General features: G+C 43.1%; 6 protein-coding genes and 1 long non-coding RNA gene across 10 annotated transcripts; 2 read left to right on the top strand and 5 right to left on the bottom strand.

Moving 5' to 3' along the window:
- Positions 1 to 23,289: 23,289 nt before the first annotated feature.
- On the top strand, positions 23,290 to 35,938 carry MPHOSPH6 (M-phase phosphoprotein 6). Its single transcript, XM_084645068.1, has 5 exons — positions 23,290 to 23,473; positions 30,284 to 30,396; positions 31,593 to 31,683; positions 34,477 to 34,574; positions 35,021 to 35,938. The coding sequence occupies exons 1-5, from the start codon at positions 23,423 to 23,425 to the stop codon at positions 35,154 to 35,156; spliced, it is 489 nt and encodes a 162-aa protein (XP_084501194.1). The 5' UTR covers positions 23,290 to 23,422; the 3' UTR covers positions 35,157 to 35,938.
- A 4,697-nt stretch (positions 35,939 to 40,635) lies between these two features.
- On the bottom strand, positions 40,636 to 42,661 carry LOC311529242 (arylamine N-acetyltransferase, pineal gland isozyme NAT-10-like). Its single transcript, XM_084645067.1, is given in 2 exon segments — positions 40,636 to 42,095; positions 42,099 to 42,661. Coding segments are annotated over 2 exon segments (558 nt in total). The 5' UTR covers positions 42,375 to 42,661; the 3' UTR covers positions 40,636 to 41,813.
- A 12,251-nt stretch (positions 42,662 to 54,912) lies between these two features.
- NAT1 (N-acetyltransferase 1) lies at positions 54,913 to 61,280 on the bottom strand. Its single transcript, XM_084645056.1, has 2 exons — positions 61,021 to 61,280; positions 54,913 to 58,389 (listed from the first exon to the last, which is right to left on the bottom strand). The coding sequence occupies exon 2, from the start codon at positions 58,382 to 58,384 to the stop codon at positions 57,512 to 57,514; it is 873 nt and encodes a 290-aa protein (XP_084501182.1). The 5' UTR covers positions 58,385 to 58,389; positions 61,021 to 61,280; the 3' UTR covers positions 54,913 to 57,511.
- Positions 61,281 to 122,772: 61,492 nt separating this feature from the next.
- HSD17B2 (hydroxysteroid 17-beta dehydrogenase 2) lies at positions 122,773 to 146,708 on the bottom strand. Of its 3 annotated transcripts, none has more exons than XM_084644309.1 (5): positions 145,558 to 146,705; positions 137,856 to 138,068; positions 137,234 to 137,419; positions 130,738 to 130,875; positions 122,773 to 124,847 (listed from the first exon to the last, which is right to left on the bottom strand). In XM_084644309.1, exons 1-5 carry the CDS (start codon positions 145,868 to 145,870, stop codon positions 124,489 to 124,491), a joined length of 1,209 nt encoding a protein of 402 aa, XP_084500435.1. In that variant the 5' UTR covers positions 145,871 to 146,705; the 3' UTR covers positions 122,773 to 124,488. The 3 variants fall into 3 exon arrangements, with proteins under 3 accessions (XP_084500435.1, XP_084500436.1, XP_084500437.1); XM_084644311.1 differs by lacking the exon at positions 122,773 to 124,847 and adding an exon at positions 128,399 to 130,068 and having other exon boundaries at positions 145,558 to 146,708; XM_084644310.1 differs by lacking the exon at positions 130,738 to 130,875 and having other exon boundaries at positions 145,558 to 146,706.
- A 14,290-nt stretch (positions 146,709 to 160,998) lies between these two features.
- LOC311528815 lies at positions 160,999 to 181,605 on the bottom strand. Its single transcript, XR_014713708.1, has 4 exons — positions 181,540 to 181,605; positions 180,391 to 180,621; positions 178,068 to 178,144; positions 160,999 to 162,673 (listed from the first exon to the last, which is right to left on the bottom strand). It is a non-coding gene; the product is annotated as an uncharacterized lncRNA (long non-coding RNA).
- On the top strand, positions 180,656 to 190,276 carry SDR42E1 (short chain dehydrogenase/reductase family 42E, member 1). Of its 2 annotated transcripts, none has more exons than XM_084644246.1 (3): positions 180,656 to 180,824; positions 187,504 to 187,610; positions 188,357 to 190,276. In XM_084644246.1, exons 2-3 carry the CDS (start codon positions 187,543 to 187,545, stop codon positions 189,462 to 189,464), a joined length of 1,176 nt encoding a protein of 391 aa, XP_084500372.1. In that variant the 5' UTR covers positions 180,656 to 180,824; positions 187,504 to 187,542; the 3' UTR covers positions 189,465 to 190,276. The 2 variants fall into 2 exon arrangements, with proteins under 2 accessions (XP_084500372.1, XP_084500371.1); XM_084644245.1 differs by lacking the exon at positions 180,656 to 180,824 and adding an exon at positions 181,567 to 181,702.
- A 10,028-nt stretch (positions 190,277 to 200,304) lies between these two features.
- On the bottom strand, positions 200,305 to 287,690 carry PLCG2 (phospholipase C gamma 2). The gene is made up of 33 exons (XM_084644244.1): positions 287,441 to 287,690; positions 280,138 to 280,376; positions 255,066 to 255,206; positions 251,334 to 251,427; positions 249,907 to 249,954; positions 244,830 to 244,914; positions 243,948 to 244,031; positions 242,463 to 242,506; positions 241,101 to 241,173; positions 239,449 to 239,550; positions 239,139 to 239,257; positions 236,931 to 237,016; positions 235,743 to 235,863; positions 234,546 to 234,714; positions 232,468 to 232,572; positions 232,088 to 232,177; positions 227,837 to 228,015; positions 226,169 to 226,369; positions 224,909 to 225,028; positions 223,195 to 223,375; positions 222,550 to 222,618; positions 221,453 to 221,562; positions 220,083 to 220,179; positions 218,312 to 218,378; positions 217,918 to 218,075; positions 215,122 to 215,224; positions 214,010 to 214,219; positions 212,272 to 212,417; positions 209,801 to 209,915; positions 207,891 to 208,058; positions 206,876 to 206,964; positions 202,723 to 202,907; positions 200,305 to 201,357 (listed from the first exon to the last, which is right to left on the bottom strand). The coding sequence occupies exons 2-33, from the start codon at positions 280,331 to 280,333 to the stop codon at positions 201,315 to 201,317; spliced, it is 3,798 nt and encodes a 1,265-aa protein (XP_084500370.1). The 5' UTR covers positions 280,334 to 280,376; positions 287,441 to 287,690; the 3' UTR covers positions 200,305 to 201,314.
- Positions 287,691 to 288,358: the final 668 nt, after the last annotated feature.

Genomic DNA, 288,358 nt, shown 5'->3' with positions numbered 1-288,358 from the left:
TAACCCTCAAAAGATGTGGGGGGAGATGATGTTTGTGATTTTGTGCATTTGCGTATGTATGAGTAGGGGCAACAAAGTAATCAACAGTGCCTGTCTTTGCTGTATTCTGATAATTCAGAGATCAAAAGAACATCCTAGCATTTAAATAAATTGTAAACACGGGATATCTCTGTATTCATCTGTTTTTGAGATGTATAGCAAATAATCTGTGAATGGTGGAGAAACAAGCAAATTGCCTTATGTTAATTCTATAGCTGAGTACCTCCTTCAAGAGTCATGCTAATTACCTTTTGAACTACAACTTGTCAAAAAGGACATGAAATTGGATAAAAGATCCTTGTGTCCTGATTCTGTTATCTCAGATCTGCTTGGGCTTCATCAGGGGAAGTCTGAGTCACAAGACTGAGGTCTCAGTTATTCTGGTATGCTCTGAATATGATATTTGGACATTGGACTATAACCTATGAACGGAATTCTAATGGAACTCTTTGCAACTACAAAGCTCACCATCTCTGCTATGAATCTGAACCTCAGTGAATTGAACTCATGTCTGTTTGTATACTGATCTTTTAACTATTCTCTCTTTTGTTTTTAAGGCATTTTAGTTTAGTTTATAAGAATTGGCTGTAGCGTGTATTTGGGTAAGATCTGGAATATTCAATAACCTGGGAGGTTATGTGTCTGATCCTTTGGGATTGATAGAAACTTTTATTTTATATGATGAGATACATTTTTCAGGAATCTTCAACACATTTGACTTAGGTACCTGGATGTAGGCCTGAGGCTGGATCACATTAAGGGAACTGTGTTGTTTGGACTTCTGAGGAACCAGTAAGGTAATAAAGAAGCTGTTTTATGATGGCTTGGTAAATCTAAGTATTGGAATATCCACCAACTTTATGGGGATTTTCTGCCCCATTCTTTGCAATTCACCCAAATTGACTGACCATAGCTGGCCCCCATTGGGACCCCGGTCACACAAGGAAACCATTATAAGTGTACTTTACTCCTCCTTCAACTTTGAACATTAATGTTGCCAATTTAGGTCCCATTTGTAATGACAATATAGACCGTATGTGCATGGGCATAAGGGACAACGTGCACATTCTCCATGCACAGCATAAATCAAGGTTTATTCCTAAATACAAAAGAAACTCAGCACACAAGTCATTCTTATGCACGGTGTGGGAGGATCATTGCTGTATGGGTGTAGGTGGGCTTTAATGAACAGCATTACTGTACACCACCATGCATAATGACGGAAGAGTGTACTAGAATGGTGAATGACTGCATTGAGAAACCTCCGTGGTGTTTTATACTGATTTGTTTGTGGCTCAGGAGCTTTTAAAAAATGGTTGCTATGACAGGCATGAAGCTCAGAAAGGAGCTGCTGGGTTATGCAGGTGTTTCAGGAACAATATATCGGACACATTCTCAACATTTTTTTCAGACTTCGAGCTGGACTTGTTACCTAGCTTTGCAATTCAGTGCTCTCAGGGTTACAACAAAAAAAGGTGAATGTGTGCAGATGTGTCTGTGATAATGGAGAGACTAACTTTTTCACCTGCTAACTTATTCAACTATGACCTAAATCCACCTTTCAGGCCAAATTCAGCCCTACTGTAAGGTTGCAAAGCTCCAGTGAAACCAGAGGCTTACACCAAGGCTACATGTAATCCTTTCATAGCTAGTCCAGTGAGGAAACCTTCATTTATGAAGCAACACTGATAGATCACGCCATGTTTGTCAGTGGTGATGGAAAGTTCAAGTTCCAAAGAACAGAAAGTTGATCACTTATGATATCCTCACTATCCTCAACCGCGCTATGTCCGTCGGCAAGCAGCAGAAAACCTTTTCCTTTATCTGGAGCCATTTGCCATTTTTTGAGGACATTTCATTCCCAAACTGGGTTCAAACCAAATGGCAAGAGCCTAGAGAATTACTGTGATCTGCACCACCATGAAAGAGACCCAAGAACCAACCTCAGTTGACCAGGATTAGAGATGTAGAATGAGATTCTCATCCCTTGGTATACTTCCAACACAGCCTTTGGTATAGACCAGGGGTCGGCAACCTATGGCACGCGTGCCAAAGACAGCACGTGAGCCAATTTTTAATGGCACACTGCTGTCTGCCGGAGACCCCAGCGTACAGCAGCGTGCCATTAAAAATCCTGCCCGGCCCAGACCGGCCCGCTCTTCTCTGACCCCCGCCTACTGCTCTCTCTTTGCAGAGCAGGTAAGCTTCCCCCTCCCCCCCCAACCTCTTCCCCCAGCATGCTGGGTTCCTGCCCTTCCTCCTCTCCCTCCCTGCGGCCGATCAGCTGATGGCCCTTGCTACAGAGGGGGAAAGGGAAAAGCGGAGCCGCAGCATGCTCTCTGCTCTGGGGACCTTGGGGAAGAGGGGTGGATCCCCCTGCCATGAGCTGCTCCCTGACCCCTGCACCCTCCCCCACAACCCTAGCCTTGACTCCGGCACCCCCCACACACAAACCCAGCCCCCTGCCCTGACTCCTGCACCCACCTCACACACCCCCAGCCCCCTGCCCTGACTCCTGAACCCCCAACACATTCCCAGCCCCCCATACCCTGTGCCCTGACTCTTGCACCCCCCACATCCCCACCCCCACCCTGAGCACCAAACGGGAGCTCTGCACCCCCTCCATCCCCCTACACACTCCCACCTGCACCCTCGCACCAAATGGGAGCTGCCCAGGTAAGCGCTCCACACCCAAACCTCCTGCCCCAACCCTGAGCCCCCTCCCTCATTCTAGCTCCTGTCCAGACCCTGCACCCCACCCCCAGCCTGCTCCTTCACCCCAGCCCTGTTCTCAGCACACTCCCACCCTCATCTTAGTGCAGAGAGAGAGGAAGAGAATGGCTAGAACCAGGGAGAAGGTAGGTACCCACTCTATGTGGACAGGGCCGGGACCCCAGACTGGCAGCGAGCTGAGCGGGGCCGGCAGCCGGGACCCTGGCTGGCAGAAGCCAGTGGACAGAATCCCAGACTGACAGCAGGCTGAGTGGCAGTGGGCTGAGCCGCCGGCCCCGCTCAGCCTGCTGCCAGTCTGGGGTTCTGGCTGCCGGCCTCTTGCCAGCCAGGGTCCCGGCCGCAGGCCCCGCTCAACCCGCTGCCGGCCTAGGTGAACGGAACCCCAGACCCGCAGCCGGCTGAGCGGGCCGGCAGTGCAAGATCAGCATTTTAATTTAATTTTAAATGAAGCTTCTTAAAACATTTTTAAAACCTTGTTTACTTTACATACGACAATAGTTTAGTAATATAATATAATGACTTATAGAGACCTTCTAAAAAACGTTAAAATGTAGTATTGGCACACAAAACCTTAAATTAAAGTGAATAAATGAAGACTCGGCACGCCAATTCTGAAAGGCTGCTGACTCCTGGTGTAGACACAACATGTTTTACAATGAAGGAACCTAACTGACTGCTGTTTATCTCTTCTCTTGTAGTTTGACCTGTTCTCTTTAAATGTCATAGAAGATTGAGTAATCCTGTTTGCCTACAGAGCATATCAACGCCAGCTTTTCCCTCCGTAACAGGAAAAACTCATCATCATCATCGTTGTGCCTCCTATCTTAGCAGCTTGTCAGTTGTCAGAATGAAACATACATGCAGACATGCCAAGATAAAGTCATGTGATAGCCCACCCACAAGCACATATTGTGATCAGTGATAGAAGAACAAAGTTGAAACAGAAGAATGTGGAAAAACTAACTTTTCATACAGTTTGTTCATCAGTCACTCATCACTCATTGGCCAGAACCAACTTCCACCCCGTGCTGAGGGTATCTGGGCCCCAGCTCCATAGCTCAGGGGTTACCACATTGGTCTCATAAACCAGGAATCACAAGTTCAACTCTCACTGAGGCCTGGGTAGCAGTTTCTGGCCTGTAGTCTTGTCGCTTGTTCAACAGACACTCTCCCTGAACTGAAAAAGTATTTGTTCCTGCTTTTCTCTTCTTTCCCAGTGCAGATCTGGATCATCTGCGCCACCCCTTTTTCATATTCTTTCTCTCATTACTCCATTGCTTTCATTCCCTCTTCAGATGCGGAGTTCTGTTAGCTGATACTGCTGAGGGTCACTGAGGTTCTTCTTTCAGAGTAGCAGCCGTGTTAGTCTGTATTCGCAAAAAGAAAAGGAGTACTTGTGGCACCTTAGAGATTAACCAATTTATTTGAGCATGAGCTTTCGTGAGCTACAGCTCACTTCATTGGATGCATACTGTGGAAACTGCAGAAGACATTATATACACAGAGACCATGAAACAATACCTCCTCCCACCCCACTCTCCTGCTGGTAATAGCTTATCTAACACAACAGAACCACTAACCCAGGAACTTATCCTTGCAACAAAGCCCGTTGCCAATTGTGCCCACATATCTATTCAGGGGACACCATCACAGGGCCTAATAACATCAGCCACACTATCAGAGGCTCGTTCACCCGCACATCCACCAATGTGATATATGCCATCATGTGCCAGCAATGCCCCTCTGCCATATACATTGGTCAAACTGGACAGTCTCTACGTAAAAGAATAAATGGACACAAATCAGATGTCAAGAATTATAACATTCATAAACCAGTCGGAGAACACTTCAATCTCTCTGGTCACGCAATCACAGACATGAAGGTCACTATCTTAAAACAAAAAAACTTCAAATCCAGACTCCAGCGAGAAACTGCTGAATTGGAATTCATTTGCAAATTGGATACTATTAATTTAGGCTTAAATAGAGACTGGGAGTGGCTAAGTCATTATGCAAGGTAGCCTGTTTCCTCTTGTTTTTTCCTCCCCCCCCCCCCCCCCCAGATGTTCTGGTTTAACTTGGATTTAAACTTGAAGAGTGGTCAGTTTGGATGAGCTATTACCAGCAGGAGAGTGAGTTTGTGTGTGGATGGGGGTGGGGGGGATGTGAGAAAACCTGGATTTGTGCAGGAAATAGCTCAACTTGATTGTCATGCACATTGTGTAAAGAGTTGTCACTTTGGATGGGCTATCACCAGCAGGAGAGTGAATTTGTGTGGGGGGGTGGAGGGTGAGAAAACCTGGATTTGTGCTGGAAATGGCCCACCTGATGATCACTTTAGATAAGCTATTACCAGCAGGACAGTGGGGTGGGAGGAGGTATTGTTTCATATTCTCTGTGTATATATAAAGCCTGCTGCAGTTTCCACGATATGCATCTGAGGAAGTGAGCTGTAGCTCACGAAAGCTTATGCTCTAATAAATTGGTTAGTCTCTAAGGTGCCACAAGTACTCCTTTTCTTTTTGCGAATACAGACTAACACGGCTGTTACTCTGAAACCTCTCCTTACAATGTGTATGATAATCAAGGTGGGCCATTTCCAACACAAATCCAGGTTTTCTCACCCCACCCCCCCCCCCCCCCACACACAAACTCACTCTCTTGCTGGTAATAGCTTATCCAAAGTGACCACTCTCCTTACATTGTGTATGATAATCAAGGTGGGCCATTTCCAGCACAAATCCAGGGTTTAACAAGAGTGTCTGGGGGGGAGGGGGTAGGAAAAAACAAGGGGAAATAGGCTACCTTGCATAATGACTAAGCCACTCCCAGTCTCTATTCAAGCCTAAGTTAATTGTATCCAATTTGCAAATGAATTCCAATTCAGCAGTTTCTCGCTGGAGTCTGGATTTGAAGGTTTTTTGTTGTAAAATAGTGACTTTCATGTCTGTAATCGCGTGACCAGAGAGATTGAAGTGTTCTCCAACTGGTTTATGAATGTTATAATTCTTGACATCTGATTTGTGTCCATTTACTCTTTTACGTAGAGACTGTCCAGTTTGACCAATGTACATGGCAGAGGGGCATTGCTGGCACATGATGGCATATATCACATTGGTGGATGTGCAGGTGAACGAGCCTCTGATAGTGTGGCTGATGTGATTAGGCCTGTGATGGTGTCCCCTGAATAGATATGTGGGCACAGTTGGCAACGGGCTTTGTTGCAAGGATAGGTTCCTGGGATACTGGTTCTGTTGTGTGGTATGTGGTTGCTGGTGAGTATTTCACCCTGACCACACCACACGATCCATCGTCTACAGCCAAGCTCTGCGATACAACCGCATTTGCTCCAGCCCCTCAGACTGAGACAGACACCTACAAGATCTCTATCAAGCATTCTTACAACTACAATACCCACCTGTGGAAGTGAAGAAACAGATTGATAGAGCCAGAAGAGTTCCCAGAAGTCACCTACTACAGGACAGGCCTAACAAAGAAAATAACAGAACGCCACTAGCCGTCACCTTCAGCCCCCAACTAAAACTCCTCCAACGCATTATTAAGGATCTACAACCTATCCTGAAGGATGACCCAACACTCTCACAAATCTTGGGACACAGGCCAGTCCTTGCCTACAGACAGCCCCCCAACCTGAAGCAAATACTCACCAGCAACCACATACCAGAAAACCTGGATTTGTGCTGGAAATGGTCCAATTTGATTATCATACACATTGTAAGGAGAGTGATCACTTTAGATAAGCTATTACCAGCAGGAGAGTGGGGTGGGAGGAGGTATTTTTTCATGCTTTGTGTGTATATAATAAGATCTTCTAAACTTTCCACAGTATGCATCCGATGAACTGAGCTGTAGCTCACGAAAGCTTATGCTCAAATAAACTGGTTAGTCTCTAAGGTGCCACAAGTACTCCTTTTCTTTTTGAGGTTCTTCTCTTCTCCTATGCAGTGCAAGTCTGAGCCAGTAAAAAAGGGACCTTTCCTTTTCCTTTCTCATAGTCTTGTAATGAAAAAATAACTTGGGCCTCAAAAGTTCAGCTACCTTCAGATGTGTTTCACCTAAATGTCTGAACTTTTTTAGGGCTTATCTAAATAGAATGGAGCTTTGAGAATTTGTCCAGCAGCAGACAGGGCTTGTAAAACTGTGCAATAAATGCACAGCTCTCTCCAAGACAGCTGTGGGGAAAAGTTAAGTTAACAATGATTAATCAGTCCCTAGAAAAACAGACCAAAAAGGTTATTTAGGTTAATGCTCTGATATGTGTAAAAATTGATATTTGGGCTTATTAACATTCACGTATTGCTTATTAGCTTCTGTGAAAAAGATGAGTTGTACCTCCAGACACCTTCATTTGAAATCTCCAAGATGCTAATCACAACAACTCGTAGCCAAAATGTTCAGAATTGTTGCTCCTTTTCATACCCCTAAATCCAGACTGAAGTCAATGGAAACTGGGGGTAGGTGATCAGTACTTCTGAAAAGCAGGCCCTACTTACTTAAGTACTTTGTTGTGGATTTGGGGACCTGGATTTTCAAACCTGTCTGCCTAAAGTTAGGCACCTAATTCTGTATTTAGGCATCTAAATAAGTGGGCTGATTTTTTCCAAAAATGTGTTGATCACCTACAACTGTGATTACCTGAAACAAAAGCTTTGCCTGCTCAAAATATTTGAAAATCAAATACTGAGTAATCTGTCATAGTATGGATTTCAGGGCCTAACTTTAGATGCTTGAGTGTGCAAATTTTGGTCCAACTTTTTCATTTCCAGAGTTAAATGAAACTCATATTTTCAGAGAAATCAAGCATAACTGGACCTTCCTTTTAAAAAACCAGCTGAGTTTTCAATAATATATCCATATGCAGAGGCTCTCTCGCAGTGGGTTTGCGTTTGTCACAGCACCTCAATTTTTCTAATGAGATGCTAATGAGAGGTCAGTTACTTATGCAAATTAGGAAAACAGTCATTGAGGGGTTGCTGTTTTAAGAGGTGAAGTATACTACCTCAGAATGTTATGATATAAATCATTCTAGTTTTAATGAATGTTTTACCCTTTTTTGTTACAGCTTATTTCCTACTACTGACAAGGGCTTACAGATTATTCTGAAAACACATGAAAATGACTACTCTTGACTACATATTATTTTCTGTTATGATATATTTACTAATAAATAGAGTAGAATACTGCACCATCCACTGAACATTAAAAGTTTGTTCATATACCAGTATCCCATTGTGACGTCCTTCACTGGTTAGAAACACAGGATTTGCCACATTGGATCAGAGCAGTGATCCATCGTCTAGCTCAGTATCCTGCTTCCAGGAGTTACCATTGTTGATACTTCAGTGGAAAGTTTAAACACCCATAATGCACCTGGCTAGCAGTGCAGTGTTCTAAATTGATGATTGGAAAGTTTCTTCCTGGCCCATGAATGGATCTGCTTATCCATACTTGTAACAGCTAGCAGCTAACAGCAGAGTTTCAGTTGGAGGGGAAGTTTGCAGGAGGGATTCTTTTTTCCTTTTTTTTTCCCTCTTGCAGTAGGGACTAGGAAGAGAAGACAATGATGGCTACCGAGGCAGCATCAGAAATGAGCGAAGGAGTGGAGGAGACAAAGAAGTTGATTAGATGCAGAAGTTGTGGGATGTATGTAATCCTTGAATGGATCTCTGATGGAAGGTACAGACGCATGAAATGTAACATGGCAAAGAGGATCTGAGGATTAGAGATGGAGCTGGGAACAATGATGGAATGCATACGGGGAACTGAAGGTATAATGCAGGAGAGGAGGAGAGACAACTCAAGACTTGTGAACACCTGACAAACAAAAGGACCTGGAGGGTGGGTTGTCAGGAAAGGAGAGTGATCCATGGAAAAACGTGAACATGAGGATAAGGCAGAGGAAGAGACTGACTAGTGGAAGTGAAATAGGATTGAGTAACAGGTTTGCTGCACTGGGGAACAAGGAGGAGAAATAGGCAGAAGACAGTGTGGAAAAGAAGGGAAGCCAGTCCCTGCAGAAGGGAACAAGGGACCATGGAGACAGTCAGGGACCGGCACCCAAGGAAATGAGGATGATGTACATGGGACTGCAAGAGAGAACATAAGACAAATTCTCACCAACACCAGGAAGAGACAGGACAGTGATCGGGAGCACAGTACTAAGAAGAATCCACAGGCTTGTCACTGGACAAGATCAAGAGAACAGACGAGTGTGCTATCTGCCAGGAGAAAGGATGAGAGATATGGACAGGAGGCTGAAAAGGATCCTAATGGAAGTGGGGCATAATTCACTGATTATGCTGAATGTCAGCATGAAAGACACTGCTAGATTCCCACTGGTATGGATCAAAGATGATTATGCAAGACTTTGTAAGAAGCGAAAGGCCAGGTGATCTTCAGCAGAATACTTCCAGTCCCTGGAGAGGGAGGATAAAGACGTGCCAAGATAATGAAGATCATCTGATGGCTTAGGATTGGTGCTATGAGGAAGTTTTGGGGATGATCGACAGTTGGAAGGCATTCACATAAAGAAAACTCTTCTCAGCTGATAGATTCCACTTGAGTACCTTGACTACCAGCTGCAAAAAAGGCAAATGTGATCCTAGGTGCCTCCAAGGTGAGGCATTTCCAGTAGAGATAGAGAAGTATTAATGCCATTGTACAATGCACTGGTAGTGTCTCATCTGGAATACTGTGTACAATTCTGGTCAACCAAGTTCAAGAAAGATGAATTCAAACTGGAACAGGTGCAGAGAAGAACTACTCATCAAGGGAATGAAGGGCTCATCTTATGAGAAGAGAATGAAAGAGTTTGACTTGTTTAGCCTAGCAAAAAGAAGGCTGAGAGGGGATATGATTGCTCTCTACAAATACATCAGGAAAGTAAACAGCAGGGAGAGCGATGAGATATTTAAGCTATTTAAGAACAATGTTGGCGCAAGAAAAGATGGTTACTCACCTTTGTAACTGTTGTTCTTTGAGATGTGTTGCCCATATCCATTCCAATTAGGTGTGCGCGCACTGCGTGCAAGATCGTTGGAAGATTTTCACCCCAGCAACACGCGGTGGGTCGGCTGAGATGCCCCCTGGAGTGGCGCCTTCATGGTGCTGGATATATGCCCCAGCTGACCCAGCGCCCCCTCAGTTCCTTCTTGACGGCTACTCCGACAGAGGGTAAGGAGGGCGGATTTGGAATGGATATGAGCAACACATCTCGAAGAACAACAGTTACAAAGGTGAGTAACCATCTTTTCTTCTTTGAGTGCTTGCTCATATCGATTTCAAATAGGTGACTCCCAAGCCTTACCTAGGCGGTGAGGTCGGAGTGAGATGTTGCGGAGTGAAGGACCGCTGAACCAAATGCAGTATCACCCCTGGACTGCAGAATTATTGTATAGTGGGCGGCGAAGGTATGCACCGATGACCAAGTTGCTGCCCTACATATCTCCTGTATGGGTATGTGTGCCAGGAAAGCAGAAGATGAAGCCTGAGCCCACGTGGAGTGGGTGGTAAGGTGCGTAGTTGGGACACCAGCCAAATCATAGCACGCACTGATACATGATGTGATCCAGGACGAGATGTGCTGGGAGGAGACCAGAAGATCCTTCATCCGGCCTGCCACAGCAACAAACAGCTGCGACATTTTCCTGAAAGGTTTCATTCGCTCGATGTAGAAGGCAAGGGCCCTGCGAATTGTCAAATTCGTGAGAACAGGCGCTCCAACCCCTTGAGAAATCTGCTAACCATGGGATTGGAGAAGACCGAACGCCCGTTTTCGCCCGGGTGGAAAGCCGAAATAGCTGCCAGTTGCACTCTGATGGATGATATTGCCAAGCCCTGCTGTTTTAAGGAGGTAGTCCAAGATGATAGGTACTGATGCCTGTAGCGGGGTTGTATGACTCTGAGCACACCAGTAGGAAAAACGCTTCCACTTGGCTAAGTACGTGGACCTGGTAGAGGGCTTCCTGCTACCCAAAAGCACCTTCTGTACCAAGCGAGAGCAGCACAGCTCAGATTGAGTTAGCCATGCAGCATCCAAGCTGTGAGGTGGAGAGATTGCAGGTTGGGACGTGAAATGGCGCCCCTTCGCACACTGGTTTGGGGTCCAGCCACCAGCCTAGAGAGGCTAATATCCCTGGCAGGATGGTAACCACCGTGCTCAAGCTGTCCCGACCTGGGCAGTATACTGTTGATAGCCAGGCTTGGAGTGGACGTAGTCGCAGCCTGGCGTGCATGGTCACATTTGTGCAAGAGGCCATATGTCCCAGGAGGCATAGGCATGTTTTTATGGTCAAGGTTGGGAAGTTTTATGGACTGTGGACGATGTTGGAAGCGTGCTTCCAGCAGAAGTGCTCGGGCTAGGTCTGAGTCTAAGACTGCTTCTATGAATTCTATCCTCTAGGTTGGTACCAGAGTAGATTTTGCGACATTGAGCAGGAGGCCCAGTCGATTTAACATGTTCATGATGAGCTGGACATGAGACTGCACCTGATCCCTGGAATGGCCCCAAATAAGCCAGTCGTCGAGGTATGGGAACACTTGGATCCGTTGTTGATGAAGGGAGGTAGCCACAACAGCCATGCACTTGGTAAACACCCTGGGGGCCGTACATAGGCCAAAAGGAAGGACGGTGAATTGAAAGTGCTGTTGATTGACCACAAAGTGAAGGAAGCATCTGTGTGCTGGGTAGATTGCAATGTGGAAGTACACATCCTTCATGTTGAGGGCAGTGTACCAGTCTCCAGGATCTAAGGAAGAAATAACTGTGCCTAGAGAGACCATGCGGAACTTCAACTTTACCATGAATTTGTTGAGTCCGCGTAGGTCCAGGATGGGCTGAAGCCTGCCCTTGGCCTTGGTGATTAGGAAGTAGCAGGAATAAAAACCCCTGCCCCTTGACTCTCTTGGAACCTCCTCTATCGCCCCTACAGCTAGGAGTGATTGGACCTCCTGTAGAAGGAGGTGTTCGTGAGAAGAGTCCCGGAAGAGGGATGGGGTGTGGGGGGGAGAAAGCAAATTGAAGGAAGTAATCCTTTCCACCGTGCGAAGGACCCAATGGTCTGATGTTATGTGAGACCACGCACGGAGGAAATGGGAGAGACGATCTTGGAAAGGCGGGGAAGGATCCTGATTGGAGGCTGGTGCTCTGTCCTTGGGCACACCTTCAAAAGATCTGCTTAGGCCCAGCCCATGGCTTGGGAGGGCCCTGGCCTTGGCTAGCTTGGTGACCAGTTTGTCTTCTTCTACCACCTTGGCCGCATCTTCTAAAGAAGTCCTGTCTTGGCTGAGGGGGAGGGTAGGACTTCTGAGGCTGCGGTCTGAAGGGCCTTCTCTGCGTTACTGGGGTATGCATTCCCAGAGAGTGCATAATAGTTCTCGAGTCCTTCAGACTCTGCACCTTGAGTCTGTTTTGTCTGAGAATAGGCTCTGGCCATCAAAGGGTAGGTCCTGGAGGGTCTGCTGCAACTCTGGTGGTAAGCCAGAGACCTGCAGCCACAAGATGCGGTGCATGGCTATGCCCAAGGCCAGGGTCCTAGCCACCGAGTCCGCCGTGTCCAGAGAGGCTTGCAGGGAGATTCTGGTCACCTTCTTGCCCTCCTCCACTAGAGCCCCAAATTCCTCTCTGGATTCCTGTGGAACCAACTCTTTGCATTTCTCCATAGAGTGCCACGAATTATAATCATATCTGCTCAGAAGTGCCTGTTGGTTGGCCACCCTGAGCTGCAAGTCTCCGGCCAAGTACACCTTGCACCCAAACAAGTCTAGGCGCCTAGCGTCCTTTGATTTAGGCGCCGGGGCCTGCTGACCATGCCGTTCCTTCTCGTTGACCGAAGCCATGACAAGGGAACACGGTTGAGGGTGCGTGTAGAGTACTCTTACTCCTTTGAGGGGACAAAGTACTTCCTTTCCACCCCCTTCCACGCCCTTCCCCTTGGAATAGAGGCTGGTGATTACCGGATTGACTTGGCATTGGCCTCTATAGTTCATATGACTGGGAGGGCCACCCTGGACGGTGCCTCCATGGACAGAATGTCGCCAACCGGGTCCTCTACCTCCACCACCTCCTCTACCTGGAGGTTCATATTATGCGCCACCCTGTGGAGCAGCTCCTGGTGGGCACAGAGGTCCATAGGAGGAGGGCCCGAAACCGTAGTCCCTGCCACTGCCTCATCAGGCGAGGACGAGGAAGATACCCCTGGGACTAAGGGATCCCGCGTGGGGTCATGTGGAGGAACTTGTTGCCCAAGGTCCACCACATTAGGGGTGTGAGCCTGTGTTGGCGCTGGAGCAGTCCCCTCAGAATCCCCGGGCGAGGGTGGGGGCGAGACACAGTGGACTCTGGTACTTGGGGCTCCGAAGGGGCAGAACGGAAAGCCCCCGAAGGAACCCCTGGGGCCTGATGGTATGCCCAGGGGGTCCAAAAAGACCACTGCGGAGGTCCTTGGCCCGGGTCCTGGCCTTCATCCAGGCACTGGCCTGCACCGTCCTCGCCCTGGTCCTGGGCGTGGTGGCCACCTTGTGAGCGGCCAAGACGGTGCCGAACGTGTCGGTGCAGAGTTCCCCGGTAGTGTACGGTGCCGTGGACAGGTGGCATGATGTAGAATGGTACCAAGACGTCGATTGGTGCCTGTGGTCGTATCGATACGGGAGCCTGATCTGGATCTCAACAGCAACCTTCGATGAGATCGGCGTTGGGAACGGCTCCAGGTCGAGCGCCGCTCTGACTGGTACTGGGAGCGATGCCGAGAGTCCAATCGGTACCGGCTGTACTGTGATTCGGATCTTCGTGAGCCAGAGCAGCATCGCGACTATGACCAGTGCCGAGAACAGGATTGGTGCCGAGATTGTGAGCGACGCCGTGAAAGGTGCCAGGACCAAGACCAGTGCCGCCCTCCTTCACTCGGCGACGGAGGTTGTATCAGGGACGGTTTTCCCTTCGACGGCACTGCCCGCACCGGAGGTGCCGCTGGCTGCAGGGGAATCAGCTCTGTGAGCACGATCAAGTCCCGCGCTATAGAGAAGGTCTCCAGTGTGGAGGGCAGCCTTAGCTTGACTGCGATGTGCACCGGGGAAGCTCACATGCACCGGACTTGATGGCCCTTGCAGTGCCAGAGTCGATGGTGCAGGAGCCATTACTTGTCCTGTGTGCTCCAGCAATGGACGCGGCTCCGACTGCGGTGCGGGAAGTGTCGGTGCATGCCGAACCGACAAAGAAGAAACAATCAGCACCTGCTTGGTCTCTTCTTCTGGCCCAGAGACAGGGACCGGCGCTGCAGTGGTGGAGGTGCCAGGGGGGCCTGACGCAGTGAGTCTTTAGCAGAGTCTGAACGCGGTGCTGGACCAGTCCAGCACCGAAGACGCCGCCAAGTCCCGGTGTTCGGAGGAAGGGACCGGGCTAAGTGCCACCTCCATAAGGAGCTGCTTGAGTATAAAGTCCCGCTCCTTTTTGGTCCTCAGCTTGAAGGCTTTGCAAATGCAGCACTTGTCCGCTTGGTGGGATTCCCCCAGACACCTTAGGCAAGAATCATGGGGGTCTCCCGTTGGCATCAGTTTCAGGCAAGCTGAGCAGGGTTTGAAGCCCGGAGACCCAGGCATGGGCCCTGGTACCAGGACGGGGGACAGGGAAGACCCCGCCCCACCCAAATAAGTACACTAACTACACTAACTGTTAACAACTAATTACAACTATTAACAGGTATTAAGAGAGAAAGCTAGGGAGAGTGGAGATCAGCTACGTTGCGCTCCACAGTTCCAATGACCGTCACGAGTGGTAAGAAGGAACTGAGGGGGCGCTGGGTCGGCTGGGGCATATATCCAGCGCCATGAAGGCACCACTCCAGGGAGCGCCTCAGCTGACCCAATGAGTGTTGCTGGGGTAAAAATCTTCCAACAATCGTGCACGCAGCGCATGCACACCTAATTGGAATCGATATGAGCAAGCACTCGAAGAAGAACAAATGGATATGTCACAAATATGAAGGGAAGGCTAACCACCTTTAAATCCCTCCTGGGCAGAGGAAAAACCCTTTCACCTGTAAAGGGTTAAGAAGCTAAAGATAACCTCGCTGGCACCTGACCAAAATGACCAATGAGGAGACAAGATACTTTCAAAGCTGTGGGGGGGGGGGAGCAAAGGGTTCTCTCTGTCTGTCTGTGGCTTTTGCCGGGACCAGAGCAGGAATGCAGGTCAGAACTCCTGTAAAGAGTTAATAAGCAATCTAGTTAGATATGCATTAGATTCTGTTTTGTTTAAATGGCTGATAAAATAAGTTGTGCTGAATGGAATGTATATTCCTGTTTTTGTGTCTTTTTGTAACTTAAGGTTTAGCCTAGAGGGATTCTCTATGTTTTGAATCTGATTATCCTGTAAGGTATTTACCATCCTGATTTTACAGAGGTGATTCTTTTACTTTTTCTTCAATTAAAATTCTTCTTTTAAGAACCAGATTGCTTTTTCCTGGTTCTTAAGATCCAAGGGTTTCGGTCTGTGTTCACCTATGCAAAATGGTGAGGATTTTTATCAAGCCTTCCCCAGGAAAGGGGGTGTAGGGCTTGGGGGAATTTTGGGGGGAAAGACATTTCCAAGTGGGCTCTTTCCCAGTTATATTTGTTAGATGCTTGATGGTGGCAGCAATAAAGTCCAGGGATAAAAGGTAAAATAGTTCGTACCTTGGGGAAGTTTTAACCTAAGCTGGTAAAAATAAGCTTAAGGGTTTTTTCATGCAGGTCCCCACATCTGTACCCTAGAGTTCAGAGTGGGGAAGGAACCTTGAAAGGGTATAAACTGACTATGACCAAATTCCCAGGCTGGAAATTAGATGATTTCCAATCATCAGAGGAGTGAGGTTCTGGAACAGTCTCCCAATGGGAGGTGTGGGGGCAAACAACTTAATTAGCTTTAAAAGAGAGCTGTACAAATTTATGAGTGGAATTGTATGGTTGCTTTTGAGGGTAGGGAGCAGGGCTCTGCATTCCTGTGGGTCCCTTCTGGTTTGTGTCTCATGTTCCTACAGCTCATGCTTCAGAGCTTCAAATAGTTACCTGCAGGGTGATCACCAGATGTGGGGTCAGGAAGGAATTTCCCCCCAGGTCACATTGGCAGTAAACTGGTGGGGGGGGGGGTTGCCTTGCTCTGCAGCATGAGATGCCGGTCACTTGGCTGGATTATCTGGGTATATCTCACAATCATTTACTTGCCATCTCACAATCAATTACTTGTCCTTGGGCTGGTGCACCTCAGTCCCTCTTATTGTCTTCCCATGGCACATAATAGTTGAATTCCTGTGAACTGTAATATTTTTGGTCTAATTTCGATTGTTGGGTTTAATATGCGGGTGCTGGGTGGGGTTGGTGGATGGTGATATACAGGAGGTCAAACTAAATGATCTGGTGTTCCCTTCTGGCCTTAAAGTCTGTGACTCTACATTGAGGGTGATCAGTGGTCATAAAACAATCTACCTACAGCAGTGTTTCCCAAACTTGGGACGCCCCTTGTTCAGGGAAAGCCCCTGGCGGGCCGGGCCGGTTTGTTTACCTGCCGCGTCCACAGGTTCGGCTGATCGCAGCTCCCACTGGCCGCGGTTCACCACTCCAGGACAATGGCGGCTGCAGGAAGGGCGGCCAGCACATCCCGGCCCGCGCTGCTTCCAGCAACTCCCATTAGCCTGGAGCGGCAAACCGTGGCCACTGGGAGCCACAATTGGCCGAAACTGTGGACGTGGCAGGTAAACAAACTGGCCCGGCCCACCAGGGGCTTTCCCTGCACAAGCGGTGTCCCAAGTTTGGGAAACACTGACCTACAGCATATCAGTCTATGACCTCCAATCTCAGTGAATTCCACTGTAGCCATATTAGCAGAAGAACAGCTGGGACCTAAGGCGTATAAGAAGTTTGAAGTTTAATGTCACTGCTGACTTGATAAAAGTAGTGGTGTAATGATAATAATGCTTTCTGTGGACTGATGTAGCATGCGTCATCCAAAGATTTGTAAAAGTAGGCAAGTATCTCATTTGACATGGTGAAACTGAGGCAAAAACTGTTTAATGGAATAACTAAGATTATGTTGACAGGTTTCAGAGTGGTAGGTTAAGATTACGCTGCAAATTAGTGACTGACTCGGGTTTACAGCTCATAGGTCTAATTTACCACTATGTTGTTATATCAGATAAACCTGGAGTAACACAGATATGAATAAAGCTAAGGTCTCCAGACTGCCACTCCCTGCACTAATCAGTATCTCCCCTACATACGTTATTCTGCTGCCACTGGTTTTACATTAAAGACAAGCATGTTTGTTGTTTGATTTGTGGACTATGCGATTGTGGAATGCTGATTTAAATCAGGTCAGGGAGAAATATACTGTACAGGGGCTTGGAAGCAACCAGCTAGCCATATGAAGAACATGTGTAACCGTTCATGAGAGTAAAAAAATCTGCATCACATGGACACGAGTTTCTTTGCATCAAAAATTATGAGCTTTTTACCTGGATTTGGATAGCTGGTCCAGGACGGGGCATGCTCTGGGAGATGCTAAATAACCTCAAGTCTGGCTGAAGTCAGAGTAATTTGGGGGTGTTCAGAAGCTCTTTGGATCACATGGCTCATCATTTTGGTGCAAAGAAATCCATGCCCATGTGATAAAATAGTCCTCTGCCACTCTGTTTTTCCATGTAAAATATGATACTTGCCTACCTTTATAAATTGCTTTGTAATGTTTGGCTGAAGCTTGCTACGTAGAGGAAGCATTGTTCAATTATTAGGATGCTAGCTTTAGACTCAGGAGACGGGAATTTGATTCTTGGCTTTGCACAAACTTCTGGTGTGACCTTGGGCAAGGAGTCTGGCACAAGTCTCTCTGGCTCAGATCCTTAAAAGTATGTAGGCACCTCACTTCCATTAAATTGGGCCTAGGTTCCCTTCCTGTAAAATTGGGATAATAGTACTTCCCTATCCTATTGGAGGCTGAATCCATTTAAGATGGTACGGTGCTCAGATACTATGTGGAGGCCATATAAGTACCATATATAGACCAGGCCTATGATATGTTAAAGAAGGAGTAGGTTTGAATCTGGTGTACTTTCTCTTTGTGTCATAATCTCTACATTATTTCCCAAAAGTAGTGGTGAAAGGCTGAGTACACGTAGCAAATTAAAGCTCCTTTTTCTACTTAAAAATTATCAGCTAGTTTGCTGTATCAAAAAGCTGTCTCTTTAAACAAATCACACTGTTAAAAATGCCAAGTTATAATTCAGCTATTAACTCAAACAATGACAATTTAATCAATCAGGACCAACCCTCTTGAGGAAAAAATACAAAAAACCTCCAACTTTTCATGCCATGATGCAATGTGAGTGGCTGAAACTATAAAAAGGTTCAGTCGTTCTGGAACAAGCTTTCAGCATCAATGTTAAAGTCATGGGAGCCATTTATTGACCTGGGAAATTGCAAACCGTCACCATTTCTGCTGGTTTGCATTTTTATACTTAACAAATGGATTATGATGATTTCCTTTTTTCTTTTTTAATTGTGATTATGGCAAAGCCAGAAAGTTTAAGCCCTCTAGCTATTTTTCAAGGAAAGCAAAGAGACTGACATTACGTAAAGGCTTTTGGCTCTAGGCCCCAGCATCAGGAGACAGGAAAGTCACTGCAATATGGGACCAAACTTCCAGGTTTTCTTACATACCAAGGAAATAACAGACATCTAGAGCAGTTCCAGTGTAGGAGCGGGGTTGAAATTAAGGAGCCGAGCGGCTATTATTGAGGCAGTTGCTATCCGTAAGCAGAAAGGAATTACATAAATAGCCTCCCTGCCGTTTGGGCTGCCAAACACTTTAGAGAAACTGTCGTTTCTCAGACTGAAAACAGATGTTTCCTCAGATAAAACATCTCTTTGTCATTTTGAGACACTTTCCCTTATTTTGTTCCAAGATGCATTCTAAATTCATGACTCTTCATTCTATCTTTTGAGGTGCAAGGTTATGAAAATCTATTCAGAGGGAAACACAGATTCCACATAACCAACTGGAACATGACACTGGACATGCGAGTCTATTGCCCCCAGAATGTTTCCAGTTTAACTCTTATATGGGACTTAGTGCTGCATTCAGTGTGCACCCCAAACTCTCATCTGCAATCACAGGAGTTTGGAGTGCACAAAGGAACACAGGAGCTCGGTGTAAGATAATCAGATGTACATGTGTGAAAACTGCCATCTCAGCCAACACCAGGGTTTGAACTGGGGACTTCACGAACTAAAAGCATGAGTTACTGTAGTTACACCAAGCTAACCACTCAAACAAAGAGCTGTAACAGACCTATATACTCTGGATTTTTACAAAGAAAATTGCATACTGACCAGTGGATTACACTACACATGCATGCATCAAAGGCTAATGATTTTTTAACATCTCTGGCCACCTAGGACCTTCAGAGTTGTTAGAATGCTATATCTGCTCAGAATGTCATGGCAGTATCTGAGATAGAGATCAGCTCTTTCCCCTTCAAAACACAGGACTCTATCCCTAAAGCTAAAAGAAAACTCATTTAGCTGCTATTTCTGTACAGGGCTTAGGATACACAACTAAGTAGTTGTATTGCATTCAGTGGAGGACAGTAGTATGCAACCCACAGGCCACTACAACATTTTACAGTTTTCAAACTTACCACCGACACCTACCTCTGTCTCATTTGCTTGTTTTTAGACACATTGTGATGGAGTGTACTAGCCCTACTCCTTGCTGGAGGCATCACCAGCCCAAAGGAAAAGTATCACTGGGAAAGAGGGGCAGTGAGTTTAGACCTCTGAGTACTACCTAAAAAGGCCACTCAGGCTCTGGAACCAGCAGAACTAACAAGTTTTAGACATCCAGTGGCTAGAAAGGCCAAGAGAAGGCAGTAGGCAATCAGGATCCAGTAGGTGAAATAAAAAAAGCTTGCTTACATCTTCTTAAGGGGAGTGCTAGGTGACGTTGGGACAGTAGTGGAGGGTCCTTGTTCTGAACAGAGAACTGGGCTTAACAAACTGACTGCATCTTCAGTTATACCATAGGACAAACTATTTATTTGTTGTGGAGTTTAAAAGCCCATGTGGTCATTTTGTATTGAATTTCAATTAACTATTATATGGCTAGCAAGAGGCTTGCTGCACAAGGAGCTTAGCTCCTGATGAGTCATGACACATATGTATTACCCCTAATTACAATATAGTTGAGGATTTTGGCACAAATTAATGACCTAGCTGCCACACTTTAAGGGGCTTGTTTTTACAGAAATAATCAGTTTAAAATATTCAGAGGTTTTTAAAAGGCAACTCAGAATCCAAAGGTGGTTCTAAAGGAATCCTAGTCAATTCAAAGGCCAGTACAATGCTTGAAATAGGTATAGTCTGCTAGAATTACAATCATTCTGGAAGTATAAATGCACTTATTAAAGGGGAAAAATAATATTAGCAGGTAGGTAACCTTTGCACTATCTAAAACTGGAACCCACTTAGCATGAAATCAGTTCACAAAGATCATTTAAGAACTATTTCACATTATTTAAAGAGAAACTACTCTTTAAATAATGTTAATTAAAACTTTGATTTAACTTTGATATTCACTGAAGAAAAGGACCCTCTGTCTCCTAGGAAATAACATCTTTGATCTGTCCGTTTAATGCAGAATCTTTGATGATTTAAGTTTTGTTCTCCCCTGTGCTATTTCAGTGAGATATTCTCTTTTGGAAAAAATAAATGCATTTGTAGGTTGAAAGCAGAGTTGCAATTTTAGCTGTCAGAATTGAGGTGAAAGGTCATTCAGAATGACCCTCCTACCTCCCATCACTAGAACCACTTTTTTTAATTCTTTCATTTAGACTAACCTCATATCATCAGAGGTTGAAGAGCTAGAGCCAGATTCTGCTCTCCTTGACACAAGTGTAACTTGTGAAGATCTCCACTGAAATCAATGGAATGTTTAATCAGTGTAATACCCAAGCATGATCTTACCCAAAATATGTCTGACAGCTGTCTAGCCTCCTCACCATCCAATTGAGGGGTATAGATGCTCAGAGATGCAATCTAAAAACATTTCTTTGATGCTTTTTTATGGCCCAAGTAGATCATATGTTGAGGCACCCTTTTTACAATCTCTGCCTCTCTAAATAAACATAACATCTACCATGCTGTATTGATTACAAAACAGAGCGCTTCAGACTTGAACATACTGGGCCAGATCTTCATTTGGTGTAAATCATTATACAACTACTTACACCAGCTGGGGCTCAGTTAGGTAAAGCAGTGGATGGTGGTGTGGAGAGGCCGCAACACAGTGGGAGCTCTGGGATGGCACAACTGTCCTGGAGCTCCCCATTGGGCTCGGTCATGATCCTGAAACCTCCCTGCCCCACAAGGGGTGCAAGGAACTATCCCTGTGCTTAGGAGACTGCAAAGACTGACGTTCTGGCTGGCCACGTATGGGGTGGAGGGGAAGGAGGAGTACTTAGGCAAATTCATTCAGGTTGTAACACCTCCAGAGAAGTACCACTATCTGGAAAGGCTCAGGTATACCAGTTCAAACTGGATTCCCCAGAGACTAACAGACAAAGAAAGAAGTTTAGATAAATAGCCTGGGTTTAAACTGATACATGACCTTTCTGATCCAGCAAATGGACAGGACCCTCTGTCCACAGGGGGCCCCAATCGTTCCTGGGGGGTACTAGAAGGTATTGGCCTACTGAGACCTCATAAGACTGATGGGTTACCTCTGGTAAGGTTTTGCATGCATGTAGGAACTCTTATTGTTTTTAATATGTTTTCTATGTAATGCTTTCACCTTAAGAATAAATATACTTACTTCTAAAAATCTGTGCGGTAACTTATAACTGCTGGCAATTACATCGTTCATAACTTTCAAATTGAAAGCGAAGCACAAACGTTGGCCTGGTTAAGCCGTTTGGCTTGCTGGGAATAACATAGTGTAGGCAGGGATCTGTGCAGCCCAGAAAAAAAGCCCAGTCACGAGGGAGAGAGATGTGAGTCTCTACCCAAGAGAGATGATGGCTGACGAGCCAGCAGCCTGGAGTGGGGGCCCTTAAGGGACCATGGGGGAGGAGCGGAGGGAAGGATAAATGAAAATGTTCTTTGAAAAAGAATTTGCTTCTTCAGCTAGGCACGCTATGATTTGTGGGTCCATTTGCAATCCTAATGGAGTACATTGAGCATATGCAGAGAGACAGGCTAACTATCTGAGAAATTACCACCCCTAAAACTTGGGTTACTCTGAGGGGCTGTAACAATTATTAAATCTGAATAGAATCCCAGGTACTGTGAGGTTTGAATCCAGCTCCGAGCAGAAATCTCAAGTTAAAAAACGAAACAGGAATATTGTTCCAATATGCCTCTGTCAAATGGAGATTCTTGTTCTGAGTACAGCAGAATATTGAGAAGGTGCTAAAACTGTGTTTTGAAAAGAAAATATACTACATAAGCAAATGCTCACTGGGAGGGGAGGTGGGAATAGAAGGAAAGGAACTGGGAGATCAGGGGATGGAGAAAGGAGGGAGACTAAGGGATGTAGGAGGGGAGGGTGGAACAAGAGGAAAGAAGAAATGGGGGTGAGTGACAGGAGGACTGGGGAAGAATAGGGGGCAGGGGCACCTGTCAGACTCACATTCCCCAGCCATATGTGTGTCACACTTTATAGACCCCCCCCCCCCAGCGACAGCTATGTGACCCCCACCTTCCCTTCCCCCTTCTGGCGGGGACTTACCTATCTGGGAGGGTCTGAGCCCCTCTCCATGACTCCCCTTTGTGACTTGGGATCTGTGGGTCCCTGTTCCCAAGGTGTGTAAGCCTCTCCATGCCCCTGCCCATGTGTGCGCCAGGCTTTAAGGAGCCCCCACACACATACCATCTCTGTGCGCCCCTCACATGAGCCAGGTTTGGTAGAGTTGCTGTTGTGGGGGATCTGAGCCCAACCCTCCAGGATTGCCCTGGAGCCTCCAGGCATTAAAGATTATGACATGGGATGAAACCTCCAGGAATACATCCAACCAAAATTGGCAACCCTATCCCTATTCCTTATGTGAGCTAGGATCTAGGGGGGTCTCCTTCCCCCCGCATGGTGCCTGAATTCTGCTCCCAGCTTCCCCCATATCTATGCCGGGCTCTGGGGGACCCTTGCCCATCTGTGGTGGTCTGACCCCCACCCCTGTCCCCCCATGTGAGTCAGGCTCAGGCGAGTTTGCTACAGGTGGGATCTGAGCCCCTCTCCCTGCCCCTTCGGATGAGAGCCAGGCTCGGGGGAGGGGTCTCCCCATTCTGTCTGAGCCCCACTCCCTGTCCCCGTGCAGACGCCAGGCTCGGGGGGTGCCCCGTTCCGCTGGAAAACACCCCAGCGCCGCTTGAAGCCGCCCCAGGCCCGTGAGGCGGGCTGGGCCGAGCCGGTCGCATCGCAACTGCGCGGCGGCTTCGCCGCCCGCTCCAGCCCGGCCGCAGAGGCCCCTGGGCGGAAATCTGGCCCTGCCCACCCCGCCGGCTCCCGGCCTGTGCGCGTGGCGGCCAGTGCGCGGCCTCAGGAGGCGGCTGCAGCAGCAGGGGAGGGCGGGGATCGAGCGGGGCCCGCCCGCGGCCCAGGCCCGGCACCGCAATGGCCGGGGAGGTGAAGACCAAGCTGTCCAAGAACCTGCTGCGCATGAAGGTGAGAGGCGGCGGCTCCCGGCACGGGGAGGGGGAGCAGCAGGCCGCGGGGCGGGGGGGCCGCCGTTGGGAGCCCGGGCAGGGGCAGGCCGGGCGGAGGGGCGGGTTGCGGGGCTGATCCGCGTGAGGGATGTTAGGTGGCGTGTGGGGCAGCCAACGGCGGGGGATGGGGGCCCTGGGGAAGAGCGTGGGGGGCGGGATGGGGAGAGCATGGGGGGTGAGGCAGAGAGTGAGGGGGGTTGGGGGCGGGTGACAGGGGGTGTATGGAGCAAGATGCCCCCTGGGGAGGGTTTGGGGGCAGTGGGGAATGGGGAGAGCTGGGGGCTCTGGGAGAGGGAGTGTCCCTTGGGGAGGGGTGGGGGCCCTGGGGAAGAGCGTGGGGGGCGGGATGGGGAGAGCATGGGGGGTGAGGCAGAGAGTGAGGGGGGTTGGGGTCGGGTGACAGGGGGTGTATGGAGCAAGATGCCCCCTGGGGAGGGTTTGGGGGCAGTGGGGAATGGGGAGAGCTGGAGGCTCTGGGAGAGGGAGTGAGGGGAGTTGAAATCAGGTGGGGGGGGGGCTGAGGGATAAGCTGCCCCCCTAGGGAGGGATGGGGAAGGGGTTCCCAGGTGGAGAGGTGATTGGGGGAGCCTACCCTGGTGGCAGAGCTGGGACTGTCGGCTTAGGGAGCAAGGTTTGGGGTTGGTGACCCCTGGGTGGATTGTGGGGCTGTAAGGTAAAGGCCTGACGTGTAGGGCGGGGGGGGGGGTAGGTATTTAGGAGGCTTGGAAGGGAGGAAGGGCAGGTTGCACTGGGATTTGAGCTCATGGGAAGAGATCTGGGAGGATTCTGCACACGGCATGAGACGTGTGGGGGAGACGTATTTGAGGGGGAGGGTGATCACGAGGGGTCACAGATCCAGAAAAACATTTTGTTTTAAATTTACCTAGGTTCCTGAAGAATATACATTATACTCTGTTCCACCAAAACTACTGCTCCCTCGTTATGATAACGCCCCTCCCCCCACACACACACACATTTTCCAGGGTACTTTAGCATTGCTCCCCACTGTGAAAGAATTGGGGAGTCACAGAAAGGAGACCATTCCCAGGGGTGGTGCGGATGGGGAAGAATGCCTCTTTAGGGTAGCAGGGGAGATGACTTTGGCAGTGGGGAAGCTGAACTAGTTAGGGCTCTCCAGAGATGAGAGGATAGGGAGCAGGGCATTGGGATTGGGGGGCTGGCATGGAAGCTGAGGGTGAGGATTTGTGTTTCTGCCTAGGCATTTGTATATTGCTGTTTGCTGTTGTACTTGGAAGTATGGGGGGGAGGGGTTAAAAGACTACATGGGACTAAGTGATATGGGGCGATGGGAAGCTGAGGGCCTCTCTGGGCTTGGAAGGACATGGAGAAGAGCATGTTTGAAAGGTATGGAGGTGGGAAACTAAACACAGGCAGAGCTAGGTCATAAGATGGCTTTTGCAGTGTAAACAAGGAAGAGACATGGTATTATAACCAGCACCCCCTTCTCTGCTACAGACTTTTCCACAGCCAGGCCAGCCAGCTTGGACAAGGGGCTTGAATCAAAGTGCTATGTGCTGTTTCTGGAATGAGGGCCCTTGTCCTGAGCCAGTGCAAAGGGATACATGTCATCAGGCCCGTAGGAGGCATAGACACTAATGGTGTATATAAACTAAACCAAAGTATAACATAAGCCACAGGGTGGTACGCTCATCTGTGTAGATAAAAACATGTAAATACAGTGTAAACCAAAAACCTATTGTAAGAATTCTGTAGTAAATACGTAGTATAGGAAAACCCATCTTGAAAACAGTGGTCAAATAACATAATGAGGGATGAGGATTAAATGTTCCTTGAGATTTTGGGTGGATGGAAGGGGAGATGGGCTCACAGTGTCTGCTGCTGTTGCATGATTCAGGACCCACACCTGGAGTCCTGATCTAGGTGGAAATTTGCCTGATTCGGGACTGGGTCCTGTACAGTAAAAGAGACCCTGACTCAGCAAATTAATGGATGAATCATAAGTCACGGGTAGAAAATACTTGGCAAGGGACGTGCATGTAGAAACCTAGGGTTAACCACAATGATCTAATATGGTTTTAAACACAACTGTCCTTGTCTGCACTAAGGGCAAAATTGTATTTTAATTTTCTTAGTTAACACCTTTTCTACCACAGTACATTTTCCCAGGATAAACAAGGCCACACATTTAAATTTGCCTTGTCTTGTTGTTGTCATTTCAAATTATGTTCCTCTTCACCTCACTAACTGACTTAAATATTTCTTGTATGCATGTGGCCATGTTGGTCCCAGGATATTAGACAAACAAGGTCGGGGTGAGGTAATATCTTTTATTGAATCAACTTCTGTTGGTGAGAGATGAGCTTTCAAGCTACACCTGAAGAAAAGCTTTCTGAAGCTTGAAAGCTTATCTCTCTCACCAGTAGAAGTTGGTCCAATAAAAGATATTACCTCATCCAGCTTTTCTCTTTACATTTTTCTTATTTGTTTTGGTTTATAAGGTCAATTATGTAGTGAATGCCCCTCTTGTCCTTGTTAAGAATTTTTAAAGGTATATATCATTGACACTTTAAGGAAAAGTTCGCATCAGGTAATTCTAGCTTCGCTTGCTCTCTTCATCAGTTCTCCAGCTTTCTCAGATGTTCATTATTAGCGCTCTAGAAATATACTAAACAACATGGCACTGGCAATGATGACATTAGAAGGTTTGGCTAAAGAAAATCCATAGTTCTTCTGTTGTAACTACTAAACTGATGACATGAAGTTGCACTCGGTAGTTGTACTACAAACACTAGAAAAAATGGCTGTGCTAACCCCTGGTGAAATGGCATTTATAACACTATCTTGAGTACCACGGTATCTTCACTTGTAGCCAAACATCTAACTCGTTAGACTCCTATAAGAAGTATCCAGTGGTTTTATGAACTATAGGGTGCCTGTTGTTTTGATCCAGAAACATATTGTGAACTACCTTCCTTATTTCAGCAAAATCTTGCATAAGCAAAACTGGGATTTCTTTGCTGGAAACAATCTGAAAATTCTTTTCTTCCCAGGAGCTATCTGTGCTGGCCTCTTTATCATGAACATAAGTGTTCAAACTCTTTTTCTTTATATCTTTAATTTAAAATATTCCCTTTGCTTGCCACATTTGGTTGAGCTGCCTTGACTCGAAATATTTCCTAGCCTTGGATTTTGTTGTGCACTGATTTTTCTGGCCAGTTCTGGCTTAATATCCTAAAACGGTGTTAACTTAGACCATTGTCCCTCCCTCTTCCCCCCCCCCCACTCTTTTAACAATTCATAAATGTAGTAGCATGAGAGAGGGATATTAATAAAGTACTGACCTAGCCATCGCCCTTGGAATTGTGAATCTAGCATCAAGTCCAAAGTGAAATTAGTCTCAGCTCAGTGGCTAATGGACTCTGGTTCATGTCGTGTAATGCAACACATAATTCAGTAGAGTACACACTGGCATGATTGATGCTCTCTCTGTTTCTGCCGAACAACACAGAAGCTGAATTGCCATTAATTTTTTAAAAACATAAATATTCATTAAATATTTATAACTTAATATAGCAGAGACTTCATGCCTTGTTTGCTACATTTTAGTTTTGCCATTCCTTTTTTAGCTTGGTATTTGGGGCCATAGTCCTTCAAAGTACTAAGTGAAACGAGTTTTACAGTCTCAGTTCAGTCCTCAGTTGTAGCAGAGTTCACTTTCCATAAAGGTAGCAGAATAATTAGCACAATTACAAGTCTCTGCTCACCAAAGGCTTACATCTGTGTTTCTATGGAGACTAAACTTTGACACAAAGAAACACTCGGCATGTTTTACGTGCTTTGCAATTATTGCAATCTGTATTTTTTTTATCATTTTAAATGTAAGTAACCAGATAGTTGTATCCAAGAGATCTCCTAGATCATTTGTTTTTAGGTACATAATCAATAAAAATGAACATTGATTGGGTGCTTATAATAAAACTTCTCCCATTGAGACTTAAGTCTAGCTAACCAGTTTCCTTGATTAACATGTTTTTCCACATAGACTCTCATTTTACTCACTTATGAGAAAATCCAGATGCTGTAATTTTAAATGTAAGGCTTTGACATGTTTTTGAATTCTTTCAGAAAACAAAACTCCGTTTTCTTTAGTTAAGAAACTCACACAGAGTTGGGTACATATAGAAGTAAAAATGGAACATGAGAAATTGAGGTGGCTTATCACTTTTCAGACTGTGCTATTGAATATATAAATTGAATAATTAAAACAATACACTTAATGTTTTGCATAGCCTGAAAAATGATAAACCAACTTTTAATTTCTGATTGTCCATTTATAAATATATTTGTTTGGGGGTGGGGAAGTAGTGGCACATTCCAATCTCCATCCACAAGCCAATCTCTGTCTACTTGGGACACCAAAATGATTTGTCACAGTAGATTGTGCAGATGTTTAAAATAGGGTCATGCATGCTCTGCTGTGCTTTGCTAGCATCTTCTCTGGTAAGGTTTGGATGTACTCATGGCTAATGCCAGATAAAGATGTAAGTGTGATAGGGATGTGCCTAAGGGCTTGTCTAAATACAGGTTGTACTGCTTTACCAGTGCAGTTAGAGGTGCACCTCTCTCCCCTGCCTCTCCTCCAACTGCCTTCCCCCCGCCCACTATGAATGCAATTATACTTAGGGCTCTACCAAATTCATGGCCATGAAAAATGCATCACAAACCATGAAATCTGATCTCCCCTGTGATATCTGGCTATTGTAGGGGAGGGGCAGGTCCAGGGGTGCACCAGCCAGGGGCTCCTACCATGCACTGAGCTCCAGCTGCTAGTGCCCTCTGGGCTCGGGAGGGATGGGACTTCCTCTTTCCCTGCAGCGGCCCCCGCCCCTCCCCTACTGCGGCCAGGGGAGATTCCTGGAGGTAGGTCTGACCCAGCCCTGGGAGTATCTCTTCCCCTGGTGCTCCAGGGACTAGCAGCAGGAGCCCAGCGCACAGTATGAGCTGCTGGATGGGGCGCCCCCAGCCCTGCCGCTCCCCAGCTCCAAGCCCAATGCTCAAGATTTAAAGGGGCCATTGGATGGCGGGCAGGGACCATGGGGCCCTGGCCAGCCCTGTCCCCCCACAAAAGTGATGACCCTCATATGTCCTGTGTTCTTTCCCCCACACGGGCACACAGTAGCTTTGTGACCCCCCACGACACTCTTTCAGGTTGAGACCCACATCGTTACAACACATGAAATTTCAGATGTAAACATCTGAAACCGTGAAATTGACTATTTTTAAAATCCTATGACTGGGAAATTGACCAAAAAGGACTGTGAATTTGGTAGAGCCCTAATTATACTGGTATAAATGTTCTTATACCAGTATAACATTCCCATTCGGGAAGGGGAATAAGCTATAGCAGTAGAATTAAACATCTACTCTAGGGGTTTTATCAGTATTACTGTGGGTAAAAAATCGCATCCCCTAACAGACATATTTATACTGGTACAAAAGTTGTCTGTAGACCAGGCCTGAGGCCCCAGCTCCAATCGTGAACATTAATTTTAAAAAGAAATGTTTATAGCTTTTCTCGTTGTGGAGAAAGTGAACCTTCAACGTTCGGTCATGGTTTGGTCGCTGAAATTGTTAACATTGACTTTTAATTGAACTCACTTGAATTAACACCCCATGGAGATGAAATGGGCAGCTCACACTTCTTCAAGCTGTTGTTCCAGTCTCTCTGTGAACTCCTCAAACATCATTGCATTACTCCATATCTACACTACGGCCATAGTGTAGACACTTCCTTCAGTTTTCCCATTGCTGTAGTTAATCCACCTCTCTGAGTGGCATCTACACTGGGGGGGAGGTCAGCTTAACCATAGCACTCAGCAATGTGAATTTTCCTCACCCCTTAACAATGTAGCTAGGTCTACACTAAAAAAGTTAGGTTGACCGATTTATGTCTCTCGTGGATGTGAAAAATCCACACTCGTGAGCAATGTAGGTAAACCAACCTAATCCCTGGGGCAGACAGCACTAAGTCAATGGAAAAATTCTTCCATCAACCTAACTACTGCTTCTGGGGAGGTAGATTAATTACAGCGGCAGGAAAACCCCTACTATCACTGTAATGAGTGGCTATGCTGAAGCACTCTAGCAGCGCAGATGCAGCTGTGCTGCTGTAGTGGTTTAAGTGTAGACATAGCCTAGTTTTTAAGTGAAAACCAGGCCTAACATTCGTTTACTATAAGGGCTCTCTTTGCAGCCTTGGGGGCTAGAGTCGAACTTTTATTTTTTTAAATGAAATCTGAGAATCTGGAGGACAAGGGGGCGCCCTCAAAAGAATACTGGAAAAAAACAAATGCTAACCTGGCCTAAGCCAGGTCCAGTTTGTCCCCTGACCGCTTTATGTGGTGGAGTGTAACCATTTGGCATCTGGTATGCAGCCACAGCTTTGAAATAGTTAAATTTTCCTCAGTCCTTTGCCAGACCCCCAGGAATTGCAGGATGGTAATAAGCCAAGGAAGTCAAAACTATCTCCAGTGTTACTAGAGTGCTGGTCACCTGGGTATGTAAGTGGTGATGCAACTGAATTTTAATATTGCCATTGTTTCTGTCTGTACATTGGCAATTGCCCTAACTTTGAGCTGACTTTTAAAAGAGTCAGGCAAAACTTCTTAACTTTTTTCATGAAATATTGCATGAACAATAAATGTCAGGCAACCTATTAAATAGTTGTAACTCACATATGGGGAAAAGACACTTCATGCAGAAAAATCTTTGTGTGCGTTTCTTTCAGTTCATGCAAAGAGGATTGGATTCAGAAACCAAAAAACAACTAGAGGAGGAGGAAAAGAAGATAATCAGTGAAGAGCACTGGTATCTGGATTTACCAGAACTCAAAGAAAAGGAGTAAGTTTGTCATATTTTTCCATTACTTATATCTGGACTGTTTGGGAGGCAAAACAAAGTGTTGTCTATTAATCCTTTTCTGTCCAAGAAATACCTCAAGAATAATAATAACTCTTAGTCACCAGTAGACATTAGTAAAATAGGCAGATTGGTAGGTGTAGCATACTTATGCAGCATTTTATTCTAAGGAACCACTCTCAAGGTTTATAAATCCAGAGTTTGACCTACTTCCCCCGCCCCCCCCCCCTTTTTTTTCCCCATCTGTATGTTTTCCTAGTATCCATGTAATTATTTTCTTTTTAGTGACCAGGTGACTTAATGCTGCTTTTGCTTTTTTTTTTTAAAAAAAAATGGCTGAAACCTTATAAATTAGGCCCCAATCTTGCAATCAAGTCCATGAGAGAGAATCTGGCTCCTTCATGCAGCTTCACTGATTTCATTAAGGTTTCATTCAGGCACAGGGTCAATCCATGAATATCCAGTTGCAGAATCCATAATGGAGATGCAACAATAAGGAAAACCTCTTCTAGTAAGGGCACAAACTTCCATTCCTGCCTTCTGAAGAGGTGCTATAAACAGTAAAAAAAAAAAACTATTTTAAAAATAGTTTATTTTGTCCTTTAAAAGAGGGAATTTTTTTAGCAAAAGGGAGTCTCTTCTTAACGTTTGGAGTTCAGAGAATTAATTACATGTGATTAACGTTACTGGTATTCAGTATTTTACATGTGCAGGGTGGGGATGAGAAGGTGGAACACTTCTGTAGTACATGTATGTGATAATTCCTGGGGGCAGACTTCTTTTTGTCTCTTGGTTTGTTCATTAAAAGAGAAAAGAAAACAATCTTTGAAGAGAGAACCACATGGTTTTACTTCCTATCAGTCTCTACTAGGGCCAGCTCTACACTAGAAATTTGCTGGTATAGAAATGTCACCTAGGAGTGTGAGGGTTTGTGTGTTTGGTTTTTTGAGGGTTTTTATTTGTGGTGGGGTTTTTTTTGGTTTGGGTGGGTTTTTTGAGTCTGGCTGGGTTTTTTTGCGGGAGGAGAGCAACATTTCTTATACCGGCAAACTTTTTCAGACCTAGACCTGGCCTAAGACACTTCATTTTTTTGGTTTTTGCTTTTTATTGCTTTTGGTTCTTGTGACTATGTTAAGACATGCTGTTCAGACAAATACTTGGCTTTGTTTATTGTGCAGGAGTTTTATAATAGAAGAGAGAAGCTTTATGCCATGTGAAGACCTACTTTATGGCAGAATGTCCTTTAAAGGGTTCAATCCAGAAGTTGAGGTACTGTCAAATGTTCTACTCTGTTAGGGTCATGGAGTGTATGTACCCCACACTGGACCAGCAACCAAAGAGTTAATACAGGCACTGCCAGCCACTGCTGATTGGAAGCCTCACAGCAGCTAGGAGGGTAAAAAGGGCTGGGAAGCAGATGGGGATGAACGGACCAATAGGCTGGAGAACCTGCAGAGATCCAGGGGAAGGTAGGAAGAAGCTCAGGGCATTGTCAGAGTTGAAGAACTCTGATCCTGCTTACCTAACTTGAGGGCCCTGAGTTGGAACCCGGTGGAGTGGGTGGGGAGTGAAGAAAGGGTTTTCAGACCCCTGGGCACCATGAATAGACAGACAGCCCCATTGGGGGCTGGGCTACAGTTGGCCAGAGGGGGTGGCACCAACGCACCGCACCAGGTAGTAACTAAGAAAAACTATAAATTGGAGTTAGGTCTCAACGTGGCTTCCATTGAAATCAAGAAGTGTCTTTTGGTTGACTTCAGTGAGAGTCAATTGAGCTTTATATAGTTTATAGCACAAAGTGGATTATTGCCTAAATGTGTCCAATCTTCATGCTTTTAATTTGAGCTCCGCTAGGTAGGATGAAAATGGTAATTTCCAACTCAGCTTCCCTTCTTCCTCCTATTCAACATTCCCATTGCTGGTCAGCAAAATCAGCAGCTCTTCTAACTGGGTTGTTGATACTCAGTCATTAATTCCTGTGTTAATATGCTCTCTCTGTGCTTGCACTTGTTGTTTTCAACCTTTAGAAGTAGAGCTGTTTGATTGCAGGAATTTGAAAATAAATCAAAATGCAGGCAAAGAAGATTGAATGATTTTATTAAATGTTTGCAATTCTGTACTGAAAATACAACATTATGGGGAGTATTTACTTTTGATCACACTGCCTCAGTAAGAGCCTAGGTACTGGATTGGTACTTAAGAGACTTGTTCCTGCTTCTGCCTTTCATTTGCTCTGTGACCTAGGTCCGAGTCTCTTTACTTCTCTCTGCCTGATTTATCCAGCTGTGAAAAGAGGTCCTAATAATTTAAAAAAAAAAAATCTGTGGATGAAAAGTGGTATATTCACTTGTGTTGTATATGTTTGATCCATTTGAACAAATGGAGCCTGTCACCTCTGAGGAGCTTTTTCCCAAGTCAAGAGGGATGAAATCTGTCTGGCACTATGAAATGAGTCTTTCCAGTCCCAGATTGACACAAGTCCATGTCACACACTAACGTCCATTGGCACCCATGTTGTTTATCTCAGCTGAATGAGTTTGGAGTCTGAACTGCCATCCTCCACTTAGATAGAGATGGCTCCAGATTAGCACTAAGACATACATGCCGGTGATATGGAGGAGCTCATGCTGTTTGCTGGTACTCTGTCAATGCAGTGCTTTCTGCAGGCGTTGTCTTAAACAAAATGTATTTCCACATTGTGATTCAATATGATTGTGATTCAAGCCAAGATTTTGGAAATAAATAAAGTGCTATTTCTGGTAAATATCTGGCTCCCCCTCCCATATGTCAACAGCTCAATAGTTTCATGATTCCTATACATTTTCCTCCCCTCCAAGAACAAAGCCTCCATGTTCCATGTACTGCTCAGCAAAACAACTGCCCAATCTCACTGCTCTACCACTTTTCTTCCAGTCTGGATCTTTAGTCATCATATTGCTGCTTAATTTAGGGCCCAAACCTGCAAACTGTCAGCCCTGTTGACTGGAAACTACTCCTGTGAATAAGGTCTTACAGAATCATGCCTTTAAAATAAAAACTCTTTTGAGCAGAGGTGTCTTTAACTTCTGTTCAACGTCACACACGTCTATGGTGCTATAATAGTAACAACAAGACGGCCATTAATCTGTCTCTCGCAGCTAAATAACTGCCTAAGATGAAAAGTTACTGATGCTCAATTCAGATCTAATATGATTGAGGGGGAATTATGATTACTGTCTCACCAGGGTTGGCATTTTCACTGGCTTTTTTTTTTGCATTTTTTTAATGCAAATAGCATTTTATTGTAAAGCTTTCAGACAGATTCTCCCTGCTAAATAAACATTTTTAAGTGGCTTAGTTCCGAAATTTGACCCACTCTTAAGAGCTGGGAATTATATACACTGGATTATACTTGACAATGAAAAAACAGATCTGCTACATAACTTTTTTAAAAGATTTGTCCACTACGATCGATAGTGCATTACCACTTAAATGGCAACAATCGTAAAGAGTGCTAAGAAAACCTAGTCCCAGATGCCAGGCACCGTGCTGGTGCGCAAACAAGGAAGGAACCAAAAATAGGTGTGTTTATATTAGAACAATTTTAAGATGCAGGAAAATTATAACAAAACTCATTATTTTAAGTTTTCTAAGGGCTGGGTCATGAGCTGCTTTCAGGGCCATGCTGGGTTGTATGAGGACCGAAGACACTCCCCTACACAAGCTATCTGAATCACTGTGCAGGTGGGGAACTAAGCTCCACCAGGTATAGCACTGGTGCGAATCACCACCACTACCAACCTGGGGAGCAAGGGGGAAGCAGCCAGTCACAGTTCATTCATTCCCTTGTCTTCACCCAGCAAAGCACGGCTGCGTGCTCCCTTTTATTCATGGCTCATGATAAATCCATGATCTAGCCCTAAATTCATACTACAAAGAAGGGAAAGTAGCTTCAGTTAGGACTCTTTACCCCCAGAGTTTTGCTTGTCCATATTAAAAATGAATTTCTTATCAGTAATATCTATATAATTGAAATTCTGTGAACGAGTTAACTGTTAAACTGATTTCCCATTTCATTTTCAGAAGTTAATGATCCAAATGAACTCTAGGTACAAGAAAGAAGAAATTGAAGCAGATGATACAGCCGAGGCTGATGTATCAGATGAAGAAATGGCCAGAAGGTAATTTATGTTTTATGGCATAGTTAAAATTACCAAGATGATGTGTTGCTGCACTCTCATCAGAGTGTTTATAAAAGAGCAAACTTTTGTGTTGTGCACAAGATATTTTTAAATAAGAATTTTGAAGAAAGTGTTCAATGGAGTAGCTTCATTACTTCCTGGGGAAATAACTTAGGGCCATTTTTTACCCTCCGCTACACCTTTTTGCTCTCTATTGTGTCATTCAGTGTGACAGAAAGCAAAATTGGCCCCTTAATATTATGCTGATATCTTGATAGAGGCAGTAGCTGTGTCTCTTACACTGTGTTGTAAAAGGAGTGACATAGGCAATCCTTTGTTGCACCACAGATTGGTATAGCTGATAGGATTTATGACTTGCTGTGCACGAGTTTGCTTTGATTTTATGAAGAATAGTGATTTGTATTTTAATTTAAATATCTTAACAGATATGAAACGTTAGTCAGAACTATTGGGAAGAAATTCTTGAAAAAGAGAGACCAGCGTGTGCTACAGGGTGAAGATGAGAACAGTAACATGAGACCTAGCAAAGCAAAGAAAATGTTCTTAAAACCCCAGGATTGATGTGAACTGCACAATTGGAGCTAATAGAAATGTCATCTACAGGTCAGAGTAACATGAACTGGGGAGTGTTTATTTTCCACCAAATAATGTAAGATACGTGTGTAAAATCTAAGTCTATTCTGATTGAAATTTCTGCTGTCCACATGACAAACATACTTGTAAAGTGGATACATGTATAATGGATGTCATACATCCTTTCCTATCTGAGCAAGTTGTAGTGACCATGGGGCTCTAAGCCAATTAGCTGTTTAAATATTGTGCATAAGTAAGATGGCTATCCCGTGTGTTTGAGAGCAATGATCTTTACATTTTATGATGGTAATTGAACGCAAGTATTTCAGCTAAAGATGAGCTGTGGCCAATCTTATAAAGCAATTCTGCTTTCAGTGTTTTTTTTACTGTATAAATTGAAACCCCTTACACTTTCTAAATTGAAAGAAATAGTCTGCAGAAACATACGTTTCTTTAACAATTCTAAAAATACTTTGAAAAAGGAACAGAGAGATTAAATCCATTTCATTGAATTTTATTTTTTTTATAAAATCTGTTTAAAGAGAGGTTTTTGTAATAGAAGCATTTATATTGGGTGATGTTTTCACTTTGACATGTATGAATCATGATCTGCTCAATGTCTTGCCTCCAAAAAAAAAAATTCTAATGTTCCTTTGGTTGTGGTTTTCTTTTCTGGCAAAATTTTCCAATCTTGTAAACAAGATCTGTGATAGCAGCATAATGACTGCTTAAGAAACACATCTTAAACTGAATAAAAACTTTTTAAAAGACTTTTGTGTCTGATTATTGTTGTTTAGGTAATATAATATAAACACTGGAACTTAACATACCCTGTGAGATGTGTAGTGCATTGTTTGATAGTGTTTAGATTCAGGCCCAGATTTTTAAATGTATTTAGACATTGATGCACTTAGCATTGCAATACCTAACTGATTTAGGAGCCTAAATCTAATTTTGAAAAGGGCTTTAGAGATTGACTGTCAATGGGATTTAGGCTCCTAAATGCCTACATCCCTTTTGAGAATGAAACTTAGGATCCTAAATCAATTAAGCATTGCAATGCTGAGCACAGCAACACCTCAATAGCTTTAAAAAACTGGGCCTTAAGCACATGCCCCAAAATATTAGTTGAGTTGAAATGCCTTTTCTAGTTAGAAAGTAATGAAGCAGTTTCAAGCATTGTTGCACAGAAAGACAGTACTGGCCTTCCGTCAATTGGTGCTCTGGGCATAATGAAATTTGTTGTCAGCATGTGTCACATCTAAAATTATAGCAGTTTTCTGTATCCCAACCTTCAGCAAGAAATATGCTTTCTCTTATTTTATTTCCCTGGCTAGTTGTCCAGGTTGCTCGTCCAGGATGCTGGCCCTCTCGAGAAAGGAGGGATTTGGAGGAGTTTGCTAAATGGAAGCAAGTAGGGCAGTTCCATTATGGACACGAGTCGGTTTTTTTCTTCTCTTTTTGGAACAGCTCAGTGAAGCAAGACACGAAACTCAATTATATAAAGTAAGAGGCCGTACATCTACAGTAGTTTGCATGTATGATATATGGACTATAATCCAAATATCAAAAGCACCTCATTAGATATTCAAGATGGATCACACACGGAAAGAGAAATACACTTTTAACCTAGTAAGGGAGCGTCATAAAGGTGGAAAGTCTATGATTCATGATCTCATATAGGTTTTCAGAGCTAATTAAATGATACTAGTTCAATTACTTAAAACTTGACTATATAAAATCATCAATTGAACAAAAGTTAATGATCGCAAGACATTTTTCTTCCCAAATGTGACCTGAACTACAAAGTGATTTATTGTTGCTCATCACAAGAAAAAATCAGAATATATCCCATTAGTCTTTCTTGCTTATTACTAGGAAATGACTCCCCGTTATATGAATAGATTTATTTGGTGATGGCAGGATTTCTGAATAATAGTGCAAGGTATTTTGGGGAAATTATATTCTAGTGAGACACTAGTGACCACTAGATGTCACTAAAATTTTGCTTGGGCTTCAGGATTCTTGAACTGATGACATTCTGTTGCTTTCACATAATCTTGTCTGAAAGTTCCTTTGATTGAATAATTAGTTGAGGCATGCATATAATAAAAAGAGCATAAAACTTTACACAGAGGCTTCTCTGCACAGAGAATGTATGCAGAGAGGACACCTTCTGTGTCCTTCATTCCAAGGCAGAATAGCTGCATGTGATTGGGAGAAAAACAAAACCAGCTCTATAGTGAGATATCTCTGAGTCCTGGAGTGTACTCTGCATTGTGTGTGTTTGTGTGGAAGGTTTTGAAGGTGAAGTGACTTGAATTTCAACAGCTTCACAGAAAACTTACATTCTGTTATTGCAGGGTTATAAGAAAATGCGCATAACCCCGCAACAATTATTAGCAGTGTGTAATCTTTAAAGGTTGGTGCCCTACTGGCCAGAAGTTTGATTGAACCGCTTTTGATGGTGACTAAATGAACTATTCAAATGCAACTTTAAAAATAGCTGCTGAGGTTAGGGCAACCTCCTTATTCACGCCACTATCTTGGAGCATCAACGGTATTGTAGAATCAGCAAAATATAAGTGCCTAGTAGGAGTTGCAGAAGTGCCTAGATGCTTGTGAAAATCCCAGTAGGTATCTCTCTGATGCCTATCTGCATCTTTAAGTACCTAGATATCTTTAAAAATCTGATCCTAGGCTTCTAAGTCATCTAGGTGTGTTACAAAATTTTGCTATACGTAGTTCATTACTATAACTAGACCACTATGGAGGCTTAAGTGTAGATGTGAAATGTTCATGATGCAAATCTACATTTAATCAAGCATTTTTGCCTTTGTTACAAACTCAAAAATAGACCCATTGTTGTGGATAGTTTTGTTAAGCTGCAGTTTTTAAAGCATAAATGGACCTGTTTCTCAATCAAAAAGGACCCCTTTCTGATTGAAGATGTAATTTGGATTTTAGAATGAGCATTTTTGGTTTGGAAGTAGCCATTTTCTCAAGCTTGCGAATAAAGCAAAGTTTGGAGGAGGGAGGTGCATAGAACAGCAGAATTGTTTGTGCAAATGGTGTGAAATGAATAATGTGTGAATTTGGCACAACTCTGACCAAGAATGAGACCAAGGAAAAACGTGATGGTTGCAGTCTTTACAGCAGCTGGCATTCATGTGCTCATTGAGAGTTCATACCAGTAAGAATAGTTTAAACTTTGTCTTCAGACATCTAGAACTATTTGTCCTGTCCTCTGTGAGAGTGACCTTTTAGGTCCAGATTCACTATCTGTCTAATACTGCATTGTGCGAGGAAAGCACATATCATTAGCCATCATTGCTCTTCCTGAAGTGTCATATGAGGTACGCTGGCTGAGAGGAGCCAGAGAAGAAATTCAGGAAAACTACAAAATGAGTTAGCAAGTCATCGGTTTCTTCTCCTGCTTGGTGGTGGTAACAAGGAAACTGAGGCAGGTAGCTAGCTTATTTTTTATTCACCCTCTGTTCGGATGCACTCGTGAGTCAATGCATTCAGCATTGTTGAGAATGGATTAACAGCTTATCTAGCATGCTGTGAATAATTAAATTGTACATATCGGGATCCAATAAAATAATAGAAAATAGGGCAGTGTTTTAATCTCCCCCACACCCCGCTTTCTCCCCGCTCCCCAGAGGCTTTAAAACTTGGTGGTTTCCTTTTATATTTGCTAGCCGTTGCCTACACAGTTAGATGAAATGAAACTTGCAAGAGAAAATAACTCAAAGATGATTAACTTCAGTGATTTGTCTGAAATAATAATGCAACAATTGAGCTAGTTCTCTCTTTCCTCTCTTTGGTGCCAGTTGGGTTGAAATTTTTACCACTGCTGTAGTTGCCAATGTTTGAAATAGATGAGGATTACACAACTTCCCTTCCCTTCACTTCCCCCATCTTGTCTCTTTTGATCTAATTGATGCTAGACTTTGAAAGCCATAGGGGCAGAGTCTAGCTGAAGTGAGTGCTCATCCTGTATCTTACCTCCACTGATCCATGAGCTGATTAAACTTTGTTCCTTGTTGTTTTTTAATTGCTTTTTCCAATGGTGAAATGAAGTTTGAACTGGTTTTCTCCTATTACTTGTAATTGTTTCTGAAAGACACTCCGTATACAATTTGTTAATGGATGGTATTTTCCTTTGAGCTTTGGATATATGTAATGGTTAGTTAGGCTGAGATTATTCAGAGCCATCTATCGGATTTGAACACCCAGCTCCCATTAATTTTACAATTATTCAGATCTCAGCCTGAAAGCAAAGTTTCCTTGTCTTCCTGTAAATCAAGATACCATGCTTTCCTAATTCCAGATACATTTTGCAAGTGTTGGTGCCACATGACGTGACAATATGCTGCAGCTAAAATGCTGCACAATAGTTTGGAGTCTCATTAAACTAGCCTGAAAGAGAGATGGTCCACTTTAACTTTAACATGTATTGCAGGGGAAAGGTGTCGGCTGAATTGCCCATTAGATGTATTTTGACAGGTTTCAGAGTAGCAGCTGTGTTAGTCTGTATTCGCAAAAAGAAAAGGAGGACTTGTGGCACCTTAGAGACTAACAAATGTATTTGAGCATAAGCTTTCGTGAGCTACCGCTCCCTGTGGATGTAAGATCCCATGTTTATCAGCATAACAGGAGTATAAATCTCTCCTATGGCAGCCTGCCGGATCCTTTTAGAAATTAGTATTCCTTTCCTTTTCCTGTGGGAAGGCACCTATCACAAGGCCTCCCTAATGGTATGAGACTGGTTTGGTGACTCTTATAGTTTCTTTATATTTAATACCATTCTTATCTTAGGCCTAGTTATCTGTCTTTGGAGAGTTTTGGAGTACACACAGCTAAATAACTACTGTATTTATCAACTCAGAGAATTTGCCACGCTGAAAAACTGATCTTTGGGCAGGTGTAAATCAGCAGAGCTCCATTTGCCCTGACACTGTAAAGCCAGGACCTAGTAATAATTGTCAAGTCTGGGGAAAAATCTCTGTGGGAGAGTTGTTATAAATGACCATGCAGAGGATGGAAGAGTTGAGGACTGACCCATGTGGAGCTCTACAGGGAATAGGCCTTTAGTAGACAGCAGGAGCAGTTAGGTGGCAGCAGAATTAGAGGCACCTCTGGAGGGACACAGGAGGATGGAATAACCAGGATGTCAAAGGCTACATTGAAGCCAAACGGAGAAAGAGAGAGAAGGAGCTATTATCAGCATAAAGGAGGCAGTGGTCTGCTACGTAGAAAAGAGGGGTTTCTGTGCTATGGACTGTGAGCACCAGATGAAAATTCCTCCCAGCTAAAGAGAAAGGACTGAGTTTTACTTGAAACACTTGGTACTTATCTGATATTTAGGGTATAAAAACTTAATTACAATTGATACTTGCAAAGACTGTTGTTTTTCATTTATTTATTTTAATGTACTTTTGTATTTCATAAGAGTTTTGCATAAATCATGTTTGAACAAGGAGGCTATCCGCTGAAAAGAAAATATCTTGATTATCTTCTTTAACCTGCTATTGTTAAAAGCAGCATGTAAGATTATCATCAGGAAAAACGACTGGAGAGAGAATTATTTTTCTCAGTGATCTACTCTCTTAACTTTGTTTTGACACTGTTTCACCTGTACAGTCAGTTTCTCTGTTTTTGTGGGTCATTCACATAGCAACAAGACAGAGAGAAACATTTTTAGAATAGGAAACTGCAATTGCAAAACCACAGATATTAGAAGAGGGGACTCATTAGTTAGACAAGGAGTTTCTTTAAATAGACTTGATTCAGTTGGATGCTTTTTATGCTCATCCCCTTGATAACATTCCCAGTTGTATCTGTCATTAAGGAATTTCAGTTTGTGGCCATGTTGAATGGAAGTAGGCACAATAGAGAAGCAAGTTTGGGCACCATATTACAATTCATCCTTTATACAGGATGTGAATTAGTACCACTACAAAAGCATCATAAGAAAAATATGGACATAATAAAAATAATTAATGGGTGGTTCATTGTAGTAATCACAGAGAGACCAATTGGATAATACTTTGCACTTGTAGCACCTTTGGTCTCAGGACCTTAAAGTGCCCTACAAACATGAACGAATTATTCCTCCTAACACATCCTGGAGGTGGGGAAGTATATTATCCCCATTTTACAAATGGGGAAATGGAGTTGAGTTCTTGGTACTTCTAAATCCACATTTCAGACCTAAATAACTGGTCTGATCTTCAGGTGTCTAAATTTAAGCAGCCAAGTTTGGAAATTTCAGCCAATGTGATTTCCCTAATGGTCACAGAGCATATATATGTCAGTAGCACAGAAACCCCAGTACTCCTCTCCCAGTTGTGTTCTTAAGCCACTAGAAAACTTTTCTCCTTGGACCACATGTCCTCCCAGATCTTCATCCAGCCTCAAACCAGTCTCTAGAATTTGTGCCCACAAAAGTGTGTGCGGGCTCCATTTATTATCTCAGTGGTAACTAATCAACATGGGACTCTGAAGTGCCTGTTTTTCTGAACTTAAGTTCTCATTTTAACCTGGTATTAATGTATTTTAGGTCATTTATTGAATGTCATATTAGATTGTGAAAGATGCTGCAATTGCATAGAATTATTGTATGTTTTATATACTACACTAAATCACGTACAATCCTTTGAGGTTAATTGGGACAAATTTTCTCTCTAACGTTACTCTGAATTTATCTTTCAGTGTCTCCTCCACCTCTTTGTCTTTAAGAGTCATGAATTCTACCAGATCTGTGTTGTCCTTGTAGTTGTAAGTTGTCTCAATGATTGTCCATCCAATTAAAGCTTGAAACCCATCAGTGGTCTGCAGGCTACAGATTGACTTCTTTGTAAACAGGGAATCTGGAGATGTCTGAAGATATGTACATTGGAACTGGAAATCTTTGATTATTCATGGCTCAAGACTGAACAAGTAAATTTTCCTGCACTCACTTCTTTCCAGAAGATCAGAATTAGAGAAGCTTTGGTTGGGAACACATTGTTTCCTTCTTATTTTCTCAGAGTACCAGGTCCCATTGTTTTCTGTGAAGCAAAAGATGCCAGGAGTCTGAGGCTGGTCTTTCCCAGAAACAAGTTCTATTGGTTGCCACATTTGGCAGGACATACCAAAGCCTCCATCCAGGATATAGGCTCTGTCATCAATATCCACCTTTGGCAGAAGGTGGGTCATGTGGGAAGCATATGTGTTTTGGTGTGGGTTGTGTGTGTGTGTGTATATATATATATATATATATGCTCCTAAAAGTGTGTGTGTGTGTGTGTATATATATATATATATATATATGCTCCTAAAAGAGTCGTGTCATATCCCAGTGTTTTCAGCACCCAGCATAAAAGTTGGTTGTGTTCCATGCACCGTCCTCCACGCTTCTTCCTCACAATTTTGTTGTAAACCTGGTCTAAATCCAAGATAATGGTTTCACCGCAATGGATGCTGAGATTTTCAAATGGAGCAGTTCAGATGTGGTACTGGAAGATTGCAGTTAAGGTTTCCAAATCATGTTTTTCATGGGAGCCTTTGTATCCAATTCTTGCTAAATATTCTTTGATGTACATACTGCCTGTAAAGGAAGTAACATTAACAAAAAAGTTAATTATTTATGACAGTGTGAAGGGATTTCTTGTTGATTCCGGCTAGCACAGATGCAGTGGTCTACTGAGCCCCTACTGGAATAGTACTGAATACTGAGTAGTATTGGAAAAAAACCCGATTCTTGGAGTAGAGAAATGCAGGAGTAACGTTAGGGCATAGATGTTGGGATCTGAGTTTTTGGTCCAGGACCATCTCTTGTCAAGGATGGACACAATAGAGCAATGCCCCCCTCATGTGCCCATATGTATGTAAGGGAGATTTTTGGTATCTACATTAGGTTAGTGTGATAGCAGGACTCAGTCAAAATAGGACAAAATTAGGAAACGTTAACAGGTTTTTGAAGAAGACAGCTCTCATGTCCATATTCTCATCTGAAGAAATGATGAAGGAAGCAGTGTTATCTAGTGGTCAGAGCAGGCACGTGGGAGTCAGGAGTCCTGGGTTCTGTTCTTGAGTGTGTGTCTGAGATCATAAGTAAGCCACTCATTTTCTGTATGCCTCAGTTTCCTCATCTGTAAAACGAGGAAAATAATATTCCCTGCACATTGGTAAAGCACTTGGAGATTATTGGATTACAGGTGCTATAGAAGTGTCAAGTCTTGTTATAAATTCAGACCATCTGATGATTAACTAAACGTCTGATTTTTTTTTTTTTTTTTTTGAGAATCACAAATCACTAAACCCTAATTCTGTCTAGTTTGATACAGTCGTGACACTTTGGTGTTGGAATAAAGATTCTCAGAAGAGGCAGGTAAACTCCCAGAAAGACTAAAACCGTAGCCTCTGTTCTCAGCCGTGCTCTCCGTCACCTAGGTGCAGATGAAGGGGGTAGTGGGCTGTTTGATACTGGGCTGCTATGAAATATGCCACTGGCCAGGAATTGCTGGAGCATAGCACAATGTAGCCATGTTCTTTCTCCAAACTGGAAATGCTCACCACACAACCTCTGTGATGACAGCAGCAAGAGGTGGTATAGGAACCCGTTACCTGGTTTGACAGCACCCAAGGATTCCCCTACATCAGAAAAATCCTCAGCTGGAGAGATCTGGTTCATATCTGGCCCTTTGAACCAGGCTTTCTCAACCCTATTATGCACCCCCAGCTGGCGTATGAAAGAACTGGACCAGTTCCATTATGTCTTCTTGAGTCTTTTGTGAACATGAAGAAGGAGCAAGATTCAGCCTATACCAAGCAGGCAAGTTTGAACAGCCCAAATAACTGCTCACTGTCAGCATTTCTGCATAGGAATTATTCAGCTTATTTTCCTGCCTTGCTGTGCAGCTGAGACGTCATGCATTGAAATGTTCTGACCCTTCTCAATGACTTGCTACATTCCAAGTGGGAGACACAGCAAGTGTCTGTAAGTTGCTCCATTTGAAAGTGGGTCCTGTGCACAAATACTTTGAAGGTTTTCTTACAGCCTGTCCCCTTGCTCGGAACACAAACCATTTTGAGCACTCCATGTCGCTTCAAATGTTTATTTTCTTGACAACTTGTAAACTTACCTTGAAATATTTCTGTGTACACAATGGAAGCTCTATGGTAAGCTGATGTTTAGACTGTTAGTACCATTCTGTCAACTCAAGGAATCAATCTACTGCATTGAGATAAACTCATCAAGGAGCTGCTGAGTGTTTACTGCCAGATGAAATTTCTCAGGATGAATCATAAAATGGTTTTCAGTGAAAGATTCATGCTATGCATGGTGTAGGCAACACATGCTGTCCAAAGTTAGTAGAGAGTCCCAGCATTAGCAATTAGTGAAAAGTGCAAGGTCACACATTTAGGGATTAATAACAATAATTTTTGTTATAAACTGGGGATGCATCACTTGGAAGTAATAGAGGAGGAGAAGGACCTCAGAGTATTGGTTGATCACAGGATGACTATGAGCTGCCAATGTGATATGGCCATAAAAAAGCTAATGCAGTCTTGGGATGCATCAGACAAGGTATTTCCAGTAGAAATAAGGAGGTGTTAGTACCATTATACAAGGCACTGGTGAGACCTCATCTGGAATATTGTGTGCAGTTCTGGTCTCCCATGTTTAAGAAGGATGAATTCAAACTGGAACAGGTACAGAGAAGGGCTACTAGGATGATCCAAGGAATGGAAAACCTGTCTTATGAATGGAGACTCAAAGAGCTTGGTTTGTTTAGCCTAACCAAAAGAAGGCTGAGGAGGGATATGATTGCTCTCTATAAATATATCAGAGGGATAAATACCACGGAGGGAGAAGAATTATTTAAGCTCAGTACCAATGTGGACACAAGAACAAATGGATGTAAACTGGCCATCAGGAAGTTTTAGACTTGAAATTAGATGAAGGTTTCTAACCATCAGAGGAGTGAAGTTCTGGAACACCCTTCCAAGGGAAGCAGTGGGGGCAAAAGACATATCTGGCTTCAAGGCTAAGCTTAATAAGTTTATGGAAGGTATGATATGAAGGGATAGCCTAATTTTGGCAATTAATTGATCTTCAACTATTAGCGGTAGATATGGCCTGTGATGGGATGTTAGATGGGGTGGGATCTGAGTTACTACAGAGAATTCTTTCCTGGGTTTCTGGATGGTGAGTCTTGCCCACATGGTCAGGGTTTAGCTGATCGCCATATTTGGGGTCAGGAAGGAATTTTCCTCCAGGGCAGATTGGGAGAGGCCCTGGGGATTTTTCACCTTCCTCTGCAGTGTGGGGCACAGGTCACTTGCTGGAGGATTCTCTGCACCTTGAAGTCTTTAAACCACAATTTGAGGACTTCAATAGCTCAGACATAGGTTAGAGGTTTGTTATAGGAGTGGGTGGGTGAGATTCTGTGGCCTGCGTTGTGCAGTAGGTTAAACTAGATGATCGTAATGATCCCTTCTGTCCTTAAAGTCTATGATTCTATGATGCAATCATAAAATCATAGAATAAACAGAGTTGGAAGGGACCTCTGGAGGTCATCTAGTCCAACCCCCTGCCCAGAGCCGGGCCAATCCCCAACTAAATCATCCCAGCCAGGGCTTTGTCAAGCCTGACCTTAAAAACTTCTAAGGAAGGGGATTCCACCACCTCCCTAGGTAACGCATTCCAGTGTTTCACCACCCTCCTAGTGAAAAAGTTTTTCCTAATATCCAACCTAAATCTTCCCCACTGCAACTTGAGACCATTACTCCTTGTCCTGTCATCTGCTATCACTGAGAATAGTCTAGATCCATCCTCTTTGGATCCACCTTTCAGGTAGTTAAAAGCAGCTATCAAATCCCCCCTCATTCTTCTCTTCTGTGGACTAAACAATCCCAGTTCCCTTAGCCTCTTCTCATAAGTCATGTGTTCCAGACCCCTAATCATTTTTGTTGCCCTTCGCAGGAGTCTCTCCAATTTCTCCACATCCTTCTTGTAGTGTGGGGCCCAAAACTGGACACAGTACTCCAGATGAGGCCTCACCAATGTTGAATAGAGGGGAACGATCACGTCCCTCAGTCTGCTGGCAATGCCCCTACTTATACACCCCAAAATGCCATTGGCCTTCTTAGCAACAAGGGCACACTGTTGATTCATATCCAGCTTCTCGTCCACTGTCACCCCTTGGTCCTTCTCTGCAGAACTGCTGCCTAGCCATTTGGTCCCTAGTCTGTAGCGGTGCATTGGATTCTTCCGTCCTAAGTACAGGACTCTGCACTTGTCCTTGTTGAACCTCATCACCTGAATCAACTCCAGCTCTTCCGTCCTAAGTAATAACTATCCTACTCAATCAATTTCTGGTCATTAAATACTGAAAACAGGTCACACCAATGCAAAGTAGGCCCTCTGAGTAATGTAAGACCTCTCTGCAGCTCCATAATGTAATTGAACTGCATAAACTCTTAGGAGGTGCAAGCTACAATTATTTTGAGTTGTGGAACTATTAGAAATTTTTGGATGAAAACCAGAATATTTGAGAGACGATTTCACAGACGTATTGACCACCATTATACAGAGAAAATAATCAACAAAAGAAATTTTGAGGCCTGACTTTCAGAAGTCTAGGAACGCAGATGCACGTGTAAAAATGTATGGACACTGATGCACTATATTTGCACATTCAGTTACCATGACTGTACACGCTATCGCAGTAAATCCATTTGCAAATGATCCATCATGCATCTAACTACTATTAACCTATTGTTCCCAGACCATTTTGCAGTAAGGAAAGCACAGTCTAATAACTTCATTTTTTTTAAAGTTATTTTTGTGAATTATCTTACCTCTTTTAATATGAACTCTGTTATTGGCTAGTTTGTTTGTCTTTGCTTCCTTTATTAAGAATCTACTGCATGTGCAAAATTAAAAAAATAAAAGAATTAATCATTTTTGGGAACAGGCTGTAGAATCTGGAATATCCAAGTTTAGATGAATAGGTGTGGTGCTAAAAATGAGAGAAAAAACCAATACATATTTCTAGTATTGTTTTGCCACTTTTGAGAGATGGCATTAAACCAAGATGGCTGTGTTTTGTTTCCATTTCTATAGCATTTTTCATGCACCATTTTTCACAAACCTTGGTCCTATGGACAGTTGAGATTGCATGTTTCTCCAGGATCTTAACAGTACACAAAGAATCTGGTTTTTAAAAGGAGCTTACCTTTGAAAACAGTTGTATCTGGTTTTGCACCCGTTTTGGGGGGGGAGAGTGTTGGTTGTTTGTTTGTTTGTTTTTGGATCGGTAAATCAGGAACAGACACAGATTGCAAGGCTTCCCCTCTACAAGCTTCTTTTTCTAACTAATGCACGTCTGCCTCAGGGCTGTTCAGTACTAGATCTTAAAATCCAAGAGAGGGCAGAGTCCATCTGAAATGAGTGCACATATTTGGACTTCATTGATCCATGAGCTGATTAAACTTTGTATCTTCCTTTTAAGAGATTTGTTATTTTTTCCACTGGTTAAAATCAGAATGAACTAGATTTTCAGTCTCCCCCTTCCCCCACCCCACCCCCGAAAAAAAAAAATTCCATACACATTCCTCTGTTGCTGGATGATGTATTTTCTCTTGAACAGCATACAATAACCATTGGCATTCGGAAAGCCAGTCTTTTCTTTCCTCTTAGGAAATTGAATATGTTGTTCAGGTGTTGCAGGTTCAATTTTCAAAGGACCAAGTACATAGAACCATTCTTCACTAACAAGTTCCCTTTTTTTTTTTTTGATGTTTTTAAAACTTTCATTGCACTGACTTGATGTTTTATAGATAAACAATGAATACCATGACAAATACGTCGTAAACACAATTTTATGTATATATTAGAAAAAATAAGTCATTTATTTCAATAGTAATACGTGGCACTTTCCATGGCCAAAGTGTTGTACAGACATTAATTAATTCTACCTCTGTGGAGCAGGTATGATCCCCATTTTACAGAAGGAGAAAGTGAGGCAAAAAGATCAAGTGCTTCATCCTGCAAAATGCAGGGCATGTTGGCCCTGATCCAGCAAAACACTTAAGTATGTGCTTAGCATTAAGCACATGAACAGTCCCATTGACGTCGAGTGCTTGGAGTGCTGTGCTGGATCAGGGCCATCAGCAGCACCTTGCCACGATCAAGCCCTCAGTGATTTGGCAATGGCTACACAGTGCCTTGTTGGCAAAGCAGGAATTAGAACTCGGGAAAACCTGGCTCCAAACTTCCAGACCATGCTGTTTGTCAAAGGTCCCAAATCTGCCTAGCACACTGAGACCTGCCCAAGTGTGCAGCAGAGCCAGGGATAGACTCTGGTTCTTGCAAGATCTTGCAACCCCAAAGATACTACATGGGGTTACAATATCTGTTACATCTCTCCCCTAGAGAGGTTATACAATCCCAGCCAAGCCCACAATTCTACATAAACTTAATACAATAAAGTATTTCAAGGATATTGCAAGAAATGTCCATGTCTGCCCATTTTATAGCTGAATGAAAATTAGGCATAAAGAGGTGAAGAGTCATATTTTCAAAGGTGGCATCTAATTTTCATTGCCTCCATTTTAGATACCATGGGCCTGATTTTTCAGGAGCTCCTGTTGCCTTCTTTGGAGTTGTAGGTACTCAAAGACTTAGAAAATCAGACCCTTGGCATTAAAAGTTGGGCACCTGAAATTACAGGGCATTTTTGAAAATGTGACCCGATGTAAATTGCCCACCATTTCTGATAAGGAAATGGAATTCAGAACTTACAACAAGTTTTCAGTGTCATTGAATCACATCCTACTCCCTGGTGTGTTCTGACTAAGTCATAACCTCTCCTGGGTGTTATTGTGGACTGCTGAAGAAAGACATCTGCTCAGCTATCAATTACAGTCTGTTCAAGGACATGAATTATTTGTAAAAATATATTGAGGAGATGGAGAATTATACTGAAAATATTAGAGGACTTTTGTGATACAGCCTCACTTTTAATTCTGCACTAGGGTTTGTCACCTACTTTAAAAAAAAAGAGAGAGAATACAAGAAATAAAACAAGATCCAGAGGAACAAAAAATAATAGAAATATATGGCAATTTCCGTATTAAGAGATTAAAAGGACTAGGAGGATTTGGTTTGAAAAGGGGAAGATGATTAAGAAAAGACATGATACTGGTATATTAAAATTAGTTAATGGTATAGTTAAGTTTATTGTGAATTTATTTGCTCAAGTTGGCAGTCAGTTTAACATATTTTAATGTTAACTTTATGGTGGGGGTTTACCTTGAGATTGTAAAAGCTCTATCTAGCATAGTTTGTGTAGAATTAGATAATATCAACTGTGACAAACTCACAATATCCTGCACAAAGCCTTATGGAATTAAGATAAATTTTACTGAGTGAAGTTAAATTTTACTGAATTAGCATTAACACCTATGGGGTACATTGTATTAAAATGTGACTGTGTATGTGGTGATGTGGCATTGTGTATACCTTCTCTGATAGGGAGGGAGTTGTTACCTGCACAGATTAGGGCACCCCACCTTTTCCCAGTCCGTAGGGCTCCAGGCAAGAAGCACCTACCCTTACCCAATTCGTAGGGCTCAGGGTATAACTAACCTGGCCAATTTAAGTACCCACACCCTTTCCCAATACATAGGGCTCCGGGTGTATACTACTTCTGCAGGTGTGCAGGATCTTTTACCAGTGAAAGAACCTTACACAGTAATATCCTTATCCTCTATTTATTAGCAATCACCAAAACCAGAATGCACACGTTACACATACAGTGCTCACAACTCTGCCTGTGCCACTGACCATGTGTGTGACCTTGGGCAAATCACATCACTACTCTGTGCCTCCATTTCCCATTCCACCATTTCTTTGCCTCTGTCTATCTAGATTGTAAATTCTCTAAGGTTGGGACGGTCCCTCACAGGGTATATGTACAGTGCCTACAATAATGGGTGTGGTCTCAATTAGGGCCGGTGCATGTTTGTGTCTCTGATATAAAGTCACTGACTTCATGAGTGTAGACAGGCAGAAATCACGTAAGCCATGTGTCTTTCATTTTAAATTTCCTAGGGCAAGTGTCCTTTCTTGTGACAGGCTGGATTGCTCTGTGCAACTGCTCTCACCTCACTAGTGATCATACTGAAATGAGAGCAAGCCCTGGTATACTAGATAGTGTGTGTGTGTAACCAGTCTGTATTCCAAACCTGGATTGCAAAAAATATAGGCCCTGAATCTGATCTCACTCATTTATTTTTATTCCCACAGCAGCAGGATTTCATTCAGCATGCATGGGATCAGCTAGCAAGATTCACACGTTAATTCTGTCTATCTGCAAACTTCCCTGGGGATCAGGGGCGGCAGGTTTGTATAATTTTTGGTGGTGCCCAGAACAGGTCCAAGTCCCCCCCCACCTCCCTCACACACACACACCTGCCTAAGGCTCTGGGAGGGAGTTTGGGGTGTGAGCTCTGGGATAGAGTTTGGGTGTTGGGTGCAGGCTCTGGGCTGGGGCAGGGGTTTGAGGTGCAGGAGGGGGTTTGGGGTGCAGGCTCTGGGAGAGAGTTTGGGGTGTGGGAGGGGTGCGGGCTCTGGGAGGGAGTTTGGGTACAGTAGGGGGTTTGGGGTGCAGGATCTGGGAGAGTTTGGGTGCAGGCTCTGGGCTAGGACAGGGGGTTGGAGTGCGGGAGGGGGTGCGAGGTGTGGGGCTGGGCCGGGGATGAGGAGTTTGGGATGCAGCAGCAGGCTGTGCAGGGCTGGGGGTGGGGGTGGGGAGACAGAGAGGAGGACTCCCCCCAGCCCTCTCCCCTCCAGCAGCGGAGAGAGACCCGGCCCCGAACATTGGTGGAACCGGGCCCTCTGAGCCCTGAATTTGCTGGAGCCCAGGCACCATGAGCCCATACAACTCGCCGCCCCTGCTGGGGATATCTGTATCTTCTCGTAATTAGAATGAATGGTAAGAAATAGTTCATCACTGCTAACATTCATGAAAACCTTGCAAAGTATGAGTCTCTTGCATGCAGCTAAACTGTTCGTTTTTTGTACGGTTGCATTGCATCTGAGATTGGAGCTGATTTTTATACACTTCCATTGGACATGCTTAGTTTAAGTTTCAAACATTTTAGCTTAAAAACACATAAATTTGCTACTTTTACTTAGAAAAGTATGGCTGCTGCCTTACAACACATTTTGCTTGGTTTATTTTTAAAACTTCCCCATTATGAATAGCAGAAGTAGGTGCAAGCAGTGGAATGCTGCAGCCACAAAAAATGTCATTTCTGTACCCCATTGAATGTATCTAACAGATCAAGTTAAGAATAGGACACCTAGGCAATCCCCTGTAAACTAGCAAGTGTCAGGCTTTCCCTTCTGGCTCTCGCCAAAGTTCCCTGAAAATATTTGCATTGGAAACTCCTGCTCTTAAAGATGCAAACCCCTTTTCACCATATAGCAGAACTGAGTGTTTCACTCTCTGGCAGAGCCATTTAGGGAAAGAGGGTAGTGCCTTCTTTTGTGTTATACCTTATTAATAATAATAATTTTGTTTATTTGTATTGTCATAGGTCCTAGGACCCGTAGTCATGGCCTAGGACCCCCTTGTGCTAGGTGCGGTAAAAACACAGAGCAAAAGGCTCACAACCTAAATAAGTTTAAACCTTCAGCATTACACGCTGAATCGAGAGCAAGCACAGCACAGGCATCCCCAGGGTAAATTTTCCTTATGCAGTGTTCCAAAGTGCCCCCACAAACCTGCCCTCCAGGGACAATCAGAGTAGTTCTGTCTCGAGGGACTTCCAGTCCTTGGCCCCCCTGCTCAGTATCCACAAGCCCCCATGACTGTGATGGTGGTGTTCACATGGATGACACCTGCCCAGACTGAGATGGAGAGCTACCAATTCATTCCACTAAAGTCACTGATCTGCAGACAGGCTGGGCAACTTTTGAACTGGTAGTGTATGGTGAGGAGTTCTTGTGTCCCTATATCAATCCCTGGAGGCACCTCATTCAGTGAAGGTGGGGTTCTATTCCCAGCCAGTCTCTGAGGGTACATCTACACAGCCAGCAGCAGACCATGACAGCGAGCCTCTAAGTCCAACTTGACAGGCTCAGGCTCACACTACAGCATTAACAGCTGTAAGAGATTGTGCTTTTATGTTGCGCCTTGGGCTGAAGCTCAGGCTCTGAAGCCTAGGGACGGGGGTGGACTTCAGCTTCGGAGCTCCAGCCCAAGCCGCAATCTCTACACAGCTATTTTCAGCACTGTAGCATGAGCCCTGGGCTCAGCGGCTCACTGCTGTGGATGCTTTAGACAACGTACTCTGGATTATCTGAGCCCATGTGGCTGCTCTGCCTTTAAGATTCCAACGGCTGAGATACCATTAAGAAAAGACCAAATAGTTGACATGTGAGAATGTGGGTTTGCTGAATGACCCATGCTTGGCCCAGGGATCTCATCAGCTCCTCTCTGAGAATGTTGAGCAATAAGTCCAGAACAGTGAGCATCAAAACAGTTGACAGAGAAGTGTTTAGCTGTGTAACAGGCCACAGGTTGCAGGGAGAGTGACTGAGGGAAGAGTCAACTAAGGGTATGTCTGCGTGGCAGTCCTGGCCTGTGATTACAGCTCATGTAGACATGAGCTAGCTTGGGTTCTGGAAGCATGGCATGCCATGGCTTCACTGCTGGATTTAAACTTAGGCATATTTGCCTGAGCTGCCATCACATCTTGTGGACGTGGATATACCCTAAGAGACCGGTCCTTTTGGTTCCCTCTACTAAAGCTGTTTTTGCAGCATTATGACAAACTGGAAATATCTGTATGACCGTATAGAAATCTTATGTCTGACTTGGTTTTCTCATTCAGGTTTATACTGCTGCCTGACCAATTGCACAGAGTTAAATCAAAACAGCCTGTAAAAGGGGGTTGTTAAAACAATGACACAGATAAGACAGTCTCTGAGGTTCCCACTTAAAGGAGTTAAGACAACAAGGGCTTGGCCATCAGTTGGGGAAAGAAGCTGGAACCATCCAGCTTAAGATGTTTTTCTCTTCCCAGGGCTAAGGCTGAGTTCAAAAGACCCTCGGGGTTAAAAAGCTGCCCTGGGAGAAAGGGAGGGAGGGTGAATATGGTCAGCTCAGCTGGTAGGGATGCAGAGTCAGCAGTGAGGGCCACTGTCCTGAGAGCCAGGATCTGCAGCCAGCTAGCTGTAACGTGGTACCCAGAAAGAATAGGGGACACCAAAGCTTAGTGATATCTACCTCAGGGCTGAAAGGGAGTGCCAAGCATAGGTAAAACAATATGCGTGTAGGTCTCTCTGTTATTTTTTAAATCTACTCTCAGCTCTGTGTACTGTTTGGACAAATAAATCATACTTTGATTTAGAGAACTGGCTTCTGTATTACTGCATAGTATTACTGACCACTAGCTCCAAAGGAGAACTCTGGCAGGGTCAATCCCACGGGGAGCTGCTCGGTATCATGGTATACCAGGGAGGTATAACCCAGAGAGCCAGTCAGAAAGTGGTTGGATTGCACTGCAGACTCCCGCCCCAAGGAGGAGTGGAGGCACGGGCCTGTCACCTGGAAGGGTGAGAGTCTCAGAAGGAGCAGCCTACCTAGGTACTGTGACAAGAGGAGGGTCTGAAACTGCACAACAGCCCCTTCTGGGCTGTCATTCCAGCCCAGGTGTGGGGATCCACATTAGCTGATGGACTGGCTAACCACAAATTTCCCCTCTGCACTGGCTTGTGTAGAGCTGGCCTGGAGTTCTGGCCCATTCTGTCCCCTCCAGAGTACCATGCCTACTCCTAAGCAGCCTTTCCCACCCACCCCTCATACACATGGAAGTGCAGAGGTTCCAGCAAGCTAGGTGCATGCCGTGGTGTCAATACTGCTGGGTGAATTCACCGTAAGTGTATGTAACTTCCCAGGTGCCCCTTGGCCAGCTGAGATGACCAGGTGGGCTCTGCCAGCACATAGTCACCAGGTGTCAGTATTTCTGTGAGTAACATGTTATCTGCATGCATTATTTTGGTCGCTTGTAAAGCTGGGATATTTGGCCTTGTAGTTTCCTCCAGCACTTCTGGACTGAGCATCAGGCCTGTCTGTCAAACTGCTCCATCTAGTTTGGGGCGCTGTGTCTGTGTTGCCTGTATTTCCCCCATTCTTTGGAAACCCTAAAATTTCCTATGTGTTGTTCAAAACACAGCTCCAACATGCCCGTAATAATGTACATATGGGCTTGAGGAGAGGAGCACTCCTCAGCCTTTCAGGTAGCCCTCAGGCCCAGGTGTAGTGTATCCATTCTCTATGTGGCTGTCAAGGTTCCTTCCCCACTCTGAATGCTAGGGTACAGATGTGGGGACCTGCATGAAAACCCCCTAAGCTTATTTTTACCCGCTTAGGTTAAGACTTCCCCAAGGTACAAACTATTTTACCCTTTGCCCTTGGACTTCCGCTGCCACCACCAAACATCTAACCGGTATTATTATTATTAGGAAAGAGCCCGTTTGGAAACGTCTTTCCCCCCAAAATCCTCCCTTACCTTTACACCCCCTTTCCTGGGGAAGGCTTGATAAAAATCCTCACCAATTTGCATGGGTGACCACAGACCCAAACCCTTGGATCTTAAGAACAATGAAAAAAGCATTCAGTTTCTTAAAAGAAGAATTTTAATAGAAGAAAAAGTGAAAAAGAATCACCTCTGTAAAATCAGGATGGTAAATACCTTACAGGGTAATCAGATTCAAAACACAGAGAATCCCTCTAGGCAAAACCTTAAGTTACAAAAAGACACAAAAACAGGAATATCCATTCCATTCAGCACAGCTTATTTTCTCAGCCATTTAAACAAACAGAATCTAACGCAGCTCTAGCTAGATTACTTACTAAGTTCTAAGACTCCATTCCTGTTCTGTCCCCGGCAAAAGCATCACACAGACAGACCCCGACCCTTTGTTTCTCCCCCCCTCCAGCTTTGAAAGTATCTTGTCTCCTCATTGGTCATTGTGGTCAGGTGCCAGCGAGGTTATCTTTAGCTTCTTAACCCTTTACAGGTGAAAGGGTTTTTCCTCGGGCCAGGAGGGATTTTAAAGGTGTTTACCCTTCCCTTTATATTTATGACAGTGGCTTATAGAGAAAGGATGGCCTACTGACTAGGATGCTATTCGGAGACTGAAGAGACCTGACTTCAAATCCCTGCTGTGCCACAGCCCCTCTGTGTAACCTTGGACAGGTCACGTAGGCCCAGATCCTCAAAGGTATTTAGATTCCTAATTTCTATTGAAATCCTGACTACCACTGAGAATCTAGGCTTTAGTCTCTCTCTCTCTCTCCCCACCTCAGTTCCTCATCTGTAAAATGGGGATAATAGCCCTTTCCTAGCTATGGGGTGCTTGTAATAATAGAATAGAATCATAGAATATCAGGGCTGCAATGCATATGATTTCTACTCATCATATTATTGCATATTAATGACTTTTATTCTCCTTCAGGAAGAACTTGGTCATTTCTTTTTAATCAATCTACCAACTGGTCCTACACTCATCACTGAGACTTGGAAAGGGTTGTTATTCCCCTGCCAAAAACAACTAAGCATTCATAAAGACTGTTCTGTTTGTCATGATTATTTGTATGTTCAGAAATATTTTATGAAGACCAGCCTTGTACAATAAAATATCTCTAAGGCTCATTTTGTTGTGTGATGTGCGTGGGTGTAACCATTGTATGCACTGGTTAATAACAGGGGCTGTTGTCTTACAAAATCTTAGTCATACACATAGTTGATACATGAGTTAATGGGGTTGCTTCCATATGTGAGGGGCATAGAAAGTGACCTGTGTTCTGTTGTTCTTATTGATCAACAGCCCAGATTCCTTTTCAGGTGAAAAGTCATTTAATATTCTGGTTGTTGATGATGAATTATTAAAAAGAAGCTTTTGCATTAAAATCAAGCTTAGTATCAGTTTACTATCAGATAGGGGCTCTATCAGGAAATTGTATCCTTTCCTTCAAGGGGCATTGACTCACTCAGCTAATAGGTATTTTGCCATCCATCAGTGGTGCCATTTGAAAGATATGATTAAAGTGCTGAGCAGTCACAAAAAATGGGCTCACATGAGTTAAATGTGGTTTAAGAAACAGAAATGCAAAGTGTTCCATGTAGACAGAATAACTTCCCTCTGCACCATCTGCTGTGATATTCAAGTGCCCCCAGACTCTCACATGGTGAATCCAGTCAGCCTTGCTGCACACGTGCGGTGTTTATTTATAACAGCTCATGCCTTCCCTCTTCCTGCCACAAGAGGAAATGAAATTCTAAAGCAAGAACATACAGAGAAATACCATAGAAATGGGCTCAGTACAGTGTGTCCAGATTTTCAAATGAAATTCTTGCAGGGTCTAGCAGGGTGTCCCATCACACATCATAATATAAGAGACATCAACTCGAGCTATCTTAAGTATGTATTTCACCCTCATTACCGTCATATCTTTAATGTATTTATCCTTACTGAATGGGGGAGGCAGCCTAGTGAGAGAGGATGTGGAAAAAGCTAATGTACTCAATGCTTTTTTTGCCTTTATCTTCACGAACAAGGTCAGCTCCCAGACTGCTGCACTGGGCAGCACAGCATGGGGAGGAGGTGACCAGCCCTCTGTGGAGAAAGAAGTGGTTCAGGACTATTTAGAAAAGCTGGATGAGCACAAGTCCATGGGGCCGGATGCGCTGCATCCGAGGGTGCTAAAGGAGTTGGCGGATGTGATTGCAGAGCCATTGGCCATTATCTTTGAAAACTCATGGCGATTAGGGGAGGTTCTGGATGACTGGAAAAAGGCTAACGTCATGCCCATCTTTAAAAAAGGGAAGAAGGAGGATCTGGGGAACTACAGGCCAGTCAGCCTCACCTCAGTCCCTGGAAAAATCTTCACTTTGCCATTCTGCATATGGAAAGGGCAGCTCCATGGGATTGAAGAAGCAGGGAAGGGGCAGAAACTTGCCTCCAGCCCCCAACCCCAACCTCACCCTATGCACCAGCACGTGCAGTGGAGCCCAACAGAGTGGAAAGTACTCTGCTACTGGCATAAGCCTGGAAGACGTAATTTACCAGCTGAAGCCAGGGGAGAAGCAGGGAAGAAATTGTAGCTCCAGGAGTCACAATTTCTTTGCTGGGGTAGCACTGCTACGTGCCACCCCTTGTTCTATGCTAGGCAGAAAGTGACAGCCTAGTCCTTCATTTTCTTCAATAATTGAATGCTGGGAAAGAGATTCTCTTTGTTGCTGTATGTAATTATATTCTGGCCAATAAATTAAAACATAGACAATCTGCTGCTGTTAACTGGGATGAGTTTATGATCTAGCATTACTCTGAATTTGTCTTTCAGTGTTTTTTCCACCTCCTCATCTGTAAGTGTTGTGGATTCCATCAGATCCATGTTCTCCTTGTAATTGTATTTTACCTTGGTGAGTTTCCACCCAACTAAAGCCCAAAGGCCATCAGTGGTCTGGAGGCTACAGATGGACTTTGTTACAAACAGGGAATCTGGAGATGTCTGGAGATACACACTCTGGGGCCTGAAATCTTCTATCTCTCGTGGCTCAAGGGTAAACAGGTAAAGTTTCCTACATGCATTTTTTCCCAGATTACTGGAATTAGAGAAGCTTTGGTTGGGATTATATTGCTTCCTTTTGATTTTCTCAAAGTACCAGATCCCATTGTCTTCCATGAAGCGAAAGATGCCGGGAACCTGGGGCTGGTCTTTCCCAGAAATCAGTTCCATTGGCTGCCACATTTGATAGACCATTCCAAAGCCGCCGTCCACTATATAGGCTTTCCCATCCAGGACCACCTTTAGCAGAAGGTGATTAATATGATCATTATATGCATTTTCTTCTGGGCTGTAAACTTTTGCTCCTATAATGGTGGTGTCATATCCCAGCGTTTTCAGAACCCAAGATAAAAGATGGTTGTTTTCCATACACCAGCCACCGCGTTTCTTCCTCACTATTTTGTCATAAACTGGTTCTAAGTCTAACTCGATGGTTTCACCGCAGTGGATGCTGAGGTTTTCAAAAGGAACAGCCCTGATGTGGTGCTGGAATATTGCAGTCAAGGTCTCAAAATCCAGGTTTTTGTAGGAGCCATTATAAGAAATTCGGGTGAAATATTCCGTGATGTTCATGCTACCTGTACGGTGAGTAAAAGAACAATAGTATGTGTCTGAAATGCTTGGATGAGTGTCACCATCCGTCATAGGAGCAGAACCTCGTTACACCCTGTTTAAAATGATTAAACCCCTTGCAGAAGAGAAGGAGATGAGTTTGCTTGTTTTACCATTGTGCCTAGTGGCTCCAGGTGTGCTAGGCACTCTACATACATGTTTTAAGAGGTACTTCCTGTCCGGAAGAGCTTACAATCTAAATAGACCAGTCAGACAAAGGAAGTGGTATTGTTCCCATTTTTCAGGTGGGGTATTGAGTCAGGGAGAGAACTGTGGCCCAGATTATCAAAGATATTTAGGTGCCTACCTCAGGGAGAGTTAGAGGATCTGTGTTTAAAGGATGTACTCAAAGTCATAGTGGGAGCCAGAAACCACACCCAGCACTCCTAAACCCCAATCCAGTTCTTTAACTGCAGGGCCAGTCTTCTAGGCACGGCTTGGTTAAATATTTCCTGTGTTATTCATGCTGGTTGGCAGAGGGCACCCATCCCACTGTCTTCTGCTCTTAGTGCTGACAGGAGCTAGAAGCAGATTAGCACTCCTGGTGCTGTGGACTTTCAGTGAGTCTGGCATCTCCATTCTCCTCTCCTTAACAGGAGTGAATGGGAGGGGCTCGTTTTCTGCCTCTTACTCACCACCATTCCTGGTGGCTTAGCTCCCCAGCTTTGTGCCTTACTGGTCTAAGTGAGGTGTTCAGAGCAGGAAGAAGACACTCACTTTCCAAAAGAAGGAAATCAAGGACCGTGATAGAGCATCATATCCACAACAGGCTCTTCCCCTCCCACAACATAATGTGAGATACAACAGGGAAGATAGGTTGCCCTTATTCTCCCTACTCACTGTTCCTTCCCACAATCTTCAGAGGCAACTAGCAGGCCCTGTGCCTGGAAGTCAATTGTCAAGGATGGTCAAGTAGATCTACAACCCCTTTACCTGACAGCAGCAGGACCTGACCCTCTCCATCTACACCTTTGTTCCTGCCACACTGCCTTTTAGAAACTCTCGGGCCTGAGAGGGAGCCCAAAATGCACTGGGATTAGGGAATGCACCACCCATCAATTCAACACACTCTGTGGACTCCCAGATTTCAGTATACAAAGGGCAGTGTGGCCAGCAATGAGACCAGGTTCTCCTTCCCATTGCTGGGGGAATGAAAGACGAGCCAGCCAGCAGCAGCTGAAGATCAAATCAAGGTGCGCAGGCTAGCTGGCTGTTCCCAGAATGTAATGTCCTGGGTGGGCAGAGATCACTACTCAAGATCACAGCTCACAGTAAGCAATGCAGGAGGGAAGCCAGGACCTGGCGGAGAAAATCCAGGGGATAGGTGGCTCTTTGGGAAGGAAGCAGGGATTTTGATATGGACGAATAGGCTGACATTTATACCCAGAGGACCAAAGAGTTAAAACCACCAAACATCAGCCTACTCTGAGGATCAGATTCAGAATGACTGCAGAGCGCACATGATTGATCCGAGAGGCCTCAAACATTCTCAGGTACCTTTTGTGCCTTAAGAAAAAGGTGTCCTAAGCCCATGGGATAAAAGTCCCATTGCTCTGCTCTCTAGGTAGCACTTCCTCCTTGGTTTACATGATTTGTGTATTTTAAACTTACTACACTAAGGATATAAGAAGTATTCAATCTGGATAAAGTTATCAGTGTGCAGTACTGAAAAACCCACAAAAACCCCATCATATGAAAGAAATGGGGAAAATACCCCAAATATAAAACAATATTGCTCCCAATTAGGACAATATGCAGGCAGGGTCAGAAATGTCCCCAACTAGTGCTGTTCAGAATGTATAGAAATGTAAATTGTAGCTATCCCAGTATCATCAACCCCAAAAGTTCAAATGTCGGGCCCCCAAAAAGCACACAGTTGGCTTAAAAATCATGAGATTTTAAAAAATAATAAATTTGGGTTCTTTTTCTTTATGTTCTGGTACTGGCGCATTTAGAGGTCACATTTTCAAGTTTTTCACAGCAACCATGAGGGATAGAAAAAATATTTAAAAAAAAAAATGAGATCTGAGATTGTCAAGTAATAACCTGATTCCAGCTTTGAAAGTTTTAAGAAAACCATCAAATATCACAAGAGTTGTCAACCCTGCTATCCAACTCAATTCCTTTTGTTTCTTTTTGGGTAGCAATAAAGACAGTATTTTAAATGATTTTTTCCACTTCAAGGGAAATCTTACTGTGTTATTGCTGCTCTAATTTTAAATGTATTGAAAGTATGTTGGCTTTGACAACAAAGTAAGATTTATTATTGCTTACAATTATCAGAAGCAGGCATAACATCAGAAGTGTCTGAATCTGTCCGTCTGTCATGGTTATTTCTGGGTCACCTTTCACACTGGCATCTGAACCAAGCCAGATGATGTGAATGTGTATTCTGGCTGAGTCTGATAATTGAGAGAATAAGCCAGTAAGTCTGTTACACTGACACAAGAGAAGTCAAATCTGAAATCGGTTCAACATTCCCTCTCACTTCTTATGCAGTGTAGCCATTTCCTGCAATGTTTGTTCATACGCCAGATTTGAATGCACGTTTCTGACCAAATCAGCCACAAAGATTCTAGGTTTAAAAAGTGTCTTACCTGTAAAAACAGTTCAACCACAAGTGTATCAGTTTTTACTCTCGCTTCCTTAGGCAGTAAACCGTCTGGCCTGGTTTTCAGTCCTTTATGCAGTGAAGTTGGGAATACACAACAGTTCTCCAGCTTCTCTTGAGAGAAATTCCTTCTTTCATCACGTCACTTTCACTTTCTTCTGTAACTGATCGCCAAAGCCAGAGGAGGGAGGAGTTCAGCTGTAATGAGCTAGCAAATTTTAGTTGCACTGACATAATGAGGATTCTAACTCTGCTCATTAGAACGCACACTGTTTTGTCTTTTTCAGTGGCTAAATCCACTGGTTGGTTGTGGGGGAGAGAGAGAGTTATTTTTTTCAATAACATTATAATATCGGAGGGTGATACTTCTTTCAGGAAATTAGGCAGCTAAGTGTTGGTCAAGAATTTAGGGCTGAAAGTTCATGAACAGTTGGCCTGAGAAGATTTTCACTATTTGATATGTCACAAGAATGACAAGATTCTAGCACTGTTGAACACAAACATAAACCCTAGTGCTGATTGGGCAGCAAACCCAAATTCTTGTATTGTAGTTTAGTGTCTAATTTGTTATCCTTTGTCGCTGCTACATTTCTTTGTGGATTACAGTAGATTTTGTAGACTGTAAGTTCTTTGGGGCAGGGGCTGTGTCTTCTTGGAGCCTCTGGATGCTACTGCTACATAAGAATTAAAGAATAACTACTGCTATGTAGGATTCCCCCCATCACTAAGTATAACTCATATTGCTTTCCACCTAAGGATTAGGATGTATTTTTCTAAGCTAAACCTCATTTTGCTATTTTCCTCCCAAGTCTCAACTATTTCTAGATTCTTTTGTATTAATTCTCTGTGCTCAGCAACATCCTAATTTAATATCAACAAAACATTTCACTAAACTACTGATTGGGCAGATAAATAAGTTCAGGCACAGATTTCTATGGTAACCCACTGCACAACCTGTCCCCCATCTCAATACTTTGCTCTTTGTCATTGCCATCTGTGGATGGTCTTTCACTCCATGTGACTGTGCTCAGGTCCAAGCCACGTTATCATCAAGGGAACAGAGTGCTTGACATAGGCGGACAACCCCTGGGAAGCTCCATGTTTGTAAACAGACAAAGATAATTTTCCAGATTTCAACACTTAACAGATTTAACTGTCCAGGTGAGGTCCTGCCGTACTTACAGAGTCAGAACCCAGTGTTTTACTGGAAAGCAAGCCAAACCCCAAGCAATCAGACAGCGGTGTACTCTAAGCATTCTTCTGCTTTTTAAATCTCACTAGGAATTTCCCCATTTGGGGCGTTATGGGGAAGTGAGGGACTGAGAGCCCTAATTAGAGCCAGGCTCAGTGTAAGCGCTGCCAGTCCGACACCTAAAAGAACCCATTTCCCACAACACAGCCTTTAACTGCTTCCTCCGTGCAGAACTTTCTTGATTTCAGGGCAGATCTCTACCCTCTCCTCACACATTTCCCCTTCCATCCCTCCCCTCTCCCTGAGCCTAGTGAAGTTAGTGGGTCTTCCCACTAATTTCAGTGGGCACTGGATCATGCCCTGAAAGAACCTGCTTCCCAGTGATCTTTCAACACAGAGGGAAAGGCTGGCCACAGCTCTCATCAGCAGCTTCCCTTCAGTCCGCTACAAAGTGTCATTTGGGAGCAGCACAAGGCCACAACCCCCTGGCTCTGCAGCATCCCCAGCCCTGCTAATCAGCAGGCTCAGGAATGGGTTCAAGAGGTGCATGCTGACCCCTCCTATGGCAGCTGAGCTCCTGGGCAGCAGGCACACTGCTGGTGGTGGGGACTATTCTTTTACAGGGTAACCCCACCCGCTCAGCATTGTGCTCTGCCCCTCTCTAGAGGAGGCTTGGCCTGAGAGCGATGAGCCTGCTGCAGCATTGGCTCACAAAGAGAGGTCTTCTAGTAGAGGCTTATGCAAAGAACCAGAGATGCCCAGGTTTGAGCCCTTCTGCTGGTGGCCCAGCTGGGACACAGGGTAGGTACAACAGACACACCACTCTGAAGTGAACAGAGCGCCCTCTGGTTCCTTACTGAGGATGATCGCAGAGTCCAGTCCTGCATTCCTTGAATACCTGAAATGTCTGTTGCCATCAGAGCAGTTTGGGTGGATGAGGAATGGCAGAGTGGGACTGTGGCAGCCCCCATGAAGGCATTAGGATTCAGTCACCACTGTGGGTCTTAAACAGGGTGCTATTGGAACCCCTTGAGGGGTTAAAATGACAGCAAGCACCCCGGCTCAATGCAGAAGGACACAGCTGAGTCTTATGAGTCCAAACAGTCCACGTTCAGACTTTATCCCCGCCATGTGTGTCTTAGTGCAGGTCTTCCCAGCCCAAGATCCAGGCAGAGTGTTCTCTTGCCTGGGATTTCAAACTGATGTGCCGCCTGTGGGAATTAAAGCACAATCACTGTTTTTAACAACCCGACAGTATAGTGACCATGAAACTGTTCTATAATTGATATTTGTCTTCACATGAAATTGTACAGCTCTAGCTGTTTATACAGATACATTTAATAAATGGGCAATTGCAGATCTTTGCTACATTCAATTTCTCCAATTTCTCTTATTGGGGATGGGCAGGTGATCTGGTTGTTTCTCTGACCACAGAGAACACTTTATTAACCACATTCTCTCGTATTTCAGGCTGAATAAACATGTTATTTGTGATGCATTCACATTAACCAGGTCTGATTGTAATCATCCTTTGCATTCTTAAGAATTTGCAAGCCTGTTTTCAATAAATTATAGGGTTGGTCACGTTATTACATCCATCAGCATTTTAATTCATTCTCTTACCTACTTTAATAATCAAATTCTGAAAACCGTGTGATTAAAATGCTCTCTAGCAACAAATATATATTCTTCTGTTACTGCTGGTACCACGGTGAAATCTTAATGGTCACTAGATGTCACTGTAAGTTTACTTGGTCTTCACACCTAACAAACTGATGCAATTCCCTTGCACTCTGATAGGCTTATGTTAAAGGCCCCTTAAAAAAACCATTATTAGTGATCAGAAAACTATTCCAAATATAAAGTTTACAGAAAAGAAAGTTGTCTGTAGTGATGTTGTAGCCATGTTGGTACCAGCATATTAGAGAGAGGTGAGATAATATCTTTATTGGACCAACTTCTGTTGGTGAAACAGACACGCTTTCCAGCTATACAGAGCTCTTCTTCCGGTCTGGCAAAGGAACTCAGACCTAAACACTTGCCTTTGGTTGAACCATTACCAGTAGTTTTGAGGCTGAGTTGATGTGCAAGGAACTACCAATTTTTTTAAAAAGAGCCTTGGTGGGGAACTTGATAACCCAGATTTTGAGTGTGTCAATTTCTTCAGACCCCGAATGTGACTGGACACAATTTACTTTTTTCTAATGTACTTATAACCCATGTGAGTACTTACCAGTCTGATCCTGATGGTTCCTATACACCTCAGGGTTAGCTATTGGACTTTGGACTTGTGCTGTAGAAAGAAGAAACTATTTGCATTTGAAAAGACCTCTTCTCAAGCAGCAAAGTTCAAGAGATTAAACTGCTGTGTCACTTTTGTCAACACAAACTTTGTGTCTTATTTTTGTTTAAACTTGACTTGTTTTTACATCAGAAAATGTAGTTCCAGGAAAGTATTCCTGTAAATGGATTAGGAAACACAGAGTCAACTCTGTTTATTGAAGGTAATCTATTGAACTTTTTAAGGAAATGGATTCACAGATCAGTTTATGGCTCCATTTCGTGCATGAATGACATATCTATAAATCGAGAGACATGATGGATGAGGTAATATTACTGTCTCATATCCTGAAACCAACACGGCAACAACAACACTGCAAATATCTGTATGCTGTAAGGCACTGATGTCTGGAAGATGGTGAATATATATGGTATAAACCAAACCCTAACTCCAGGGTTGCTGGAACAATTTGTATAGAGGGAGTGCTGAGAGCCACTGAACCAAACTGTAATCCCTGTACACACAGGCGCTGGCTTCTAATTTTCCCTAGGGGTAGGCAAACCCTGCTCAGCCCCAGGCTCCGCCCGAACTCCACCCCTTCCTCCAAGCCCCCACCCCGCCTCTTCCTGCCCCTGCTCCACCCCCAGCCCCACCCCCACCCATCCCTTCCCACAAGGCCCCACCCCACCCCACCTCTTCCCAGCCTCTTTCCACCCCCTCCCCCGAGCGAGCCCTGTCCCCGCTCCTCTCCCTCCATCCCAGCGCCTCCTGCATACCGCTGAACAGCTGTTCCATGGCATGCAGGAGGCGCTGGCAGGGAGGAGGAGGAGTTGATCAGTGGGGGCTTCAGGTGGGTGGAAGGGGAGCTTAATTTTTTTCCACAGGTGCTCCAACCCTGGAGCATCCACGGAGTTGGCGCCTATGCCTGTATATGATGAAAACCACTTCAAGCCAGGGGATGCTGCTGCAGCACCCCGAGTTCTCGCACCTGTGCCTAACTCCTTTTCTTTACAGAGCTTAGTTCCGTGGGCTGTCTCTGAACACCAGACCACACTGCCTCTCGGATGGTCCAAGGAGCTCGGAAAAGAGTATTTCCCTGTCATCATTAGCAGTAGCGGTCAGACACAAGGTTTGTAGGGCTGTGGCAGTGTTGGGGCAGAGGACAGTCCTTGAGCCAGCAGATAGAAAGGAGGAGACTAGAGAGCGCAACCCCCCAGGACGCCCATGGCATGAAGAGTTATGGGCCGAAACAGAGCTATGGAGGTGACCACCCCCCCGCCAGCGGTGATTGCTATGGGTGAAGAATGAGCAGACCCCACAAGCAGAATCTGGAGTATGACAAAGGGAGCCCCGCCGGGCAGCTCCTCCAGTAAGGAGGGAAAGAAAACACCTTCCTCTCAGGTAAGGGGGGAGATGTGTGACAGAGTGCTGGGAAACAGCAACTGAGGCTGCACTCTGGGCACTGTAACAACAGCAGTTGCTCTGGAGTAGCCCTGATTAGGAAGAGCTGTGCCTGACTGGTGGATTGGGATGGGTGGAGGAGCATTAGCGAGCTAGCCCTTTACCCAAGAGGTAGAAAAGGCCACGTGTGGATTTATTCTCATATAAACCTGAAGAAAAAGGGAACCCTAAGCTATTGTTTAGTAGTATTCACTTGCTGAACCAAACTATAATATTCATGGACATTGGCAGAACCCACCAAGGAGTATTTAACAAACAACTGGTGATATCCTATATGCAATTTCCCAGTATAAGGGACAAAGAAAAAGACTTGGATGAGAGACTAATTGTAGATGACAGGTTTCAGAGTAGCAGCCGTGTTAGTCTGTATCCGCAAAAAGAACAGGAGGACTTGTGGCACCTTAGAGACTAACACATTTAGTTGAGCGTAAGCTTTTGTGAGCTACAGCTCACTTCATCGCATGCAACTTCATCCGATGAAGTGAGCTGTAGCTCACGAAAGCTTATGCTCAAATAAATTTGTTAGTCTCTAAGCTGTCACAAGTACTCCTTTTCTTTTTAATTGTAGATGGTAACTAACCCCCATACTAACTGATTCAGTTAGCAAATGCGGGAGTGGCATGTCAGGGGTTAATTTTGATCGAGGCATGTGTGATGTCATTTATTTGTATTTAGAAATGGCAACGTAGACGTATTACTAAGGAATAATTGATAGAGGGTTTAATGTTGAAATTGAAAGACCTACATTTTATAAGGCCAAGAAAACCTCTGGGTGATCTTTGAGAGGTACAAATTAGTGCTTTGTTTCCTTTCTGGTGATTAGTTTACAGGTTTATGCTGCCTACTGGAACCCTTATCTATTTTTTGGAAAGAGCAATAAATTCTGTGAAAGGAGGACAGCCAGACAGCCTTCTTTCATCCTTGAAACTATCCCAGCTGTGAAGCTCACAGGGAAGAATTTATCCTCTGTTTCACCCCTCTGGGGTTGTTTTGGTTTCCACCTTTTTTAAGTTGTACAGATTCCGATCATTTCGAATCTAAAGGGATTGTTACCTTTCCAAGATCATAATATTGCATTCGTAATTGGTATAATATGAAATATGTGACAACAACAAAGTAAATGTCCACTGTAGACATCTCATGTACTGTATAGGGATAATAAAAGAATACCATAACCTAGGCATCTCTACCAGACAGACAAGTAACTATTCTGGCAGATTTGCTAACGTTGCTTTTAAGAGAGTCATAATTAAATCTTCACCAAGGATGTTGGAAGAGCGGGATAGCAGTTGGTGTTGACATAAAACAGATCCTCAGATTGGTTTGGGGACAACTTTTGCTTGTCTCTAAACAAGCAGAACCCCAAGGGTCACTCACTAGTACAAGCCATCATTTAAAAGACTCCTGGTAAGATGTAAATGAATATAAAAGTTTTTGGTGAAGTCCTAAGATTTTCAAGTTGGGAACCACTAGCTTAAGTGTAACTTTTATCATCTTTGTAAAATAAAAACCCAGTAGCCCAAAGAGAGATTGTGATCGTTATGTGAGAAATCAAACTGACAACAAATATTTCTTTGTATGATTATTTCTGAAGTTCTAAGTATAGTGCTGTGGGTTAAATTTCACTAAATATCCAAGTTAAAATAGTTATAAATTTAATTGTAATTAGTTACTATTGTTTTAAGAATTGTAATAAAGTTGTTTAGTATCAGTGAGATGCTGAGTTACATATACATGCTTTTACATATGGGAGTGTCCTTTAACAATTACATGGAGTTATGTTTTTGTATTAGAAAATAGGATTAATTATAATCAAGTTGTTTATTGTATTAATTTTGGTTAATGAACAAATGTTTAATTTGAAATGAAAAAAAGCATTTTAGTGTTTGGCATTGGAATGTTAATTTGATAGCTAACTCTGGAAGTTATCTAATGTAGAACAAAATTGGGCATCAAATTTCCCATGCTGGAGGCTGGAATAAATAAACTCACCTGGAATCACTGTTCCCTCTAAGCTGTGCGCATGTGTGCGCACACACAGATCCTAAACCCCACGCACCCGGCGAAACACCCTGCGCACAAAAATTTGCACAGAAGAAATTTTTTGCGCACACGGCCTGTCAAAAATTTGCACAGAAGACATTTTCTGCGCACACGGCCTATCTAAAATTAGGGGGAACATTGTCTGGAATTAAAGTTAGTTTAAGATTAAAAGGAACTTTTAAGAGTATAGTACTATTCAATACACTGCAAAGGGTATAGTACTATTTCAATATACTGTTACAGCTTCTTGTTGAATATAACAATAAGAATTAAGGGAAAACAGAATGAAAATAGTAATAATTCAGTTTGTATTATATTTTCAATTATCATTGAGAGTTCTGATATTCTAAAAGGAACTAAGGGCTTGTTGACACCGGAAATGCTTCAGCAGCCCAATTGCAGTGCTGTAGTGGTGTCACTGTAGGACTTCAGTGTAGACACTACATACGCTGATGGGAAGAGTTCTCCTGTCAACATAGGACATTCACCTCCTCAAGAGGCAGTACTAGGTCAGTGGACGAATTCTTCTGTTGACCATGAGCTGTCTACACTGGGAGTCAGGTCAGCTTACCCATGACACTCAAAGGTGTGGATTTTTCACATCCCTGAGTGACATAGCTGGGTCAACTTAATTTTTTAGTGTAGACCGGACCTAAGAATATGCCAAAAGACAAACCTTGGTGAGATTGTGATGGCATCGGCTGAATGATGGGAAAGAATGCATAATACCTGACTTGTTTATGTGATAAAATGTATCACCTGTTGTCTGCAGGAGGATCATCCCCAAAATTTGCATTGTTCAGTGGTAAGTGTCAACATTAGAAACAGATACTAAAGGGTGTGATCCAAACCTATCAGTGCAGATGAATGGAAAACGTATTCATAAAAAGCAGATTCTACCACCAGTTGGTAGAAGAGCAGCCTTAGCTGAAAATCCTGAGGAAAGAATCTTTTTGTTCTGGATCCAGAAAGCTCTTCCCACTTCCTTTAGAAGTAGTCGTGAAAGGTCAACTTCCTCGCCCTAAGCGAGAGGAATTTCTTTAACTGAGTCCTTCATAGACAAAACTTATGGAGGATTCGGGTACACTGGTCCAAAGCTGCCTTGGGAGAAAGAAACTTTCCTAAAGGAAGGACAATCCAGTGGTTAGGCTATTAGCCTGGGATTCAGAAGACCTGCATTTAATTCTCTGCTCCACCATCAAGGGGGTAAGTCATTTAGGGGTACATCTATGCGGCAATAAAAAACCCAGGGCACTGAGTCTCAAAGCGTGTGTCAGCAGTCTTGGGCTTGCGGGGCTCAGTCTGCACGGATTAAAATTGCAGTGTAGACAATCAGGCTCGCTCCAGCCTAAGACTGAACATCTACATTGCTTTGTATAGTTCCACAGCCCAAGCTATAGGAAAGTGAAGAGTTCTAGCACTCAGTGCCAACAGTCCCGGTAAAACACCAGAGTTAAAGCGTTCATTTTCATTATCTCTGATAGTTTAATTGTTAACCTGCAGCCATTCCAGCCAAAGTCCAACATCCAAAGATTTGCAGTAATGCTCATAATACCAAACAGGAACTTCTGTGACTTTTATTCACAACTGGCACAAGCTCATGTGAGAGCAGCAAAGTACTACAATAGATTTTTGCAGCACATTCCAAAAGTTCATGGCATTAAAGCCTAATTTTCAAACCCAGCCTCCATCTGCAATCAATTGTGTGCATCTATACCCAAATACATACACACACTGGCATGATGCCCAATTACTTTTGTATGTGCATATTCTAGCACCTGCACCAATGTGTGTTCACGTGTGTAGGTATGCATGAATGCTAGATTGTGCACACATAAAAGGGGCCAAGTAAGTGCCCCACCATTGAAAATCAGGCAATTAAATGTTATCATTTAAATCTGCATCTCTGCTAGGCCTGCCAGCCAGAGTAGAAATTAGTGCTAATTGGGCTGTGAGCGACGTGGGTATGTGTCCATTGGAGGCAGAACTGAGATCTGGCAGTATCCCAACACACTACGCCTAGACTAGTGAACAGCCAGCGTATCCAGTCACCACCAATCTGGAGCACAGATTAACCAATATATCCTAGAACCGAAAGATTCTGTGTCTAATGGCAAACCACCCCAAGTCAGCTGGCCCACCAGGGTGTTAAAATATGCTATTAAAATGATGTAAGTATCCCTACACTGGATCATCTCTTAAACTGATTGACACCAGTTGATCTCCACTGACTTCCGTGGAGCTACTCCTGCTTGTGAATCTGTCCCACTGTGTTTATTCTCCAAGGGTCAATTTTTCCGCAGGTTTCGCTAAATTTGCCGTCACTTACCCTGTCCTAGCCATGAATTTGACTCTGTTTCCTGCATTTCTTCTTGCCACAGGTACACAAGAGGGAAACTATTCTATCCACAAAAATCAATCCCATGTGCCTTGCCCAAGATGAAGAGTTTGTTTTCTCTTTAAACTGATCATCTCTTCAAAGCTCTACTCTTTAAACTGATCATCTTTGTTCTTTTGTAACACAAGTTAAGCAGGTTCTCTGAGCCTAAGGAAATCTATGTGAGCATTTCATCTAGCTTACTTGCCTGTACAGATTCAGTAACTGAAAACACCTTCAAAGTCAACTCCGCTTTAATCTCCATTTTGTCCTAGTACATTACCATGACTCTGTTGTAAAGGTGTAATATATGGTATTTGAAATGCCATGGGTGATATAACACCATTGATTATTTTTCAATCAGAGCCTCACCATTAAAATCATTGGGAAGTGCTGTTTAAAAATCAGTGGTGTAATATGGCCCCATCAGACCCACCATTCCGACCAATAGAGGTATCTGTTCATTCTACATTCCCAAAGGATCCACAGTATCTATCCCTTAGCCTCAGGATATCTGTAACCAGCTTTGTCATAGAAGTGAAGATTTTTTTCTCCCCTAGCGTTATGCTGTTTCTCCTCTTGGAACCAAAACTATTCATCCCAGGGCAAGAAGTACTGGAGACATCCTTATTTAAAGGATCTTTCCAATTCCCCTTCTATCACAAGATCCTTTTAACTACGGAGGCCCTGTTGTCTTTCAAGACAAGTTAGACAAAATAGTCTGTAAAAAGCCAAGCTCTTCTGAGCTAAATTCAAAATTGTTTTCATTTGCTCGGTGAAACATAGTGTCTAAGTACAAAAGAAATTGTGCATGGCTCAGAACTTCAATCAAGACCGGCACCTGTAAAAATGAAATTCACTGATTGCTTTGACTTGCAAATGTTTCCACTCAGAAAAGAAGCTTTGGTTCAGTTTTTGGGGGTCTTCATCAGACACTGGGACTGCCATCCAGGTGCAATTTGACTACAATAGTATAAAAAGAAATGTGAAACCGCTGATGTACACGATCAATTCTTCTTGCATAAATACAGAAGAGCAAAGGATTGCTTAGATACTATATTCCAGTAATTGCACCTGTACAATTCTCACTTTCCTGCCTGCCAGTGATTAGTAATGTTGATTCAGGTTATTGACTTATGATCATCACCCAGGGGAGTCATTGTTTGCCTTTGGAGGTAACAATATGTGCTCTTGGGATTAGCGTGCTGATTTAAAACACGCATGTTTACACATTCAGTCTAATAATAATATGTATGTTATGTGCACTGGCAAGTGTCCAGATCTTGCCACATCATCCTCTGTAACTCCTCTAAGAGCTGAACTTTTCTTTCTGGCCTAGATCCTCAGAGATATTTAGACACCTAACTCCCATTGAAATCCCTACAGCTCAGACTCTCATCCAGTCCGTCATTATCTCATGTCTTGATTACTGTCATTCTCCCCTCTAGCTCCTTGTTTCCTACACTGCACCCCTCAGTCCATTAAAATCACAGCTTCTCGGATCACCTTCCTTGCTTGAATCACTCCTCAAGCTCCCTGCCATCAGGAGAGCAAGAGAGAGAGAGCGAGAGAGAGCATCTTACATTCCCTGGCATTGTGTGCAACAGTATTTATGCATGGATACAAAGGCAGACAGTAACATCTCTGTGAAAATCATGCAGTATTGAATGACAACAACAAATCAGTCCATCCGCCCATTCCCTCAAACACCGCCACCACCCCACACACATGGCATATTTAAGCAGAAATGTGCTAGCATAAGCCAGTTTACTAGACAGAGCTACCTCTCAGGTGATGCTGAAGCAGAGGAAAACCTACATAGGTTCTTCCATGCCACCCACCACTGGGGCATCTGACCATGGCCTCTATTTTCCAAAAAGCAGATTTGCCATAGTATAAAGGGTGAGGCTCAGTGGCACTCAGCATTTTCCGCCTGCTTCTGGGCAATTTTCTTAGCTTGAGCTAGGAACTTGGGCGTCAAAAGGGAATCCCATCATTCCCGTGCAGCCTGAGCGATACTCTTCCAGTAATAAACCTACTTGTTTTGGTGGCAGCTCACGAAATTCTGTTAACAGCTGAAGTAATCATTGTGCAAAGAATAAACCCAATGGCTTCACTAGTTTAAAACATCTTCCTTACAGTGCAGCTGCTGGGACAAAACACCATTTCAGGGTGTTAAATCGCCTACCTGCAGCAGCCATGGAGCACAGCTGGACTCTGTGTCTCCCCTTCCTCAGTGGAGACGCTCTCACCCTGCAACTAGGCTCTTGCGCATGGCACTAGGGAATCTGCTGAGCATGCTTCAGAGAGTTTGCCCCAGACAGCTTACCTGCACATGAGCTGAAGCTACCATATTTGGATCTGGATTTCAAAAACTCCAAAGCTGAAGGGTGTCTGGGTCTGAGGTTTTGTTTCAGACCATTCTAAAGAAAAATGGACTGTTAAAAATTCTGATCTAGACCTGCATTCACAATTCTGACACCTTCAAAATTCAGAAGTGCTTGGATCTGGATACTGGAGTTTGACCCAGGAGTCCTTTTCCAGATGTCTGATTATCAACCTGCTAAGAAAGGAATGAAAAAGCCCTTAGCTCAAAGTTTGTTCACTAGCCCTTCCCCTCCATTCCTGGCATTCACCCAGGGGAATCAGGAACTTCTGTTGTCAGGGATGGAGAGGCTGGTCCATAGGGAGCTGGCGCTCCATGACTGACCTCAGAAACAGACTGGTCAACCAGATAAGATGTGTAAAAGGAGCCAAGCAAAGCTAGATATCCAGCTAGTCCTATCGGAAGAGGGCAAGAGTCAATGGAGATAACAGCAAATATGAGCCCCAGGAGAATACGGGATGGATTGCAGAGGATTGCAAGGGACAATAGGAATCGAGAGGACCTGCAGCCAGAGGGAACAGGGGATAGTGGAGAATTGCGCCATCGCCAGGAAAAGGCAGGTCTGTATGATTGGGGACTCCTTACCGAGAAGAATAGACAGGCCTGTAACAAGGGCTGATCCAGAGAACAGAAGGGTGTGCTGTCTCCCGGGTGCTGAGATATGGGATGTGGACCTGAGGCTGAAGAGGATCCTAACAGGAGCGGGAAAGAATCCACTGATTGTCCTTCATGTGGGAACAAATGTTACTGCTAGATTCTCATCAGAACAAGTAGGGGTAAAGTGAGAGAGGCCAAAAAGCCATGTAGAGTTGGACCTTGCCAAGGGAATTAAAACCAATAGTAAAAGGTTCTATAGCCATATAAATAAGAAGAAAACAAAGAAAGATGACGTGGGACTGCTAAACACTGAGGATGGAATGGAGGTTAAGGATAATCTAGGCATGGCCCAATATCTAAACAAATACTTTGCCTCAGTTTTTAATGAGGATAATGAGGAGCTTAGGGATAATGGTAGGACGACAAATGGGAAGGAGGATATGGAGGTAGCTATGACCACATTTTGGTAGAAGCCAAACTTGAACAGCTTAATGGGACTAAATTGTGGGGCCCAGATAATCTTCATCCAAGAATATTAAAGGAATTGGCACATGAAATTGCAAGCCCATTAGCAAAAATTTTTAATGAATCTGTAAACTCAGGGGTTGTATTGTATGACTGGAAAATTGCTAACACAGTTCCTATTTTTAAGGGAAAAAATGTGATACAGGTAACTACAGGCCTGTTAGTTTGACATCTGTAGTATGCAAGGTCTTGGAAAAAATTTTGAAGGAGAAAGTAGTTAAGGACATTGAGGTCAATGGTAATTGGGACAAAATACAACATGGTTTTACAAAAGGTAGATTGTGTCAAACCAACCTGATCTCCTTCTTTGAGAAGGTAACAGATTTTTTAGACAAAGGAAATGCAGTGGATCTAATTTACCTCAATTTCAGTAATGCATTTGATACATTTCCACATGGGGAATTATGAGCTAAATTGGAAAAGATGGGGATCAATATGAAAATTAAAAGGTGGATAAGGAACTGGTTAAAGGGGAGATTACAATGGGTCACACTGAAAGGTGAACTGTCAGGCTGGAAGGAGGTTATTAGTGGAGTTTCTCAGGGATCGCTTTGGGGACCAATCTTATTTAATCTTTTTATTACTGACCTTGGCACAAAAAGTGAGAATGTGCTAATAAAGTTTGCAGATGACACGAAGCTGGGAGGTATTGCCAATACAGAGAAGGACCGGGCTATCATACAGGAGGATCTGGATGACCTTGTAAACTGGAATAATAGTAATAGGATGCAATTTAATAGCGGAAAGTGCAAGGTCACGCATTTAGGGATTAATAACAATAATTTTTGTTATAAACTGGGGATGCATCACTTGGAAATAACAGAGGAGGAGAAGGACCTTGGAATATTGGTTGATCACAGGATGACTATGAGCTGCCAATGTGATATGGCTGTGAAAAAAGCTAATGCGGCCTTGGGATGCATCAGGGGAGGTATTTCCAGTAGAGATAAGGAGGTGTTAGTATCATTATACTAGGCACTGGTGAGACCTCATCTGGAATATTGTGTGAAGTTCTGGTCTCCCATGTTTAAGAAGGATGAATTCAAACTGGAACAGGTACAGAGAAGGGCTACTAGGATGATCCAAGGAATGGAAAACCTGTCTTATGAACGAAGACTCAAAGAGCTTGGCTTGTTTAGCCTAACCAAAAGAAGGCTGAGGAGAGATATGATTGCTCTCTATAAATATATCAGAGGGATAAATACCATGGAGGGAGAAGAATTATTTAAGCTCAGTACCAATGTGTACACAAGAACAAATGGATATAAACTGGTGTTAGCCGACGGCCAAGGATGTTTGGTGAGGTGCCAGCTATGCCCGTTTATACCATCCGTGACTTTAACCGCTAGGACGCACTGTCCCTTCGTGGCGGGCAGCCCGGGCTAGGCTGACGGATGCCCCAAGGTCCTAACCACCCGTGACTTTAACTGCTAGAGCTCAGAGCTCCTTCGCAGCGGGCAGTCAATACTGACTGACAGGTGCCCCAATGGCAGCACTAAGAGCCTCTCCACACCCGTGACTTTAACTGCTAGAGCTCAGAGCTCCTTCGCAGCGGGCAGCCAGGATTGACTGACAGGTGCCCCAAGAGTTTGCCCTGTGGAGGCGGCACAACTCAACGCTAGGCTCTTAGTACTCTCACCTAATGGCCAGGCTTTAGAGCCAAAACGGCTGAGGTTCTTTAATTGTGTTGGCTGCTTTACAGTAAACCAGAGAAAACAAGTCAGGCTTATGCATAAATGGTTACCAAAATTTATTAAGCTAAATTCTAATCATGTGGTTACAAAATTGCTAGTGCCTACTTATTTAAATGTAGAGATGTTACACATACAAACAAGTTACAAAACTGAAGCCACAATCCCAAAGAAAGAAAACAAAGTATAGAGCTCTATTTCAAAATATGTGTACACTAAAGATAGGAGATCAGGTGTGGGTGCTTCTTACCCTCCTTGCATCTCTCGATTCCAGCGGTGCCAAGCCAGGATCGGTCACTCAATTCCGCGGAAAGACGAATAAGGGACAAGGCGTAGGGACCCTCTTAGCTGCAGAAGCCTTGGGAGGCTGTCACTTATCTGACCAGCAGATAGATAGTGAAAAGCACTCAAAAATCATGGTGCTGTAGGTCCCCTACTTATACCTCTGTACTCCTTTATTCTCTTTCTCCTTTCTTATGCCAAATTGAGGCTGGTCTGTCGGGGTGACGCCAGCTTTTGCAAGAGTAGTTTACACTTGCAAGGGAGAGAAACAATAAGTTTTGACTACTGGACATTTCTTTTATCAGGGTAAATATTTTCCCACCTAGGATGTTGGTGTGTGTGCATCACCCTATTTAGTAGGGGCTAAGAGCCATGTCTGTCACAGGGCCTCTGCCTGCTGTGAGCTTAATCCTTGTATCTGCTCCCAGAGGCACATTGTAGCAGCACACCTGTGCTTTTCACAGCTTCAAAGGCTGTGCTGGAATATATGTTAAGTGCCCTGTTCCGGCTTCCTCCTGTGTTTCCAGCAATGCTGGTCTGAGAAGGGGCGGGGGGCTGGCTGTCTGGCTACAACTGGCCATCAGGAAGTTTAGACTTGAAATTAGATGAAGGTTTCTAACCATCAGAGGAGTGAAGTTCTAGAACACCCTTCCAAGGGAAGCAGTGGGTGCAAAAGACATATCTGGCTTCAAGATTAAGCTCGATAAATTTATGGAAGGGATGATATGATGGGATAGCCTAATTTTGGCAATTAATTGATCTTCAACTGTTAGCAGTAGATATGCCCAATGGCCTGTGATGGGATGTTAGATGGGGTGGGATCTGAGTTACTACAGAGAATTCTTTCCTGGGTCTCTGGATGGTGAGTCTTGCCCACATGCTCAGGGGTTAGCTGATCGCCATATTTGGGGTCAGGAAGGAATTTTCCTCCAGGGCAGATTGGCAGAGGCCCTGGGGGGTTTTCGCCTTTCTCTGCAGCGTGGGGCACGGGTCACTTGCTGGAGGATTCTCTGCACCTCAAAGTCTTTAAACCACAATTTGAGGACTTCAAATAGGTTAGAAGACATAGGTTAGAGGTTTGTTACAGGAGTGGGTGGGTGAGATTCTGTGGCCTGCATTGTGCAGGAGGTCAGACTAGATGATCATAATGGTCCCTTCTGATATTAAAGTTTATGATTCTATGAATACCTTGTGAATAAGAATCCTAATTTCCAACATGTATTTCCCTTCAAGGCCTCATGAATGGGAGAGACAAGGTGGGTGAGGTACTATCTTGTACTGGATCAACTTCTGTGGGTGAATAAGCAAGCTTTCCAACTCTTCTTCAGGTCTGTGTAAGCTCAAAAGCTTGTCTCTTTGGTCCAATACAAGATATGACCTCACCTATCTTGTCTACCTAATATCCTGGGACCAACACAGCTACAACAACAGCAATCATGAATGGGAGGGACAGGTACCTTTCCCTCCCTCTTCAAACCATGGCTTCCTAGGAGCTGGAGTAACTATTATTTCCTTTGTGGGCACAGGCAGGGGTAAAGGAGGGTTTTCTTGAACTTCCTTCTTCCTGGTCAGCAGTTTGACTGTCATTTTTGGTTTCAGAGATTCAATGATGGATTAACCTTTACTTGGAACAGGGTCTCTGTTGGTTTCTACTGATCTCTGTTAGTCGGAAGACTGGTAGCTCTGGGAAAGGGTAGCCCATGGATCCTTTGTTCTGTTCCAAAAGCGAATTGTCAGCTGCTACCAGTAGGACCCAGAAGAAAAATTTCAACTTGAATGTCCACAAAGGTTTATGTTCTTCTAAACCAGTTCTCTAGTAAACAGGTTGATTTCAATGGGCACTAGGCACTGAAATACCTTTGAGGGCCTCGGCCCACATGTAACCTACCATAGGCACTAATGGGAGCTGAGGCTAAGCCCCTAATCCTGCTTTAGGTGAACTTCTTTATGCAAAGCAGTATATGTTTTGCTATTTTTCATTCTTGTTAGTTTAAAATGAGTTATTCCACTTGTCTATCTATATTAATCCCAACACCTCAGGTGACCTGGTACATTGGATTATTATGCCTGCAATATTTGGTTTGTTGCCGTGTTTTTGCACCTGTATTGGCTCCAGGATATGAGAGAGACAAGGTGGTGGAGGTAATATCTTTTATTAGATCACTTCTGAAGCCACCTTGTTTTGCTTTTGACGTTCCTATTTGTGATTCAGGACACTGCGGCTTTGTGATCTGTATTCTGTCTGGATGGTCTTTCTATTTATCTACCAAGCTGCCATGCGAATTTAATCTGTTTCCTTGAGGTCGAACTCCTTTCATCTTATAGGTGAGCAAAAGAAAATTGATAGCTTTAAACTCTCTTTGAATTTTGTGGCTCAGCTGGGGGGGAAACTGACCCTCTCTTTATAAATTGTGAAGCAGAATTGTCTTCACTGCAAATTTGCGCCATTCTGTCACACTGAACTCCACTTAATGCATAATGTCAAATGTGCAGACAAACTAGAAGATAATGAATGTCATTGAATGAGTATTAATGATACTATTATCAATTATTATTGTCCCAAATGTTTCCTGTCTCCTTTCCTTAGGGCGGTATTTTCAAAAGAATTCAGTTATTGGCCTAATGCTGCTGCCATTAAAATCAATGGGAATTTTACCACTGACTTCAATGGAAGCATATTTAGGCCAATGCTAGATGGATTGGAAAATCTCACGCTGGTGACACACTGTGACGTTAAGAACAGCCCCAGGGCAGAGGGCTAGGGGCACCAAAATATCTGGTAATGAATTGTAGCTGGCTTAACCAGTTCAAGTGTACCCCAAGTCTTTAATGTCATGAAATGTATCTGGTAAGTGTCATGCAAGGTGTCAGTGAAAAGCTCGTGACTCACTGGTTATTAATATCATTGTGTGATGTAGATGCAAGCATCTGATGCAAAGTTATGGACATCAACTGAAATTATAATTCTTAAAATGTGTTTTCCAGCCACGCAGGAATTAATCTACCTTAGACAAAGGAATGTCATTTCCCCACCTGGAAATGACTTCCAAAGTACTTGGAAAGACAATGAGAATGTATTTACATGCCACATAAACAGACCCATCAAGCTAACAGGGATGTGAAGGCAATTGTTACACTATGGGGTGGGGGAAGGAGATTGGCAATCACATGTCTAATGTTCATTCAGTTGCACCAGAGGGGGCAGAAACTAAATAATTTGCATTTTAGCAGACAACCCAAGCAGGGGAAGATGCAGCAGAACACGCCCTTCAAGACAGACTCCATGTTGCCTACTTCGCAGCTGGAAATAGACTTTTGTCTGGATGTCTCCTTCAGAAGAATCCTCTTCAAAGATTCAATGGACGATAAAAGAGAGGAGTCCAGAAACCCAATTTATCATCTATCCTTCACCTAAGAAGACAAGGGTACCAGCCTTTTGACTTTGGAGGATATATCCTGATCCAGGAGCGCCATCAGCCATTTTGATGGAAACACATGCTGAGGATTTTACTTTGAACCAAGTTTTCTTTGCTAATTTTTAGTTAGTAGAAAGCATTTTATCTATATTTCTCTTGTCACAATTGCCGACTTTAACCCTTATGCTTGTACTCCCTAACACCTCTGTCTTTGAAATGAAAATTCACTTGTTTTACTTTTAATCTAAACCAGTCCAGAGCTGTGTTTGAACTGAACATTTTGGTAACTCCAGTTAAAGTAACAAACTGTTGGATGTTGACTCTTTAAAGAGTAATGAACATTACCATTCTGCTGATTGTCCGGGACAGGGCTGGATATTTCATAATACGTGTTTGGGGGGAAATTCTGGGCTGGGGAAAGTGTGAAGTCAGTTGTTAACCAAGACTAGTGGAGACGAGTGGAAATCCGTGGTATTGCAGGCAGGCTTCTGGATCCAAAACATTGGACCAGGACTGCCCAATACACAGACATAAAGTGCATGTTTGTTTCTGACTGTGGACATTCCCAGCAGAGAGCTTAAACAAAGTTTTAAGGCATTTAAAGGTTATAGGGTCAGAGTTGACAACTCTCCACTGGTTTGGATTGCACCTCAGAATGTAACACACATCACATCAATGCTATTTCATCTAATGAAGGATCTTAGTGTAACCCCCCACCCACCATAAATCAGTAGACTTGCCCCTCTCAGACCAACTTAAGCCCTGGTGTAAGTGGGCGTAACTCCTTGGATTTCACTAGCTCCACATGCACTGCTCAAAAAATTAAGAAGAAAAACCACAAAGACTAAATGTCAGACATTTGGGAGAAAAGGAGAATCGTAACAGAGAGCTAGATCCTCTCCTGTTTTCTGGTTGTTTGTACTGCTCAGGTGTTGCCACATAATCAGCAATATGCCCTAATAAGATGGATGGAGATTATGCCTATTTAGGGGAATCCCCAGGAGGCATAAAGTCAGTATAGCCAGCTCTATGCCAGCAGCTTCTGCCCCCCTGCACTGCAGGCATGTGGGCAGGGTGGAGAAGCTGGGAGTTGGGTCACTGCAGTGATCCTGAACTGATCTAAATTCTATCTGAGCCAGGCCCTGGATTGAGCACAGTTTGAGCAGAAGTCCTATATCACTCCCAGGAGAGAATGCTTCTAGAGTGGAGCCAGGAATCTGAGTAGGGGAAATAGTAGGGCTGGATTAACTTGTAATTCCTGGCATGAGTGTGAAGGATGCACTGGAGAGAACTGAGAAATCGTAGCAATGTACTTATTTTTAAAGCAAAATAATTTTCTCCCTTCTTTACAGAGCCATTTGGGTTGCGGGTGGATAAGTAGCAGAAGGAATTACAGGTGGGTTGATTCTTCTCTCACTTATCCTCATGCAGGTGCAGAGCAAGGAGGAGCACCACTGAAATCAATGGAGTTACACCAATGTAAGTCAGAGAGGGATCTGGCCTTATACGGTGCCTAGAGGATGCAGGCATTTTATCACTATCTCTAGGTATCATTTAAATAATTAGTTGATGATGGTAAAGCACTCTGAAGATGACAAGCACTGGATAAGTGCTGGGTATTATTATTTATTATTAGCTGTCAGTGATCACAGGTTTTGAGTTCCTTTCAAACTTTTCTTTTCAAAACTCTGCCCTCCTTCCATCTCTCCTCCGCCCCCCCGAGAACTCCTCCTTCTTGGAGTGCGTCAACCAACTTTATAGACATGTACTGGTCCATTTTATTGCTCTGAAGGCCAAACCCATGCTGGATGGTTGCAATTGCATCACGTCTATCATTTGGTTACATTGCTTGGACAAGTATTGAAACATTTTTCATCAAGATCACTTTGTACAAAAATGTAACCGACAGAGAAAAACTAAAGGACTAAACCAAATGAAATAATAAAAGTGAAATCTTGGCTCCTGTTCACGTATCAGAGACTTTTCTTATTGAGTTTTACTGGGAAGGGAGGGGCATTAGGGGTTTTTTTAAGAACCAAGAGTAAAATGTTCAAAAATGCCTAAATGACTTAGGAGCCTACAGGCTTGTCTGCATGACAAAGCCACGCTAGTTGAACTAAAGGTAAGGTGTGATTTTAAACCAATGTACTTAACACTGTGCAAACCCCTGTTTGAATGAGTGACTTATTTCTGTTTAGCTTAAGTTGATTAGGAATTGGCTTAAACTAAACAAAACTATGTCACTTTTAAACCAAAATGAGTGTCCACACAGGGACAGAAAGAAGGATCATATGAGGGAAAAGGCTAGGTGGGTAAACTCTTCCCATCACAGCTGAAGACAGGTCAGTGAAGAAATGGAATTGTTAACCTTTATCTCTAGACCTCCACTGGTACATGCAATTTCTGTGGTATATTCGCCTGTGTTCTCTCATTACTGATTCAGTCAGGTGTCAGCAGTGCTTTCTGGATATCCATAGTATTTCTCCAGGGCATTTGTGCTCTTTTACATTTGGAGTTAATAGGTAGGCAATTGCCTACCCAGGCTCTGAAAGTCCTGAGTTCTGAGCAGTACCTTCGGTGACATTAGTAGCACTGGGCATATTAATGTTCTCGAGGTCTGTGAACCCTTGCATGCTTTATATTCATTGGCTTCTTTCAATATTTACATGTATCAGTAATAATTGCAGTTGGCTCTGTATTTACAGCATCTATCATGCAGTGTTTGTTTTGTTCTTAGTGGTGCAGTGACTGACTGAATTCCCAGACTCTTCTCCTCCCCTTGACTAATGGAGGACGGACTGCTCTGTGACTGTGTTCTTAACGACAGGCTCGGAAGCACTTTGCCTAAAGAATAATTATGGAAGGAAATTACTGTGCTGAATCTTTCCTTTGCCTCCTCTCAGAAGAGTAATGAGGCATAGGTGATGCATGGGTGGGGAGAGGGGAATCATGGGGCGGGGTGTCAAGTGCCCTCCCAGATTTCTTGGGGGTGGGGCTGGAAGAGTAGCTCTGTCCTCCTCTGAGGCTCCCCCCCCAGCCCCCCAGCACGCTTGACTTCCATCCCTGGCAGCAATACCCGGGTGGGGAGCAGAAGCGCAGGACCAGCCTCTTCTCATGCCAGCCAGGGGGGCTAGAACAATTGGTATTGTGGGGGTGCTAAGAGTCATTGAACCGCCCTGTAAACCTTGTATCTGATGGAAAACACTTCAAGCCAGGGGGTGCGGCAGCACCCCCAGCATCCCTACCTCCAGCACCTAGGACACCGGCCACTCTGCGGTGCTGCTCTGTGCAGCGTGGCGGCTGCCTGCGAGAGCCCAGTTGGGGAGCCTGACTTCTCTGCTCCCCTCCCAGGGCTGGCTGCCAGGGACAGGGGCTGAACGTGCTGGGGGAGGGTTGGAGGTGCAGTGGGAGAAGGACAGCATCCCCAGGTAACTCTGGTGAGGAGGGGAGAGAGCAGTGGTCACCTGGCTAGTCACAGGTTGGGGGGGGGCACTAGGGAAGGCTCTGGGAGCAGGTTCCCTGGCCTCTGCACTGCCAGGCCCAGAGGCACGTGCTCCCTGCTCTTGTGGCTCCAGCCTCCCAGGAGCTGGTGGGATTGGCTGCCCTAGCCCAGGGAGGTGGGGCTGGAATTCCTCCCAGAGGAGACATGTTGAGCGGTCACGTGTCCTCCTCTTTACGTTGTGCCCCTCCAGTATCAGGAGGCACCCGTCATCTGTGTAATGAGGGAAAGAGTCAGTCCTTGGCAACAGAAGCTGATCCCGCGGTCTCAGGAAACACTTTCTAAAACATGCACTTGGTTGTTTTGAAAGTCACTAGTGTGATAACTGTGCAATCTGAAGTTCTCTGTCAATACCCCAGTAGGAATGCAAGATTCTCCCTCAAGGTCAGACCAAAGTGTATCAACACAGACCTCCAGTGGTTACAGAGAACATTTCAGCTTCCAGGCCTGAGCCCTGGTCTACACTAGGAGTTTAGGTCGAATTTAGCAGCGTTAAATCAATGTAAACCTGCACCCGTCCACACGATGAAGCCCTTTTTTTGACTTAAAGGGCTCTTAAAATCGATTTCCTTACTCCACCCCTGACAAGTGGATTAGCACTTAAATCGGCCTTGCCGGGTCGAATTTGGGGTACTGTGGACACAATTAGACGGTATTGGCCTCCGGGAGCTATCCCAGAGTGCTCTACTGTGACCGCTCTGGACAGCACTCTCAACTCAGATGCACTGGCCAGGTAGACAGGAAAAGGCCCGCAAACTTTTGAATTTCAATTTCCTGTTTGCATTGTCACACTGGCCAGAGCTCATCAGCAGAGGTGACCATGATGGAGTCCCAGAATCGCAAAAGAGCTCCAACATGGACCGAACGGGAGGTATGGGATCTGATCGCTGTATGGGGAGAGGAATCCATGCTATCAGAACTCTGTTCCAGTTTTCAAAATGCCAAAATATTTGTCAAAATCTCCCAGGGCATGAAGGACAGAGGCCGCAACAGGGACCCGAACCAATGCCGCTTGAAACTTAAGGAGCTGAGGCAAGCCTACCAGAAAACCAGAGAGGCAAATGGCCGCTCCAGGTCAGAGCCCCAAACATGCCACTTCTATGATGAGCTGCATGCCATTTTAGGGGGTTCAGCCACCACTACCCCAGCCGTGTTGTTTGACTCCTTCAATGGAGATGGAGGCAACACAGAAGCAGGTTTTGTGGACGAGGAAGATGATGATGATGAAATTGTAGATAGCTCACAGCAAGCAAGCGGAGAAACTGGAAACTGACAGCCAGGAACTGTTTCTCACCCTGGACCTGGAGCCAGTACCCCCCGAACCCACCCCAGACTGCCTCCCAGACCCGCCAGGCAGAGAAGGAACCTCTGGTGAGTGTACCTTTTAAAATACTATACATGGTTTAAAAGCAAGCATGTTTAATGATTAATTTTCCCTGGCATTTGCTGCTCTCCTGGATGTACTCCCAAAGCCTTTGCAAAAGGTTTCTAGGGAGGGCAGCCTTATTCCATCCACCATGGTAGGACACTTTACCACACCAGGCCAGTAGCACATACTCGGGGAATCATTGTAGAACAAAGCATTGCAGTGTATGTTTGCTGGCATTCAAACAACATCCGTTTTTTATCTCTCTGTGTTATCCCCAGGAGAGTGATATCATTCATGGTCACCTGGTTGAAATAGGGTGCTTTTCTTAAGGGGACACTCAGAGGTGCCCGTTCCTGCTGGGCTGTTTGCCTGTGGCTGAACAGAAATGTTCCCCGCTGTTAGCCATGGGGAGGGGTTAGGGGCTAGCCATGTGGTGGGGGGAGGCAAAATGCGACCTTGGAACGAAAGCACATGTGCTATGTATGTAATGTTAACAGCAAGGTTTACCGTGAAAGAGTGTAGCCATTGTTCTAGAAAATGTGTCTTTTTAAATACCACTGTCTTTTTTTTTTTTCTCCACCAGCTGCATGTGTTTTAAGGATCACAGGATCTTCTCCTTCCCAGAGGCTAGTGAAGATTAGAAGGCAAAAAAACCACACTCGTGATGAAATGTTCTTTGAACTCATGCTGTCCTCCCACACTGACAGAGCACAGACGAATATGTGGAGGCAGACAATGTCAGAGTGCAGGAAAGCACAAAATGACTGGGACGAGAGGTGGCAGGCTGAAGAGAGTAAGTGGTGGGCTGAAGAGAGGGCTGAAGCTGAAAGGTGGCGGCAGCATGATGAGAGGAGGCAGGATTCAATGCCGAGGCTGCTGGAGGATCAAACCAATATGTTCCAGTGTATGGTTGAGCTGCAGGAAAGGCAGCAGGAGCACAGACCGCTGCTACAGCCCCTGTGTAACCAACCCCCCTCCTACCCAAGTTCCATAGCCTCCTCACCCAGACGCCCAAGAACGTGGTAGGGGGGCCTCCAGCCACTCCACCACAGAGGATTGCCCACGCAACAGAAGGCTGGCATTCAATAAGTTTTAAAGTTTTAAACTTTTAAAGTGCTGTATGGCCTTGTTCTTCCCTCCTCCACCAACCCTCCTGGTGCTTCTCTCCTCCACCACCCCTCCTGGGCTATCTTGATAGTTATCGCCCTATTTGTGTGATGAATTAATAAACAATGCATGAATGTGAAGCAACAATGACTTTATTGCATCTGCAAGCGGTGATCGAAGGGAGGAGGGGAGGGTGGTTAGCTTACAGGGAAGTAAATTGAATCAAGGGGCAGGGGGTTTCATCAAGGAGAAACAAACAGAATTTTCACACCGTAGCCTGGCCAGTCATGAAACTGGTTTTCAAAGCTTCTCTGATGCATACCGCGCCCTCCTGTGCTCTTCTAACTGCCCTGGTGTCTGGCTGTGCGAAACCAGCAGCCAGGCGATTTGCCTCAACCTCCCACCCCGCAATAAACGTCTCCCCCTTACTCTCACAGATATTGTGGAGCACACAGCAAGCAGTAATAACAGTGGGAATATTGGTTTCGCTGAGGTCTAAGCGAGTCAGTAAACTGCACCAGCGCGCCTTTAAACGCCCAAATGCACATTCTACCACCATTCTGCACTTGCTCAGCCTGTAGTTGAACAGCTCCTGACTACTGTCCAGGCTGCCTGTGTACGGCTTCATGAGCCATGGCATTAAGGGGTAGGCTGGGTCCCCAAGGATACATATAGGCATTTCAACATCCCCAACAGTTATTTTCTGGTCTGGGAATAAAGTCCCTTCTTGCAGCTTTTGAAACAGACCAGCGTTCCTGAAGATGCGAGCATCATGTACCTTTCCCGGCCATCCCACGTTGATGTTGGTGAAACGTCCCTTGTGATCCACCAGAGCTTGCAGCACTATCGAAAAGTACCCCTTGCGGTTTATGTACTCAGCGGCTTGGTGCTCCGGTGCCAAGATAGGGATATGGGTTCCATTTATGGCCCCACCACAGTTAGGGAATCCCATTGCAGCAAAGCCGTCCACTATGACCTGCACATTTCCCAGGGTCACTACCCTTGATATCAGCAGATCTTTGATTGCGTGGGCTACTTGCATCACAGCAGCCCCCACAGTAGATTTGCCCACTCCAAATTGATTCCCAATTGACCGGTAGCTGTCTGGCGTTGCAAGCTTCCACAGGGCTATCACCACTCGCTTCTCAACTGTGAGGGCTGCTCTCATCTTGGTATTCTTGCGCCTCAGGGCAGGGGAAAGCAAGTCACAAAGTTCCATGAAAGTGCCCTTACGCATGTGAAAGTTTCGCAGCCACTGGGAATCATCCCAGACCTGCAACACTATGTGGTCCCACCAGTCTGTGCTTGTTTCCCGAGCCCAGAATCGGCATTCCACGCCATGAACCTCCCAATTAGCACCATGATGCCCACATTGCCAGGGCCCATGCTTTGAGAGAAGTCTGTGTCCATGTCCTCATCACTCACGCGACCGCGCTGATGTCACCTCCTCGCCCAGTTTTGCTTGTCCAGGTTCTGGTGCTACATATACTGCTGGATAATGCGTGTGGTGTTTAATGTGCTCCTAATTGCCAAAGTGAGCTGAGCGGGTTCCATGCTTGCCGTGCTATGGCGTCTGCACAGAAAAAAGGCACGGAACGATTGTCTGCCGTTGCCCTGTCGGAGGGAGGGGCAACTGATGACATGGCTTAAAGGGTTGGCTTACAGGGAATTAAAATCAACAAAGGGGGTGGCTTTGCGAGAAACTGAATGGCCCCCTCCAGGATAGAACTCAAAACTGGGTTTAGCAGGCCGTTGATTTCACGGAGGGAGGGAGGGAGGAGAAAATTAATACAAAACAAATCTGGTCTATTTCTTGTTTTGAGCCACTTCATCTATCTTTATACATCTTGCTGGCAGCAGACTGTGCAGTATGACTGCTAGCCATAGTCGTCTCCTGGGTACTCGGCAGAAGACGGTGCAGTATGACGACTAGCCATCATCTTCTGCTAGCTGGAGGATAAAAGACAGTGCACTGCCGGTAGGACTGAATCGCCACTAGACAAAACAAGGGAAATGACCTGGCTGAGTCATGTTTGCCCAGGCGCCCAGTTAAAAGAGCACCCAAGACTACGTTGATGACGGCTACCAGTCATACTGCACTGTCTGCTGCCAAAAGGCAATAAACTGCTGCTGTGTAGCAATGTGTAGCAATGTGTAGCAATGCAGTACCACGTCTGCCAGCACCCAGGAGACATACGGTGACGGTTAGCTGAGTGGGCTCCACGCTTGCTGTGGTATGGCGTCTGCACAGGTAACTCAAGAAAAAAGGTGCAAAACGATTGTCTGCCCTTGCTTTCACGGAGGGAGGGAGGGAAGAGGGGCCTGACAATATATACCCAGAACCACCCGCGACAATGTTTTAGCCCCATCAGGCATTGGGATTTCTACCCAGAATTCAAATGGGCGGCGGAGACTGTGGGAACTGTGGGATAGCTACCCACAGTGCAACGCTCCAGAAGTTGACGGTTGCCTCGGTACTGTGGACACACTCCGCTGACTACATGCACTTAGGCCATTTGTGTGGGGACACACACAATCCACTGTATAAAAACACTTTCTTCAAAACCGACTTCTATAAATTCGACCTAATTTCGTAGTGTAGACATTAGTGTAAAACTGGAGCAATGCCACAAGGAATCAGGCCTGGGGATTCTGCGGAGATTGCCACCTTGACTGCTGGCGATCAGCGATCATTCTGGTGATCATTTTGGGGATGAGGAGACAAGTCCATATAGCTCCAATTCATTCCCTTCAACCTCCAATCAGCTGCCAGACAATAACAGAATTGGTCACTACCAACCTAACCATGACTAGCACTGTAGCAATAACCCTCGTAACACGCACTATGACTGGCTTCTTGCCCTACGTCAGAAGGTCAAGTTCAAAGAGATGATGACTCCAGTCCAACTTAAATTAGGCTTGAAAATGCTTGTTAAGTTATACATGACCGCACCTATTGGTAAATACCTTCGCTCTGAGGATCAAGATGGGCCGCTGATTTAGGCCACCCGGGTTGGTAGGACTGGAACAAGATGACTGACTAGCAGGAGGTGTACTAAGCACCCTGAGGAGAGGCAGCTGCCATTGAAAGTGACAGAACGCTGATACAAGATGGTAATACAAACAGAACATGGACTATGATAAGACCTGCCCCGGGACATAAGCTAGAGTCTGAGATGAAGTTCAAGTGTGTTAACAGAGTGAAGTACAGAGTGCCCCATTGCACTCTTAATAAATTGTGTCTGGTTGAACTTTAACTCAATGCACACAGTGAGTTAAAGTTTAATCACTTGCAATTTATCACCCTTGGCTATTAATGCCATGTTTTATCAGCTTCTTATCTCCACAAGCCAGCCTCTCCCTAATGTGAAATACTGATGCAATTAGCAAAGAACATCTATTAGTTAAAGCATTTCAGGTTGGTCTTCAAAGTTTCAGAAGCAAAGCTATTAAAGATAATTTAAGGCAGAGGCCAAAAACATAGAGTCCTTTTTTCTTTTGCAATCCAGCCTCTTTGTGCACTGCTCTGAGGACGCAAAATGACTGGAAAGGTAGTAGCTCTCCCCAGTTAGGGATTCTCCCAGCTGGCAAAGCTAGCTCCTACACCAGCCCTTTCCACAGACCAGGGGACAGGAAGGGTGGGGGACAGGTATAGGCAGAACAAAACCACACTGCTGAGGACCATAGGCAGCCAGCAAAACTTAGATCAGATGCTAGATGGCTCTAAAGGACCTGGGGGCAATATGTTTCTAGTCCCAGAATCAGAGGGCTGCAGGGGGCTTCTTTGCAATGCTTATTTTCCCAACTGCAGCCAGAAGATAGGGGGTGAGAGAAGAATCTGGGTTACTGTCTTCAAAGCGTTCTTCAACCAGCGCCGCTCTTCTTCACATTGCTTTCACTGCTCTTCCCTTTGTGGTTTTGTCCCCAGCTCTCCTCTATGTCCTCCCACAAATACTTCTGAGGACAGTGAGACGCTACAATAGCCCCAGTAATTTAAGCAAAGCCAATGCCAGTCAGCAGAAAACATTTGCTAATGGACATAAACTTTGCTTGATGCCTGTTCTGCCACTGACTCTCTGGGCCAGGTTCATTGACTTCACCAGCAAATATTTGCTTTGTGGGGCAATTTAATTTGTTTCTCAAGCTCTTACAATTTTGAGTTTAGCTGAATAATCTTTTATGATGTTGATCTCCATTCTTGACAACAAGAAATAAAGTTGTTTAGTTTGTTCCCCTCTGATCACAAACTGTGCCCTTGACTGAACAATAAAATGGAAGCTCTCACATCACTGGGTTGGTTTTTGGGGTTTTTTTTTCTCTTCTTTTCTTGTTGGTTAATTCAGTTCCCCTGCTCCATGAAAGACGATCTCCACTTCTTATTAACTGAACAATGAATGTACAGCGCATCCTAGGACTCAACAGTTGCACCCCCATATGTTCATTTTCACCACGCCCGGATATAGTAAAACCGGGCAGATGTTCACTCCAGCATGGTGTTGGTTGTTGTCGATAGGTGGATGTTCTGCACTGTTATAAGCGAGCTCAAGCTATGGCTGTCAACTGGCCAGCATAGCCTAGGTGGGGGCCAAAACCCACAATCTCTGTCACAGGGAGGTTGGTCCTTTACAGAGATATGGGCCTCAGCCCCATCTGGGACACAACCAACTTGCCTCTCCAGCGGGGGAAAATGGGTCATGTGACCCAAACAGACTTCTGGGTAGATAAGGGAGAGGCCTGGGTAATGAGCAGGAGAGACTTTGGTAGAGGCAGAGATAGAAATGCCGAGGGAGATGGACTTCATCTCCTGCTGTCTGACATGCCGGGAGCGCTAGGAGAACGGGACCAGTTATTGTCAGAGATCAGTCAGCTGAAAGGGGAGGGGAAGGACTGTGGAGTGAAAAACAGACTGGCAAGGGGCAAAGGAAGAAATAAAGTTTGGACTGCAGAGAGCTTGCCTCAGGATGGGCAAGGATCTGGGGAGTGGATGGTCACAGGGTGACTGGCCCTTTGAAGGGAGATGAGTCTCACCTGTTAAAGCAGCCAGCGTGCCTCCCCCTGTGAGGGAAATGAGTCAAGTGACTCAATCAGGGGGAGACCTAGGTTGTGACAGAAGGGGGAGAGAGACTTCCACAAAGGCCTGGAGAAGGCTTGTGAGGAGACTCTGAGATCCCAAGGGAGCAAAGACTCCAGCTAGGCAGGACTGGGAGTGGCTGCTCAGGAAGGAGCAGCCAAGAACCCAGAGGAGCCTAGGAGGAGCTGAGAGGAGACAATTCTTGGCCCAAAGAATACTCAGAATGGTGCTCTGACTAAATAATCTAATGATCCCTTCTGGCCTTAAAATCCATGATGAAAAAAATGTCTCTGGAAAGCACGTGGGAAACTGAGTTGAAAGGGAGAAATACATCCCTGGCGGAACACCGCTGACTTCACCGGAATTACACCAATACATTTTTACATGTGCAGACCCTAAAAATATGGGTGGCCTTTCACCTCCCAACAGCCACTTTCCCACAAGGAGGGGAGATTGACACCCCAGCTGCAGGAACGGCTCACGCTCTGATTTTTGTTTGTAAGTACACGCGATCTCCTGACTAGGACAACTTGCGTTTCATGCAAACAGCCAGCAGCCAAAAAGAACAAGAGGGCAGTTCTCTAGAGTACTCCAAACGTTTTCTGCCGGTCTGGTGTCAACAGATGACCAGTCCAGTCCCTCTACAAAGAGTCATCTTTCTGTGCTGTGGAGGCACCATAACAGGTCCTATGATAGCCCTGTGCAGGAGGAGTGACTGGAGGAAAACTGGGTGTGGCCAGGACACTTCTGAATCCAGCTGAGCCCAGCTGCCATAGCAGCCCCTGGGCGCCATTAACCTTTTGGTGCTGAAGAATCTGGCGTTCTCTGTCACCACCAAAGAAGCAGACAACCACAGCTTTCCAGTCTCCTTACTACTTCCATACCCTTTCTCTTCCCACGCTGAGAAACCTTCTGTCCCTTAATAAAGGGAGTGCAAGGGGTGCCCTGTGATGCTTTCTCCTCTGCTGAACTGCTGTGGAGTTGCAATGCACTGACTAGCCATGTGTTTACAGCAGCTTTTGAGCAATGTGTTCAGTACCGAAGCATCTGCCTTTCCAAATGGGAAGAGACAGCTCCTTAGAGGAGGCAGTGTCTCATTTTCCCACCGCCTACTCTGTAATTTGCAGAGTACACTTCACTTTTTATGCCTTCTTGGGATGGTGAATTTGGCTCTGGCTGACAGCAGCAGTAATTGCCCTGTACAGAATAAAATGAACTGTTGCGAAAGTTTAACTCAATTTACTTGCTCCCTTTTTGCTGTGTGGTCTGTGTTCCCAGAGATCCAAGCAGAGGACACACAGCACAACATGCTATGTTTCTACATGCCAGAGCCCGCAGAAATCTGACATTCCCCTTGGTGAAGGTGAGGGTGTATTCTTTCTGAGACAATGAACCTTAACTCCCATTTCTTAGTCTCTTTCACCCTAGGAGACTTTGCTAGTAATTTTAAACTTTCCTGCTGTTTTGCCAGACAATCAATTGTGCGGTGTTACTAATCTAGTTTAAACTGCCAGTTTACATTGAAGGAGTTACCCAACAATCCTTCTGCTGGGCCAAAGACATGAAAAAATTGTGACTCTAACTTCTAAAAAAGCAGAGTTATTTCCATGCTGGTGCTTAGAGACAACCAGTGGGACTTTTGAGACCCGCATTCAATTTCCTGCTCTGCCACAGATGTCCTGTGTGACCTTGGGCACGTCATGGGAGTTAGATGCCTAGGGGCTTTTGAAACTTAAACACCTTTGAAAATCTGGTCTCTGTGTGCCTGTTACCCATCTGCAAAATGGGGATAACAGCACTGACTACTTCACAGAGAAATTGTGTGGATAAATACATTACAGATTGTGATGCGCTCAGATACCATGGGGATGGGGGCATATACATATATAAAATAAACTCATCTCTCCAGCCAAGCTCCTGAAATTGTTGAGTACAAAGGGAATGTATACACTGCAATAAAACACCTTTGGGCTGGCCCGTGTTATCTGACTTGGGCTCGGGCTGTGTGGCTATAAAATTGCAGTGTAAATGTTCAGGCTCAGGGTGAAGCCAAGGATCTGGGACCCTGGCTCCTTGCTCCAGCCCTATCCTGAACATCTACACTGCAATTTTATAGGCCCAGTGCCTGAGTTCCACAAGCCTGAGTCAGCTGATATGGGCCATCCATGGGTATTTCATTGCAGTATAGATATACCCTAAGGGCCCTTAAGCTGCAAAAGAAAATTATTTCACCATTCATACACATGCTCACAGCCAAAAGCAGAGCAATATAGCAGTGAAAACAAAAATCCTGCTTAACCTACATGGGGCATAGAATCCCAGAACCAATGTAACAGACCAGGTCTCTATGTGAGAGGAAACTACGCTGATCTGTTACAGAATTACAGAATCCTAGAAATGTCGAGAGTAGAGGCTGCAGCACCTCCATGGCCTGGTGGCTGGGACTGTTACCTTGCACTCCCCCATCTGTCTGTATTGATTTGTTGTCTTCTGAATGATATTTAGGTTGTAAACTCATAGAGATAGGGACCACTGTTTTGTTCTGTTTTTGTATAGCACCTAACACAATCAGGGCCTAGTCTATAACCAGTGACACAAATAGTAAATAATAACAACTAGGACTCTGACATCATTGTCATTGTGGCATTCCCAATCCTAGATGCCATTTTTAAGTTGTTTCCTGGGTTAATTTTCTGGGACAACTTTTATTTCTAACCTCTGGCCTAGAAGGCTCAAGAACATGACATAAGAATGGCCATACCGGGTCAGACGAAAGGTCCATCTAGCTCAGGATCCTGTCTGCCAACAGAGGCCAGTACCAGATGCCCCAGAGGGAATGAACAGAACAGAGAATCATCAGGTGACCCATCCCCTATTGCCCATTCCCAGCTTTTGGCAAACGGAGGCTAGGGACACCATCTCTGCCCATCCTGGCAAATAACCATTGATGGGCCTAACCTCCATGAACTTATCTAGTTCTTTTTTGAACCCTGCTGTAGTCAAAGAAATGAGCCTCGTGTACCATATTGAAAGCATTCATGAGCTAGATCATTGGAACAGCGTCCGGTCAAGTCTAGTCTCCGCAAAAGCATGTGTTCCCATTATAAGGATCATCATGAGGAGAGGGATGCCCCGGGTGGGAAGGATAGTTTGACAGCCTGTCTGAGTCCTTTTTATCTGGAGAGTGGTATAAATACAGGCAATGTCCAGGAAAGAGAATCCTTTAGAACTGGACTGATTGTGAAACATCCATTCCTGGCTATCCCATAAGGACATCTTCACCACCATCCGACTCTTTGTGCCATCCTGACTTCTGATTTACTGCGGATAAATGGCATCCTCTCAGGAAGGAGGAGAAGCAGTGACTTGCAAGGAGGGCTGGTGATATACATTCTCTCCACGCTGCCTTTTCAACCACACTTGTAAGGCAGGCGACCGACTGCAAACAAAACTGTAACTTTTCACATTTAATTGCTGATGAACCTGCCCTTCTAATCGCATAAAACACGTCTTCACAAAACTCGTCACTGGGTTCTGTGCATAAAGTCATAGATTCGAAGGTCATAAGGGACTGTTGTGGTCATCTAGTCTGACGCCCTGAATAACATCTTTCGAACTGCCCCCAAAAGATTCCTAGCATAGATATCTTAGAAAATCATCCAGCCTTGTTTTCAGAATTGCCCGTGATGGCGAATCCACCACAGCCCTGGGTAAATTGTTCCAAAGGCTAATTACTCTCACCATTACAAATTTCCAGTCTGAATTAGTCTAGCTTCAGCTTCCAGCCATTGCATCATAACTTTCTCTGCTAGATTGAAAAGCCCATTATTAAAGATGTGTTCCCCGTGTAGGTGTTTATGGACTGTAATCAAATCACCACTTAACCTTCTCTTTGTTAAGCTACCTGGTTTTCTAAGCTCTCTGACTCATCCACATATGCTTGCCTGTGCATTTTTGACATTTTCCTCCTGCTTTGCATATCAAAAATGCAGGCTCTTTGTTATTTCTGCTTGTAAAGCCAGTTTGCCATGAATCAGCTTTTAATCAGAGTCCCAATGAAATCTAACTGAATACATCCTATTTTAAGCACTAGATATTAGACACATTTATTCACTAACAGAAACCCAGTTGCGGTAGCTCAATGAGTTTAGCTGATGGCCAGCCAGGATATTTTTACTTTTCTATTTCCTTAGCATGGTTACAAATTTTGCAGGGTTAATTTCAGTTCAAATTCATTAAAAGTTTTAATCTCCGGCTGACAGGTCTCCTATACATGTTATCAAAGACCTAGCTGCATCGTTAATTGAAATTGGCTCCTATTTTTTATCTTTTATTCTGTACCTAAATATATTCAGCAACATAACCATTCTCTTTATCAAGAAAGAAAAACCTCGTTCACCACATATCCGTTCACACCGACACCTCGCATATTAACGGCACATATCGCAGACTCAGTCCTGCTCCAACTGAAATCAATGGCCAACTTGCCATTGACTTCAAAGAATGCAAGCCCTACTATATGCATACGATGTGAATGTTACTTCTTTAAAAGATTTGAGATTAGTCTTTCTTCTCTTAAAATGACACTAAGCGGTTGCTGGAAAGTATCTGGAGGCTTCCAGGTGGAAGGAGAAACTTTCCTCCATTTTCTAGGCATAATGACCTCTGGCCTCTCCTGCACTTCCTCCTAGGTGAGACCCTCTGGGGAAGGCAGGATAAATCACACCTCCCCATGACAACTTGCATGAAGCTGGCTCGAAATGGTCAAGCTGTGGCATCTATTGCTAGCACTAGAGTTCCAGACACTAATGCTATATCTACAGTGCAGTTGAGGTGTGTGATTGCAGCATATGTAGACATACCTGAGCTAGCTTTAATCTAGCTGGCTCAAGTACCAATAGAAGTGAAGCTTCACAAACCTTGGGTGCTTATTTGGGCAGCTGGCCCAGGCTGAAGTCCATGCTAGCTGGAATACATAGCCACTTACTTAGGTGCCTAAAACTGTCTCATCACAGCATTAATTGTTAAACGCGAACTCCGCTGCTTTCTAGCCAAGATTGCATTACTCTGCCATTGTGAAGCATCCCTGGGGTTTTGTTTTTTAAGCATTTGAACAGTTTATTTTCTCCTCACATAGAAATGTAACCCCGAATGTAAGGCCCGTTGGAAGAAAAGTTTTACATTTTGTCACATTGGCACTCATCAGATGGGCTGTTCACATAACTGCTGATTCAGGGGGTTGCTTTGTAGAATAGGACTGAGCCCTTTACCCTTTTAGTGGAGCATTTAGTCTCCTAATATTTAGAGAGACAAATATACTTTGAGAGCAATAAGCTATTTTATGGCAGCATTTCACGTGCTTTCATTCTGGCCACTTCAAATAGCAAGGTAATAAAGAGTCTCCGTAAAGTGCATTTCATTCTCCTGATGCATCAAGTGATGAACAGTCAAGTTCTTTTATTTTTCAACCAGCTTAATAAGTTTAGTGTGAATGTCATACATTTCCCTGTCCACTAAAATGCCCAATCTCAATCCCTGCAGCCACCACAATAACAGACTCAAATTGTTAAATCTGCTATTTTCTTTCAGCCCTTTCAGTTAAATCTTTAAAACAGACAACTCAATTAGCACATTAAAAGGACCCTAACTTAGGTACTGAATAAATGTTTCTGTTGAACAATAACTGCTCTGAGAGCTTTAGCTCATAGCATAGTCTATTTGACTATCCAACAACAACATATATCTTGAGTAGCCCATGCATGAAGTGATGGTGGAGTCCTGCTTTCTCCACTTCACTAAGTGGTTGTTACTGAACTTTTCTTACTCATTTACCTAGTTTTAATCAGTTGTAAGTCATGCAGGGGACTGAACCAGATGACCTCTCAAGGTCCCTTCCGGTCCTATGATTCTACGTGTGTTTCACAGACTCTGGGATCCACAAGCAGTCATCAGACTCTGGGCTGTCTTGCCTAGATTTAGGCCTGGTCTACACTTAAAATTTAGGTTTACAAAGCCATGGTGCACAGAGGTGTGTATGCATCGTAAATAGATTGTTAACTTCTAAGTGATGGGACAGGGCGCGCTCAACAGAGAATCCTCAGCCACATGCTGTGCGCAAAGCACTTGAAAAATCTGCTTCCGCTCTAAAGAGAAACCTGGGGCCTGATCCTTTCATCTCTAGTCTGGTGAACTTTAAGCAGGGAAAGTTTAAGCCATGGACTGAGATCTTCCAAGTAGTTATTTGGAATATCCTGGAAAATGCACGGAAAGACTCTAACTGATTTTACCTTTAAGCTGCATTTTGGATTCTGTTCTTTTGGGATGATTCCCGAGCGATTTTTGCAAGCCAGCAGACTGAGCCATCACTGCTACAAATCTGATATAAGGGCCTTGCAAGTATTTATAATGTATAATCAGGGGTTCTCAACCTCTTTCTTTCTGAAGCCCCCACAATGTTCTGTAAAAACTCCATGGCCCACCTGTGCCACAACTGTTTTTCTGCATATAAAAGCCAGGGCCAGTGTTCAGAGGTAGAAAGCAGGGCAATTGCCCGGGGCCGCATGCCACAGGGGGCTCCACAAAGCTAAGTTGCTCAGGCTTTGGCTTCAGCCCCAGGGCTCAGGGCCACTAGATTCAGCCTGCGCGACAGAACTTCAGTTTTCTGCCCCGGGTCCCAGTGAGTCTATCGGCAGCTCGGGTTAGTGGACCCTCTGAAACATTCTCGCGGCCCCCTGGTTGAGAACTGCTGATGTATATAATCTTTTAACCATTCAATAACTCTCTTCTTTTCTTTTATTAGTAAATCTTTAGTTGGTTTACTAAGGACTGGCTGACAGTGTGGTATTTGGCTGTGATCTAAGATACATATTGACCTGGGGATAAGTGTCTGATCCTTTAAGATTAGTAGAACCTCACATATGGTGAACTGGATTTTCAATAACCCCTCATTATATTAGGTGTGTTTACCTAGATAGCAGCTAAGGACTGGAATGCCTAAAGAGGACTGTGTTTGGCTTCCTATTTACCTGTGTGGTACTGCAGAAGCTCTTTTGATCACTGGTGTGGTGACAACTATAGAATAAACTCCCAGTTTGGGGGGATTGCCCACCCTGTTTCTTGCAGTCTTCCCTGAGTGTGGCATTCTCAGAGTGGCCCATCCTAGGTACCAGTCACAACCTCTATAGACCTAGTTACCATTGTATAGGGAGGTAGTAAAGTAATGGAAAAACCCCTCCTGTCTCTATAGGCTGCATCTATGACAATGACAATGGCATAGACACAGCTGGGCCTGAATGGGATGCAGCCCATCCACTTAGCATATGGACCCACCCAAATATGGCTCCCTCTGCCCGTGTTGGGCTGGCTCCATGGGGCTCTAGTAACAGAGCCTGGCTTCCTCTCCCCTTGTTGGGCTGGCTCTGTGGTGCTCCCGGAACAGAGCCTGACTCCTTCTGCCCGGATCATGCCAGCTCTATGGAAATAGAGGAACAGAACCCATCTCCCTCTGCCCATGTCAGGCTGGCTCCATGGGGATCTGGAACCAAAGCCCGGCTCCCTCTGCCCATGTCGGCCAGTTCAATGCAAATTTCAAGTAAATTTATACCAGGATTTTTTTTAATGGTGCATCCTATTGGGCAAATAGACAATTTTTGAAAAGACTTTAGCCAATCAAAAACAAAGCCATGCCTGTAAGGAAATGTGTGGGTGGGATATTGCCCGTCCGTAATAATTTGCGGCCCACACAAACTTACATTCCTAGCTACGCCGCTGAGGCTGTGGCGTTATATCGGCAGAGGTATGGTGCCATCGCTAAGCTGTTCTACTCCCCCTGATGTAAACATGGCCCTAACTAACACACCTTGTGTTAAATGATGAGGTAAATTAGCATGCGCTAAGCACAGAGACTAGTTCCATCTCCTTAATGGACTTGCAATGAGGTATGGCATGTACAGGATTTGCAGTTGCTCAGCCTGAAGTCTCTAGGAATTAACGATCAATCTTTCATTAAAGATGGTCATGTGATGAGAAATCTCCAGGAATACGTCCAACCAAAACTGGCACCCTTAACAGGACTAACCAATTTATTTGAGCATAAGCTTTCGTGAGCTACAGCTCACTGCATCGGATGCGTACTGTGGAAAGTGTAGAAGATCTTTTTATACACACAAAGCATGAAAAAATACCTCCCCCCACCCCACTCTCCTGCTGGTAATAGCTTATCTAAAGTGATCACTCTCCTTACATTGGTCAAACTGGACAGTCTCTACGTAAAAGAATAAATGGACACAAATCAGAAGTCAAGAATTATAACATTCATAAACCAGTTGGAGAACACTTCAATCTCTCTGGTCACGCGATTACAGACATGAAAGTTGTGATATTACAACAAAAAAACTTCAAATCCAGACTCCAGCGAGAAACTGTTGAATTGGAATTCATTTGCAAATTGGATACAATTAACTTAGGCTTGAATAGAGACTGGGAGTGGCTAAGTCATTATGCAAGGTAACCTATTTCCCCTTGTTTTTTCCTACCCCCCGCCCCCCAGACGTTCTTGTTAAACCCTGGATTTGTGCTGGAAATGGCCCACCTTGATTATCATACACATTGTAAGGAGAGTGATCACTTTAGATAAGCTATTACCAGCAGGAGAGTGGGTTTGTGTGTGGGGGGGGGGGGGTGTGAGAAAACCTGGATTTGTGCTGGAAATGGCCCAACTTGATTATCATACACATTGTAAGGAGAGTGATCACTTTAGATAAGCTATTACCAGCAGAAGAGTGGGGTGGGGGGAGGTATTTTTTCATGCTTTGTGTGTATAAAAAGATCTTCTACACTTTCCATAGTATGCATCCGATGAAGTGAGCTGTAGCTCACAAAAGCTTATGCTCAAATAAATTGGTTAGTCTCTAAGGTGCCACGAGTACTCCTTTTCTTTTTGCGAATACAGACTAACACGGCTGTTACTCTGAAACCTAACAGGACTGCGTGTTACGACCACTCCCAGGTTGTAGCTGACTCTGCAAATTAAATAAAGAAGGGCAAGACAGGATTTATTTGGGTTGGGTTAGAGTGTCTCTTGAAAATAGGTAGAATGGCACCTGTGGGGGAAACTGAACTGCTGTCTTCTCCTGACCTATGGGGAAATGAACCATCGAGGTCACCCTGACACAAGAGCAGTGTGTAAAACAGCTTTTTGCCACTAGTGAGACCCGAAAAAAAACAAGTTTCCCTCATCCCAGCTTCATGGGAAAATGACAGCAACATTTTGAAGTAAAGGGATTGTGATTCTTTGATGATAAAACAACGGTTGTGACCCTCTAGGGAATCAACACTAATTACTTGACTTAGTTTAAATACGTTGACAACTTTTATTGGCAAGCTTTTTAATGGTTGTCCGAGGAATTCATTGCAAGTGGAAACTCACCCTCAACTAAGCAGCATTCGCTAGGCAAGGGACATGGGTTCCAAAGCCCAGTGAATTGAGAGAGGTTGGGGACAGGTATTTGTACTTGGTAGTGTGGGCCCCGTTTGAGAGCCCGAAAGACCACTTTGACCCCTCCTCTCTCCACTGTGTAATAACAGAGCTAAGTTGGACTCAATTAGGAGTCTTGTTACATTCTGCAGAGCTGCAATCACTGATACCTAGGTCTAAGCATTAGCCCTACTTTGGGCTAGTGGTTCTGATGCAAGGAGATTATCCAGGGGCACCAGCAGTGAGGCTCCCCTACTAATAGTTGAAATCACTGAGAGCTGTGTTAAGTGGCAGGGCTGACGACATATTGGTGAGCGGCTAGCAGAGAGGTGTGGCAAATATGTGAGGTGCGGCCAGCGGGGTGGCTGGTGGAGAGGTGCGGCTAGCAGAACGGCTAGGGGAGAGGCGCGGTCAGCTGGGTGGCTGGCGGAGAGGACTGGAGCAGAACCCACAGAGAGGCATGGCAATCAGCCGTCGAGGGCTCAAGCAGCGGAGACTGCAAGGTGCCTCCATGCCTCCACCCCTTCCACCCAGGCTTGGAGGTGAACTTTGCAGATGAACTTCTGAACTCTGGGGCTGCACTGACCAAGGACACCAACTGTGGGTTGGGTGACTTTTGGGTTGCTGGACTTGAAACCCTGGGGCGAAAAGGACACTGCCTAACTTACTTGGGGTGGATCTTTTGCTCATGGTTTGTGTTATGAATCCTGTTTGTGGTGTTTCCCCAGCATAATGTTGCATTGTTTCCCTCCTGTATTAAAAGGCTTTTGCTACACTCAGACTCTGTGCTTGCGAGACGGGAAGTATTGCCTCTTAGAGGCGCCCAGCGGGGGTGGTATATATTTGTCCCAGGTCACTGGGTGGGGGCTCGAGCCGGTTTTGCACTGTGTTATTGAAGAGGAACCCCTAGATACTGAACCTGGCCCTTGTTGCTGCCAACTCTGATGGGCAGAAGGGTTACATTTATTTAGCTATTTGTGAATCTACTGCTTAATCTTTGGGTGCACTTGCAATAGACACAACAGGCTGGATGCTGTTCTCAGCTATGCAACTGTAAATCTGGAGTAACTCTGCATTTACTGCTGGAGTTATTTCTGAGCTATCCTGTTGTCACTGAGATCAGAATCAGACCCAACGGTACTAAATGTGAACTAATGCAGTCAAAATGACTCTTCTCCACCACACAGAAACACAAAACCCCACCCCTGCCCAAACAGCCCTCCTGAAGGTCAGTAAACTCAGGGTCTGTCAGAACAAGGAGCAGCAAGTTGCGGTGCTTTGCTGTCTGAGGTTACACCAATTTAGTACAGTCAGCTTGAGCATCCTAGCTGATCTCACATGCTGTTTGGAACCTGAGTCTCAAACATATTCAGGATCCACCCATAAGGGCTTCAACCAACACCTTGACTTGCCTCTAGAAATCAATCAGAAGCTAGTGCCATCCCTGCAGCACATCCCCTTGAGAAGCACTGATAAGCAAATGGGCTGCTGCATTGTTGACCAGCTGAAGTTTGCGTGGTCTTCAGGTGTCACCCAAGCAGCGCAAATAGCAGTAATCCAGTCTGGAGCTGACAGAGATAGAGATAAAGAGAATAGTGAAGTAAAGGAAAAGTTTGCTCTGTGCCTTGTACTGCCGCTATCGGCTACTTTGCGCCCATTGCGGCCTAAAGTGACCTCTGTGTGGTGACAACCCTTCTTGTCAGTGAGAGTAATGCTGCTTACAGTGGAGACATTGCAGCATGGTCAAGTGGCCAAGTCAGGACAAGTAGCAAAGGGATGATGTGCTTTCAAAAGCTGGAGATTTAGCAGCCTAAACCCACAAAAACCAAAGTCTTAGGGACTGATTTTCACCAGTAGAACTTCACTCTCACAGGAGATAAGAATGACTGACCACTGGACCTCAACACTGATGCAATTTAATGCAAAACTTGTTTCTTTGATCTAGGTGTCCCTGAGTACATTCTACACACAAGTTCAAGTTCATTTACTTCCTCCGTACACACCCCAACAACAAAAAAAGAGAGCGAGAGAGACCCAGACGAGCTATTCCCCTTACATGCTGGGAAGAGAGACAGTGTTATATAGTTTTAATATTGGGAAGGTATCCAGATACTGTGGTGATTGGGAGTTACAGAAATTCCTCGCCAGAAGATGTCCGTAAGGTGCACTTGGTACACTAGCTCTGTTTTCTGGAAAGTTAGTAGGACTCTGGTTCTTTTTGGAGTTGAGTAATTGCTGCTTGGGCGTACATGACTTTAAATAATCCAGCCAGCACTACTTGAGGTTGATTGCTGTGCAACTGTGTGTTTTGAATATGGCCATTCATTATGTTGTGAGCATGGCTGTCACCAAGTCCCATTTGCTACTCTGAAATATATGTTAAACCTGGAGGCTGAGCATATTCAGCTATCGTGTTGATTTGTTCCCTTTTTTAACCTTTTCCTGTCCTTGAGAGTTCTTCAAAGAGCCTTGGGGCACAGTAGTGATGTCACAGGGGGACATTTCCAAGTTGCTATTTGTGTTTCTTTTATCACCCTCCTTCTTGTGCTGATCACCAAGTCCCCGCACCCCTCACCCCATCCCAGGGCATTAAGCCATGACCATAGGTCTTGCGGATAGCAGGTTTAAGGGACATTGCGTTTGTGCATGTGCATATGTTTCAAAGGAGACTAGAAAATGGCATATTCCCTGCATGAATTTTTAACAAGATTTTCTGTGATAAAAAAGATTTGGAAAAGTGCTGAATTTTTAAAATCTCCTATTAGTCTTCTAATTCATCTTTGTCAGGCACCCAGCAGGATTCCACAGCTGCATGTATATATATTAAAGGACAATAATTAGATCATATTTGCTCTACTTTGGAGCCTTTTCTTCATCGTCTTTTAATTAAATTAGCCCATTAGGAACTTCTCCTTAGGGCTATTAATTGTGTTTCTGTTGGAAATTAAAGGCATGAAGATGCTTTCTGAGATATAGACTCGTCTAAATGAAGGACTGGAAGGGACCTCGATAGGTCATCTGGTCCAATCCCCTGCACTGAGGCTGGACAAAGTATTATCTTGACTATCTGTAACAAGTGTTTGTCTATCCTGTTCTTAAAAGCCTCCAGTGATGGGGATTCCACAGCCTCCCTAGGTAATTTGTTCCAGTGTGTAACTATCCTTACAACTAGGAAATTTTTCCTAATTTCTTAAATCTCCCTTGTTGCAATTTAAGCCCATTGCTTCTTGTCCTGTCCTCAGTGGATAAGGAGAACAATTTATCACTCTCCTCTTTATAACAATCTTTTACATACTTGAAGACTGTCACCCTTCAGTCTTCTCTTCTCCAGACTCACTCAAACACCCCCAGTTTTTTCAGTCTTTCCTCATAGGTCATGTTTTTCTAAGACTTTAGTCATTTTTGTGGCTCATCTCTGAACTTTCTACAATTTGTCCACATCTTTCCCAAAGTGTGGTGCTCCGACTGGACACAGTACTCCGGTTGAACCCTTATCAGTACTGGGTGGAGTGGCAGAATTACTTCTCATGTCTTGCTTACAAAACGCCCATTAATACATCCCAGAATGTTTGCCTTTTTTGCATTTTTTGCAACAGTTTTACATTATTGACTCATATTTAGTTTATAATCCACTCTAACCCCAGATGCTTTTATGCAGTACGCCTTCTTAAGCAATTATTTCCCATCTTGTACTTGTGCAACTGAACATTCCTTCCTAAGTGTAGTACTTTGTATTTGCAAAAAGAAAAGGAGTACTTGTGGCACCTTAGAGACTAACCAATTTATCTGAGCATAAGGGTATGTCTACACTACGGAATAAGGTCGAATTTATAGAAGTCGGTTTTTTAGAAATCGGTTTTATATATTCGAGTGTGTGTGTCCCCACAGAAAATGCTCTAAGTGCATTAAGTGCATTAACTCGGCGGAGCGCTTCCACACTACCGAGGCTAGAGTCGATTTCCGGAGCGTTGCACTGTGGGTAGCTAACCCACAGTTCCCGCAGTCTCCGCTGCCCATTGGAATTCTGGGTTGAGATCCCAATGCCTGATGGGGCCAAAACATTGTCGCGGGTGGTTCTGGGTACGTATCGTCAGGCCCCCGTTCCCTCCCTCCCTCCGTGAAAGCAAGGGCAGACAATCGTTTCGCGCCTTTTTTCCTGAGTTACCTGTGCAGACGCCATACCACGGCAAGCATGGAGCCCGCTCAGGTAACCGTCACCCTATGACTCCTGGGTGCTGGCAGACGCGGTACGGCATTGCTACACAGTAGCAGCAACCCCTTGCCTTGTGGCAGCAGACGGTACAGTACGACTGGTAGCCGTCATCGTCATGTCCGAGGTGCTCCTGGCCACGTCGGCTGGGAGCGCCTGGGCAGACATGGGCGCAGGGACTAAATTTGGAGTGACTTGACCAGGTCATTCTCTTTAGTCCTGCAGTCAGTCCTATTGAACCATCTTATGGTGAGCGGGCAGGCGATACGGACTGCTAGCAGTCGTACTGTACCATCTTCTGCCGAGCAGCCATGAGATGTGGATGGCATGCAGTCCTTCTGCACCGTCTGCTGCCAGCCAAAGATGTAAAAGATAGATGGAGTGGATCAAAACAAGAAATAGACCAGATTTGTTTTGTACTCATTTGCTTCCCCCCCTCCCCTGTCTAGGGGACTCATTCTTCTAGGTCACACTGCAGTCACTCACAGAGAAGGTGCAGCGAGGTAAATCTAGCCATGTATCAATCAGAGGCCAGGCTAACCTTCTTGTTCCAATAAGAACGATAACTTAGGTGCACCATTTCTTATTGGAACCCTCTGTGAAGTCCTGCCTGAAATACTCCTTGATGTAAAGACACCCCCTTTGTTGATTTTAGCTCCCTGAAGCCAACCCTGTAAGCCGTGTCCTCAGTCGCCCCTCCCGGCGTCAGAGCAACGGCAAACAATCGGGCATCTGAGAGTGCTGTCCAGAGCAGTCACAATGGAGCACTCTGATGGGGCTAAAACATTGTCGCGGGTGGTTCTGGGTACATATCGTCAGGCCCCCGTTCCCTCCCTCCCTCCGTGAAAGCAAGGGCAGACAATCATTTCGCGCCTTTTTTCCTGAGTTACCTGTGCAGACGCCATACCACGGCAAGCATGGAGCCCACTCAGGTAACCGTCACCCTATGTCTCCTGGGTGCTGGCAGACGCGGTACGGCTTTGCTACACAGTAGCAGCAACCCATTGCCTTCTGGCAGCAGACGGTGCAATACGACTGGTAGTCGTCCTCGTCGTGTCCGAGGTGCTCCTGGCCACATTGGCTGGGAGTGCCTTCGCATGCGTAAGGGCACTTTCATGGAACTTTGTGACTTGCTTTCCCCTGCCCTGAGGCGCATGAATACCAAGATGAGAGCAGCCCTCACAGTTGAGAAGCGAGTGGCGATAGCCCTCTGGAAGCTTGCAACGCCAGACAGCTACCGGACAGTTGGAAATCAATTTGGAGTGGGCAAATCTACTGTGGGGGCTGCTGTGATGCAAGTAGCCCACGCAATCAAAGATCTGCTGATATCAAGGGTAGTGACCCTGGGAAATGTGCAGGTCATAGTGGATGGCTTTGCTGCAATGGGATTCCCTAACTGTGGTGGGGCTATAGACGGAACCCATATCCCTATCTTGGCACCGGAGCACCAAGCCGCCGAGTACATAAACCGCAAGGGGTACTTTTCGATAGTGCTGCAAGCTCTGGTGGATCACAAGGGACGTTTCACCAACATCAACGTGGGATGGCCGGGAAAGGTGCATGACGCTCGCATCTTCAGGAACTCTGGTCTGTTTCAAAAGCTGCAGGAAGGGACTTTATTCCCAGACCAGAAAATAACTGTTGGGGATGTTGAAATGCCTATATGTATCCTTGGGGACCCAGCCTACCCCTTAATGCCATGGCTCATGAAGCCGTACACAGGCAGCCTGGACAGTAGTCAGGAGCTGTTCAACTACAGGCTGAGCAAGTGCAGAATGGTGGTAGAATGTGCATTTGGACGTTTAAAGGCGCGCTGGCGCAGTTTACTGACTCGCTTAGACCTCAGCAAAACCAATATTCCCACTATTATTACTGCTTGCTGTGTGCTCCACAATATCTGTGAGAGTAAGGGGGAGACGTTTATGGTGGGGTGGGAGGTTGAGGCAAATTGCCTGGCTGCTGGTTACGCGCAGCCAGACACCAGGGCGGTTAGAAGAGCACAGGAGGGCGCGGTACGCATCAGAGAAGCTTTGAAAACCAGTTTCATGACTGGCCAGGCTACGGTGTGAAAGTTCTGTTTGTTTCTCCTTGATGAAACCCCCCGCCCCTTGGTTCACTCTACTTCCCTGTAAGCTAACCACCCGCCCCTCCTCCCTTCAATCACCGCTTGCAGAGGCAATAAAGTCATTGTTGCTTCACATTCATGCATTCTTTATTCATTCATCACACAAATAGGGGGATGACTACCAAGGTAGCCCAGGAGGGGTGGTGGAGGAGGGAAGGAAAATGCCACACAGCACTTTAAGCACAGCACTTTAAAAGTTAACAACTTTAAAATTTATTGAATGCCAGCCTTCTTTTTTTGGGGCAATCCTCTGTGGTGGAGTTGCTAGTTGGCCGGAGGCCCCCCCACTGCGTTCTTGGGTGTCTGGGTGTGGAGGCTATGGAACTTGGGGAGGAGGGAGGTTGGTTACAGAGGGGCTGCAGTGGCAGTCTGTGCTCCAGCTGCCTTTGCTGCAGCTCAACCATACACTGGAGCATACTGGTTTGGTCCTGCAGCAGCCTCAGCATTGAATCCTGCCTCCTCTCATCACGCTGCCGCCACATTTGAGCTTCAGCCCTGTCTTCAGCCCGCCACTTACTCTCTTCAGCCCGCCACTTACTCTCTTCAGCCCGCCACCTCTCCTCCCGGTCATTTTGTGCTTTCCTGCACTCTGACATTATTTGCCTCCACGCATTCGTCTGTGCTCTGTCAGTGTGGGAGGACAGCATGAGCTCGGAGAACATTTCATCGCGACTGCGTTTTTTTTTCTTTCTAAGCTTCACTAGCCTCTGGGAAGGAGAAGATCCTGTGATCATTGAAACACATGCAGCTGGTGGAGAAAAAAAAAGGGACAGTGGTATTTAAAAAGACACATTTTATAAAACAGTGGCTACACTCTTTCAGGGTAAACCTTGCTGTTAACATTACATACATAGCACATGTGCTTTCGTTACAAGGTCGCATTTTGCCTCCTCCCACCTCGTGACTACCCCCTCAACCTTCCCCCCTCCCTGTGGCTAACAGCGGGGAACATTTCTGTTTTGCCACAGGCAAACAGCCCAGCAGGAATGGGCTCCTCTGAGTGTCCCCTGAAGAAAAGCACTCTATTTCAACCAGGTGGCCATGAAATATATCTCACTCTCCTGAGGATAACACAGAGAGATAAAGAATGGATGTTGTTTGAATGCCAGCAAACATACACTGCAATGCTTTGTTCTACAGTGATTCCCGAGTACGTGTTACTGGCCTGGAGTGGTAAAGTGTCCTACCATGAAGGACGCAATAAGGCTGCCCTCCCCAGAAACCTTTTGCAAAGGCTTTAGGACTACATCTAGGAGAACCGCAAATGCCAGGGCAAAGTAATCCTTTCACATGCTTGCTTTTAAACCATGTATAGTATTTTAAAAGGTACACTCACCAGAGGTCCCTTCTCCGCCTGCTGGGTCCAGGAGGCAGCCTTGGGTGGGTTCGGGGGGTACTGGCTCCAGGTCTAGGGTGAGAAACAGTTCCTGGCTGTCGGGAAAACTGGTTTCTCCGCTTGCTTGCTGTGAGCTATCTACAACCTCCTCCTCATCATCATCTTCTTCGTCCCCAAAACCTGCTTCCGTATTGCCTCCATCTCCATTGAAGGAGTCAAACAACACGGCTGGGGTAGTGGTAGCTGAACCCCCTAAAATGGCATGCAGCTCATCATAGAAGCGGCATGTTTGGGGCTCTGACCCAGAGCGGCTGTTCGCCACTCTGGTTTTCTGGTAGGCTTGCCTCAGCTCCTTCAGTTTCACGCGGCACTGCTTCGGGTCCCTGTTATGGTCTATGTCCTTCATGCCCTGGGAGATTTTGACAAAGGTTTTGGCATTTCGAAAACTGGAACGGAGTTATGATAGCACGGATTCCTCTCCCCAAACAGCGATCAGATCCCGTACCTCCCGTTCGGTCCATGCTGGAGCTCTTTTGCGATTCTGGGACTCCATCATGGTCACCTGTGCTGATGAGCTCTGCATGGTCACCTGCAGCTTGCCACGCTGGTCAAACAGGAAATGAGATTCAAAAGTTCGCGGTTCTTTTCCTGTCTACCTGGGCAGTGCATCTGAGTTGAGAGTGCTGTCCAGAGCGGTCAGAATGGAGCACTCTGGGATAGCTCCTGGAGGCCAATACCGTCGAATTGTGTCCACAGTACCCCAAATTCGAGCCGGCAACGTCGATTTAAGCACTAATCCACTTGTCAGGGGTGGAGTAAGGAAATCGATTTTAAGAGCCCTTTAAGTCGAAATAAAGGGCTTCATTGTGTGGACCGGTGCAGGTTTACATCGATTTAACGCTGCTAAATTCGACCTAAAGTCCTAGTGTAGACCAGGGCTAAGCTTTCGTGAGTTACAGCTCACTTCATCGGATGCATACTGTGGAAAGTATAGAAGATCTTTTATACACACAAAGCATGAAAGAATGGGTGTTTACCACTACAAAAGATTTTCTCTCCCCCCACAAACCCAGTCTCCTGTTGGTAATAGCTTATCTAAAGTGATCACTCTCCTTACAATGTGTATGATAATCAAGGTGGGCCATTTCCAGCACAAATCCAAGGTTTAACAAGAATGTCTGGGGGGGTGGGGACGTGCATAGGAAAAAACAAGGGGAAATAGGTTACCTTGCATAATGACTTAGCCTCTCCCAGTCTGTATTCAAGCCTAAATTAATTGTATCCAAAAAAACAGACTCCAGCGAGAGATTGTTGAATTGGAATTCGTTTGCAAATTGGATACAATTAACTTAGGCTTGAATAGAGACTGGGAGAAAGAAAAGGAGTACTTGTGGCACTTTAGAGACTAACCAATTTATTTGAGCATAAGCTTTTGTGAGCTACAGCTCACTTCATCGGATGCATACCGATGTAGCTCACGAAAGCTTATGCTCAAATAAATTGGTTAGTCTCTAAGGTGCCACAAGTACTCCTTTTCTTTCTGCGAATACAAACTAACACGGCTGTTACTCTGAAACCTACTTTGTATTTGTACTTATTGAATTTTGTCCTACTTATTTCAGACCATTTCTCCAGTTTGTCAAGATGATTTTGAATTCTAGTTGTGGCCTCCAAATAGCTTGCAATCTATCCCAGCTCAGTATTGTCCACAAGCTTTAGAAGTGTAGTCTTTATTCCATTAGCCAAATCATTTATGAAGATATTGAATAAAATTGAGCCCAGGACAGATCCCTGTGGGACCTCATTCAATATGTACGTCTAGCTTGACTGTGAACCATTGATAACTACTCTCTGACTACGGTTTTCCAAATAGTTCTACAACCACCATATAGTAGGTTCATCTAGGCTATATTCCCCTAGTTTGCTTATGAGAAGGTCATGGGAGATAGCACCAAAAGGCTTACTAGGTCAAGATCTATCACATTTACTGCTTCCCCTCCATCCACACAGCTCATTAGGTTGGTTTGTCATGGTTTGTTCTTGACAAATCATTGTTAACTCTTGCTTATCACCTTATTATCTTCTAGATCTTACTAACTAATTGTTCATTTATTTGCTCCATTATCTTTCCAGGTACCAAAGTTAAACTAACGGTCTATAATTCCCTGGTTTGTCCTTATTATTGTTTTATAGATAGGTGCTATATTTGCCCTTTTCCAGTCCTCTGGACTCTCTCCCATCCTCCACAAGTTCCCAGAAATAATCACTAGTGACACAAAGATCTCTTTAGCCAGTTCCTTAAGTACGTATTTCATCAGGATCTGAAGACATTACTTTTCTAAGTAAGTCTTAACTTGTTCTTTCTCTATTTTAGGCTCAGATCCTACCCCCTCTACGCTGATGTTCACTACATTAGTTATCTGATCACTGCTAACTGTTTTTGGTGAAAACTGAAACAAAAAAGACATCTAATACTTTGGCCACTGCTGCATTTTCTGTTATTGATTTTCTCTCCTCATTGAGTAAAGGGCCTACCCTGTCCTTGATCTTCCTCTTTCTTCTAATGTATTTGCAAAATGTTTTCTCGATATCCTTTATGTCCCCAATTAATTTAATCTTGGTTTGTGCCTTGGACTTTCTAACTTTATCCCTACATGTTGGTGTCTTTTTTTATCTTCAGCCTTTGTAATGTCCACTTTTTGTATAATTCTTCTTGAGTTTCAGGTCTTTGGCAATTTCCTATTTAAGCCAGGGTGATTTCTTACCATACTTCCTATCTTTTCTACATATAGGTATAGTTTGCTCTTGTGCTCTTAACAGGGCCTGCTCCAGCCTTTTTGCTGCCCCAAGCGGTGAAGAAAAAAAAAAGAAACACCCGATTGAGCTGCCACCGAAGAGGAAGGGAGGGAGTGAAGGGCTCGCTGCCAAATTGCTGCCCCCAATAATGACACGCTGCCCCCCTTTCTATTGGCCGTCCCAGGCACCTGCTTCCTTCGCTGGTGCCTGGAACCGGCCCTGGCTCTTAATAATGTCTCTTTAAAAAACTGCCAACTCTCCCAAACTGTTCTTCTCTTAAGTCTGCTTCCCATGGGATATTACCTATCAATTCTCTGAGTTTACTAAAGTCGGCCTTCTTAAAGTCCATTGTATTTATTCTGCTGTTTTCCCTTCTACCATGCCTTAGAACCAGGAACTCTATCATTTCACTTTCACCCCAAGCTGTCTTCCATGTCCAAATTCTCTACCAGTTCCTCCTTATTTGTCAGACCTAGGGTAGCCTCCCCTAGCTGCTTTCTTCACCTTTTGTAATAAAAAGTTGTGTCTAGTGCCTACCAATAACTAGTTGGGTAATCTGTGCCCTCCTCTTTTATTTTCCCAACAGATGGATGGGCAGTTGAAATCCCCCATCACCACCATCTCCTGTGTTTTGGATGATTTTGTTAGTTGTTTTCAAAAAAGCCTCATCCACCTCTTCTTCCTGGTTAGGTGGTCTGTAGTAGACTCCTACCATCACATCACCCTTGAGCAGATGTGCAGCACTCCCTGCTCCAGAAGTCACCAGCAGCCAGCTCCTGTGAAGGAGCTATAATGTAGCACCCATAATGATGATTTGTAACCCTGGTTCTTAAAGGTAAGAATCTCACCCACGTGATGATCAGCTAAGCTCTGCAATCAGCCAAGGGCCAGGCTCTTCATGCACACCTCTCTCCTTCACCTTCCAGTAATTTGTTTTATTCTCCTGATTATGCTCATTTTAGAGGTTTTCTCCCATCTTGGTAGAGTGATAAGTAGCTTAGAGCCACTATTGTTGATGCTGTGGGCTCACATGTAATCGGAGGCGGAAACACCTCCCATAAGATCTCTCAGGTTCTTACGTTGGAAATGATTGTACCTAATCCTTAGACGCTAAGCCTTCTCCACTTGCATCCTTCTCAATCAGTGCTGAGACAAATATTTGGCTCTCATGTTCCTCCTTGTACGGTGTTCTCAAGTGAGCTGAAGGCAGCACACAGATATGCCTGTAAACTTGTTTAGCTCAGATGCCTAACGTACTATAACTGCCTAAGTTGCAATTTTCATCATGATAATTACCCTCACGAAGGACGTAAAGGCCAGAATCATTAACTCAGGTTATGATGACCTGTACAACATCTTTGAAAACCACAATTACCTCACCATCAGAGAGATTCACCATTTGGCTCCTTTCACAGCATGACAGAGTTGCTTGGTTTATGCATTAGGCCATGCTCTAATAATTAAAGCATTACGTTTATTGCTATGTTTGGAGCCCAGTGTCCTCAAGGTTTTTGGAACACAACGCTATATGAATAATAAGCCACTGTTATTTCCAGCATAAATGGCAAATGTAATGGCCATTGAAATTTTTCCTACTTTGTAATCAACATTCCAGGCATAAGTAGATCAACTGACTGTGAGTTTCTGGACTTGATATTACTTATAAGCTGATGCAGTGATTGCTTCTGGGTGATTGCATTGCTGGTTATTCTGTTATAAATTTCAAAGCCAGAAGAGACCTTTGTTGTCATCTAGTCTGACCTCCAGTATAACTAACAGGCCATAGAACTGCCCCAAAATAATTCCTAGAGCAGCTCTTTTAGGAAAACATCCAGTCTTGATTTAAAAATTGCCAGTGATGAAGAACTCCCTACAACTCTTGGTTAGTTGCTCTCATGGTTAGTTATCCTCACTATTTAAAAATGTACACCCTATTTCCTGTCTGAGTATGTCTATCTGCTTACTTTATTTATTTATTTATTATTTTATTTTTATTTTTATTATTTTATTTTTAATTTTGCACGAAGAAAGAAGGCACCCACATTCCCATTTGGTGAGAGAGAACTAAGGATGTGTACTCTTTATCGATTATATTAAGAAAATATAAATAAGAATAAATGAAACTAAACAAATATATCTGAAAAATTTACTTGTATATTTTCAATTGGCTTAGGGAAATTTATGACCATGCAACGATCAAATGAAAATTACAATTGAGGTTTAATTACTAAATCAGGGAATTAACAAAAACATGAAATGGGATCAACAACTGAGCAAGTCATCTGCTCAACACAATCAATTATCAGATTATGAAGTCAGTGTAATATATCATGAATGTTACAAAAACTAAAATAAACCAATCAAATAGGCCTAGTCTCTTTTCCAAAGCTGAAATGCGACTACACGCCGTCGGAGCACGGTAGCTTGATTGATGTACTCTTATTTGCTCCCATTCCAGCTAACTTCTCTACTTTCAATACAATGGTGAGCAGCAACTCATGATTCCCTTTGCAGTAGGATGTGTTTAAACTTTAGGTTAGTAACTAATTAATGGTGTCATTTTTAATAGACGTACCTACATGCTACTACTTAAACATTCATACATTAACACTTCAAAAAAGCTTAAGCAAATCATCAATTGGCAGATGTCTCTGAACAAGTATATTCAAAATAAAGAAACAAAAGGGAAAAAATCTTATCTAGAAAAGAAAAAGGAACAGCTCTTCAGCTTGCTTGGTCGAAGTCAGATGATTTCTTCTCGCTTGATACGGCTTGATACATGCTGTACGGCCTTCTGGTCTGTGATGGTCTGAATCTACTCTTTCCTTTGGGCTAGCCCAGGGAAAGTAGGGGCATCAGCCATCTTTCTTGTTGTCATGATGGCTTGAGAAAAACATGCTTCTCCTGTGTTTACTTTCACCTTTAGGGGTATGATTCAAACAGATGGCTCCCCATTGCGCCTCCCAGGACTCCTTCCAAGTGACTCAGTGTACCACAGCTCTCATACCCTGACAACATGGTCCAAGTTAAGCTTAACCTTTGGTCCATTTTAGAACCTCCCTCCCAGTTGACAGTTCTTTTGTTTTAGACTGCAAACACATGCATAATTTCAACATAGAGAAGCATGAGAGCAACACGCCATGAGTTTACATCCCTTCTCTGAGTTAACAGTTGAGGTATGCCCATGACTTCTAATCATTAAAGCCATGGACTTGACTTATGACCTACAGAAAACTGTCATTGCTTCTATGCCATTCACACAAACACTCACTCAGCATGTTCTCAAAATACCCATTTTAGGGTTGCTTTTATAATCCTGGTTTCAGAGTAGCAGCGTGTTAGTCTGTATTCGCAAAAAGAAAAGGAGGACTTGTGGCACCTTAGAGACTGTCAAAGTCAGATTCAGAACTCACATAATTTGTCAGACCACTCTGTTTATTAGCAAAGCGCTTTGCTAATGCACCCAGATATGAGCCCCTCTCTGAGGCTCAAGATAACTTATTTATACAGCTAAGCCAAAGCCAATTTAACATAAGAGACAAAAGAAAGCAGAAACTGACAAATATACATACATATCTTATTTGCATACTAACGTTTACCAATCTCCTAGCTCAGTAGGAGCTCTAAGTTAATTAGTTTGAGGACCCATTGTCTCACACTCCTTAATGTTTCTCTTCCTGACAACTATATTTCAACAAACCCTTCAAGTAGCATTTCTTTAATGAATTATAATTTCAATATAATTCATTCTATTTTCACAAGACTAACAAATTTATCTGAGCATAAGCTTTTGTGAGCTACAGTGTTCATCTAAATCCCATTCAAAATAAAGCAAATGTGTTTATACACACTACTCTAGGTCTATATACCTTATACTTCTCAATCCCAAACAAGAGACATGTCCTTCCATGCAAACATAAGAATGGCCATACCAGATCAGAGCAATAGTCCATCTAACCCAGTATCCTTCCTTTGGACAATGGCCTATGCCAGATGTTTCAGAGGGAATTAACAGAACAGACAATCACTGAGTGATCCATCCCCTGTTGTCCGCTCCTGGCCTCTGGGAATCAGAAGCTAGGGACACCCAGAATGCAGAGTTGCATTCCTGGCCATACTGGTTAATAGCCATTGATGGATCTATCCTCCATGAACTTATCTAGTTCTTTTTTTGAACCCCCCCTGTAGCTTTGACCTTCACAACATCCCTGAAGTACTCTCTTTCGTTTGTTTTAAACCTGCTGACTATTAATTTAATGGGTGACCTCCCTAGTTCCTATGTTATGTGAAGGAGTAAATAACACTTCCTTATTCACTTCCTCTACACCAGTCATGATTTTATAGACCTCCAACATATGCCCCTCCCCCCCCCCCGCTTAGTCATCTCTTTTCCAAGATGAATAGTCTGAGTCTTTTTAATCTCTCCTCATGTGGGAGCTGTCCCCTACCCCTAATAATTTTCCTCTGTACTTTTTCCAATTCTAATATATAGTAAGATGGGGTGACCAGAACTGCAGGCAGTATTCAAAGTGTGGGCATACCATGGATTTATAAAGTGGTATTATGATATTTTCTGTCTTAGCTGTCCCTTTCCTAAATGGTTCCTAATATTCTGATGGCTTTTTTGCCTGCTACTGCCCATTCTGTGAATGTTTTCAGAGAACTATCCACAATGACTCCAAGATCTCATGCTTTCATGGTAACAGCTAATTCAGCGCCCATCATTTTGTATGACGAGTTGGGCTTATGTTTTCCGGTGTTCATGACTTTGCAATTATCCAGAGTGAAAAAAGAGACAGGGTTTTTCCATTGGAGCACCTTGCTGGGCAATGTAGACGAAGGTGTGTATGCATCTTCGTGCGGAACACGTGTGTCTGAGCATTCTGAAAAACGGTTACTGCCATTGACACATTTTTTTTACTTATAGTTGGTACCTTGTGTTGTTTCTGATCTGTAGCTAGCTCTAACACCACCTGAAATGCATTTCCAAATAGCCAACCAGCGGTAGCCAGAGTTCTGGGAAATATACTCAAGCCTCCCACGCCTTTTTACCAGACATTGGGAAGAAAATATTTACTTGGGTTATGAAATTATCCTCATTGCATGCAAATGAGTGATTTTACAGATAAACTCTGCTTTAACAGAGCCACCATCCACTAGTTAGGTCTTCTCTTGATTCAGTTCTGTCCTTTTACAACTATAATAACCATGGAAGCTGAAGGTAGCTGAGATAGCTCCATAAAATGTGATGATTGGTTTGCAGGTCTTGGAAGGGGATGACTTTCAAGCAAGTGTCAAATTTCAAGCATTGCATTCTGTCATGTGGGCTTTTTTTATGACCACACTTGTCTCCTAACAATGTTAATTTTTTGTTTCAATGTATCCATCCAGCCGTGCAACACTCTCTATATTTTAGAGGGCATTTCACACTACAGTTTCACCCTAAACTTTTCTGTGAGCTTAGCCTGAAATTTTTTGCCGCTTTAAATGCCTTTTGAACTACAGTCAGCTGCAGTAACTCATGCAGAAAAGCTGTTTCTTGGTTGCCAAAAGCGATAGGAAAGGTTTCATTCCGTATAGAGGAAAGTACCATGTCCCTGGGGATATAGGCACTGCTTGGGACAAATCTATCTCTGATGCAAATCTGTTGAATACAGCTGGGGATAAATTAGTCTCCTTGTGCTTGGTCACTGCCTATCATTTTTAAAATTCCCTTCAAGCCAGCGCTGCATTGCAGATCTATGAGAACAAACAGTTTGGTTGACTCGAGAAGACAGAGGCCTCAGCTACCCTGGGAGTTGTTCTGATTCTGGCCTTCAGGATAGCTGCACCAGTACCAATTCCAGTGTAGATGGGCACAGCTGCCATTTATGTCAATGGGGTTTAATCCCCTTTTCAAACAGAAGCAGCCTCTACTAGTGAAAATAGCGGCTTTGCAGGTCTACACTAGGGTCTGCCGTGGTGGAGATACACAATTGACTGGAACCAGGGCAAGCCCTTCATCTCTGCAATTCCAAAAAGGATCCCACAGCTTGTCACGTGTCAGAATGACACACTGGAAAATTCTTAGAAACAGATGTATAGCATTTTGGTCAGGTCTGCTGCGCATGGGTTACCCATGAGTGGAGTTTCACTATGTTCCTTGTAAAAAGTCAGGCACTGTTATTACTACCCTAACACGGATTCAAGGTGCAGCCGCTAAGAGGAAAAACACATTGCAGACAAGTTCTGGACTGGCTTTTGCTAAATGAGTGTTGACATGTTTTGAGACTCTTTGACATGCCTCGGGGTGTGCGTGTGTGTACGAACCCCATGTACTCTTCTTCTTCAGTCACCTGGCTGGTGTACAGCAGCAATTACAATTTCCCCTGAAGTTGATAGAGCCAAATGGCTACATCAGGAGTAGCAGAATTTATTGCAGTAATGCCTCTTTCATATTTATAAATTGAGCAGTAGGTAACGATCTGTTCAATGGTCTGTCATGGGGACCCACACTCGCACACTGGGGAGGCCTTGATTTTTCCATTTGTTCATTAGCCCTCCGCATCTACCATGGTTGGTTCGAATTCAGTTCAGAGTTGACCAAGATGACCATGGAAGGTCAAACCCAGGAACCTTCTACATGGGATCTGGCACAAGGTGCTTACTTTTTAAATCTTGTTTAGCCCAATCTGCTTTCCAGGCCTCCTTCTGATCATAGCCTGATTGCATGACGCTAAACAAATATTCCCAGAAAGGCTTGCAGCTCTTAAACTATTGGGGGGTGGGGGGAAGTGACATTGTCAAGATCGTATCGGAAGACATCTCTTTTCCTAGATTCGCTGAGCTTCATGGAATCTTGCAGTAGTTTGGCGTATTGGTGCGGGAGTGACATTAGACAGGACAGGTAGCCATGGTGTTGAAGCCAACTTAAGGGTTCCCGTGATGCATCACATCACTGTATTTAGCTGGGTATCCACAAGTCGTATGTGGCTGCATCTGCTGCATACCAGTGCCCAATATTCAGCTACTGAATATCCAAAGGCTATTGCAGATGTTCGCAACAGTGATGCTGATGCATACCAGGTTGTACCTGCTAGTTTCTGGATTATGTTGGCTCTTGTTTTTAATTTTTGTAGCTACTTTCTCAGGATGATCATGGAAGGAGAGGGTGCAGTCGCGTTTCACTCCGAGATAGGTTGGAATGTAATTGTGTGGAACATTTTTAACCACCTACCTTCAGTGTGTTTTTGGCACTCTTATTATCAAGATGAAATGTGCTTATTATTGTTTTTCCTGGGTTTGGAAATGTAATAATATTACCTTTGAAATGTGATCCCCCCCATGGTTGAGTCTGAAAGTGTTTTAGGTTGGCGGTGATTGTGACACCAAGCTGAGGGGGCGGGGGGGGGGTGTTGCTTGCACTTTACTAGGTACTAAGCTTAGAAAGGAAAAGTCCAATGTACAAGTACATAACTGGCAAGGTGGTTGCACTGCTGAAAAGGCGTTGGGGGTTATAATGGAGTCAATAATATGATGCAGTTGCAGAAAACCCTACTAGCATTCTGGTGTATATTAAGAGGCGTGTCATTTGTAAGACACACGAGGTAACTGTCCCACTCTACACGGCACTGGTAAGGCCTCAGCTGGAGTACTAGGTCCAGTTCTAATGTCCACACTTTAAAATGTGGCCAAATTGGAGCGAGTCCAGAGGAGAGGAACAAAATGATTAAAGGTGTTGAAAAAAACTGACCTCTGAGGAACGGTTTAAAAAAAACCTGGGTGTGTTTAGTCTTGAGACAAGAAGACTCAGGGGGACCCTGATAATTCTTCAGACACATTAAGGGCTCTTACAAAGAGGACAAAGACCAATTGGTCTCCATATCCACTGATGGTAGGACAAGTAGTAAGCAGCTTAAGCTGCAGCAAGAGAGATTGAGGTGAGATATTAATCCAGAAGCTGTATAATTATAAAGGCGAGTTAAACACTCGAACAGCTGCCTAAGGCAGGTTGTGGAATCCCCATCATTGGAGATTTTCAAGAACAAGTTGGACAAACATTGGTCAGCAGTGGTGGATTAGACTCTGGGGTGACTGGGCCTGGGCCCAGAGGCCCCGGCCAACTTGGGGATCCTGGAAAAAAAATCTGCCACCGGATGGCAGAAGCCCAGAGCCCTGGCAGCCAGGGTAGGGGAAATCCCCATGCCATGACCCCATCCCCAGCAGAAGTTGCGGGATAATGGAAGCCCCCCTCAGTGGCCCCCGACCCCCGTCCCTTGCAGAAGCTGCAAGGTGGCAGGGAAATCCCCCCCAGCATGCCCCCATCCCCAGGAAGCCACCCCCCGCAATGGCCGCCATCCCCAGCAGACACCACTGGATGGGGAAGCCCCCCCACCCAGCAGAAGCTATGGGGTGGCAGGGGAAGCCCCCAGTGCCCCCTGACCCTGTCCCTGGCAGATGTCGCAGTGTGGCAGGGGAAGTCCCCTGGCTCCCACCAGTGTCTTCGCCCCATCCCCAGAAGAAGCTGCAAGATGACAGGGAAGCCCCCACACTCAACCCCAACCCCGTCCCCGACAGAAGCACCAGGCAAGCAGGGCAGGAGAAGCCCCAGCACCTGGCCCCCTGCTGTGGCCCTCGGACTAGAGAAGCTCTTTCTCCCTTGTGTGGCCCTGGGGTTGTGACATGGGGGACAGAGCTGCTCCGGTCTTGGGGCCACATTGTGGGGGGCAGGCAGAAAGGCACAAATGGGTTGCATGGGTGCAGTGGAGTGAGGCAGAATGGGGGAACCCTGGGTGGAACAGGAGCAGGTTCCTGGGGGAGGGGCAGAAAATGGTGGGGCTGTGGGCAGGACCGCAGGTGGAAGGGGTGGAACAGGAGCGGGACCACAGGCAGAAGAGGTGGGGTGGGCCCCCTCCCCCTCACTTTGGCCTCGGTCCCCTTAATCTGTCTCAGGCATGCCTAGGGTTACCTGGTCTTTCCTCAGTGCAGGGGGCTGAAGTAGCAGCCCTCTGGAGCTCCATTCCAGCCATAAGTTTCTATGATGGAGGGTGCCCTCCAGGCCCCTCTGAAGCCAATGGAAGTTTTTTCGATGAACTTCAATGAGGCCAGGAGTTCACCCTGAAACTGCTTTCCAACTGTGGTCATGAATGTGAGGGGTAGGCCCTGAGCTGTTGGAAATCAGCAGAGCTGCACTGACCCAACGTCACTTCCACATTAATCCGGTTTAAACTACAACAGCCACGAGCAAGGCCCTAGTCATTCTTCCTAACTCAATGTTCCTTTGATAGGCCCCAAAGCTCAGTCATTTTGAAAGCCAAGCATTTACATTGTTGTCAGGCCGACACACGATATGGGTGTTTGTTAGAATCAGCTTGCGTCAGCGGAGCTGGTGAAGTATCAACAAAAATGAGCAGGACCATTCTGGTTCGAATGCGCCTGGCTCTGGATGCTATGGAAGCAATACAAGAAAGTCCACCGAGCTTCTTTTACCAGTTCCAGGCAGTGTCTTTAGGGTGGCAGGTTTCCCATGAGTCTTAGAGGGCTTTTATTTCAGTAATTAGTCAGGTGTGTCAGATGAATGGTTTCAGGACACTACCCAACTGAGTAAACAGTTGCAGCCACAGAGTGTAATTATGTATATGCAGCTTAAGGATGTGAACAGGCAGTAAGGCAGGAGTGTAAACAGGCCAGTGTTAACACTGATAGTTGGAATTCGGTGTAATAAACCATTTTGTAAACAAGTAGAGGGCAGCCAGCCAGGTGAGTTTCTCTATACACAGAACCTGGTGAAATCCTGACGCTATTGAAGTCAATGGGAGCTTGTGGATTCAGTAGAGGCAGGATTTCACCCATAGGGTTTGGTGTAGCTAATGATAGACTTCCCTGGAAAGTTGAAATCATAGTATGGTATGTTATTACTTATGTTTTGGTTCTTTTACATAGTTTTCCTCCAAGAGATCTTGCAATTGGGAGAGTCAAGCTCCCTGTATTGGTTTCCTGTCTTCTATTCTGTCTGTTTTTGCCTAGCCACATCTTAATCACAGAGTTCTCTTTTGTGCATCACAGCATGGTCAAGGCCCTAGCACGTGCTTACATTTTGCACTGGTGTCAGTCATATTGCTCTGAAGAATATTCAGATGTTTATAGATATTTACTGAGTAGGTTGGCTTTTTATCAAACTGGGCCCTGAAGTTATTTGCAAGCTCCTATGCATGAGTGACCAGAAAAATGTCAGTCCCAGGTAATGTGGATATCTCGTGCCAGAACAGATTGATTCTGCTAGCGATCACTGTGTGTAAATAAATTGCGTGTCTATGTGCTGTTGTTATTCTCTCCACAAAGGTGAGGCGTGAGCCAGTTGATAGCTGTCTGTTCAATAATCTTTCTAGGGCACTTGATAATTCTAATTCTTATTTCTCTTTTATATGATTAATCAATTACTCATTTGTTTCTCCATCACTTAGAGCTGCACAAAGTTTGACCATCAGGCCTTGTCCATGTCTGAATACTCAAAGGAAGAGCGTTGTAATTTATACAACCAAAAGGATCATCTTAACTGTGCAAATGGTTGTTTAAAGGGGTTGGGGGAGGAGGATGAAACATATGGTTTGATCCATTGAAGCCAAAGTGAAGACTTCCATGATCCCTTTAAAAGAAAAGGAGTACTTGTGGCACCTTAGAGACTAACAAATTCATTTGAGCATAAGCTTTCGTGAGCTACAGCTTACTTCATCAGATGTGATGAAAGCTTATGCTCAAATAAATTTGTTAGTCTCTAAAGTGCCACAAGTACTCCTTTACTTTTTGCGGATACAGACTAACACGGCTGCTACTCTGAAACATGAGCCCTTTAGGGTATCAGCTGTTTCCTTTGCTTGGTGTTTGACACCACATTAGCAATGAGATTAGGTAGGCAAGAAGAGAGGTCATGGACTGAACTTTGCACCCCTTGATAATCTGTACATTATTCCCTGATAACCAGGAACTTCTATGCTTAAACTCTGTACCGTTCACTTTTTTTTTTTAAATCATCTTAACAAAAAAAATTTCCTCCCCCCACCGTTTCCCCCAATCTATCTTTTTTTTTAGCTTGGATTACCTTCATGAGAATGTGCTGTTGATGGTCCAGGTATGTCCAAAGCTATGTGTTTAATAGCAACGTCAAGTATAACCCTGTCCAGTTTGGCTTCACTATGCAACACCAAAAGCTGCTCCAAGGGCCATCTATCCCAGCTAGCTACTTTTTGTCCTTCATGGGGAAATAAAATCTTTAAGCCAGTCTGTAAAATGCCTGGCACACACCCCACGCTGTGCAAATAAATAACCATGTATCACAATTGCAAATCTGAGATTAAATATGCATATGAATAAAGTCAAGTAATGTGGCAAGAGTAAAAACTATTGTAATTAGGGTTGTGTTTAGAAGGCTTATGTGATAGTCTGGAAGCTACTTATCATTGCTGCATGGAATTTTGAAAGAGCCTAATTGATTTATGTGCTACTGTTCCGAGGTGTCTTACGTAATCAAATAATTTAGGAGCACAAAGCCAATTGATTTTTCCCATGAATAACAGTCACATGTTTGACTTGTGCTTCTAAGTGATGCAGCAGCAGGGTTGTTTTTTTTTTAAAAGGTATTTAGGTGCCTAGTGGGGTTTTTCAAAAATATCTGGTTGCCTAAAACTCATTGATTTAATTGGGTGTTGTGTGCCAAGGCACTTTAGACAATCTGATCAGGCCTCTAAATACCTTTAAAAATCTGACCCTTGGTCACATGTTGGACTTTCAGTTGCACTTATGCTCTCAGGTCATTTACTGTCTTTTGAAAATCCATACATCAAGGAAGCACTTATCAGGTTATCATATGGGCCTGCTAAAAACAGCCTTGGCTCCAAAAGTTGTTACTCTTGCTTCATTACTTGGCTTTGTTCACTGAAAATAAGCATCACATAGACACAGTGTCTTGAAAATTGAAAATCTCACTTGCCAGTCAACATGTACAAATGTTGAAGGTGTTTTTAAGTCCTGATGGGGAAGCAACATTTTCATTTTTAATTTTTAAGCCCCAAAAACTTTTTCAGAAAAATTACCCTTAGGAGAACCAAAATTTCTCATATATGTTCTGAACCCAAAGAGAGAATGTTTTAAAGTAAAACTTAATTTGACCACAATTGAGTTATCCCATATATGAAAGCATTTGATCCCCAAGTACTTAAAATAACTTTTTTGGCACTCAAATAAAATGAAGTTATTTTTAAAACTTGCCAAGAAGCTAGTCCTCAGCAAGTGCAAATGCCTTCTCAAAAGATGTGCTTAAAGAGATACAGCTAAGAAACAAAGTTCTGTGTATGGAAATCCTGACCGGAACATAGTAAAGGTGAAAATCTCTAGGTGACATTCTGGATCCACTGAATTCAATGGCAAAAGTCCCTTTGTCTTTCAATAGGGCCAGGCTTTCCCCTTCTTTATCCCCAGGGTAAGACACACAGGATGAGTGGTGCTAAAAAAGTACAGCCGTTAGTCATTTTGGCAAAAAGTCAATTTATTTGTTAGAAACCAGGCAAATTCTACTGCAAGTAGGACATCCATGTATCCACACCCCAACAGGAGAGAGCATTCATAATCCTAAAGAGAGAAGACCAGCCTGATCTATTGCTATGTTCATTTCCAAAGTGAGGCTCATGACAATATGGCTTTAAACATTATGGGCTAGCTTGAGACTTTAAGAGTCAGACCTGGGTAAGGGATGCCCTCTGCCCCTTCCCCTTTACTGGGTGCAGCATGCTTCTGCCACACCATCTGCCTTTGCCCCCACTCCCCTGTGCTAGCTGGGCTGATGGGAAGCAGAGATAAGGTGATGCCTGGCCCTCTCTAACCCCTGCCCCACACTCACCTACCAGAGAGGGAAGGGAGACCCCTGAAGCTTTTCTCCCAGATGGTGGGAGAACCTGACCACACCCAGGTGGCTCCAGCACAGACCCCACTTTCTTACTACTTACAAGGGGGCCCTGCCCTTTGCAGGCATTCTTAAGTCTCTCTGGATGGGGAAATCAAAAGGAAAGTCAAATGCCCCGATGCATTGGAGGCTATCTCCTTCCCAGGATCTCCCAAAGGTGTTGGGGGCGGGGGGCCCACAATAGTGCCAACAATACCACCTGCATAGGAGTTTTGAGAGATCTCTCTGGCGGGGCTGCTGAGCGGGCTTAGAGTGTGAGCTCGCTGCACTCTCTGTAGGGTTAGGGTGAAGATCTCGTGGCTGTGGCTTGAGGAGTCACTCCAGCAGTCTCCTGCTTACTGCAATCATGCTCCGCGCCCATCTGTCTGCAGTTTAGTTTCCTCCTTTTTAAAGGCATCCTCCCTACCATACATTGTTGACAGGGCTGAGGGGATGGGGCTAGCCTTGGCTCCCAGGATCTCTGGCCCCGTCCTCATCAGCATGGGGTCTATAACCCCAACAAGGGAGTACCAGGGATGCAGCCCCCTTCCTTCCTTCCAGGTCCTGAAGCCATATTCAGAGAGTGTTAATGCAGCAATGTGGGGTAGGATCTTATGCCCCTGTCGGCACAGAGGCCTGTGTCATACAATGTGTGGTTTCATAATGAGCTTCATGATGTGTGGCATTCACTGGCTGGCTGAAGCAAACTCAGCAAAAAGGTGGACGGATAGGGCATGGAGCCTGAGCTAGCCACATACTTCCCCAAGAGAAAGGCACAATGTGGGGTAAGGGGCACTGTGAGGGGAAGTCATCACTGTTCCTGCTAGTGCTGCCCTTCCTCCACCTTTCATGAACACTAAGAGCTTGTCTACACTTACTGGGGGTTGAATGCGTGGCGATCGATGCATTGGCAGTTGATTTAGCAGGTAAATCGACCACCGATCATGCTCCTGTCGACTCCTGTACTCCACCTGAATAAGAAGTGCAAGGGGAGTTGACAGGAGAGAGTCACCAGTCAACATAGCATAGCATAGTGTGGACCCTGCGATAAGTAGATCTAAGTTATTCATTTAGCTGAAGTTGTATAATGTAGATCAATCTCCCCCATCACCACCATCGCCACGTAGACAAGGCCTAAAATACACAAAGCTTCAAGATTAACCCAGTTGCCCAGTAGCTGGAATGCAACTTGGTGAGCAAAGGGCCCCAGTAAATTACGATGTAGCAAACGCTGTCTTCACACAAAACCTTGCCCTGGTCTCACGGTGTAATTTAAAATGCTGACAGAATTCCATACTCTGCCTATGTGTTCTTGTTTTTGGCCTCTGATGCCTTTAACGCGCTGGGTACACTCTTGGTACTTTGCATCTTACCCATGAAAAAATCATAAAACCAGAGAGGAAAATAGCAAAAGGTACATAGACCTAGGTAAGCACTTTTGCCTGGAGTGTATAAACCATGTGGACTCTTTGCCAATAAAGCATGGAGAACATCATCTAGTACTGGAGAGAGGTCAGAGGCACAATGAACTGGCATGTGCAGGAGGAAATTTTTCAGTGCTTGAATGTAGTCTTCACCGTAATCTTTCTTCACATCTGGTGTGAGATTCTCCAGAAGATGCTTTTCTTGCTTAGCCCACAGCTCAGATGTACCTTGTATGCCTGGAATAACAAACTAAAGTTTGAGTTTGGGCTTTTGTACGTTAACTTGACAATCCAGTTCAACTGGTAAATAAGTACATCGAGTCTTTTCCTCCCTATCTTGTTCTGCACATCTAAACTGCATCAAAAGTTTCATTATTTGATGGTAAGCCCGAAGTTCTTAAAAATATAACAAAAGTATGGCTAAGTTGCAGCTAGGACAGGACAGCCTATTGTAAAGTATGGATTGAGGGACTTCACTCCTTTTTTGTCTTTGCTATCAAGCTTGTACTTTGCTAACGTAAACCATATCTAAACACAGAGGAAGAGACAGGAAATTTTAGAGCCCTGTCCCTTATGAAAAACAAACACTCAGTAAGGCCATTCCAAGTTATTTTCCATGGAAAGCGTAATGGGGGTTTATAGATAAGGAAAATTCTCTTTGCTTTTTAATGTCTTTGTAAACACAATTTTTAGGGCTAATAAAAGGTGCTGAATAGATAGCACTGGAAACTCAACCCTTCCATTTTCCTCACCAGAAGAACAAGCACATCCACAGAGACTGGGAATGCCGGCGTCCTCATAATGCTCTTCTACAGGCCCTCAACTGTGTTCTGTAGGGCCTAGTCTTCAAGTACTTAAACTAGCTAGCTAGACACCACTACTTTGGTTTCCACTGAATGCTTGAAATCTCTTCTGTCACTTATAACTTTTGTGACTTGGAAAGGAATTCTGTAGAAACCTGGTTTTCTTCTCTAACAGGGTGGAGAGAAGAAGAATTTAGAGTTGAAAGGGCTATTGGAATGTCGGTAGGAGAGATTAAAAAGATAGGCACCTCAGTTACATAGTAAAAATGAGTAGCACCTTGAAACAATGCACCAGGACACCCATTATACAGATGGAACCCCTTACACGGGAAAACAGTTTGATAAAGAGCATTAGAACACTGTGTCCTATGCAGTTTTACCTATTATTGGCAGATTTGAAGTTCTTCATTAGTTCTTGTGGCTTCCTTAATCAAGTCAAACCCACACAGAAGTCTGTTTTTTACTTTTGGCAAGGCAGGTAAAGGCAAAGAAGAAATGATTGCCTCCCCCATTAGGAATGACTGACAAACACATAGCCCTGGTCTACCCTACGAGTTTAGGTTGAATTTAGCAGCGTTAGGTCGATTTAACCCTGCACCCGTCCACACAACCAAGCCTGTTTTGTCCATTTAAAGAGCTCTTAAAATCGATTTCTATACTCCTCCCTGGCAAGGGGTTTAGCACTAAAATCGACCTTGCTGGGTCAAATTTGGGGTAGTGTGGATGCAATTCTACGGTACTGGCCTCTGGGAGCTATCCCAGAGTGCTCCATTGTGACCCCTCTGGACAGTACTCTCAACTCAGATGCACTGACCAGGTAGACAGGAAAAGCCCCGGGAACTTTTGAATTTCATTTCCTGTTTGGCCAGCATGGTGAACTGATCAGCAGAGGTGACCATGCAGTCCCAGAATTGCAAAAGAGCTCCAGCATGGACCAAACAGCAGGTACCAGATCTGATCACTGGATGGGGAGAAGAATCCGTGCAGGCAGAACTCCGTTCCAAAGCACAAAATGCCAATATATATGCCAAAATCTCCAAGGGCATGATGGACAGAGGCTATACCAGGGACACACAGAGGTGCCGCATGAAAACTAAGGAGCTCAGGCAAGCCTATCAAAAAACAAAGGAGGCAAAGGACAATCTCTTCTCCCCAGCAGCCAGGAACTGTTCATCTCCCTGGAGCCAATACCCTCCCAAGGCAGGATCCTGGACCATGAAGCCGGAGAAGGCACCTCTGGTGAGTGTACCTTTTAAAATATAATACAGGGTTTAAAAGCAAGCGTGTTTAATGATTAATTTGCCCTGAAGACTTGGGATGCATTTGCGGCCAGTATAGCTATTGGAAAAGTCTGTTAATGTGTCTGGGGATGGAGCGGAAATCCTCCAGGGATATCTCTATGAAGCTCTCCTGAAGGTATTCTAAAAGCCTTTGCAGAAGGTTTCTGGGGAGGGCAGCCTTATTCCGTCCTCCATGGTACGACACTTTACCACGCCGAGCCAGTAGCAAGTAGTCTGGAATCATTGCAGCGAATGGGCCCGGGCTTTGGTGGCATTCAAGCAACATCTGTTCATCTCTCTGTGTTAGCCTCAGGAAAGTGATATCATTCATGGTCACCTGGTTGAAATACGGGAAATTTGTTTAAGGGGACACTCCGAGGTGCCCATTCCTCCTGGGCTGTTTGCCTTTGGCTGAAAAGAAATCCTCCCCGCTACTAGCCACGCGGTGGGGGGAGGCCCGTTCAGGCTGAGCTGTTCGCGTTTAGCTGACAGGGATCGTCCCTCATACTAGCCACATGGTGCGTGCGTGTGGGATGGGGGGTGAAGTGATCATCCCAGAGAATTGGTGGGGGGGTTGTGCTGCACATTCACCCTAAAACCACACCCCCTCTTTTTAAATGGGCAACCCAACAGGCTTTGCTTGGTATGGGAAAGGAGGGCGCTGCTGTTTGAAACCATTCCCACATGTTATGAAGGTTGAAGAAGTTGAAACCCTTTGCCTTACCATGTCTGCCTGCAAGCCGAATTCTGTTGCCCAGCTGAGCATGTGTGATGTCTCACACCAAACTGGCAGGCACTCAATATAAGAGGCAAAATGCGACCTTTTACCAAAAGCACATGTGCTATGTAATGTGAATCACTTGGTTCAGTGTGAAATAGTTTTCTCTTTGTTCTCTAAAATCAGGGCCAGCTCCAGGCACCTGCTTTCCAAGCAAGTGCTTGGAGCGGCCGTCAGAATGGGGCGGCAGTCCGTGTCCCGTGGGGGCAATTCGGCGGCAGCTCCGCTGCTCTTCCCGCCACCGCAACAATTCAGCGGCGACTGCTTGAGGCGGCAAAATTGGGAGAGCTGCCCCTGTCTAAAATGTGTCTTTTTAAATACTACTCTCCCTTTTTTTCCCTCCTGCAGCTGCAAATGTTTCTATGCTCCCCCATCATCTCCGTCCCAGAGGCTAGCGCAGATTAGAAGGCAAAAAAAAAAAACAGCTCTCGTGATGACATGTTCTCAGAGCTCATGCAGTCCTGCCACTCTGAAAGAGCTCAGCAAAATGCACGGAGGCAAACAATGGCAGAGTCCAGGAAAGCGTTAAATGAACACAATGAGAGGAGGGAGGAGCACGATGAGAGGAGACAGGATGCAATGCTGAGGCTAATGGGGGAGCAAAGTGACATGCTCAGGCATCTGGTGGAGCTGCAGGAATGGCAGCAGGAGCACAGACCACCGCTGCAGCCCCTGTATAACCGCCTGTCCTCCTCCCCAAGTCCCATAGCCTCCTCACTCAGACGCCCAAGAACACGGGGCAGGGGGAGGCTATGGGCACCCAGCAACTCCACCCCAGAGGATTGCCCAAGTAACAGAAGGCTGGCATTCAATAGGTTTTGAACTGTAGTGTGGCCTTGTCCTTCCCTCCTCTCTTCCCCCACCCCACCCGGTGCTTTCCTCCTCACCCACCCCTACCTTGCAAGTTTCCCTCCATTTGTGCGATGAATTAATAAAGAATGCATGATTTTGAAAAAATGATGACTTTATTGCCTCTGAAAGCGGTGATCAAAGGGGGGGAAGTCGGTTGGCTTACATGGAAGTAGAGTCAACCAAGGGGGCAGGTTTTCATCAAGGAGAAACAAAGAGAACTGACGTAGCCTGGCCATTCATGAAACTGGTTTTCAAAGCTTCTCTGATGAGCAGGGCACCCAGGTGTGCTCTTCTAATCACCCTGGTGTCTGGCTGCGCATAATCGACCGCCAGGTGATTTGCCTCAACCGCTCACCCCGCCATAAACGTCTCCCCCATACTCTCAGATATTGTGGAGCACACAGCAAGCTGCAATAACGATGGGAATATTGGTTTCACTGAGGTCTAACCTAGTCAGTAAACTGTGCCAGCGAGCTTTTAAACGTCCAAATGCATTCTACTACCATTCTGCACTTGCTCAGCCTATAGTTGAACTGCTCTTGACTACTGTCCAGGGTGCCTGTGTATGGCTTCATGAGCCATGGTATTAAGGGGTAGGCTGGGTCCCCAAGGATAACTATAGGCATTTCAACATCCCCAATGGTAATTTTCTGGTCTGGGAAGTAAGTTCCTTCCTGCAGCTGTTGAAACAGACCAGAGTTCCTGAAGATGCAAGCGTCATGAACCTTTCCCAGCCATCCCACATTGATGTTGGTGAAACGTCCCTTGTGATCCACCAGTGCTTGCAGCACCATTGTAAAGTACCCCTTGCAGTTTACGTAGTGGCTACCAGGGTGGTCCGGTCCCAAGATAGCGATATGCATTCCATCTGTCGCCCCACCACAGTTTGGGAAATGTACAGGTCATAGTGTATGGCTTTGCTGCAATGGGGTTCCCTGAGTCACTTCCCTTGATAGCAGCAGCTCAGTGATTGCGTTAGCTACTTGCATCACAGCAGCCCCCACAGTAGATTTACCCACTCCAAATTGATTCCCAGCTGACTGGTAGCAGTCTGTCATTGCAAGCTTCCAGAGGGTTATCACCACTTGCTTCTCAACTGTGAGGGTTGCTCTCATCTTGGTATTCTTGTGCTTCAGGGCAGGGGAAAGCAAGTCACAAAGTTCCATGAAAGTGCCCTTACGCATGCAAAAGTTTCGCAGCCACTGGGAATCATCCCAGACCTTCAACACTATGCGGTCCCACCAGTCTGGGCTTGTTTCCCAGGCCCAGAATCGGCGTTCCACAGCAGGAACCTGCCCCATTACCACCCTGATGTCCAATTGCCAGGGCCCGTGCTTTGAGAGAAGTCTGTGTCCATGTCTTCATCACTATCGTGATCACGTTGACATTGCCTCCTTGCCTGCTTTTGTAGGTTCTGCACATACTGCACGAGGCATTTACAATGTTCACAACAGCAGCAGTGATCTGAGTGGGCTCCATGCTTGCCGTGGTATGGCATCTGCAGGACAGCAGAGTTACAGCGGAAGTGGTGGATGACAACAGATGCCACAAGAATAGATATTTATACAGAACGACGAGAGGACCTGCAAGGTGGATTCATGGAACCAGGAGTTGCAGTGGAAATGGTTGATGACTACTGTTAGCAGTCCTACTGCACCATCTGCTGACAGCAGCACCCAGGACACAACAGCAGCCATGATGGTGAGCTGAGCTGAGCGGGCTCCATGCTTGCCATGGTATGGCGTCTGCACGGAAAAAAGGCGCGAAACGATTGTCTGCAGTTGCTTTCATGGAGGGAGGGGCGACTGACGACATGTACCCAAAACCACCCGTGACAATGTTTTGCCCCATCAGGCATTGAGAGCTTAGCCCAGAATTCCAATGGGCAGCAGAGACTGCGGGAACTGTGGTCACTCACAGTGCACCGGTCCGTAAGTCGATGCTAGCCACGGTAGTGAGGACGCACTCCGCCGACTTAATGCTCTTAGTGGGGACATACGCAATTGACTGTATAAAATAGATTTCTAAAAATCGACTTCTATAAAATCGACTTAATTCCATAGTGTAGACACACCCTTAGGCATGCCACTGCCTAGTTATTCACTACATTCTATTCATCAGGAAAGGCAAAATAAGGTTTTCAGTCATCCCTTGGTAAAGATTATTGCCTAAAGGTTAACTGCTTGGAAGCAAAAAAATTGCTCACTACCTATGTAGGGGGAGGTTGGTGGGTTTGTTTGTTTTTTTTTTTTTTAATTCCCTTAAGAAAGCTGGCTCAATTTGAGTAATGGAAGAGAAGTATAGGAAGTAACTGTGACTGCTGAGAATCATTCATGACTTTTACTTGAGGATGTTGGTCTCTAAGGAATAATCTGAAGGAAGAAGGAGAACTAGCTGAAATGTCAAATACGTACACGTTCTGAAGCCTGCTGGATGAACTGCAGCAACTTTAATTCCCCATTTGGCAAGCTCCTGCCTCATTACTCCAGAAAACATGGACAGAGCGGCTTTTGATGCACCATACGCGGCAAATCTTGGCATCGGAATGCCTCCTACAGGAGCAATATAAACCATGATAAAGTTTGACTCCCGTGCTTTCTAGGCTACTGAAACTTTATTTCAATAATTTAAAAGAATGATCATAGCGTAACCCAAAATTATGCAGCTCTCACTGAGGCTAAAGACAAGACATCGCGGGACTCATTTTTTTCTGGCACAAAAAAAAATTCTTAAATCAGCAGTAGCTCGAAGCAGCTGCAGTCAGAATCACACCTGGCCATCCATCACTTTTAAACACAGGGAGAGTAAATTGTATTGCATTTTGGGATACAATGCAGAGAATCACAATTGCAGTTAGATTCAGAAAGGGAAATCACACAGAGAACATGTTAGATAGTGTTAATAATTAAGCAATGGTGTTTTGTTCTGTTGTTTTTAATGGGTGGATAAATGGTGTGTTGTTCTGTTGTTTTTAATGGGTGAATAAAGTCACCCATTGAAGTCCCCGTCAGTTAACACAGTCTCAATTCCAGTTTTAAAGGCCATGTCTACACTACAGAATTATGACAGGTTTCAGAGTAGCAGCCATGTTAGTCTGTATCCACAAAAAAGAAAAGGAGTACTTGTGGCACCTTAGAGACTAATAAATGTATTTGAGCATAAGCTTTCATGAACTATAGCTCACTTGAGCTGTAGCTCACGAAAGCTTATGCTCAAATACATTTGTTAGTCTCTAAGGTGCCACAAGTACTCCTTTTCTTCTTACTGCAGAATTATGTCGACATAGCTTATGTGGGCATATAGCTACCACAGTTATTAAATCACTTGTATATGTCCACACTTGACTCCTTATGTCAGCAATACATGTCCTCACCACGAGCACTGATATCAATTATAGTGTCAGTGTGTGAGGCATTGTGGGATAGCTTCTGGAGGCCAGTAACAGTGAATGGAAAAAACACAGCGTCTATACTGACGCTGCGTCGTCCTAATTACTTTGACCATGTCTCTACGCTGCTCGGGGAGGTGGTGTTACTAAATTGGCTCAGAGAGGCACTGACGTTTTCAGGAGTCAAATTTAAGTGAAGACACTTCCACAGGTAGGTCAACGCAAGGCATCTTATGGCAACCTAACCATGTAGTGTAGACCAGGCCTTATAAAACCACCTCATATACCGGCAGTAGATTCTCCATGTGTTATTAACATCTGCTTGAAAAAGGTGAGATTAGAGCTAAGAGAAATCTATTAGGCCAAACCAAAGGTCACAATTACATTGCATAAAAGGGAACAGATATAGTCACAGGTCCCAGAATGCATTGTGCTATTTCCATCCAACCAGCCTTCCTTTGGATCAAGAAAACGCAACAGTATACTGCCTTAGGGAAGAGTTGGAAAACAACAAGAATTTTCTTGAAAAACTCCAAAAGCAATTAAAAATTTAACAAAATTTGGGGGGGAGAAAATTTCCAGATTTTTCAGAATTTTTAGGTTTTGAAAACTGAAAAATTTTAGAAAACTAATTTTTTATATGAAAACTTTTCTTTTTGACAGAAAATTTTCAACCAACTCTTGTAGGGAACTTTAATCTCCAAAGGCCATGCTTTTACAGTGAAGAGGATGGCTGCAGGAGAGTATAGAACCCCCGGTGTCAGATTAGAACTCTCTTCCAATAGGTCATCAAGCCCAACCCCCTGCTGCACCCACAGTTAGTCTCACTGGTACTTGCAGTACATGCTCAAAATAAGACACACATAATGCCATGCTCTGTTATTAAAAGGCCATTAAAAGGACAATTACTCATTGTCTTCTGAGTAATCCGAACTGACATTAACTCCTTCTTCCTTAAACCGACAACATTCCTTTCCTTTGAGGTCAGTCTAACCTTAACTCAAGTTAAAGAGCAACCTTCCTCCACCCAGACACAGGCAAGCACAGACCATGCATAATGCGACTTCCCTAACTGCTCTGCTAGTGTTTTACCAAAAGAATGCACGCTCCCCTTAATATCGGCACATTTACCAGCACTGGCCAGGGTATCCATGCATTCATGTAAATACAGTATTTGTAAGTAAAGTGGGTGTGACCAAAGCACCCCTGGATTCACACCCTACACACTACTGTAATCATCTTTGTACAAAACATGCCTGGTGAGGTATCATTTAAAAAATCATAACTTGCGGGTCAGTAATATGAACGTGAAATGAACGTAGCAACAGTGTATTTAAAGTTATGAATTCCCCGTTTGATGTTATTAGACGCATGTTCATAACCAGACTACACTGCATAGGCAAAAGTTGTTAAACAGGTCTATCCTAAACAAAGGAATGTGTGCTTATCTCAATTTACATATAAGCAGTAAATAGGGTCCTCAGTTCAACAGGGGGAGGAGAGAGCAGGAAAAAGAACAATTTGCATTTCAGCAAACACAAGTGGGTGGGGGAATAAAGCATGGCACGTCCTTATCACCAGACTCCATGTCACCTTCATCTTTACTTAAATAAACTTTGAGGGGTAACCTTCAGAACCACTTCAAAGGTTCACTAGAGTATAAAAGAAAGGGGCAGAAAACCCCAAGTTCTCTCTTTCACCTCAGAAACCAAAAGCACCAGCCCCTTTGGGCCATCTTAAATGAAGCCTTGAACCAAACCTTGATAGGTTAAAATTTAGACTTACTTGCATGTTTTCACTTTTATTTGCTGGTAACGATTTCTAACTTTCTCTCCCACACCTGAATTCACTTAAAATCCCATCTTCTTTTGTTCATGACTTGTTTTATTTTTAATCTAAACCAACCCAGGACAGTGTTTAAACTGAACTGTTTGGTAACTCCAGTCAAAGTTGCAAACTGTTGAATATTGACACCTTAAAGGAGCAATTAACTTTAATATCCCACCATAGGTGGTGCACATAATAGACCAGGGAAAGCTAAGCCTTCCCTGGCACAGCCCCTTACATTGGATGCTGGGTTTTAGGTTTTTACTTATTCTTATGTGTTAGGCAGGTTCTGGGGCAGTTTAAGAGACAGTATTTTCTATTCAGCTTCTGGGGTTCATCAGTAATCTCCCTGGACTCCAGAGAGATTAATGGTGAACCCTGGAAGCTGAGTACCACATACCACCTCCTCAGCCACCCCAGAACCTGCATGGCGCATACCAAAAGATCAGCATTCTTCTGCTGGGTGGCTGGAGGAAGCTACTTGGGCCAGCCAGGCTACTTCAGCAGCAGGGGGGCTCAGGGTTCCAGTGGGCCTGGAGCTTCTCTGGCCAGATGGGGCCTTGTGCAGAAGGGGGCTATTCTCCCTGATTGGGGTGTCCACCCAGCCACCCATGTATCCCACTGATTGCTCCAGTAAAGTACATTTCAGAACACACGTTTTGGGGGAAATTCGGGGCTGGAGAAAGCGTGGAGTCACCTTGCCAGTTGGTAATCACGGCTGGTGGAAGCCAGTGGAAATCTGTGGTATTGCAGGAGGCTCCAAAGCATTGGATCAAGGCTGCCCAATACATAGACAGAGCGCATGCTTGTTGCTGACTGGCAGCGTTCATCCCAGGCAGAGAGCCAGAGTTGCAAGGCACTCAGGGTTCCAGGGTAAGAGGTGACAGAAACTCTCACTGATCTGGATTGCAACCCAGAATGTGACAGCAGGATCATTTGATATGCCTCTAAAGGCAAGTTATTAAAAGGTCCCTAATTGCTAATTTTGTGCCAGAAATCAATTCTGGGGCATAAATGATAAGAATTCAGACATCTACCTGAATGCACCTACAATGCAAACTTTATACTCACACATTAGGCTGGTGTCTACATTCTATCATTTGTGCCTGCAATGGACGTTAGACGTTAGACACAAAATCAGAAGCCACATTTTGAAAACAAACCTTATGTGTAATGTTTCTAATGCCAACTCAGTACTTCCAATTCCATTAAACCTGTAAATGCTAAAACAGTAAACACGCTTTTAGGTTATGTGGACAGGCGCCAGACATATTAAAATACAAAAGATTTCAAAGCAAAAATAAGGCCATCTCCTGTAACAGTTCCCCATCTTTAAAGTGGGACTAATAATGTTTCCCTACTTCCTGGGGCATTTGAGGATAACTGCACTGAAGATTGTGAGGTGCTTCGAGATCTACGGATGACAAGCACTATGTAAGAAATAGGCATTATTATAAACTGGGAGAATTAATGGAGCACAGTGCTCTGCTTAGCTGGGCAATGCAGCAGTAAGACACCCAAGCCACTGGCTTTGTGGTGATCACAGACTGCATGAAGGTATCAGCTTGTCACTCCGTGCCCTCAGCTGGCTTCCTTCCTTGCTATTGTTCGTACATCTTACCGCTTTCTAGACACTTGTCACAAACCAGATTCAGCAGCTGAAATTGGCAAATGTCTTTGCTCTTACATTCAGCACCTGGCTGCCAGCTGCACTGCAAACGAAGGTTCGGAGCAGCCAAAACAAGTCAAAGGAACATTTTTAAACAAACCGATACAGTAACCCTTTAACTTGTCTTCATCAAACCAAACTCTCCTGGCAGTGTGGGATCCTGCATCTAGGAGCTCTAACACCTCAGCTAATGGCTGCCAGCTCCTATTATTGCACATGTTTCCAGGTGATCACCCAAATTAGAAAAGACTGTTTTAAAATGCTCCATCCACTGTTTCCTTCACTGTAAAATTATAAGGTCTCATAGATATGAAAACACGACCTGGAGATAAGTCCATCATTGCATAGAAATGTGACTTTTTTCCATTGGCTTGCTGAGGGAGCATATAATTTTGGGGGAACTAAGTTAGGTGAAATTTTGGATCCACCAAAATCAATGGCAAAATTCTCATTGACTTCCATAGGGCCAGGATTTCACCCTGAGTATGAGCACTTGAGTTTGCTCATACCAGAGCCAATGAGAAATTGCCATATACTTCAGTGGGAGCCAGCTAGTTGAAATACAGATCCCTTGTTATGTTACATCATCTCCAAAGTTATACCAATGCATTTAAAATTTGTGTAAGCCAACAGTCGTTGCTCAGACTAGTGAGGTGGACGATAGCCCCGATGTGAGTTCCCAAGTACCACTTACGTGCATGAATTTGGCTCTTCTGTGACAAATAACTGTGCTCACAAAACTATATTTGCAAATGTGGAGGCTGGGATAAAAATACATCCCTCAACATGAATTGAAATCTTTTTTTATTTAAAAAAATATATATATTTCAGACCTTAAATTGTTAACAGGCTATTCTGCCTGAGTGGGCTTCAACACTGTCACACACAGAACCCTCCTGAATGGACACTTATCAGTTATGTTCTGTTTGGGGACCACCTCATTGAACCCCCTGTTCTTTAAGCCCAATTTGTCTAAACAGTGTCCAAGCTCTGCCTATGGGTGGGGTCCCTAGGCAGACTCCTGGGATGCAGATCTTTTATCTAGCAGCCCAGTCCCTGGGACTAATGCTGACCTCTCAGAGTTCTCTGTAGCTTAAATACGCCCTATCCCAGAACTCCACCTGCAGGGGCACTCAGCGTCTAACTGCTCAGTGGCACGCAAGTGAAAGCCAACAGGCGCACCCACTCTGCACAGGACTGTAAACACACATACTCTTGATTTAACCTGAGGGGTAAGCAGATCTAGACAAAAATCATAAACACCCCAATAAACATCTCCCTGCCTCAGTTTCCTCACCATCCTGGAAAGTTCTTTGGATTTGGGCAGAGACCTCTTAGGTGCCCAGGATCCTTCCCCCTTCAGAATCATGGCTCTTCTCTCCCTTTCAAGGTCAGCTAGTTTTCTAGGACTGTGGTTGGGCCCATAATTAGACAGAAAACCGCCACTACGAAAGCTTGTCCCTCACTCCTACCCAAAGCTTCCTGATGTCTTGCTCTGTGAGTCCCTCAAGTTTATATGTGCCAAGGGGTCCTGGAACAATTTTTAGGGGTTCTAAGAGCCATTGAACCAATCTGTAAACCCTGCATATGACAGAAACCACTTCAAGCCAGGGGGTCCTGCAGGAACACCCCCCCCCCCAGTTCCAGCACCTATGTTTGCGCCCCTACCAACACCTGGTTTCCTTGTTCTCCTGCTGGGGATTTTTCACCTTTCACATCCAGATCTAGGCATGCTAGATTATTATATTAGTTTCTATGGAACAAGAGTTAATTTCTCTAGGATGCTACTGTTTTTATCCCTATAAAACTCTTCTTCTTTAGGGGTTGGTTATCGGAGGCAGTCACTAGACAAAATAGACGGTTCATTACAGAGGCCTATAGATAATGAAATAATAAGCAGATATGGACTTCTGAGAATTAGCAAACAGAGATATATTGACCAAAACCTTGTTCAATATTTACATCAGGTAAATTCTAAATAATTATTGATATAGCACCGTCAACTTGAAACTTTAGTTTAACTCACCTGCCATACTTGATATATTAATTAGCCTTCCTTTGGATTTCCGAAGTAACGGTAAGAACATTTTGGTCACCTCTACATGCCCAAAGAAATTCACATCCATACACTGCTTGTACACACTCATGGGCAGCAGCTCACCATCTGCAGTAAACCCCAGGATTCCAGCATTGTTGACAACACCCCATAACCCTGAGGAAGAGAAGAAAACGTACACTTCTGTTACAGAGTCCATGCTGCCAGAGAAGGTAAGTAAATATAACTTCCCTAACAAGGAGAAAGCGCAACTGTTAAAATGCCAGCTTCTAGTCTGGTTGGCCCAGCCAAAACCAAAGTTAGGATGCTGTGCAATTGTAGGTACATGTACCCACATTGCACCTTTCCTCCTCTCGGCCCACTTGCTTCTTGTAGGTGGCATACTAGTGCCATTTGACAAGGATCCCATTTTTGGAGTGCTCCATAAAGCAAAAGTCTCTTCAATATAAATATCCTTACTGGTATAGAGGTACAGAGATGGGGCGGGAAATGCAGAACACACACACGGACACATTTTCAAACAGTGATGCAATGGAAGCCCCTTGCAAGAGGTATCTGCACACCACCCCGTAAAATGTCACAGAAACCATACCTGTATTTTGCACCATCTCTGAAATGTTAAGATAGGCTTCCTTAATTTGTGAAGAACTGGTTATATCCAGCTGCAGGATACAAAGTCTCTGGGAACAGCTTCTTTTTAATTCTTCAGCCCCAGGTCCTTTTTTATTCAAGACACTAGCAAATACAACAAATCCTAAACTGTCAAAGTACTTTGCCAATGCATGTCCAATCCCGGAATCACTTCCTGAAAACATCAAAATCAGAAAGACACCTTAGGCAAAATAAAACAAAAACTCCTTCCTAAACAGAGCTGTAAGAATGTTTGTTTCTGTTAGTTTTTTTGGTTCACTGACTGTTCAGGAAAAATAATTGTTTTGAGTTGGTCTGAAATGATTTATTTTTTTTTAAATTTTCATTGAACCGAAAAATTAAAAAACATTAGTTTGGGTCAAATGAAACATTTTTTTCGACCCTAAAAGAAACATTTGGTTTTGTTTGGGGTGTGTTTTTTAATCTTTCAAAATAAAATTAAGATAAAATGAAGCAAATTGCAAAATGAAACGTTTCTTTTATTATTAATTATTATTATTATTGTGTGATTTTTGACAAAAAACATCAGTGAGTTTGACACAAGTCACTGAAATATTTTGGCTCAACTCAAATCTGAATGGTTTGGCAAAAAAAGTTGACTGAAAACTTTCGTACAGTTCTTTATCATCTATTAAGAATAATATAATAATGTAAAATGACTGCCAGGAAAACCATGCATATATCCAAATGGAGGCCAAGTAAAGGATCCTTAGATAATTGGTCCGTTAGTGCATTGGTGTTTAACATGCAATATAAGTAGGCCTGGCAGAATTCAATTTTTGGTTTTTTTATAATTTTGATGGGTAACAGATGTTTATTTCTAAGCATTTTTTTAAGATTTGGAATCTGTATAAGTTCTCACATTGCAGGAAATTCTGTGGCTCGGACAATTATTTAATGGCAGTGTTCACTGAGATTTTAAAAGCTAAACCTTTATAACCTTTCAAATGCAAGCTGTCAACATTACATGTTGAAATATACAAGGCAAATATCCTTCAATCAAACCCTAAGTTCTCAAGCAGCATTTTTCGTACTTTACCTCTCTGCAAATTTTGATTATTGATGAAAGTATTTTTTGTTGGTTTGTGTGTGTGCTGTGAAATTGACGTTTACTGACATTTACTGATAGAAACCTAATCATTCCAAGCCTAAATATAAGGAAGTTAGGTACGGCTTTAGGAGCAGCATCTGTGGGAACTTGGAGACTGCCTATGAAACCCTATCCTTTATGCATATAAGAAAGCACAGCTGAAAGACTCAGAGAGAATGTCTCCCAGTAGGTCAGACTCTGGAGATGATGGCGTCTGCTCATTTCATCACAAACAGGTGCACCATTAGGATTTGACTCCACATATACAAGAGAAATGGAATGAAAAATGCTGAATTGCTTCAGTGCAAGATAGCGTTCAGATTGAAATCTTGGTTGTAGCAAAGCTGTTCTGCGAAAAAAACAAAGCAAAACCTAAGAGATATCTACTGTTGCAGGTCTTGAAATCTCAGCTGAAACAGACAATCTTCCAAAGTACTTTTGGATCTCAAAGCAATCACTCTGCAAAATGACTTTCGAGCCAAGAGAGATTACATTATATAAAATACAGTCAGAATATCAGTGTACAGAAGGCAGCTCTTCTGGTCACATTCTGCCACCAAACTGGAGAGAGGCAAGTGGTTTCTCAGTCTGGAAGAGAGCCCAGCCCCGTATGGAGGATTTATCCCCGAGGCTCATAAAAATACTTCTAAAGAGCAAATTTCTATCTGTAGAACAGACCAAATAGCACCAACTATCAAGGTTGTGTTTTTTTTTTTTCTTTCAGAAACTGTATCAGGTGAGAATAGTTCCCTGTGCCCCTTAACCACCCACCCCTACTTCAAAACTACCGGCTCTGAGCATAGTGTTCCAACCCAATACACCGTGGGGGGAAAACTCTGTAACTGTGTCCAGCAGAAGCCCATAAGTAAATTTGTTTGACATTGCTTCTCTCTTGGTGACAGCTGTGCAGTTCCACTCATCATAGACAGTGATGTGTATTTACTACATGAATGCATTCACCAGTCTCTCACCTCTCTGGGAGCTCACTGCATCCCTTCACACAGAAATAACCACAAAGGGTGGGAGGGGGTGGGATTGGGAAGTATCTTGTTAAAATACTAGCAACAAATCCTTGATTCTTGTCTCTGACCCTTCCCACCAAACAGAATCCCTTGTTTGACCCTTCCTCACTTGCTAAGCACTGTCCTACCTCATCTCCTCAATGAGATTCCTGAGGAAATGGTCCAGGAGGAGCTCAGGTAGTGTGGCCATAGTGGGAGGGGTCATGCTAAGCTTGTGTTTGAAAGCTATCATTTGCACACCAAAGAGTGTAATGCCGAGTCTCAGAACATGGATGTCCCACATTATAAAGAAGAGAAATATCGTTAAGTCAGAACATGCCTTCTTGTTATTCTGATCTGTCTGGGTTTTTGCACTGCACTCTTCCCTGTAGTAGTTGAGTATCCTCCAGTAGTGCATTAAACAATGTGGCTACACATCTGCACCACAGAAGCTCTTGCACTATGTAATGTACATTGAAGGCAAGGGTGCTACACTACCATCTGGCTATTTCACATAATGGAAATTCATTGGCTAGAAGACCCCTGACTTCCAAATAAACTATGCAGTATGGCTTAGACATCTGAACACAGGCCTACAAGCGAGCACTCCTGAGCCTAATCCTAGTCCTGACATTAAACCTTTCTGTGGCCCCAAGGAAGTCATTGAACCTCTCTGCCTCAGTTTCCTCTTTTGTAAAACAGGGATAATACTGCTTACTTACCAACCTCACTGTGGGCTAGTGATGATTAATCTCTGTAAAGCACTGTGAAGAGTAAAAGTATTATGTATTATTGGTGTTGGACCCAATCCTGAAGTCCTTACTGTAGCAAAAGTCCTGAGTCAATGGAAGTTTTGATTGCAGGATATGGTTCAGGATTAACACATTCAGCACATATTTTATTGGTTACATGTGTCTTGTAGTCACTAAAATTAAATTGAGCATTGTTTAGGGTTGCCAACTCTCCCGGTTTGGCCCAGGGTCTCCTGAAATTGGGCTCAATTTTCTGGAGGATACTGAAGCCAATCCAGGAGATTTTAGGCCACTAACAGTCCGGTGGTGCAGCAGGGCTAAGGCAGGCTCCCTGCCTGCCCTGGCTCTGCACCGCTCCCAGAAGCGGCCGGCATGTCCAGCTGCGGCTCCAAGGTGGAGGCAGGGCCGGGGCGGGGGGGTCTCTGCAAGCTACCCCCACCCCAAGCGCCGACTTAGCAGCCCCCACACCAACCCAGGATTACTTATATTGTTTTTATTAAATGCCACTGTTGGATCAAAAGAAAAGGGATGGGGCTTATTCGTCCATGCACCCATTCATCACATTCATACCCTCATGCACCCACACACGCACACAGGCAGAGAGTTACCAGAGACAGCAGAGGAAGCCAAAGCATAGTAGATCTGGTGTGTCCACCTGTGGTCATGGATCCGGGCCGGCAAGCAGGTCAAGAAGCAGGGGGCTTGTGTGTGTGCCTTCTTCCTTGTGCTGGAACTGGGTGGCTCCTGTCATGTACAGAGTTTCCCTTCTGTGTCTGTCACCAAGAAGCATTCCCAGACTTCGTTCCTTTCATGCATACCAGGTTCTTCTTTTCTTTACAGCACCCCATGATTGCCTTCTTAGGGCAGATTACATCAGACACACCTGGCTCCTGGCTCTATTCTCCTTGCAGTTCCTCTCCACCCAGTCCCACATACACTCCCTTGTTCACACTCTCTCTGATTGCCTGATGGGGTATTGCAAAGCTTGGAGGTTTATACAAGCAGTAACTGAAAAGGTTACAAAGCTTAAAAGGCTATGCTAACAAGAACTAAAGTTACAAAGTTTGCAAAAAGGTTACAGAACTTAACAATCATACTAGCAATGACTGAAAAGTTACAAATCTTACAATCCCATTCTGCTGGATTGAGCAGAGGCTTTACATAACACATACAAATACAGAGATCTGCGCTTAACTCAATTGTTAGCTGAGATTTACAACACAGCCTTAAGGAGGGAAAGGGTGAAGTGTTGGTGAAAGCGACAGATTTAGCAATGACAAGGAGGAAATGCAACATTTCTTTTACCTGATTGTTAGGCACCTCTCTTGCTTCCAGGCAATCCACCTCCATCCCATACAAACCTGATTTGGGGCCAGCCCTGCTCCCACTGAAGTCAAGGCACATTCCACTCTTGAGATGGCTGCATTGCAGTGGAGGAAGAAGTGATCTTTGTGCATATTTTGTATTTCAGTTTAAAGTTTTGTAAAATGCTTTTTCTGGGTCTTTGCGATGGATCATGATAAACACGAAACATATTATAGATTAAAGAAAAGTAGTACTTGTGGCACCCTAGAGACTAACCAATTTATTTGAGCATAAGCTTTCGCGAGCTACAGCTCATTTCATCAGATGTGTAGCTCAAGAAAGCTTATGCTCAAATAAATTGGTTAGTCTCTAAGGTGCCACAAGTACTCCTTTTCGCGAATACAGACTAACACAGCTGCTACTCTGAAACATATTATAGATTGTTATTCATACTATATGTTCCATTCTATGCAACTGATGAAGTGGGCTGTAGCCCACAAAAGCTTATGCTCAAATAAATTTGTTAGTCTCTAAGGTGCCACAAGGCCTCCTGTTCTCTTTGCAGATACAGACTAACACGGCTGCTACTCTGAAACCTGTCATATAGCTTGAAGGATTCCCAGACCCAAATACATGCTACAGTTCTCTGAAATAAGTGACAGACTCAAATGCTATAAAAGAGCTGAGACGATGCTATGGACTAGCTGAGGAAGAGAAAGCTTTACGTGCTGTGGGACGAATTTCTTCAGCACATGCAACGTTTTCCTCCATATGGCTTCATGAGTCAGCATGTTGGATGTCAACTGGCAGGTTATGGGTACTAATAGTCAGATTAATGGTAGATTCTTCATCTCTTGATGTCTTCAGATAAGGACTGGATGATGCCTTTCTGGAAGATGTGCTTTAGTCAAGCCCAAGTTATTGGGCCCCAAACATGGGTATCTGGGTGAAGTTCTATGGCCTGTGGAGGTCAGATTAGATGATCTAATGGTCCCTTCTGGCCTTAAAATTGATGACCGAATCCATGAACAAAGATACAAAAGTGCCTTGACTTCAGTGGGAGCAGGGCTGGCCCCAAATCAGGTTTGTATGGGACAGAGGTGAATTGGTTGGAAGCTTGGTTGGAAGCCAGAGAGAGGTGCCTAACAATCAGGTGAAAGAAATGTTGCATTTCCTCCTCATCATTGCTAACCCTGCCCCTTTTCCCCACCGCTTCACCCTTTCCCTCCTTAAGGCTGTGTTGCAAACCTCAGCTAACAATTGAGTTAAGCTCAGATCTCTTTATTGTATGTTCTCACTTAACAGGCAGGGCAGAGGAAAGGGCAGGTGGGACTTTCAGCACAGAAATGTGATTTTACTTCAACAAATTGAAAAAAAAACCACCACCGTTTGGTTTTAGTGACATCTGCAGCCTCTTTCATGTTTGCCTAGAGGTAATCCCAAGAATGCATTGTTCTGGCATGTCAGAGAACAGATTTAAAAACTTTACTACAGCTAATAGTAAAAAAAATTATGTTTTAAAAAAATTTTAAAAAAATGTTAAAAAAAATGATGTAATACATAGGTCGAGAACAGAGTGTCTGTACATCTGGGTACAGTGCTTAGATTACCCACAAATACAGAGTGCTTTTAAAAGTCATGTGTACATAGTGTACGTAGGAGTGTAACAGCGTACAGCAATACTCCACAACAATTTAGGGAAAAAAAGGGAAGAGAAATACACCATGTCATTAAAACTCTCCCTCTGGCCTTGTCTGCCTTGGAGTAAACAACACTGAAATTGACCGGACAGCACCTTGCATCTACACACATAATTGCTTCAGTCAGTGGGGAGGCAACAATTGGTGCAGCTTAACATAGAAATGCGTTGGGGATAAGCCCTGCTTTCAATTGATTGTGTGCCAGTCGGCAATGGAAAACCTCCTCCTAGTTCAAAGAGGACAGCCTATACCTTTATTGGTTTAGGGCAGCCCTTATGTTGATGCAAAGGCAAATTTTAAACCAACTGAAGGTGGACTGGAACTTGATTCAATGCAATATAATCAGCTGAAGCACAACTGATTAATCCACACAATCTGGTGTAGATAAGTCCTGAGAAACTGATGGGTTTTTATTAAAGAATGACAAAATCTAAACGTCTTGCAAAAGGTATTAGAAAAAAAGAAAAGAGAAAAGCAACTCCAGAGCCCGGAGCGTAAACCTAGAGTATTGCTACAGATAATCAATTCAAGTTTGTGCATTCATTCACAATCATCTATTCCCTATTCACCCACTGCTCACATCCATCCTCATTCCATACACCACTGCAAATGAACCATGACTGGAAGCAGCAGACAGAACTTGGCTGAGCTACAAGAAAAGACGTGACCTTGCTGCTGATGTGGTTTTATCATTTGTCTTTTTTCATCTCAGTAATAACACTTGTCAATCCAAACTAAATTACTTTTCAAGTTTCCGTATAAACTCTCAGCCAAATGAATCAGCTTTACAACTCAGATTCAATCCACCCTTTCAGGTACAAAAATATACATAAACAAATAAATAAATGAATAAGAAAGAAAGGGCTACGAAGGCAACTGAGCACCAGGAAATTGCTCCAGACAAAACAGCAGATTGAAATATTTAAATGACAAAATAAAAACATTTAGCAAAACACAGATGAGCAACATGTCACAGTTAGAAAAGGAGTACTTGTGGCACCTTAGAGACTAACCAATTTATTTGAGCATGAGCTTTCGTGAGCTACAGCTCACTTCATCGGATCTTTAGAGACTAACCAATTTATTTGAGCATGAGCTTTCGTGAGCTACAGTTACTCCTTTTCTTTTTGCGAATACAGACTAACATGGCTGTTACTCTGAAACATGTCACAGTTAGTTCATACAGTAGCAAAGCTCATTAGCAATGTTACGTATATGAACTTCCATTGTTAGGAAAATCTCTCATTCATTAATCATTTCATAGAGATGGACAGATAATGTACACATTGTGTGTGTATAATATTTTACTGTATTGAATTGGATATTCTTTGGGACTATGTAGTGTTTAAAGGTATAAGTCAAAAATAATTGTATGCACGTACATAGTTTAATAAAAACATTTTCCAGAAGTAAACAAAGGTAACATTTAAAATGCATCTACTCATTAAAATCTTAGTTCTAAAAGCTTAGTTCTAAAAAGCTTAACAATCATAAGCAACATCATATGTATTTCACTAATAAATATTAGTTAAAGAAACTAGCAGCGCATCTTGAAAATCTATCTGTAAAATTTCTTTTCAAGAAACAAAGCCACTAAAAATAATAAAATAAGCACAAAGAATATTTTCCTACATGATTTCAGAACCTTTAATTACCTGCAAAAAGAATGCTGGGAAAATTAATAAAAAGAATACAAGATATTTAGTAAATAACCTTTAAGATTACACAAATTTGTACAGCATATCTGTTTAATGGGGCAGATTTGACTCCCCAAACTTTGCATGTTCCCTCTTACCTGTGATCAATACAGCTTTGTTATCCACAGGTAACATTGTTTGAACTGGTAAGTAAATGTAACAGATGAGACATGCCATAGAGAACAGGATTAAGCCTACGTAACTTTTCAGTGTGACAAAACAGAGTATTTCCAATAAAAGTAGCACAAGGAGATCACGGGCAAATATACGCTTTTTCTCCACCTGGTTCTTCTTGACTTTGTAAAAGGTGATTATTCCAAATGCTGCAGTCACACCCAAGCAGAACAAGACAGAAGGGTCAGCTGTAGAGATGTAAGTGTCCATTCTCCTAGAGAGAAGGCAGACACTCATGCACTAACAGACAACAGCCTAGCAAGGTGTTGCTAAAGGCAGAGTGAGTTTTATATGAACTGGGTGAGGGGGTGGGGCAGGAAAAGGGGAATTTGTTTAGGATCCTGAAGTTAAGAAAGAAATATTGCAAAATGAAAGACTGGTTTATCTGAATCACTTCTGGTACTGGTATAAATACTAGAACACTTCTCCTTCTCACCTCTTTTATTTTTATTGAGTTTCAGCTCCACCCCATACACTGGTTGGATAATGATTGACAGAGCCAGGACATGAAGTAGCAAGCCCTGGTCTAGGACAAAACGTAACTTTAACATGTTTGACAACACTTAAATGGAGTTTCACTAAATAGAAAAACAGAAGTGTCCTTCCTATGAATTTGGGGGCCTGACTTCAGTGGAGTTTACTTCTGATTTACACTGGCATATGTTGAGAATCAGGCCTGCAGTGTTTACTCTTTCTAATTCAGAATATGTCGCTGTCATTGCACTAATGTTACTTTAATATTTTCAGTGTTTCCATCATGCTATCATCACCCACTTTATCTCAAGGAAACACTAAAGCTAAACAAGATTGCCTTTCCTGGATTTAATGTGTTCCTTTGGATATTGACACATTCCGTACCCATATTCATATCATATGATCATTGTGGTTTTGGTTGATTGAAATTGGAGGGGCTTTGCCTCATGTTTCTGAGAATATGATTCCAAATAAGCACTAGTCAACTAACTTCAGACCAAATCTTGGACTGAACTTTAAAGGCTTTGTTAAGCAAGTTTTGGCAGGTGCGTGCTGTTCAAAATTGTGTCCAACAACATGAAGGTTGGAGACGGTCAATAAATTGGATTAGAAATATTTAACATCTACGCTGGGGTATTTGAAGGTCTTTTTAAATTAAAAAAAGTCAATGCTACAACAGAATTAGCTAAATTGATTGAAACATCACTTAAATCTGTATCTAAATACTAACACTTTTTAAACCATATTGGTCAATCATGTTATAAACTGGGCTTACCCCAAGGACCCACTAACATGATTTTAAAGGTGTTAAATTTGTGTCTACTACAAGTGCTAAGTGGTGTTTCAATCTTTTAGTTAATCTGATTTTAAGATGTATCTTTTTTTCTAGTCTAAACAGAGTCTAAGAGATTACTGGGTATTTAAGTACAGCTTGGTGGCATGTGAATCCAACAAAAGATACAAGTAATTTTTCTCCATTCATGACTTTAGTTTTAGGAAATAATATTTCTATTTGTCATAAATTCTTTTAAAAGCTAATAAAAATGTTTATGTATGGCTATTATCTAGTGTATATTTCAGATGAGGTCATTATTCCTTAGAAGACCGTGAGCCTAAAGGTTTGTTTTTAATTCATAACCAACCATACTAACCTATGTTAATTTACTTTTAATTATTTGAATTATTGCCCTCTATTCGACATTGGTGAGGCCTCATCTGGAGTACTGTGTCCAGTTTTGGGCCCCACACTACAAGAAGGATGTGCAAAAATTGGAAAGAGTCCAGCAGCGGGTAACAAAAATGATTAGGGGGCTGGAGCACATGATTTACGAGAGGCTGAGGGAACTGGGATTAATTAGTCTGCAGAAGAGAAGAATGAGGGGGGATTTGATAGCTGCTTTCAACTACCTGAAAGGGGGTTCCAAAGGGGATGGATCTAGACTGTTCTCAGTGGTAGCAGATGACAGAACAAGGAGTTATTGTCTCAAGTTGCCATGGGGGAGGTTAGGTTGGATATTAGGAAAAACTTTTTCACTAGGAGGGTGGTGAAGCACTGAAATGCGTTTCCTAGGGAGGTGGTGGAATCTCCTTCCTTTGAGGTTTTTAAGGTCAGGCTTGACAAAGCCCTGGTTGGGATGATTTAGTTGTGGATTAGGTCCTGCTTTGAGCACGGGGTTGGACTAGATGACCTCCTGAGGTCCCCTCCAATCTTGATATTCAATGATTCTATGAACCCTATGTCAAAACAGAAAAAATTCAGGATTATAAATATCAAACTAAAAGTTTCATAAGTAAACAGGTACTTACAGAATCATTCAAATACAATCTGCTAATGTACACTTACTCAGTCTAGAAAAAGCTCTAGTCAAAGGTACGATATTCAAGTAAAATAGCACTTTAGAGATAAATTAAAATAGATATTAATAATAATAAAGGAACTCAACTACTGCAGGAAGTTACAGACAAGAGGTTTTTAAGTATGAGAACTGATCTTGGAATCAAATTAAGATTTGGGTACTTGACTTATTCTCTTTGAAGCCATGTGGAGAGATTCTTGGCTAGACCCTTTCTCCTGGAAAATAAAACCAGCATGAAATAAATTGGATTTTTTTCCACCAAATGTATTATTAACCAAGTCTGTAAAAGTATATCCATGAGCAGATATATTCAGGAGTGGGGGAAAATATTAAATCATTTACTAGTTTGGGTTTACTAGTTGAGGGAAACAGTAACTGATTCTTCTTAAATCACTTCTTAAAATCAAAGATAATCTGTCTTTGGTTTACAAGAGCCTGATTTTTAGTCAGGCCTTCCCACAGCTTCCCTCTGTGCCTGTACAACTTTACATATTTACATTTGGGTGGAACACCACCTTTGTGAACAGCTGAAAGACTGCAACTCCTTCATGCACAAAACCCATTTGGCCGGATAGACATTTTATGTGCAAAATCTATCTATCTACCTCTCACACCATGTTAAGATCAGTCCTTTGGCCCCTATTCAGCAACGTATATAAAGCATGTGCTTAGCTTTAAGCATGTGAGTAGCCCCACTTAAGTCACTGAGACTACTCATGTGCTTAAAGTTAAGTATGTGCTTAAGTACCTGGCTAAATAGAAGCCCCTATGCATACACGTGTTAGTGTATTGAAAGAACAGGCATAAAGTTGAACATATACAAGGAGTAGACAAGACCTGAAAATACACAACCTCGAGTCTCCTTTTTCATTATACTATATGGCTAATATTTACTTATGGGAAATAACCCCCATGGTACCAGGTATCAATACATTAGAAGGCTGAGAACTACGTTACTAGTCTATCAGCTCAAGAGGAAAAAAAAAAAAAGTCTCTTTGGTCAGTTATTTAAGTCTTTTAAATTGTTCATTCTGAAAGATTTTGGCCTCAGAAATACGTTCACAGGCTTTTAACTTGCTAAGTGGACAGTAAATTCCTGGGGATCACTTCACGGTGAATCCGTGATAACCCTTGCAGCTGAGGGGAAGGGGAAGTGGTAGTGGGAGAGAATCCCAAGCAGCAGCCCTGAGCCAGAATGAGAGTGGAAGTGGCTCCAGCAGCAGACAGTAACATGCAAGAACCACCATGGCATGGGCTAGAAAACGGTCAGGAGTCAGGGCTTTAGCAGGAGACGGAGGCATATTGCCTGACCGGAGCCACTCCCATTTTGAAAACAGGAGGGATAGGTGCAAACGGACAGCATGGGTGGAGGTAGAGAGGAAAGGAAGTGGGGACAGGAGATTTGGAAAGGCTCCTACCTCACATGTGCCTAAAATGCCTGCAGCCACAAGGCCCTGTGAACAGAAGCTTCCACGGCAGCATAGCACAATAAGAAGAATAAATTGTAATGACAGGCACTTCTACGCCAGAGGGGATAGCAAGCAGGGCAATTGCCTGGGGCCCCTGCTTGCTATCCCCTAATGCTGTTCCTTGTTTTTCTATGGAGAAACAGTTGTGTCATTGACAGGCCGTGGAATTTTCATAGCATGTTAGGGGGGCAGGCTCAGAAAGAAAAAGGGTGAGAACCCCTAGGATAAGGGTAGGCCATTTGGTTTCACCTATGGGATATTGTCCAACAGGTTTTTGTGGGAGCCCTGGTCATTTACTGTGTTGTTTAGACAGACATTTTTTTGGTTTGCATATTCACATATTGTTTTCTTTTGACTTTTTCTGTCACATGGCTTTTCTAGTTAAGAAGAGCTTTGTGGCTAAATTGCTCAGGCTTCAGCCCCAGGTGGCAAGGCTGGGAGCCACACACTGGGGCTTGAGCTTTCTGCACTGGGTCCCAGCAAGTCTAACACTGTCCCTGCTTGGCAGTCCCCCCTGAAACCTGCTCATGGTCCCCCACGGGGCCCCAGATCCTGGTTGAGAACCACTGCTTTAGGCCATATTGTTCCCGACTTACAAGCCATCCAGAGAGTTGACTATCACAATTCTGGGAGAACTTGGCCTAACTACAAAACCAATGGTGCAGTTTTTCCATGGCAGTTTGTCAGCTGAGGCCCTAGATGGGCCTGATAGGGATTCCAGTAAAACCTCTTTCAAAATTGTTTCGTGGATTTGGACTTTTAGGAATTATTTATCTCAATTTGACTGAGTTTTCCTCCAAGGACCTCGACCTTCTAAGGATGCTTTCATTTATTTACCAGGCTTTGAATCCTTTTTAGAGGGGTTGTTAAGCATGCACTGAGGGATTGACTGGCACATGGTCAAGCACTTTCCATTTGTGCCAAATTAAATGCTATAACTAACACATTAACTGCTAGTAGCCTGTTTTCAGGCCTACATTATTAGTTGCTGAGAGAGCTATTCCTTTAGCTCTGCTGGTTTGTTTGCCCCCTCTGGATTCTCCTTTACCTAGAGAGTCTTTATGGACAGAGCTTAAATCTCGTAATTTTGTCCTTCTGGGAGATTAATGTCCGAGTGGGTTCTGAGGATAAGGAAGTCTTTAATCTACCCTCCAACTGAGTAAATGAGGTTTACTCACCTTCATTTCCCCTTTGCTATTTTAAGGTTATAAATTTTCTGAAATTTTAAATAAATTTTGGCTGGAGTTTTGAATGGTAGAGGGGGTGATGATTTGGAGGGTCATTTTAAAGCTCTCCTAAAGGGGCTGTGGGATTGATTAATATCAGTTGCAATTTAAAACTGGTCTTGTTTCTCAGGTGCTTTAGTGGCTTTTAAACTGGACAGCAATCATCAACTCCTAAGTCAATTTCTGCCCTCTGTCTACTTTTTCCCCAGACGAATTTTGGCCAATTGCATCTAAACTCCCGATCTTTTAAGCTATAAATTTGAAGCAAATTGAGAGGAATCCACTAATTGTCTAAAATCAGAGAGAACTTATATCCAGCGATTTGTTAGTTCTGAAAAACCAACTTTTGGACCTTAGTGATCCATCACAAGCCCCCCAGAGTATAGACTGAGATTTAAAAACAAAAAACAGGATAATCTAACCACCTAAAAGAGATATCTTCACCCTTCAAAAGATTTTTTAAAAATCCTGTTTTATTTAGCTTGCTTCACTCATAAGAAACACCTTCAGTCGCAAGAGCTGTCCAAAATAATGGTTCCCCAATCCTATTAAAGATCCTTAGGAGGGAATATAAAAAAATTTCTGAGTTAGAAAAAGTTGGATAATCAAAGAGCCCTTTGAAAGAATTTGAACTTGTGGCCAGAGGGAAAAATTCATCTGTATTTTGGACATTGGTGGCAACTACCTATGATACATGTAACTAGCTATTATTATAGTAACTAAAGCAGCCCTTATCCTCATACATGCTTGGGAGAGATTTTTTTGCCTTTCATGATACCCCATCTATCAACCATATGGTACAGTCTATCTTCATGGACCCCACCTGTTGTCCCTTTCCAGAAAGACCCCAAGGCAAGTTAGAGTTTTGAGAAACCAACTACATCATAATAAAACTCCTGGGTAGGATTTTATCTCCGCAGAAGTTTATGGGAACAATTTTGATCAGTGGGCCTCATTGTTAGCAAAATTATTTACTAATATAAATAATACAGGAATTTCTCCACCAGGTTGGTCCACCAGTATTATTTTCTTTATAAAAAAAGGCAACAAATGATCCTGGGAATTATTGACTAATTAGCCTCTTAATTATGGGTTTTAAAATCTATATCTGGGGAGATTAGAGGATTGGGTGAAGAACTGTAATTTATTTGCAAAGGAACAAGCCAGTGTCAGGAATGGCCACTCTACCATTGATAACTCTTTTGCTCCTTTGATTCATAAATATTGCTCCACAGTGGATGTAAAATTTTAATAGCCATTGCTGACCTGAAATTGCCTTTTGACTCCATTGACAGAGGTCACCTCAGGGAGAAACTTTTGAGGACTGGGCTAGATTTGGGGCACAGGTCACTTGCAGGTTTAAACTAGCGTTAGTGGATTCTCTGTAACTTGAAGTCTTTCAGCCATGATTTGAGGACTTCAGTAAACTCAGCAAGAAGTTAGGGGTCTACTATAGGAGTGGGTGAGTGAGGTTCTGTGGCCTGCAATGTGCAGGAGATCGGACTAGATGATCATGATGTCCATTCTGACCTTAAAGTCTACGAGTCTAGAACATCTGCTACTTTTTTGAACCCTTCACAGCCAAAGGGCAGCTGTTAGGATAGAGTGGCAAGGTAAGCTAACTGACCCTCTATCCATCACAAAGAACGTCCATCAGGGTTGTTTATTAGCACATTTCCAGTTAAAATTTTACAGGCTGTGATGGTTTTAGAAGGGTTGTAGTATTTTTCTTCCAAAATTGTGAACTGGTGTGTATTGGTCCCTCTTTACGTACACAGCGTGGTTTTGCTGTCCCAAACGCGTCTGGGGTTGAAGCATATGTTACAGGATTTTGATTCTGTTTACCAGGAATCCTTGACCACAAATTACCAGAAAACTAAAGTAATTTCCTTTGCCCGCAAAGCAAGGCTACATAAATGGATGACTGATGTTCCACTACATTTTAACAGGTCATGTTTTTCCCCTATTTAGGTGTTTGTTTTAATATAATAGCCAACAGGATAAACATCTGGACGAAGTAATAAAAAAAAGCATTAAGTTCCAGGCAAGCGGATCCAGGGCAGGGGGCAATTTAATCACTTTTTCCTCTTAGAGGGCTAAAGGCTAAACTCCATGACCAAATATTACGTGGTGTGGAAATCTGGGGCTGGAAAACTCCTAAGAGTCTTAGGAGTTGAGCAAAACAAGTTTTTAAGGAAAATGCTCAGCCTCTCAAATTTCACACCAGCTGCCTTACTTAGACCACAGGTAGGGAAATGTGCTATTCTGAGTAAAGCTCAGTGAATTTATATTAATTCTTGGCTGTGTATTCAGCTTATGAATCCACAGCATCTTCCAAGGCAATGTCTGAAGGAACAACTTAACAAAACACATACCCTAAAGTTTCTCTGACTTTAAGTCCCTGCTTTGGTCTTTGGACTTCTTGGAACTTGACCTGGCAAGACCTGGACAAAAGTGTGAAGTCTTTATAATCATGTTTGGAGCAGAAGCTATTTACAAACAATTGGATATGGAAGATATTCCTACAACAAATACCCCCTTGGCTTTCTCATTTAAAACAATATTCAGTTCTGAGAAATATTTGGACATTTTTAACAACAACGTTTTAAGGAGAGCTTTTGCGGTTCTCCATTTTCAAGCTATGATAGATAAATTCATGGAGGATAGGTCCATCAATGGCTATTAGGCCAGGATAGGCAGGGATGGTGTCCATAACCTCTATTTGCCAGAAACTGGGAATGGGTGACAGAGGATGAATCACTTGATTACCTGTTCTGTTCATTCCATTGGCCACTGTCAGAAGACAGGATACTGGACCAGATGAACCTTTTATGTTCTTATGCTCTCAGCCTATCTGAAAGGGATGTATGCTGGTATTGAGAGACAATCACCTTTCTCTGTGCAGGTGTGGCCAGATCAAAGATGTAGCACACGTCAGCTTTCCTGTAACCTGTACTGTCATGTAAGAAATAAATGCTTAGCTCCATTCCTGGCTCAAAAACCTTTTACCACACCAGCTAAAAAACAAAAATACTTGTTATGTAGTGAAAATATCTTAATTATACAGGCTGATGCACTATTTGCCTGGTTGGCCACAAAAACAAGTACAAGTGAAAGAGAGGTTCCTTATGCTCTAGATGAAATTGGGTATTTTTAACTCTTATTTTATTTTCATGTTGGTGAGGATGATGGGTTAATTTTGTGGGTTTTTAAAATTTTTTGTATATTTAAAATATGTATCCAATTTATTGAACTTTGTTGATTTTAAAAACATGTGGTTATCTGATATTCATTATTACTTAAGACTAAAATACTATATTAATAAATTGGATTTGATTTACAGTGAATAAGCAACTGCAGTTGCCCACTTTTGATATTATAAGATCTAATACTTCAAAAGGGAAAATCTCCCTCCTATTTCAGGCCCATCAAAACTAAGCTTTGTGCCAGTTTAACTATTAGATAAACACTTTGCAAATTTTGTGCAACAGACCAAGACATCCTGAATTAGTGAAACCTCTGGTGTTATGAAAACTCCTTCCCATTTCCAACGGAGGTTGGTTGTTGGTCAGGGGTGTGTATTTTTTCACACCTCTGACCACCACAACTATGCCAGTTTAAGTTTTTAGTAGAGACAAGGACTTTTTTTTTTTTTTTTAAGAAATGAAAGCTGGGAATCTGGAGAACAAGACAGCATCTTGAAAGAGGTGTCATCATGCCAGACTGCCACATTGGCCAATCCAATCCAAGCCCTGGCAAAAGATACGCCTGCATAACATCTGTGGTGCTGTGGGGAATCAAAGCTAGGTTTCACAAAGCCCAGGGCAGCCTTCTATACAGTGAAACATTATTCCTCTTGCAACTGAAGTGCCCCTATTGGGATATAGGATTAAGTGATCAACTGTGGCAAAATGGAAGTTATCTGACACACATCTGTTTCCTCTCACTTGAAAAACAAGTCATTTGGTTATGAATTGGGAAGTAAGCCAAGTAAGTACATACCCTGTTAAATAATCATGACTTCACCTTGTCCATATTCATTGACTTACCTTATTATTTGTATTAAATACAGAGTGCTACATACAAAGCATCACCCGCTATCCTTTAATGCTATTGATTTGATTTTGTTATTTTTAAACACTAGTTTGTGCTGCTGCAAAACTGCTTCAATCTCATTCTAACACGGTCAACAACAGTAAGAAGAGTTTTAGCTAAATACCATTTTTCAATAGGAAAATGCTCTGGCTGTAGCAAATAGTAATGTTCTTACTTACAATCTGCTGAAGTAAACCCATTTCTGTGCAAGTGTAGTGACTTGTGCACATTCATTTTGTGGGCTTACACATAAGCTGAACATAAGGAAGTATCATTTTTAGATATCTGGATTGTTTAATACTTTTGTGTTCCTTTATCATACGGTTCATCTTAGATCTTGTATATTATGGGCTCATCTAAGGCCCTGATTCAGAAGGTGCCTAGCTATAAGCAGATGAGTAGTTCCATGAAATCAGCTGAACTATTCATAAGCCTGCGTGTAACTTTAAGTACATTGTTGATTTGGGGTCTAAGGGTATGTCTATACTGCAAAAAAGAAAACAACCCCCCCCCCCCCACCACCACACACACACACACACAGGGCAGAGAGCCTCAGAGCCTAGGTCGACTGACACCCCCTCTCCCTCTCTGGTTTCAGAGCTCAAGCAGGAATGTCTACACTGCCATTTTTAGCCCTATAGCTGGAGCCTGAGTCAGCTGACCTAGACTTTGAGCCTTGCTGCTGTAGGTTCTCTTTTTTTTCCCCTCCTATTGCAGTAGAAGTGACCAAGGGGACCAAGCAACACAAACTAAATACACACTAAGGCCTTGATCCTGCAGACACACATGTACTTAACTATATGTATTAAGTAGTCCCATTGACTTCAGTAGAATTGCTCAAAAGCTTGGTGAAGCATGCGCATGCTTGCAGGATTGCGACCTGAGAGAAGAAAACTACCTGAATTTGATTTCTTCCCATATTGTAGTGTTTATCTCTACCACAACATATTTACCTTATTAAACACACACACAAAAAATTCACGCCTCAGGACCCAATTGCAACCATATCAAATACTTAGGTGTTTATTTGAAACAATCTGCAGTGCAAAAAAAACTGAGGCTTTTACATGTTTATATGGTAAGGACTTAAATATTGCAAAGCCTGGTGGGGGGGAGAAGGGGCGGTCATATCTGTGTGGGTAGAGAGAAGAAACTTTTCTGACTACTCTGCTATACTTTTAACAAATCATTCATGGAAGAGGCTTCCTGAACTCTGAATAATCCACCATGAACAGTTTTACCAATACTGTAAAGCATCACTTGCCTTTTAAGTTTCATTTCAAAAATGCATTTTAACACAGTGTACTACAACCTCAGGGCCTGAATCTGCCGCAGGATGCTTGCATATAACTCTTATTGGAGTCAATGAGGGTTGCAACATGCATCTTCAAAGGCAGATTCTGACCAGATAGGTTTAATTTACTCACAGAATACAGCTCCACGATCCATTAAACAAAATATATAGAGTAACCATCTGTCTTTGATTAACTGCTTTCAGCCTGATGGATAAACAGACTTTTTACTTTCTTCTTTTTCTCAATTGCTTTGAACACAGATGCAGTCTTTCCATAATTAAACTCAGCACTGCAGCTCCCAGACAGATTAATTCTGGAGAGCTTGTCAGGCATGTCAGCTGATATACAAGTTCTGTGTCTTGTCTCCACTCTTTTTTAAAAAACAAGCAGCAGCTCTCCTAGAAGTGACTGAATTAACCCATGAAAGTGATGCCAGAGTACAGCTCTGTTCTGCAGTTGTATGCAGGCTCTTATGGGCTGACATGTTTTAGGAACTCCTCCATTCACTGTAGTTTAGCCCAATGCAGCAAAGAAAAAAAAAAAGTGAAATTTCAGTCTCCAGAGATTATTTCCTGTGGACAGAGTAAATGAAGTTTAAGCGGTCCTGCCGCACTTACCGTCTACTCTACAGCCTCCTGTGGGAACATCAATAGATTCTTCTTGATACATTTAATGAATTTTATCACTAGTGATAACCCTCCACCTGGGCCCTGCCATAGGGGGAGTATCTTTAAGATAGTTCATTTCTCCTCCTTTGGCTCTTTTGAGACTGCAAACGAGGGCATCAATTGTACTGATAAATATCCCGGTGGAACAGGACTGCGACCATTTGACTCATTTCACTCTTTTGCTCATTACTGAACAGGATCTTTATTAGTTACCAGCCTCCTGAATCATGTAATCATCCTAGAAGTTACGTACGAAACAATAAGACCCAAGATACAGTAGATGAATTCAAACTATTTAAGACAGATTGTTTTAGACAGAAGTTCTGATCTCAGACACATACTGTTACTTCAGTGGGAGCAGCATACACATCCGGGGACAGAGTTTAGCCCTAAATTGCTATCAATAATGAGATCCTAACTGTTTTCATTTTCCCCTCTTTCTAAACATACCCTACAGCACATCAGAGATTTTAAATCAGAGACTACAACTACAATTGTTAAGGTTAAGTGTTTCCCATTTTTAAAAACCTCTTATTTCATGGCTTTCTAACTCATGTGTTAAAATGTTTATTCTGGGCTGAAAATTGGCATCCACAGTCTCTGCCTAGAAGCAATTTTTCATTTAAGCAAAGTTTCCATTCCAATTTTTTTTTTCCAGCAGTTAAAATAAAACTGTTGTGTCATAAGAGGGGCTTTAAGAATTCCAATGATTACATTTCATTACAAAGAAGAGTTAATTACCATTAGTTTGAAACAGATTTAATTTGAATTATTTATAGTCAAAATATAATAATTCACCACATATTGACTGCCTCATGATGCAGGTCAAGACCTGGGAAATGCCACTCAGTAGCCGCATACAAGAGAATGGCAATATGCTTTCAAAACAGCTGAAAAAGCAAAGTCTCACAATTATGCCAAAAGTCTGCCAAATGAACACAGAATTTAGTTGGTGCTGGAAAAAACAACAATGGGCTAAATTCTGCTCCCAGCGACCCGCAACGTTCTTATGTACCAGAGAGTATAATTTTAGCACCACATGTTTAAGTGTTGCTAAATGGTTATAATTATGCTTATCTTCCTCCAGGGGAAGATTTCCAAAGGCACAAATGGGAATTAGGCACCCAAATCCCACTGACTTCCCTTTGTGTCCTTTGCAACTTTGAAAATCAACCCCTACTAAAAAGAATAATTTTATATATAAATGAAAAAAACTTTTGAGAAGGGAAAATACCACAGTTAATTATTCTAAGTAGTTTGCATTTAAATGATGTCTTTCATTCAGGAATGTCTTTTACAACCATAAGCAACTGAATCTTCACAAACTCCCTGTTAAGGTAGGTTTAGCACTATTACCCTCATTGTACAGATGAGTAAAATGTGTCACAGAGAGTCACACAGCAAGCCAGCAACAAAGACAGGAACAAAACACAGGAGTCATGGCTCTCACGTAGGCAAACATCACCTCCACCAATGTTCCCTCGAATTTTTTCCACCCATGTGCAGAATAAATGTTATGTGCACCAAGGTAATGTGCAGATGTGCGCCACCAGTAGAAACAAAAAACCTAGATATAATATATATTTTTAAAAGTTACCAATAGGGATACTAACTCCAGCCAGGACAAGTTAGGCATTTTAGAACTCTCTACTCAAAGAATTAAATTTAAAGTGTAAGAGAAATAAAAATTATGAAATGCATAGACCAGTCAAAAACATAAAATAACACACTTTGAAAGAATAAAATTACAGAGAATATATATGCATTACAGGAAGTACCAAGAAATAACAACAATAATGTTGGGAGGTACGTGACAGAGACAGAGTGTGTGTGTGAGTGAGAGAGAGAGAGAGACTGTGTGTGACAGAGACAGACATACAGAATGTGTGCGTGAGACAAACATTAGAAAGACAGTTTGATTGCTTGCATGTGTGACACAGAGTGTGTGTGAGACACAGAGACTGTGTGTGTGTGCTGGCTGCTGGGGAAGTTTCTGAGAGACGCCCACCTGCTGTCTCCCCCGTTCTGCAGAGCTGGGATACATGGGGCTGGGGGTTGAGACAGAGTGCATGCACGCTCATGTGTGTATGTGTGTGAGACAGACAGACAGTGTATGTGTTGGCTGCCGGGGAAGTCTCCAAGAGACCGTGCGCTGTCTCTTTAAGGCATTCACCTGAAGCCTAGTTCAGACCTCAGAGCTGCTGAGAGTCCTGATGAACCCTGTCCTCTCTACCCTGCTCTGTGGAGATGGGGTATGGGGGCTGGGGGAAACCCTGACATCAGCACCCTCCCTTTCCACCCCTGCACCCCCCTCCCCCCCACACACACACTGCACAGCCAGCAGGAGAGTCCTGGAAGCAGCTGCAGCAGCAATGTGGCTGCAAAGTGGGGCGAGGGCGGGGGGGCCACACCTGAACACACGCTGCAGGCTGGATGTGCGTGGTTCTGCTAATCAACGGCTCGGCTGCCCAAGCACACAGCTTACAGGGAACACTGACCTCCATTCCTGTCTGCTTCTTTGTGTGCAAAAAAGAACATGGTGATTCTCCCTTAGACAATTACTACTTATGACATACCTAGTATGTTTCGCTTCTCAGAAACGTGCTGTAGCTGCACTTTCATTCTAAGGAAAACTATATAGGGGGGAGGGATAGCTCAGTGGTTTGAGCATTGGCCTGCTAAACCCAGGGTTGTGAGTTCAATCCTTGAGGGGGCCATTTAAGGATCTGGGGCAAAAATTGGGGATTGGTCCTGCTTTGAGCAGGGGGTTGGACTAGATGATCTCCTGAGGTCCCTTCCAACCCTGATATTCTATGATTCTATAACTTTTATATTCCATTTCTCCTGTGTACTTTCTCTTAAGTCTTCATTCAGATTTGCTTCACTGGCATTACTTATTTGCTATCACAAACTCAAGAATCTCAATTTCAGTATTGCCAACTCCACATATTCACCAACCATGAATCTGGCAAAAAAGCATAAGATTGGTTTAAAGATCATGAGACATCTTTAAAGTTAATACATTTGAGGGTCTCTTTAGTTGCTGTCTTGCTTTTAAGTCTTTAGGGTTTACAATTTCAAGCTCCTCTTCCCAACCCCAAGTAGGACCTTATATAAATCACAATTTCACAAAGGGCATGGAAATCATGAAAATGTCCCCACACCATGATCTTTTAAATATTTTCTTTAGAAAAGGAAAATGTCTACCACAGTCTTTCATACAAAAAAATTAACTTAGCTAGTCAATTTCAAGGACAAAATGAATTTTACACCTCAATTAGTCAATTTAGGACAAATGATTACTTGTAAAATTCATTCCGTCCTTGAAATTGACCAACATTACTTGTAAAATTCATTCAGTGCAAACTCTGAAATTCAATACTTTGCTATTTACACTGCCATGTATTTTCTAAAAATAAATTGTGATTTACACAGGGTCCTAACCATGAGGAGTAGAAACTTCTTTCTTTTTTAAATGAAAGCTCAGGTTCTCATGACTGCAAGAACTGAGATTTTCAGAAAAGTATCAAATATTGTGAGACTGGCAATAAAATCAGAGTTAGCAACAATTAATTTTCATCCATTGATTTTTAAGTATGAACACTATCTTTTACATTGTTTTGTGCTGTCTTACTATAAATGAGTCTTTTGTAAAAATGCAGGTAAAGCTCAATTTCACTGAAGTCCCAAGGAACACCCAAAACTTCTATTAAATTGAGCGATCACAGAAAAGATGGGAAATACATCTTACTGGGAAACAGAGGCTTTTTAAAAAAAAGTTGTGTGGGTGGGGAATTAAAAAAATTGGTGTTTTCCTCTGGCTACTATTTAATAGAAAAAATACATCACATAGCTATTTTATGGCAAGATATAGATAATGAAGACTTTTCTGAATACTTAAGGGTTAACGTCTCCCCTACCCGCAAGCATACACAGTCTGATAACTAGCAAAACCTAAATTACCCAGCTCCACTACCCAACCCATTCCGTGTCCTGAAGAGAGTGGTGGGGGCTGGGAATAGTACAGCTGGCACCATGGCTACTGCAAGTGTAGGACTGCAGAAGTGCCACATAGCACAGTTTTGGGAAGACAAGAGGGGCAGGATTACATCCTCCAATAAAGCACCTTTGTTAAGCCCTTTTACTCTGGCTTGGTGCAGGAAAGAGGCCATGCGCCCTTTGTATGTGCTGTAGTTTGTAACATTCACAGCGGTATGCTTCCTTTTTTGTACTAAACTTTTCTCCCTCATTCAATTAAAAAAGGAGCAAGTACAAGTTTCTTTTTCATAGCTTCTTTATTCCACACACACACTTACAAGACTTATAACTAGTGGTCTAGGGACCAAAATGTTTTAAAGTCCATTAATTTTGTGAGCCTCACTTTTTGGTGGCTCAGCTTAAGCTACCAAAGGGGTTCTTTGCTCTTGTGTAGAGAATGTTCCTGCCAGAGGATAGTTGGAGTGTGTTGATAGCTTAATAAACATTCATGTTTATAACCTGAGAAACTTTCTTTAAACATTTAATAATCTGGAGGGAGAGACTGCCTCTCTCCTTATGCGATCCTGCCACAAATGTAATTAAGAGAACTCTTGCACAGAAATTCTCTTTGTAGGTAGAAGGAACAGGGGTACAGGTTTTATGAGGGCTTCCCCGCCCCAACTTTGGAATTCACTCATTTATTGCCTTCAGGGCATGCTGCAAAGCCCATATTTTTGAACAGATAGGCGCAGAGGTTCGAGACAGCTAGAGCTAGGCTTGCCAACTTTATAATTGCACAAAACTGAACACCCTTGCCCCACCCTCGCCCCTTTGCCAAGGCCCCACCCCTACTCCACCCCTTCTCTGAGGCCCCTACCCCTGCACTCACTCCATCCCCCATCGCTCACTCTCCCCCATCTTCACTCACTTTCACCAGGCTGGACAGGGGGTTTGGGGTGGAGGAGGGGGTCTCTGGGCTGGGGCCAAGGGGTTTGGAGAGTGGGAGCAGGCTGGGGTAGGGGTGTGGTCTCTGGCTGGGGGAGTGGATGGGGGTGTGATGATTCTGAATTGCATTTTTATTTGATAGTAAGGTTCCTATAGCTTACAAGTTATTAAAAAAACTAAAATAAATAAAAAATGGTCCTCTCTCGCAGGTTGCAGCCAAGTTATGAATGAATTGGCCTAACATTAAGTGACTTAGTAGATTCCTGCTCCTAGCACAGATAAAACACATATTTCCTGAGAACAATCTCTCTCAGGCAAGAGATTACCGGCAGATGGGAGTTTATCACTTAGTTTGGCTATAATATTAATATAATATTTTACAGGTGACAATCACTGTATAACTGCAGAGTTCAAAGTGCTTTTACAAAAGGAGGGCATTATTTTAAAACTGGGCAGGAAGAGGTGCAAAAAGGTTAAAATGACTCCCACAAGATTGTAATAATATAATGTATCAGTGGCAGAACTAGGAACAGAACAAAGCCTTGGCCATATTAGATCATACTGCTACAGCACCAATTACAGAAAATAATCCCCGTGCTTTGTTTAAAAACATAGTGGGTAAAGTAACTAAGTTGGTAACTTTTCCCTATGTAATTTTATTCAATCAATATACCAAGAATTGTTTGGAATATTACAGTTCTGTACATGTAAAAAATAAATTAACTATGGAAGTTAGAGCTTAGAATTGAGAACACTACTAGTGCACAGCATCAGGATATTCAATTTCTACAAACTGCAGCTCTTCTACCATTAAAATAACATTTCCCTCTAGACAAAGTCATCCAGAGATTGAGAAAGATGTCAGTGTCAATTCATCCATTGCATGTTTGATGGAATTATACACAAATATGAATATACTTGTAATTTGACTCCTACACATTGCTGTGACAGATGAAGAGTTAAATTGCTGCATGCCCTGGAACAGTTCTAGCATTTTCATTTGGCACAAAGCCTGCTTTGATAGGCTGAATACTCTGTAAAAGACAAAGGGGGAGAGGGGAAAGAAAGGTGTTTAAATGCAAGATTCAATCATCCTAGTTTTACTGTCTGAACTAAACAAAAAACTCGTTGCTATAGGTCATATATTTAAATTCCACAACTATTCAGTTCTCCTCGTTCCCCTAAAGTAGCAAAAATATTAATTATTTGTAATAAATCATTTACAGCCAGAACCTAAGCATGCTTGGGAGATGCATAGAGCACTCAACTTTTGTTGAAGTGAATGATAATTGAGAAGGTATAGAAACCTCACAGGAACAAGCCCTTAGCAAGTACTTATATGCTATTCCCAGTTCTTGCTATCATATAATTAAGATGACCACATGCATAACGAAATGCAGCCACACAGGCAAGACAGCAATGCTATTGCATTACATAATTATAGCAGATGCAAAACAGTCAATCGATTAACGAACGGTAACTGGAACATAACAGATGCTTAGTTAGATAGAGTGGTTAAAATCCCACTATACACCACATTTGAATAATTCTCATGTTACCATATTCTTGCGTGTTACCATTCCAGACAAAGCAAAGCAAACTGTACAGATAAGAGTTTCAAATGGAAAGTAAATAGCTTGATAAAAGGAAGAAATGTTTGTAACCACGTAACCTCGCCATTATTCAGTGCTTTATATGGTATATTTCAAACTTGTCTAAAACTGACTCTACAGCACCTGCAACTACCTATAGATGAGTGAGAAAGCAGCTGCCTCCAAGAAATTCATGGGTGTTTTTTTCCTGGTTTCCTTTAGAGTGGATTCTCAAACGCAAATTCTTTTGGAGTTTTTGGTTTTGAACAAACTCCAAACAAAGCAAAGCCACTTGATTTTGCATGATTTGGAACGAACATGATAAATCAGTGCTGCTCAAAGGTTTATGAGCTTTTGGACAAATTTCCCTACGAGAGATTCTCAGAACTCCATAGTCAAACTTCATTGGGCACAGAGGTAGAATATCAAGGTGGAAGATAGTGGTGCTATTGCAAATATCAGAGGGTGGTTAAATATTTCATATGCAAATCATTTTAGATTAAATGCATTTAAAGCAAGGACTCTTGCCACTGTTTCCGCATGAATGAAGTTTTAAAATAAATAGTACCAAAACCTACCAGAGTTAAAAGCTTCAGTAGCAGGGTCATCTCCTTGAATTACAATAATGAGTCCAACCATTCAATAGTTTTCAGTAACACTGGCCCTTTGATTTTACATTTTAAATATCATCTTTTAAAAGTAGGACCCCCCCCCCCGAACAAAGTTTGCATCTATTTAAAAAAAGTGTTTTGTTTTTGCTTTCACTTTCAATCTTCCCTCCTTCCCCCTCTCTATTACCAAACTATGTCTTGAATAATACATACTAAGTTTTTTAGCAGTGGGTGGAATGCATATGCAGGCTAAGAACTTTGCATGTTTGCTTGTTTTACATTGTTAATACTTGAAAATTAGGAGCCCATTGTCTAAACCGCAGCCACTGTATCACAAACATGAGGGGCATGGCAAGTGGGACAGTTTGAATGCCTCTCGTTTCCAGATTTGCTCTGTCCCCAAGACTACTTACATTGTTTTTTGCATTGAAAACCATTGGTTAGATCTTTCCCAATTCTAGGTTACCATTCTTCCACATTTACCAATGGCTATGACAATAAGCCCACCACCACTGTTCTATGACATCAACATCCCGTAACACTATCAACTCTTCAGGATGAGACATTATTACATCACTGTAAAGCTTCATGAATATTTTATATAAATACTAATGAATTTGACTGAGAAAGTGAAAGTATGCTCCTGTTACATCCTAAAGGATATAAAACTTAAGAAGAATAAGGGCTATTATAAAAGAACCCAGAATACCTTTCTTACTTCCCCCACCAGACTAGCTTCCTCTTCCATTACTAATCGTAAGGTCTACTTATGTCACCAGCACAGGGATGCTAGGGATTCTTGTCAGATCAGGACACTGACAACTGTAGCTGCTTCGTGAAACTGGAAAAAGATAGGTAATATTGTCTGCTGGATAACAACATGGGACTTTGAAGCAGTTAGTAAGGATGAAGGGAAAGATACATACTGAAACTTGGGTCTTGAAGTACCAGTGGAATGGCTTTTCCAAGGATGAGGGCTCAGATTTGCTCCACTTTATCTTGATTAGAAATGTTTAAAGTATGAAAAATACCGTGGATGTCCTTTCAGCATGCTCTATTCACATAGACCAGATATCCCATTGGACACATTACAGTTGGTCTGTGTCACAATCCTGAAGTTGTTATAAAATACAGTCATTTTGGATATACAATCTTAGAAATGAAAGGCTGGAAGGGACCTCCAAAGGTCATCTAGTTCAGACCCCTGTGCTGAGGTAGGACCAAGTAAACTAGAACATCCCTGACAGTTGTTTGTCTAACCCAGTTCTGAAAAAACCTCCAAAGACAGGCTTCAACAACCTCCCTTGGAAGCTTATTTCAGTATTTAACTACCTATATCTCCTTTGCTGGAGATTAAACTGATTACTTCTTGCCCTATCTTCAGTGGATATGCAGAATTAATCGCCGTCCTTTGTATAACAGCCCTCCACATAGCTGAAGACTTAACTGGTCCCCACTCAATCTTTGAGTCTCAGGACTAAACATGCCCAGTTTGTTTTGTTGGGGTTGGTTTGAACTTTTCCTCTTAGATCAGGTTTTCTAAGCCTTTTGTCATTTTTGTTGTTCTCTAGACTTCGTTTGTCCACATTCTTCTTAGAGTTTGGTGCCCAAAACTGGACACAATAACTCCAGCAAAGACCTCACCAGTGCCAAGTAAAGAGGAACAATTACCTCCTATGCCTTAGATAGGACACTGCTGTTAGTACACCGCGAAGTACAAGCCTGTTTTGCAACTGCACCACACTGTTGGCGCATATTCAATTTTTCCTTCTTAAAGGGTAGTACTTTGCATTTGTCCTTATTGAATTTCATCTTGCCAATTTCAGACCAAGTATCCAAGGTCATGGTCCTTTTGAATTCTAATCTTGTCTTCCAAAGGGCTTGTAACCCCTCCCAGTTTAGTGTCACACACAAGTTTTATAAGCGGACTCTCCACTCCATTATCCAAATCACGAGTGAAAATATTGAATATTAACAGCCCCATGTGATCATGCTAGATACCTTCTACCAGTTTAATAGCAAACTATTGATGGATTTCTCTGAAAAATCAGAAGTCATAAGCATGTGCCATTTGAGTACTCTTTTTCAATACAATGCACAAAGCTTCCATACATGTTTATTGGGGAGGGAGGGAAAGAGAATCCAGAAGTTGTGGAGGAAAGAGCTTCAAAAACATAACCAGGAATATTCATGCTTTTAGTTAGGTCACACTTGTTATTGCTGAAATACCTCCTACATCACTGCTGCTTGTACCTACAGAGTCATTGTTGCTGCACAGTTAATGCAGTATGATGTACAGATCAAAGAGAAATTTTGCCTAAAGATAGTTGCATATGTTGTACCTTACATGTAACCTAAAGTTTATGCAGCTGAGAGATTTTAATTTCTTCCAAATGATCAAAGGAAGCGCACCTCTCACCTTCAATAATTAGAGCTGAGGATTCATGGCAGGTTGATTTGACACAGCTCTCACACAAGATGAGAAACTGAGGTCATCACACATCAGTGAAAACGTATGGATTCACAGACAGCTGTATGAATTACTAGCATGTGATGAACCTTCCTTGTTATCTGTTTTGTAGATCAGTGCACTTGGATGAACATCAACCACAATGGGAACTCAATTTATCATTGAACTTAATATATTATCTCAGAATTATAAAGTCTTTTTACATAATTGGGAGTCTAGTTTCAAGTGACTAAAGCCAAGAGATTCAAAAATTGAAGCTCAGATTCTGTCCTTATTTATGAGAACAGACACAGCTATGAAAATCTTGCATTTAAGTTTCTCTCTCCAACAATATTCTAAGTCTTTGAAAGACGTTTTATATACATTTACTTTTAAATGGTTTTAGTCTCTGGGAAGCAAAACTCTGCAGCTCTTGCTTTTATATGTAGTTGTGCTGAATTACTGGAACTATTCACCAAGGATTGGGTCCCTTGTACTTAAAATTATAGAATATGAAATTAAGCCTCCCCTACCTCCAAAACACAGCTGCAACAACACTGGAACACTTCCCAATCAATATATTTACAAACAGTAGTTATTTGAACCTCACAACACCCATGAGCCAGGAAGTATAGCTTCCCTGTTAAAAATGGAGAAACTAGAGCCAAGAAAAGTTAATATCAACATTTTTAAGTTGGTTACTAATTTTAGGTGCCCAGCCTGAGATACATAAGAATGTTTTAAGAGACCTTAAGTACCCATTACCCATTTACTTCTGCTGGAGTTAGTACTCAGCCTCTCTGAAAATTAGGCCCTAAATGCCTCTAGTAGGAAACCCAAACACGGAGATACAACATGAGCAGCCACTTTTGAAAAGTTTGGTTAAATCGACTTGTTCAAAGTCACTCAGTAAACAGATGCTAAAGCTATAAAAGAGAAAACAGGAGTTCTGACCTTTGGCTGCATCTTCTAGCCACTAACTTGCTGCAAAATATGTAAGGTTTCTTTTAATTTTTATAAAAAGCCCAACATAACAAAAATGACCACCTTGAATTTATGTAAACCTAGATTTTTAAAAGGACGACTTTGGTAGAGGGAAAAAAAGTAAATTTTTGATTCATCAGAATAAAAAGAAAAGGAGGACTTGTGGCACCTTAGAGAATAACCAATTTATCTGAGCATAAGCTTTCGTGAGCTACAGCTCACTTCATCGGATGCATTCTGTGGAAAATACAGTGGGGAGATTTATATACACAGAGAACACGAAACAATGGGTGTTACCATACACACTGCAAGGAGAGTGACCACTTAAGATGAGCTAATACCAGCAGGAGAGCGGGGCTGGGTGGGAGAGGGGGAAGAACCTGGAAATCCTGTGCGCCCCATCATCTCAGGCATTGGCACCCTAACAGCAGGATTGTCTGGCTACGTAGACTCCCTCCTCAGGCCCTACGCTACCAGCACTCCCAGCTATCTTCGAGACACCACTGACTTCCTGAGGAAACTACAATCCATCAGTGATCTTCCTGAAAACACCATCCTGGCCACTGTGGATGTAGAAGCCCTCTACACCAACCTTCCACACAAAGATGGACTACAAGCCGTCAGGAACACTATCCCCGATAATGTCATGGCAAACCTGGTGGCTGAACTTTGTGACTTTGTCCTCACCCATAACTATTGGGCATTTGGGGACAATGTATCCCTTCAAATCAGCGGCACTGCTATGGGTACCCACCTGGCCCCACAGTATGCCAAAATTTTTATGGCTGACTTAGAACAACGCTTCCTCAGCTCTCAACCCCTAATGACCCTTGTCAAGGTTCCTTCCCCACTCTGAACGCTAGAGTACAGATGTGGGGACCTGCATGAAAAACCTCCTAAGCTTATCTTTACTAGCTTAGGTCAAAACTTCCCCAAGGTACAAAATATTCCACCCTTTGTCCTTGGATTGGCCGCTACCACCACCAAACAAATACTGGTTACTGGGGAAGAGCTGTTTGGAAACGTCTTTCCCCCCCAAAATACTTCCCAAAACCTTGCACCCCACTTCCTGGGCAAGGTTTGGTAAAAAGCCTCACCAATTTGCCTAGGTAACTACAGATCCAGACCCTTGGATCTTAAGAACAATGAACAATCCTCCCAACACTTGCACCCCCCCTTTCTTGGGAAATGTCGGATAAAAAGCCTCACCAATTTGCATAGGTGACCACAGACCCAAACAATTGGATCTGAGAACAATGAAAAAGCATTCAGTTTTCTTACAAGAAGACTTTTAATAGAAATAGGAGTAAACAGAAGTAAAGAAATCACCTCTGTAAAATCAGGATGGTAGATACCTTACAGGGTAATTAGATTCAAAACATAGAGAACCCCTCTAGGCAAAATCTTAAGTTACAAAAAAGATACACAGACAGAAATAGTTATTCTATTCAGCACAATTCTTTTCTCAGCCATTTAAAGAAATCATAATCTAACGCATACCTAGCTAGATTACTTACTAAAAGTTCTAAGACTCCATTCCTGGTCTATCCCCAGCAGAAACAGCATATGGACAGACAGAGACCCTTTGTTTCTCTCCCTCCTCCCAGCTTTTGAAAGTATCTTGTCTCCTCATTGGTCATTTTGCCAGCGAGGTTACCTTTAGCTTCTTAACCCTTTACAGGTGAGAGGAGCTTTCCCCTGGCCAGGAGGGATTTCAAAGGGGTTTACCCTTCCCTTTATATTTATGACACCCCTACTCTACTTGCACTATCTTGATGACATCTTCATCATCTGGACCCATGGAAAAGAAGCCCTTGAGGAATTCCACCATGATTTCAACAATTTTCATCCCACCATCAACCTCAGCCTGGGCCAATCCACACAAGAGATCCACTTCCTGGACACTATGGTGCTAATAAGCGATGGTCACATAAACACCACCCTATACCGGAAACCTACTGACCGCTATTCCTAACTACTTGCCTCCAGCTTTCACCCAGATCACACCACATAATCCATTGTCTACAGCCAAGCTCTACGATACAACCGCATTTGCTCCAACCCCTCAGACAGAGACAAACACCTACAAGATCTCTATCAAGCATTCTTACAACTACAATACCCACCTGCGGAAGTGAAGAAACAGACTGATAGAGCCAGAAGAGTTCCCAGAAGTCACCTACTACAGCACAGGCCCAACAAAGTCAATAACAGAACGCCACAAGCCATCACCTTCAGCCCCCAACTGAAACCTCTCCAACACATCATCAAGGATCTACAACCTATCCTGAAGGATGACCCATCACTCTCTCAGATCTTGGGAGACAGGCCAGTCCTTGCTTACAGACAGCCTCCCAAACTGAATCAAATACTCACCAGCAACCACACAACAGAACCACTAACCCAGGAACCTATCCTTGCAACAAAGCCCGTTGCCAACTGTGTCCACATATCTATTCAGGGGACATCATCATAGGGCCTAATCACATCAGCCACACTATCAGAGGTTCATTCATCTGCTCATCCACCAGTGTGATATATGCCATCATGTGCCAGCAATGCCCCTCTGCCATGTACACTGGTCAAACTGGACAGTCTCTATGTAAAAATAAATGGACACAAATCAGACATCAAGAATTAACACATTCAAAAACCAGTCTGAGAACACTTCAATTTCTCTGGTCACTCGATTAGAGACCTAAAAGTGACAATTCTTCAACAAAAAAACTTCAAAAACAGACTCCAACGAGAGACTGCTGAATTGGAATTAATTTGCAAACTGGATACAATTAACTTAGGCTTGAATGGAGACTGTGTAATGACCCATCCACTCCCAAAGTAAAACTATTTCCCCATGTTTATCCCCCTCCCCCCCGCCCACCGTTCCTCAGACATTCTTGTCAACTGCTGGAAATGGCCCACCTTGATTATCACTATAAGAGGTTTTCTCCCCGCCCCCGCTGGTATTAGCTCATCTTAAGTGATCACTCTTCTTACAGTATGTATGGTAACACCCATTGTTTCGTGTTCTCTGTGTATATAAATCTCCCCACTGTATTTTCCACAGAATGCATCCGATGAAGTGAGCTGTAACCCATGAAAGCTTATGCTCAAATAAATTGGTTAGTCTCTAAGGTGCCACAAAGAAAAGGTCCTCCTTTTCTTTTTGTGAATACAGACTAACACGGCTGCTACTCTGAAACCTATCAGAATAAAACATATACAATCTTTCTTATCAAGCCTGAATCAAGTTCATGTGCTAAAAATAGTGAAATTTTTTAGAACTGTTACAGAAGACCCAAAACACTGATTTTCTAGCTGTATACATCATATTACACGTTGAAAGCCTCCTGTACATCCCGACACAGCCAAGAGCAACTATCCGACATAAATTGTACTGATTCTAGACCTGCATATCCAGAACAAAATTAGCTAGCCTTTCTTTTCCTGTAGCTTGCTGGTATGCTATGAATGTGCTGCCCCTAATCAGTAGTTAAAATGCAAGTACTGACGCTATGGTACCGATGATATAATTATGATAGTTTTGCAAAACGTCTCTGAAAGGTGTTAAATCAGGTGTGTGGTACAACAGCACCATCTGCCAGATCAGAGTGAAAAATACAGTAGTCGCAGAGGCAACTACCTAAATATTAAACCCACCACTTTGCTGCTGAAAAGTAAAGCCCAGGTGTGTGGTTGACTAGGTCGTAGTATGGAGTCTCTTTCGGACTTGACTTCTGGCCATACACAAAAGGATATTCATCCAAAAACTTGACGAGAACATTAGAAGCCTAGGACTGGATTGGCACTGCTGCAATATGTCATGTTTGATATACACTGGAAGAAATATATAGGGACTCATATATACCTTTTTGGTACTATGTAATTCTAACCACCATAATGCAAACTATTACACACCACCTTTCATCCAAGGATCTCAAAATGCTTCACAAACAGCTTACAGCCTCACAAGATTCCTGTAAAAAAGAGATTACTCCAGCATCCATTTTACCCATAGGTAAATTGAGGCAAATAAAGTTTGGATGACTTGTTTCAGAGATAAGTTCTTTCACAGTAAGAAGAGAAAGGAATTTCAAAATTGATGATGGTATTTGCCATTTTGACTGGGAATCCTCTGCTCTAATTATCAGATCCCACTTTCTTCCAGTTAGTGCTTGAAGTATCGTTTGCATTAAATAATACACACACATTCTGTACAGGAAGGTAGGTCAGAGAAAGAGTGATGAGAGAACTGTTAAGATAAGCAAATATCAAGCTATTTGAATTAGTGCCAGGGAAACAGCAAATGCCATTAACTTTTAAATCTTTTTTTCTTTTCTTGCTGTGGAACAAATAGTTTCAATAATGGAAGGATTTATTCTTGCTGGATTGTTTCTATGCCGAGATAAGTGCATTATGTGTGGGGTTTTCTGCATGTCTAAAGGTAGACTTTCCTAGAGCAATACCATGTTATAAACAATAAAGACCCTTAGGTAAAGGCATGGTCTCAATTTTCAGTGTCAGACTTGCTTACATACCAAAAATCTGTAAGCCACATAACTGATTCCTGTTTATTAATAAGTATTACTACCGTAGTATGCCGGAGCCTCTGTGATGCAACAGGATCCTATTGTGCGAGGTGCTGCACAAGCAGAACAAAAATAGATTCTAAACTCTCTGGGGTAGAGATTAAGTATAATATAAACAGACAACAGGATACAGACAGGGAAGTGCAAAAAAACCAATGAGACAATACTAGTCAGCATGACCAGTAGTGGCATCAGTAACCTAACCACTGTCAAGTATTTGTAGTCATCGTGGCACAGGAGAGTTTGAAGGAGAGATTTGAAGGAGGAAACATTGTCAGTATTTATGGGGAACATCCTGAGACAGGATGAGAGAAAGCACAAAGGTTCCTGTTTGAAAATCTAACATATGGGCAATGGAGGCTGGCATCCATGGCTGACGGGAGGCGATTTGATGGTGAATGAGAGAGGACAGGTGTGCCGGGATCCCCAGAGTACAGCCTGGGACTGTTGGACCACTGTGCCCCCTTAACTCTCCAGCCTGGGCTGTCTCTCACAATGCCTTCCTAGTGACCAGCACCAAACCCCTCCAGACACTGCTATCACTCAGTACAACCCCATAAGGAGACCCAACACCCGGCTAGATTGCATGAACACTCCCTGAGCCACTCTTGAATCACACAGAGAAAGGCTCCAGCCAAATCCCCCCAGCTCCCAGCCTTGTACCTCAGGAATATATGGTCTTGCAGTGCAAATTTATTAATTGGTTCACTACTTCATCAATGGAAAGTGGATACACACTAGCCTTTGCAAACCTGAGCAGACTACCAAACGCTTCAGGCAAACTCACTGGTAGGGATAAACAGTTAAAAACTATCTTTTGGAGTCAATAAATTTGAGTTACTAAAATAAAATATAAGCACAGTCTAAACTCTCAACCCTATTAAAGTGGGCAACACCTTGATTAAGCAGTTTCTCACCCCACTGGATATTACAGTTCATATTACGCAGGTTTCACCCTTGAAATCTGGGTCAGTCCCCTCTGTTGGAGTCTTCAGTCTTCTCAGTGTCCTTGCTACTTGCAGCGTAGGTGATGGAAGGAGCAAGGCCAAGCATGTGGCCACTATGTTCTGTTTTATACCCTTAGTCCATGTGCTTGGAGAACACAAGTCCAGGCATGTCTGGTGGGCATTCCTGAGTCCCCTGGCAAGGTTAAACAATTCCCCTGGTGTGTGGTCTTATGCAGATGAGCCATTGAATTGTAACTCCCTTGCTGGACAATAGCTGTTGATGTTTGACATCCGCCTGGGCGTTGATTACTTTCCTTGCATGTATTACCGACAACCATACAACACAATCTCATAACTTCATATGCACTAATGCTATACATATTTAGATATTTGGGCAGTTCATAAGCTTTTCCCGATGCATATAAAGAATGCCATGTAAGATAAGATCATAATTACATATAAAGGAGGAACATGGGAGTTACAGGACGCTCCCCCCAGGTCGAGAATGTCACAATAGGTAGTGTGGAGTTAGGCCACAAAGAGTCATGAAAGTGAAGATAAGCAGCTTATGTGTGGGAGGCAAAGAGTGTTGGGATGAAGGAAGGCCAGGACTGAGGCAAGGGTCACCAGAGGTAAGGCGGAGGATGCGGATGTGGGATCTAGATTTGTGCTGGTGAGAGGTGCGATAGATAGGGTAGAGAGGGGAAGCAGAGTAGGTAGAGGTGGTGGAAACTGTAGAGGGACACGATAACAAGGAATGCAGATAGGAGGGCTGATGCTATGACGCAAAGGACAGACATGGGTAGTGGCAGATGGACACGGTTAAAATAACAAAAACCCACACACAAACGACTGAAGTTCTGAAGGTATGTTCCCAGAGCCAAGTACCTGCAGTCTGGCTCCCCTACTACAGGCAGAGCTCCCCAATGAGAGCCCTATTGGTGCCGAGGGGATGAGGCCAGGCTGTGATGGCTTCCAGCCCCAGGTCCCTGCTGTCTGGGAGCAGTACCATTATATTTATTATTCCTGCGGAAATTCTGTGCCACCATGTGTGTGCATATTTCATGAGCTGTGCATATTTTTCTTTGTTTGGGTTTTTTGGGCAGAAAATAGCTTCTGCTGAAAAGTTACTACAGTTCTTCCTTTTGCCCACTAGAGGTTGCTGTGATGCCTAGAACACAACGGCCACTCCTGGCCAGACCAAGCTATGACAGGAAAGAAAAAGAGCATGCCTTCTTTTTAGTGCTTGTCGGACCAGGTCAGGCGACAAGAGATATGGGGAGACAGACAGCGTTAGGTTGCTGAGGGGTCAGACAGGGGCTCATGAGGGCTAGTGGGGGAGGACAGACTGAGGCAGGGGTTGAATGGGAGTGGAAGCACAGGGCCACAGGGGGGAGGGAGGTGCACATGGAGATGAGAGGAGGGGGCTAGCTGAGGGGTTGCAGGGACATATCGGCAGAGAGGGAGGGAGTGCAGAGCTACAGGGAGGAAGGCTGAGTGGGGGCACAGACACATGGGGACAGGCCATGAAGGGACACATGAAGATGAGTGGAGAGGGCTGGCTGAGGGGGCACAGGGACACATGGGGATAGGGACACACAGACACATGGGGACAGAGGGAGGGGGCATCTGAGTGAGGGTGGAGGGACACTTAGATGGGGGTGCAGAGACACTTGGGCACAGGAGCAGAGGTGCCTGACTGAATGGGAGAGGATAGAGGTCAGCCAAGGTCTACATGGGGGATGTTCCCTAACAATCCCTTCCTGCCCCCCCTAAAAAACCTGTTCCATATTTTTCCCACCTGTACCCAACAACCCTCCAAGTTCACACCCAGGCTCCTTCCCAGCAATTACTTCCCTCTCCCTCAGCTCCTCCTTTATCCCTGACTCTCCCAAGCTTTTGCACTGCTTCTGTGGGGTACGAGAAATACAGTTCTGAACTGCAGTTTAAATGAATTACTCAGAGTTCTGTATTAATATATCTAGTAAGGAATCTATTTGTCAAAAAACATTTCCTGAATCTTTTTTGTTGTCTGTACTGTTACAGACATACTTGCTGACAGGTATTTTGAAATATATTACAAAAATAATTGAAACTGCTGTGATTATATGGTATTATTTTGACAAATAAAATATGGAGAATTTTAAAATATTGTGTGCAGAATTTAATTTTTTGGCGCACAATTCCCCCAGGAGTAATTTATAAAGCATCATCCACCTGAGGAACTCGAAGAGATTTGTTGACATTAATGAATTTAGCTTCATAGCAGCAGATAAGTGCAATATCACCCTCACTTTATAAGTGAGGAAAATGGTTTGGTCAGGTCACACAGAAAGTCTACAGCAGAGTCAGCAGCAGAACTCATGTTTCCCAACTGTTTTACCCATAGGACTATCCTTGCCCTCTAAAAATCTTCCTTTTTAAGAAGCGTCAAGATTTATTTTTATTTCAGACATTACAAATCTCTCTCTCACCTCCCACAATATACTCAATTATTTCCACCTGTTTTTGTATAATTTAAACCAAACTGTTTTACACATTTTGCAAGTCCATTAGGATGTTTTGGGCTCTCATGGATTTAACACATTTGTAATTATAAGTCTTGTTTCCCTCTTTCCTCCAATTGAATAGCCAAGGAAAAAGAAAACAAAATTAATCAGTTTATATCATATAAAATAGCATAATTAAAGTTTATTCTCCCAATAAAAGTAAAACCAGTAAGGTGGATTCTTATAGGAACTTATTGTCTTGGGCTCCAATATAGGATGGTTGGCATGCCTTGTGATTTGATGGCAAAATCGTTTTACCAATTAAGCATTTTAAATAGCAGAGAATCAGCATGCTAAAAATTGGGGTATTAATGAGCTGGCTGCTCATTCTTTCTAATTTATGTGGTTCACTACAGCTGCTTACTTTGCTCCATTTAACTGCTGATTTAAAAATCCCTATGCATCACTGCACAGAAGTTCAGGTTCATTTAAAGCCATGACAAATAAGACACCATTTACACAAGACATTTTGCCATTTAAGGATTCCACGTTAGAGAGCAATTCCTTAAAAGGGTTATAACAGCTTGATCCTCTTCACATAGGCAAAACAAGCCATGTTATAATATGTTTGGGTCTCTGACAATGTTCTCTCTAATTTTTTCCATCATGTGTGGAATAAACGTGCAGATGCGCGCCATCAGTAGAAACAAAAAACCTAGCTATAATCTACATATTTTTTAAAAGCTACCATAGGGATAATTACTCCAGCCAGGACAGGTTAAGCATTTTAGAACTCACTCCTCAAAGAATTCAATTTAAGTGTAAGAGAAATAAAAATTATGAAATGCATAGGTCAAAAACTAAAATAACACACTTTGAAAGAATAAAATTACAGAGAATATATGTGCATTGCAGGAAGTACCAAAAAGTAACAACAACAATACAAGTATATGTTGGGAGGTCAGAGAGAACGACTGTCTGCACGCTGGCTGCTGGGGAACTTTCTGAAAGGTGCCGTGCGCTCTTTAAGGCACTCACTGAAACCTCTCCAGCTCCTGACTGAGCCCTGTCCCCCCGTCCCCGCTCTGCAGAGATGGGGTACATGGGCGGGGGGGAGGGAGGCAGAAAGAGAGAGAGACACACACACACACACACACACACACACAGAGTGAGAGCTGGTTGGTGGGGAAGTTTGAGAGACCATGCACTGTCTCTAAGGAACTCCCTCACTGCCCGGAGGCTCATTCAGACCTCAGCAGCTCTCTCCTGCTCCAAATCCTGAGCCCTGTCCCCTCTCCCCTGCTCTGTGGGGATGAGGTATGGGGCAGGAGGAGGGGGATGCCCTGATATCAGAACCCCCCTCCCCTCCCGCTCTGCACAGCCAGTAGGAGGGTCCAAGGAGCAGCTGCAGGAGCAATGTGGCTGCAAAGCACCAGGGCGGGAGGGGCACCTGAACAAATGCTGCCAGATGTGCGCAGCTCTGCTAATCAAGTGTGTGGCACTTGAATCACTCCTGAGCAGCCACGTAGCTTAGAGGGAACACAGGTCTCTGATATGTTGAGTACTTTAAAAAGTAGTAAAATTTGAAATGTTGACAGGGCTTATGTTTGAAGCAGTAAACTTCACCCCACCTCAGCCAACTGGAATTAAAACTTGTGTAAGATTTCAAAAGGCATGTGTTCCACTGTATAAGAACAAGGAAACTAGAATGAGAAGTCTATTTGTAAGATTATATGATATACTTGACTTTAGTAAGCACCCTTATAGTCTTAAGAAAGCCAGAGATTTTATTTTATTAAAGTGTGAGGCAGTATGGACTAGTTGATTGTCCGTAGGGAAGGGTCCAAAAATCCTTTCCTCCCCATACACACTTGAGTTCTAAACCCAGCTCTACCACCATAAAATGAGAATAATATTTGCCCACCTTTCTCACATAGATGCTGTATGGTTTATGGAGTTAATATCTGCCAGTAGGTACCAAAAAATCTGAACTAACTTCTTAACACTCCATATAACACAGTTAATATGCTAAAGGCAAGAAAGGAGTGAAAGTACATAAAACCATTACTTACAAAAGAGATAGATCCTGATCCTACAAATTGCTCTGCATAGATAGATCTGTAAGCCTACGCAGAGTACCGCTGAGATCAATAGAACTCCATGCAAGAGCATGGCCCTGCTCACACAGAGCGTTGTCCAGGATCAGGGCAGTAGTTAGGATAATATTGCTCCATTCCACGCTATAACTGTGTCTGAACATATTCAGATGGAAGTGCAATCTGTTTTAACAGTACAAAGTACCAATATCGCATCAGAATCCACTATGGGACAATGCTAGCAGATCTCAATCCAAATTCAGGGCTCAGTATCTTACTTTTCAAATGTTTACATATTAGAGACCAATCCTACAAATAATTAACCATACGAATGAATAAATGTTCACAAGAGTATGCCCATTATATACGTATATAGTTAAAAGCCAAAAGAAATTTTAAATCAGAAGGCTAAAATAAATACATAATGCCTTATAGTTTCAGATGTTATGCATAAATTTTACCTTGGAACACACTGTTGATAAGATGTGAATGTTATTAAAAAGGTTAATAAATAAGGTACCCTCTGAACAATGAATAACTTTCCATAGATCTTGGTTTTACTCTTACCAACCATGAATTTAAAACAAAACAAAAAACAAAACAAGTAGCAGCACATTTTTCCTACTTTCCTCTTAAGATTTTTAAAAATTAGAAACTATAATCATGCTTACGTGATTTAAGTAGTTCTGACACTGAATTGATTTTTGGAGTGTTTTCTGACATTCTCCAAGTGACTGAATACATGTCTCTGAAATAAAGAAAAGCATTAGTAATGCGATTTTACATTTTTTTTTTAATTGTTGTTGTTGTTACCGGTTAAGTTTTAGACTCCTTGGACCAGATTCTGACATAAAGTACATTAATGTAAAGCTGTAGTGATTCTACTGATCTCTGTTGCCATTATGCATTGTTTGCTTAGTAACAAACCCATATTAGCACTGTACAAGACATACAGGGCTTGTTTACACTGAAAAGTTACATCATGGTGGAACGCAACTGTATGTATTCAGGTAAAGGATAAGACTGTTGCATTTAACATAGCCTCTGTGTAGGCAAGGGCTCACATGACAAAGCTATGTGTTACTTACCCCAGCTCCTCATGGTTGCATTCCTACTGCAATGTAACTTCCCAGGGCAGAACATGGCAAACTTGGCAACTCAGAACATGGCAAATTTCTTCCAGATTTACAACAATGTAACTAAGATCAGAATCTGGCATCTTGCTCTAGATACAGAAAGTGATTCCAAGGGCCCTGACACACAGATTCCAGCCAGACACCTGTAAATATGATAATCTCAAACATCTCAGACCTTTTGGCAATTCAAAGGGGGCACTGCAGGTATTACACTTGTAAAGACTAATGAACAAAAGAGGTACAGATTCTGGCCGTACAAAGAGCAAAGATGATAGATTTTGAATTCTAAATCACCACCTGATTTAAATTGCTCATTGTGGAATTGGCATTTAGGACAGACCTCATGGTTATGCTATTATTTAATTTTTTGTTTGTTTGTTTTACAGTAGTACCTAAAGACCCCAAGCATTTGCAAGGCTCCATTGTGCGAGGCACTATACATAGACATAGCAAGAGACAATCCCCACCTCAAGGAGCTTACAATCTAAATAGACAAAAGGTGGGAGGAAGTATTATTACTTATTTTATAGATTTGGAACCGAGATACAGAAAGATCAAGGTCACACAGGCAGGCTGTATTTTCCACTGAATGCATCCGATGAAGTGAGCTGTAGCTCACGAAAGCTTATGCTCAAATAAATTTGTTAGTCTCTAAGGTGCCACAAGTACTCCTTTTCTTTTTGTGAACCAGACTAACATGGCTGCTACTCTGAAACAGGCAGGCTGTGACAGAGTTTGGGTAAGCCTAAATTCTTCAGACTTTGGGTGCCCAATTTGAAACATTTTGAGGTGCCTGATTTTCTGCTGAGCACCCACCTTCTGAAAATCAGACTTCTTTAAAGAGGCCTCAGATTGGGCACCCAAAATCATCAGTCACTTCAAACTACAGGCATAAACCTAGATTTCCTGAGTCCAAATGTAGTGCCTTAAAACCAAGGCTATCCCACCTCTGCTAGTTTCTAACACAGGTGCTTAAAACCATTGTTCATACCAGCGCTGATGCAGGATTTGGCTTTGCAACACTGGTGATTCCAGGTTTCCCATGCAGACTTAATTAGTCAGCATGGCCATCTTCTATACCTATTCAATTGCATGAACTATAAATTGCAACTGCATTTGGACTGCTCCCAAAAGACACTTCCCAAGCCTAGAGACAGTATCCGAGTTACAGCAATACCGGACTGGGGTAAAGAGGAGTCAGGTTGAGCACCACAGTAGAGTTTGAGCATCATGAAAATGTGATATGCCCTTACTCAAAAGACAGACTTCTGCATGGTTCAGTAGTAGCCCCTGAGGGGGTCACTATAGGGAGGAAAGAGGCAGGCTCTGACCACCACCAGCCAGCACTGCAGACCCAGATTTTCTAATACAAAACCAGAGCCGCACCGGGTAGGTCTACACTGCTCAGGTTTGGGCCCTCTTCCATCCACACACAAGTCAGTCTGATGAGGGTCAGTGAGCACTCAGGCCCGGGGTTCCTAGATCTGCACGGGGGAGGGGAGGGTGACTCCGGTTCAATTCCTGTTATTTTGCATCACGGGCACAGCTCATGCCACATACATACCCCAGCCAGTCGGGCCCCTAGTGCCGTGTGGAGCCGTTAGCACGGCTGAGAGACCTGGGGCCAGAGCCAGTCAGTCAGGGTTACAATGCAGTGCGTGTGGACGCTCAAGCCGGGGCTTGGAAACCTGAGGCCCCAAGGCCAAGTCCCAAGGGCCGGGTCTCCAGCGTGGGCACCGGGCAGCCGGAGTCCGGGACTCAGCCATGGGGCGGGGGCTGATGAAACGAAAGCAGGGCTGGGGTGGCCAGCAGCTCGCGATGACCCCCTCCCCCGACCAACTGGGGCGGCCTCCCTTACCCAGAGCCCGGTTGGCCGAGTCCAGCCTCCGCAGCACAGAGCGCAGCTCGCTCGCCTTCAGATTCCCCGCCATGGCCCCACAATTCCCGCTCAAGGCACGTTGGGAACCGCCATCTTGTTGTACGGAACCGGCAGCGGCGTTTCAAGCGGCCGCCCCCTTGCTGCGCGAAACCTGCTTGTGATCACGAGAGCGCCGCCATCGTGTTGTACGGACTCCCAGAAGGACCCGCCCTACGGAAGCCCATTCAGTTCAGTAAAGCCCACGCTATGCTCTGCTCCGCCGGCGACGGTGCCCCGGACACGCGCGATTGCTCCGCGCGCGGGTGGATGGGGATGGGGCGGGGGATGGGAGCAGCGCGGGCCCGCCTCCGGCAGCGGCTCACCCCGCGGGCCGGGGCGGGGCTGAGAGGGAGAGAGCCCGGAGCTGCTGGGAGGTAAGGGGCGGCGGGGGGGCACCGTTCGCAAGGGGTCCGCAGGCCCCGCCCCGCCTGTGGTGAGCCCCCGGGGGGTGGGAGCTCTGTGTCCGTCCGTCCGTCCGTCCCACATCGCTGTGACTTGTGCGCCCTGCTACCGATGGGGGCGGCTCCGGGAGCTTTGCCAAGCGCGCTCCCCCGGCCGGGGCGGGGGGCACTGGCAGCCCGGGGCTCAGGGCGCGCCTCCCCGTCGCTGTGAGGCCGCTCCCCCGGCAGGCGGCGGGGCCTGGCTGTGAGAGCCGGTCTGCCCCGGCCTACTGCCGACTCCCCGCCGCGGGGAAGCCGTCGGGGCCTGTCGCCGGCAGAGCGGGCCGAGCCGGGAGGGCGGGTCTCGAGCGCCTGTCTCAGGCCCCGGCAGACTGAGTCCAGCCGCGGAGCGTATCTCCTCCGCTTGTCTCGCCGCTCCCCAGCGGGTCAGCACGGCCAGGCGGCGGCCCTGCCCCTGGCCGGTCTCCCCGGCAGCGAGCCGCCCCTGGCAGCGTTAGCTCTGCCCGCCGGAGCGCGTCTCCTGCCCGCCTAGCGCTGTCGGCACCGCCACGTCGGGCGCTCAGGGGCTGCTCTCTGCACACCCCGGACTGGCAAACGTTTGACCGACAGAAGGAGCCAGTGGAGACCAAGCCAAGGGGAAAAGTCGGTCTAAGCTAGGCAATCTGAGTTACGTGAAGAGCGTATCCACCTCGCTTAGATCCGCTGACTGCAGGGTGGATGGGAGATGCTCTCCTGCCCACTCTTCTGGGTCCGGTGGAGGGGAGGGGAGAGCAATCAGCAGCTGACTTAGCAGATCTTCACTCGCCCCACTAAATCGACCTCCGAGGCACCGATCGGCTCCAGTAATAAGGGTATGTCTACACGAGGGAATAAGGTCGAATTTATAGAAGTCGGTTTTTTAGAAATCGGTTTTATATATTGGAGTGTGTGTGTCCCCACAGAAAATGCTCTAAGTGCATTAAGTGCATTAACTCGGCGGAGCGCTTCCACAGTACCGAGGCTAGAGTCGACTTCCGAAGCGTTGCACTGTGGGTAGCTATCCCACAGTTCCCGCAGTCTCCGCTGCCCATTGGAATTCTGGGTTGAGATCCCAATGCCTGATGGGGCTAAAACATTGTCGCGGGTGGTTCTGGGTACATATCGTCAGGCCCCCGTTCCCTCCCTCCCTCCCTCCGTGAAAGCAAGGGCAGACAATCGTTTCGCGCCTTTTTTCCTGAGTTACCTGTGCAGACGCCATACCACGGCAAACATGGAGCCCGCTCAGGTAACCGTCACCCTATGTCTCCTGGGTGCTGGCAGACGCGGTACGGCATTGCTACACAGTAGCAGCAACCCCTTGCCTTCTGGCAGCAGACGGTACAGTACGACTCGTAGCCGTCATCGTCATGTCCGAGGTGCTCCTGGCCACGTCGGCTGGGAGCGCCTGGGCAGACATGGGCACAGGGACTAAATTTGGAGTGACTTGACCAGGTCATTCTCTTTAGTCCTGCAGTCAGTCCTATTGAACCGTCTTATGGTGAGCGGGCAGGCGATACGGACTGCTAGCAGTCGTACTGTACCATCTTCTGCCGAGCAGCCATGAGATGTGGATGGCATGCAGTCCTTCTGCACCGTCTGCTGCCAGCCAAAGATGTAAAAGATAGATGGAGTGGATCAAAACAAGAAATAGACCAGATTTGTTTTGTACTCATTTGCTTCCCCCCCTCCCCTGTCTAGGGGACTCATTCTTCTAGGTCACACTGCAGTCACTCACAGAGAAGGTGCAGCGAGGTAAATCTAGTCATGTATCAATCAGAGGCCAGGCTAACCTCCTTGTTCCAATAAGAACGATAACTTAGGTGCACCATTTCTTATTGGAACCCTCCGTGAAGTCCTGCCTGAAATACTCCTTGATGTACAGACACCCCCTTTGTTGATTTTAGCTCCCTGAAGCCAACCCTGTAAGCCGTGTCGTCAGTCGCCCCTCCCTCCGTCAGAGCAACGGAAGACAATCGTTCCGCGCCTTTTTTCTGTGCGGACGCCATACCAAGGCAAGCATGGAGGCCGCTCAGCTCACTTTGGCAATTAGGAGCACATTAAACACCACACGCATTATCCAGCAGTATATGCAGCACCAGAACCTGGCAAAGCGATACCGGGCGAGGAGGCGACGTCAGCGCGGTCACGTGAGTGATCAGGGCATGGACACAGATTTCTCTGAAAGCATGGGCCCTGCCAATGCATGCATCAAGTTGCTAATGGGGCAGGTTCATGCTGTGGAACGCCGATTCTGGGCTCGGGAAACAAGCACAGACTGGTGGGACCGCATAGTGTTGCAGGTCTGGGACGATTCCCAGTGGCTGCGAAACTTTCGCATGCGTAAGGGCACTTTCATGGAACTTTGTGACTTGCTTTCCCCTGCCCTGAGGCGCATGAATACCAAGATGAGAGCAGCCCTCACAGTTGAGAAGCGAGTGGCGATAGCCCTGTGGAAGCTTGCAACGCCAGACAGCTACCGGTCAGTTGGGAATCAATTTGGAGTGGGCAAATCTACTGTGGGGGCTGCTGTGATTCAAGTAGCCCACGCAATCAAAGATCTGCTGATATCAAGGGTAGTGACCCTGGGAAATGTGCAGGTCATAGTGGATGGCTTTGCTACAATGGGATTCCCTAACTGTGGTGGGGCTATAGACGGAACCCATATCCCTATCTTGGCACCGGAGCACCAAGCCACCGAGTACATAAACCGCAAGGGGTACTTTTCGATAGTGCTGCAAGCTCTGGTGGATCACAAGGGACGTTTCACCAACATCAATGTGGGATGGCCGGGAAAGGTGCATGATGCTTGCATCTTCAGGAACTCTGGTCTGTTTCAAAAGCTGCAGGAAGGGACTTTATTCCCAGACCAGAAAATAACTGTTGGGGATGTTGAAATGCCTATATGTATCCTTGGGGACCCCGCCTACCCCTTAATGCCATGGATCATGAAGCCGTACACAGGCAGCCTGGACAGTAGTCAGGAGCTGTTCAACTACAGGCTGAGCAAGTGCAGAATGGTGGTAGAATGTGCATTTGGACGTTTAAAGGCGCGCTAGCGCAGTTTACTGACTCGCTTAGACCTCAGCAAAACCAATATTCCCACTGTTACTGCTTGCTGTGTGCTCCACAATATCTGTGAGAGTAAGGGGGAGACGTTTATGGCGGGGTGGGAGGTTGAGGCAAATCGCCTGGCTGCTGGTTACGTGCAGCCAGACACCAGGGCGGTTAGAAGAGCACAGGAGGGCGCGGTACGCATCAGAGAAGCTTTGAAAACCAGTTTCATGACTGGCCAGGCTACGGTGTGAAAGTTCTCTTTGTTTCTTCTTGATGAAACCCCCGCCCCTTGGTTCATTCTACTTCCCTGTAAGCTAACCACCCTCCGCTCCTCCCTTCGATTACCGCTTGCAGAGGCAATAAAGTCATTGTTGCTTCACATTCATGCATTCTTTATTCATTCATCACACAAATAGGGGGATGACTACCAAGGTAGCCCAGGAGGGGTGGTGGAGGAGGGAAGGAAAATGCCACACAGCACTTTAAGCACAGCACTTTAAAAGTTTACAACTTTAAAATTTATTGAATGCCAGCCTTCTTTTTTTGGGGCAATCCTCTGTGGTGGAGTGGCTGGTTGGCCGGAGGCCCCCCCACCGCGTTCTTGGGCGTCTGGGTGTGGAGGCTTATGGAACTTCCCTATGGAACTTGAGGAGGAGGGCGGTTGGTTACAGAGGGGCTGCAGTGGCAGTCTGTGCTCCAGCTGCCTTTGCTGCAGCTCAACCATACACTGGAGCATACTGGTTTGGTCCTCCAGCAGCCTCAGCATTGAATCCTGCCTCCTCTCATCACGCTGCCGCCACATTTGAGCTTCAGCCCTGTCTTCAGCCCGCCACTTACTCTCTTCAGCCCGCCACCTCTCCTCCCGGTCATTTTGTGCTTTCCTGCACTCTGACATTATTTGCCTCCACGCATTCGTCTGTGCTCTGTCAGTGTGGGAGGACAGCATGAGCTCGGAGAACATTTCATCGCGAGTGCGTTTTTTTTTTTCTTTCTAAGCTTCACTAGCCTCTGGGAAGGAGAAGATCCTGTGATCATTGAAACACATGCAGCTGGTGGAGAAAAAAAAAGGGACAGCGGTATTTAAAAAGACACATTTTATAAAACAGTGGCTACACTCTTTCAGGGTAAACCTTGCTGTTAACATTACATACATAGCACATGTGCTTTCGTTACAAGGTCGCATTTTGCCTCCTCCCACTGCGTGACTACCCCCTCAACCTTCCCCCCTCCCTGTGGCTAACAGCGGGGAACATTTCTGTTTAGCCACAGGCAAACAGCCCAGCAGGAATGGGCTCCTCTGAGTGTCCGCTGAAGAAAAGCACTCTATTTCAACCAGGTGACCATGAATTATATCTCACTCCCCTGAGGATAACACAGAGAGATAAAGAACGGATGTTGTTTGAATGCCAGCAAACATACACTGCAATGCTTTGTTCTACAATGATTCCCGAGTACGTGTTACTGGCCTGGAGTGGTAAAGTGTCCTACCATGAAGGACGCAATAAGGCTGCCCTCCCCAGAAACCTTTTGCAAAGGCTTTAGGACTACATCTAGGAGAACCGCAAATGCCAGGGCAAAGTAATCCTTTCACATGCTTGCTTTTAAACCATGTATAGTATTTTAAAAGGTACACTCACCAGAGGTCCCTTCTCCGCCTGCTGGGTCCAGGAGGCAGCCTTGGGTGGGTTCGGGGGGGTACTGGCTCCAGGTCTAGGGTGAGAAACAGTTCCTGGCTGTCGGGAAAACCGGTTTCTCCGCTTGCTTGCTGTGAGCTATCTACAACCTCCTCCTCATCATCATCTTCTTCGTCCCCAAAACCTGCTTCCGTATTGCCTCCATCTCCATTGAAGGAGTCAAACAACACGGCTGGGGTAGTGGTGGCTGAACCCCCTAAAATGGCATGCAGCTCATCATAGAAGCGGCATGTTTGGGGCTCTGACCCAGAGCGGCTGTTCGCCTCTCTGGTAGGCTTGCCTCAGCTTCTTCAGTTTCACGCGGCACTGCTTCGGGTCCCTGTTATGGCCTCTGTCCTTCATGCCCTGGGAGATTTTGACAAAGGTTTTGGCATTTCGAAAACTGGAACGGAGTTCTGATAGCACGGATTCCTCTCCCAAAACAGCGATCAGATCCCGTACCTCCCATTCGGTCCATGCTGGAGCTCTTTTGCGATTCTGGGACTCCATCATGGTCACCTGTGCTGATGAGCTCTGCATGGTCACCTGCAGCTTGCCACGCTGGCCAAACAGGAAATGAGATTCAAAAGTTCGCGGTTCTTTTCCTGTCTACCTGGCCAGTGCATCTGAGTTGAGAGTGCTGTCCAGAGCGGTCATAATGGAGCACTCTGGGATAGCTCCTGGAGGCCAATACCATCGAATTGTGTCCACAGTACCCCAAATTCGAGCCGGCAACGTCGATTTAAGCGCTAATCCACTTGTCAGGGGTGGAGTAAGGAAATCGATTTTAAGAGCCCTTTAAGTCGAAATAAAGGGCTTCATTGTGTGGACGGGTGCAGGTTTACATCGATTTAATGCTGCTAAATTCGACCTAAAGTTCTAGTGTAGACCAGGGCTAAGTGACAAGCCCTCTGTCATCCACAGCTCTCCTCCCCTATTCCACTGAGTGCATTGCATTGGCTGGCTTCATAGGGAGCATGTGTATCTGGATACACATGTTGTTAAGGTGGTGTCCCAGAAAATAAAAAAGCCTGACAATCTTATATAGACTTATATGATCCGACGAAATGGGTATTCACCCATGAAAGCTTATGCTCCAATACGTCTGTTAGTTTATAACGTGCCACAGGACTCTGCTGCTTATATAGACTTAGGCTTTTGTGTAGGTTTATGGGCATGAGTTGGCCTCTGGATTTGAGTGGGAATGTGTATAAACCTATGCTGTGCAGGTTTGGGGCCAAGGAAGTATACTGGCCCTTTGTTTTCCCACTCTTTGAGTATTTTAGGGATATTTACAAGTAAGTATACAGGTGAAATATACACATAATACTTCGACAGGTATGATGGCTTAGGTAGGGAATGAGTATATATATTAAGGCCATAGTTGGTGCCATTTCTGCATAAAGATATACACATACAACTATGTATATATGAGTACTTGATGTATTATCACAGTACACTAATAAAGCTTCAGGTATATGGATATTTGATATGGAATTGTTATGCAAATGTATTCAGTGTATAAATTAGTGGCATTTCTATAGTACCGGGTAGTTTTGTAGTGAGTTTAATTGAATTATTCAGTACACACCTGTATAACATCAGAATATGGCCTAATTTAATGGAAACTGAGAACCCTCTTGCTTATTTGGCTATTAGTAGTTCATATATTAGTAACTGTCATATTCACAATGTGGTCTTTTTGTTATTTGTTTGTATATGCCTTTAGAAGAATAAAGGGACAGGATCTATTCCTGCATTACTTAACAAATGATGTAGTCAGTCTCCTAAAATTAAAGCACAAACATATAACTTAGAATTGCTAAATATGGGGAGATGTTAAAATGCAGTGAAAATTATTTTAATTATGCAGTTTTGTCATGCATTTTTTTTTTTTTAATTTGCAGGTCAATTTGCTCAAATAAAGTAGTGCCAAAGGAAAAAGGATGCACATAGAAAATGTGACCAAGGAAACAGTCCTTATTACAGGAGGAGGTGGTTACTTTGGTTTCCGGTTAGTGCATAAAATATTAACTTTATTTTACATTAAATATAGTAGCAAACACTTTAGAGTGCAGATCTTTTTAGTGAAGTGAGTCTGTAAAAATAGCACCACAGGGCTCTGTGCTTCTTGTCTCTTAGTGATTCCAGTGCCTCAAAGACAATGCTAAAGATCATGGGCTTGAGCTCAGTTGCTCTTATATTGAAAGGCTACCTCTAGTTCACCAGCTGCAAAACGAGTACCTGATTTACCAGGTTTGGGCAGTCAAAGGTGGTCAGATGTGATGCTGGCCGTCACTCCCTTGTATACTGTTGGCTATGAAGCTGCTGTGCCTTACTCACACCTGAATAGGTAGCACAGATTCTTGGAATATGTCTACACTTAAACCAGAGCTAAAGGGCTTCCATGTAGACACTGGCTATAGCGACAGGAGGGGTTCGCCCATTGTTGTAGTTAATCCACTTTCCCAAGAGGCAGTAGCTATGTTGACAGAAGAATTCTTCCATCAATCTAGAACTGTCTACACGAGAGGTGAGGTCAGCATAACTATGTCTGCAGGGGTGTGGATTTTTCACGCACCTTGAGAGACATAGCTGTGCGTAATGTAAGTATTCAATGTAGGCCAACCCTCAGACAACTCTGACCAGCAAGAATTCAGCACTGAAATAGTTTACCAGTTTCTTCTACTCATGGGTGAAATGTTTCATTCATCGTTACGCTATGTATCTTAGTAACATATGGTCTCGGTCATGTTTTAGTTTAGGTTGTGCCCTATACGAAAAGGGAGTTGACGTGATTCTCTTTGATGTCCTGAAGCCAATCCAACCTGTGCCAGAGGGAGTGAAGTTCATACAGGGGAATGTCTGCTGTCTCTCTGAAGTGGAAAAAGCTCTCAGAGATGTAATCTGTGTATTCCATATTGCTTCCTATGGAATGTCTGGCAGGGAGCAGCTGAACCAAAAACTTATAGAAGACGTTAATGTGAGAGGAACAGAAAATATCATCCAGGCTTGCAGGAAAACAGGAGTGTCAAGTCTGATTTATACAAGTACATACAATGTAGTCTTTGGGGGCCAAGTTATAGAAAACGGGGATGAATCTCTGCCTTATCTACCACTTCACCTTCATCCTGATCACTACTCCCGGACCAAGTCTTTAGCTGAGATGAAAGTGCTGCAGGCAAATGACACTGAACTTGAAGAAGGGAAAGGTGTGTTAAGGACCTGTGCTCTCCGACCAGCAGGCATCTATGGGCCCGGAGAGCAAAGGCATCTTCCAAGAATAGTTAGCTACATTGAAAGGGGATTGTTTAAATTTGTATATGGAGACCCTCTGAGTTTAGTGGAATTTGTCCATGTAGATAACCTAGTTCAGGCTCATATCCTTGCTTCAGAGGCACTCAAAGCCACTAAACAGCACATAGCTGCAGGCCAAGCTTACTTCATTTCAGATGGCAAGCCAATAAACAACTTTGAATTTTTCCGACCTTTAGTTGAAGGCTTGGGTTACCAATTCCCAACTGTTCGTGTTTCTCTCTCCGTTGTATATTTTTCTGCATTCCTAACTGAAATGGTCCATTTTTTTGTAGGACGAATTTATAATTTTCAGCCTCTCCTCACTCGCACTGAGGTTTACAAAACTGGCATCACACATTATTTCAGTATGGAAAAGGCCAGGAAAGAACTAGGGTACAAACCTGAGCAGTTTAGTCTGACCGAAGTAGTTGAGTGGTTTAAATCCCAGGGACATGGAAGAAAACTCAGAATCTATACTATAAAACATCTGATTAGGGATGGAGGGTTGATCTTGCTGTTGGCCGCAGTGGCGCTCTCATGGCTTCCAGCAGCAGTAACACTCTCTGTTTGATAGATGTTGAACATTGAGCTTGGGCTCTTTTTATAGGGTGATAAAATATACAAAGTACTTGAAACTTAAAATAAAATTAGATCTCACTGTTCTCTGAAAAAGTGCATACATTCAGTGATGAAAATAACTTTGCCAGTTTCAAAAGTTTTGGCGTTCCAGAACAATGTAATAATACATACCAGAATATTTTAGCATTGGTAGTCCATATGTTTGTTTTATGTCTGCTGAAGGGACTATTCTGTTTCAATGGATTAACAGTATTGCTGTGTTTTTTTAAACAAAATTATGTGTATATATTTATAATATAATCCACTGTACATTAAAGTGCGGCCATACATTGAAATAATGGTATTGCAGGTTTCCACATGACTCTGTGACTTCCATATCAAATGAGAGGTTTTCTCTTTAACTGAGCCCCTTACATTCTCATCCTTCACACTGAATGTTAAGCTTCTTTCCTTCTTGCCTATCATCACAAGAAATAAAGGTTCTGCAGGCCAAATTGGGCCCCCAGAGACATCTACAATCCTGTTGTATTCCAGTTATGCCATTAGTGCTTTCAGCAGCTTGCACAGGTATAACTGATTGGAACTGGGTGATGCTGATTTGGTGGGTGATGCATAAGAAGAACAGAATCCAGCTCACATGCTTTCAGTGGTTGGAGCAAAGGACTGGAACAATTCATTGGTGTCACTAGAGTAAATAGGTGTGATTGGTGAATACACGAACAGAATGGAACCACTGATTACAAATGTGACTTTTTTGTGTACAGTCTCTTCTCAAAATAGAACTGCACTTTCATTTAGCAGAGAGTCATACACGGGGTGTGAAGTTCAATATGATTGCAAATGGCATTTTGTTTTCAGTTATAGAGGCATGCTGCAAGGTGTATAACCAATTGTCTTCATTTGGCCTTTTTCACATTGAGAGAATTATATCCATGATCCTTGCTACTGAGAAGATTCCTGTACCCCTGTCCAAAGGAACTGTATTCTGAAAAGTTCATACATTGTCCCTTGGGGGGAGGGATAGCTCAGTGGTTTGAGCATTGGCCTGCTAAACCCAGGGTTGTGAGTTCAATCCTTGAGGGGGCCATTTAGGGATCTGGGGCAAAAATTGGGGATTGGTCCTGCTATGAGCAGGGGGTTGGACTAGATGACCTCCTGAGGTCCCTTCCAACCCTGGTATTCTATGGTTCACTCCTAGCCTTCGGTGCACTCAGACCTGACCAAAAATGAGCTGTGATCTAAGATAGAGGGATATACCTAAAGCTTCCTCATGTACAGAGGTGGTAAATTCACTCTAATTCCAATTCACACAGGGAATTTTTCCATTAGGATTAACATCAAAAAGGTTGAAATACGCTCGAGTGGTTAATCCCTGCACATTAGTCAATTTTGTCATACTAGATAAGATCTATGACCCTAATACCTCTTACTGTCACAGGAACAGTGAATTAGGTAGTGTGACAGGATCATTGGCTACTCTGATTATTGGTGGATTGGGAGTATACATGCTTGGGAGTATAAACCACCAGTTGGTGTCAAGATCTTGCTTGAGAATTTGTACCACGTGAGTTACTTTTGGTCATCTCATAATGATCTGGCACACTGGTGTTAAACAGAAAGCAAACATGTAGTAAATCCAATTTATCTAGGAAATCTGTTAGTTCTAACCCTTACAACTAGTCTTCAGGTTCTGCAACTCTAATAGATCTAGTAGAAGGTTTGATGATTTGCAAACTAACATTGGTGCAGCCATCTTTTCATTCAGAGGCCAAATTCATCTCTGGTATTGAATTAAGTAGAGTTACATTACAGAAGAATTTGACTCACAGTGGGTGGATTTGCTATTGACCAAGCAGTGTGCTTACAAGGGGAAAAAAATTAAACACGGAACTAGAAGTTTTGGGGGTGCTTTTATGGGTTAAAGGTATTAGATGTGTAATGTCTTATTCTGGAACACACTTCTATACAGTAGGCTAATCTGTAGCAATTACTATTAAAGTGCTTGAAGAAGCTCACGTTTCTAGATTTTTCCAACTATAAAAAATGCTTATTTAAAATGAAGGAGTTGGTTCAAGTGTTAAGTAGCTGAGGGCCTCAGTATTATCAAGCAGTTAAACACCATTCCATCAACTGCCCTTGGCTAGCAATTATTTTTGTGTTCCATTGTTATTCAAGCTTCTAAAAATACTATTACAATAATTTCCTTAACATGTAGTATCACCCCAAAAGGACTTCATGTTTTTATATGAGGAGCTATGAACATTTTATATTATGAAACTTGGAATTCCACTCACAGCAGCACTTTTAAGTAGACTATTTTTCAGTTTACGACACGGGGGAAATACTGACACGTTTTAGCATCCATAATTTTGGGAACAACAATTTTGTTCCTGCCCTTTATGTTGACAAGTCAAATTCACACTTGGTTTTTTATCTAAATTTTAAATAGTCTCGTTTTGACATTGGAGCTACCCTAATTCTGATGTTTAAAAGAAATTCCCCAGCAATTTAAGTTCAGTCTGCCTGACAGCCTTAGTTCTTGCTGCCTAGCCTGCAGTTCTGAGCTTATATAGAACTCCAGCTCTGAGGGGAAGGTGGATGGCTAGCGGAAATACACAGAGGCAACTCTTGAACAACACACACAGTCCATAACCTCCCTTCTTCAAGAGCCAGTACTCCACCTGGGGGATGGTGGCTGAGGAGTTCTTAGCTAAACACGAGCTGTAGCACCGCTCTTCCAAACTGGGCATCTGAGGAGCAGCATGTGATGAAAGTGTGCATCAAACTTGAAGTTGCTGCTTTGCTTAACTCCACCAGGGGGCACCTGCCTAAGCCAGGCCACTGGGGCTGCAACAGCTCCCATGGAATGGGTGTTTAAACTAGGGGGTACTGGTTTCCTAGCTGAGATGCAGCAGGGTTCTATACATCTCCTAATCCATGACCTTCAAGGGTCAGAGTATAAAGGAGAAAGACGGCACTTCCTCTTTTTCTTATGCCCCTCTTATTGATTCTCTCTTCTTACTTTTACCTTGACAGGCATCTGTAAGGACTTGCTGTGCCAAGACAGACATTGGCAGCAGAGGATATGTCTGGAATTGGTGCCAGTGGTTACTATGCCAAATGAAGAGTAGGCACTGAGGGGAGTTCTTCCTGCATTGTCACAAAGGCTATTGTGCCTAAATATGCTGTACTGGTTTGCTCTTCACTGCCACTTTCAAATTAACTAGCGCCAGGCAATGCCAGATAAGGGATTCATTCTTAGTGGAAGATCAAAGAGATTCCAGTCTTGGGCCCATGATAGAAGGCAGCACTGAGGCCAACGCAGCAAATAAGTCGTGCCCTGTGTTTGAGGACCTTGGCTCAGAGCAGACAATGAAAACCTGTGTGTTTATAATGCCTCAACAACAGCTTTGCTGGGAACCTCAGGGAGATGTGCCAACATCTTGAGTGAAAAGATTAACCCGTGACAATATTTCTGATGGGCGAAAAGGCCTGGATGGCTGTATGGATAAAGATTATGTAGAGCACTGGATTGCTTTTAGCCATTACTTATAAGAGCAGGCCTGGATCACTTAAACTAGATTATTTGCAAGAGTAAGGGCTCTGGGATCATCCAGGACAAGCAAAACTGTGAGGAAGGTAGTTTTTTCATGCAGTGAGACAAAATGCACACAAACCAAAGAAAAATAACCCCAAAAGCACATGATTTGCTCCAGGAGCCTCTCCCCAGTGCCTGACCTGCCTATGGAGCTCAGCTGGACACAGGAGAACTGCACAGAAGCAAGCAGGATGCAGGAGGAATCATTCTCTGCTCATCCACGGAGCTGGTCCATAGCCATTACTCCCTCCTGCTCCCTGCAGGTGGAAGGACATGTGGATCCACGAAATGGCAGATCCTTTAGCTCCAGACCCTTTTCCTGAGACAGCATGCACAGGGAGGAACACACCTTCTTCCCAGCCCCCAAAATAGCCTGCTCACCCACTCCCAAAACTAGTTAGCTGTATGTGAGTAATATGGGGATAATGATGCTGATCTCCCTTTGTACAGCACTTTGAGATCTATGGATGAAAAGCACTGTATACGCTAGTCCATACTAGATCAGCATTTGGTATTGTCAATAATTCTTCTGTCTTCCAGCTCTTCCTAGTAAATAGAACAAAGGACTGGTGATAGAAAGGAGTGAGGGACACCTTGCCTCTTTCACTTTTCAAAATCAAAATAGGAAACCTGCAGCTTACTAAGAAAAATACTTTTAAACATCCCCAAAAATCAGCTGCAGATGTTCCACTTCCAGTGTTTTATAATGATCCTTTATCTAAGCCAGCTCCACATTTTTTTTTCCTTGTGCAACTGGGTAAAGATCATTAAGGTATTACTTTAACTCGCAGGCTATGCCACAAGGTTTCCAAAATTTAGTACACGCTTGGTGTTCCTGAATGTGAATTATCAAAAGTACAACTACAAATTGAAAATGTATCTATTGAAATTTTAGAAGAGATGCCATTAAAATTTCTAGTGCTCAAACTACGTCAACACTTGACATGTGTCCCTCCCTTCCTTCTCAAAACATCTTTAAAGAGTTGAAGTAGCGAGGCTGATATTTGTAAATAAGAAACTAACACACTAGAGATTCATTGAGAATTTATGGCAGCTCTTTAACCTGTCACAAAAGTAACAGATACCAATGAACACGCACACACTTACATATGCACATATATACTTATTTATTTAAAAAAAAATAAATTAAATTTCAATTATCTCCACCCCAGCTCCCAGAGAACTGACTGGGTTTTTACAGCCTCTGCTGCTAAAAAAAAACAAAAAAAAAACAATGCATTTTCCTTCAAAAATGTTCATTATTTTCTAATTACTGAAAAAGTCCCCAAATTTTCAACAATACACTGGATTGTTTAATCTAACAATACGAAATGATCCTCAAGGAACATTATTCTAAGCGTGTCAGAAATCCTTATCTTTAGTAGCTCTGGGAGGTTTGTTTGATTCCAAGGACTAAGTGTACACTGAATCTGAAAGCAAGCTTCCCAGCCCAAGCCATGGTTGCTCCAAGCTCCAGCCCAAGCCGCGGCATCTACACAGCTATTTGTACAGAGCTAGTGTGAGCCCCACCAACATGAGTCTGTAGACCTGGGCTGGAAGGCTCAGGCCCAGATGCTTTGTAGACATGCCCATAAACACTGCTGTTACATAGGAGAAGAAAATCTTGGCTCCTGATGGGCTAAAATAGTCATGTGATGAGAATCAGTAAATTTCTACTATTTCTGAGGAGGTAAACAATATTCTGGCCTGGAACTAAGTCAACCAGTGAGATCACACATGGAAATAACTACATCCTAACTCAATCAGCTGAGGTCAATAAAAATTTCCCCTCAACTCATACTACAGTCAGTCAGACCACTGCCTCTTGATTGGTTCCAGAGTATTCAATAATGATCTTTTCTGAACCTCTGAATTCATCTCTCATTTGGAATGTTAGTTAAAAGAAACTGCAATATTAAAAAAATAGAATCATGGCCAAAATGGAGAAATTTCCAGATGTGTCTGAGGAAAACATTCAGAATGTATGTAACAAGCCACAGATGCAAATTTTCAGTCAGCCTCAACTTGGCCTCTAATTTGGCACATACACATATTCATAGATTTAAAGGCCAGCAGAGGCCATTAAGACCATCTAGTTTGACCTCCTGCGTGACCCCGGCTACACATTTCACCTGCATCACACAAAGTAACATGTAGCTGAACTAGAACTGATCTGTTAGAAAGACTTCCAGCCTTGATTGAAGGACCCCAAGTGACATAAAATTTACCACATGAGCAGGTAACTGGGCGCTCATGCAAATGGCATTTGCCTGTGTAATTAAGGAAATTGCATATGCAGAAATTTGTTCCCTAATTTAATGTCTGGTGAACATCAGGATTACTGTCCTTCCAAGTAGATACAGCCTTCAGTTTTGTCTTGGTAAGACTTCACCTCTAGGGTGAATAACATCTGACATACATCAATATCAACAGAATCATAACAGCCTCAAAGCCGTGAGAGAATTGACATGGAGTTTACCCTGGCAAAGTATCCAGAGGCTTTTGGGTAAATGTGTTCTAACATAGAACACAAGAAATTAGGATAGAAAGAACTATTGCTCAATTTTGACAAGGCCTTGAATGTCTGCAAAATTGGTAATTCAACCCTTTTCCTTCCAGGTACAGTACAATATTTGGGAAGAGTGATTCTGGAAAAGCAGCTCACTGTAAAATGAGTTGAACTTAAACATACATTTAAGGGCTCTTCTCACAACCAGTTTAACATAGCACATGTGCAGAGAATCTTTGAAGTGTGGTGCAATGTGCTAATTCATAAACATTTACACAGCAGTAGTAGAGGGCAATATGATTCATCATACATATGCTGCTCTGTGGCAGCAATGCTTATAACAATGAGAGAAGCCAGGACAATTATGCCATGTGGACAATTTATGTCCAGAAGCCACAGCTGATGTTTTTATTTAGTTTTGAATTTTTGGCAGAAAATTATTGGGATCTTGTCCAAGGAGAATCTCTCACTTCGGGGCTCTGGCAGTCATAACACTATATCCAAAATACTTCACTGAGAAATGAGAACACAGCATTGTCAGGGTGTTAATCTTACATATGGCTCGAGGAGCTGTTCAAAGTGTCTATTTTTTTTTTTTTTAAGGGAGGTGGATTTCCTGTAAGAACAAACTTTTTGGGCACCTAGTGGTCTAGCATGCAAGGATTTCTGGAATTTTCGCTTTCCCGACCTGCCTGTTAATTGGCTGCCTGGCATTGTAGCAAACTCCCCCAGGGCAGCCCCTAGGCAATATGGTCTGTGGTGGTGATTTGGCAGGAAGCAGGATGGGGAAGAAATCTGAATCCACATGCAAAAAGTTCTTTTCCTTTAAGTCCCAAGCTGTGCATCCCAACTTCATTTGGGGACAGAATAGTTTTTCGACTTATCAGGAAGGAGAAGAGTAAACGTACTTTAATGTGCTACTCCTCTCTTATCTTTTGGATTTGGTACCTGGTATTTAATTTCCAAAAAATGTACAAGAGAAGCCTGCATCTTCAGGGAGCTTGTATGCAGAGGGAAATTCAAAACCCAACCCTAGTATTTCCTGACTCTCTGCTATAGCACTTTCATATGAAGATAAATGAGACAAGACTGTCTTTCTGGAGTAACTGAAACCTCAAGGGTGCTCCTTGAAATATCAGCTGTGAATGCATAGTGGAATCAATTAAATGAATTTTGAGATAGCAGATCAGCAGAAGTGGTGGCATGGGGAGCAAGGGAAACTGAAAATCGCTGAGGCAGTTCACTGTGCAATGAATTCCAAACGCAAACACGCTTTCAGTGGTGAGAGATCCAACATTACCTGTGTGTCACTTTAAGCCTTGGGCAATTACTTAGACAGAAGAAAAGAAGCTCTTCTGCACTTACCTGAAATGTACATTCAAACATACAGATTGCAAAACTCCACCCACATATGCATACTGTGACTAGTCATTTCTTATTAATGAGTAATGTGCTACTAACATGAAGAATCAATGCATACAAATATTAAGATGTTTGGTATCTGATACATCATCCAAACGCTTCTGCTGGTGGGATGGTGTTCCAAGGAGGAGGAGTGCTAGGCAGAGGCGGGCTCCACCTAATGAAGAGAGGGAAGAGCATCTTCGCAAGCAGGCTGGCTAACCTAGTGAGGAGGGCTTTAAACGAGGTTCACCGGGGGAAGGAGACCAAAGCCCTGAGGTAAGTGGGGAAGTGGGATACCGGGAAGAAGCACGAGCAGGAGCACGCGAGAGGGGAGGGCTCCTGCCTCATACTGAGAAAGAGGGACGATCAGTGAGTTATCTCAAGTGCCTATACACAAATGCAAGAAGCCTGGGAAACAAGCAGGGAGAACTGGAAGTCCTGGCACAGTCAAGGAATTATGATGTGATTGGAACAACAGAGACTTGGTAGGATAACTCACATAACTGGAGTACTGTCATGGATGGATATAAACTGTTCAGGAAGGACAGGCAGGGTAGAAAAGGTGGGGGAGTTGCATTGTATGTAAGGGAGCAGTATGACTGCTCAGAGCTCAAGTATGAATGCAGAAAAACCTGAGAGTCTCTGGATTAAGTTTAGAAGTGTGAGCAACAAGGGTGATGTCGTGGTGGGAGTCTGCTATAGACCACCGGACCAGGGGGATGAGGTAGATGAGGCTTTCTTCTGGCAACTCACGGAAGTCATTAGATCACAGACCCTGGTTCTCATGGGAGACTTCAATCACCCTGATATTTGCTGGGAGAGCAATACAGTGATGCACAAACAATCCAGGAAGTTTTTGGAAAATGTAGGGGACAATTTCCTGGTGCAAGTGTTGGAGGAACCAACTAGGGGCAGAGCTCTTCTTGACCTGCTGCTCACAAACCGGGAAGAATTAGTAGAGGAAGCAAAAGTGGATGGGAACCTGGGAGGCAGTGACCATGAGATGGTCGAGTTCAGGATCCTGACATAGGGAAGAAAGGAGAGGAGCAGAATACGCACCCTGGACTTCAGAAAAGCAGACTTCGACTCCCTCAGGAACTGATGGGCAGGATCCCCTGGGAGAATAATATGACGGGGAAGGAGTCCAGGAGAGCTGGCTGTATTTTAAAGAATCCTTATTGAGGTTACAGGGACAAACCATCGCGATGCGTAGAAAGAATAGTAAATATGGCAGGCGACCAGCTTGGCTTGTCAGTGAAATCCTTGCTGATCTTAAAACACAAAAAAGAAGCTTACAAGAAGTGGAAGATTGGACAAATAACCAGGGAAGAGTATAAAAATATTGCTCGGGCATGCAGGAGTGAAATCAGGAAGGCCAAATCACACCTGGAGTTGCAGCTAGCAAGAGATGTTAAGAGTAACAAGAAGGGTTTCTTCAGGTATGTTAGCAACAAGAAGAAAGTCAAGGAAAATGTGGGCCCCTTACTGAATGAGGGAGGCAACCTAGTGACAGAGGATGTGGAAAAAGCTAATGTACTCAATGCTTTTTTTGCCTCTGTCTTCACGAACAAGGTCAGTTCCCAGACTACTGCACTGGGCAGCACAGCATAGCATGGGGAGGAGGTGACCAGCACTCTGTGGAGAAAGAAGTGGTTCAGGACTATTTAGAAAAGCTGGACGCGCACAAGTCCATGGGGCCGGATGCGCTGCATCCGAGAGTGCTAAAGGAGTTGACGGATGTGATTGCAGAGCCATTGGCCATTATCTTTGAAAACTCATGGCGATCAGGGGAAGTCCCGGATGACTGGAAAAAGGCTAATGTAGTGCCCATCTTTAAAAAAGGGAAGAAGGAGGATCCTGGGAACCACAGGCCAGTCAGCCTCACCTGAGTCCCCGGAAAAATCATGGAGCAGGTCCTCAAGGAATCCATTCTGAAGCACTTAGAGGAGAGGAAAGTGATCAGGAACAGTCAGCATGGATTCACCAAGGGCAAGTCATGCCTGATTAACCTAACTGATTTCTATGACGAGATAACTGGCTCTGTGGATGAGAGGAAAGCAGTGGACGTGTTGTTCCTTGACTTTAGCAAAGCTTTTGACACAGTCTCCCACAGTATTCTTGCCAGCAAGTTAAAGAAGTATGGGCTGGATGTTCGGACTATAAGGTGGATAGAAAGCTGGCTGGATCGTCGGGCTCAACGGGTAGTGATCAATGGCTCCATATCTAGTTGGCAGCCGCTATCAAGTGGAGTGCCCCAAGGGTCGGTCCTCGGGCCAGTTTTGTTCAATATCTTCATAAATGATCTGGAGGAGGGTGTGGATTGCACCCTCAGCAAGTTTGCAGATGACACTAAACTGGGAGGAGAGGTAGATACGCTGGAGGGTAGGGATAGGATACAGAGGGACCTAGACAAATTAGAGGATTGGGCCAAAAGAAATCTGACGTGGTTCAATAAGAACAAGTGCGGAGTCCTGCACTTAGTACGGAAGAATCCCATGCACTGCTACAGACTAGGGACCAAATGGCTGGGCAGCAGTTCTGCAGAAAAGGACCTAGGGGTTACAGTGGAGGAGAAGCTGGATATGAGTCAACAGTGTGCCCTTGTTGCCAAGAAGGCCAATGGCATTTTGGGCTGTATAAGTAGGGGCATTGCCAGCAGATCGAGGGACGTGATTGTTCCCCTGTATTCGACATTGGTGTGGCCTCATCTGGAGTACTATGTCCAGTTTTGGGCCCCACACTACAAGAAGGATGTGGAAAAATTGGAAAATGTCCAGCAGGGGGCAACAAAAATGATTAGGGGACTGGAACACATGACTTATGAGGAGAGGCTGAGGGAACTGGGATTGTTTAGTCTGCGGAAGAGAAGAATGAGGGGGTTTCAAAGAGGATGGATCTCGACTGTTCTCAGTGGTAGCAGATGACAGAACGAGAAGTAATGGTCTCAAGTTGCAGTGGGGGAGGTTTAGGTTGGATATTAGGAAAAACTTTTTCACTAGGAGGGTGGTGAAACACTGGCATGCATTACCTAGGGCGGTGGTGGAATCTCCTTCCTTAGAAGTTTTTAAGGTCAGGCTTGACAAAGCCCTGGCTGGGATGATTTAGTTGGGGACTGGTCCTGCTTTGAGCAGGGGGTTTGACTAGATGACCTCCTGAGATCCCTTCCAACCCTGATATTCTATGATTCTATGCTCTTGCAGAGAAACAAACTTGCTGATCTCATAGATTTTTTTCCATCTATAACTTGTATGTTCCTACTAGTGACTGAAGCCATAAGGATAATGTATCTATCTGTATTTCTGCACAGTTATGTTATGGATTAAATATATTTTGGGTAAACAGACAACATTAAAAAAACCAAACAGCACTGATTGACATTATCTTGTAAGAAGGTCTGCAAGACTACAGATGGACAGTTTTCAAACAATTCATTTGTATGCAGATTAGCAGCTGGAAGGATGTGAGAAACGATGTTACACCAAAGTAAATTATCCAACTGGAGTTTAAAATACCTTTTCTTTCTCGCTCCTACCTTATGTATAAAAAATATTTTCTTGCACTGCCTTGACGGAGCTGATTTACGTGACACAAAATAATGTCGTATTTCTCTCTCTTTTTTTTTTTAAAGCTTTTCACAGAATCCAACAAATAACCCATCTACAATCTTGGAGTACATTTAGTTTTAGAAAATTAACTCATTCACTGGCATTAAAAAATGTAACAAGAAACATCTATCAGAAGAAAATACAGCATAAAATATTCTGGGCAATGGATGGTTATGTGTCGGGGATACAATCTGCTGTATCTGATGTCACAATCATATTGTAAAAGTGCTTTTACAGCATGTAATAAATTAAACCCATTATCTGTCAATCATAAGGAGTCAGATTATTAATGTTGTGTGTGTGCAAATGGTTGTGAATGCCTAACTTGTGTCCTGTGCACACAAATACTGTAGATGATTTGTACTTGTACTTTGGGTATTCGTAAGGGTAAGTTAGCCCTGCACAAATGCATGCAAGTTGTCTGCACACCCTGTAGCTGTGAAAAGCTGACCCTTAGTTTCCTTCTTACTCTAAGGTTTGTGATACTGGATGCAAATAATGACTCGAATATGCAGAAAATCTAGCCTGCACTGTGTGTATGCTTTGTACAGAAGATAAATTTAACAACAATGAAAATAGTTCCTCCTACAAGAAAAATTAAGGAAACCCATCTTTCTTCTTAGTAAATTCAGCCTGATGAGACCTTCATTGAGTATGACGATCAGGGTAAATTAATGTCTCTTCCTGAATGGCTTTCTAAAAGGTGCACCAAAAGGAATAGCTTCTCTAGGAGTAGAATTTGCTGTTACTGACTTTCTTCTCCTTTAATCTTCAGGAAAAAGAAAATTCAAGTCAACAATTCTGCTAGGTATTCTAAGAAAAAATACAAAGGTCAACTCAGCAACTCTGTGTACTTCCATTTCTTTTCTTTAAATTAAAATGTAAACACAGTAACAGCATATATATGGCACTTCATATATTCAAAGCTTTGTACATATATTTTTTAAAAAGAGCCAAAAAATTCAAAGAACAATGTCATGGACATTCCCACAAAAATGCACACACAAACTACTTTCATAACTCTCTATTTGCATGCTGAAATGCTGGTCCTTCTAGGAATATCCATTTTCCCATCTTTAAATATTTGGTCCCCAAATATTCCAGTTTCCACCCAGTTTACTAAAAGGTAAGTGTCTCTTGGGGTGTGCTTATAATTATCACAACATATACTTACAGCACCTTCCATCCAGGAATCTCAAAAACACACCACACCCCAAGGAAGTGAGTAAATATCATCCCCACTGAACACAGAGATGCACCAGTACACAGAAATTATGTGGACTTATGAATAGAACTCATGAATCTCAACTCTCAGTCCTTTGCGCCTACCACTAGCCCATAATATTAACTCAGCTCAGCTCCCCACCTTCAGCTCTACCACAGACTCACAGGGTGACAGGATAGTTGCCAACTGGGTTTTCCTTGGATGAATGCCAGCAGCACCTTGCTCCTACTGACCAATCATAACCCTGGCTCTGCATTGAGCTGTGGCATTGGTCACTTCTCTGGTTCTAAAGAGACCTGAAAGACTGGCCTCTGATTGGCTGGGAGGAAAGGATTTGACCCCTCTCCCCGCTTTAGGCTGGGGGAGGAGCAAACATCCATTCAGGATCTCCTCCTGCTACAGGAAGGTCCTGTTCTCCCTGTACCCACCCATAAGCTGGGGCAAGGCTTAGGGCAAGGGGTCTTTTTTCCTTAGGATAGAGTCTGGGAATAACTGGCAATTCCATGTTGTCGCTAAGACTAACCATTGTGTTTTCATTGGTGTTTGAGTCAAACCGGAACTATGTTCTGGTCCCACATGTTCCAGTATGTTTATGTCACAATGCAGTCTTTATGGTGGGTAATTTATTTGGCTGTTTGAGCTGGATGGTAGGAAAGGGTCTAAGCTCCAAAGATTGTGGCATTCAGTGAGTCACTGGGACCAAGACACTCATCAGCATGGGCTGCTGGAGTCTGGTTCAGTGGAGGCTCAAACTCCCTTTACAAGAGTGAAGCATGGCTTCTAGTCCAAGCCAAGTGGGCCAGAAATTATCTTATCTTAATAAAGCTGAAGCCTTTGTGCCATACAGGACCCCTTAGATATGAGGACCCTTTTGGGGGACCCTGGGCAGAATAAAGAGGATCAACCTACCTCCTGCTGCATGTCTCTTGATACATTTGTAATTGGTTCTCATTCACACTGAATTCTTTTAGTAAGGCATCTCTGTTAGGGTTCCTTAAGTTCTGGTGGGTGTCATACAGGAAGAGCTGGTTGTTCAGCTCTGCCTGGCGCTTCCGAAGCTGCCGACATGATGAATAAAGCGCCTCTTCGCTTTCCTTCAAGAGAAAAAGAACACCAGAAACCAATTCAGCATCTTACACAAGCTATTCTTCCCTGATTTTTCTAAGTAGTAGTTTGTAAATTATTTTTTGTAAGACACATGTGGAAACAAAATAAATAACTGAGAAAACACTGAAAAAAAGAAGATGCTCATAAAAATAAGCTTTTAAAAAAGGTAAGGTGTTCAAACACCATGGTGATCAGTGAGAAATAAATGGATTACAGAGAAAGCATTTGATGACGTATACAGGTATGCTGAGGAAAGAAAGGGAGGAGGCTGTGTGTTACAATTGCAGTTACTTTATCTTCTAATAGTCTTGAAACACTGGAAAGACATTTTAATTTTTGAAGGTTATATCTGATAGAGCCCAGTATGCAAACACTACCAAGGATTGGGCTTATTACTAAGTCTCATTGCTTCCAATGGAGTTTCTTATTAAGCTGCAAACGAAAGGTCAGATTCTTCAAACACCAAGCATTAAATGGGACCATTCATGGCCATCAGTACTATGGCTAAGGGGGCAGATTCTTCACTGGTGTAAGCTGTCATAGCTCTATTGACTTCACTGCAGCTATGACAGTTTACACCAGCGAAGTATCTGCTCCTTAGGATATGTCTAAACTGCAGCCAGGAATGAGCCTTCCAATCCCAGCAGATACACTTGGCTAGTGGGACTCAAGCTAGTACACTAAAAATAATGTCAGAGGTTGCAGCTCTGGCAGAGACTCAGGCTAGCCACCCAAGTTCAGACCCAGGGGGTCAGGTGGGCTGGAGACTTCAAGCTGCCACTCAAGCCACTAAGTCCACATTGCTATGTTTCGCACACTAGCTTGAACTATGCTTGAGCGCGTCTGTTCACCAGGCTGAGGGGTCCCAGCTGCAGTGCAAGCTTATCCTTAATGTTTGCAGGATTAGGCCTTTAATTTGCATTTGTACTTGCATGTCATCTTCTAGAAAAAGGGCTCTCAAAATTCTTCACAAACAAACAGTTAGTAAACCACAATACCCCTTTGACACCGGGAGCCATTTATGGACTATTTTAAAACATTATGCACACGGGTAATCTCATCTGTGTAGTGCCCATCTGTGTAAATCTTGGCAGGACTGGGGTCTTAAGTTCCACACCAATATCAAAACATCCCACACCAACAAAGAAACATGCGACCAGTAAACAGAAGGCACTGTCACAGCAGACATACTAATAATCAAGCTCCTTTCACCCCTCAGCCCACTGGCTCCCCAGATGCCTAAGATAATGGATGAGCTTCGCAACATGCTTACCAGGTTAACAAACTGTAAAATCAAGGATACACATACACACACGCACACCATCCCCCTGCACTACAGCTGATACCGTGCTGCAGCTCCCTCTCTGGGGATGTCAAGGAGCTGAAGCACAACCTCTCTGCTCTACCCTACATAGTACGCATTTTAAAAATATGAAATAAAGGGTCTCATTTTTAAAGGGGACCAAGCTTGCCTCCTTCAGTCATAAATGAGGACATGCAAATGGCCAATTGCTGACCACTTAGACAGCTACATGCCCTCATTTATTCTCACAAGTAACTGTATCCACCAACGCTGGATTTGAAAAGTAAGATTGAAGTGGACACTTTGGGAATTTCTGTTAAAAACACAAATGCCAGCTAAACTGATGATAATCTGAAAATGCTTCAAAAACAGTCATACTTTTGACAGCAAGTAAATCAAATTTGCAAGCAAATAAGACATGCTTCTAAATTTTAAAACTTTCTTAATACACTTACATTTCTAGACTATATGGAAAGACTCCAGTTAATTTCAATAGGAACTGGATAAGGGCTGACATGATAAAGATGCAAAAATGTTATAACAGTGTATAAATTATGTCTCAACAAATTTCAAAACCATCTGCAAGACCTTTCATAATTTTAGATTGCCTCTCCAAGTGTATGCAGGTGGGGTTTCTGTATAAATAGATCTGTTATTAAATTATAACATTTTATGGAGGATTTTCTTTAAAAGCAGCGTAACAGATGGAAAATACCTTGATCGTTTTTATGATGCTTCTAGGTTGGTTTGGCAAAGGTTCTAAAAGTTTTATGACCATGGCAAGTCTTTGTTCACTATAGACTGTCCAAAAAAAAAAAAAATCTTTAAAATTTCTCCCACCACTGCATCAGCATCCTGAGGTTTCATCACTGTAAATATACATTTGCGCTGCATCTCAATTTTGGTTTACCAAGCTGGAAGAAAGGGGACTGAGGCTGGGAGATGTGCTATAGTCAAAGGACTTATTGCTGAGAAGGTTGAGAGGTGCACGGCTGCTATGAACAACACTTTAAAAGACACCACTGCCCCAGGCAAATAATGAGTTGGATTTTTTGAAGAAAATCCCAGACACCAGGGATTCTCAGCATATTTACATATTGAACATGGATATCACTTTGTAAAGCACTGAGTCACTATCGGTGGAGGGATTTGTAGGAGGTGGCAACAACAAAGTCCTATCTAGCCTTCTATGCCAGGCTCATCCCCATGGGATTTGAGACCTTATGTGTTTAAAAACTCTTTTTTAAAGGATATACATTTTATTTATATACACAAGTCTCATATTATGACCCTCTCCCCCCTTGCGATCCCTCACCTTTGACCCCTTTTTTTCCTTGGGACCCTTCCTTCCCCCTCATGATCCTGACCTCTTATTTTCCCTCAGACCCCCCCTCATTGCAACTCCTCTTTTCTCTCCCTTCTCCAGTGGGTAATGGAAAGCTACAATGGCTGCCAAGAAGCTGACAGGATTGCATACAGTCATTGCATAGGGGGTCTCATGAGACTTTCTGCACAACTTGGAAAAGAGTGTTTCCCAACTCCTCCAAGTCTGCTGCTTCTCCTGTGAAACTGAGCATGTCTGTAAATGCAATACCTTCCAGTTCAGTGTCTACGTAGCTGCAGGACTAAATCCCTCCAGAAACCCAGTGACTTACTGATGAGAAGCACATAGTGTTCTGCTGTAAGAAATGCAGTGGCCAGATTCTGGTGTCAGTTACAGCAGCTTGTGTTTGGAGTCACTCCATCAACTCCAGTGGGCTTACACCAACGTAAAGCAGAAACAGAGTATTTTTTCCTCTGAAATTTGCAGTATGTGGGAGATCACCTTGACTCCCTAGCATCTCACTTGTTTCATAGAGTGTCTATCAAGCCTGGAGAATTGTGACTTGAAAATTTGGAAAGTGGACAGAGCACTAACTAGACAAGATGGGTCTGGTTTAAAGTACTGTATGCAATAACTTTGGGTATCAATAGTAATTAACTGCGTGTGGCTCACCCACCTGCCTGGCTGATTCCATTCCTAACGATTTGTAATTTTTTTCCAAGAAGAGGATTATGTGCACACAAAATTATAGTGGTTCAAACAGATGTTCTGTGAAGGCTTAAAATGAGGCAGGTTTATCTGCAATGGGATCCAGTGCTGGGTCTCTGGTTTTTATGAAATATTGGCAATTATTGTTTTTACTTTTGCTCTTTGGCAAAGCCTTCTATTTTTCCCATAGATTGATTCTGAAGACTGGAGAAGGAATATATTCTGTCCTGAGTATCTACTGCCAAGTGCGGCTTCAATATTAGTGAGTCTCACCTCCAAGAAGGGCATAAAAGCTTGAGAAGAGCTCTTTCCTACTGCCAGAGAATTAAATTCTAGCCGGTTTTATTCAAATCAAGGAGGCCAGCGGCAATGCTGCTGTGTGAGCAGAACACTCTTTAAAAGAGTGAGACATCTCTCCACCCAGATAGCGAGCAACTGAATTCTGGTTAATGAACATTCAGGAACCAGTGTGAAAGATTTAAGGGTCACACAATATCAGGCAGAAATATATGAGCGAACTATCACCTCTTAGTTACCACAAAGGACTCACTGACCCATGCTTTGGGCGTAGCGGAAGTGATGAGGAAAGTGTAACACACAGGAAGTGGCTTTGCACTTACCAGAACTTGCTGCATTTCACAGAAAACCAGAAGGGAAGCCAGCTCTGTATCTTCACTGTAACCATTTTTGAGAGGTACTGACCTAAAACCTGGGGAGAAGGTACACAGAGGTAATTAAAGTAAGGAGGAAGGGTTGCTTGCAGTTGGGGGCAAGCATGTATGGGATTGGGTAGATCCTTCCATTCTGCTCACCTGCTCCATTCCTTGGAGCAGGCAGAGCTTTGAAGTTTACAAGGAAGCGGCAGGCAGAGATGGGGTGACGAAGTTTTCCCACAGCCCTGCAAATCAAACCAGGTCTGGAGAAATCAGAAGTTAACTCAAGGGATGCCCACATTTGGATCAGCTAAAAAAGCAAAGGTAGAACACAAGCAGAAGAATCTTAAGCAGTGATCTCTCCAGAACTCATTCTGGGCACACAATCACATTAATGAAACGGAGACTGTGGCAAAATGAATTAAATCACAGTAATCATTCCATAATCAAATCATTAGAAGGTAGGCACAAACACAGCACTGCTGATACTGTTACCTCTCCAAAATAAACCTATAACTGGGTGTTGAGCAGGGTGGAGAACATCGATCCTTTTTTGGCATTTGCTCTCTCCTAATCCAGAGGGTCAGATTTAAATCTATCAGTCTCAAACTAGTGGGACCAAGAATGCAGGAGATGCCTTTACTTCCCACCGTGAAACTGATCATACTGCAGTAGTAGGTTGTTCCATACCCACTTTCTCGTTGCTGATACAACTTGTTCTGTGTAACTCTTTCCTCTTGCAGAAAGAATGAAAAACAATTTGGTGGTGGGCGATTCATTTAAAAGATTATTTTCAACACGCCGGACATCCTTGTTCAGAGCGAGGGTGTGGTATTTTCAGTTTAGAGTAGCTATCTCCCAAGGTGTGTTTCAGCTGGATGGGCCCTTTACTACCTAAGTTTTGAGAGCAAATGCGCAGTACTACCAGTTCTAAAGACCATGTTTCTTGCTTAACACTTTATGACACCCTATTGATCTTTACCTGATTTGATTCCTTTGATGGGAAAAGTGGCATGTGCTAAGAAGTTGGGGTCACTGAACATATCCTCCTCGTAAACAACGAAGCGCAGAAACGCTAGGTTAGGATCATAAATTTCAAACTTCACTTGCTCTGGACAGGGTACCCAAACTGGGTTAAGGCCATTGTCATCTGAAATGAAAAGAAAAATTTTTTGATATGATGCAATCACTTCCCTTTATGCACATACAAGTGTATATCCAAGGGCAGATGCTGGGATTATATATGAAGTCTGAAATTCCTTATCCCAGCTGTTTTTGTATGCCCACTCAAGAAGTTCTTGGGGGGAGGACAAATCTATTTTAAAAAATCTAAATTTAAATACATTTCTTCATATTTAATATATTTATATAAACAAACCTCCCTGGACATCTATTTTTAAAAGGGGAATTGCTTCCCACGAATTAATGAAAAACAAGCCCCAGGTCTGAGCTTAAAAACAGACACTAGCATGAAACATACTAAGTAGACAGATATGCACCTATCCAGTTTGCATACTCATTGGTGGAGTTTTGTGGGGTCATCTGCACGTGTGCTGGAGGCTGAAAATCTGGCTCTGAAGGTCGATACAAATACAAAATATAAAGGTCAAAATACTCTTCTCTGGGAAACACTGCAGTTTCCCCTACTGGTGCAGCTCTCTACTGAACATTCTGAACTCATTCCACACCCAGAATTTTGCACGGCCTCATCTGTCACAGAGAAACAGCAGTGCATCTAGAAATGCCAAAATCAGGCACTAAAATAGACAGCCAATCACATGGCTTAAAGTAAGAAAAATCGTGGAGTAGGACCCTCACATTTAAAATCCTTACCCCGGTTTGGCTTTTAGTGTAACTCTGGCCCACACAGATACATTTAGTAAATGAACCTCATTTGCACACACAGCTCCATGAGATCAATGGGGTATTTCCTTGACTTTATTGGGCTCTGGATCAAGACGATAACACTTTGCATGCTCCATAGCTGTATTACCGCCCTTCTTGTCCAAGATATCGCCAAAGAAATGATCTAATCTTTGAACTCAAACCTAAATATAATAGCCTCAGGACTTAGAATCTTTCTGTTTGGAGTGCACCTTCAGAAACTGACTAGCATCTTCAGAAAGACAAGGTGGGTGAGGTAATATCTTTTATTGGACCAACTTCTGTTGGTGAAAGAGACAAGCTTTCAAGCTACACAGAGCTCTGAACACTGCATCTAGCATCTTCAGAGACACTTTCAACTTACCAAGCAATTTTAAAATATGGAAATTACACATAGTCAGAAACTTAACAGAAATGCACATTATGAACCTAACACAGTTTAACACTTGCATGTTTCTCTGCCTGAATTTGACACAAAGTGAAGGTTCTAAAATTAATTGGTTCTGAGGCAAGCACTAGCCTACTAATACATGATCACCAGTTAAGAGCAATAAAGTCACCTTATCCTTCTGGTCTATGATATTTGTAAATTATAGATAAGGAAAAGATTATTTCATGGAAGTCACGAATTTTGTGACTTTCAGAGACCTCCGTGACATTTTCCACTTCAGCACTGGGGTTGTGGGGAGACCCTGCAGCTCCGAGGCACTGCATGCAGCAGGTGCTGGTCACCCCGCCCCACAGCAAGGCTCCCGCCCTCCCTCCCGCTCAATTGTCCACCGGTCAACCCTCTACCCATTATTTTTAGTAAAAGTCGGACAAGTCACAAGCTTCTGTAAATTTCTGTTTATTAACCGCAGCCTGTCCATGACTTTTACTAAAAATAATCATGACAAAATTTTAACCTTAATTATAGATAGCATGCATGATGGATGTCCTCTACCAATTTTATTTAGTGCACTGCAAATATAACTCCACTCCCACCCAGAAAGTTGTGCAGATACTCACTCACAACTGTTGTCTTGAACTTGCTATTATCACATTCGGCCCCACAAATCTCCACCTCCACAAATGGACAGGCAATGCTTCTGCCGGGTTTAGGCAGATGGCGAGCACCTAAAACCTATAAACGGACAATAGGTTATACCAGTATTTGAAAAAAAAACTTGGCACTGCATTTTACCACTGCTAGTGGTCTACAGAACTATTAAACAGTGCCACTGAAAAAGGCAACTATTTTTCTTATCAAATAGTCCTCAAGAGAGCACGCATATATGCCCTTTCTCTCCTGGACAGATGGATGTGTGTAGAAATATATATGTTTACAAACACACACAAGTATCACTGGCACAGGTAACTACACTTATAGTTAAGATTGCCCTACACTTTCCAATGTAAAATCCTGTTTTCAGTTGCTTATAACTTTGCATAACTCCAAGCTTGAACGATTCAAGCTAAAATTTTCCATGCTGAGTATCTGCCTCAGGCTGATGGGGAAGAGTGGCTTGTTTGTTTATTTTTAATTTTCAGCTAAAATGGTTCAGCCATTTCCGAAATGAGATTAGAGAAAAATAGGATATTTGGTCTGCGGTGGGAGGGGGAAGGGGAGGGAAACAAACAAAAAAAACCCTCTTATAACCATTTCATTAAGAAGCTCTAGCACCTCCACACTCTAGAGCAGGGACTTGAAATTTGGCAAGGGATTTCCCTGCTGTCAGGGAGGTGCCCATTGACATCCTTGTGAAGATACGTGCAAATATGGCCAAGTTATAAGCCTCCAAAAAAAATCACATGCTCAGAACAGACTTGTTAGAATTTAGCAGCTAAATTCTCCAGTGATTCTCTCTGTACTGGGCATGCTCCATCCCCTCACAGCTCTTATGTGCCAACTAGACTGTGCATGTGCCTTCCCTACAGTGAGTGAAGGGTTGCAGGGAGGCTGAGCAGGACTTTGCTTGCAATTGCTCTTCCCAGCTGCTAAGGGGCCACTGTGGCAGCAGACACAGAAACTGAGAGCAGGGAGGCTGTTCCTCCTGTGCTCTCAATACTTCCCTGCAGGCATCATGGTGTAGAAGGAGGAAGGTGCCTGACTCAAATGCAGAGGAGTGAAAAATGGATAAGAGGAAAGGGAGTGCACCTCAATCTTACCGAATGAGGTGAGATTCTGTGGAAAAAATAGTATGTGACTATATAATTAAAGACTGTACCTCAATGTATACACAAGGGGGTTGAATCAGAGTTGCACATGCAAACATAACTCTGGCATTTCCTGATTTGTGTGTGCTTATCTTTGCAATCTGAACATCTTTCAAGGTCGATTTTTTTGGATGCAATATATAGATACACACACAACCTCTTTTTCTTTCTTTCTCTCTTGCTCATATGCATTCAAGAGTCTGAATCAAATTTTCAATCCAGTTTTAAGTGGACCTCCATTCTTGCAAGCACAAATTATTTGAGGTGTAATCCGGCACAAGCAATTATTTGTGACCACAGTTCTGGTCACTTCCACATGCTGGTCAATGAATGCACTTGTAAATGCATGTCAATGAATGCACTTGACAAACATTTAAGTGACCTAAATCATGAGCATAAATAAGTATGGGTACAAAAATGTGTCTGCAAAAATGGAGAACTGTGTCTGAAAATCCAGCTCTGTATACCACACTTTCACAGAACATACAGAAGATGCCTCACTTCAAATGCCACAGTTCCACTCTCAAGATGACGAGATAATAGTGAGGTTCTGTACTCTTTTAGCACTTCTTACATTTTTTAAAAAGCACTTGTTCTTTTGCTTTACTTTTATAGCCCGTGTCTGCATCCAAACTGCAGTGAGAAGTGGTTACAGTGTGTTTGTTCCTTACCATCATTTCTCATAAAACATATGGTATTTTGGAAGACGTCTCTCTTACTGAATAGCAGCTGAGAACACAAACAAGTTCAGCTTACAGATGGTGCCAGGACCCACTGTAGTGTAATTTTCAAACAAGAAACTCTTTTTCTTAATGAAAAATGAGATTCAGAAAGGATGAAGTGAACCAAAATAGCTGCATTTTCCCCTATCGTGTTAAAGCTAATTTTTTTTCTTAGTTTCTTTTTTTCATTATAAAAACCTATTTCTGTCAAATTGGAAACCTGCTGAACTAATAACTCTGTTGCTAACCAGTCTCTAATCAGATCTTTCTAATGAGAACTAAGGTGGGGTTCAATGTAAGTTGATTTGATTTGATTTTGAATAGTCACCATATGCATTCCATTTTTTTCTGTTCTATATTCATTGACGTGACAGAGAGAAACTTATTTCATTTCAGGGAAAGTAGCAGAATTAGTTTTATTCCTAAAACACTGACATTTAAATAAAGTATGTTTTGATAATTGTCACAGCTCTTGCTCTGAAAATATAATAGTTTTATTTGTAGTGAGTCATATAGACCTTTACTACTAGTAAGAATATATTTACAAAAGAAAACATTTACCCTCACTGTCAAAAGCATCTGCAGTTTCCTCTTTGATTCACTTGGCATTGGGTCATAGTCCTCATTTCGCATGCTTTCTGGCTGCAGAATGTATCCAGTCCGTCCATTAAGTGAAAACAAGGCATGGTTTATTTGCATGTATTTATCTAGGGAAAGAATGAAATAGCCATGACAGTAGAGTTCCCCATTTTATTAAATCCAAAAGGACGACAAAGTATCAATTTGATGGCTCTTTAGTGCCATTCCCACTGGTTGCCACTTTCACAAAGACTAGGTGATGACTAACGTTTCACTTCAGTAATTAGAACTGATTGTCATTGGTCCACTGATTAGAAATCTAAAAGAGACACTTGGATTCACACTGAACTTCATATCAAAGCCAAGAGAAAATTCTGTCAAACCAGAAATGTTGTGAATTTCCAATTCAAACACATTTTCCCTTGCCAGTGAACTGGTCAAAATATCAATATAGTAACAAATACAAGCTGATATCGCTAGAGCTGTGCAAAGGGAAAAAGCTACTTTCAGAAAACATCTTGAGGTTTTGAAAGGAACAAAAATGGAACATTTCAAAATTCCCCATGAAAGAAAATTCTGCAATTTTTTTCCAAGTCAATCAAAACATTTCATTTTGACAAAATTGAAATATTTCGTTTAGATTCTGATCTTTTAAAAATAGTTTTATGATCATACAAAATTAAGAAACAAAATGAAAGTGATCTCAAAATGAAAAAAAATCTATACAATTCATATCCAAAAATGTTAAAACAGGAAATGAAATTCTTGTGCACCTGACACAATTTCATGAAGTGTATCAATTTTAATGGTACTGTGTATTCTGACACCAAAATTTCTCCAACCAGCTCATCTAGTATCTCTTGATCATTAAATTGAGTTACTCAGTTAACACAACACAGTACAATGTGAAGTAAGCATAGGCGCCGACTCCGTGGGTGCTCCGGAGCTGGAGCACCCATGGGGAAAAATTAGTAGCTACTGTGCACCCACCGGCAGCCAAGCTCCTCTCCCCACCCTACCCCTCACCTCCTCCTCCACCTTCTCCCCTGAGTGCGCCGCATCCCTGCTCCTCTGCCTACCTCCCAGCGTTTGCTGCTGCCAAACAGCTGTTGGCAGTGTAGCAAGCTCTGGGAGGGAGGGGGGAGGAGCGGGAACGTGGTGCGCTCAGGGGAGGAGACAGGGCTGAGATGGGGATTTTGGGCAGAAGTTGGAATAGGGGCAGGGAGAGAGCGGGTGGAGCCGGGCCGGGGGAAAAGGGGGGGTCGAGCACCAACCGGCGCAAGTAGAAGTCGGCGCCTACGGAAGTAAGAGGGCCTGATCCTCAGCTGCTGTTAATCAGTGTCACTATCGAAATCAGTAGAGCTATGCTGATTTACACTTGTTGTGGTCGTACATGCCAGTCCAACACCCATTAAAGTTAAGAGAAAGACTCCACTATTTCAAAGGAGTTGGATCAGGTCCCACAAGTGAACTCTGCAGGGTGTATGGAGATGAATTTTCTGTGATCTGCCCAAGTAGCCAATCCACAGAGTCACAAGCAAACAACTCATATAGTTTCAATCCTCTCAAGCACTCACATTCCTTCTTCCATCTATCTTCCTGTTTTCGTAAGATATCAACCACAATGTCCAGGGTGGTGGAGAAACTAGAGGGGGAACTTCTTAATGGTCAATTGAAAGAATGAAAAACAAATTAAAGCTCCTCTTTATGAGAATGTTACCTGGGGTCTGGAAATTAAGAGACACCATCTGGGCGCCACAAAACCAGAGGCGAAATGGGTCATAGTTAGATGAGTCAACCCTCTGTCCTTTAGGGTAGACCCGCGTCAGTCCCTTTTGGTTGTATTTCAACAGCTCACCAGGCTTCTGCCTGACAACACTTTCAGCTTTGTTTTCCACAAAAGAACGGACTTCTCTGAAATCAGGATTTTCTACACAGAAGGAGGGGAGGAGAAAAAGGCAAAAAAAGGAGAAAGAAACCACCATTTATTCTCCATTTCCACTGGAGCCTTGCTTTACCTCACCCTTTAACACAGAATAATTGACTTCTTGTTAATACACACACCGCAAGTTGAACATCAAGTCTGAAAATTAAAATAACCTGTCTGCCTGACAAGTTCTCTAACTGCTCATTGTGGTGGGACTGGATGAAGGCTACAGTGTTGTTCTCATCCCATCACTGCTAATAATGCTCATTTGAACACTGCAGCACATCCTTTCCTGTATGTAAGTGGAGGAATGGAGGGCAAGCCATGGTTAACACCTCAAATCTACCTTTACGGCTTACTGCAAGCATTCACAAAGAATCTTAAGCAGGAAGGGGATATTTGTTGGGTATTCCATGGATCTGGTTACAATGGCAAAAACCCAGCAAGTAATCAATTTCAGTGTCAATCCAGAAATTTTTACTGTTATTGCCCCACATTCTCATTTACATTAAGACATCTTCATGTCACTCCAGTAGCTTCAAGGGGTCTTATTGTAAGTGACAATCAGACTGTTACAGCAAAATATTACATAATGTAGAGCAAGTCTATTTTAGATTGAGTTTGTTCCACATTTTGTCCCAGACTTGAGCCTCGACAGGTTGAGATGTATGCTCAAAACAATTCTAATAACTCACTAGATTTTACCTGACACTTTATCATTTGAATACTATAAAGCTCTCTCCAGTGTACAGTTCCAATTTGCCACTGAAAATCCTGCTGCATGAGCTCTCCCAGTACAGAAAGGAGGTATTTTATTTTCAATTCTGAAATTTCAAATAATGTTTCTTTGAACTGGATTAGCATGCAAGCAGGCAAGGCGAAAATTATTATTAAAAATAAATCACCTAAATTGTCCTTGGATTTGCTTGTAGGTTTGCAGTAGATTACCAAGTCAGATAATTCAATGGCAATTAATTGATTCTTTTCCCAGTACTTCCTCCTAGTCTCCTGTTTAAGATTAAAAAAATATTTTTAGATTGCACATATGTAGAACATGATGGCACAATAAACTAGGACATATTCTAAAGAAAGGATGATTATGTTAAAATACTCCCAGCTCCCTGATTTCATATTTAACACTTCATAAATGCACTTGGATGTGACATATATTTAGGGCTTCTGTTTTTCAGGGTTTATTAATATAATTTTGGGTGTTCATTTTTAACAATTTTTTAGTTTTATGTAGGTTTCCAATAACTCGGGGTTTTCGGGTCTCTCACTTGTATACTGTAATGAGTAATGGATATTATCTTATATCCATTACTCATTACAGTAGTATATACTGTAACAAGTAATCTCTTTGTAATGTTCCCTAAGGCACTTTAACATAGTGCTGTTTCAAACAGCACTATATAAAAGCACACTAGGGAGCCTTTAGTGCACACCAGCAGGGTCTACATGGACCAATTAATGTACAACATCCTATTGTGCTTTAGGAATCACACTCCTGTAGTCCACATTACTGCTCTGTTTGGACAGGCCCTTAGAGGCAAATAACCATTTACAGTGTTTATCCAGTGTTTGCTGGATAAAAACACCTATTTCATTTTTTTAATGGGGGGAGGTGGTCTTTATTGGTTAAAACCTAAAACCAGAGGTCCTACATACACATTTATCCCCAATTCAAGAAAGCAGTTAAGCATGTGCTTAAGGCCCAGATTTTTAAAGGCATTTAAGTGTTGCTGCACTCAGTGTTGCAATACCTAATGGGTTTAGCAGTTTAAGTCTCGTTTTCAAAAGGGATTTAGGCACTCAGGTTCCTAAGTATCTAAATTAATTTTCAAAATGAGACTTAGACATTGCAAGTTGAGTGCAGCAACCGCCTCAATACCTTTAAAAATCTAGGCCTAAGCATTTTCCTGAATCGGAATCATATAAAGAAGCTTGGCAGCTAAATTACTGTTTTTATGTACATCCATATAAATCTAGCTAAATTCTTGACTCAACACCCTCATATAAATGCACAGACAAAAAAATGCAAAGCATAATGAAGTTTATCTCCATTTATTTATGATCTCGATCAGGATTAAGTATCTCTTGTGCCTCCAAGACTGAATTCCAGCTGTCTCCAAATGCAAAGCGCGCTGCTCCAGCAGTTCACTTTTTGCAAAGCAAGCCAGCGTTTCCAGGTATGAAAAAATAATTTACTATCAAACAGGCATCATTATGGAAAAGTCCATAATCTACTGCAATACTAGATGGTTTAAATCTTGGTGTTGTGGGAGCTGAATGAGGATACCTGCAACCCATTCAAATGGGAGTTGGGGAACCAGGCTACTCCTCACTTTGGCAGGCAGCAGCTATTCATGGCCATTCCTGGTGCAGATTAGAAGCCACTGAAGTCAATGAGAGCCCTGCATCAAGTGAAGGTAGAATTTGGCAGGAAGTGATCAAAATTACAAAAAAGATTCAAGAAGTGATTGCAGGATAGGAAGTATAAATGGAGTCACATACTGAATAGTTACTAGCTTCAGTACAAAAGGCTACAAAGCAGTAGGAAATAGGAAATCTCCAAAAGAAATTCTCACAACAGCAGGAGGAGGGAGGAAAACAGGAGCTGCAGAGAGACGTTTTTCCAGAAGCAGTCACCAGACCAGAGACTGTGTGCTGTGGTCTAAGAAAAGCAAAGAGGAATTTAGTATTATGAACTGACATAGCCTTGGAGAAGTGCAGATATAAGCTATTACCTCTTTGTAATACATAGTGACCCACCACAGTGTAACATCCTAATAGACATACAGCTTTCACTTAAAAGCAATGTTTTCACGAGCAAAGGAGCATTTCCAGGTGCTGTAAACTCGTTCTTAAAAGTACACTTCTAAGGATAGCTAACCAGGAATGAATACCAACAATAATAGACTATTCCTAGGACACGGTTAGTGCCGATATAAAACAGGGATGACAAAGTGGATAAAGCCCTGAGTTGAGAAGCTGAAGTGGGGGGAAATCTTCAGAGACCTGGAAAACACCCAGGTGAAGATAAAGTGAGGAATTCCAAACTGCAAATTATTACTAGCCGTATATAATAAAGTTATTGGCACAAGTAGGAAAGTGTTTTACAAATGTATACACTAGACAGCAGAGGTAGGAAGCAGGATTATGAAGAGGAGTTTAGGCAAAGGAGCTCAGATAGCACATACATTCGGGGATTTACTATAATACTTTTCAAGCTTGGTTCTCCACTGCCTTGCACAAGGCATGCCATAACTTACACCTGTGCTAAGTGGACGTAAAACACTACCATTATCATTTTTTAGTATATCCTATTTACTCTGCATAGATGCAGGCAACACCACAAGGCATAAAGCACTCAAGTCATCAACTTGAGGGAGAACTCTGCTGAAAGTGTTAAAATTCTCTTTGATGGCTGACGTTCTGCTAACTATCCTGAGGTGCCTGAAAATTTAGAAAACAAGACCCAGATTAGTGAGGTGTTTTACTTTAACCATGTAAATAGTCGCACTGAAGTCAAACTGCAGAACCAAGTCCTGTAAAATAAATATGCAAGAGACTTCAGCGGTTCAGGCTTTAGTGAGGTTTGGGGAGCTTAAGTGGTTCTCAAATGGCCGAAGACTCATTATTTCCTAATTTTATAACTATCCATTGCAAAATAAAACAAAAATTTCCTTTTCTACTGGTACCTCTTCTGCAGTTTTCCGTGTGATTTCCCTGATGCCTTGGAACCATTCAAACAGCTCTTCCACTGTATCTGTTGCAAATTCAACCGGAGGGTCTTCTGGATTCTTGGGTTCCAGTACGAAGACAAAAGCCTTGCCATACTTCCCTTGCGGCATTTTCACTATTGGACAGCACAGTAACAACAGACACATACAAAAATGTATCAACTCTTTTAGTCTTACCTGCATGCTGTATGAATGGCTGGTTCAATGCAGCAGCCAACCATACAGATTTCCACTATGATAAAATCTCTTGTCAGGCTGAATAGATAGCATCATCTTTCCTTCTCTAGGGGAAACAGCCCAAATAAAGGAGGAAAATCTAGGAATCCCGCTACAAGCTTCAGAGGCTACGTACCGACATTGTATGCATTGAGGACCAGTATGCCACGACACAGAAATCCTAAGGGGTTGTCCTCAATAATCTGTGAGGAAACAATGGGTTTAATTTGATTCTCTTAATCTTTTCCCTTTTTAATCAGTAGTCACAGGATGCATAACAAAAATTAAACACAAAGTTAACCGCCTATAACTGCCCACAGTGTCATGGAGAAACCGTCAAGGGCTCTGTTTAAAAAGTTCACTTTTAGTGAGAGGATCTCTCATTATGGATGAAAGATGTCTAGTGAGGCTGGGAATAACCCTGGTTCATCTGTGGGTCTTCAATTCAACCGGTTCACTGTATTTTGACTATTACATTACAAAGCTACTGTCCTAGCATAATTACTCATTTTTAAAGCTTTCCTTTACAATACCAGAAAAACCAAAGTGTTCATATAAATTTCCCCACACACACCCAAGGCATCACTGATCTGAGGGTTCATCAAACATTTTATTTTAAAAAACCAAAAGGATTCATGCAATTTAATAACTGCCTACTCAGACTTTTGCTTTCATTTGTTAGATTAAATTGCTCTTTGTCAAAGACTCTGGAACACATTTTCACATGCTTTTGGCTGGCACAATTGGTTCAATTACCTACTGGGTAACAGGGTGTGAAAACAGCTAATTAGATGCATTTGTGCATTCCGTTTTCCCATTTGCAAAAACCATTGCAGTAACTATGTTGGCAAATTAAGTGCATATGTGGGGCACATAATTGTTCCACATATCTATCTGAAAATCTGACCATGTACAGAAATTCCTTATTTAACGTTGTCCTGGGTAGCGTTGTTTTGTTGTTACGCTGTTGATCTATTAGAGAACATACTTATTTAAAGTAGAACAATGTTTACTTATAACGTTGTTTGGCCGTGGGGGCTTGGAACCAGGGTGGGCCGGCAGCCCCCATCAGCTTCCTTCCACACCCACACCCAGCACCTCCCACCCACCGGCAGCCCCATGGATCAGCAACTCCAAGATCAGCTGTTTTGTGGCATTCAGGAGGCTGGGGGAGGGGGAGGGAGAGGAGTGAGGATATGGCATGCTTTGGGGAGGGCAGTGGAGCAGAGGCAGGAAGAGGCCGGGGGTGTGGAGTGGAGGTGGGCCTGGGGCAGAGCTGGGGGGTTGAGTAGCCCAGCACATTGGAAAGAATAGCAAGAGGAGCAGCCAGACGATCCACCCTCTTTCACCCTCTGACTCCACCACCTCAACCAAGCTTCACAATCATCACTGCTGAGTACAGTATTAAATTAATTATTTGTTTAAAATTGTTTAAAACTTATACTGTATATGTATATAATGTCTTTTGTCTGGTGAAAAAAAATTTTCCTGGAACCTAACCCCCCCATTTATATTAATTCTTATGGGGAAATTGGATTCGCTTAACATCGTTTCGCTTAAAGTCGCATTTTTCAAGAACATAACTAGACTGTTTAGTGAGGAGTTACTGTATGCTAATCTTTAGCCTGCAGGGAATTGCTTATAACACACCCCGTCAATACCTCTCCCCAAATGCAGTTCCACTAGGAATAACCTGCCAAACAAAACTAGTGGCATCAAGGACAGAAGACAATTGTGTCTGCACAGCCCCAAGGACGGCAAACACTATGTGTACTTTTCTACTCTATGCTAAGGCTGCATCATGCACAACATATAGTTATAATCCCATGAATGAGAGAAACCAACTCAGTGTGCAGAGGGCAGCATCGTGCTAATGGAAGACATGAACCAAACCCTGAACTCCTCACCTGGCTTTCAAGGTCTGCTAAGTTATCAGTTGACATGTCTTCAACATAATTAGATGGAAAATAGTGTTGGACTTTTTCTCCATAGTCTCCTTGCCACCTGAAATTTAAAAAAGAGACAACTGAAGACCTTCAAACACAGACCATTAATTAAGCAATAATCTTCAAGAAATTGGTCATTAATACCCAAGACCAGCTTGCTAGTTGGCTATTGCCAAAATAAAAGTGATGAAGCAGCTAAAAGCTCTAACAAAGAGATCATTAACTGTGGTAGGTGATTTCAAAGGGATTGCAGCTATTGCAAACTGCAGTTAATGACTTAAGGAGCTTCCCCTCCAGCACTAAACACTATTATGTGGTTGATTGCTTCGTGGAAACAACTAGAGGACATTAGATTCCTAAGCATTCCAATCAATTTATAAGCCAGGTAGGAATGAAAACTTGTGGGCAGATACTCAGAGGATGGAGATAACCTAAATCCATTTTGGTTTTCAAGGGGTGTTGTGCAAAGCATGGAGAGGGATGCTGCACTGACCCAGGGTTAGCCTTTGGAGGGTCTCCTGCAAGAGGTGGGTTTTTGGGAGGGATATGAATGGGGAAAGGAAGCAGGCCTGACACCCTGAGATAGGGAGGCTGTACCAAGCATAGGTTCTTGGTATCGGGGGAAGGTACAGATATGACAGTGGGAGAAAGCAATGAAGGGAGCGCTGAGGCTGCAATAAAGGGTGATCATCAAAAGAATGTGGGTAGCAGCAAAAAATCAAGCCATGCCATACTTGGAACCACTACTGCCAGCTGTTCCAGAGAGCAGCACTGATTTCCTTCATAGCAGAAGTTTTACTATTCCCAGTGGAAGATTTTTCCCCTGCCCATTTCTCTCCCATTTCCTTCGAGGGCTAGCAATGCCACTACCTAGGAGAGACGGATAGGACTACTTTCAGATCCCATCAACCTCATTATTGGCTTGTCCACAATGCAGTTACCAAGCGATGCAAGTCACTCCCTCCTGGTAAAGACAGTGACCCCTGCCCCTTCCATCCCAGACAGCAAAGGACTGGCTAGGACTCAAACCTGGATGTCACACAGCAGCAGAGAGCGCTATCCACATGGTCACTCCTCTCAAAAGCTCTTTGACAGTTACCAAACACTTTACAGTACTTCTTGTCAAAAAGCCAGGCAGGAACAACGTGTGTCAAGGTGGGAAGGTGAGAAAAGTAAAAGGGGATTTTCTTTCTTCATCAACTTCTGGGATGTATAAGGAACAGTGGCTGGGTCAGAAGCAGAGATTTTAAGAACCCCTGCACAAAGCTGAATTCATTTCCTCATCACATACACTCTGTGGCAGCTCTTCTACAAGGAATCACTCTCCTTACCAGCCTCCTGATTCCTTTGTGACGTTATGAATTAGGGCCCCTCTGCAGAAGCTCAGTTCATCACTTCTCTTAGCTTTATAGTCATATATGGCTTTCACTGTTCTCTGAGGCTGTAAAAAAAACAAAATAAAAGGGTCAGAGAGAGGGACAGGTCACAAAATGATCAATAAATCCATCTCAAAAGAAAAAAGATCTTAGACTGGGTAAGCTTAACTCCAAGGTTCCAGAGTGACATCTGCTGGTGTAAGGAAGTGGCACTGTTTAACCAGTATTCTTCAAACACCAGCCAAAAGAGTACTTCTTTTGTGGATGCATGGTTATTCTACACAGAGAACTGTGAGCTATCATCCCTGCTCACATATACCCAGATACAATCTGAGCCTCAGGGTTTGGGATGCAGTCTCTCTCTCTTCAGGGTATGCATCAGTCCTATCATCCCCTTCAAAACCTCAACAATACTACAGAATACATTTCCTCTAGGAAACCCAAGTTTCTGTCAGGACAAGCAATTTCCTTATCTTGAAATTTACTTCTACCTGAATTCTTCCACAGTAATGCACAATCATTAGTCACGAAGGGAAAGAATTACAGCTGAATGTGCATTTACAGCCAAGATGGCTTTTGCGAGAATTACAGCTAAATATGTATTTACCATGCCATTTTTGTTTAACATTTAAAAACATGCATAATAAAATAAATTTTAAAAGTTCAATACTGTATAAGAAGTGTGCAAGACTGTCCACCTTCATTTGCATGCAAAACCCTGCACAAGTAATCATTTTTACTCGGTGCATATATGTAGGTTCAAATTTCCAGGCACATCCACACAAGCATTCATGTGAATATCAGAATCACCTATGCACACTGAGAAGCCAGCTGCTCAATTTCTTGTCTGCATGAGTAAATACTAGCTTTGCATATAGAAAATGTGTAGGGAAAAATTATACCCCTCTTGAGTTTTACCTTCCCCCACAAGCCAGATACAAATATTGAAAAGTGTGATTGAAATTAACAGAAAAATCAACACAAATGTTCTGACATCTTTTCAGGCACTACAGGAAGGTTTAGTTCGAAAAACCACTTGAACGTAAACATACCACTGATGGGGTTATTTCATTAGGCTCCACATACATCTTGACATCATAGAGCGCATTAATATCTTTCTCCTAAAAATGGAGAGGAAAAAACAGTTAAGAAAATATATTTTAAATCTACAACAGGACTGTTCTACAGAGTGGGGGATCCTTATGTGCTGTACACACGTATCTACAGTATCACTTCAGCAATTCAGAAACTGTGGGGCTGACCAGAGCTGGGAGTCCCGACTTCTATTAGAGGCCCATTTCTATCACTAGCTCATCATGTAGCCTTGGGAAAGTCATTTAACCTGCCTATGCCTATCTTTAATCAAACAGTAGTAGAACCACACCACCTCACAGAAGTATCACTTAATTCATTAAATGCTTGTGAAGAACTTGGAGAGGCTGAGGGAGATTATGTGGAACTGAAAAAACTAGCAGGTGGTGCTATGGATTTGGTTCATAATCACTGCAGGTCTCCTAGCTTTTCTTTAACAGACAAAAAACTAAGCTGCAAAAAGCTGCTTTGATGTACGCGGTTACTTTTTTTCCCCTGGGAGGGGGGAGGGAGGGTTGGAATTTTATCCTCCTTCACCTCCTACTACTACGGAGGAGGGTGTTTATCTTTCACTGAATCACTTCATTACAAAGGTAATCACTTGCCGTGCTGTAGCGCTCTAGCAGTTCCTCAGTCACAGGGTAACGCAGTTTCATTTTCCTGTACAGCGTGTGCTTTTCGTAGTAGGTCACCAGTTCAACTAAGCTTTCAAAATAGGCAGAGGTGCCCAGCACAAAGAGGCGGCCTTCTTGTTGAATTCTGAAGTGCTTCACTTTCCCCTCAGCTCTGTGGAATTAGTACAGGTGCTGTGATACTTTAAAAGTCACTGGGGCCTAACACAGTAAAACCTCACTTACCATGAACTGTTACCATTATCCCTTGACACATGTAAATGTATTAAAAAGTTCTGCACTTTTCCAAAGCCTCATTTATCCAAATTAATTTCAGGTTCCCCCATTCAATTCACAAATAGAACGGATTCAGGAATTGTCTTTCCCATCTCCAATATGTGGAGCATTGGAAATATCCTCATCTTTTTCCTGTTTTCGTTTGCCCACTAACCCTCACACTCCAGACTCCTCTCAGCTTCACCAGTCATCTAGCCAAAAAGAATTTATCTGGACTAAGATTCTCTTTGGAAGCCTGTCACTGTCAATCACTTAAGTGACAAGAAGCAGTCTCCCCAGAAACAGTGGCTACTTTATCCCCATAATGCTTCTGATAGCCACTACAATCCACTTTTAAAGGAAAAATTCCTATCAACTTGAAAATTTTTTGAATTTTTGGTAATCACTGTAAAAACCACCACCCAACCACTTTTCTATACATGGAAGATACCTACAAAATTTCCAGACCTACAAACTTTTCTGGCTATGAATTGTTTTCATAAGGACATTACTGTCTAGAATCCATACTGGACTTTAATACCCTATCTTCCCAATAGGAGAAAGATGAAACTAGAGCTCACTGCAGACTTGAGAAGTCTGAAAATCTTCAATGTAAAGTACATAAATAAAAGACAGCATGTATCTGCTCTCCAAGACAATATTCTATACTGCATTAACAGACACGATTGAAGAAACTTAATATGATTCAAAATTGCAATAGAGTACATTACAGTTCTTATAAACACACAGTTTCAATAAGAGAAACTGTTGTTATAAAGCAGTTGCTATTAGCAAGGATACTTAACAGCAGACAAATGGCAACTTTCGTTTTTAGTGAGCTGCATAATGTTAACAGATGCTGAATGAATGAACCTCAAATTATTATGCAACTTAACTAGGTTTCCTCTGGTCAGAGACCTGGGATCTGTAGTGCTGATCCGGCACAGAGAACTGCACTGGCATACAGCTCCACAGAAGCCAAGAAAGGTCCACACACGCACTACAGTATGAGATATCCTGGGCCAAGTTTTTAGCCATACTCAAAATTATCCACTCCATCCATACGTGCACATATATTTTGCCCATGCATCCACTTATGTGTGCACATCAAGAAACTGTGTGGCTAACTACCTAAGCTGCAAGAGCAAACTCAGATTTTATACATGCAAAAGATACAACAGGAAGATTTTAAATGTTCAGAACCAGAGAGCATGAATGGCCCTATATGTTAGAGTCATAGAATATCAGGGTTGGAAGGGACCTCAGGAGATCATCTAGTCCAACCCCCTGCTCAAAGCAGGACCAATCCCCAATTTTTGCCCCAGATCCCTAAATGGCCCCCTCAAGGATTGAACTCACAACCCTGGGTTTAGCAGGCCAATGCTCAAACCACTGAGCTATCCCTTGCACAGTCACATGTGTCTTCTCTTACCTGAATGTCATGGCAAATGAATCGGGCTCATCTCTCTTTCTAATCAGAAATGCTCCATCTCGAGGAATTCGCATCAACATGTCTTCTGCTTCTCCTCGACTCAGGTTAGGGTAGTACCAGCTACAGTAGAGGGAAAGAAAATGGACAAGCGATTACAAAGCTTGTCAAAGTGTCACTCAGTAAGAATAACTGGCGGTGTTACTAGAATTATAGCCTGAGACATTACAAGATAAATTATACATTAGATTTTCCTCATCATGGCACATATGACAGCATCTTAAAGCAAAATACTGTAACGCATCAGCTTATTTTGGGTAAAACCATCAGGAAAACATCAGAACACCTTGTCTGCTTATAGTAATATAACATAAATCAACTTGTCTCCATAGAACAGTGGCAGATGCTGCTTTATCTGTTCATAACCAAATGCCAGACAGGAGCCAGAGTTTTGACGTGGAAGATTTTAAGGAAGAGTCCAGATATGGGCTAGGGAAAAACAACAGACATTGGATACTTCCTTAGGACCAGATTCTGTCTCTCACAAGTACTACTCAAGGTGAGTAACAATGGTAGAATCTGGCTCTTAATGAGCACCAAGGGGGAGAGCTACAGCTGATGTAAAATGTTCTCGCTCCATTGATTTCAGTGGAGCTAGAACAATTTACATTAGTTGCGGTGGTGTAAAAACAAAATCAGCTGAGTCCCAGCAGGCATCCTCAACTCACACTGACTTCAAAAGATATCTCAGGATGTATAGGACCGTACAGAACCAGGGACCAGACCATGAAAACTGTCGAAAGTCATGGACATAAGTTTTGAACACAAAATAATCTCTTTTTCAATCTGTAGACCAAACAATGGACCAAAAGTGCACATGGTGCACGAACAGTAACTTCTGAATTCGTTGCAAGACCACAGGCAACAACTCAACACCTAACCCTACTTGCTGAGTTCTTTAAATTATCAAGCAAAGAAAGAGAGCAGGGAGACGAAGGACTTGGTACCCTCTGGGTGAATTGCAGCTTTCACTGTTTCTCTGAACTGAGGATAGTTACCAGTGAGCACCTGCTTTACCATTAGCCCCCCATGAAGCCCAGAGTAGAAGCTGAATCTTTCAAGGTTCTTAGAAATCAATGAAGTTTATTCCCATGACAGCTGCTACCAAAGTGTTCCTGAATGCATGAAATCCATGGCCATAAATGACAACAAAAAGTTCCACCCTTTAACACAACCCAAGCACTTCCCTTCATCTGTACATACTCTTTAGTTTCATGAGGTTTGGGGTTAGGCACAGCATCAGTCAGACGCAGCTCAAACTCGGCACATCGCAAGTGGGCTTCCTTGTAGTGTTGAACGAGATCATAAATACTATCAAAGGTGAGGTTGTCGGTCAGGTAATATTTCATGGTATCTCCTTCACTATTAGAACGGATACGGCAATGCTGGACCCTACCTGACCTCCTTAAAAAATGAAGAGGGAGGAAAAATAACAGTTAATAAAGATGGACATTTAGGATGTTATCTAACTTGTTCCTGGTTAATTCTAGTTTGTGAGTTTATAAAGTCACAGCAAATCATGTTCTTTCTTTAACAAATAATAAGATTGTTGGGAGTTGTTCTTTTCAACCTACAGAGTTTCAGATGTCGCAATATGCATCACTGTAGAATTAGCGCAGAAGGCTCTCTCACCAGTAGATCTATCTGATATACTGTTATTTATAACTCCAGACTGGGAAAAGTTAGGCAAAATCTTTTATTTTTTCCCCTATAGGGACATCCTCTTTTATCAACAAGATCAAACTCTGCCAAGGGAAATGAACTTGGGAAACGAACTTGGGAAACTATCTGCTCAGCTTGGAAACCGATGATTTACACCAGTGCAAATTAAATACAATTTTGGCCCACATATTGAAGAAATATTGTAACAAACCCTTCATGCTCCTATAGCTTTAGAGAAGTGGAAGATTAGACCAATTAGACCTCTATTATCTATTCCAATCAATGAACATAACCCCAAATGGAGCCCAATCATGCCTAGGAACGTTAGACTAAATTGCACCTTGTGACAAAGCTCTGTCCTTGCCTCCATGGGTCCTGCATTTCCTGGCGGATTTCGCTAGCCTCAGAGGCTCACTGTGACCCTCGACGTAACCCTTCTCTCTCTAGAGACAAGGGTCACAGTCTACTGAGCCATTTTCATCATAAGCCAGCGAGGGAGGTGAGGAGAAGTTATCCTTCCTTGCACAGTCTCTGTTGTCTCCCAGTCTCAGTGATTAATCGGGGGCAAAGGTGGAAGGGAAGGGGAGCCCAGGCCCACCCTCTACTCCAGGCTCCAGCCCAGGGACCCTAATAGTATCAGCTATGGTAGCTGACCTTTTAGAAACATGACATGTACAATTCCCTGGGCTACTTCCCCCACAGCAGCCCTTACTTCCTCAAGCTCCACTTCACCCTTACCTCAGGGCCTCCTTCTTTGTGCCTGATATGGTGTGTACTACTCAATCTCTCCAACAGCACAACTTCCTCCCAAAGCTCCTGACATGCACCCCCACCTGACTAACTGGGGGGCTTTCAACTAGTTTCAGCCAGACCCTGATTGGCTTCAGGTGTCCCAATCAACCTAGCATTCTCCCTGCCTTCTGGAAAGTTCTTAATTGGCTCTGGAGCAGCTGCCATTTCACTTATCCTGGTACCAGGGATTTGTTTAGCCTGGAGCTAATATATCTATCTCCCACTTTCCATTTTCCATAGCCATCTGGCCTTGCCCCGTCACAACCTTAATTAAAAAAGTGTGATCTTTCCACAACTGCACTAAATCCCCCACTCCTACTTCCTCCCATAGCAGCTGTAAAATCATATTTTCTAAAAAATATATTCTTACACAATATAGTAGAATAAACAACACCAGTATCAAAAAAACAGCCATACCAGAATGACAGGGTGTAATCATTAGGGAAAGTTTCGCTTTCCCTTACTAGGAATGTTCCATCCTTGCCACCCATTTCAGCACAATATTCCTGGATCAGCCTCTCAGCAGTTGTTCTCCCCTCTTTCATTTTCCCATGGAACCATTTCTCGCTGCAGTGCAGCTCAGTATGTTTCACCTCCTAGATCACAAGAGAAGAGTTCCCATTTTTAACTTATATTTTACCATGATAGTAAAGGGTTCTGTCTCGGTTAAAAGGACTTCTACAATGGTAGGTCAATTTTCTAGCTTCCTTGAACTTTCAATACCCTTAAAAAAAAGGAATATTTGTCTAAAATCTGAAGTATGGTTTGCTGTCAAACGAAAAACAAACTATTAGACATGTGCTGTGGGGGGTTATGGCTATTGTGCACCTTTTCTTAATATTCCTCAAAAAGTTCTGTGTCAGGATTTTCACATTCCCCTTTCCTCAGCATGGAGAGGTTTATTATGGTTATAACGTGCATTCAGGTAATTCAGATCACTTTTCAGGTTACTTAAGCTCAAAAGATTTTCACCTTCCTAGACTTGTGCAAGTAGTTATGATCTGTGGCCAGAAATTTAAAGAAAATACTCTTATAGATCAGAGCATCTTCTATTTTAGGGTTTTTTGACAAGAGGATTTTAGCTAATCACAGCCCTGAATAATCATATATGGCCCTCCCACCATTAAAACCTGCATGAACAGGTGATCTGGCTTGCATGTGGCGGAACTGTGCATACAGATGTTAGTGATAAAAGAGCGCACATGCAAACTTCCATGTTGACAGGTGGAAGCCAGGTTGAGGCATCGCTGAAATTCCAGCCCTTACTGAGTCCTGTGCCTCAGCTTTAACATCTATAAAATGGGGATAATAACTGGTCATCTCTTAAAGACCTTTGGATGACAAGTGCTATTTACAGAGATGTGCTGTCAAGCCAGAGAGCTTTAAAGATTGGGAGCGCAGTGAAATACACAAGCAGTGGAAGCCAACTACCTAGTAAAGAAACTTTTCTAACTTATTTAGAGATCAAAGGTCATTTTAAATGGCCCACTCTCCCATCGTACCAGTACTTTCAAGTTAGGCATTATGTTTCTCAACTTTCTAGCAAACTGTCTATACAGAAAGATAACTTTAGTAGAAGTGATGGCACCTGGTCAATTAGGAAACAAAAACATTATAATTAATGGGTTTCAGAGTAGCAGCTGTGTTAGTCTGTATTCGCAAAAAGAAAAGGAGTACTTGCGGCACCTTAGAGACTAAACAATTTATTTGAGTATAAGCTTTCATGAGCTACAGCTTCTGATGAAGTGAGCTGTAGCTCACGAAAACTTATGCTCAAATAAATTGCTTAATCTCTAAGGTGCCACAAGTACTCCTTTTCTTTTTATTATAATTAATTTATATCAATCTCTGCAGACAATTTTCCTAACCAAAAAATGTCCATATGTGATACACTGGGAAAAGGACCATGATCGACAAATTATCCCAGAGGAATGGGGATTGATCTGGAAATGAGGGCCCGCAACCTCAGAGCAACCAATAAAAGAAAATTTCTTTAAGATACTATTTCAATGGTACCTCGCACCAATCAGGTTAATATATGTTGAACAGGAATACATGTTGGAGAAATTATGCTGAAGAAGGAGGTTTTATGCATATATGGTGGATCTCTCTGGTCACCTAAGTTCCCTCTAAGCTGCGCAGCCATGCATCAGCCTATCAAGGGCCACACAGGTGCTCACGGCTGCGGCGGGGAGAGGCCCATCTCCCGCAATCCCAGCCCCAAACCTGCCATGGCAGGGAGAGGCGTGGAAAGACCCTTCTCCCCCGGCCACAGCCCTGGAGCTGCCGCAGCTGGGAGAGGCACCTCTCCCCCCCACCCCAGATGCTGCTGCGAGGAGAGGCGCCTGCACTCCAAACCCCTCATCCCTGGTCCCAGCCCGGAGCCCGTACCCCCAGCCCTCGCCCCCCTGCACTCCAATCCTCTGCCCCAGCCCTGTGCCCCCTCCAGCACCCTGAACCCGTCATCTGTGGCCTCACCCCAGAGCCCACACCTCCAGCCAGAGCCCACCCGTTCCCCCCCCGCATCCCAACCCTCTGCCCCAGCCATGACTCCTCTCCCACATTCCGAACCCCTTGGCCCCACCCCTGCCACACATCACGTCCATAACAAAATTCATTCCGCACATGCATGGGAAAATGAGAGGAAACATTGCCAGTCACTAGAGAGTATTGGGATGCAATCCATAACCAGATATCACAAACTATTAGATATTTATTCCCAAATGATCCTTTGGAAATTCTCCTGGGGATTTCTAGTGGAAATGGTCACACAAAAGGAAATGAAAAATTAACCTCTCTTTTGTTAGGAGTTGCACAGCTATCAGTAATCTCTCACTGGATAAGAAAGACAGTCCTACCATAGAGGAACAGTTAAAACAAATGAGAGGTTGTTGCTATGGGAAAATTAACAGACCGATTGTGAACCCAGGAAAATAAACAAAGATAAATAATAAACTTAGATATTTGGTTATCTTTTATTCAATACTCAGGCAAAGTAGATTCACCTGCAAACAAACCAGTACACTTGTCTAATTGTTTTGAATATTAACAGTTGGTAGTCTTGCCTGGTCTGTTAAATACGCATAATCAGACATTTCACTCAGTTTCATAAAATCACTAGAAACAACAATGCATCCGATGAAGTGAGCTGTAGCTCACGAAAGCTTATGCTCAAATAAATTTGTTAGTCTTTAAGGTGCCACAAGTACTCCTTTTCTTTTTACATGTTATAGGTGTTATAATGATGCTTATTCTGAAATATGGTAACACCCTGCTAGAGAGATCTGATTACCATATTCCTGTGTAATGCCTCTTTAAACAAAAAGCACACTGTTGTAATGATTATTGTTTTGTGTCTGATATTTACATAATAAAGATTTCTAAACTTGTTAATGCTTCCAAAACAAACAGTAAAAAGAAAAAAAAAAAGGTGTGTTGTGTTATGTATCATTATTTAATTAATCATTTTTTGTTTAGTCCTAGAATAGGAATAATATCCTGGCAGACGAATATACTCACAATAAAGCATTTGACTGTTGTTAAACACACCTGTTTCAGCACTTAACTGCCCACAAGCAATTTCACTGTCTCGTATGCTCGTCTACACTGAACATTAACCATGCACTAAAGATATTTTGTTTTATTGAAAACTGGGTTATCAAAGTGCTTAATAAAGACCCAAATTTTCATTAAGTGACCTCTGCAGGTGCACCCAATTATCTGGCACAGACCCTCCACTGAACAATTGCACGTGCAAATGATTTGTGAATTGCAAACAAATGCATCTGTAAACACTGCAGGGGCAGTTTAAGAGGATGAATTTGACCTTACATGTCAAAAAGCTTCATGTAAAACTCATCTCCCTTTGGTTTTATATTAAAGGGAGAAAAGAATATTTTATTATTCTCTTGATGTGAGCACGTAATTCCCATTGGCCAAGAGATAAGGAAGAATGACACTCCCTTATACAGTGTAATTCTTCCTATATACCAGGAGTGGGCAAATTTACTGACCCTCTGAGCCCCATATGACAATCTTCAGAAGTTTGAGAGCGAGGGTGCACCTGCTGGGGCTCAGGGCTTCAGCTCCATGGGAGGTGCCTGCCAGGACCGGGCTTCAGCCCCCCCTCTGCGCAGGGCAGAAGGCCCTACACCCCCCTCCGCACTGCAAGGCAGAGGTCCCGAGCTTCCCTTCCCACCCCACCCCCAGTCCCAGTCTGGTAGGTGGAGAATGGGGGGGAGAGGGGGGCTCCATGAGGCACACTTTAATGGTAAAAGAGCCACATGTGGCCCACGAGCCACAGTTTGGCCACCCCTGGTATATAATTAAGTATTCAAACCAGACAGGAGTTGTATTTAATACTATGAAGTGAGTAACCCCACATCATTCTGCACTGCAATTCCCTTTAAACTTATTCCATATAAGCAGAAAAGAACTTCAGTGCATCTCTCCTTTTTTATTCAGAAACCCATAGTGGTAGAATTCTCTATTTGGCTTAAAGCAGAAGTGAGGAAGATGGAAATGTGTTCATTTCTGGAAGTTTGGGATAACAAACTAGATGATTTTTAATTTCTCCAGCCTAATGAGGACACTAAAATACATTTAGCTAGTTTTTACCAAGGGATTAGAGTAACAGGAATAAACTTAAACAACAAAAAGCCCAGTAACCTTTGACGAATCGTCATCAGCGTTCTGTTCTATATCATCACTGAACGAGAGCTTTTCATCTGCTATAGCACAATAGTGCCGAGTCCATGTCTAGAACACAAAGACAAGTGTTAAAACTGTTAACACAAGACGACAACTCTATCCATAAAATTAAAGAGATAAAAATAGAAACTCCTAACCACCACCAAGAAGCTGTAATAATAAAGTAGTAATTTAACAATGTAACATCTTACGCAGCGTCTCTTTTCCATACTCACATTGGGTCAGCTAAGAGCAAATATTTTTCCCTACTGCTATTGAGAATGCTCATTTAAATCTCAAATGCTAAAGAAATTAAAAAACCTTGCAACAAACTGCAGCAAATATCTAGGAAATAATACCTGTTCTATCGTATCCCACATGTAGAGTTCTCCTTGTTGCTTTTTCTCCTCTTTCTTGTCTTCTGGGTTCGTATCTATGTCTCCCTTTGGTCCCAATTTTTTATGCTAAAAAATATAAATAAAAATCATACGTAAGCCTGGTCAGATCACCTTGGAACATCTTGGTAATATTATCTGACACACCCCTCCTCTCGAGCGTCTCTCCTTTGTTTGGACGTTGAGAGTGGAGGCTACATGCAGTCTTAAACATTAGTTTTCCCCACTGACTGCAAATTTAACCTGAGGGTTTGTCTGCATGGTGAGTTAGTGTGCACCAAGCCAGGGTGCGAATCGACAGTGCACCAGCCTGCCACACACTGGACATTGCTACAATGCAATGAGAACCACACACGAGGGCTTGCACTGCACTGTAGCAATGTCCACACAGAGTCATTAAGGTTCAGCATGCTGATGTGCTATAGATTTACACCCTGGCAGTAGCTCACCATATAGATGAGCCAAGTGCTCCTCTAACTTCCTGACAGCAAGTTTCAAATGAGGGAGACAGAGGATCAGTTACTCTGATAAGAGTCCACAATTCATTAGAGAAGACAGAAAGTTAAGTGACCTTTATGTGGCAAGGAAGGAATGAAGATAAAAGAGGAGTAGTTGTCAGACCTCAAGGTGAAGAGAAAAAGAACATGAGTAAAAGGAGAGAAATTAAAGAGGAAACAGGAAAAGGACTATAAGAAGGAAACAGGGGTGATTATTTCTCAGTGTGACCAAATCCTGCTTGCTTCTCCACATAGGGATATAAAGCCCTAACCTCTTTAGCACCACTACAATACTACTGTGCAAGGGGTAAAAGGCCACATGCATGCCACAGAGAAGTGTTCCATGGCAGATCTCTCTAGAGCAGTGGTGGGGGTGAGGGGGGGAGAATACTGGGAGGATGAAGGTGGGGACTCAGGCATGATGTGGGCACTTTAAGGGCACAGCTAGTGGGTCTGTAATTACAAAATCCCACCTACTGGGAGCAAAGGAACTACATGGGTGCTCACAGATGGGGGAGGAAGAGGATTCTTGTTGTACAAATATAGACATGAAGCTTTTTATTTTGTTCAGGGGACCAAGTTTTGGCTGATGGAAAGTACATGCAAAGCATATGCCAGTACCCTGGAGAAGAGAGTTTTCAGCTTGTGTGTAATCTCAACTATGATATATGGAACAAAGTCCTCAGCTATAATGAAAAAAGATACAGCAAAGATTCAGAGCATCCCAGTGTGACACAGAGATATATTGTAAAGGGATAGAACAGGACTGCACAAATAGAAAACGAAGTGAAGACCTAACCAATGTGACTGATACTCCAAAGAAGGTTAAACAGATGAAATGGCAGTAGATGCAATATTTTATGACAGGAGTTTCTGAAAGAGGAACTGGACAGGGCATATGATGCACAAAGTAGACAGAAAGGATTCTTACTAGAGCTGGGCAAAATTTTTCGACCATTTTCTCATCAAAAAAATGTAGATTTTTTGATTACACTGAAATGTTGCATGAATTTGTGTTGACTTTGCCAAATTGTTTCAGTTGGGAAAAGAAAAATCTCAGAAAAAAATCAAAATGTTTCATTTTGACATTTGTTTAGAGACAAAAAGTTTCAATTTTCTAGTTCAAAATTACTTAATTTCAAAATTTCCTTTAATTTTATTTTTAAAAAATCAAAATCATTTAAAAATGGTTGAAATCAAAATGAAACGTTTCAATTTTGCTGAAATGGAATGTTTCATTTGACACAAAATTATTTTTTTCAACTTTTCAATTTGCTGGGGAAAATATTTGCCTTCACAAAAGAATTATTTTCAGTTCAACCCACATTCCCCCCCCCCCCCCAAACTGCCAGTGATCTGAAAAACCTGTTATGCCAAGCTATAGTTCTACCCTCAGTTTCTTATTTCAGGACAATGCTGTTCATTTTTGTAATTAAATTTTGCCAAATATTTATTTTTTAAAATAGATTAACAGTGTTTGCATTAAATCCACTTGCTTTCAAATATTCTAGTATCCAGATCCAGTCTGAAAGAAAGGACACGTGCCTTGATGACGAATTTTTCTTTCAGCTGGGTTGGCGACGGCAGCTGATCTGCACTGACTTCGACTGGCTTCATTAGGAGTTGATTCCCAAACACCTCCTTGAATACTTTGGCCATGTGGCGCTGCTGTTCCACACTGCAGTGCTCTTCAATCGACAGGATCACTGGGAACCTTGGTAGAAGGGAACAGAAAGGCAGAGGCTGCATTCAATTTCTGCATCTAAAAAAGCCAGGAAAGGGGAAAAAAAATATCCAAAGCAAACTGAGGACTGAGTGGCTCTGGGGCAAGTCCACAGACGTACAATCACTGGGTCGCACCACCACCACCAAACATGAGCAGTGTGAGGAAGTGTCACTGCAGTCCTCGATACGTTCACCATGCTGATGGTTTGACACGTCTGAAGCATGGGGACCTCTATGTGCACTGTACATGGTTAGCTGAATGTCTATCCGTGGTGAGGATACCCATGCAGCTCAGTAAGCCAACCACAGAAAAGAGGCTTGGAACACCCTGAATATTAAGACATGCCTTTTCTTCATTATCGAGCTCCCAAAATCCCATCCAGGAAGTGTTTCCAACCAAAATAATGATGTGCCGGATTGCAGCTACTGAGTACAGGCTCAGACTCATGTAGACAGCAACAACCCCAGTGGGAGCTTTGGGAAGTACGTCATCTCCTAGATCTCCTAGCCTGTCCCACCCACAAGAGGGTGAAATTTGTTCTCTCCTCTATGGCCAGCCAGTTACCTTACACGGTGAGGAGTAAAGGATTCTGTAGCCCCATCTCCCTCCTATCCCTTCCCTGCCGACAGATAACACTTTTCCTATTAAAGGTGTTTTAATGAAGGGCCTGAAGAGGAGAGAGCTGAGACACTGCTGCAGCCCATGTTACCACTGCAGGAAGCATGAGCAGGGATTCCCCATCTCCTCAGCTGCAACCTCATCTACGACGGTAAGTTTGGGGCTATGAGCTTCCCTCTCACTAATGCTCTGTCTTCCACTTCTCGTATTTTTAAAAATCACACTTATTAAAGTTTTACAGATGCAAACTCATCTTTATAGAGAAGATCTCAAGCAGGGAAATGGGGAAAAGACAGGCACCTTGGCCTTTTCAATTAACCAAATATGAAAGGTTCCTTTTCTCCTGAGGAAAGTTCTAAAATCCTCTAAACCAGGTTTATAAATTAACAAAAACCCACTCAGATGTGACAAATGCATGATCCTTGATTGCCTGCACCACATCATCGAATTTGATTTTTGTTGTCCGTGTCCATCCGTGATAAATGATCGGCTTCCCGTCAGGACCATCCCAGCAATCCACTACAGCAGACAACAGAAGAAAGAAGAGGGCATCTAAATAACTCCAATATACAGAATGCAACACACATTCAGCGCTCCACTGTGTTTCCTACAATGAGTCATATACTTTTATGTTATATTAAAATGATTTGCTAAGTAGATTTATATCCCTCACAGAGGAGGTTAAGTTTGCATGAAGTAATGGTGATAAAAAAAATACAGTATGGAGGTTCTAAAAGCGCACACAGCTAGGAACAGAAAAGTAGGAGTTTAGGCAGCTGAATTCTGGGTTTACTAGTGTTCACCAGAGTTCAAAGTGGCAAATATGCTGCTCCAAGAGAGATTCTGAAAGTTTGTCCTGTGAAGTCTTCTTGATCCCAGTCCTGAAGTCCTTACTCAAGATAAACTCTTGAGTATCAGAGTAAACAACTGCAGACGGGGGACTCCTGTAATTAGGACTGAGAAGCAATAGCAATAAGTGCAACAAAGAGTCAGTGGCCAGACTGAAGTGGTGAAATATCATGAGGTTCTGGCCAAACCCTTCTGTAAGATGCACAAGAGCAGAACTAAAGAAGCTCTTTTCTTGCAGTTAGTGGAAAACAGAGCATGGTGAAATTAACTTTTATAAAAAGTTAGTTGGGCAGATATGAATTTTGTGACACCAAAACATAAAAATCTAGAGGGATTGTGGCTTTGTCTAAATTAAGAAAATATGCATGAAGGTAATTAAAACAATTAGCTGCAAACCTCTATCACAGATGTACTGGAGAAGGGCATGCTGGGGCTTAACCAATTAATTTGGTCATTCTGGTAGCTTCATCTCTGGTGTACACACTCAAATAGGTTTTAAAAGAGCTGCTTGAATTTTAGTGCTTCAAAGGAATAAAAGAAGAGCAGGAAAATGATGGAATTCTGAAGAATGTTGGTTCTAATAGTTAACACATCATTTAAACAAAAAGAGAGGAATAATTTTGTGTTAAAAAACAACAAGTTTTGGTTTTGCTGTGCTTAGCAACCACAGGAAGCTATGCAAAGGTGGAGAACAAAAGCATTCCTGTCACAAACCACTCCACAAGCTTGTTACTCACACTCAATACATCGACATCCCATTCGAAGGCACCTGATATAAGCTTCTGTGGAAGATTCACTTCGAAGCTGGTCTCCTGTGAGGTATCTGAACAGTAAAGAGAGACCATCAGAAGGAAGGCAACAATTCCAAAAAGGGTCCCATATATTCTGTTGCTGAGTTTCTGAATGTTAAATCTTTTTCTATTGTGGAGGCTTGGAATACTTGAATTTTTGACTTTCTGTGAAGCGAGTGGACTCCTCTGAATCAGATGCTAAAGCACCTTGGCATGGATCAGTTAGCAAGAATTTCCAAGAGTTCATTCATTGCCCCTTGCCAGCTTTTTGTAGAGTAGAACATAGCTCTACAATATATCCAAACTCCACCAAGTCGAGGCCAGGTCAAACAGCATACCTGTCTAGTGAAAGGGAAAGGTCCCTATACACTTCACAAGCCTTTTTTTTTTTTTTTTAATTGTACATGTTATTTAAATTCCTTGGGATATTTTCTCCACTTTTTCTTTTTTTAAAACAATGTTAGATGATAAAATTCCCCATTCCAGTGAATGAACGTTCTAGTTTGTTATGTTGTTGTTGCATCCAGTACTGTTTAAGTATGAAAATTAACCATCACATAGATTTGTATCTGGCCTAGCAGTTTGCATGTCACAGTTCACAGAGGACAAGTACTGAGAGCCTTACAACAATTCAGAGAATTTATACGGTTTTGACCAAGCTTTCTCTGCCTTGTGCCGATTGGCTGTTTGCTCCAACCGTCCCCCTCTCTCCCTACCACTCCTACGCAGTCTCTTCACCTCAGTTTCACTCCACACCTGCTCCCCTTACCCTCTTCTCCCCTGACCTGTACCTCCTCACCCTGGTTTTCTTCTCTTTCCATCTAGCTGATCCCTAAGTAAACCCACCTCAAAAAATTAATATGGCACAAACATGCCTTTTGCTGCCATCAAACTGCTCACTCTACTTGTGTTATACTTCCCTTATGCTGTGTGTGTCTTGTCTATTCAGATTGTAAGCTGTCTGGGACAGAGACCATCTAATACTCTCTACAGCACCTAACACAACAGGGCCCCATTCTTGGTCCTTAGGCACTACTGTAACAAACAATAAGGAAGGTTGTTGAAGGTTGTTACTTTTAATTCCGCTCCCACATGCCTGGGTATAGAGGCACATATGGTCCCTCTCTGCTAGAATCCTTGTCTCCCATAAAAAGGGCTAGTTCCTGACCAGTGGAAACATGTTGTACCAAGATCCACTAGCCACATGCTTTCTCTTCCCTGAGTCACCCCCTTCTGCAGTGTAAACTGTCACAGAGCTGTGGTCTCGCCCAGAGTTCCCACCCCCACCAGCAGCCTGCTCTTCCCCCATCTTGCTCAGCACAACCACCACAGTTCTGCTACATTTCAGGTCACATAAAGGAGGATGACAGTTTCCTCAAGATGATCCAACCATGTTAAAGTTATATTACATATTATCTTGGTTTTAGAAGCAGCCTGGGAGCCAGGACACCAGGGTTCTATTCCAGGTCCTGTCACACGCTTCTTTTGTAACTGCAGATAACATATAAACTCAAAATATTATCATAACCTTTCTCTAGATGTTTATAATCACATATGCATGCCCAACAGATTAAAATGCTGTAATACAGGTGATGCTCAGAGTATCGGTATCTCTCTGTAAATACAACCCACCACAGTGAAATGACGTGGTAAATAAGGTGTGCCAGGGAGACTCTCTGACAGAGGACTTTGACCCAAATTCTGCAGCCCAGTCTCAGGCAAACATCCTGCTACATGTGGCCAGCAGGATTTGACTCTTTAGGCATTGTAATGAGGCTAACTGAACAGGGCTGTAGGTGTCAGGAGGAGTGGAGACTCCCTCATTAGCATGAAATTTTGCACCCGCAGTCATTCAATCGCCATCTTCTGGCATCAAGGAGTTTCAGGAAGCTCACTGTGGCAGTCTGAGCTCAGCTTCTGGACTACATTCTTTTAACAAAGTTTCTTGTGCTCTTCTGTTGGGGGCAGGAGATGGAGGGAAGGGGTGTGTTTTCTGACACTATAACTGAGTGAATCTTATCAGATGCAATTTCTCAGGAAGCCTTCACAGATCCAGTTTGAGCACCCCTGGCATAAAACTTAAATTAATATTTGCTTCTCTTAACATACACCAGGTCTGTCTGATCAGAGACGATAAAGATTTTGGAAACTTACGTGTTGTGAGAGGAAGAAATCCAGTAGTGGGACAAAGGGTTATTCATATCCTGAGCATCTACTACATCATATTTATCATCCCAAATACTGTTTTCTTTTGAGAAAAGGTAAGTGAGAAACTAAAACATAAAAAAAGAGAATGGATTTAAATGCATTCAATAGAAAAAAGAAAAGAATATAACACTAACAATGGAGCTTAGAGAAACTGCTCTCTTGCTAATAGAGGGGGATTTGCCCAGCAAACTAAATTTCAAAGAACTAGAAGAGAAAGTTAAATGTATATAGAGTAAGAGAAAATATTTTATCTCACCTCATCTACAAAGAGGAAGGGCTCAGTAGTTTCTCTCATAGTGTCATCTATAAACTTTGTCATTCGTTCTCGGACTTTACTGAGATCCTGTGCCCAAGATTCCTTTAAATTAAGAAAAGTTTATCATTTAAGTTGTTTTATTTTATTACCAAAAAAGGTAATAAGATTTTGTGAATGAAATTATATATTATATAATACAAAAGAGACAGACAGACACCTATAGCAGTGATTTACTAAACAGCGTTCTTAACTGCCTACAGTTAACAGAACTGCATCTTTTGATGAACCCAGACAGTAAGAAAGACTATCAGTGGTTCAGGCTACTGTTGCATTTAAAATCAGTGTTTAAGATCACGTACCGGGTGAAACCAGAATATTTGGAGCTTTTACAAACCTCTCTAGCTGTTTGAGTTCACTGAATTTTTCTACTGTAATTTAGGCTCATGCTTTTTTCCCCCAAAGGATAGTCAGGAATGTCTTTTTGTTAAATGTTTGTCCAGGCCTAGCACAATAAGCTCTGGTCAGTGACTCAGCTCGTAGGCATAAAAAAAATTACAAATAATAAATGATAGTTTAAAAATAAAAGATAATGTCTTTCCTAGCTGAAGAAAAGCCTATGTGATGTTTTAGGGATCTAAGATGCCCTCTGTCTAAATGCTAGGCTGCCACAGGTGAGTACTCTATATATGGATGAAATCCTGGCCCTACTGAAGACAGAAAAGATCTTCATTCTGGTCTCTCCTAACTTTTGAGTGCTTGACTTTGCAACCTTTATGCTCTTTCAACATCGTTTTGTAGGGGAAAAGATATTAGGTATTCCCATACAGGGAATGCATGGGAACAATGAACTTCTGTGTTTGATATGAGCGTCCAAACAAATTTGCAAACCTGGAGTTCAGAAGGGGCTGTGGAACATCATAAAGCTTAAACATACAGAAGACCTCCAAACTTTTCAAAGACGTAGAATATGCACACTGTAAACAACAGGCAGCTTCAAAAATGAACTGCTTTGTTCCTTTAGTGAATCTTTTGCCTACAATTTTTTTAATTCATTAATTATTTTATCAGTCCAACTAAACCATGCTGTCTGTGAATCAGGATCAGAGCTGTTACAGATGAAGACAAGCCCCTTCCCAGATCACTGAACACAACTGCCTGCAAGTACACAGCAACTTCTTCAAAGAGAGCACCCATCAGGAGTGAAATTCTGACCCTTTTCAAGTCAATGGCAAAACTCTCTTTGATTCCAGTGGGGACAGCACACCATCCCAAACATTTACATCGTGTCAGCCACAATGAGGCCAGAGCCAGGATTTCAGTCCAAAGGTTTACAAGGTTTCACCCACAATGGGGACAGGATATCATCCTTGACATCTACATGATGTCTGTCAATAACCACCTCAGTTTATTTAGCAGCCTAGCAAAGGCCAGAAAAATCCATTTGCACACCTTTTTGTTGTTTGTGCAGTTGAAAAACGTTAGCTCAATGAAAGATCACATCTTAATCATTAAGACCAATGCTCAGATTTAGCCCACAAGGTTCAATGCCAATTATCATCAGTCATTCTGTATGTCAGACTGTGACTCTTTGAAAAATACATAACGCTCTGAGCCTTGGTGAGGAAGAATTCAGAGTTTCATAACCTTCTCACCTGCTGCTCGTGTAGCAAAAATCTCTGGAAGTCATGCAAATGAACTGCGGAAGCATCTGGACGGTCAGTATTTCTAGACCAGAGGAAAGGGAAAAATTTTAGAAAAAATGTTTCATTAAAAAAAAAGGGGGGGGAGTAGATCAAATATCATTTAAGTCAGAGCCATAGTAGAGAACTCAATATATTATATCATGAATTTACAACGTTATCCAAAATCGACTGAAGTTGAAGGGGGTCTTTCCATTATCTTTAATGGGCTTTGGATCAGGCCCCACAAGCAACTGTCTAGCATCTGGATCAGAAGACTTTGAATCAGAGCTTCTGGGTTCCCCTCCCAGCTTTCATAATGACTCACTCTGTGACCCTGGGCAAGTTACTTAACTTCTCTCGGTTTACCCTTTTGTAAAGTGGGAACAACACTGACTTATCTCATTAGGATGTTGTGCAGCTTAATTATGGCACTATAAAAATATTATTATTGTAAATTATTTGCATAGCCATAATCCCACAAGCCATTTCTTCTGGATACTTATTGGATGAGCTGACATGGAAAACCAAAACCTGATGCCAGCAGTCCCAATAAGTTCTACAAATTCTACCCAGGAGGCTAAAGAATTGGGCCCTATATTAAAAGGCAACCATTTCTAATGGAACTTCTCAAATGTTTTAAACAAAATTGTAGATGTAATATTCAAAGTTATGATAAACTAGTTTCAGAAAAGCATAATAGCAGCAATGCTTGTCCCTTTTATGCTGCAGCATCTCATTTCTTCAACATGCTGTACAATCAGTTAATTTTCAACTCCCCTAAATAAATATTATACCCATTTTACAGACAGGGAAACTGAGATGCAATGACAGTACATCATTTGGGATTAGAATTCTGCCCTGCTACTGTCAAGTCCATGCACCACACACCTCTTCAGTTAAAAATTAAAACGTCTCCATCAGAAAACACAGAGACAACTTCTGTCCTACGCTAAGCATGAGCACCTCCGACTGAAATCCATCTGTGGGCAAGGTGTTGGCTATTATCCACAGCTTCCTTATGACACTTTTACTCTGTCCTTACTCAGGAAATCTTCCACTGAAGTCAGAATTTTAGGAAGAGTGCCTTAAAATGTGAGATGTTAAAATTTGTATAAAACGGTATATGAAAAATTTTCATTCATCTTAACGAATACCAGAGCAACAAGATATGCCACCTCTAGTCACTAATGAAAATATCATAATAGAGAACAGTGACATCACTTAAAAATATGAATGGACTTTGAGATTCCATGAAAACTTTGGGTATGCAAAGTCCTGCAGTGTTATAACTAACGCATACATGCACAAAATTATAGTAACAGGAAATCTCACCCAAGAATGAACACGGAAGAATCCTTTTTGAATTCATCAAGAATCTTAAGAGGAAGGGGGGGAAAAGAGAGACACACAATAATCAGAAATATCTGTAACTCTTAGCAGGAACAGAAATGTCTACTTGCATTTTATACAAGCTATGGTAGCGCAATAAATTTTGAGTTAAAATGAAAGGTGAGAAACAACAGGCTGTCATGTGTCGTGATTTCACTTCAGGCCTTCTCCATGTAAAAGCACACAATTCACAGCCAAACTTGGTTTTGCTAATGCACATAATAAACACAAGCAGTCAAGTTTCCTGCTAGATAGTCTGGAAAAACTGGAAACGTGTATCTTGTATCATATTTAGTCACCTGGCTACAAAATCTAAACTAAATGGCCTCCAGGTTGGACCAGCAGAGTACAGAGCTTGGGAAACTTAGCTGTAAACAGTAGTTAAGCAAGATGAGGAGTCTCCTTGAAATGGTGCACCAAAGGTGTGGACAATCAGATAACCAGTACATCAGATAACCTCACTATACTGTGCTATGCTCTCCTTTTTAAGTAACTTCTTTCTGTTTACAGTGTTTAAGTGAAGTATCATGAAAAGAGACATATCAATAAGGTTAGCAAAACAAAGTCGTCTTACTTCAAGCGTATGGTTCTTTTTAATAGCATTGTACAGATCTAGATTACAATGATTATGCTTAATCTGCAAAGCTGAAAAAGAGAATTACTAATAAACCATGCCCATGTACAACTGAGGAAAGAAGGTTTCAGTTTTAACAATGTACAGAAACTAGCATTCAGATATTTATGTCAACATTTTCAAACTTGGGTGTTTAAAGTGAGGCACCTAAATAAGAGCCCTGATTTTCAGAGATGCTAAACACTTACAGCTCCCATTGACTTCATGAATCTGGATGGAATGAACATTTGGAAGTAGTGATAAAATAGTTAGCCAAATAGATCCCTAGCATAATTCCATGGCATTGACACATCCCAGTGACTGTCACAAGCATGTCATGCAGTACACCGAATATATTCACGTATCATCTCCAGACACAAGTGAGAATGGCAGTGGTCATTATTTGGTGATCATGACATGTCAGCGCCATAAATAAAAGAGTATCCTTTGGCATATGGGATAAATTAAACTGGGAAGTCATGCAAAAATGAAACCTGTATTTCACTTAACATTTATTAATTGCACCTGACTAAGGATATCCTACAAACCAGACAGAAAGACTCACATGACAAACAAAATCCCATTACATGTGTGCACAATTTCACCTTTTAAACACCCAAGAAGCAACACAAACTTCTTATCTATTTATTTTATGAATCCAGTTATTGGCATTGGTTGTCACAGACACATCAAATACAATACGGTAAGTGAGGGCTTTTCTATGGTGGTGATGGTGGGGGAAGGGAGGAGAAATCAGAATTCACCTTTTATTCAAACCAGACAGGATAATAGTATCTATCTATATATGAGCTTACCGATTTCTGCTGTTCAAACATAATTTTCTTGTAGAACAGGTGAAATTGTTCGAAGCTAAGTTCTTCCTTGGGAGCTCCTATTTCCTGTGAGGAGGAAGTATTAAACAGCATATTTGGAATATCCTAGGTTATATCTGTATAGCAACAAATTTGACATACCCTTTCCAGGTGCCATAGTCTTCCAAGGCACATATGGCTGCCATACTTTTACTTTAATTGTTTTGACATGATGGCTAATTGATTTCTTAAGAGAAACATTAATATGCTAATTGAACAAACAGAATCTTAATTTGTAATACACTGTTCCTGCCCCTCATCTCTGTCCACCACCCAGGCTCAGAGTACCAGCAGGCAGTTAGCCAGTTGCTCCCTTAAGACGACTGCTGGCAGATTCTCAAGAATGACTCATTCAGTGCTCATTATCCAGAGTACCAGTAACTATAATTTGGGACTTGGAGAATAGAGAGGTATAAAGCAGGAAAAATAAAGGGATCTTTAATGTTCCTGCAGGGATGCAAAGGGGCCTCAAAAGTTATTAACAGTAGTTCATGTTGAAGAGAAACTAAAAGTATCACTTCATTCATAATGTAAATTCTACCCTTAAAACAGGCAGTGACCAGATTTTCGTATATATTTGCACAGTGCCGACAAGAGGGCCATGAGCCTGATTTTGACTTTGGACAGTACTGCAATATTAATACCAGTAATAAAGATCATTAAAAAACTCTTCTGCATGACATTCAAACCTAAACTCTGAAATTAACCAATACAAATCAGATTAATTCACATGATAAGAAGCAAAAGCCACAGGCAAGATGCTGTGTGTAAGAATCAATACATATTTTCACCAAATATTGGACATCAGGTGCTTTGGATAATTACCGCAAATTTATCCTTCAAGTATTTCACGCTGCCTACTTTGAAGTTTACTAAGGGAAGTATGGTCTTCAGTTCTCTAAGGCTGATACTGAAAAACAAGAGGGCAAAAACAGCATTCTATTAGTATGCATGCAACCTACAACTATCCAGCGGTATACCATTTTCATCAACACGTAAGTTGAATTATTGATACATTTTTAAAACATTCTCTGTCCATAGATCAATCCAAGTGCAACAGAAGTCTACTGACTTCTTTAGGAGTTGGACTAAACCAGGGGTGGGCAAACTACGGCCCAGCCACTTTAATTGCATCCTTGAGCTCCTACTGGGGTCTGGAGCTTGCCCCACTCCGGGACTCTAGCCGCGGAGCAGGGTTGGGGGCACTCTGCACGGCTCCCAAAAGCCGCAGCATGTCCCCACTCCAGCTTCTATGCGTAGCAGCAGCCAGGGGGCTCCGCATGCTGCCCCCGCAGCTCCCATTGGCCAGGAACTGCAGCCAATGGGAGCTGCGGGGGCGGCACTTGCGGACAGGGCAGCGCACAGCAGAGCCACCTGGCCGTGCCTCTGCATAGGAGCCAGAGAGGGGAACATGCTGCTGCTCGCAGGAGCCACTTGAGGTAAGTGCTGCCCTGAGCCTGTACCCCTGAGCCACCCCCCTGTGCCCCAACCCCCTGCCCTAGCCCTGATCCTCCTCCCACCCTCCAAACCCCTCGGTCCCATCCCAGAGCACCCTCCCACAACCCAAACCCCTCATTCCCAGCCCCACCCCAGAGCCTGCACCCCCCCATGCCCCAACCCCCTGTCCCAGCCCTGATCCCCCACCCACCCTCCGAACCCCTCAGTCCCATCCCAGAGCACCCTCTTACACTCTAAACCCCTCATCCCCAGCTGCGCCCCCAGCCGGAGCCCTGCCCACTACCCCGCACCCCACCCCCCTGCCAGGAGTCCCCTCCTGCACCCTGTACTCCTCATTTCTGACCCCGCCCCGGCGCTGCACCCCAGCCAGAGCCCTCACCCCCTCCCGCACCCCAAACTCAATTTTGTGAGCATTCATGGCCTAATATACAATTTTTATACCCAGATGTGGCCCTCGGGCCAAAAAGTTTGCCCACTCCTGGACTAAACTATACTGACCTTGTTATAAAAACAGTAAATTTCCTTTTTAAAGATAAGTAGGTAGCAAATGTTGTAAAAGTTGAAGATAAAAAATTCAATGGCCCTTAAATCAGTCCCTGGTTTTGTGATAAAAAAATAGCATATCAGTTCTGGGGCCCATAAAATTCAGCCTGAACCTGTTTATGCACAGACAAATACAGACACAAATGGATAATTGGCACATCTCCAACAGTTGTCCTTCTCCATGTGCAAAACAGGTATTCTGCAATCATGCAGGAACAACACTTTTACACACATTTTTAGGAATGTGAAATCTAGAACAGCATTTGATAATGTCAGACCTCAGTTCCAATCGCTTTACATTAAGGTATTACAGTTGGTTTTTATTGGTGAAAGACTCCTCATGCAACGCTGGGGCATGCTCCTATACTCCTTACTCAAGCAGAATTTGCATGTGAATAACTCCAGGAATGGGTTCCTTTGAAGACATAGCATCATCCACACCCATTGTCCATTGTCTATAATTCACAATTGGATACACTGGAGAGGATTTAGAGAAGAACTACAATACTCCCAAGGGAATTCTGTGCCAAAAAAATAATAATTCTACACCAAAAAACTAAAAACCCTGCAGCTCCCATCCTCCCACCCTGGGACACGGACTTGGCAGTGAGGCTGCACCTCAAGCAGACACAGCACAAGGGCCAGGTCTGCCCCAGAAATGCACCAGGGTCCTGCCCCCTTGTGCCAGGTGCACCAAGACAATCCAGGTGCAAGAGGAACAATCCATGTGTGGGGCACACAGGCTCAGCCTAGCAAGATCGAAATGTGGAGAGGTTTAGTGTGGGGATCCAGCTGTGGGGTAATAAGGTTCTGTGTGGGGCAATCTAGGTGCAGGCGGCTCAGTGGGGAGCCTGGGTGTGTAGGGGGGGGCTCAGTGGGGGGTAATGGGACTCTGCAGGGGGGGTCCAAGCAATGGTGGTTGGGACTAAGGGGGGCTCTGGGTGTCAGGGGCTCCGGGTGCTGGAGATGTGGGGATCCAGATGTCGCTGGTTGGGGCTCAGTGGGGTGGGGGTCCAGGTGCGGGTTGCTCGTTGGGGTGGTCCAGGTGTTGGAGGTGCAGCTCCGAGTGTAGAGGGCTCAGTGGGGGGTGGTTTGGGTGCAGGGTTGAGGGTCCTGATGCAGAGGTAAGGCTCAGCAGGGTAGGGGCTCGGGTGCAGAGGGCTCAGTGGGGGAGTCCAGATGCAAGGGGGCTGAGCAAACTGTGGAGCAGCTCCCTCTGTACAGTGACCCCTCCCACAGCAACTGAGGAGTGAATGGGGCTTCAGACCTCCCACCTCCCTCATCAACCTCAGCTTTGGTTTCAGTGTATCTTAGATACTTTTATGGCACCAATTACCACAGTATCAGAGTGCCTCACAATCTTTAATTTACATATCTCCAGAGCAGTGCTATCATCCCCATTTTACAGATGGGGAAACTGAGGCACACCACGACTAAGTAGTCACACAGGGTGTCTCTGGCAGAGCAGGGGTGGGAACCAAGGCCTCAAGTTCTAGGCCTTTGTTGTGACCCTTTAGATGACAATGCTGCTCCAAGCACTGGCCAGAAATGCTCACCAGAGATCAAAAACCCCAACAATTAACACTTATAAGAAACCCTTTTGCTCTTCAAAAAGTGTTTTACAAATATTCATCCACACAGCTGCCCTGTGAGGTGTCATCATCCCCACTTTGCAGATACGGAAAGTGAGGCAGAGCAGTTGAGAGATGGGGAAACTGAGAGATCAGTCAATAGCCAAAGAGGGAGTCAGTGTTGGAGCCAAGATTAGAACTCAGGAAGCTCCTGGCTCCCGGTCCTGCTGTCAGACCATGAGAACACGCACTTCTCCCACTGCACCCCCGGGGCTGATCACACTGCCACTCAACAGCTCTTTCTGGACAGGCAAGCAAAGGCCTAAAGCTAGGGCTGACTTCATTACTGTATATGGCAGCAAAGCTTCACTGCTGGGGCCAGCCAGGAAGTATCAGCTTTATAATTAGCTGACTAAAAATTAAAAAAAAAAAAAAAAAGGTTAATTGCAGCATTCATCTGTTTCCTGGAGTTTTCTAAAGGTGGGAATTCTCTCTGGGTAAAGTGGAAACACCGTCACCTCACAATTCAGCACATATCAAAGGGGGATCAGTTATGTTACCTTCCAGTAGTAAAACAACTATGGAAACTAACATAACCTTAACTAGATGTAGTATCAGCTGAAGCTTCTCTGCCCTATGGCTTTCCTTTGTTTCATGGTTCTCCCCTATTGTGGTGCTTTCTTACTGAAACACAGCAGCAGCAGAGCAAGAGCCAAGTGCAGTGACGTGATCTGGCATCCAGTAAAGAATGGTGCAGCTGGCACACTTTGTCCTTCCCCTCCTGACTAAGCGAGTCTGTCTCTGATATCTAAAATCTCTCTGAGCCCCTATGCTTGGGAACCAAATTCCGTTCATGCCCTTCCATCTCTCTTTGTATAGCAATCATCTTCCCAGTACCACAGATTGCTTGAAGAATGGTGTTATTTCCTGAAATAACATGTTTTCATCCACACAATGAGAACATGTTTTATTTTACTCTTAGGAAAAGGCTAAATGAGAGGAAACGAATGTTATTTTCTGCACTGAACTAGAAGTACAAACATTAATGCTGCTGGGAAAAGGGGGTAGCTAAGCTGCATTAAAGTGTCACCCACCAAGGAGTTAATTTCCTTCTCAAGGCATCGTACAACTTACAAAAATTCTAAAGAGAAATTTGCAGCTGAATTTGCAAGAGAGCATACTCTGCACTGCAACAGGCTATCCGGCACCTCAGCTAGCAGAGCAAGGATTCTCTCTCACTCTCACTCACCATAAAAGGAAATTTTGAAGACTAAAATCTACACCATTTTTTGCATGGGCCTGCAGTGAGCAGCTTCCATTTCCCACAAGAACCCAAATATGCCACCTCCATAGTTACAATATGCTGCGGCTTCCTCAACTGAGAAGCATGAATCCTGAGGTAACTCCTAAGCCTAGGTCTCCTCACCAACACATAACAGAGTAACAATCGCAAACGACCAAGCCAGTTTCACCAAGTTATATTTTCCAAAGCAAGTCCTTGCAAGTGATAACTCTACAAACTCTCTGGAACAGTGCCAGAGTCCTCAATCTAATTCTGAAAGACCACTGCTGGCTTCCTCCCACCTCTATGTTCAAGGACTATCTTGTGTTCCCATTGCCTAACCTACCCCACTCCCAAGATCTCCATGATGACGCCCCTCCGTTGGTTTCTCTGTCCCTACTCACACTGTCCCCCAGGGATCTCCTTGTCCCTACCTCGCCTTCCAAGAATTCCCCTGTCCTTTCACCCCATCATGCTCTCCCTCCTCAAGGCTCTGACTCACTGTGGGGAAAAATGACTGTTGTGGCTGTTGCTGTTAGTCCAACTCCCTCTGTGACCCACCTCACTCTCTTCACCCTCTCAGGCAGTGCTGGGGGCCTAGCCAAGGCAGGAGAGCAGAGTCCCAGCCTCTGGGTTCCCACTTGATTGGCAAAGGGGCAACAGCCTCTACAAAGGAAGCAGCTAGGTGCTGCTGGGAGTGGGGAGCTAAAAGTGGGAGGGAGAAAGAATCCCCTCTCCCTGCCTAAAACTACATGTATCCCAGTTCCAGCCATGAAGAAAGGGCAGAAAGCAAAATGATACAGTGGTGGTCATTTCCTTCTCTGTTATACACATCAGTGAATTTCATATGCTTGATGTCTCCATAACAAAACAGAACACAAATTCCTAACGAAAGAGCAGGTACAGCGTCCTGGACTCTCACATGTTACGTACGTCACATCTTTCTTATACAAAGTGATGTTTGTTACTTTAAATTCCACTCCTATACTTCATGTAGAAAAACTGACCATGAAAACTAAGCAAAACCTAAAAAGGGTGAGATTCATACCTGTTCCTTCTAGTCTGGTCAACAGAGTAGATCTGCTTTCTCAGCCAGCTTAAAAAACAAAACAAAACAGAAAAGTTATTTTAAGAATTAAAAACAAACAGAGCCTGTTCAATATCGCAATTTCAGTGATGAAAGTAAGCAGAGATATTTAAACTGGAAATCTAGCACATTCTGAAAAACGAGTCACAAGAATTTTCAGGTGCTGCATCTGCCCTGGTTCATTTTTGTGGCTTTACAATAATATTTTCCTATTTCTAAACAAAATGTTTTTGTCCCCTTGTTGTGTGTGACAAGCCCATGTAAACAAGGGTAATGACTAACCATACAAATGGGAAACAGTGAAAATAACTGGACACAAAAGAGCCAGGATCTGCAGCTGGTATAAACTGGCATAGCTTTAATGGAGCTACACTGATTGGCTCTAGCTGAGGATGTGGTCCCAAATATCATCAAATGCATGAAGTAAAAATGAAAAAGAAAATCCGCTTAATCTCTTTCAGCTGTAGTAATCTTTTACCTATCTTAGGTTAAAAAACCATAAATCAGACAGAAGTGTCAATTTTAGGACCAGCATCCCTTTAATGATATTGGCAATACTGACAGGGAAGCTCTGTTCATATAGACAGGTTTCACCCCAAAGGATAATCATAGCATTTCACTAAAAAACTCATATACTCTGTCTATACAGGAATCACTTTGTTGTTGCTGAAATGCAGCCACCTCGAGAGTGATGCACAGCAACTGTATAACAGTACAGAGCAATACCACACAAAAGTTAAAGACAGGAAGTGAGGAATACTTTTTCCCAGCTGAAATTGGATTTAGATGGGCAGGGCGTCAACACCTGAGCTGTAATTTGGACAAACAACCAATGAAGAAAGACAGGCTATGACTTTTCCCCACTGTGAACGAAAGGTGAATGGGGTGAGAAAAGATCAAGTCTGGGAGGGGGCTCAGGGCCTGTTGAGAAGAGAGGGATTCTCTGCCCATGGCTGAGTGGTGGGAAGGGGGAGAGGGTCTAGTTGTGAGATCCTGAGAAACTCTGAGTCACCTGAAATGGAGATGCCAACACACACATAGACCAGACATTCCCATGAACTTCTTAAATACTTTCTTTGGCATCCAAACCTGGAACCAGGAGAGTTTATATAACAAACCAACCAACCAGAGAGCCAAATCCATCACAGTGTAAGTAGCCATAACTCCATAGAAGACTATTAAGTGGCATATGCTTTTACAAGACCTGAATTTGGACCACACTTTCTAAGTATAGCATGTTGTCTGTAGAGTATTGCTCTTAATGTAACTTACAGACCACACTGGTTTCATCCTTGAAAATGTCTTTTCAGTTTTTCACTATCAAATTGCAAAGAAATGTCAAGCTGTTGAAGAGTCTCTCATAAACAAAGGGGGAAAATTCCATGTACCTCTCTGTGATTGCAGGTGTGGAAGCATTCATAACCTCTTGATGCAAGATATTCAAGCCACACAGCCATTTATCAGCATCATCTTTGGAATCAGCTGCAAAGATTAATACACTGTGAGAAACATTAATACATAACAAAGACATAATCTGTGATGTTTATATAAACCCTAGTGTATAACGTGGGTTGGCTACCCATTCTCTGTGATAATCTCATTACAGAGCTTTACGCTATCAATCCAACACATCCCAGTGAAAGAATCTATGTTAGTTTTTAAGGATTAAAAAAAAAAACCCGCTAGACCTATCAAAAACATCTCCTTTTAAAACTTTGTTAATCAGAACATAAGACGTTCCAAAGCTGCAACAGAATTACTGCCAACCTACAACTCTCACTGTGACAACAGCAGAATTTTTGCTTTTTTCCATCTTCTGTTCTTAAGGTGGCCAAAGTACCTGCCGTGGGCTGAATGTAGCCCAGAGCCACCCTCTCCTTTAAAATTAACATGTGACCTGTGGATACTACAGATTCCAACATGCAATGCTCTAATTCTAACCCTTAACATTTCTGAGTGGCTTGCAAAACAAATCCTTCATCCTGACTGCCATAATCACACCACTATGCACAGTCTATGCCAGACTATGGTTTGTGGGAAAGTTAACTTCTTGCATAAAAGGTGTATTTGGGAGAAGAGTCTTTAAATTCCCACAGACTCCTGTGGCAGGATTAGAGCTCAAATGCTTGATCCGTTCATCCTTAGCTTTACATTTTCAAGTCTATTTTCAGAAGGAAAATAGCTAGAAATTTTATTTTGTTCCAAAATGAGTTTGCATCTACACTTCTAGTACCAGATGCAAACCAGAAGGGCTTGCTGGTAATGATCCAACTTGATCTGAGTACCTACTAGTCAGATCAAGTTCATGCGTTGCATTCTGGGAGCTACAGACCCTGAGGGACACAAATTTGTATTATTAAAGGTGCAGGTGGGCTGCAATTTCCCTTTCATGCTGCAGATTAGGTGCAGCCTTTGGGCAGAATTTGGACAGCCCTGCATTATAGCATTCCAGTTCAGAAATTCATCAAAGCTTCCCTCCACCAAAACAGTCCTCCCGAAGAATTATTTCCTGCCAATATCTCCAACTTGAGCAATTTCTGCAATATCCTTTAAAACAAAAACAGTCTCTCAAAAGATACACATTGTTTTTAAAATTATACTTTCAAACAATGCTGTATTCTCCAAAACTGAAGCAGAGCCCAGCTTCAGATCCCTGTGGAAATCTTTTTCAATTAGTTACGTTTCTGGAAAGGACAGACACCACCCACTGCTAGTCTAACTGTCCCAAAGTTATTCTGTGTGTAAAGAAAGCTGCCATTCCCCGTTAAGTAACAGTTACCTTGTATTGTTCTCAGAAACCAAGACAAAGTGCTTTAACAAAGAAAAGGATTTTCCTGATATTGAAAATATCAGTCATGTTGTTCTAAGAATCTGTGTTATGGCAACAGACCTCCTCGTACTGATTGTTCTCAAACTACTTACAGAGACTAGATTCTGAGAAAAAAAAAACAAGGGGAAAATACAGCCCAACAGTGCTCAGGGCACAATTATATTTAAAATGATGCTGCACATTCTGAAATTTCAAGGATATTCTGGGCTTAATCTAAATTCAAATCTGGTATGTAGAGCCAAATTTTCACAAGCAACCATTAATTTTCAACACACAAAATTTGAGCATACTCCTTCACATGCAAACCCACATTTAGTACACCAATCCTCTGTGCAATTAACTGTACATTATTTTACAAGCATAAATACAGGGTTTACTTACACACATGGGAAAGTACCTCAACTAGGGAGAGCATCACTTCCATATTTAAAAAAAATCTCTATGACTGTTAGGATTATAACACTTACAACACACTGATCACTTCTCTACTCTACTAGGAACATCTTAAAAATTACTTCAGTTTTTATTACAATTTTGCAAATGAATTTAATGCTCATGAAACTGACAATGCTGATCTAGCATAGGACCAAGGGAATTCCCATAAGCAATGAAACCAGCAGTCCATATATTCCTGTAACAAAGAAGATTCAAGACCCCTTCAGTAGGTAGTTATCCCCGTCTTAAAGAGAAATTTCTTCCTAATCTCATTGATTAGGAACTGTCTTATGCCCTGAAGTATAAGGGTTTATATCACATCCAAAACTCTAGTTTTTGCTCTTTTTAAAAACACCCTTTTTAATGTAATTCGATTATCTCATTTTCCATAAAAATATCCAATCCATTTTTTAATCTTTCTAAGCTTGTGTGTCCAATGATATCTTGTGACAAAGAGATTCATAGCATAATATTGTGTTGCACATAAAAAGTATTTCCTTGTATTAGTTTTTGATTCCCTGTCTTTCAATTTGATTAACATCCCTTCTCCTCATATAGACATGCACAGCCCTTACGGTGCACTTGAGCATGCAATTCACCTCCTATTCCAGTCCTTGCCCTCTCGTAGGGTCTGGTCAACACTACCGAGTTAGGTCGAGGCAAGCCATTTTAGGTTGACCTAACCATGGAAGTGTCTACACTTAAATTTCACTCCCACTGATGTAACTGCCCTGCTACGCCGACTTAATAACTCCACTTCCATTAGGAGTGTAAAGTCACAGTCGTATAGCTAGGTCAATACAACGTCAGCGTACACACTGCATTGCTTACATCGACTGTTGCTGGCTTTCACAAGCCGTCCCACACTGACAGTACAATTGATACAAGTGCTCCTGGTAAGGAAGCACACTGCTGACACAAGAAGCAAAGTGTAGACACACACAAGCAATGTAATTACTGCCACAGCCATATGCCAACGTAAGTTAGGTTGACTTAATTTTGCAGTATAAACAGGCCTAAGTAAACAGACCCTGCCAGTTGTGTGGTAGTTTTTTCTGATGTGGTCACTAAGAAGTAGGCTATGGATCCTAAATTCACTTTTATGTGTGACCCCAAGCAGGTTTCAGACTCAGGGGCGAGACTCTGGCCGCAGTAAAGCCAATGGCAAAATCTCCATTGACTTCAATAGGGCCAGGATTTCACACAGGCCTCCAGTGTTAAAAAAAAAATCTCACCTGAGATATTTAACCAGAAAGGATCTACACTGCTAAACATGAGTGAATGAATAAAAGATAAGTACTTCATAAAAAAGCCTCTCTATAATGTTCCTTCTAAAGGGACATCAGGGAGCTGCAGGGTATAAAGAAATGAATCAACAGAAACACACACATAGGGATTTACTATATATTTGCTGCTTATACCTCACTTATACTTGTGCCTTGCAATGAGTGATAGGCATTTCATCTTCCTAAAACATACAGAGCTGGTGTCAAGGAGGGTACAAGACTGCTTGCAACAATTCAAACACCTAAAATGACCCACTCATAAGCTATGAAAATGATCCTTTTAAACAGCACAAGGAAAAAATTCTCACCTAATAAATTATTTTTACATAAAAATTACATTATTTTACACAAAAATTACAAATGCCACAATTCAAGGGCATTAAAAGCAGTAAGTGGGAAAGGGTGCTCTCTCTCACCCTCCTCAATTTTGAATGTTTGGTATGTTTTAGGAAGGCCAGGGAAAAAGAAAAACAGCCTAAGCTTTGCATTACTGCTCTGTCAATGCTATAGGTCTCTCGTCTAAAAGGTTTACTATTTGAGGCTTAAAGAAGACAGACAAAAAAAATTACCTGCTAAGCTTAAGGTGTTGAGAACAAACTGGGTACCGTAAAAAATAGTGAAGCAATGCTCTTTATGCTGTGTTGCTTTCCCGCGCTCAAAATCCTTTGCATTTTTCCCAGGGCGAATTTCCTTTATTTCCCTCAGATCCACTGAAAGAAAATAACATGTGTCAGTACAAACTGTACTTACATAATTCCAGCAGAGACCAATGCAGGAAGACAAACATGTCAAAACATTTATTAATTATTATCATTGTATTGGGACTTGCTATGGTGGTGACTGCTTAAATGTGTTTCTGCCCTCAAGGCTGGGACAGAGGAGAGTGGGAGAGGAAGAAGAGGGTAGCTTTTTTGCAGAAACTTAAAATAATGCAGTGACAACATTCCTGGGACTGTTACACTCTCTCCACTGACCAAGTTATGTATAAAATCAATAGGCTTGACGGGAAGAGTTGTCCGCACACTTTTGCAAGTGTCATTTACTTTGACGCTGGAGTTCCCTTTTTGACTGGCAAACTGTTTGAGGGTACTCTAAAGGGACAACACACCACCACCACCACCACTTGATGTTACTTTATTTGCACCATGAAACCAACTCAAACCTTTTCTGGTCTGCAGAACTTGAGCAGTTTTTGTGGGGAAATCTACACTTTACACTTATGTTTTAGAACTTTCTTTGGCTAAGCCTCAATGTAACCATTAAGCTATCTATGAACCTTCCTCTGCTCAGATCCAAACAGGTCTCTGTCTTTTAATACAGCTTTTAGCACTGCTGAGTGACCTATGCCTTCCCACAGAGCACAGCTACACTTTAAAAAAATCATGAAAGGAGAACACTGTGCTGATATGTGGCCTAGAGTCAGTCCTCTGCTTATCATAGTCGGAGGCCTGGGTCTGCATAATATTTGTGAGGCAGCACTGAAATAGAATATGTGCTCTCTTACGATAAGATATTTATTAGAAAACTGAGGAAGTGGTTTCGTTCTGCCCGTAGACTGGACAGAAGTACACACGGCTCTTCCTACTTTTGACAAGTCAAGAGTTACTGCTTACAGGATGAGGACTGAACCAAAAATAAATAAATAAATAAAGTTGCACAGCTGCTCTTGAAATGTGTTTATCAAACCATACAGTGTCAGAGGAAACTGACTGGGGGTTTCTGTTTGTGTGTGTTTACAATTCAGGGATACAGACAATGTATTTTAAAAGAGCATCTCCTTGCTACTAGATCACAACATATCAAATGTAGTGAAATAAAGAGGGGAAGGGCTAACCACCTGTTTCTAAAGCTCTGTGGGATGATTAATTTTTGTGTGATGTAGATTGGTGTGCGGTGGTGGAGAGGGTTGATCAGCAAAGCCTGGATGGTAGAATAGTCATACACCTGGGAAGTTCTTATTGTGAGTGAGACTATCCCAGGCCAAACTTACTTCTCCATTTGGAGTTGTTTATCCCAGAGATGACATTACTGCTAGGAAAGGGGAAGAAAATTATTATTTTGTATTGAGGTAGCCCTTATAAGCTGCAGCCTTTGACCAGGTTCTGTAGAAACATGGAACAAAGATACAGTCCCTGCCCCAAGGAGCTTTATGTCCCCCAGATATTTATCTGCAAAATAAAGTGACCACTCTTTCTCCCAGACTCCACCCAACAACTCTCAGTAAGAATAGTGTGGAAAAAATCTCCATCCAAATTTTTCAAATGTGGCTGCATAGAGTAGGCTCCTAAATATACATTTAGGTATTGAAATATGTAGCCTGAATATCAGAAATGTTGAGCAATGAAGAGCTCCCACTGAATGTTCAGCCCCTCTGAAATTCTTACTTAGGTACCTAAAATGGATCTCAGCTTATCTTAAGGTGTCTGTGACAGGTTACCGTAGTGTCACAGCATCCACATTTGAAAATGTTGGTGTTACTTCTCAAGCATGTCAAAAGGAGTTTGACAAAGACACATCAGGATGCAGATAGCAGATTTCAATTCAAAGTAAAGCAACAGGGAAACATTTATCAGATTCCCTGTAACTTTACTTGAGTGCCTTAACCACTCAGCCACCACTCCAGACCTCCAGTCTTGAAGGTTATGGGTTTTGTCTTGATGGATCTCAAAATGAAAGGCCACCTTCAGTTCACACAACTGCAAAATGGGTACCTGATCCATGGGGTTAGGGCAGTCAAAGGCAGTCTGACATGATACTGGCCTCATCCCTCCCTTGTGTACTGTGAGCTATGAAACTGACATGTTTTAACCATGTCAGCCCAATGAGCCATTGGCTTGGGGAAACTTTGACTTCGCTAAAAGAAAAGGAGGACTTGTGGCACCTTAGAGACCAACAAATTTATTTGAGCATAAGCTTTCGTGAGCTACAGCTCACTTTGTTAGTCTCTAAGGTGCCACAAGTACTCCTTTTCTTTTTGCGAATACAGACTAACACAGCTGCTACTCTGAAATTTGACTTCACTGTAACTCTACTGAACACCATACACAAAACCCAGAGATAAAAACTAAGATTTCCCAACCCTAATTGTTGTTTCCACTTTGAGTTACTATTTCTCCATACTGACCTCTAACATAGAAAGAGTCAAGCTTGCTTAATTTCTTCTCTCTATTGCACGCACGCACACAGACACGCACACACACACCCCATCTTTTCTCTGCATTATAGCCCTGATACCTCACTCTCGTGCTCTCACCCTCTCTGGGGGGTGTGTGTGTGTGTGTGTGTGTTATTTTGGTTAAGGACGTGATTTTTTTTTTTTAAATCAATATAGTTATACTGGTACAACCCCTAGCATGGACGCAGTTATACTGATATAAGGTACAGCTCATTCCCCTTTCCTTACAGGGATAAGCTATACCAGTTATAAGCACTTTTATACTAGCAGGGGTTATACAGTTTTAACTATATCGGCATAGTTAAAGTGGAACAAGTTTTGTGTGTGGATGAGAAGAGCCACACTGCACCCCAGGCTCTGCTCAGATGTGCTTTAGAATTCATTTAATTGGAGGACAAATAAGGTAGTAAACTTATTACCCAGTTAGAACAGGTAGCTGAATGGTTAGGATCAGATTTTTAAAAGATATTTAGGCATTGTTCTGCTCAGTGTTGCAATGCCTAACAGATTTAGGTGTCTAGATCTCATTTTCAAAAGGGATTTAGGCACCAAGTGAGCACAAAAACACCTAAATACCTTTAAAAAACTGGACCTATGTGACTAAGCTCAACCATGAGGGAAGGAGGTTACGAGGGAGGGAGAACAGAAAAAATGAGTGTGACATAGGTCAACTTCCCTTTCAAGAGTTCAAATTCAGTATCTTTTATGTTCCTGAAATTATTATACTTTATTTCCCTTAGAAAAAACATTCTATAGAACTTTATAGGGATGAAATCAATAGGTTGCTGTAGAAACTATCCTAAATAAACTCTAGAATAGAAAAGGATAACCATTCTATAAGGCTGTTTTTTAACCACCTTTGTTGAATTTTATATAAAGATACATAATTGTGTGTTGAATTTTATATGACTAAAACTAGGCCACCCTATAGAAGGCTATCCTTTTGTATTAAGTACTATAGGCTTCTCCATACGGCCTATATTGTGTATTGTGAGGGGGGACAACACGCATGGAACAAGTGCTCTCTCCAGGGCACTGTCATGGTGAAAATCGTGGGCTAGACCCCCAGAGAGAGAGGGGAAGAGCCACAACAGACATGACCCTGCTGTTGTGCAGAGTTCTGCTGACTTCACAGGCATAGAGCTCACCGTAGGATCAAACTCTACAACTCCACTATCCAATCTGGCTGCCCCTGACTGAATGAGAAAAGGGTATAGCCAGGGAAATCCATACCCTGGAGAAAGATTTTATTAAAAATGTCGCAAATTCAGTCTGATAAGTTTGCTATACTGACAAGATCTTATAATCAAAGATCTATAATGCACTGGCAGTTGAACAGAATGGTCTTTTACTGGGAAATACAAACAGAAAATAACTCCTGCCCCAGCGATACTCGTAGAATGCACCAGAAATTCTATCATTTGACACTCTCTTGCTGTCTTGAAGCATTAGACCCTTTCATCTTCCCAACTGTGTGCTCAAAATATAAAGCCAAGTTCCACCCCCAGATATGCACAAGGACTCCCATTACATCAGTATGTATGTCCAAGGGTAAATTTTGACACCAATGGCCTGATCGTGCTCCCACCAGATAATGGAAATCACACAGGGCCTGAAAGGTAGTACTTAGAGTTTCAACCCCGGTGAAGTGAGCTGTAGCTCACGAAAGCTTATGCTCAAATAAATTGGTTAGTCTCTAAGGTGCCACAAGTACTCCTTTTCTTTTTGCGAATACAGACTAACACGGCTGTTACTCTGAAACTCCGTTAGTCCATAAAAGAGTACTCAGAACAATACAACTGGCACACATCCCAAGGAAATATAGAACCATAAAACAAATCAAATAAAGCAACAGACTCAAACCCAGCAAGGTGAGAAAGAGAAAAACCTCACATTTATTCTAGTAAATCTCATGCCAGTTTGGACAGCCAGAACCCGCTAAACCAGTTTCAAAATGTCAGGCTTCTAGTTTACATTTCATCCATTCCATTATATGGCTATTTCTGTGGAGTTTAAAAGGATTTCCTTGGGAGGCTAGTCAGTCATCTTCTCGATTTTGACAACTTATTCAAGTGGACTCGTGGTATAGTGGCCTAAGCATGTGGCTCAAATTCCAGTTCTGCCAATGAGATGAATGGCCTTAGGCAAGTCTTAATTTCTATGGATTGGGAAGTAGATAAATAGTATAACAACACAGATGTTGCATGGATTATATGCACCATGCCTCCAGGAGCTCCCATTGCAGCAGGGCTCAAGTTTTTTGCCCGACAACTTTTGACCCAAGAAATCTTTATTTTTCTCTATTCAAACAAGTTACCAAGATAAATACTTATTTAAATAATGCCTATTTTGAACAATCTGACTATTATTTTTAATACAGTAGTGCCTAGAGGCAAGGACTAATCAGGACTGGGACCCTTACGCATTGTGCTGTACAAACTCAGAATAAATGACAAAATTAACCCTCTGGATGTAACAAACAATTGGAAACAGAAAGTTTCTCTAAGAAAATGCATATGCATAGGCCAGCTTCACCCCAGCTAAATGGTTCCAAGTCCGATATATATTTATTCATTGTAACCAATAAATAAAATAAACTTCAGAAATCCCTACAAGCCATCTACCCAGCTGTTACCAACTGTAACTTCTCGTGTCTTGCTTACAATACTCCTCCTAATACATCCCAGAATCATGTTCGCTTTTTTTGCAACAGTGTTACACTGGTGACTCATATTTAGCTTATGGTCCACTATGACCCCAAGATCCCTTTCCGCAGTTCTCCTTGCTAAGCAGTCATTTCCCATTTTGTATGTGTGCAACTCATTGTTCCTTCCTAAGTGGAGTACTTTGCATTTGTCCTTATTGAATTTCATTCTATTTACTTCAGACCATTTCTCCAGTTTGTCCAGATCATTTTTAATTTTAATCCTATCCTCCAAAGCACTTGCAATCCCTCCCAGCTTGGTATCGTCCGCAAACTTTATAAGTGTACTCTCTAGGTCATTATCTAAATCACTGATGAAGATATTGAACAGAACGAGACCCAGAACGGATGCCTGCAGGACCCCACTCGTTATGCACCTTCCAGCATGACTGTGAACCACTGATAACTACTCTCTGGGAACAGTTTTGCACCCACCTTATAGTAGCTCCATCTAGGTTGTATTTCCCTAGTTTGTTTATGAGAAGGTCATGTGAGACTGTATCGAAAGCTTCACTAAAGTCAAGATATGCCAAAAAAAGAAAATGAGTACTTTTGGCACCTTAGAGACTAACAAATTTATTTGAGCATAAGCTTTCATGAGCTACACGAAAGTTTGTGCTCAAATAAATTTGTTAGTCTGAATGCATCCGATGAAGTGAGCTGTAGTTCACGAAAGCTTATGCTCAAATAAATGTCTTAGTCTCTAAGATGCCACAAGTACTCCTTTTCTTTTTGCAAATACAGACTAACACAGCTGCTACTCTGAAAGATATATCATGTGTACTGCTTCCCCCCCATCCACAAGGCTTGTTAACCTGTCAAAGAAAGCTATCAGGTTGGTTTGACACGATCTGTTCCTGACTGTTACTTATCACATTATTATCTTCTAGGTGTTTGCAAATGGATTGCTTAATTATTTGCTCCATTTTCTTCCAGGAAGGAAGGAAGAGTAGTGGTTTGATGGACAACTCCACAGAGGGTCTTGTGTGCATGAGAGGTAGGCATAAAAGAACGTATAAAGATGCCTGTGTAAGACATGGACAAACAGACAATGGAGGCTGACTTCATTAGTGGGGCCGGGCTGAAGTGATAATACATAAGGACAAGTAAGTAGGGAGGGAAAAACTGAGCTATGAACTGCCTTACAGGTAAGGACCAGGAACCTTATCCAAACCCTAGTGAAGTCCATCAGAGTCTTTCTAAGGACATCAACAGGTTAAGGATCAGACCCAGAAGTCAGTTTTTGATGTGCTGGAGAAGGGGGAGTCCGTGAAGGGACTCAAAGAGGGGGCAACATGGTCAGAACAACATGTCAAGAAGTGTAATTTAGGAGCAGTGCTTTGAATGGACCTGATGGAATAAGTAGGGTCTCAGGAAGACGAGAGAGAAGACGGTGACAGATTATAAAATGTGAAAAGATAAGAAGCTTCGAAAACTTTAGTGGTATGATCAGAGAGAAATATATACGTAAGTATGGATAGGAGTACACATACATACTTAAAACACAGGAACAGAGGATGATTTTGCCTGTAGCCAAAATTTTGCTCATGCATTTGAAAAATGGATTTCCAAAAATATAATCAGCCATTTGCAAAATGAGAAGGTTTCTTCTTTGGAGGGGCAGAAACCTGACTTGATCCGACAGACACACAGAACTCTGCAGTGTAGGAAAGTGTGCAAATGAGCACCCAGCGAATATAAAAAAGCTTTTTTAGTTTCCTTTTGCAAATGCACCTTGCTGTGGTTAGCAGAGACAATGGCTCCATTCTCACTTCCACATAACCCAAGAATTAACTATCAAATTGCCACTGACAAGGTGTGCCACTGTACACCTGTTGTTTTAGTCAAAACATGAATATGGTGTGCGGCTGTGAGTGCAAAGCAATGTTTTTCCATCAGAGAGTAAGGTGGCCTGGCCATCTACAGACAGTACACACCCTAGAAAACTCACACACCTTGGTGTACATACAGTTTGGAAAACAACTTGACTCAAGGCAGCGCTTCAGTTCAGCCGAAGCTGTCCAGAGCAGAGCTCTGGTAAATATTTTCAAACCCGTGGGGCAGAAGCCCCAAGCCTCGCCCCCCCGCCATGGGACACAAGTCCTGAGCCCCAGTGCCCCTCATGGGGCATAAGCCCCTAACCCTGGCACTCCAGGAAATACTCTGAGAAATTAAGCCCTGATCCAAGGATAGTAAAATTTAATGAGAAGTACTATACTGTAGTGGACTGAGCAAAGATTATAAACCACAAAACTATTTGAAACACAGTTATAAAGCCTAAGGATTTGATACAACGCAGAAGACACACAGGGCTAAAGTTCCAAAGGACAGGGAATTTAGCCATGTGACAGACTGAACTAGTGGGAGGTGCACAGTTAACACCCATAGTTTAACAAATTCAGGTCACACAAGTACCATTTTCCTGACTATAACTACATTTTAAACAGAAGACTTCTCACTAGGCAGCTCACAAAACTTCACGGAACTTTTTATAGTTCTCTCTAGTTTGGGATCTTTTAGATTAGGCAGCAGTCAATGTGAAAAGGCTAGGGCTTGAAATTGTAAGGCAAAGTCACCCTAATCATGTAACTATTTCTATCCCACTTTGTAACATTTACATCAGGGGTAGGCAAACTACAGCCTGGGGGCCACATCCAGCCTTCAAGCTCCCGCTGGGGAGCGGGATCCGGGGCCTGAGCTTGCCCCGCTCTGGTGTTCTAGCCTGGGAACGAGGTCAGGGGCTTGCCCCGCTCCACGCAGCTTCTGGAAACAGCAGCATGTCCCCCCCCTCCAGCTCCTACGCATAGGGGCAGCCAGGAGGCTCCGCACCTGCACCCACCCCAAGCACTGCCCTGCAGTTCACATTGGCCAGGAATTACGGTGAATGGGAGCTCCAGGCGCAGCACCTGCGGACGGGGCAGCGCGCAGAGCTGCCTGGCCACGCCTCCACGTAGGAGCTGGAGGGGAGACATGTCACTGCTTCTGGGAGCTGCTTGAGGTAAGCGCCACCCGGAGCCTTCACCCCTACCATGCCCCAACCCCCTGCCCCAGCCCTGATCCCCTCCTGCCCTCCAAACCCCTCAGTCCCAGCCTGGAGCACCCTACTGCAACCTCAACGCCTCATCCCCCACCCCACCCCACCCCAGAGCCCACACCCCCTCCCACACCCCAATCTCCCATTTCATGAGCGTTCATGGCCCACCATACAACTTCCATACCCAAATGTGGCCCTTGGGCCAAAAAGTTTGCCCACCCCTGATTTACTTGCACACAAAAAAAGTCGGCCGTGAGGTGGGGGGAGAGGAGGATTAAATCCCAAGAAGTAAAATAAAAATAAATAAAAGGTACATTTAATGGAAATGGAGTCCTGGGCTTTGAAGAATAAAATACTGACTGAAGTCAATGGGAGCTGTGGATGCTTGGTGCATTTATGGACATTTATGGTGCAGAAGTGCTATGAAGTTCATTTAACGCTGTCCCTGTTTCACTGATTGGCCGTAACAGGAAGTCTGGCCTTTGTAAATTAGCATGTAAACACAAAGTGCATGAGCTGCTGAAGGGAAGAAGTGATCACATAGCAGTTAAAAGCTACACATGTTCATCTTTTCATTTTACCACAGAAACCAAGCTCTAAATACCCAGCAGAAAAAAAAAAACACATGTACACTAACACCAAAGTACTTGAAAGTCCCTTGGGTAAGAACTGAAATAGATCAGCTTCAAAAGGGGAAAAAAAATGGTGAATTTTAATGTCTCTTTGAAAAGTAACTTCATACAAATCAAAAAGTAAATTATATTTTTAAGATAAGCTAATAAAACAGATAGCTGGCATTTAGGATATGCAAGAAAAAGGAAGTGATGGAATGCAATTTTAAAGAGATTGGTGTGGTAAAACTTTACATGTATACATACATTGCTAATTAAGGAAATTCAGACAGGTAAAAGGAAGAGTGACAAGGCTCTGACAACCAAGAAAATAAAAGTTACTCCTAGAAATTGACATAATCAACCCTAAAATTCAGCCAACAGAAGCACTCCTATTGTTTTACACACAGTAAAAACCTTCACTTCTCAATAGGAAAATATGCAAAATATTCACCACTTTTCCCATAAGGTGTAGGTGGCGTGAATGTTTATTTTTGGTTTTTAGATCAGTTCATATGAAGGGGAAAGAGACGAGCGTTTTCCACAACACAGCATGTTCCCTTCAGCAAGATGATCTTGAGTAAAACTTTCAAAAGCAACTAAGTGAGTCAGGTGCCTAAGTTACATTTTCAAAAGCAACTCACATGCTGAGGAGGCAAAATCCCAGTGACTTTCAATGAGATTTAAGCACTTACATCACTTTTAAAATATCTTTGGCATGATAGATATGACTGTATCAATATCTACATCAAACTCCTCTTGTCCAATCCTGATGGCTGCCCGGTCTGCCATCTGGTATCCAGATAATCACACTATGCTTCTGTGTAGTGCAGCTCTGGCAAACCTTGATAATCAGATATCCTCTTAAAAGGGTGAAATACTACAAGGGACACATTTCACGGGCAGAGTTTCCTATCTACAGAGTAATCCAATCTGAGAATGAGAACAAAAGCAGTGCAATCTCATGAGCAGACCCACAAAACAGGACTCCTAGATTCTATTTCTGTCTGCCACTGACTTGCCAGATTAATTCTCTGCCTTAAATTCATCCACTGTAAATACAGTACTGGAGCATGAAAATCCCACCTATCCTCCAGAAAGGAAGTGGGGGAGGAGGGAAAAGGTTGGTTGGTTGATTGTTTTAAACATGAATTCAGTGGAATTCCCTTTGTTAGGCAGCGGGACTCTCAAGGCTCCTGGACTGCATGGGTAGAATAGTGCCTATTTCACAGGGCTGTTACAAAGCTCTTAAGCCCACATTTTCCACAATGCAGTCTCTCACAAAAACCCATATGGTTCATGATTGTACATCGGATAGTTGGGAACTTAACCACCCAATTTACAAGCACAAATAATAATACCAAGCCCTTTTATAAAGCTTTCCATCAGTAGATGACAAAGCGCTTTACAAAGAGGTCAGTATCATTATCCCCTCTTACAGACAGGGAAACTGAGGCATAGAAAGGGGAAGTGACCTGCTGAAGTCACCCAGCAGGCCGGTGACAGAGCCAGAAATAGACCCCAAATCTTCTGACCCTAGTGCAGTTCTCTATCTGCTAGGCCACAATGCTTCCCCAAATCTTTAATATTTGCATGTGCAAGAAGGGTAGCTGCAATCAGAAAACACAGGCCATATGTTATAAAGACATATTTACATGCCAATATTGGAAAGGGGAGAACTAAGAGGAAAAAGTTCTCCATAGCCAGATTTATTTTTTAGCTAGAATACAAAAATTATGTTCTTTTTACAAATTAAGAAACTGAGGCAGCAAGAGGTTATGTTAAATAATAAGTATTTTATTTTAGTTTATACTAAAATAAAATATGCTGCACTATGGAGCTTTTCACATCTTTCCACTAGAAATGAAGGAAGTAGCAGACAGCAGCAAGCACAATATTCTTACACTGCATCCAGCTAGCACTGGGCTTAAGAAAGAAGAAATGGTTATTATGCTCTACTCTGATGCATATCATCAGCATTAAAAGCCTTAATTCAGATAGCTTATATTCCAGCGTTTAGCAACGGTTAGCCCATTATCTGTGCAAAGCCTCTGGGTGTCCATGTCTGTCACTCACAAACACAGCTGTTTAACCTTCTAAGAAAAACAACAATTGCAGAAAAAATAAAGACCGTTAAAAAAAACCTCCTGATTGTTCTCCTTGAAACTCCCTGCTGATGTGAGGCCTACCAAAAAACACATCAGATAAAGGTCTGACAGCTGATATGCTACAACCACAGTTGATGACTCTTCATAACCATCCCACTGCTGTCTTGACTCCCCACACCCATTTTTTGTATCTAACTGTTATCTCCCATCTTATACTTCAATTGTAAGCTCTTGGGACAAGAACCATCTTTCTAGAAAGTGTTTGTAAAGTACCTAGCCCAATGGGCCCCGATTCAGGTTCCAAGCAGCTACTACAATACTATAAAGAGAATGATGATGAGAAAGAGGAAGAAGACTTGGAGACTCCATTCCAAATGAAATTTTGTGAGCTTTACTGTCAGTCCAGTTCTTATGCAGATCACAGACAGCTCATGAAGAGCTTGGATTTGCACAACAGCAAAACCCCATGTTTGTTGCAAACTCAGAGAGAGCTGACAGGGGCTCGATGTGGGACTAGCAGCCATACTGTGGCAGAAGTGTGCAGAGGGAGACAGAGAACAGACAATTTAATAATTATAAGTAATAAGAAGAGGAGACCACATCTACACGCATTTCTCTCCTCCCAAACTGTCAGCCTACCTCCATCCTTGACCTCCCTCCTCTTCTGCCTCTCCAACTTATCCCTGGGTGGCATAGTCCATTCTTATGGCTACAATTCCCACCTTTACCCTGCTGACTCTCAAAATCTACCTTTACCTTCTGTGCAGCCACACATGACTGACCATTTTTTTCTGTATATCCCACTTCCAACTGAAAACTGAACTTCTCAGCTTCCTTGCAAAACTTCCCCCTTCCATCAATGTCAATAATTCCATCGCCCTCCCTACAGCCTAGTGATGCTCACAATCTGCACGTCAGATGTATCTCTGCCCACTTCTCCCACAACCAGACCATCACCAAATCCTGTAACTTCCTCCTTTAAACTTCATCCTTTCCTCTCCATTCTACCAGCTAAAATCCTTGTCTGTGCCTTGGTCACCTCTTGCCTTGATTATTTTAACCAGCCTTCCTGTTACCTCACTCCCTGCCTAAACGAATCCAACAGGAGTTTAGAGTTCTCAGAGGATGAGAACTATGCACCCTACGGACAACTATATCAGTAGTCTGATGGGATGCTAGGATTACCTAGTTAGTATCTACTGACATACCAGCTTCCAAACAGAAGCTTAATGGTTTTGGATCAGGGTGGACTGATTTGGATCAAGGTGGACTGATTTAAATCAAAGTGATTTAAATCACTGATTTTAATTCAGCAAGAAGGAAACCTTGATTTTAATTTATCAGTTTTAAATGTGTTTTACATTTTTACTTTTTAGTTATTTTCCTAAAGAAAGGTTGATTGTCATTGGTTTAAAACATGTTGATTTGCAATTAAATATAGCCTTTACAGTAAATTTGGTGTTTCTTTTTGCTAACCAACAGAATAGACTACACCTATACACATTTATTTAAGCAATTACATAGCTTAACTTTATACTCTTAATTTTTATTTTTTTATTGTGTCAGGATATGGTGACTAATCCATTTCTTATTTCTTTTTTATTTGCAATTTGAGTCAAGCTCTGTTTGGATGGAAATCCAAATTTAATTTAAAATACATAAAAACAGCATTTTAATTTTATTATTAAATAAAATTCCCTTCAATGTGCTGGATACATAAGAAAAAAAAACTTTATCAAAACATGTTTTTCAATGTATTAAACAAAGGAAATATTACCTGTAATTAATTAATTAAACTGATTGTTTCTCATCACCATGTCCTTTAAGATTTTAAAAACTAGTAGGTCTCATACTCTCACATCTCATTTTCATTCATAGATTGGAAAATGAAGACAAGCTTTCCCTATTTTTCAACTCCCAGCTGGTTTCCTAACTTTGAATGAACTAATCAATGGAACTGAACTGGTTGAATAAACTGAAAAAAATATTCTCTCTGCACCTGCAGAAGAGGCTGTTGTTGTCAAAAACTGGGTTAGCCCCTTCTAGGTGCTTAGCTAGTGACTTCCGCCAGTTCAGTGGTTTTTTTTAAAAAAATTTTAACTTGGTGGCAAACAGGTACTGTTTAATATTTTTGTATTTAATTTAAATTATGTTAATAGATTATAATAAATGTAGGCCTTAACATACATGGTCAATTTCAAATTTAATTTTAAAAAATTATTTATTTTTAAGAAATAACCCTGTAGTTAATTTAATTTCTTTTTAAATCAATTAATTGGTTTTTTTTAAATAAAATTTACCACTCTAGTTTGGATATCTTTAAAATCAAAGTCTTTTTTAAATTTGACAAGTGGGAGAGGGAAATATACACCTGGGAAGGAGCTAGCCCATAATATGTTTATTCCAAACTGTAGGATCAAACTGCTGGCATTTATTGCCAAGAGCTAGCGAAAAGAGGAACCTTCCCAAATTTTCCCCCACTTCCTGACTAGTAGATATGACCTGTCCCAGTTTTATAAACATTCCCACATATCTGAAAGTTAACTTGATTTTACCACAATGGAAGAAATCAAAAATATTGACAATCTAGGTCAACGTCCTTTTTCTTAAAAAAAGATTGCAGAAGTCATTTTACAGAGGATTGGAGGTGCTCTCAAAATGATCCAGTAGATAAAGAAATGTCAAGATAATGCACCCTGTTACCTTCAGCAAGAAGCTTCTTTTCAAAATCTTTGCATGCATGCACGCACGCACGCACACACACCTTTTTCACATTCAACTGCGACACCATTAACTCATCTGAGTGTAAGTTCGCACAGCTGTGAATCATCCAGCTGGAAGTTAAGCAGTGGGAATCCAGGAACAGGTTTGCAGAAAATTGCAAATCTTCCAGTGACTCCAGCAGAACCTAGTCACCACAAACTTCCCCTCAGAGGCTTTCCACGAAGCAGCTCAATGTAGTTAAAGGATGAAATGGTTGTTATGGATTGGTCTCTTGGAGCCCTGATCTTGTCAACTGCTTGCTGCATGATCCTGAGCAAGTCATAACTTCTCTAGGTCTCAGTTTACTCATCTGTAAAAGGGACATCATAATACCAGGAGATTTGTGAGGCTAAATTAGATAGGCTTAGATGAAAATATTCTAATTATTATTATTATAGGAAATCCTGGCTTGGCTAGAAAAGACCAACAACAACTGCCTGCTACTCTCGCTGACTGTTCTCATATTACACTAACAGAAGAGGTTGGAGCAGAAAATACACTTTCACTAGCAAACTCATGGGCGAAGAGATCTTCAACCTTTCATACAGTCCAAAAGTAGCCAGACGCATACTTAGTCTTAAATTCAAGACCACCTAGGCACTGAAAATATACAGCAGAACTGTCAGGAAACCACATAACGAACAAGGCACTGCTAACCAAGGTCAGCATGACTTAGAACCTTGCAACTGCATCCCCAACATCTCTAAGATGGTATGGGCAAAACAGAAACAATTGCTGCAAATTAAAAGAACAAATTAATGCACCCAATGTCAGACACTCCAAGCCTTCCTTTCTGGATTAGACCATGATACCACCATTATTTCAGCTTTGCTACAGTGATTAAAGGATCTAGACTTTGGGCAGGTCTAAGTCCTACATCAGCACACCTGCGATGCTATAACACCTCTGGTGAAGACGCTCTATGCCAACAGGAGAGTGCTCTCCTGTCAGCATAAATACTCCACCTCCATGAGAGGTGGAAACTATGTTGGTGGAAGAGCATCTCCAGCCGACACAGCACCAGCGTGGACAGCGCTTAGGTTGCTGTAACTTGCATCACTCAAGGTAGGAGCAGTGGAAGCGTCCTGAAAGTGGGAGGGCCACAGGCACCTGAACCAGGGCCCTTCCCCCAATATCTGCCCTCACACCTCCCCTTCTCCCTGAGCCCCTGCCTTCATGCCACCTCTTTGAGGCCCCTCCCCCGCACTGCCTCTTCCTCCGAGGCCCCTCCCCCGCGCCACCTCTTCCCCAGAGGCCCTGCCCCCCGTTTGCTCCTCTCCACCACCTCTCCCTGTTGCTCGCCTTTACGGCTGGTAAAAAGTTGGAGGGACACAGCCCCCTGGCCCACCCTGTTCTGGCACCCCTGGCTCAGAGTCAGGAAGTGTCTTTTTCCCACCCCTGAGTAACATAAGTTAGATCAACTTAAGCGGTAGCGTAGACCTGTCCTTTATGAGATCAGCTTTCTTATCTTGAAGATGTGTTAGATACTAGCAGCAGTGTGTCAAAGTTCAGGGCCTGTGAGCATCTCCAGTAAAAATTCCAGTGGGACGGTGCGTCTTTGTCACAAAAATCTTTCGTTGCACTTTCTCACATGCTATCACCTCCATCTAGAACTTCTTGCCCTATCCTAAGATAACAATTGTTTTTTTACTCTCAAAATGCTTTACAACAGCAGCATTATCTCTATTTTACAGATGGAGAAACTGAGACACAAAGGTTAAGTAATATGCCAAGAGTCACAGAGGCAGAGACAGAAATATAACCCAAGCCTCCTGATGAACAGTCCAGTGCTCTTACACCAAAATGACCACACGGTAATCACTCAGATCTATCCTTAAAGCACACTTCTTCTGCAAAGCTCATCAGTGCAAATCCACTGAAGTAATATGGGACCAATACTCCTATTGAAATCAATGATAAGATTCCCACGGACTTTGGAGGACGCAAGATGGAGCCCAAAGTGCACAGCATTACCAAAAATTTGAAATAAAAATAAAATGAAGGTTTCTGAATACTGGGTAATCCCATGTACTACAAATGGGAGGGTGTGGTATTTAAGCACAATGGAAACCAGTTTACGGGCAAAGTTTCAGCCATCTGAGGTTAAATAATTTTTGGTTACTGCTAATATAGGATGGTTTTGAGCTAGTGACTTAGAGGTTTGGTAGCTGATCACCAATACCTTCGCCCCTCTAAAATATCTTATATGTATGACAGTTTCTAAGGTGTCAGGAGGACTATCTGAGGTGCTATAAGGAACAGTATATAACAACTGGGGGTTTGGGAAGAAACCCATTATTTTGCAGCCAATTTCTGCAGTTAAATTTATCTCACTGTTTTGTATCTTGGGGAATTCAGTGCTGCACAAACATAAAAAATGTCTTTTTGTGCAGAACAATATCAAGATGGCCAAAAACACCTCAAGCATGAGTGAACATGGCCAGTGCAAGCTCAGATCTGTTTCTCACAGACAGCTATTTGCATAATACTTTGCATTGCCATATAAGGATACACATGTTGTTGGTTTTAATTTTAATAAGTTCACAAAATCCTCTGTGCCCAGCACCTGCTGGGAAAAGCTCTCTCACAAAGGTGTGTTATTTTCTTCAGTCTATCTGGCTTTTAAACTGCACAACAGGCTACATTTGATTTTTACACAGCATAGCTAGCAGGAGGGCTACATAGGCTATTCTGCAGTAATAAAATATTGGGAGTGGAAAGAAAAAGAATACTGGCACCAAGAACCTTTAAGGGACACATTAAATCTAGTCAAGCAGCCTGGGACACGCAGATGCTTGATTACTTATTGGCAACCTCTCACCTTCCAACTAGAAGGCAAGTCTTACTCCTCTGCAACAGAAGATGCAGCCACAAAGGAAAGCAAGCAACTGATCTGGTATCTCAATTTCAGCAGAGCTAGGAATCTGCACACACCAGCCACAGTGCATTTCCTAAAGGCTCTGGAATTTCTAGTGCACCTAATAAAATCTACTTTAATCCTCTTGCCCAACTTAGATTTCCTTAGATTCACCTCAGATGCCACAGCACTAAAGCTAGACATTCTCCAGGTCACAAAGGAGATTGATAACAAACACATCAGGGGCTGACGTTTGCTTCTTCTGTCAACAAGGCACTTAGCAATATTATTGCTGACGGGCAGAGTGGGAAGTAAGTTGTGCCAGAAGTGCTGGGGCACATTACTTCCTCTTCCTCCTACACAGAGCCAGGGGAAGCAGGAACAAGATTGCAACCTGCTATCCCTTATTCAGGCTGGATTGTAAAGTCAGACCCCTCCTCCCTAAATAAATAAGTATTCTTAGTCCCAAAGATATTAGAAGCAGCAGTCTCATTTCCATTGGAGTAATGCATAGGCCAAACACATAGGGGCCAGATTCTTAGCAGCTCTAAATCAGTGTAGCTCTGTTGAAGTCAAGGGATTTACTTGATTTATTTCAGTTGTAAATCTGGCCCAGTGATCTTTCATTGACACAGCACTTCCTTCCAAGAGAACATGAGTAATACGTAACTCTGAGTGAAAGAAACACAAAACGGTTTCACACAAGACTACTTTTGTCAAAAAAATCTCCTTTGTACACCGCGATGTTTAAATTGTTGATACTCTCTATAATGAAATGCTCGTCCAGTCAAGCTGGCAGAGGGAAGTTTTAAGTTTAAAACAGAACATAAAATACCATAGTGGAGTTGAGGACTGTGAAAATGGAGATTGGCTAGCCTCTGGGCATCCTCATTTGCTATCACCTGTAAGGCCCAGGTCTCTAGGCTTTAACGGATCACCTCTTCTGGAACCAGGGAAGTATCTCCATCCAAAATTCTTTGTCCAGCAACAACCGCTTGCATTGGGCTGGAAATGAAGTGCAGTTTTAGAAACTCCACCATCCCATTAAAGACAGACAGGCTGTTATACAGAAATGACCACAATCACAACTCTCTCCAAGAGGAAACAGGATTTCAACCATACAAGTACTGTCATGCCCTGAGACTCAGGAATCATCTATACAGGAGATTCTTCGAGTTATACCTTAGAAATAAACAGCTGTAATTATACCCATATATCCCTTCTGCATGGACGCACTTATTTCAGAACAAAAAAGTGGCTTTTTTATTAATCTTAACTTTAACCACTTCCAAAATGACAAACTAAATCAGAAAAAGACCCTCTTATATAACAGAATATGAATGTATATACAGGGAATTATACTGGTATTCACAAACAAAAAACTTCATTTAACATTAATTATGTTTGCTCTCATCAATGAGCAAAGCTATGCAAAGTTAGAAAATACGAAGTTAAGGATTAAAAAAGAACCTCAGAGTTATGAACACCAGAGTTACGAACTGATTAGTCAACCGCACCCCCCATCTGGAATCAAAAGTATACTACCAGACAACAGCAAAGACAAAAGAAAAAAAAAAAGCAAATATAGTACAGTACCGTGTTAAATAAACTACTAAAAAAATACATGGAAATCAGTATTTTTCTTCTGCATGGTAAAGTTTCAAAGCTGTATTAAGTCTATGTTCAGTTGTAAACTGTTGAAAGAACAGCCATAACATTTTGTTCAGAGTTACAAACATTTCATAGTTATGAGCAGCCTCCATTCCTAAGGTGTTTGTAACTCTGAGGTTCTACTGTAAAAGATTACAAAGTCAAGAACTCTCAAAACAGGAAAAGCCAAAATGAACATTGCCCATGCAACCTTAATTTGGTCCCCCCGTGAGCATGCATTATGATACAGCCTTTAACAACATGCAGATATGAAGAAGCAGGGATTCTACAGAAAACAGATTCCTTCATTACACAACCCTGATTCATCCCCAGAGCAGATCCATCTTGTACGCTGAAAGAATCAGGGGGACAAATTAAGGCTGCATGGGAACATTAATTCTGGTACCAATTTGAGAGTGCTTGAATTCGCAACCTTTTAATCCTTAACTTTGTATTTCCTAATATATTATGGTTTAATTTATGGATGAGAACAAACTTAACTAATGTTAAATGAAGTTTTTTGTTTTCAAATTTTCTACATTTTTAACAGTAAGAAAACATTTTCTGTGTGTGCTATTTAAGTAATAAAATCACTTACATATTTGCTGTCTTCAGTGTATATTTTATTACCAGGATTATCTTTCAGAAGCTCCAGGTTTCACCATACCGTGCCATGTTGCCTGATATATTGAAAATTATTAAACTATATTCAAAAAACCCTTTTATTAGTGCAACTTCAGTTTTGTTGCAACTTCTACATGACTTTTTTTTTTAACTGTGTAATAGAAAACTGAGTAAGGACTCATTTTCTTGACCATTAAAATATTCCAGATGTGGTTTTTTACAATGTTACCATAATTTGTAGCTGAATATTTTCTCTCTTTTATATTTTACACAGTTTGACAGGGATTTTCATTTTTTTTAAAACTACGACAAGCTTGATATCTCTATGTTATAGCTCTGTAGAAATAAGAGTTATAATTCTTTTGGATGGAGATTTTTTTAATTCTTTTGAGTTCCATTGACATTTAACCACTGTGCTACATAAACTTTAGATTCATAAACTACCTCTACTGCCTCAACAAAGTGGAAGTCTGGGTTCATATTTGTGAAAAAAGGCAAAAACAAGCTTTAATTTAAAAAAAAACAGGTTTTCTTCCTCTTAAGCAGAAACACTGTCAACCAGTCAAAGTTACAGTAACTTTACTTTCAAGCAGATCAGCTGTGATTTGTCATTAACATGAGTTACAGCATGTCCTAAAGAAAAGATCCTGCAAAATAGTATTTTACAATGGAATCTTTTGATTTTCATGCCTAGGGACACTTCATATTTGCAAAATTCCATCGTTAAAAAGGGTAATTACATAACTGTGAAGTCGAATTACATTAATACTTGCGCTTACACGGAGAGAAGCAACATGGCCCCAATGGTAAATCACAGGACTAAGAATCAAGACACATGGATTATATTCCCAGCTCTGCTACTGAATCACTGCATATCCATAAACAAGTTGCTAGGCTTCTCTGTGCCTTGGTTTTCCCAAGTGTAAAATGGAGATAACGTTGCTCATCCACCTTTGCAAATTGCTTTGGTACATTTTTATGAATGTAAAGAACTATATAAATAACAAGGATTATTATTACACAAACCACCAAAGCTACATTAAAAGAAGGTTGCAAAGTCAATCATTCAAAAGTTAGGAAATGCCCCCTTCTGTGTATGCATCATGATACAGTCTTTAATTGCATTATCACATACTATTTGTCTCAGTCTTTCATCCGCCCACTCTCTGGCTCCCAGCACACTCACCCGTTTTGCTTCTTGGCTCCCAGTTCCAGTCTCTTTACCCAGTCAATCCCAATCTACCCTACCCTCCCAATCCCAGTTTCCCTCTTCCCTACCCACTATCAGTCTCCAGTACCAATTTCTGCCCCACTCCCAGGCTCCTTGTCCCAATACATTTCCCCTGCCACCTTCCCCTCGCACAGGTCTAGCACTTGTCCCCTCTGCATCTGAAGCAAGCAGTTTTCCCCTCCATGCTGCCTGGGCCCAGTAGGGAGGTCATTGAGAGCACAGGACATATAGGCTCCCTGATCTCAGTTCAGATGCCCAGACCCAGGATGGCCCACCGCAGTCCAGAACTGCAACTGCAAGTAAAGTCCTGCTCAGCCCTGTGCTGGAGCATGCTCACTGAGGACAGAATCTTTGTGGAATTTAGCTGCTAAAGTCTAAGTCATGTCTGCTGAGCATGTGCAAACTGCCATTTTTCAAAGGCCTTGGCCAAACTTAAGTGGATTTTCACAGGGATGCAAAAGGCACATCCCAGACACATCTTTAGCCCACCTGTTAAATTTCGAGTCCCTGCTCCAAAGCATGGGGGCGTTAGAGCTTTTCAAATAAAAGGTCATCAGAACTTAACAAGGGTAAAACAACATATCTAGCTTCACTCTTGTGTCTGAAATTAAAATAAAATAATAATAATAATTCCCCTGAGGCAGACATCCAGCATGGAACATTTCAGCTCAAATAGTTAAAGTCTGACAAAGTTATAAGCAACTAAAAACAGGGTCTTGTAATGGGGAGATCAAGTAACCTGAATAGGTAGCACTACCAGCCCCACCCACAATACAGTTTCTTTCATCCAAGAATCTCAGAGCACTGTTTAAATATTTATTGATTAAGCTTCAGAAAGCATCTCTGACGATCACTACAATACACCATTTTTACTGCCATAATATTACTGTCATACTAGTGTACAACTAGAGTAACAGAATGGTGAATGAGACTCCAAAATCTTAGATGTTTAAAAAAAATTAAGATACTATGAATAAAACAGATAAGGAAACACTTTAACTGTGGAAGTTTAAAATTTACATTTTACAATTTATAATTTTTTTTTTACTACTATATACCTGACACTTAAATTGGACAATGAAGCTGAACTTGTCAGTTTGATTGTTTATAATCACTCTCACTTTCTGGCTCTTTACCATTATCAGAATACTGTTAGTGTTAAAGTGTCCAACTTTGCATGGAAAATATGTTTTCAATTTTACTTTTTAATTAAATATAATTAAACCTCACATTCTGGACCTAAAATACTTAACAGCATCCCTTTCATCTTCAATTTCTTTATTGAAAGAATAAGGGCGGGTCATGGAAAAGCAAGCTTGCCACTACCACAGAGAGGAAAGGACAACTTTTTCCGTATACAGGGACAGGAAGAAAATTAAAACAAAAAAATTAAATACATATACATTTTAAAATGTCAACATACTTATTTCTACTGGAAACATGGACAAGAATTCATCATTTTAATGTCTTGAACAGGACTGACACATTTATATATCATTTTCATTTTAAATGCAACTTTGTAAAAAGAAAGGAAAATGTTGTCAGTAATGTATACTGGTAAAATTATTGTCTAATTCCTGTCTCTCTCTCACACACCACTATAGTTCTTTTAACTATTTTAATTTGCTTTCTTACATAGTACAATATTATAATGGAAATAGGCAGACAAAAACAGTACAGTGATAAAATAAAAGGTCCTTGAAGTATGGGATCAGCCTCAGATATTAAACCAGATTTTATGCTATATAGAAACAGAGGCTAACTCAATACCTTTCAGGCCAAAAATTGTGGATTTCACTTTTACAGAAACTTGCACCACATTGACAAAGTATTTGCACCTGATATTCTGCAATCAGACATCTCCTATGGTAATACATACATACACATATGCTTATTAATTATATATATACACACACACACACACACATATATATATAAACACACATACATACATACACACACACACACACCACTGGGTTAAAGGAGAGGACCAGGGGAAAATTACCCAAACCTGTAAATTCCAGATTATCTCCCTAATTCTGCAAATTTAGATCTACCAGTTTAGAGTCCCACTGAAGCCAACTGGACTAACCAGATAGATTCCATTGCAGAATCCGGGCAAAAGGGACTTCCTGGGCATAACGAGAAAATAATTAGTAGTTGTCCATAATGGCTAGCTACTAGAGTACTTCAAATTTACTTTCTACATTAGGGGCAACAGAAATATGAAGGAAAGTATTGGTCCTCTACTTCATGGCAAAAGAGAGCTAAAAAATGATGACAACAAGAAGGCTGCGGTTCAATGTCTATTTTGCTTCAGTCTGCACTAAAACGATTAATGGTGACCAAATACTCAAGATAATTAACATTGACAAGGAGTAAGGAATGCAAGCTAAAAGAGAGAAAGAACAGGTTAAAGTCTATTTAGATAAGTTAAATGTATTCATGTCAGCAGGGGCTTATGAAATTCATTCTAGGATACTTTAAGCAGCTAATGCAATCTTAGAACCATTAGCAATTATCTTCCAGAACTCATGGAAGACGGGTGAAGTCCAAGAGTACTGAAGAAGGGCAAACACAGTACATATCTTTAAAAAGAGAAACAAGGAAGACCCGTGGCATTATAAACCAGGCAGCCCTAACTTAGATACTTGGAAAGATATTGGAACAAATTATTAAACAATCAATTTGTGACCACCTAAAGGACAACAGGGTTATAAGGAGTAGCCAGCATGGCATTGTCAAGAATAAATTGTGCCAAACCAACACAGTTTCCATCTTCGATAGGGTTACTGGCTTAGTGGATGAGAAGAAATAGTAGACATGATATAACTTGATGTTAGTAAGGCTTTTGACACAATACCACATGACATTCTCATAAACAAACTAGGGAAATATGGTCTAGATGAAATTACTATAAAATGGGTGGATAACTGGTTGAAAAAACATACTCAAAGAGTAGTTATCAATAGTTTGCTGTCAAACTGAGAGGATGTATTTAGCGAGTCCCACAAGGGTCAGTCTTGGGTTTGGTACTTGTCAACATTTTCCTTAATGACTTGGATAATAGAGTAGAGAGCATGCTTATAAAATCCATGGATGACACCGAGCTGGGAGGGGCTGCTATTACTTTGGAGGACAGAATTAGAATTCAAAACCACCTTGACAAATTAGAGAACTGGTCTGAAATCAGTAAGATGAAATTCAATAAAGACAAGTATTTCACTTCGGAAAGAAAAATCAAATGCACAGCTACAAAATGGGAATAACTGGCTAGGTGGTAGTACTGCTGAAAAGGATCTGGAAGTGACAGAGGATCACAAATTGAATAAAAGTCAACAATGTGATGTGGTTACGTAACCCAGACACCTTCTGGGTGTGGTGTTCTGTCCCATCTAGTGGCACCGAGACCACTTAAAGAGAGAGAGTTAAATGAGTCTGCTCTACAGCCGTAGCTAACAGACAGTTGGCTTCTAGCTCATGCGGTAGAGGCTCATGCACTAAGCTCCCAAGGTCCCTGGTTCAATCCCACCAACAACTGGGGTCTGTTGGCATTACAAGTAGGGGCTCATCTGGGACTTCAACTAAAAAGTCTCTGAAGCTCGGGAGGTGCTTTCTCAGCTAGGGGAAGTATGTAACCTACACATCTCGTGGGGGTGGTGTTCTGTCCCATCTAGTGGCACCAAGACCACTTAGAAAGAGAGAGAGTTAAATGAGTCTGCACTTCATCCAGCGGGCTTTTAGGTCAGGCGGTAGAGGGTCATGCACTAAGCTCCAGAGGTCCCCGGTTCAATCCCACCCACCGAGGAAAGGGTAGTTAAGTTCTGGAATAGGTTTCCAAAGGAGGTTGATAAGAATAGGTTACACAAACATCTGTCAGGGATGGTCTAGGTATACTTAGTCCTACCTCAGCACAGGGATTGAACTTAATGACTTCTCAAGGCCTCTTCCAGTCCTATATTTCTGTGATTCTTTTGTCCTTTTCCTTCAGATCCCAAAGTAGTTTTTGTGGGATACTTTCATTTTTGTGTGTTATTTTTGTTGTCTGGTTTTATTTTTTTAATTAATTGTGATTTGATTTGATTTTGAAGACTAAGAGATCCATGTATACAGAAATGATTTTTATTTTTTTAAACACAGAGCCTATGGCAACAAAGCTTTCATACCAAGGAAACACACCTTTGCACATCTAGTAAAATTTAAGGTAGGGTTGCATTTCAGACCTCTGTGCCCTTACAATGAGACTGCAATTAATGGATGATCCCAGTTTGCCATCGATACTCAGAATATTTTCCCCCTCTTGTAATGAAATGGCTCAGAATTGAAAATAATCTAAGACACGGACTCTTAGTACAAACTAATAATCTGCAAACATTTATTTTTAAAAACATTAATGAGTTACAGGCAAAGAAAAACAACAACAAAGTTTGCAAGTCAGCTTTCCCAACCCAGCCTCCCTAGTTCATTCAAACTGAGTTAAGTTTCTTTCCAGCATGTTTTAAATTTGGTTGCGTTTGTTTTTTTAGTAAGTATTTACAGCCTGATCCCTACTACTTTTAATTATGCAAGTTATCCCTTACTCATGGAAAGTAAGGTTGCAAAATCAGGATCTGAATCTTTAGTCTTTGACAAAAGGCCTGAAGAAAAGCCTGAGTAGCAATAAGTTAGCCTTCAGCGGGGCTAGCTGCCTAACTAGTGAACTGTAGGAGACATTTGGTCTACATTACAGTAAACGAACAGAGCTCGCAGAATGCAATTTTTAAAGTTTAATTATGCTCTTGGGTGAAAAGAAGCAAACTGTTAAATACTGATTTAAATGACCCTTTGTCAATTACATTTATCAGTAATAAATTCCAAGTTCTGACATGCCTTGCCAATACTCACAGAAACCTTCAATCTTGTCAGCTGTCTTGCTCCAGGCCACCTGCCTGGTTTCCATTATGACTTGGATAGTTCTCCTTTCTGGAGTAAACTTCTTGAGACTGAACACTGTCATAACTGTTCCCAGCTCCAGAGCCCTTTTGATCTGGCTCTTCTCATACTCCGGCAGCACTCCATAGTCTGTGCTCTTCCTGGACATTTTTTAAAATCAAATTTCATCAAACTGATACGTTCCTGATGTGCTGAAAAGGGGGAGGAGAGAAGGGAGCAAAATTTAATATTTAAATAACTTTATTTTGTTTTAATTCCTTCAATTTACCAAAAAAAAAAAAAAAGCACATCAGTGTTGAAAAAAGATCAGTATGAATCACTGCACTTCAGGTGCAAGCATATTGTCTTATAGCTATCTGGTTAACCTTGACAACAGTCCTACCTAGTCTGTGAGGTTTTATGAAAAGTGTTTCACTGGGGGAGGGATCAGTGACCCAGTGTAGCAGGATTCAGAACAATCAGCTGGGTGGAGCAGCCTTAGCGTTCAATGAAATATGATCTCAGATTCTAAACAACAAAACAAGAACTCCACTGTTTCATCAACAATGCAACGATAATGACTATCTAACGTTCCATAGTAGCATAAGGCGTGCTAAGGTCATTCTGGCCCAAATTTATAACAGTATGTGAACAAATGCTCTCCCCATCTCTTTGGTGTATGCAGGAAAGCTGGGATTGCAAGCATGAAAAGGTAGCACAAATGCACGACTCTTGATTTGCATGCACACACAGTTACAAATGTGGTCTGTCTCTTTCAAATATTATCTGCAACATTATGCAGGAGGCTCAAAATTATATTTTATACAGTGGATGATTTGATTCTCCCCAGAAACAACAGAGAAGACATGGGAGAGAAAACAGTATAAGAAGAGACATAAGAGATACGCTCACTATAAGCATAGCTGTGACAAAGAGGAGAAAGCATCTGAAACTAAAAGGAGATGCACGTGTACATGAGAGAAGACTGTGCCTATCTTATAACAAAGAAAGCAGCTAAAAATAATCAAGAAACCAGATAAGTGTGAGGGATTATTTTGTTCAAATTCTAAGTCTAGGTCTACATTAGAAACTTTTGCTGGTATAGGAACCTCAGTTAGAAGTGTGATTTGTTTGCAACATTTCTAAAGCAGCAAAAGGCCTAGTATAATGCAGTTTCCACTGGCACAAAAATACTTGTCAGTATATCTTATTTTGCTTACCAAACCAGTATAAACTATACCAGCAAAATAACCTTTTTTACCAGTATAAACTGTGTCAACAACAGGAGAGTTTGCCAGTATAGCTATACCAGTATATCTAGTATACCTAGTATCTAGTATACCAGTATATCTAGTATATCTAGACTAGCAACCCTTTTCCAGCATAGACTTGGCCTAACAAATTGATCCAAATTGTATTGTAACCACTGGAACTCATTTCTGTGTGGTCAGTAAACTTTTCCATAAGAAGTGTGCCCTGGGTCCTTTTACGCCACATAATAATGTCTACAGGGTCTTTCTTTTACTAAGGTACACCCCATTTACACCAAAAGGAAAAAATAAGCTTTGAATCCTTCAGCGAATAATTCTCTTTTACATGGCGACCCAGTAGTATCACTAGAGGGGCCAATGCAGTCTGGATCCGATGAATTCAAAGATTAAATCACAGGCAAATGTCCAGAATTTGGCCTTCTTTGGGTAGTCTCAGCACATGTTAAATGACGTACCTTCCACCCCATGGCCCAGCTCTCCAACAACCGTCAGAAAGGGTTTTTTCTATTTTAAAATTATTAGTTTTACAAGGAGAGAGGGACCACTGACCCGTCACTCTTAGCAATTCTCTTTAATAGAGACACATATAGAGAAGGTAGCAGCTTTATTCCAAATGTGAAAGCACTGCTCACTTTCTCTCCCTATAAGTCTTCCCATTTTAGAATACCACCATATTTATCTTCTATATCAGTTTTTTTCAAGTGTTCTATGTGCAAACTAAAACTTTTAGGGCACGTTGACACTGCATTTAGACACCCGCGGCTGGCCCGTGCCAGCGACTTAGACTCACAGGGCTTGGGCTAACATACTGTTTAATTGTGGTTTAGATATTCCAGCTTGGGCTGCAGCCTGAGGTCTGGGACCCTCCCACCTGCAGATATCTACATGACTGAGCCCAGCAAGCCTGAGTGAGCTGGCACAGGCCAGCCACAGGTTTTTAATTGCAGTGTAGACATACCCTTTGAGCCTGAAAGCCGGATATTACGATTTCCCTTCCTGTCAGAAATCTCTAGAAACCCTTTACATCCTGGGTATTAAGAGCATAGTGGCTTAGATACCAATAAGGGAGAAAAAGGCTCTGCAACAGTTTTCAAGTATGCCAAAAAACTTACCATTCTTAAATAATTTATCCCTAACTCTGAGTCTGGCCTTCTCCCAGGGTGCAAATGCTGCTTATAAACTGCTTGGGGGAAAGCCTGGATTATTTCTAATTGGGGTGAGAAGGGAAAAAGAACTAATTCTTCTCTTGCTCTGTCCTATAAAGAAAGTATTAAATTGACACTTGAGGGGGCTTTTGATGTCTGGGCAGAAAGTTGGCTGGGAAGAACCCAAATTAGTGTTGCTGTCTCTCTGCCACTACACCAAGAGGAGCTGAGAGTGCTGCAGGAAGGATGGTGACTGAAACTTGGGATAATGCAAGAAAAGGCTACATCCTGGGTCAGATCCTCAGTTGGTGTAAACTGTCAAGGCTCCACTGAAGTTAGTAGAGTGATGACAATTTACACCAGTTGAGGCTATGACCCATGACTCAGAAGAGGACAAGAAAGACCACAGGGAAAAATACAAACAAATTACAATATTGTATTTAATGTCAGTCTTTGCACTTTTAAAGCCTTATGACCATACGGTACTTACATCTCCACATGGTCACTTCAACTCTTATTTATGTGACAGATGGCACATGTTTCTGTACATGACAGCCATCAAGCGAGGAGACCACTGCAACACAGTGCTTAATTTGTAATGAGAAAGGTGCAGAGGCTCAAGCCATTTTTTTTACATTCATAACTAATGCAGCAAGCCCAGAGGTGCCGGGACTATGAACTGGCAAGCCTAGAGACCTGGCACAAATTAAGCACTGCTGAGAGACACAAGAGGCCCAATACACATGCTGCAACTCTCATAAATATCGAAAGGCTTCCAAGTCTCAGTCTCCTGCACATCACTGCAGCCGTGAATTAATTACAGTCGCAGGTACACCTCACCCTGGTGCAGAATCCTGCACACAATGGACACTGTGGAGCCTACTCTTTCATCCACGAGCAAAGGAGGAAGTGGTTTAATTTTTGCACAAGAAGCAGTGGCTGTCACCACAGCTTTCTTGACATCTCTCTCAACCAAGGCCAGTAGTAGGAAGGGCTTAAAGCCCCTCAGAGCAGCTTCAACTACCAGCTCCAGAATCTCCTCTGGTTCTCTTCCTCTCCTAAATCCACTACCCTTCAACATGAACAGTTTCAGTTTCCATGTGGATAACCAATCTGAATCTGCTGCTGCTTGTTTCCCTTGTAACCTCCTTCTTTAACCTATCTTCCCCCCCATCACCGTTTCCCGACCTGATCCTTACTACATACTATTCTCTTCAGATCTCCCTCCTCCTCTCTCTCAATACTTACTTTCTTTTCACCATCTCATCATCCACTCCTTTCACAATGTCCATTCTCCCAACCTTCTCAAAGTTCTGTGCTATAGTCACCCTTCTCTTTCAAATCCCTTCTTAAATAATACTTCTTCACTGAATTCTTCCTACTGTACACTGATGAAGAAAATAATGATCTCTTACCTTCCCTGTTATCTCATTTTATATTAGATTCTAAGCTCTCTGGAGCAGGGACCATGCCTTAGCCCATGTTTTGCAAAGCACTACAGAGGTTTATGGTGTTCTGTACCCATTTATTCATATTAAATTCTTCTACTAACTCTAATGGGAGTTATATATGCCAATCCCCAGGGAACGATGACAAATTACCTATCAGGGCCATTGTGTGGGTAGGATTTAGCCGAAAGTGCAATCAACCCTTTTGTCTCTATAGGACTAATCACATAATTCATTCATGAAATTATAGCGGATTCATATCTAGTGATCTACCCATAATCCCTTGTTACAATGCCTTCCAATAACAGGATATAATGGCAATTCATGAGGGGGGGAAAAAAATCAAAGGAAATCCTTGATCTGACTTTTAAACATGCACTACTGTTCTCACTCTTTCTTTCCTTCCTTCCTCCGCCCCCCCCCCCCCGCACACGACCCAAAATTAAGAATTGCATTAACATCCATCAGACCATAATTCAAATCTGTAGCACTGAGTCTTAAAAAAATAACTTTTAGAAGTTCGTGTTTTTTAATGCTCCACTGAATTATATACAGTCAAGGGCCTGACTACTAAATTTATCTCATTTTCTTGATAATCTAACAAAACAGTCTTTTATAGGGACCAACACTAACTGTGAAGAGAAACCTGACAAATTAAAGAATTATGTTTATTTCATTTGAGGAATGCTTTTGGGCAGTCTTTTAACACAGGAAGTTGCCTAGTGAGGGTGGTCTTTTGTACACTTTTCAATGTTTATGGTACATTGGTTTTAATAAATTTCTGCTCCTAAATTTTCTGAGAATTATAAAAGATTATCTTTTCCCCGCTAAAGATGTATCCATCTTCATTAGTTATTTGATCATTTATTCTAAATCTCAAGATACATATCAGTGATCAGGTTTGTGCTGTACTCTGAAATCATCCTATATTTAATTATATCTACTTCATTGAACAGACATGGAGAAAGATCTGTTGGGTGGACTAAAAATCTTAAATTGACAGACAGCCCCCCAACCTGAAGCAAATACTCACCAGCAACTACACACCACACAACAAAAACACCAACTCAGGGACCAAACCCTGCTACAAACCCCGGTTCCAACTCTGTCCACATATCTATTCAAGGGACACCTTACCACATCAGCCACACCATCCGGGGCTCATTCACCTGCACATCTACCAATGTAATATATGCCATCATGTGCCAGCAATGCCCCTCTGCCATGTACATTGACCAAACCGGACAGCCTCTATGCAAAAGAATAAATGGACACAAATCTGACATCAGGAATCATAACATTCAAAAACCAGTAGGAGAACACTTCAGTCTCTCTGGTCACTCAGTAACAGACCTCAAAGTGGTAATTCTTCAACAAAAACGTCAAAAACGGACTCCAACATGAAGCTGCAGAACTGGAATTAATTTGCAAACTAGATACCATCAGATTAGGCCTGAATAAAAACTGGGAGCGGTTGGGTCATTACAAAACCTAAACTTAATTTCCCCAGTACTAATTTCTCCCTACTGTTACTCACACCTTCTTCTCAACTGTCTGTAATGAGCCATTCTCTTACCACTTCAATAGTTATTTCTCCTCCCTTGGTATCCTGCTCTTAACTGATTTATCTCCTTAGACTGACCTAACACTTGGTAAAGCAACCCACATCCTTTCATGTATTTATACCTGGTCCTGTATCTTTTACTTCATACATCTGATGAAGTGGGTTCTAGCCTACAAAAGCTTATGCCCAAATACATTTGTTAGTCTTTAAGGTGCCACAAGGACTCCTTGTGTTTTTTTGTTTTGTTTTTTTTAACCAATGTAGATGTACTATTTGACCTATCAGAAATTTTTTTTGTCTATTCATCAAAGTATTTATTTATTATCACAGTATCTGAGCATGTCACAGTCAGTGGACTTCAGCCTCACAGTACCACTGTGACGAACAGAAGTGTTATCCCTCTTTTAAAGATAAGGACCTGGAGTAGAGGGGAAAATAAATGACCAGTGCAAAAGAAGTCTATGACTGAGCTGGGAATTGAACACAGTAACAGTTCTAAACACATATCTAGTCCCCAGTTAACTAGATTATCCCTTCCTACTCCCACAGTCTGATGTGGGCAGACAATAGAGGTGATGGGGGGTCTTGCACACATCACACTGCAGGACTGGGAACGCTGAATTTACTGTATAATCTCACTAATTGGCACTAAAGGCTAGAAAAACATTTCAAATAACTAAGAACAACTACAATGCGAACAGAAGATATACTACCTTTATTTATTCAGGCAACGGTAACTTGAGTTACTCTATTATAGTGCTTCATAATTTGTAAAGACAACTTCTTTGTATTCCAAGAGCTCTCCACACCTACCTGCTAACAGATCTTTTCTGCGAAGCAGGGAAAAGAGAAAGAACTGCACTAAATGCAAATTATAACAAATGTAGGCTCATGTGATGCTGCAGCATTTGTTATGATAATAATTTCTTGTAGTTGCACACATGGGCTAGCTCAGTGGTTTCAGCATTGGCCTGCTAAACCCACGGTTGTGAGTTCAATCCTTGAGGGGGCCATTTAGGGATCTGGGGCAAAAATGGGGGATTGGTCCTGCTTTGAGCAGGGGGTTGGACTAGATGACCTCCTGAGGTCCCTTCTAACCCTGATATTATTATATGACATGATATGCAAGGTACTTTCCAGGGATCCTAGGTGGGACAGGAAGGATGGTGTGGCAGCAGCATCTGGAGACCTCTGGCAGGTCACTCACTATTTGTTTGGCCTAAATCCCCTTTGTAAAAGGAGTTAGTAGTACCTGCATTCACCACCCTGCTTGGTCTTAGCTACTTAGATCGCAAGCGCTGTTTGGGCAGGGACCGCCTCGAGCTGGGTTTGTACAGCGCCTAGCGCAACTGGGCAGGGCTCTCAGCAGAAGTTACCCTCGGGACAGCTTCAGGCCGGCCAGAAGGGAAGGGAGAAGCAGCCCCAGAGGGCCTTTCTACCCAAGTGCCCCGCTGCAGCCCCAGGAACAACCCTGCAAGGCCAGGCCCAAACACCCAGAGCTCTGCACCCGCTCCCCGGCTCGCCCGCCGCCCTCCCCGACCCCGAGCGCAGGGAGCTCCGGCTGCACGCGCCCCGCCTCGCTCGGGCCGCGCCTGCAGCTGTCAAAGGCTCCCAGCGCTGCAGCGTTTCCTTCCTTCTTTTTGCAGACCGGCCCCGGCCCCGGCCCCGCCGCTGCAGAGCCCAGGGCTGGCGAGAGCCCCCGGCCGGGGGACAGGTGCCGCCCGGGCGCTGGGCCAACGGCCGGGGAGGGGGGGTGGCGCGCCGGGCCAACGGCCGGGGAGCGCGCGCACCCTCCTCCAGCCCCCTCACCCGCAGCCTCGGGCTCGCTCGCCCCCCTTCCCGCCTCACCTGGGCGCGGGGAGCTGCAGCCCCGGGAGCCTCCCGGCCGGTGCCCTGCGCTGGAGACGGCGGCGGAGCCGAGGGTGCCGGTGCCGGTGCCGGTGCCTCCCCCGTTGCCGCTGCCGGGCCGGTCGGTAGCTGGGACTCTCCGAGGCTCCCCGCTTCTGCTTCTGCGGTAGCAACTGGGGGGGGTCATGTGACCTGCCCCGGCCACCTACTGGCGGTGCGGGGAGAGGAGCCTGGGCCCCGGGGGAGGCTGAGGCGGGGCAGGCGCCTCTGTCCCCCCCCGCCCCCACGGCCGGCGGGGGCGGGACCCTGGGTTGGGGGCCGGCTCCCCTCAGGGGCGGGGAGGCTGGGCGGGATCCGAGGGGGTGGGGGGCCGGCTCCCCCCACCCCCGGGGCAGGTCGGGACCCCGCGGGTCGAGGCCGTAGCGCAGCCTTCAGTCTGACCCATCCCAAGAGTTCACAGACCCCCAGAAACCAGCTCGGATTGAAAATCCCAGGCGGGGGGGTTGCGGGGCTGTTCGGTTTTGTTAATACTAAGCTCCCAGTCCTTTCCCTCTGGGGTGACCGGATAGGCAGTGTAAAAACTCCGGATGGGGGTGGGAGGGGTAATAGGCACCTGGATAGGAAAAAGCCCCTAAAATCGGAACTGTCCCTATAAAATCGGAACATCTGGTCAGCCTATTTCCCCCCTGGCTTTGGTGCGTAGGGCTTGGGGGTCAGGGTGCGAGAACTTTTCTCTGCTCCCCTGGAGGGCTAGAAATGTCATTATGTTTCACTAAAAGCTGAGATTCGCCCATCTCTTAGGGGACTCCAGATGCTGGGGCTTTAGGGGTAAGACTAAGGGTATGTCTACACTATGAAATTAGGTCGAATTTATAGAAGTTGGTTTTGTGGAAAGCGTTTTTATACAGTCGATTGTGT

This window comes from Lepidochelys olivacea (genome assembly GCF_965140295.1).
Source record: "Lepidochelys olivacea isolate rLepOli2 genome assembly, chromosome: 12".
NCBI lineage: Eukaryota > Metazoa > Chordata > Testudines > Cheloniidae > Lepidochelys > Lepidochelys olivacea.
This window is presented reverse-complemented; position numbering and strand designations above follow the sequence as displayed.

What these genes read in the sequence shown, in the direction of transcription:
- PLCG2 (XM_084644244.1), bottom strand. Translation starts at nt 280,333, where the DNA reads ATGTCCAGGAAGAGCACAGACTATGGAGTGCTGCCGGAGTATGAGAAG. An exon ending in ACTTGAAGGATAAATTTGCG is followed by an intron (nt 244,032 to 244,829) that starts GTAATTATCCAA and finishes TCCTCCTCACAG; the next exon opens with GAAATAGGAGCTCCCAAGGA. An exon ending in ATGAAATAACCCCATCAGTG is followed by an intron (nt 221,563 to 222,549) that starts GTATGTTTACGT and finishes TTTTTTTTACAG; the next exon opens with CCTCAGAGAACAGTGAAAGC.
- HSD17B2 (XM_084644309.1), bottom strand. Translation starts at nt 145,870, where the DNA reads ATGAGTGTCTGCCTTCTCTCTAGGAGAATGGACACTTACATCTCTACA. An exon ending in AGAGATGGTGCAAAATACAG is followed by an intron (nt 137,420 to 137,855) that starts GTATGGTTTCTG and finishes TCTCTTCCTCAG; the next exon opens with GGTTATGGGGTGTTGTCAAC. An exon ending in TCCAGCAGGCTTCAGAACGT is followed by an intron (nt 124,848 to 130,737) that starts GTACGTATTTGA and finishes TTGTTATTCCAG; the next exon opens with GCATACAAGGTACATCTGAG.
- NAT1 (XM_084645056.1), bottom strand. Translation starts at nt 58,384, where the DNA reads ATGAACATCACGGAATATTTCACCCGAATTTCTTATAATGGCTCCTAC.
- SDR42E1 (XM_084644246.1), top strand. Translation starts at nt 187,543, where the DNA reads ATGCACATAGAAAATGTGACCAAGGAAACAGTCCTTATTACAGGAGGA. An exon ending in GGTGGTTACTTTGGTTTCCG is followed by an intron (nt 187,611 to 188,356) that starts GTTAGTGCATAA and finishes GTCATGTTTTAG; the next exon opens with TTTAGGTTGTGCCCTATACG.
- MPHOSPH6 (XM_084645068.1), top strand. Translation starts at nt 23,423, where the DNA reads ATGGCCGGGGAGGTGAAGACCAAGCTGTCCAAGAACCTGCTGCGCATG. An exon ending in CCAGAACTCAAAGAAAAGGA is followed by an intron (nt 30,397 to 31,592) that starts GTAAGTTTGTCA and finishes TTTATTGTGCAG; the next exon opens with GAGTTTTATAATAGAAGAGA. An exon ending in GATGAAGAAATGGCCAGAAG is followed by an intron (nt 34,575 to 35,020) that starts GTAATTTATGTT and finishes ATATCTTAACAG; the next exon opens with ATATGAAACGTTAGTCAGAA.